The sequence below is a fragment of the Pituophis catenifer genome, unplaced genomic scaffold (genome assembly GCF_029215685.1).
Source record: "Pituophis catenifer annectens isolate HBS135680 unplaced genomic scaffold, rPitCat1.0.hap2 SCAF_2, whole genome shotgun sequence".
Taxonomy (NCBI): Eukaryota; Metazoa; Chordata; class Lepidosauria; order Squamata; family Colubridae; genus Pituophis; species Pituophis catenifer.
In genome coordinates, this window is record NW_027256882.1 from 99,774,010 (window position 1) to 100,021,061 (window position 247,052).

A 247,052-nucleotide genomic window follows, 5' to 3' on the forward strand; every position below is an offset into this window, starting at 1 on the left:
GGATGGATTTCGTTCGATTGCTGATTTCACCATTGCAAAACCTAAAGAGTCAAGTTGAGGACAAGTTATCCTGACAATCTGTCCATGACAATCATGTCAAGATCATTCAGAAAGGACAGGTTTTCAGGATATTTTTGTTTCTCTCCCCAAAATGTTCTTCTGTCTTTGCATCTGATCAAAAAAGCAATATCAATCATTTTCTCAACAGGCTAAATTCAGGTGGGCCTGAAGGACAATGGGAAATCCAATTGTTTGGACAATGGGAAATCCAATTTTCACATTTTTTTTCTTCACGTGGCATGTGGGGCTGCAAGGACACCTTGTCCCCCATTATTGTCCCGCATGCAGAGAGAATTTTGTTAAGTGCAAATCTGAATTCACCCTGTAGTTCTAATATAGTCATACATTGAAACGTCTTAAGCACTATGGCATGTGACTGGTTTTGTTTATTTTGGCAGGGGATAATATATGCTGTCCCTGAAGATGCGTTCTATGGAAATGTTATCTACAGGAATTTGCAGCTTTGGGGTTGAAGCTTTGGGGATGGACTGAAGCTTTGTGATAAGACGTATCTAGTGTGCAAATTGAATTATGTTAAACATTCATCATACCTGGGCGTCTGGTGGGTATTAGTCTGTAGCCTAGGGTCAGATAGCCATCAGCCTAGACAGGGCATTGCTAATGCTAAGCTAAGAATATTCTTATTCACACAAGCCAAAGGACAACACTTTATGTTTTCAGACATATCAGCCCTGTGCCCTAGAGCTGCTGCTACTCTCCCATACCCCTACTCAATGTCTTTCCATTCTTTCTCAAAGGAAAAAAACGAACAACTTCTCCTTTTCTTTGAAGTTTGCAATAAGCAGGTATGTGGCCTGCAGACGGAAGTATCCTTAATATAACGTTAATATGCATAGCTGAAGGATAATTCCAGAAATGACATTCTTTTCCACAATGGTAATCAAATAAAATATCTGAGACTCTTTCTGATGAACAAAAGAAAACAAAAAAATGTATTGTTATAACGATGGCACTTCAAAGTTTCTAGCAGGATTTTTGTTTCCAATCCTCCCTGAAAATACAAAGGACTAAACCTAATTACTGAAAATGCAAATGATATCTTCCTTTCCCACTAAAAAAGAACCTAGCATTGTGTTTCAGCTCTGTACGAGCACGCAGTATTTTTCCAAGTGGTTTTGTTGAGGAAGTCGTTGTAACCTTCCTGATGAGTTAATAAAGTGATCTTATGCTGGATTTAGTGTTAACATTCTCAAAGAGCATAGAGTAAGAACATACTGTAGATACAGTCCTACACAATTTTATTCTTTGGGAAAATGAGATAAACTCCTCCTAAGGTTCATATGATTCTTATACATATTTTGTATTGATTGTGGCAATTAGCTGGAGGACAGGCCTAGCAAGTGGTGCTTCATCAATTAGAGAAGAAACTAATGTCAGGGTGCACAGCACATTTTCAAAGCTTTGATTGCTTAGAAATATTAATATTGATCTTTATTTTGACAACATCCTGATTCATGCGTGCAGCAATGCATGTCAATACTATTATCCAAGACATATTCGACACTGTATACTTTTACTTCTCAAAACAGCACATTCTCTTTGCTTGTTGATCTTATTTGCTGGATTCAATGGAAATAAATAATTTTACAGAGAGATAAACATGCAGTACCTTGTATCTTGTAGTCTCTGTGGGCCTGAGCCATACGTAGACTATAAAGGTAAGTGGTGTAGCGTTCGGGTTCTTGGACTCATTTTTCAAGCATACTCCATGATTACGGTGAAATAAAACTTTTGAAGTTGATTTCTTAAAAATGGTCTATGTAGTATTGATAAATAAAAATTGGTCTACTTTATATTTTTCTGTAACTAAACATATTGTATGTGGCATTTCCTAACTTAAAACTCTCTCTGAAAAGCCTGACATCTTTAAAGCAGCAACTACAAAGAGTGTATTAATAGTACCATAGTTGAGTTAAATAAAATAAAATGCGCCTTAAAAAGAAACATAAAACAGTTTTTATAAAACAGTAATTTTTCTTGTTTTTGATACTATGACCATAATTATCCTATTCTTCAGTTGTTACTTTGATTATTTCACTAGATCCCTTAGATACATATATGCTTCTTATATTTATTGTTCAACAACTTTTTTCTGATATGATGTAAATGCTTCATCACCATTAAAATGCATATTTTCTGCATTAGAGGGGGAATCTACCTGCATGCTAACCTCGACCCTTGCATTTTAATCAGAGGACAGTAACCTGGAAATCTCATCTCATGTGTATTAAAAACAAAGCTTTTGATCGAAACATTCATGTTATTTATTCTATACAAAAGTTCTTTTCCTTAATTGTATCCACAATTTTAAAAATGGAGAATTTTAAATCCAAGATGTATTTCGTGTTTATTGAAAGATCACATCCTGCTGGACACATTCTTAGCTACCAGATGAGGTTCAATTGTCCTATTTATTATGGAAATAAATATTCACTTTTTTCTGAACATATTTATTTCCAGTTTCTCCAATAAAACTTAAATGTTTTGCCTTCAAGTCATTTTTGACTTCTGGAGACTGCACCCTGTGGTTTTCTTGGCAGCATTTTTCAGAAATGGCTTGCCAGGACTAATTCCCAGGACTGAGAGAAAGAGAAAGAGCAAGATAAAGAGAAAGAGAAAAAGAAAAAGAAAAAGAAGGGGGGGGATCTTGGTTTCCATGAACCAGATGCTTCTCATACATGTTGACATCTTAACCAGATGCAATACAATGATGGAAAAGTACCCTCTAGTGAAAAACAAGTCACACTGCAAATTCAAGCTTTTCCCTCACCCCAAATATATTTTAGGTCAGGACAGTTAATCCTTATTCTTATGATAGTGTTCGAGATCAGCTGAAACAGTTATCTAGTCCTTCCCCTTTAGTTTCCCAAAGTAACCCTTAGAAGAAATCTAAGTGAAGAGGAAGCAGAAAAGAGTTTATGACCTATTGGTATTTCCTAATAATAATAATAATTCACAAACATGCTGCTTCTTTTATAGCTCTGCTGTCTACTAAATTGCCTTAGCTTTTGAAGCTAATTGTCTTCTGCTAATATTATTTATTATAATAATAAATTATTTGAATATATAATCACCTAGCTCCAATAGATCCATTGTCTAACTTTGAGATGGAAAGGGTAGTTTTGGGTCTGTTCAGAACCCTCCAATATCATGCTCATCAGATGCAGGGACAGCAGTCCAAGAAACAAAAATGGATGGGTCATTAGATAAGATCCAAATACTGATTTCATTTTTTCTATCAGAAAGACATATGGATTAATATTCAAACCTGTGACCCTTTATCTGAAGGTTAAATGGGTTAATAAAAAAAAGAGCCAAGGTGGCACAGTGGTTACAGTGCAGCACTGCAGACTACTTCAGCTGACTGCTAGCTGCAGTTTGGCAGTTCAAATCTCACCGGCTCAAGGTTCACTCAGCCTTCCATCCTTCCAAGGTGGGTAAAATGAGGACCCAGATTGTTGGGGACAATATACTGACTCTGTAAACCGCTTAGAGAGGGCTCTTAAGCACTATGAAGCAGTATATAAGTCTAAGTGCTAAGTGCTATTGCTATTGCTGTTTCCAAGGTTTCCAATTGTAAATATGCTCCTGTATGATAAATTAGTATGTAACCTTCTCTTATGGAATATTTTCGTATCAGGATGAAATATATATTTGATCGGGGGGGGGGCATTCAAAACTTTAATGTTGCATTAAATTGGAAAAGAATAATCTGTTGTGACATTACGCTAATAATCTTCAAACATTTTTGTTATTTGCCCAGCTCCATACCTGTTACGGACGAAAATAGATTTAATTGTGGTCTAAAATTAAATCTTAATATTAAGGATGTTTACAGACAGACTTTTTGATCAAGACGCGCAGTTCTTTTTGAATTAGAAAATGTAATTTTAAACAAGGGCAACACATCAGAAACTGATTTATTGTGGGGTTCCATATCAGATAGTATATGAAAATAATAGTTTCTGTTGATAAACAACAAAAGGATACATTTTTGGCAAATTCACATATATATTGGATACACAATATGTAGTGTCTTTGGGAAATTATAAATGGTGTTTTGATTGCTTTAAAACAGATTGTTGTTTTAATACAGGAGGGAGGGAAGTAAAAAAAAGTGCTATTTCTGAAAAAGCAGAATACATCAACTAATAACAGATTTTTAAAATGTAGAACGTAAAACCCCATAGCAGGAGATGTTAGCCATATCTGCTGATTCAACTTCAAGGTGTATTTTTGTTTTGCTTTTCCTGTTCAATAGCTGTAAAAAGAAAGAAAGAAACAAAAAAGAACAAGATAAACATAATTTGTCAACATTTGACATTTGTACAGAAGTTAAAAAAAAAAGAATTACACAATTAAACAGGTCTTTTTCACTGTTACTAATTTGTACAAAGCAAATGCTTTAGCAACAATGAAAGATTAACACAACCACTCTTGCAGATCAACCATTTTGCACTATTTGTTTTATCAAGTGGTTCAAGCAGTGCTGGAAGTGAGATTTCTGAAATTTGAGAAAAGAATTTTGATCAGTTGAATAGAAATAGAATATTCAGATGTATTTTAGTCAATTGAATAGTTAATTTCGGAGACAATGAACTGTTGAAACCTTCTGATCTATTGCCTATATGGCAATCTTTAACATTAGGAGGAAATTTTGCATTGGGGGAAATGACATATAGGATGGGTGTCACACATGCACAGGATTTGATTTGATCCCCCACACCCACCCAGAGGTGGGTTTCAGCAGGTTCTGACCAGTTCTGGAGAACCGGTAGCAGAAATTTTGAGTAGTTTGCAGAACCGGTAGTAAAAATTCTGACTAGCCCCGCCCCTATCTATTCTCTGCCTCCCGAGTCACAGCTGATCGGGAGGAAATTGAGATTTTACAGTATCCTTCCCCTGCCACACCCACCAAGCCATGCCCACCAAGCCACACTCACAGAACTGTACTAAAAAAATTTGAAACCCACCACTGCCCCCACCCCATATGTTTCAGCCCAGGAAAGAATGAGTGTTGCCAGATCCTGGGGGCATGTATATTTGTCTTCATTCGTAAGAGTGAGAGTGTTTGGTTTCTCTTTTTTTTTTTTTATTGAAAAAGTTTTCAAATACAAGTTTTTCCCCCTTTCCCCCCCTCTTCCCTAACCCCCCCTCACCACCCATCCCCCCCTGTGACTTCTTCTTCACAACAATAAGCTAATTCATAATTAATTACATAATATTTTACCATGCCCTTACTCACTCCTCAAAGTACTGACCCTTAGCATAATATTCTTATAACTCCGCTTTTCTCCGCTTTTCGCAATAATCTACCCTTTTTCTCCTCCCCCAAACTTATAAAATATTATTATTATTACAACATAACCTTTAATCTTTTATATATATTAATATAACATTTCAAAGCAGCCTTGTCCAAATTTAACATTTATTAGAGTGTTTGGTTTCTCAACAACTACTTTATGATATTTTATTCCAATCTACTCCAATCTGTATTCATCACCTCAAAATAGTGGGAAACTGTCTTGGCAATTAGAGTCAGGCAAGATTTCCTGGGCTCAAGTCAGTCCAGGGCAGGACCTCAAGTAGCTCAATACAGATATCCTGCAATTTAAGCCTTTTTCCTAAATTAAAGAGTTACAGAATCCCATAGCTCAGTGGCCCCCAATCTTTTGGGCACCAGGGACCTGTTCCGTGGAGAGAAGTTTTTCCGTGGCCTGAAGAGGGTGTGGTTTCGTGTGCTGCCTGCATCTTGTGGAGCTTTGCTTGTCTGGGCTGGTTTCTGGCATGCTGCAGACTGGTGCCAGTCCACAGACCCAGGATTGCCCCCCCCCCCATAGCTCACTATGTGTCTGGCACAGTGGTGGAATTCAAATTTTTTTACTAACGGTTTGGTCGGCGTGGTTTGGTGAGCATGGTGTGGCTTGGTGGGCATGGCAGGGGAAGGATACTGCAAAATCTCCATTCCCACCCCAATCCTTGGTAGAGCCTTGGTAGTACAGTGGTCTAAAGCACCCTGTTATTAAGACCAGCTGCCTACAATTACTGCAGGTTCGAATCTCGCCAGGCTCAAGGTTGACTCAGCCTTCCATCCTTTCTAAGGTAGGTAAATTGAGGACCCAGTTGTGGGGCCAATAAGCTGACTTTGTATAAATATACAAAAGGATGAAGGCTATTGCTTAGCGCATTGTAAGCCGCCCTGAGCCTCCGGAGAAGGGCGGCATATAAATCAAATTAAAAAAAAAATAAAAATCCTGGGGGAAGGATATTGCAGAATCTCCATTCCCACCCCACTTTGGGGCCAGCCAGAGGTGGCATTTGCCGGTTCTCCAAACTACTCAAAATTTTCGCTACCGGTTCTCCAGAACCTGTCAGAACCTGCTGAATAGCACCCCAGTCTGGCAAAATAATTTTAAGGCCTACCTTTCCCAATCTTACAATGAAGAGATATTGCAGTACAGGTAATCCTTGACTTACAACCATTTGTTTAGTGACAGTTTGAAGTTAGAACAGCACTGAGAAAAGTGACTTATGACAGTTTTTCACAGGACCGTTGCAGCATCCCCATGGTCATCCAATCAAAATTGGTAAGCTTGGCGATTGGTTCCTATTTATGATGGACGTAGTGTCCTGGGGTCACATGATCAGCTTTTGCAACTTTCCGACAAGCAAAGTCAATAGGGAAGCCAGATTCACTTAACAACCACATTACTAACTTAACAACTGCAGTGATTCATTTAACAACTATTGCAAGAAATGTCGTAAAATGGGGCAAAACTCACTTAACAAATGTCTTGCTTACAATATAAATTTTGAGCTCAATCGTGGTTGTAAGTCAAGGACTACCTGTAACCCATTACAGAATTTTAATGAGCAGCTTGAATTTAGAATGGGGGAAAAGATGACTTCGAAGTGAATTCAACCCTGTGGGGTTTTACACTAAAAACATTCTTGTAGCTTTCTTGGCATGATGCAGAACTGGATGGTTACTGCCTTCACCCAGGAAAGTGACTTCCCAGTCTCAACTAAAGCCCTTCACTTCCTATCTGCTCCCCCTTTAAATACCAATCAATACTAAAACTACTTAGCTTTCTAGATCAGCCAAGATTGGTTAGGTGGTGCCATCTATTGAGACTTAGAGGAAGGAAGATAATTTAACTCCATACTCTGCTTTGTTAGAATAAATGGAAGGCTAGATGTCATTCTTAGATTTTTGGAAGTATGGGAGGATAAACTTCTTCATCAACAACAACAACATTGTCCTAGTGTTTTCCTACAGGGTATTATTAATGCTAAAAAATACATGATGAAGTTTCATCAACTGCGTATCTTAAACTGGTCCATCTTTATTGCCCTTTATCTCCTCCTTTATGGGCCCAAAGTCAACTGATGCTTGGTATGAAAACTAGTTGCTCTCTCATATTGGTTTCTGGCCCAACAATTGGATATTTTAATAAGATTGGAAAGTGCCAGAATCCTTTCTCTTGTATCAAACATCTGCTGTGCTTGACAAGACATTTTTAAATATTGTCTCTTTCTATTAACAAATGGCAAATTATAGTCCCAGAGATCAGATTGCTAATTCTCTAAACTATTATTTATTTTTAGAACAGACCCAGTGTTTTAAAAAATTCAGGAGTTCAGTCCAACATCACATGAAAGGACTTAAGCTCGTACAACAAAATTGCTTCTTTCTGCCTATTTACCTCCTCCGCCCCAAACTGTTCTGAGTGTCCCATAAGTCTCTAGATTAAATGCAGAGTTTGGGGGAAGGTTTTATAGGGGAGGAGGAGGAATCCCTTCCACCAGAGGTATCTTTTCTGTTAATGGACATTGAACATGGAATGCAATCCTGGGAATGCATAAATAAAGAGGGGGGTTTGATGTCTAGTTATGCCTCTGAAAGGAGGTGTAACAGAAGACAGCAAAAGAATCCCATGATTCTTAGTCAATGCATAGGATCAAGTCAGTAGTGGGTTTCAATTTAGTTTGCTACCGGTTCTCTCGTGCGCGCGTGTGTGCGCATGTGCAGAAGCGTCCAGGTGAGTGGGCAGAGCTTCCTACTGCCGCTACCAGTTCGCCTGATCTGGGGCGAACAGGTAGCAACCCACCACTGGACCAAGTGCTCCCAAAAGAGGTAGAGAAGGTTCTAATTTATACCAGCAACTTTTCTTTGTAAAATCATAGCAGGTAAAATACTAATAAAGTAAAGCAACACACATATTGTATTTGCTTTCCATTTGTTTCTTTCTGTGTTTGGTATTTTATCCCAAATCTTGTTTATTTTTAAAACACGAGATTTACTGAGAACTAAAGCTCCTGCAGCCAGAAAAAGGCTGCGAGATGATAGCCCATGTCTTCTCTTTCCTCAGCCTGGGCAAGAAAAAGGGCGTGTTGCAAATGGGTGAAGACACAGAAGGAGAGGCTGAAAAAAGACACAGACAAGGCTTTTACAACCCAATGGTTTTGTTTCATAGGATTGTAGAAATATGTTTCTTCTGTGTCTTGTGAAGTTCTGGTGAAGGATTAGGAGGTAGTCTGGTGGTTGCAATGCTTTTTCAGCTAGAGATCGTATTACGTTTTCCACATGCAAAGGAGCCAATTCGTCTTCACTGAATGACCACAGCGATTCTAAGTGATGCAGTCATTAACTGAAACCATCATGTGACTATAACTGGTGATTTTAGTGCCAGCTTCTCTGTTGATTTTATTTGTTGAAGCTGGCTGTGAAACTCGCAAATGGTAATCATGTGACCCAGTGGTGAAATGTAAATTTTGTTACTACCGGTTCTGTGGGCGTGGCTTGGTGGGGGGGTGTAATATGACTGAGTGGGCGTGGCCAACTTTTTTTTTTTACTTTTAAAACCATTGTAAAAAAAATGCTTTTAAAGCCTCTGACGATCCCAGCTGACTTGCCTGATCGGCAGAGGCTTTCTTTTTTTTAAAAAAGCCTCTGATGATCCTAGCTGAGCTGCGTGATCATCAGAGGCTTTTTTTTTTTTTTTTACTTTTAAAAGCATTTTTTCGGCCAAACAGGTTGTAGAAAAAATGCTTTTAAAAATAAAAAAAAAGCCTCTAATGATTGCGTGGCTCAGCTGGGCAATGGGAGGGGGGGCAGGGATTTTTGCTACCGGTTTTCCGAACCACCCGCTTCCATCGCTACCGGATTGGGCGATCTGGTCCGAACCGGGAGCATTTCACCCCTGATGTGGCCACAGTTTGAGGACTAGTCATAAAATTACCCTATTGTAACTTTACACTGAACAGGGGAGTTGTTGAGAAATACCTTTATCTGAGTGTCTGAATCTATCTCTGAAATAATCTGAGGAACTATCCTTTTCTTTATTCTCTCCTTTGCAAGAATATAGCTGCATGCTGTATCATTTATTGAAATATAGGTAAGAGATATTAACTGACCCATTTATATTATACCCAATAAAGGAAAAGCATTTAGACAAGCAGGTCAGAAGCTCTGTGATGTAATGTTCTTGCTTCAGGAAACACTTCAGATTAAGGATGGAAAAATGGATGCATTAAAATTTTTCTATTTACCATGTTAAATTGTTATTTTTTTGCAAGAAAAATAATAAGCCTTGCAGCAGATCGAAGGCTGTAGGTGAAAGCCTCATCAAGCAATATTATTTGGTGGATTTAACTATCAACCAGCAGAGGGCAGCACTAAGTAATTTTTCAATTGATGGAATACTATTGTCTGCAATAGTTAATAATGCTGTGCACTTATCGGTTTTAAAAAAATATTGTTGAGTCTCCTTAAAACTTTTAAATTCATTATAACCACAGCTTTTGTAGGTTACTGTAGCATAACTGTTTTTTGCAACAAGGAACCTGTCAAATCTTTAAATAGATATAAAATCCTTTGTGCGTGCATGCTGCTGAAACGGTTTCAATGCTCCCTTTGGCATGTGTTACATGAGATTTTAGATATGAAATTCCAGTCACAATGCCTTAGGAAAGTCACATGAAATAAACAGTTCAAAGTGCAGATTAAAATATTATCTTGCTTGGCACTGACTGGTTCAATTAGCTTGAAAGTCATAATTTGTACTGAAAGAAGCCAACATACATGCCTTCATACGTGACTGCATGAAACGCTTCATGCAGTCATTTTTTGAAAGTGCTAGGAAAACAGGAATGCAGTATGTAGCTATTTGAGGAATAAATTCATTCATTTCAAGAGGATCTGCCTGATCATACATCTGTATGAACAGTTTCCAAGGAAATGTGGTCCAGTAGGTCACTGGCAATTTATCTATCATACACACTGATTAACTAATTATACAAAGAAATCACTTACTTTCCTTGGTAGGTAATGGATTTTTTTCTCTAGTTTCAGTTTTTTTCAGTTTGGTCTTATCAAACGTTTCAATTTCTGCAAAATCTGGTTTGTCAGACATGATGAACCCTGACAAAGAAGGAAGAAACACACCCATGGCTTTGTTAACCAGTGCTACATTGCATGCTATAGACACACATACACACACACATATATATTTTAAAATACTTCTGGATCATACTTCATGTGAAATCCAATAATATATACAGTAAATGTTCTACTTCTGAAGACATAAGAGTTTAAAAATTATTTAAACATGAAAATAACAACAAAGGGAAATGAAAGGATTTAAATTTGTTTCTGAATAAAATATTCCTTGTGAAATTAACAAATGCTCTGAAAACAATTGAATGAAAAGCTGACTCTGGGTGCACAGAAGCTGGCTTTCTAGCATGCTTCATTTTTATTTTTTTAAAAAATATCCTTCTAACATTGGGGATCATTTCCCAGACCCTTCAAGGACATTGTTTAACGGACAATTGAGTTTCCTTTAGTAGAACAAAGCCACAAAAATAAATGTCCAGAAGAGCTACGGTGCACAACTGCTCTTAACAATAGAATGGAAGATCTGTAAGATTGCTTTGTTCTTCCGTATTTTTGTTTCCATTCATCCCACCTCATGCAGAATATTTCTGATTAAACAAACATCCCAGCATTAAATCTTTCCCTAGTGGATCATATTTAAGCTTCTGATTTTCCCCCATAGAAACACAGAATTTAATTCCAGATCAACCAGAATGAATTTACCCTAAAGTTTATCAATAAAGGCTGCCTTTCGTAGTTACTGTAAAAGCTATACACATTTACTGCTTTTATATGATTAGGGCAGGAAAGCTAATAAAACCACATGCCGTTACCTGTTCTGCTCCTTCCTTCTCGGCTACGTTTTGACTATCTGAGCCAGCATGGGTTGGGAAAGGTCACACGCTGATCCCTCCTCCCCATCTCAGCCCACCTCAATTAATATTGATAAGCTTGCAGCAAGGGCGGTTCAGCGAATATCAATTTATTATTTCACAAAGCACACTCCACGTAGCAGGGTGCACCAGGGACAAAAGGGGAAGATCCAACCTGGACAATGAAAACCTCAAAAGAAAATCAATATTCTATTTCCCACTTCCCCCCCTATTTGCTGAGCCTATTTTTATTAATTCTGTGTGCAAAAATGTTTGAGGCAAATATGTGGCAGGCAAAAAGAAGGATGCACATACCTTGGTTGAAGTAAAATCTTCCCTTTCGAGGACTTGTCTTGCCCAGCTCAGCAATTTCCTGGAACTAGCCGAGACATTGATCAGAAATAAGGGATCTTTTATTGTACATGAGGAAGCTGGATTCCTCTTTATGCTAAGAGGGGAGTGAGCAAGGATGCAAATACGCTGTCACACCCAGTGCTGTAGGAAGATGGCAATGTGTGTTCACCTACTTTTCACTTGCTTCTCTAACCAGCGAATAACAGCAGTGTAAAACAAATTGATCATAAGCATTTATACATTCAACTATAAAAGAAAAAATAAATCAAAAAAGCTACAATTGATCGAAATAAAAATGACAGAATATGTAGTGAATATCCATCTCTGATACAGGCATTGTCTTTTTCGCCTGATTGGCCCTGCAATCCATGAATCTTACTTGAGCACATCACATGGCCTCCCTACCACATTTTCTGAGTTTTGTTTGCTGTTAGTTGCAAAGTCGTGTCCGACCCATCGCGACTCCATGGACAACATTCCTCCAGGCCTTCCTGTCCTCTACCATTCTCTAGAGTCCATTTAAGCTCATGCCTACTGCTTCAGTGACGTCATCCAGCCATCTCGTTCTCTGTCGTCCCCTTCTTCTTTTGCCCTCAATCTTTCCCAGTGTTGTGCCCCAGGCCCATGTAGGTATTTGGTTTGATTGCCTTGCAGTCCAAGGGACTTGCAGGAGTCTTCTCCAGCACCATAGTTCAAAGACCTCAATTCTTTGGCGCTCAGCCTTTCTTATGGTCCAACTTTCACAGCCATACATTGCAACTGGGAAAACCATAGCCTTGTCTATACACACTTTTGTTGGCAGGGTGATGTCTCTGCTTTTTAGAATGCTGTCTAGATTTGCCATAGCTTTCCTCCCCAGGAGCAAGTGTCTTTTAATTTCTTGGCTGCAGTCCCATCTATGGTGATCTTGGAGACCAGGAAAATAAAATCTGTCACTACCTCCATTTCTTTCTCATCTATTTGCCAGGAATTGAGAGAGGCGGATGCCATGATCTTAGTTTTCTTAATGCTGAGTTTCAAGCCAACTTTTGTACTCGCCTTCTTCACCCGCATCAAGAGGCTCTTTAGTTCCTCTTCACTTTCTGCCATTAGAGTGGTATCATCTGCATATGGCACGCGATGGCAAAAAGGTTAGCCATCACTGCCCTTGAATGTGAAGTCAAATGGGCTGTATGAAATCTGAGCAACAACAAAGGTAGTGGAGGTGACAGTATTCCAGCTGAGCTATTCAAAATCTTAAAAGACGATGCAGTAAAAGTGCTACCCTCAATTTTCCAGCAAATTTGGAAAACTCAACAGTGGCCACAGGATTGGAAAAGGTCAGTTTACATTCCAATTCCAAAGAAAGGCAATGCCAAAGAATGTTCAAACTATCGCACCATTGCACTCATTTCATATGCTAGTAAAGTTATGCTTAAAATCGTACAAGCTAGGCTCCAACAGTATGTGGATCAAGAACTACCAGAAGTACAGGCAGGATTTCGAAGAGGCAGAGGAACTAGAAATCAAATTGCCAAACTCCTCTGGATCATGGAGAAAGCTAGGGAATTCCAGAAAAACATCTACTTCTGCTTCATTGACTATGCTAAAGCCTTTGATTGTGTGGATCACAACTAATTGTGGCAAGTTCTTCAAGAGATGGGAGTATCAGACCATCTTATTTGTCTCTTGAGAAACCTATATGCGAATCAAGAAGCAACAGTGAGAACTGGACACGGAACCACTGATTGGTTCAAAATTGGGAAAGGAGTCCGGCAAGGCTATATACCAATGATGTCTAATGTTTTCGGCACCGAGTGCTGAAAGATTGTGCACGTGCGTGCACCCATAATGCAAAGCGCACGTGATCCCCCCTGTACACCCTGCTCCCATGCACATGTGTGCAACCCGTGTGCCTCGCCCCCATGCAGATGACTCCCCGTGTGCGCTCTGCCCCATGTGCATGTGCATGCCACCCCCCGCATATGCCCCACTTCCATGCATGCACACACATCTCCCGTATGCGCCCCTCCCCCTATGCATGCGCGGCAGAGACTTGAAAACCAGCTGGCTGGCGGGAGGTATACAGGCATGCATGGAGGAATTGAGGTGGGGCAACGGCTTGCATGTCTGCAGAGCGGACTCTGCGTGCCACCTTTGGCATGTGTGCCATAGGTTCGCCATCACGGTAATATAGTATATTATGGACACTTATTGTTAATCATAAGATTGCACTGAAAATAAGTAGAGAATAGTGTCAGCTTGCGGAAACAAGAATAGGCAGACCTTTTCCAAGACTGGGCATACCATAGTTGGACTGCAGAAATCCATATGATCACTAGATGACAGCAAAGAGGAGGAGAAATTTTCAGTCTAGATATGGTATATCTAGAAAAGAGTAATCATCAAGCTATTGAGGAGAGTAATGATCTGAAGATGCAATGTATTTTAAATCAAGGCTAATATATTTTGATCTGTTCAGTTAAAAAACAGAGTTACAAACTTACAATACAGATTTTTTTAAAAAAAATAGTACTGCCATTTCAGTGGTTCTGCAGAATATTGTGCTCAATTCTCTTCACTGTATTTGCTCCATGATATATACAACCTCTAGTGCCGTGATGGCAAACCTATGGCACGTGTGCCACAGCTGGCATCCAGAGCCCTCTCTGCGGGCATGCGAGCCGTCGCCCAGCTCACGTCCATTGTACATGCACACGCGCCTCCCGCTGGCCAGCTGATTTTCAGGATGCACAGGGATAGGGTGCATGTGGGAGACGTGCGTGCATGCCCAGGGGGTCGCGCACACATCTGTGGGGAGGAGTGGCATGCGTGTTCCAGAAGTGTGGAAACGGGCTCGTTTCCGACCTCCAGAGCCCGTAGGGGGCGTTTTTGCCCTCCCAGAGGATCGAGGAAAGCCTACGGAGCCTGGGGAGGGCAAAAACGCCCCCCCCATGGTGCAGGGTGCTAAAAAAAATTAATCCCACCCCTCACGCGCATGCGCAGGTGGCGGTGGTCACGTGGGGAGGTCGTGTGAGCATGCATGGGGGGCATGGAGGGTCATGTGTGCATGCGTGGTGGGGCGCACATTGCATTATGGGTGCCAGCTGCCGGCAGACGTGCACGCTGTTGCACACATGCTTTAGGCACCCGAAGAAAAAAAGGCTAGCCATCACTGCTCTAGTGTAATCAGAAGAAGCTGAATAATAAGGAAGTGTTCTTTTTATAGGTGTTATAAATGGTATGTGTAAAAGTGACAAAGAATCACAATGTTTTTCTTAAGGGAAAAAAGTAGGAGACTGGTCTTTGAAACCAAACAATGAGGCCTAAGTAAAGCGAGCATTTTGCCTTATCAAAGTAATCACTTTAAGTCAATAAGCTGATAGAAATAGTTTATAGTCATATTAGTGTTACTTTGGAGTAGCACACATGCGAACCACAGTCATACGTGTTCTATTCTTAGTAAACGAAAGCTTGAGAGTTTAGAATTCAGAATAAATTAATACAGGAATTGTATTGCTCAATTCCTACGGCATATAAAAGGTCTTTATATCTGCTGGATACAGCCGAGTGCTAGAAATGTCAGATCGTTTCAGATTTTTGTATGAAGCCTAAGAAAACAGAACAAGGTGATCATCTCGCAAGGAAGGCTCTTATTCCATCTGTGTCATTTGTTCTGCTTTATTGCCAGGATAAATATCTCAACTTGGAAACAGAAACAAGTTCCCAGCCACGAAGACAATGAATCACGAGTGTGTCGAAGAGGCAGCACGTGGCTCTTATTGCTCCATGTTGCTGACCTCTGTCCTTCAGTTCCTGGGCTTGCCACTGGCAATCTGGATTTGCTGGAGTTAAAACTGTAGCGCCTTTGTCTTGCTGCGGAAGCCCTAATGCAGGTGGCTGTTTATCTCTGCCAGTCCTCTTCAAGACGAATCAAAGGCCACCCCACCCTCAGCCTATCCGAGACACCCTTTTTAAAGGCTGTACAAAGAGGAACGTGATTAGCACCACATACTTATTGCATTTGAACTTTAGCTACCAGTGGCCAAGAAACCCATTTGTAGCTTAAAAGAATGAAACAATTAAATATTTTAGAGACAGAAGCAGAGTAAAGCATGTCAGATTAACAAACAAAACCCACAGTTATAGTTTTGTGAGATTAATGGACAGTTTAAAATTAGGATTATAGAGTATGACTAGTTATTTAGTCTCTCATTTTATTTTCCTCTTAAACCGAAACGATTTCAGAACAGCTTTGTTAATTAAATAACAAATCTTCCTAACTGCTAATCACATGGGTATTATTTTCTAGAGCTTGCAACTTTCTCATCTCTTATTGCTAAAATTTAAGATCATTTTAGGTAAGGAGTAGCTTGCTGGTGACATCATGGCAATGGCAGATCTGCCCCTCAGAAGCTCCATTTCGGCCGGCAACGTGCCAGGCTGGCCTCTGGATGCCTGAACGGAGCGTCGGATGGGAGGATCCGCTTCTCAGAAGCTCCATTTCGGCCAGCAACGTGCAGGACGAATGTTGTAGAACTTCTGCAATTGTTCATAAGGGCGAAGAACTGCCGTGGTGTTGCAACATTAGTAGTTTCAGGACTTGTTCGTAAATGCTAGAAGGCGCTTATCGCGTAACTTTGAACATTTGCTAAGGGAACGATCGTAACCTGGGGATTACATGTATACATACATACATACATACATACATACCAGTGCTAGGTTTCATAATTTTTACTACCAGTTCTGTGGGTGTGGCTTGGTGGACATGGCATGGCTTGGTGGGCGTGGCTTGGTGGGCATGGCAGGGGAAGGATACTGTAGAATCTCCATTCCCTCCCCTATCCAGGGGGAGGTTACTGCAAAATCCCCATTTCCTCCTAATCAGCTGGGACTTGGGAGGCAGAGAATAGATGGGGGCGGGGCCAGTCAGAATTTTTACTACCGGTTCTCCAAACTACTCAAAATTTCTGCTATCAGTTCTCCAGAACTGGTCAGAACCTGCTGAAACCCACGTCTGATACATACATACAGTATATCTCCCAATGTTGCCCACAGCCTTGGAATTTCCTAATAGTAAGGATTAATTAGGTATACAATTAATTGATACACTTAGTTTTTCTGAAATCAGTTTATACATTCTCATGCAAACCTTTAGTATTTATCATTTGTTCAATGGGGCATTATTTGGGCAAGCATTCCCTGATCGATGCACATGAAACATACCATTTTTTAAAAATGTTATGAGGATTCTAGAGAACTGAATATTTCAGACATATCCAGGTTAACTTATCCTGAGTTAGGTACACACACAAACATGAATAGTTGGTGGATAGTGAAACTGTAATGTCAAAAAAACCCAACAACCTGAAATAGAGGAAGTACAGCCAATGCTAATAGCAAAATTAACCGTTGCCAGAAATCTCTGTTGTTTTCATTGCAACAAACAGAGCAAATTCTCTTGAAATTCCCTCTCAACAATTATCTTTATGTGTCAGAAGATTGTGTGCTCAGTGGAAGTGAAAAAGCATCCTAGGTCAGAAAGGCCATGTCATCGGGCTCTGAAAAGTGCTAAATCATGTGACAATTTTGCAGTTTTATTTTACAAAGCAAAGGGAGAGCTTTGCAAAGCCTGTGAGCACGTTACTATCCTCAAAGCATTAAAGCTGCTGTGTCTTTTGAAGGCTTTAAGCAGGCTGTTCTCGACTATCTGCGCCTGCCCACAAAGCTGCCCTTTGTGGCAGAATGTGCTATCTGTGCAGAGATGTGCATTCAGCTGGGAGCAGCCTTCGAAACAGCTCTGTCAGCCTTTTAAAGGATGTGGCTGTTCTAATTCTTAGACTTCTGCTTGTGCTAACACACTTTTGAATGCATAGCACTAATTAAGTTACAAATGGCCAGAGTGCCTCAGCAGAAAGGAAGTACATAAACCCAGCAAGCAGATTAAGTAAAAGTTCTCCTGGTTCATTAAACATATTTCACTTCTATTGGACTATAACTTATTCACTCAGTAAAAATCTGCAGATGAGCGGTAGACTCACAAATTAATCAAATGCCAATACCTCAGAACTGTTCAAATCGTCACAAATTCTGGATAGTGAGGGGATGGAATATAGATTTAATAAATAAATAAGTAAATAAATAAATAAATAAATAATTTATGGATTTCAATTATATACATATTTAAGTAAATTTCTTTTCTTACTGTACATCTCTCTGCTGAATCAAGCCATGAACTCATGTTCCATTTTAACCTGCACCGTTTGATGATACTAAAACATAATTTATCAATATTAGACCTGTTCCCAGTTTCAAAGTTGTAATTAGTATGCAAATTGCTTTTAAATTTTTCCTTAGAATTGAAAAAAAAATGTAAAGTTTATTGTATTGAATGATCAGATACTAATATTTCAACATCAAAGCAATGAAATAATTTATTATACACTATTCACTAAATAACAATGAAATTTAACAGAAAGCATGGGCGGACTGATCAGGATCAAGTTATTCCTAGTGGAGGAAATATTTTGCTGTCTGCCCACATAGAACTGCCAGCACACCAATTTTCTAGGTCAAGGTTTGCCAATGGATGGAGATGGGCCAGAAGTAAAAAAAGCAGAGTTATGCCATAACAAACTACAGATCCATCTTCTTCACTTTTGTTTATTATGACAGCAGCTTTCCAGAATTCAGACAGTATTATTTTTTGAGTCCTAGTTAGAAATATCATGAAAACCCTTTTCATCATGTTTTACTGTGATGTCACAAGGCTTTGAAGGGGGATATATGCTGTAATCAATTGGTCATTTTTTAACTGACATAAAACAGCAAGAGAATGGAGTGGCTTTGTGTTACAAATAAATTGTTTCATTTAAGTTTTATTTATTTAATTTATTTATTTTATTTATGTTATTTGTCAAGAACGGATTTAGTAATAAGTATAAGCATGGATTGGATACATAAAATAGGTACAAATAGAAGAAACATTGGGACAGGAACAGTAGGCACGCTGGTGCTCTTATGCACCAGCGTGCCTACTGTCTTATCTTGACTTAGTTATAAAATCACTCCAGATGCTTCTGGATAGCAAAGCGGCATAGAAATAAATCAAAACTGCTAAGACAATTGCTAGCAAACTGGATTGGAAAAGGCTTGACTGAGAAAGGTGGAAGGAAAGAGGGCCACCACCAGTGAAGTCGATGGACTTAACTGCAGTGGTGATGAGCGCACCGTTAGAAAGACCAGGTTAGGGACAGGGTCTCATGGGCAAAAAGGAGCCCACATGGGCACCAGGAGCCTACAACCAACTTGACTACAACCGTAATCACAATACAAAAAGATGGCAGGGTTTTTTGTTTGTTTGTTTGTTTCCTTCAGCAACTGCAGAGAGGGAATCAGAGAAAAATAATTATTCTGGATTAATGATCAGAAAGTATAAAGGTGATGATGAGTAAGAGCTGGTTTTCCCTACTCTTCTAACCTCAGTTACAGCTCAGAAATTCAGTAGCTGCCACTTTCCTCATCACTGCCACCAAACCAGACCATCCATTGTTTCCCCTCCCACCCCCACCCTTGGGATGTCAACTAAAGGCGGTCAATGCAGGAAAGGCTCCCCAAAGCGCAGCAGCCCCTCCGCGCCCCGCCCTCGGCGCCTCCGCCTCCCTTGACCACACCCACCCACCCGCGCCCCGCCCGAGCCGTCATTTACATACACGGCTCTCCTTTATGATTCTCTCACTGGGGAGGGGGGTGGGGTGGGAAAAAACGTCACTTCCTATCCAAAGGGGCGGGAAAGAAGGGCTCGCGAGCGCTTTGGCGTTCCCTGCCAATCAGGCTCACGCGTCACTTCCTTCTCCAGGCGGCGGCTGGCTTGCTGCTATTTTGCTAAGTACAGTTGACGAGTCCGTCAGCGGGGAAGCTCGCGCTACGGGGAGCGAGGGTTTCTCGGTCGCGCGCCAGGGACCGTGCATTTATTTGGCCTCCAGGGGCGGGGCCGGGACCGGGACGGCAGCTTCACGCTTGTTACCCTCGGCTGACGCCGCTCGAGGACCAGCCCTGAAGAGCCGAGCGGCAACTAGTCAAGCCGGGCCCTCGAACGGAAAAAGCCGGAGAAACCTGCTGCTGAAACTGAGGGCCGAGGGGAGAGTCACCCGGCAACGGTGAGGGAATTGAGGCACGCATGCGCGGCACAGCAGCAACAGCATCGGCGAGGCGGAGGGAGCTGAACCGATGAGGGCAGAATTGGGGGGGGGGGAGGAGAGGAGGAGATGCGGGGAAGGGGCGGTTGCGCTCTTCGGAGGCTCGCTGCTCAAAATTGGGATCGGGAAGCCCCTTTTGGCAGGCAGCCTTTCCCCGTGGAAGCGGGTGGAGGCTCTGCTGTGGGATCGCGATGGCGATTTAGAGACTTCGGTAGAAGTTGGAACCATAACTACTGAGATCTTACCGGGAAGGGAACGGTTCTTACTTTGCAAGATCAGCCCTCTTGAAGGCTTCCAGTTGCCATGGACGGGCTAGAATAACAGAAACATTTGAGGGACAACATCTGTGGTTAACAGAAAGCAAATAACAAAAGCGGTTGAGAATGTGATTCTTGGCATTCCAGTTATGTGGTTGCTGGTGGTGGAGACGGGATAGAGGCTGTTAGCTCCATCTTCCGCCTTTCTCTCTCTCTGGAACTAGGATCCTGGGGAAGGGAATGATGGTGTTTCCCACATCATGGCAAAACGTGATATTACTACGTCTCATCCGACTCCTACAGATTTAACTTCTGTACTTCAGGATCAGGTGTCATAAACAGAGAGCAGGTGCAGCACAGAAAAATTCTCTCAGGACAAAATAGACTTGTATGACTAATTGAAGTCAAGTTGAATGTTACATCAGCACTGCTGGAAGACAGTATTAATTCGTAAGGATCAAATCCAGTGTAGATAATGTTTTTTTATGATTCTTCATGTTCCAAGAAAACTTATCAAGCACTAATTAAGGAGGACTGCAATAGCATTCATGTTTTGCTATTACTGATCATTATCTGCAGGGAAGTGTTATGGCATGTTCTAGGTATCTTGGTTTGAATATAACAGCCACTCATAAGTTTCTATGATGATCCGGATCCTAGGCAAATGCACAAAATTTATTTACAATCTGATTTAAAGCTGGTTTCCCAAGATTGTGAAATGTATATCTACCAAAGAAAACTTAGCCTGAGTTCTTAATTTATTCTTTACTGACCAGTGATAATTTGGTCTTATAACTATCATTGATTTTGGTCCTCTTTTATTCAGATGTTTAAAGCAATGACATGATTCAGGAAGATGTATAAAAAAGAGAGGTCTATATTCTCTGTCCCTGTTAGGAAAACATGGCAGAAAGTAGAGGGGTATGGGATGTAAGATGTCATGAGCGGTAGCTGGAAATAATGGGGATGTACAGCAGCATAGCACATGGTGCTTGTACTTTCTCAGAAGTACAAGAAGAAAATAGAAATACAATAGCTGTTGCTGTTTTCATTACATAATTCTGCTTTTTCACCCCAACTATTAAGAACAAAGCTCAGAAATACTAGGAGCAATGGATACAGAGGCTGTTACTGCAGCTATTTTAAGTAACACTGTTTCTCTGAATTCAACCTTTTTTTTTTTAAGTTGTTCATTTTTTTAAATGAACAATGCTGATATCAGTTAATGTGAATAATATTGGGCATGCTTCCAAGTGTATGTTCATGGATGTTTAAAAATGCAAGAATGTCATCTGCCCTTGAAATGTTTCCTGCAGTAGCCACTGGCATAACACCATGTACCTGCTGCAGTCTTGTCTGCCACATGAAGTGGGGACTGCATGTGCTTACCCAAAATTCTACAAGAGATTCTTCTTTCTTTTTCTTTTCTTTTTGCTGGATGGGTATTTTATCCTGTATGTAACATATGAACTCAAGGTTTCTATTATAGTGTGACACTTTATTATTACTAATTATTAAGACATTTTTAAAATGGGTTATAAAAATAAATTAGATAGGTTTAATATTGTGAGCTTTGTTATTTTTTCCTTAAAAATAAACTGACTTAAAATGAAAAAGTAATACAAGCATACTTTTAAGAAGTAACGTGACAACTGCCAAGAAAAATATAGCATGGGGCAATACTTTAGGACGAAAAGAAGAAGCTTCAAAAGCCAGATAGTTCAGAATTGTTAATAGAGTCAAGTAAAGAATACAGTAGGCAAGAAATAATTTTTTTGGTTTGCTTTTGGCTTGTGTTAAAAAGCATGTGGGTGATGGAATTTATATTAGCAGTTTCCTACTGGCTCTGTCTTCATATGTGTATTTTGCATTCAACGTTTTAAAGAAATGGTAACAAATTGTACTGTTGCCACAATTATGGCAGCTCTGCTATATATATTGATTCTACTTAGAGTGAAACATAAACATTACATAACATTGATATTCTTTTGTTACTCTTGAGATAGACATATTTCTTTTCTAAAGGTAAGAGTTGATAATTACCATTCAGAAGTAAAATAATGTAATACAATATAGGCTATTTATTGTAATGTAAGTCATTGGAGTAAACACCATCAAATTCAGTAGAGTTTATTTTGAGGTAGACTTGTATAGAATTACACTGCAAAATTAGTAAAAACTGTGGGGAAGCCAACAGTATCAGATGTCCCATGTTACTATGAATTATGTAAGATGTACTGATTAATGTTCCTGAATTATGTTATTTTCTGATAGCTATTTGTTTTAAGAATTGAGCAATGTCTTCAGCTGCAGTATGTTTTGTAATACATAGGGAATAAAATTGTTTGTATTTTTTAAAAGCTATCAAAGTAGGTTAAGAGTGGAAAGATATGGCATGTTTTTCTAAAAACTTATTTACTTATTTATTAAATTTATATGCCACCTATCTCACTGATAAGGCAACTCTGGGTGGGTTACAAACAATAACTTAATTTGTATGCTACTGAAATCAGATGAGTCATTGAGCATTATATTATATTAAAATGTAAATGTGCTTGTTTTCTTGGGGGGGACAGTTAGTGACATTATTGTTCTAGTGTACTTGTGTTCATCTTCAGTAATACTTTATATGTTTGGTTCATATCTTTTGGTCAACAGAAGAGGGACCGATTGCTTCTTAACTGTTTATAACAGCAGATGAGGGCTCAGATAGTGCTGGGCAGCTGCCTTGCCCCATTCCTCCAATAAACTTTGTTGCTTGGACAAGGCAGGTGTAGTAGGATATCAATGCTGAAGGAAGAATGGAGCAATGAGAAAAAAGCTGCTATTCTGCTACAGATTGCCTGGAAGCACAACCAGAATAGGTGATCCTTGTGGAAACAGAGCTCTTAGAAACCCTTGTGACTTTCCCAGTGGTTCCTCTTCACTGATCTCCTGCTCTTCTCCTGAAGCTTTGCATGGTTGAGATCTGTTGCTTTAATGGCAGTAGAGAAGTAGTGGCTGTGTGGATCATCTTCTCCCTCTCTTCTTCCTGCCTCAGTTGCTACATAATGGGAAGGGCATTTGATGCTTGGTCTGTGTCACCACTGGAATCCTCAGTGTGGGGGGGGGGGGGCAGAAAATATTGCTTTGCTTCTGCAATAACTTAAAAACATGTCCAGTAACTTGCTTCATGTTGTTTGAAATTCTATAATGTGTTTTCTTCGTCATCTTCAGTTTTAGAAGAGATCATTCTTGATAACAAAGATCTCTAACTTATTTTTTTCTTGAAGAATTCTTTATCTGATATGCTGATACAAATAATGCAGATGAATTTCCTTTATGAAAAGAGTATATTGTGAAGCACCACATTAAATTCAAAGTAATGATGCATCTGAGATGTCCAATAGTTCCTGAGATGCAGCTTCTTTAAGGAGCCTCTGACCGGTACAGTGAACATGTCAGTGCTAGATATGAAACACTCTACTTCAGATCTGAATATTCTACATCTGTGCAGATGGGTATGTTATCATTAGTGTTAAACATGCTAGAATAAGAGTTACAGTGAAATGGTATTATATTTAAAAATAATTTCTAGAACAATATAGGAATATAATTAAACACAACCTATTTCAAGTGTGTTTTTTATTACTCTTATATTACAAGGTTTTTGAGAATGGGAAACATCTAAATAGTTTGTTGGCTGTAGAGGATGAGAAGAACCCAGAATAAAAGGGAATCTGGTGGAGGAGTGGGTAGTTCTGTGAGAAGTAAAACCTTTTGAAATTATAGCAAATAACAATGTTTAAATAAGGCAAGTAACTTTATTTTTTCCTTATAGAGGAGATTTTAAATCAAATGGAAAAGTGTAATACTATTGTGGAAATTATTAAAAACCTTACACACAAATATACTTATGCTGTCCCCTTTCAGAGTAAACATTGTGATACAAAATACAGAAAAGGAGAGCAAGAAATAGCAAGCATAAGATCTTAAAGACAGGAGAAAAGAAAAGGAATTATTGCCATAAACGCTATGAGTGAGAATTGAAATATAGCCGTCTATTTCATTTGCTTTGTGTGTGTGCACATGTGTGTATAGTGGCATGTTTAAGAGAGCCAGTTTGTTTGGCAATTAAGGCACCCAGCTAAAAACCAGGAGACTATGATCTAGTCTCGCCTTAAGCATGAAAATCAGCTGAGTGACTTTGAGCCAGTGATACACTCCTAGTCCAACTCCCCTCACAGGGTTGTTGTTGCTGGGAAAATAACAGGAAGAAATAATATTAATCTTCTTTTGCTGCTTTGAGTTATTTATAAAAATAAAGATGCATTTAAAAAAAGATAGCTAAATCAAGTTATATGCACACCATTCACTATGCCTCATCATACACTTCAGACAGGCTCAGAGTTTTATCTTGAAATGTTATTCCCCACATCATTTTTGTCCACTTACTTTTCCCCTTGTTTTCTTTATATTCCTCTGTACTTTACATCAGAAATGTACAACTTGAGGGCTAGACATAGCCTCTGAAAACGTTGAATATGGCCTACTGAGACCTTTCAGTTATTGAATTACTATTTTTCATGATAGAAGAGGAAAATTTATTACAGATAGGTCTTGCTTTACTACCACAATTGTGCCCAGAATTTTGGTTGCAAGTTGGGACTATTATGTCCTGATTTGATTTTCTAATTGTTTTTGCAACTGTGTAAAGCAAATCACTACTATCATTAAGAAAAAATGGCAAAAATGTTACAAATTGTGGTCATGTGATCATGGATGCTGCAACAGATTGTAAATGTGGACCATTTGCCAAGCATCTGAAATGAGGTCACATGATCATGAGGGTTTATTTCAGGGGTGAAATGCTCCCGGTTCGGACCAGATCGCCCGATCCGGTAGCGATGGAGGCGGGTGGTTTGGAGAACCGGTAGCAAAAATCCCTGCCCCCCCCCCCCCCAATGTCCAGCTGAGGCGTGCAATCATCAGAGGCTTTTTTTTAATTTTTAAAAGCATTTTTTCTACAACCTCTTCTGCCGAAAAAATGCTTTTAAAAGTAAAAAAAAAAAAGCCTCTGATGACCGCGTTGCTCAGCTGGGATCATCAGAGGCTTTTAAAAGCATTTTTTCTACAACCTCTTCAGCCAAAGAGGTTGTAGAAAAAATGTTTTTAAAAGAAAAAAAAAGCCTCTGCCCATCAGGCAACTCAGCTGGGATCGTCAGAGGCTTTTAAAAGCATTTTTTTACAACCTCTTCGGCTGAAGAGGTTGTAGAAAAATTGTTTTAAAAGTTAAAAAAAAAAGTTGGCCACGCCCACCTAGTCACATTACCCCCACCACCACCAAGCCACGCCCACAGAACTGCTAGTAACAAATTTTACATTTCACCACTGGTTTATTTATTTAGTATATGGCATCGACAGAGGTCATACAACCACTGATATATAAATTCAGTTTAAAGCATCAGCAAACATATGTAAGATAGGTGGCTAATGCTATAATATATATAATAATATGTCAAGGTAAAACCATAATAAAATCACTATAATATGACACCATAGAATTGCAGTGGGATAGATGTTATAATTCAGTATCTAAGGAAGCCAACTATCTAACTGCTTCTGGTGTAGCTGCAGTGAGATCATCCCAGCTGCCTTGAAATTTCCAGAGGAGACATTCTTGAACTATATGTGTTATAGTTTATTCCGGTGAAACAATCACATTGCAGGCTCTCAACCATTCCCCACTTAAAGAGCTTTGCCTTAGTTCTGGCATGGCCTGTCCAGATTCTATCAGATGGCTCCATGTTTTTTGGGCTATCTTCCGTGATCATGGGGGTTGATACAATACTTTACAGCAGTCAGAAATGCTTTACAGCCTGTAAAGTACCCTTTCCCAGGCTGTGTTAACTTCAAATGGTCATTAAGCGACCAGTCATTAAGCAAGGTCTATTTGTAATGTCAGGCATCTAATCCAATGACACCATGCTATTTCATAATAGAGAATGTTGAGCAGAGGAGAGAAGAAGAATGAACCAAAAAAATTAAAGACATGAGATAAGGAAACAGTTCACACTAATACCATTCACTGTCATTGTCATGGAATGCATCCTTATACCTGCTTAATACTATCCTCTAATTTGTGACATTCAGGAAACAGTATAGTGGTAGTCTCTAACTCTAGTGTGCATAGAATAGCATAATCAAACTAGACTTTGGCTCTGCCAAAATTGGCTGTTACTAATCATTAGTAGGAAATGCTGCATGTGACATGGTTATGGCTTAGGCTGGAAATTTAGTATGCATCTATTCTCTATCACTGATGAATATTACATATATGAAAGCCTCAGAGCAGCGCTATGATGGGATCCCATTTCTGGGATCATCTAAAGACAACTATAAAATATAGATTTCAACTTGGAATGCAAAAAATTAAATGGCAAAGCATGAATTGACAAGGAGAATAATTATATTGTGTGTTTGTGATAAGAATGAAGATAGTTTAATCTTATAGGGTGGAGTTACTGAACACATGTATGAAATGAAGGTGTAGATTTAGTTATGAAGAAGCTAAAATGAATGTCATAAAGTATAAATTGCTATTAACTGTGTATGTACATGAATGTAGAAATTTATAAGATGATGATAGTTGCATGTAATCCTCCATTGAATGATGATAATGAAAGAACCAGGAACGAATTTGGGGAAAACGCCAATATTCTAAATATTGGAGTTCTAAATACATGCAGAAGAAAAAGTTAACTTGCTATGAATAAATGAATGAGAATAAAACACAGCAATTAGTAGAATGTAAATGAGTCATTCACTGATGCAGGAATGTATGAGAATGGTAAATATTTTGTGAAGGAGATTAAAGGAAGTAGAACAACTGCAGGACAAGGAAGTAAAGATTGTGCATAAAAACATCATGAGAGAGATTAATTTTCCAACAGAATAAATTTAATGTGATACTCAGGCTTGAGGTGTGGAAGCAGATTGGAACAGAGTGAATGCACAGAATGCCATGGAAATACATGAGGCTATATCAAAGGAAGTATGAAAAATGCTTGGTGGAATGATTTATTTATTCATTTGGTGGATTTTTATCTCAGCTTACCTAGCCTTAATGCTTTAGGAATCCAAAGTGGTGTACTAGTTTTCCCTTCTCTATTTTTCTCCCTGTAAGGAAGTTTTACCTGAGAAGAGTGACCAAAGTCACCCAGCTTTCATAGCTGAAGCTGGAATTGAACTTTCATCTCTTCATTCGTAGCCTATTCCACACTTACGCAATGCATGGGCTGTATACTGCATGTCAGGTAGCCTTATGTGATCCACCAGTGTTTTTCAAAAAATAATCCATTGGTATCAAATATTGCTATTGTCATGAATGATCGGCTGCCGCTGCCCTGGTTTTTCCAGCTACTTCTTCCCTCAAAAGACATGCCACCAGGACCTCCAATGTTTCTAAGCCTCAGTGCTGCGTAGTGCTGCTAGCCACCAGATAACTGATCACCAGGCCAAGTATTCCATAATAGCCCACAGTTTATTTTTAAGATATCAGTCTGGCTCTTTCCCAGCTAAAAATTGTGTAGGGCTGGTCTAATCCCTTAACCATTATGCCACATTGTATTGGAAGAATCTGTGAGTAAGGAAAAAAAAATACAAAAAAAGAGATTGATTCCTGCAAAAATGTAGGAATATATATTCTGTGTGTGTACGTATACATACACATATAGAGTATATACAGTGTATGTATGTCTGTATGTCTGTATGTACAGTAAAATATATATGTATATAGAGGGAAAACTGCAGAGAATATAATGAAACAGGCAAGGAACTACTAAAATAGAAAAAATCCAGAAACGATGGGATTGTGGGTGAAAAGGATAAAAATGGAGCTTCTAACTGAGTATGAAATTAAAAATGTGATGAAATTAAAAATAAATGTGATTAAATTATTTGGTTTGAAAATGAAATGACAAAATTCTAGGATAATTTTAGAGTTTTGTATGGGAATGATAATGATAGAAACCTTAGCAATTACATTTCATATGATTTTTCTACATGAAAAATATAAGAATTTTAGAATAAAATGAATTCCATTCCATTTGCCTTAAATCATGCTATGTTCAATAGTATTTTACCACCTGAAGTACTAATCTTTAAAATGTATGTTTGGATGCAGTGGAATAAAAGTTAAAACTGCAGGTTTTGGACTATATTATTGGTAACTCTGTCTTCTGGAATTTTGATTATCTGTAATTATTTTATTGTTTGAAAATATTTTTTAAAGCAAGTTTGAGCTATTTCATCTTAATAATTAATCTTCCATCTAAAGGAACCTTTTATTATTATTTTTTAAAAATACTATTGTTTGTTAAAGCTTTTTGCTATGTTGTACTTGCCACTAAGCAATTTGACTTTATATATCTAATTGTTACATATTTTAGAATTTCAGCCCAACTATTAAACAGTATGGTATCTAATGCCTTGTGGCAGATCTTGAAAAACTCAGTAGAGGAGAGAATAGCAGGAAATTATACTGGAAGTTTAAAAAATCTGATGCAAAGGCAATGTTAGACTATTTCTGTATTATTGTAATATCAACACCCACGGATATGTCTATGAAATAACAAGGAGTCAAGTAGTTGAAAGAAACTTGGCCTTTTCATTTTTTTTCAAGCCCAGTATAGGAACTGGATCCAATCAGATCTGGTTGGGTGGGTGGCAAAAGAAAGGTAAGTTCAAAATGGGAGGCGAGAGAGAGAGAAAAATAAACTATCCTTATAGGAGATTCAGCTAGGTAGCTGCTCATATGTTGCCACTCTGTCATTTTCAGCTTCCCTCTCTTTTTCACTCTCGTCATTATCCCCAGAGAATAACATACAGTACATTTACTGCCTTGTAAATCCCATATAGACAAGTACACCCATAAACAAGAGGAGGAGGGGACTAAAACACACAGGCAGCCTATTACTTTTTACACAGAAGAAAGTATGCCTCTAGTAACACCACTTTTACACTTCTGGTAAAAGAATTGGAAGGAATTACAGAAGCCTATGTGTTTTCCCTATTTTGCTACACTTAGATTTGAATTTTTATCTATTATTTGCTTTTTGCTTTTTTATTTCTAAAATTTATATTTCCCTTCCTTCAGGAGATTAATACAGTCTCGTATTCCTTCCTTTGTTTTTCCCCCCCAAATGATAACTTAATAAAGTTCATTGGGCAGAGAGTGATTCCCCAGTTCCTATGGTTGGAAGTTGAATCTGAGTCTCTGGGTCACAGTTTATTTTAATCATATAATCATTTTAAGACAAATCACTCCAACCTTTTCAGCCTGTACAACAAGTGTGAACATTGGAACATTGGAATAAAGCTGATGATTTTTTGTTCCTACATCATTTCTTATGTGGACTTGTAGGGAAATGAACTTGTAGTTAAAATGAACTTAGAAAATCTGATTAAAAGTGACCATTTTGTAATGGATGAATTTTTAGAAATACATTAGTGGAAGGAAAGAATGTTGGACTTCTTGGCTATAATTTTGTAATTGCTTTGTATTTTCAGAAATGACTAAGAGGTTCATATTAAAGATGTTAATTACAACTTAAAGGTGGGCTTGTGGTTGCAGCTAATTTTGTTTTCACTAGATTTCAATAATTTATTATGAAAAGTTGGAAATACTAAGAAGGAAAACTAGTTGGACTGGCATGTAGTCTTCAACCAAACAACGCCTGTATTCATGGACATCACTTGATGGAGTACACAGAAATAAAATTTGCTTTATTAGTGGCACAAGGAGATGGAAGAATTCAGTTATAGCGAAGAAGTTGACTTTCTTTTTTTTTAATTTGATTTATATGCCGCCCTTCTCCGGAGACTCAGGGCGGCTTACAATATGCTCAGCAATAGCCTTCATCCTTTTGTATATTTATACAAAGTCAGCTTATTGCCCCCACAACTGGGTCCTCAATTTACCTACCTTAGAAAGGATGGAAGGCTGAGTCAACCTTGAGCCTTGGCGAGATTCGAACCTGCAGTAATTGCAGGCAGCTGGTCTTAATAACCAGCTTAATAACAGGGTGCCTTAGACCACTGTACTACCAAGGCTCTTGACATTGGCTGACTGTGGAACAGGTCACAGATGGCTTTATATGCACATTCTAAATCAGAGTGGAAGAAGGAAGCCAATTAATTGCTGCAGTGTAATTTGAATTTATACCAACATTTTCAAGAAGAACATCCTTTCTTCAACCCATTTCATGGGATGATTGTTTGGGGAAAATAGGAGGAGGAAGGTGTGTTGGATATATGCCTCATCTTGAGTTACTTGTAAAAATAATATGGCAGAATGCAAACAAACAAATGAATAAATGAAAGTATGGCAAGCAACAGAAGAATTAATAAAGGTTTTAACTAGCAAACCTGGAAAAGACACAATGGCCAATAAAATTGGAAGAGATTTATTTTTATACTAATATCAAAGAAAGGAGACTTGTCATATAATATCCAATTATACAATAATTTCCCATGCTAACAAAATAATGTTTAGGATTATTCAACGCAGATTAGTGCTTGTACAGAAAAAGAAATGTCAGATGTTCAAGCTGCCTTTAGAAAAGGCAGAGGAACATGAGACATTATTGCTATTGTGGAATCTCCAGCTAGAATGGAGGGAGGTTTGAAGAAGGGGTCAAGATTAGAATCCCAGCAGAAAATGGGACAGATGTTAGTCCCCCAAAGTCCCTGAAGCCTTTTCTGACCATTCCTAAGAAAATTCAGCCAATCTAGTTAGATTCTTATAAATAGGCATTGCAACAACAAAGAAGTAATTTTGATGGACTCACAGTGTGGGCCTAGTTCCTTGTGCCTGACAATTGCTTGTGCATGCTGGATAACTGAAGAGGCCAAAGAGTTCCTCAAACTGGAAAACTGGTATCCAAGAACATCTTATTCTCCTCAGGCAAAACATATACAGGATAGGAAGCTATGGTCCATGTGGTGGAACATGGTAGAACAGACCACCTCACAAGAAATCAAGCTGCATAGTGTCCCTTCTTGTTAAATCTGTATGTTCAGTATATATTGAGAGGGTATGGATTGGAAGCAGATGAGTTTTAAAATTGGAGTTAGAAACATCTATAACCTGGGCTGTACTGATACTCAGCTGAAAATGCAAATGTTCTAGTAACGAAAGTGAAGGAGCAGAGTGAAAAAATGAGACTATATCATAAATAGAAAGAAGGCCAAAATAATTGTAGCAAGTACAGCATAGAATTGGCAAAGAAGTGATAGGTAGCTTCTGCCTTTTAGGATCAACAATGAACAGTAAAGCAGTCAAGAAATACTTTGAAAACTTGAATTTGGTAGGGTAGCATTGAAGGCCTTGAAAAAATATTCAGATGCCATGATGTGTCTGTATCTACAAAGATAAGAATTGTGAAGACAGTGGTTTTCCTTGTGGGGAAAGGAAGCAAAAGTTGGACCTGATGGCATAAAATTAGTATTATTAATGTGATAAAATTAATATATTGTTATCTAGATGATTACTGGGTGTTGATTACTTTCCATAGGAAGCTAAAAGTATTGTATTGGAGTAACTTTAATGGTTTAGAATATTTGCACAAGAATAATTGCTTATTGCTCTTTATTGCAGTTGTTGCAAAACACTAATATAGCTAACCCTCTAGGAATTGTTAGAAATAATACATATTCCATAACTTTTTAAATACATAATTTAAACTGAGTTAGGATGGAATCTAGAAGAACTGCACAAGTGAATATATACATTAAAAACATGTTTTTCCCTATACCATAAGTGAGCTGTGTGACTGTCTTAGTAATATCACTAGTTTGTAGTGTTTCTTTTGCACGATAGGGAAACTTTCTGAATAGGAATTGGTTGGTGTTCTGCAGGTAGTCCTCAACTTAAAGATTACAATTGACCCCAAAATTTTTCTTGCTAAGTGAGGCAGTTGTTAAAGTGGCTTTGCCCCAGTTTATGACCTCTTGTCACAGTTGTTAAGTGAATTACTGCAGTTGTTAAGTTAGTAATAGAGTTAAGTGAATCTGGCTTCCTCATTGACTTTGCTTGTCAGAAAGTCATAAAAGATGATCAGTGACCTCAGGATGCTGCAACCGTCATAAATATGAGCCAGTTGCCAAGTGTTTGACTGTTGTTCACATGACTATGGGGATGCTACAACAATCATAAATGTGAAAAACGGTGATAAGTCATTTTTTTCAGTGCATTTTTTTCAGTGCAGTTGTAACTTCAAATAGTCATTAAATAATGGTTATAAATCGAGGGTTACCTGTACTCTAAATAATTGAGTATAGTAATACAGTTTAGGAAATGGGTTATCCGTGTTTATTGACTAGCTATAATTGTATTTTAATTAATTCATTACAGAGGGGTCCTTTTGTTTTGTGAAACCAGGATTAAGCAATTGTAATGTGTAAAAGTAGTCATCGTGTGAAAAATGGAGGCAAAACTTTCTTCCAGATTGTGATTTACTATATCTTTTTAATGGCCAGTGCAGCTACCTGCAAAAAAGTGCAAATGAGTATTTGGTAAATTACAAGCAGTTATTTTAGAATGTGTGTGTGTGTGTGTGTGTGTGTGTGTGTGTGTGTGTGTGTGTAATAACTGCTTGTATTTTACCAAATACTCATTTGCACCTTTTTTTTTATTCCTCTAACTCAGGGATGTGCCCCCCCCCCCACACCCTGTTTTTGCCAGCAGGGTGCTGCAGGAAGCTGTCCAGGTCAAAAATCGGGTGCGGGGGGCTACATGTGCCTCATTGCGCCCCATTTTTTGCAGCAGAGGCATCACGGGCTGGTCCTTTGCTATTTCCAGGCCAGCCCCACAGGCCAGATCTAAGCACCCTGCGGGCCTTGAGTTTGACACCACTGCTCTAACTCATGATAAAATGTTTCTGTATTTTGGTAACTACCATACAGAATGTTGCTCCATTCTGGCTCAATAACTAATCCTATTTATAACAAAGCATGTTTTCTAAGGAGAAAACATGTGTTTCAGAGTTGTACATTCTTCTCTTGGGAATATTCACCTTGGGAATCATTGGATTTCATAATTAACATTGTCAATCAATAATATGAAACAATGATCTATTCTGAAATTTGATTTGGACCATACGATGGAGTGCAAAATTTCTGCTACTTGTTGGTTTTGATCATGAAGCATTGCATTCTGAGGGCAAATTAATTGCTATAACCTTACAGAAAGTGTTCTGATGCTGTGTGGATCATCCTGGAAAAATGCTGAATATAAAATGCCCTCATTTTAAGATTGAAACCAATTCTTAAGGTTGAAACATTTCTGGCATGGCTGAAACAGCATTGGAACATTTTTAGTAAGTCCCAAACGAATGTCCTAAACTACAAATGAGTTTGATTTTAGAATGAGGTGTTTGAAGGTCAAAATTTTTCAAATGGGAAATGTATTACATGCTACCAAATTTAGTTTTATTTTTGAGTACAGTAATGTGTATTGCGACTACATTATTAAGAGATCAAGTACTCAAATGCTTTTCTGTGTTTTGCAGATTAATAGCTGAGATACTGATCAAGTTCTGCCCATCTTCAATGAGGAACTACAGGCTGATCTTCTGCCATAACCTTAAGCAACCATAAATGACAAAAGAATGCTTGGTCAGTAAAGGTAGCTGGCATAGAAAATATTTTGTGAACATAGGTGTTTAAGTGCTGTGAGGTAGGTATTCCCAACTATTATTATTTTCTCAAGATATACTTAAGATGTATTGATTTCAAAGGGTACTACTTTATAAAAATGGAGCATAATGGAGAGCATTCTTCAGTAGTGTGGTAAATACACTGTGATCTGCAACTCTGGGTAGTCTGTGCGTATTTTCATATGTAAAGCTTCCTTCCCCTCTAGATTTCTCATATTGTAAAGTCCATATTGGTTAGAATATCCATTCAAATTTAGCTTTTTTGTATTTAAGATACTACTTATTTATTTATTGGAATTATCCTTATGAAAATCCAGTTTTCTTCCTTATTTTTTAAAATGCCAATAAACGTATGTAAAAGGATGAAATTTGTCAAAAGTTGTTCTTTGTACTATTCAGAAGGCATAGACCTAAACTGGTTGATAATTGATGCCCAGAATTGTACATTCTGATTTTTTAATAACTTTTGGAGATAGTTCAAAACCCACCCAGAAGTATTTTGTGGGTTGGATGAAGCAGTGAAGATGCTGTATATGATCATCATCTGTTCTATTAAGCAGTATGTGATAAAAATTATAAATAATCAGTCAATCAGTTTATAATGTGCTTAAAGTTAATGAAAAGTGGTTTGTTTCAGAATATTAGGCAGCTGTATTTTAAAATTGCATTCCCACCTTTAAGTGTTAGAGCAATAGAGATTCATTTGGTTAAATCCCAAAATTACAAGACAAATGGGGTTGAATAAAAAGTATTATTGCAGTTCCCTTTTACTCTGAGATGTCTCTCCTAAAGTTTGGGGAAATCTTTCACGTGAAAGATTTATCAGCCTGCTCCAGTGATAGTAGCAGGCTGATAAAAAGTGAGAGTAATCCTCTTTAAATTGAGCCTTTGGAATCCCATTAATTTTTTTTGGGGGGGGAGGGGGTAAATTATCAAGACATTATTATTTCACCAAGTGTTTTGTTTCTTTTCTCTTTATTCCTACAAATGTATTCATATATTTTATTTGGATTTTTGTTTTAATTTTTCTGTTTTAAGTACTGTATATGCTGGTTGTCTTGGATGATTTTGTAGCAAAAAAGCTGAATTTTTACTGTAACAAAAATTCTATATGAATCTTTAGAATCTTCTGTGTAATTGTAATTGTGTCCAACATTTTGTAGCTTTTATTACATGTCTACTAAGCATGATAAAATGTCTCTTATTGTTTGTTATTCTAGATTGTTTTTCTGTGGATGTGCAGCAATGATACATCACTTTATAAAAATTCTCTTTAGGGCTATAACAATAGTATAAATTTCAGTCCTTTCAACTACCTATTGTCTGACTTACCCGTGTGCATATTATTACCATAGTTTTTAGCTATTTCATCATTTATTTTTTCATGTCTATTTCAGAAGTTCAGTAGAAATTTATACATTTTAACAATAACATGTTCCTCATTTCTATACAACCCCATTTCAAATTCAATCTTACATTGTTCAAAACCAAAAATTCTTTTATCTATTTTAAAACTTTTTAATAATTGTACATATTAAAATAATTGACGTGAATATCCTTTTATCGTCAGTTCGTCTACATTCTAATACATCGGAGTAAATCTTGGTTTTTTCTCATCCTAAAGCATGACAGAAACTTTGAACAGTCATAAGAAAGTAGTTACTTATAATAAACTTCTACCACTTCGATTTGTAATTGTCAAGAATTTTTAATGAAAAAAAACTAAACTGGAGACAAGCCTTATCCAGGAAATGAAATAGCTAACCAAATTTTTATATTCATTCTGGTTTACCTAGTTTATAGTCTAAATTTGCCTGACAGACAGCATCTAATGTAATCATTCCTTTGAGATGGTATTTATTACTAGAGACAGTTCTAATCCTTTTTCAGGTAATAAATATCTGTGGGAAGCAGTGCATTACATTGAAGAAGTTAAATCTACAACTAATTTATTTTCAGAAAGACACTTTGACATTGGGCTGCATAAAGATATGAGGAAGAGCTCCTCCCCTTCTTTGAGTAATTGCAACTCTGTTCTTACTAATAAAATATTTGGAATTCCACTTGATGAACTGCAACAGGAAGGGCAACCAGGCAGTGAAGTTCCATTCATAGTCCGCCATGTCGTGGACTATATTGAGGAACATGGTATGTATTTTCATCCTGTGCCTTAATGATAAAATTAAAATTTGAAAATATAAATAATTTTCACATATTATTCTTGGGGAGTTATGAAGGATAAGCAACAAGTTACAGTCATACAATCATAAGTGGGAGGAGATGGGTGATAGGAATGATGAGAAGAATAGTAGTAATAGTAATGCAGACTTAGTGAATAGTTTGACAGTGTTGAGGGAATTATTTGTTTAGCAGAGCGATGGCGTTTGGGAAAACCTGTTCTTGTGTCTAGTTGTTTTGGTCTGCAGTGTGACTGCAGCATGTGACTGCATCTTGGACATTAGCAACCGGCTCACATTTATATCCATTTACAGCGTCTCATGGTCCTTCAACTGCAATTTTGGGCAGTTTTTTTGCCAGTTTCCAGCATTTACTTCATGTTTCCAACAAAAAACGCCCATTGGGAAAAACAGACTTGTTTAACAACTTCAGTGTTTGCTTGAAGACCCCAGTGTTCACTTAACAACTGTGCCATATGCTTGACTGCCACAAAAGTCATAAAATCAGACACAGCCATGCAATGATCCGCTTAATGACTGCAATGACTTGCAACCATGATTTCTGGTTCAATTACAGTCTTAAATCTAGAGCTACCTGTATTCCAAGCCAGAAACAAGCTCTTTTCAGCATATAATGTTCCATTTCACAACCTCTAAACAGTCTTCAGCCTATTTTCAATTCAAAAGTTCCATAAACTTGAAATGGGAAGTTTTATGGGTTTCATTGTTAAATGACAAAAGTTTTTACACACTGCTCCAATATTTTTGTTGCTGTTTGTAAATGTTTCTTTGGGTAGCAATGTTGGCTAGGGTAATTTTTGCCTGTTTTTGTCACATTCATAGGTAAGAAATGAATATATTTTCATTTTTTTAATTTTTTTTAATTTTGATTTATATGCCGCCCTTCTCCAGAGACTCAGGGCGGCTTACAATGCGTTAAGCAATAGCCTTCATACTTTTGTATATTTATACAAAGTCAGCTTATTGCCCCCACAAACTGGGTCCTCAATTTACCTACCTTAGAAAGGATGGAAGGCTGAGTCAACCTTGAGCCTGGGGAGATTCGAACTTGCAGTAATTGCAGGCAGCTGAATGTTAATAACAGGCTATTAGTCTGCTGCGCCACCAGGCTCTTTTAAAGCCTGGTTTTAAAGGGAATATTTTAAAGGGAATATTGTTTTTTCATTCTATTTGAAGGAGGTCTAGAGCAAGAAGGACTTTTTCAAGTCAATGGGAATGCAGAAACAGTGGAGTGGCTTCGGCAAAGATATGATAATGGAGAAGATGTGGACCTGGTTAAAGAAGCAGATGTACCTTCTGCTATTAGTCTTCTTAGATATTTTCTTCAAGCACTTCCAGAACCAGTTATTCCTGGCACTCTTCATATGCATTTAATACAACTGCCTCAAGGTATTGGAATGACTTCAATATATATGGAAAAAAAAACTGTTCACAAATAGTTAATTTGGAAGTTTAAAATGCCGGAGACATGTTCCTCTGTAATATTCCAAATGTGTATCAAGATCACTGGGAACCTTGATTTGATATTGATAAAAATAAAAGCTATATGTACTGGGAATAGCACTTTTCCCACTTTTAGGCCCATTTAATAATTCTTACGTAAACAGAACATTTATTAGGGTCACATTGTAATGCCTACTTACCTCTTCACACACATAAATGCACACTATGTTATTGATGATTGGGGATTATTTGGTTTGGAACTCTTGTTAATATTATATCCATTGGATATATAGAGATAGATTTTGGCCCTATCTCTATATCTGAAAAACTAAAAAGAAAATGAAATTGTCTTAATAAATCCCGACATACCTATTTTTATGTAATCCTTTCACAAAAATTTGTAAACAATCTAAAATAAAAGCTGGTCAATTGACCTTTCAAAGAATATGTGTTGGATGATCTGAGTGAAGTCCATGTGTGACAAAATATCCTTGCATTTTATTTCTTGTGGTTTAACTATATCTAAATTATGTGAACATTTCAACACATGGAACCACAAATAAATTTAGATAATTGGAAAGTTTAGATATTTTGAAAACATTTTGAAAGATACCTTCAACTGATATTTCATATTTGTTTAGTTATCATCAGAAACATTCTTAAACACTTTTCTGAAATTAATAAAAAAAATATTCTGAATGTACGCACTACATGTTTCAGTTTCTTCTATTGAGTGTTTGGCAATCAGTTGCTAAATAAACTATATTTTTCTTAATATTGATAATCAAAATAGATTTAGAGGTGACTGTCATATCTTGGTACGTAGGTAGATATAGGTTTGAAAATTGCAGGAATGCTTGGCAAGGCAAGCGCTCTTGTGAACTTGCTGATCAGAAATGTCAATGCAACTATCTGTTAAAGGTTTGATGCACTCATTTCAAGCCTCTTTCTAGGTCCTCTGAGCATTTGTTTTAGCAACGATTCTGACATATCTTTTCTGTGCATATACTTGTGTGTTCAGATAACTGGGAAAAGGCATTGAAACAGCTTCTTAAAAAGATTGACACAGACCTGCATAACAAGGGTCTGATAAAGAGCTAAACTTGAACAACTGAGCAATGTGCATGAGTTCTCTGAACCATTCTAAATAAACAGAATCGAATATAGCTCTTGAGTGCTGCATGTACTATATTTAAATATAGATATTTTTATCCAATGTTTTGTTTTGTTTTCAGTCTAATAATACCTAATAAAACCAATCTGATATGCTTGTGATACATATTTTGCAAAAGAAATGAATAACTTAATAACTTGGTATCTGTGTGTTCTCCTCCTGGTGCTTTGATTAATATGAATGTATAGAATGTAGTCATGTTTTCTGTCAGCAAGATGGAAAGGTTATTGACACAGAATTAAAATATTAAAATATAACAAACTGTATGAAAGTAGTAACAGCTTCAGATGTTAATTCCTGGTATAAAATCACTGCAATACTTGGGAGAGGGTGGCAATTTTTATTACATATTAAAATACATTTTGTGTACATCTCTATTTAGATAATTTAAATCCATCTGACAAAGATAAAGATAACATAAAACTAACAAATAATTAAACAACAAAGTAGAGATGATAGGAAAGATTGCTAAAATCAGGGGCAGAAAATGTGAAAAATGTTCAGTTACTGATTTTTTTTTTACTTAAAAGTAACATTTTTATTTAAAATGGAATTGAACAGTTCTGCATGAAACTTCATACTGCTATTTGAATTGAAATTTATCAAATGTGGAATAGTGCATTAACATTTATTTAAAATTCTATCACACTTTGCAGATTATAATGAAGATGAATTTGGAAGAAAATTAAGATTCCTCTTGCAACAACTTCCGCCTGTGAATTACAGTTTATTAAAGTTTCTGTGTAGATTTTTAGCTAATGTAGCATCACATCATGAAGAGATTTGGTCTGCAACTTCATTGGCTGCAGTTTTTGGTCCTGATGTCTTTCAGTAAGATATTGTTCCCTTCCCCTTTAGAGTAAAAGTGTATTTAAGAAATTTGTCCTGTAATATAACAATTAAGTAATTTATTTTACCTTCCTTAATTTTATCCATTCAGCAAATATATTAAATATTATGTTAACATTATATGCTCCTTAAATTTAGCTTTTCTATTAAAATAGTGTAAAAAGTTTTTTTTTTGCTAAATTAACAAAACTTGTTAATTAATTACTCAATTTTTGTATAAATATTGGATCTGCCCATTACTCATTTTTTCAAATGTAATTCCACAATTATATTAGATGCTCAAAATGCATAGTAAATCATTTTCTGATTAATGTGATGAATAGATCTCATTCTTCCTAATTTCAGAAAGGCAAAATTGAATGGGGTAATTCAAGCAGTGGCCCTGTTTGATAGACAAACCAAAATAATAATTTCTTGTAGATGGTGCTCTTAAAAGGTTGTCTAGCTTTAGGGAGGAAAAAGATATATAGGCAATCCTTTTTAACCTTTACCTCTGGTAACCCTGGAGTAGGAAATATTAACAACATTTGATAAGATGATGTTAAAAAACATGAATTTAGTTTTGGACATTCTTAAAGCATTTACACAGATGTGGAGGATCTGAAAGAGCAAGAACTTGTTAGCAGAATAATGGCAGGACTGCTAGAAAATTATGATGAACTCTTTGAAAATGAAGAGGAAGATTTCTCATCTAATGATTTAAGTTCAGTAACTGAGCAGGTAAGAAACTAATGCATTTTTGGATAGATAAAATATTTGTAATATGTAAAAATAGAAATATTTTGCTGTATAATGTACTGTGAGCAGGGGGATTTGATTTAAATCGAGTCGATTTAAATCACGATTTAAATCATGATTTAAATCACTAGTAAAAAGGCTTGATTTAAATCAACTTGATTTAAATCATAATTTTTAAAGAGCAACTGTCATCTCTGCTACTCCTTTGACCCGCTGTTGACTCACCAGTAGTCCCAGTGTTGCAGAATATACAGCCTTGTGCTACATAACTAAGCTCCATTTCATGCTGAATAAACTAAATTATTTATGTATCTTAAATAGAAAACTATCTTATGATAGATTTTTACCCCAAAAGTTTTTATTAAAATAAATTTGATAAAAATCAAAAAAATCCGATTTAAATAAAAAAAAATCAGATTTTTTTGATTTTTTTTAAAAAAATCATTGATTTTTATCCACCCTGACTGTGAGATACGCTTATAAATTCTAGTTAAGTTTACTAATTGGGCTTCATTTATGTTCCTACCTTTTCTTTTACCATGTGCAGAAGATGCTTGAAATAGCTGGGTTGTAGTAGAACCCTATTTCTTATATACTCCAGAAAGTAGCCCAAATGAAAATTCTAAAGTAATGTTAGTTGTCCTGTTTGCAGAAATGCAGTTATTAGCTATTTTACTCAATTATTAGACAAAACCAGTTCTCATAAGGGAACCTTAACACTAATCTATGGTTTAATGCAGTGGTGAAATCCATTTTTTTTACTACTGGTTCTGTGGGTGTTGCTTGGTGGGTGTGGCAGGGGAAGGATACTGCAAAATCCCCATTACCACTCAACTCCAGGGGAAGGATACTGCAAAATCCCCATTCCCACCTCACTCTGGGGCCAGCCAGAGGTGATATTTGCTGGTTCTCTGAACTACTCAAAATTTCCGCTACTGGTTCTCCAAACTACTCAAAATTTCTGCTACCAGTTCTCCAGAACCTGTCAGAACCTGCTGGATTTCATCCTTGGTTTAATGAGATGTGAACAAATCTAGCCTTATCATTATACTCTTCATACTTCTCTCTTCTCTTTGCTACATGAGAGAGGAAAAGTATGTTGCATTTCCTCAAACATAGTATAAATGTTCAAATACAGTATGTGCAGTGCCATGATTTAAATTGTTGATATTTAAATTAAGAGAAAATCATGGTTTAACAAACAAGAGTTTTGTTCAGTTTATTTATCTAGCAGCAATAATTATAGCATGCTCCAATTATATGTACATAGTTTATTTAAGTCACCTTAGAGGGGAGATGGGTGGCATAAAAATTTAATAAATACAATAAAACAAGTAAAAATTCTTTCTCTGCAAGTGCAGTGTGAAAAATAGTTATGCAGACCAGTTCATTTAATGTTACTCTTTAACCCCTCTGTCTCCTACTGGAATAATAAGCACGAAAATTAGTAAGAAGCAAGAAAAATACATATGCACAGAATCAGTGTGTTGAGGCAGACTTTGGAAATAGATGACTTACCTTTTGGTGATGAAATTTGAACACAAATTTAGTCTATTGCATCTATGTTAGATTGAGATTTCATTGAATTGCTTTCAGAAATGAGAGCAGAGATTTCAGTATTATTAAGCTAAAGAACACTGCTACTCTTCATGATATTATGTGTGCTTTACTTAAAGAAGATCCAAATTAAATCTCTTAAAAATCTTGTGCCTTTCTTCAAGGAGTAGATGCCTTTGTTTTTCTTCTGTGTATTGGCTTAAAATTACATATTATAGGCATTACCCCTGGCTGCGAGGCTTCATTGGGGGTTCATTGATACATGCTTGTTGAGTTGAGATCCAAAACATAGGTATCAATAAAATTTGATCCACTTTATTTTTAACATACGGTATACTTTTCCTCTAATGTGTGGAATTTAATGAATTGTTTTAACAGAGAAAATGGGGTCTTGATGTTACTTGTTTTTCTTTGTTTTTCTTTTTTTTTTTTTTTAAGATAAATGATTTGTTGGATGAAGATGATATAAAGCTTGAGCAGTCTGAAGAACTGCCAGAAGAAGAGGAAGAGGAAGAAAACACAGAGGATCCAAAATATAGGGAAGATACAGAGCCTCAAGATATGATGGAGAGCATCCTGGAGTCATGTAGTGTTTCAGCCTCAACAAGGTATCAGCAAAGATACTAAGGATAGTATTACTAGGCAGTACACTGTAGTATACTTCAATATTATATAAGCTTCTGTTTTTAGTGTTGAATTTTAAGATTTTAGTTATGCAAAATTTTGGAAACTTTCCAACTATTCTGTCACAGAAGTCAGACTTAGATACAGTAATGTAGTTAAATTGACACAAAGATCTCAGGCCTGAGTTTCCTTCATCTAGACCAGAGTGATTCTCTAATAATGCAAAATAGAGTTTAAAATAGTTGCATTTTGAATTATGGATTCATGACAAAATTTCAGGATATCAATGCTTCATATAACATTTCACAATTTAATGAAATAATAGTTTCATGCTTTTATTGTTTCATTCAAGAACTTGGCATGAGCCAAAATTAACACTTAATTTAGCTTGAAACAATTTTTGAAAGTTCTGACTCGTTTGCTGCTTTATGCATGTTAAAAAAAAAACTTTGTAAGAATGTAAAATTAGTTAATGTTCAGGATCCAGCATTCCCACTGTAGCTAGCCTGATTCCTGAGGAAAAACTGCAAGGTGTAAACGTAAACATTATTCTACATGGCTTCTGCCATAATGATGCTGGGGGTATCTCTAAACTTGCTTTAGGGGACTATTGCAGTAGGGTGGGAGTGTTTCAATTCCTGTAGTGACTCCAAATTTGGAGTCCTTGAACACATGCCTGATTTAATATATTGATGTTGTGAATAATAATATTAACAGATATATTTTAACAAAAGGAGGGAAATAAAGGTGTATTAATATATAGAATGTTAGATGAAGTTAAAACAATATCCCACTAATTGTGTCTATTACTCAGTAAAGTTAAATGGTCTCTTAATAGGAAAAATGAAACTGACAGTCTTCTGTAATTCAATATAGTTTCTTAATATCCAATTGCTTCCTAGTGTAGACCTAAATGGACACAAGGCCTTTAAATGAAAAAAAAAAATCAGTATTAGAACCCCATTTAAAATTGTCTTTTTAAAGACTGCAATATAGGCAAATAACATTTTGTTTATTACACCCTGCATATTTTGAATATAGCAGCCTTAATATAGCAGCCAAGTAATTTGTTATGAGCCAAAAAATAGGAAATAACATTTTTGTATTTATTCTTTTTATATAATTAAATGTCTCTGCTGCTCATCTCTCTAATACAGCAACTCTGGGCAGCTTACAATATAATAAAAAGTTAAAAAGTATTAAACAATTAAAATTAGGGAGAAAAAAGCTTAAAAGTTAAGAACCAAGATGAGGATGAGAATCTTCTCTACCCTATCAGCCAACCCCAATGTAGCAAGCCCCTATTGGGGGCCCAGGCCAAGTGGCAGAACCAAGTTTTTAGGCTCTTTTGGAAGGTCAGAAGTATGAAGGCAGATCTCACCTCTGATGAAAGAATATTCCAGAGGGAGCAGCACAGTGTAATTTTACAATATCATGTAAAAAGAAGAAAGAGAGTACATAGGGTGATTTCTGATTATTTCATAAGTATTAGATTGAGAGGCCACATTAAAAGCATATGTATAAAACAGTATTCATTTTCTTGTCCTACACATACAAAATGGTTACCGTATTTTTCGGAGTATAAGACGCACCGGAGTATAAGACACACTTACCTTTTTTGTTTTTGTTTTTTTTATAAAAAGTTTTTTTTATTTTTTAGACAAACACACATACAAACACAATGTATTTTCTTTGAACAGAGTATTTGGCCGGTTCACAAATTTAAACAGTGTTTAGTCATTTCAATTAAATTTGTAATTTCTATATTTCCTTTTTGCCATATTTATTCCTCATCTGTTTTTTTTTAAAACCAATATTATCCTTCATCCTCATCTCTAATTTTAATCAAATTCAATTTTTCCCTTCTATTCTATATTATACCCCTTCCCATTGTCATCTATTTTTATATCTATCCTCATGTTGGTTAATTATGTAATATTACAATTGTTTAATACAAATTCAACATTTTAATATAACTCAATTAGTTATATAACTATCTTTTTTTGTATATTAATCAATATGAACATGAATATTCCAATTATTTCCATGCAATCCAATTTCTTACAAATCAATTAATTATATTTACCAATAATAATAAACCAAATAATTTTCCCCATTATATTCCTCCAAACCACAACTTAGCCATTTCTGTTTTCAACAATTAATAGTATTTCAATTATTACAATTCCCTAGTTAAATAGAGCTTTCCCCTTATGTTACTCATTATTTGGGAGAGATCTTAATCTCTCCCAATAACTCAAATAGTTTTGCCCATATAATCCTCCAAATCACAACTTAATCATTTCTACTTTCATCACAATATATAATTAAAAATATTTCAATCGTTACAATTTCCCTAATGAAATTTAAAAATGTTCTAGCTGTTATCCAAGCTACAACTTAATTCTTTTTTACTTTCACCACCATATACCATTAAAGGTATTTCAATTGTTACATTTTATACTTATTCATATTTCTAAAAAAAAATAAAAAAAGAAAAACTTATCATTGTCTAGATTTCAAAAATACAAAGACAAATATTCCAATTATTATTCATTTCATTTTTACAATCATGATTTTCCATTTATTTCTTACTACTATTCATATTTCAATTCTAAATATATATAACATCTTTCTCTTTCATTTCTTTTTCTTTTTCTCCCTTCCCATTTTTATCTTTGCCTTTTTCTTTCTCCTTTTTTTCTTTTGTGTTTTAAAATCTTGAACTCTCCTCTTTTGCCCTAAATTTCCCATTGTTTGCACCTATCTTTTTTGGTAAGGAAAAAGAAGAAAAAGAAATCTCCCTCTGCCTCTGCCTAATTTTGCGACGTTGCAGTAAACAGCATGCTTTGCTTTCATTGTGGTTTTCAGCATAGCTTGATTAGCACAAGAAAAAGAAAATCTGCTCCAGCAATTTACCTCTTTGCAGCAAGCAGCAGAGCCCTGAGAGCAAATCAGCTGAGGGTGGGGTGGGGGCATCCAATCAACTTGTGCTAATTAGGCTGTGCTGAAGCTGAAAGGAGCTGTTTTTTTCTTGCTGTTTGCTTGCAAAGAGATAACTGCTGCGAGGCACAGGCCAAAAGGTGGGGGCCAGTGGGTGGGCGGAGCTACATTCGGTGTATAAGACGCACCTAAATTTTCACCCCCTTTTAGGGGGGAAAGGTGCATCTTATACTCCAAAAAATACGGTAATTCAGGATTTAACCTTTTCATTGTATATAATTTTTAATTGAGGGCACAGTGAAAGTCCACACATAGCTAGCCATATTTCTGTAGTTGCTTCATTGTCAGTCTGTCATGTACTGAAGACAAATTGTCTAGATAATGTTTGACACTTACATGTCAGGTTTGTATTTACTTTTAGTTGTTGATGCTATGAATGTCTTCAGCTCTGTTTCATAAATTGGATAGTTCTGTCTTCATAAATTGCAGTATTAATTAATATCTTGTGATGAATACTAAATAACACTGTAGAGAATTGGAAGGGAAATTCAAGGTGCATTTATTGTTGTCTCTCATGATTAGGAGGCTGAAGGCTAAAACACATGATGAACGGTTGCAGGAATTTGGTATGTCAAGTTTAATGAAAAGAAGGATTAGGGGTGATGTGATAACAGTGTTCCAATATCTAAGGGGCTGCTACAAAGAAGGGGGGGGCAGTCTATTCTCCAAAGCAGCTAAAGGCAGGATAAGAAGCAATGGATAGAAACTAACCAAGGAGAAAACCAACCTAAAACTAAGGAGAAGTTTCCTGACAGAACTATTAATCAGTGGAACGTCTTGCCTTCAGAAGTTGTGGGTGCTCCAACAGTGGAGGTTTTTAAGAAGAAATTGGACAACCGTTTGTCTGAAATGGTATAGGGTTTCCTGCCTGAGCAGGGGGTTGGACTAGAAGACGTCCAAGGTCCCTCCAACTCTGTTATTCTGTTAACTAGTACTGAATAACACCAAAAGTTAGGAAGTCTATGCATTCTGTGATACTTTTATTGTATACTCATCTCTGTTGATGAATATTAGTTACTTTCGTAGCTGGATAAACCAGGTTTATTGCAGTTTGAGCTGAGTTTCCCATTCCCATTCTTTGGCTGCATTAAGGGCTTATATAAACTATGATATGGAATAATTGAAATTAGAATGACATTTATATATTTCACATTTTTCTATGATGATTTAAATGGAAAAGTTTGCAAATCTGTTCAAATGCCCTTAAGATCTACTATCTTGCATCCAAGAGTTGCCTATTAGAAGTAAAATGTTGATTGGGCAGCTTACTGTCAGTAGTGACCTCATGTTGCAGTCTTTTCTATGTAGACTGCAGGACTTAGTGTAGTACTTCAGTGCTATCTTAGAGGCAACTACTTAAATTAAGCAAGCAGAATAGCCAACAGAGACTGCTGATCTGTTTATTTTTTTCCAGTGAAGTGTTTTCATATGAAATGTTCATTTGGAATAGGAAAAATAATGAAAATGGCTTACAAAGTTCTACTACATAGGTAAGCTGACTTAAAAGATTGCATGTTAGAACTGAAATAACTTTTAAAAGCTAACTAGCTTTGGAAATATGCACTGTTATGCTTTGCTATTTCCCTGCAGTCATATAATCTATGATATTTAAGGAAAATAAACCTCTTCATGTATTGCTAATTGTTTACTTTGGGTATTAAAATTATAATGGTTATGAATATTTACATGATTTTATCAGATTATGACAACATATTAAAATGGTTATGCTGTATCATGCCGTGTCATTCTTTGTCAGGAATTCACCCAAGTAATGCTGCTGCTTGAAATATTAAAATCTGTAAAACTAATGAAAGAGATTGTAAAAGCAATAAGATTTTTTAAAGCTTGGAAATGATACTGTTTTTTGAAGAATAATCACTGCATTTGAGATAGCTGGGGTGGGGGAGGCAGTGTTGAGTGTTTTGTTTACTGACTAGGTTTCTCCCTCCCCCCCCGGAAGCACTAAAAAAAGTTTAGAACTTTGTCAAATATAACTGTTATATAGTATATAATTTAATAAAATGCTTGCTGATCTAAGTACCTTACATAAACTTTGAATATTCAAGTGCTTATTTAAAAATTAATTGCCTTCATTTCTTTAATAAATTTTGTTTAAATATTTTATTTTGTTAAACTTTCTTTTGATCCTCTGTAAATAGTATAATACAGTGTTAATATAGTGCTTAAGTTATTATTCAGTTGTTAAGTCATGTTGACACTTCACAATCCCATAGCCATAGCACACCAAGTCCTCCTGTCCTCCACTGTCTCTCTGAGTTTGCCCAAATTCATGTTCATTATGTCGATGACACTATCTAACCATCTCATCCTCTGCCGTCCCCTTTTCCTTTTGTTTTCGATCATTCCCAATATCAGGGTCTTTTCCAATTGAGTCCTCTCTTCTCATTAATGCTGCTTAAGTACTTCATTCCATTTCACACGTTAAGAGCTTATTCATATTAGCTACAATAAATGAAAAATGTTTGTTTTTCCATTCCAAAATTAACAGTTACTTAATAAAAGAAAAAATGAGGTTGATTTGGTAAAAATAATTAGGGGACATATTTTTATATATAAGCAAAAATAAGATGGCCTTTATTATAGTGAACAAAGCAGTTGTAAAACTAATTTAGTATTGTATTTTAAGCTTCAAAATTTGTATTTTAACTTAGAGACATTATGACATTGTAGGTATGCTAGGATCTTAAAGATTTTTTTTTTTTGATACCGAACAAAATTGGTTGGTGGTCCTACTACTAAAATTACTTATACCTGAAGTGGAAAACCTTTGGTTCTACTTTTCCCAAAATAAATAAACATACTTTTTTTTTTTTTTTGGTAGTTAAACCTTAGTGAACTGATCAATATGCTTTATATAATATTCTTCTCTATTACTTAAAACTGACTAGAGCTTCTATCAAACATTTTCTATTCATGTTGATTTCCTGAGACATTCATTTAAACTTGCATGTGAAACCTCATTTCTTCCTGACCTGCAAACCCACTAAATTTTCTTGTTTGGAGGCTATTTCCCTGTTTAATTAGTCTCATACTTCATCAAATTATGGATGTTTGACTAATACTGTTCATTACTGCTTTCTGAACTATTTTATATCATGTTTACTTAGATCAATACTGAACAGATGCGCAATATTTTTAATGATTTGCTAATCTTTGTTATAAAGATTTTGTAGGAAAAGAACATGACAAAAGATTAAATGACAAAATTTATACTTAACTGAGTTTTTAAAACCCCGGTAGTCCTTTCATTTTTTTTAGAACAAGGAAACACAAAATTGGAGTTATTTTGGAAGAACGTTCATTAAAATTTCATATATTTTGTAGAATATTTTGAAAGCTCAAGTACAGCAAAGTGTAGAATTTAATGAGAACGATATTTATTTTGATTATGGTATCTTTAATGTATTATTTCTTTTTCCTAAGAAGAAATGCTTTGCTGCCTTTAAATAGTCTCAATTTTTCTGGTGGAAGTGTTGAGATACTAATCTAAAGGATGAATAAAACTGCCTTCTTGCCAGTCATAAGAAGTCCTCTCTCATATGTTACACCCAACTGTGCTGCTATAAAAGCTCTTGCTATGTTAATTAAAACACTCTTCTTTCATATCATGTCTTCCTGGGAGGAAATTAAAAATGTTTTTTCACCTCCTTTAAAAAGTATTTTGCATTTCTTCATGTAAATTGAAGGGAAAGGAAGCAAAATACACATCCCTTTCCAATCTGGAGGAAAGAATATAGTTTTTCCTTTCATACTTCATTTTTTCCAAGAAACAGCAGCAAGGTGATAGTGATGCTGTCTTCAAAATTTTTATAAGAAGCTAGGCCATATATTTTCCTTTATAAAAACACTTTTTCTGTGCATAGGCAACTAAGGAGAGCTTTTAAAGCAGCTTGCAAAGGATGTGGCTTTCAAAAAGAGGTTCTCTGTTCATGGTAACAAACTTTGCAAAGCACCTCTTTGAAATACTTTGCACAGGCTTTCCTAGCATTACTAAATAACAGGTTAATAACAATAGTTATTGTTGAGATCAACACCTGGGTCTGTTCTGTTAGCAGTTCATATTTTGCTGTATTGTTTTGCTTGCAGAAGTTATGTTAAAGGACTGCATTTAAGTATGGTGAATGAGAAAATCTTAAAAGAGTGGCAAAGACAACTCATAACCTGGTCAATTAGAATTAAGCCTGATTCTAAAGCTTGTATTAGAGTTTGTAACCTGTCATTGATATACTAGGTTTCTTATTGAACATCATTACAATATGCTAAAATGAAATGAACTGAAACCTGAATGTCTCTGTATATCGTTTTCATTGCAGTGCTCATCTCTCCCCCTTAAGTATCTTGCCAGCTTCTGCAGAGTAAGTATAAATTCCCCATAGGTGTAGAAAATATTCATGATTGTATTGTATACAGTAATCTCAATTTACAGCTGTTTGTTTAGTGACCGTTCAAAGTTAAGCTGCACTGAAAATGTGGCATGACCATTTTTCACCCTTAATGACCGTTGCATCACTCCCATGGTCACATGATTAAAATGTGGACACCTGGCAACTGGCATGTATTTATAATGGTTATGGTGTCCTGAGGTCATGTGATCACCGTTTGCTATTTTCTGACAAGCAAAGTCCATGGGGAAGCTAGATTCACAACCATGTTACTAACTTAACAACTGCAGTGATTCACTTAACAGCTGTAGCAAGAAAGGTTGTAAAATGGGACAACAATTGTACTGCTTAGCAATGGAAATTTTGGGCTCCATTGTGGTTGTAAATCAAGGGCTGTTTGTAATGTTATGGAACTTTTGCAATGTTGACCTTTTGGTGAATACTGGCTGACTTTAGTATAGATACAAACTTGGAATTAATATTGAATGACTATTTAAAATATGTTAATTTTAGCCCCCATTTTTCTTTTCCTAATCTTCCGAATACCCATATTTTTTATTGGTCTAAGAGAAATGACTTGTATTGACCCTAAATTCTTGTTCTTTTGACACTTGTTTTTTCTTTAATTCCTCTTTAAATTATACCTTTATATTGTACAATTCACAATTTAAACCACCAATTCTCAGACGGGTTGCTATTCTTTCGAATTGCCCTCAGTCTGCTTCCATTTCTAAACCTGGTACAAGATTTCATTGTATCACTTTGAACTATGAGTGTCAGAAAAATTCATGATATTACAGCAATATAACTAGTGATTAGGAGTGCTTTATGGATAATGATCATTGTTTTCATATTTATATTGATATTAATATTTCAGTTAATAAAATGAGATTTCAGATACAGGGAACCAAATATAAATAAAGCAATAAATAGGCACTAGTCTACAATAAATAAATTAAACAATTGTTCTTTAGGAAAGCCTGAACCAATAGTAATATGAGAGAAGGTCATCCTTAAGTAGAAACTTAATCCAGATAGAAGGAGGGAGCAGTAGGTTAGCAAACTAGGATATACTCACTTGTTTCAGTTTACTTAATCGAGTGTCGACTCCAGTAATTTTTTTCCTCCAATTATTAAAATTAAAAATCAATAGAAAAATATGCTGAATCAGAATATGGAATGAATGGATCTTAGACTTAATTTTTAAAATTTTCATGCTTTCAGTTAGAATTATAAAGGAATTTACTTTAATCCTTTGTGTGTAAGGAATTTGTTTTGATTGTAGTGTTTTTTTCTTTCTGTAGTCTTGTTACTGTAGCTTTTCTTTCTGTTTCTCTTATTTAAACTATACAATGACAGCAGTCAATTTAATTAAAAATGTTTGAGAAAGATTTATTTTTGTAATGTAAGCACACTCTCTTTATTTGGTAGTAAAAGTGAATGAATAAACTAGTTTCTTTTTAGTTGAATATCCTCTGCATGCTAGGAACAAAATTGAGCAACATGATTTACACACAAGAAAATAGATTATTAATACATATCATTGTTTTATTTCAAGTATCTTGGAAAGAACAATTAGAGCAGCTGTAGAACAACATCTTTTTGATCTGCAGAGCAGCATAGATCAAGATCTCAAGAATTTACAGCACCAAGTGGTGTGTCATGAAGGAGATATTGAGGAAGATGAAAAAGGATCTAACAACCGGTAAAATTTTGTTTTATATTGTTTATTTGATTACAAAAACAAATCATTTAAAATAAAAATGAATTTTTTAATAATAAATAAATAGTATGTGATGATGATGGTATGGATAATGAATAAAGATGATGATAGTGATGATAATGAAGAGGCGGATACTTGATAGCATTTCTATTATCCTTAATATATTTCATAAGAGAATTCATAGTGTCCTGATAATTTATTCATGCTCTGTTGCGTTTTACTTCAAATCAATTTCCTATAAAAATAAACAAGGAACTTTATAGTTGCTGTCCAATTGTGGCAGGTGATGATTTACCTGTAGGACATTCTAATTAAATACGGATTATAATTTGTAGATTGTTGCTGACAGTATATTCAGTGATGTTAGCTGACTGCAAATAAAGACCCAAACTGAATGATTCCAGAGTCGAATACTATTACATCACAATTGGCACCAGAATTTCTGTCATAAGTGAGGATGGTCGTAAAGCAAGACATCATAGGCGCATGAATGCTTGCTGCTGCTTGCTGAGGCTCCCGGGGTGGGTGGGTGTGTCAAGCAGCTGCAGACCCTTGTGGTTGCAGGACTGCTTGCCGCCCCGTGAAGCAGGGTGCAGGGCAGCCAAAAGGAGATGGGCAGTTAAGAAATATGAAATACAAACAAATAAATGGGCAGTGGTGTGACCCTTGATTGTTAAGTGTAGGCAGGCTGCCAAGTGCCTGAATTTTTGTCATGTAGCTGTGGAAGTGCTGCAATGGTGATAACTTTGGGCACGGGTCATAAGCCCATTATTGTAATTTTGAACAGTCGCTGAATAAATGATGGTAAGTTGAGGACTACCTGTAGCACAAAGATGCCTGCAGCATCTTTAGATCCATTCTTTGATATAGTGGCCTTAGAGGAAAGTTTCATTCCCTTCCTCTTCTTCTGAAGCTATTCTTCAAGTAACGTGTTTGAATAGGCAGCAGCTTCTGTTTCGTAGATGTCAGTTGTTTCAGAATGGTATCAGTGTGATCAATTTGTATCAACCAACTGCAATGTATGTTTCTTTCTATCACTGTTCTAAACTCCTTGTTTTGGGGAATAGCAGTCTAAGGATCATTGTGGTATCTACAGCCTATGGCTGGATACGATAGGAACAGTATTAAGTTATCTCCAAAAGTAGAATGTTATATGTATTTGTGCTATAACATTTATGAGCATCTATTCAATAATAAATGGATATTAGGAATTTACTTCTTTTCTTTTCTGAATGCAGTTGTACATACTTTTATAAACATATTCTGATTTCATTAATCCAGAATATTATGATCTCCAAAATAGTAAATGCCTAAAGTCCTTAACCTAAACCCATAACCAGATAGTTTTATGCAGGTAAAATTCATTATTTAGCATCTTGTTCCTTTTGTTAGGGATGATACTGAAAAGAATATTACTAAAGATTATGAGAATCTTGGAGACTGCTCTGAAACAGTGAATTGCACTAAATTAGACAGTGAAATTGTACAACCTGTGTCTGAGGAAAAAGAAAATGATCAGGTAAGAGTAGCATAAAATATGCTTCATGCATTTTGAGTTTTGTTTCCTGTAATTGTAGTCTGAAAATATTTTAGTGCAATCTGAAATATAACCAGAAGGAATACTATTAGTATTTGTTTTGTAAATATATTGTTATCCTGCTGTAAAGTAGCTATAATAACAATATCCTCACTTTCCATTCTTTGTTGATATAAGAGAGTCTCCAGACTATGCTTGTATTCTTCCTTTTACATGAAGTATTTTTTATGGTCATAGACCGTCATAATTCTTCTTTCTAACTCTGGGTGGGGAATGTAAATCTAATGCAGTCTGCTAGGCAGGTCATCCAAGCCTTGGGACAAGAGTTTGCCTCCTCTCTTGAAACTGAACTTGAACCGGCAGTGTGCTCCATTACACCTGTAAATGCAGCTTGAAAAAGCAAGTGGTAGTCCAAGTTATCAGAACTTTGCTTTTAGACACTCATTTGGAACACCTGCGAGCACAGTTATGTCATTTTCATGTAACAATAGATAAGAGCATTGCTTCTTCTCCATGCAGAACATGAATCCAGTACTTCTGAACATTAAACATGTCCATCAAATTCAGTATCTTGCTCTTAAAGCCATTCATATGCTAGCAAGCTTTATACTCTTTCACGTTTCCTTCCCTTTTTGGCTCAGGAGACTGTACTCTCCATGCCTTTGGGGTAAAATATGATTTGCCCTGGGTTCTTTCACCTTTTCATCTGTTGTTTTTAATCTTTTAACTAAAGCATTCACATAATTAATTCCAATTAAAACTGTTTACTTTGCCATTCTTCTCCTTGCCTTCTACTCTGACAAGAAGCCAAGTGCAATATCCATAAAAGAACACCTAAATTTGATACATTTGTTCCTGTAAGAACTTAGTTGGATTGAAAATAAAAGATATTTTCAAGATAATCCAGACAACATGATGGGTAAGGAGGGAGTTGTATCAGATCATTTCAGGACAATTCAGGATTCTACCAGAGAATCTTGTTCTTTTCTCTGCAGAGACCTATGTTAGGGCTTACTTGCCCTTGGAAAATATATATCACTTAGCCAAAAATTATGTTTAAACCTTCATTGTTATAGGGAAAAAATTGCTAGAAAGCTGGAATGTTGTTCCCATAAATTTAGTTCCAAAGGATTACTGTCTCAGATTTTGTCAGCTCTTGCTCCAATCCCCCCCGCTTTCTATTGAACAGGATATCCCCCATTTTATATCTGCTAACTATATCCTGTGCACACTTGTGAGTTCCAAATATCATTGCAATTTCACTACAGCACTTAATGTTTTGAAGGGGAAAATATGTTTAGGAGCTGGGAATTGCATAACATTTCTCAGCAACTCAAAGCAGCTGTATCTTTTCCTGAGCGTGAATAACTACCTTCCATAACTTTGGAAAAGACACACATATATTAAAGTGTTGCTGACAGATGCAGTGTGTACACCCATGAATGCTTTGAAGCACTTCTTTCCCTTTGAATCTCATCGAAAGCATTTCACTGCCATACAATATATATTTATAAAAAGACCAAAAGAGAGGGTAACAGGGAACACTTTTACCAAGGCCTAGAAATTTAAAGCAGCTGACCAGTCTAGAACTGCTCCCCCAACCCAAAATGAAGCCTAAAGTTTAGATAATGCTTGAAGATATTTATAGATGTGTATTTTTTTACATCTATATATTTAGTGTCCAGATTTACGGGAATACATGCTGCGAATCTTAAACAGTGTTAGAACGAAATGAACAATTTTTTTGTTCCTGCTAGCCTGTCTTTTTTTTTCTGAAAGAATTTGTGCTTGTGCAAAATATATGATTTTTGTCTTGTCCTATGTGACATTCTCTTTCAAGAACTACACTCCCAAGAATATTGCAAAATACCTTTTTTTTAAAAAAAAGAATCCTACCTCTGAGTGAATGTAAGTTAAAGGAAAAATTAGCAAAGACACTGTAGAAAACCTTTGAGTGGCATGGTGGCCTAGTGGTGAAGATGCCTGCCTCCCACTTGGAAGATTGAAAGTTCAATGCTAGGTAGCAATAGTCATAGGGCGCAAAAAAAAAAAAAAAAAAAAAAAAAGAGAGAGAATCTGCAGTGTGTGGTGTCAGGAAGGGCATCTGGCCAGTAAACGCTCAGCTCCATCCAGTCGCCCTGACTCTATCCTGAATTAAGGAATTACAGGGTGGTAAAAAGGGAGTTTTTATTGTAAAAAAGCTTCAGGTATATAGAAAAAAAATCAGAATTAAAAAAGGGGAAAAAATGAGAGTTTGTAGTTAATTTACCACTTTTTCTAAAGGAAGATAACAGCTTTGTAGGAAACTAATTATTGTAGTCCTCCTCATTATAAACTAGCATGTTTTACAGGGGATTTTCACTTACCATACTACCCTAGCAATGCATAGCTGAATTATTCATCTTTATATTTATATTGGAATCATTTGTTAACTTCTTTTACTAAGATTTACATAATATTAGCATGCTACCATTATATGAATATTACAAATATTAATAAAAGTACTTGCATTAAGAATCCTATATGTACTCTTTCAAGGAATTTTTCTGGAAAATGCAAATATTAGAATGCATATAACTTTCAGTTGTGTTTTACAATAGTTTTGCCCTTCCTTCCATTGTAACGGATGAAAAAAAGACCATACTGTTATTTTAGTCACTGTTATAGAACCATTTTAAATGTTTCAAATCAAAAGAGCCAAGAAATTGAATGCATATGTTTATAATAATAGTAAATGGCTTCTGATATAAACCATAGAAATAGAAAAATATATTAGGGATATGCAAAATTTATAATTTCCAGAGATAGGGCATTCTGGATAATGTTAAGACTGTTTTGCAGTTCCAGTATACCATGCTAACTTTCTGAAGATTCTCCCTTTTCAAGGATGGTTTGGTGAAATTTGTTTTTGGATTTCTCCAAACTGGAGGTAGTTCAGTGTGCTTTGGGGGTTGTAATACCCCAAATAAACAAGTTTCATCTGGAACATCATTTCCAGAACTTCTTGCATGATTTTTGAACAACACGCTGTTCACAAAGCACTTATGTATATAAAGAAAAAATTACATGTTTTCAACATTTGGGTTAGGGCTTTGGGAACTGAATATCACCCTCATTTTATATCCTGGGTATAAAATGTGCTTTACTTAAAAAGGAAAAGAGCGAATGATTTAAAACTATCTGAAGTATGTTTAGCTATCTTCAGATCCAAGGGACAGAGGAGAGGCTATATTAAGAAGCGCTATTACTGCTTAGCAGTGAATTGAGTATTTTTCTCTTATCAGCTGTCCACAAGGATTAGTCAATAATCACTTTTAATGTGATTTTCTCATTGTATTAAATAAAGATTTTTAAATTAAAATTTAACAGATAAGCTGGTTTTAACTGTGTGTCTTTATTAGTGGCATGAGTGCTTTCTGCCAGCAACGTTCTGTCCATGTTGCTGCTTTATTTAGTAACAAGGATTAATAGTATCTTTTAGAGTCCAGCAGATGGCTCATTCTACATAAGCTGAGACAAGTCCTCAGAATCCTTGTTGTTAATATTTTGTTTACATCTTCAGGCCTCAAATTGATCGATATTAGCGTAGTTCAGCAGGACACATCAAAAATTTCCCCCCAGAAGTTAAAGTAACTAAGTAGTTTTAAATAAATTTTAAATTCCCTTAGAACCACAGAATGTTGCAGCTTTCTTCCTTTGTTAAAACAGAATGGTGGTTACCATGCTAAGGTCTTTGTTTTTACCAATAGGCTGCAGGCATATTGTTGAAGCCATGTGATGATGGAGGTGAAGATAAAGAATCCTTTGGAAATAAGTATGTATTGCAGTATACATGAGAACATTGGGTCTGGGGCAAGATACTTTTTATTAAGGTTATCTTTATGAGGAACTGTTTTTCCAGAATTGATTTCCTTAGTATGAGGCCATCTATCTGTTGCTGGAAGAACAGATAAAATGTCTATACTTAGGATATTTAGGACTGAGTATATTTAGTGAGTTGATAGTATTAGAGCCAGGATTGTAACCTTATTTTGTGTTACAGGATATAGAAAGCTTAATTTAACATAGCTTTAGTGATTGTTGCCTTCAGAATAGGAAAAAGCCCAGAGCCAAGTAAGAAAATAATTTAATATTGTATACAAACTTCTGTCTCCTTCAACTCAGCCAGTCTGCTTTCTTTTGTGTCAATTTATTTATTTATTTATTTATTTATTTATTTATTTATTTATTTATTTATTTATTTATTTATTGGTTTGCTTTATATGCCGCTCTTCTCTGGAGACTCAGGGCGGCTTACAATGCATTAAGCAATAGCCTTCATACTTTTGTATATACCTGCTTAGTGAGGTTTTCGGCCCCCCCAAGCAGTGTTCTTTTTTATACAAAGTCAGATTATTGCCCCCACAATCCGGGTTCTCATTTTACCTACCTCGGAAGGATGGAAGGCTGAGTCAACCTTGAGCCTGGTGAGATTTGAACTCGCAGTAATTGCAGGCAGCTGGCAGCTAAGTGCTACTTAACAGCACTTTAGTCCATTGCTCCACCAAGGCTCTTTTTTTAAAATATTATGAAATTATTTTATAAATCTTGCTTACCATTGATTAAAATTCCACAAAACCAAGTAAACCAGATTCTTTACAATTTCTCAGGACAAGTAAAACAGAGTTTTGCGATAAATTTAGGTTTAGTTTAATAAATCAAGAAGAAACACATTTAACAGTGTTTGCCATGATTTTTTGAATTGAGGAACCATGATTTGTTATTCATTATTAAATCATAATCAGAAAACATTTTAAATGATTCCAAAACCATTTCTTTTGTACACTATGTTTTATCATGATAGCTAACTTGACAAATTATAAGTACAGATTTGTATACATAGATGTATTGCTAGCCATGATACTAGGTTTGTGTGTGTGTGTGTGTGTGTGTGTGTGTGTGTGTGTAAGTATTTATGTATTAATAATATCACTGGATTAGGGGGGATAATCTTAAGTATAAAGTTCTTTGTTCTGATTTATCAGACAAAAGCTAAGTTTATTTTGTTTTAAACTGTACTGATATGACTGAGTTGAGACAATAAGAATTGCCATCATAAGTGTTTTGAAATAATCTTCCCTAACTTCCTTTATAGGCAAGATTTTATATTGTTTGATGGTAGCAAAATGACGACACACATGATTCTGGTGAGAGCTTGCTTTTATTCTTTCCCTTGTAAATCTAGGCTCATTTTAAATACAGTGGGGCAAAAAAGTATTTAGTCAGCCACCAATTGTGCAAGTTCTCTCACTTAAAAAGACGAGAGAGGCCTGTAATTGTCATCATAGATAGACCTCAACTATGAGAGACAAAATGAGAAAACAAATCCAGACAATCACATTGTCTGATTTGGAAAGAATTTATTTGCAAATTATGATGGAAAATAAGTATTTGGTCAATATCAAAAGTTCATCTCAATACTTTGTTATATATCCTTTGTTGGCAATGACAGAGGTCAAATGTTTTTTGTAAGTCTTCACAAGGTTGGCACACACTGTTGCTGGTATGTTGGCCCATTCCTCCATGCAGATCTCCTCTAGAGCAGTGATGTTTTGGGGCTGTCGCTGGGCAACATGGACTTTCAACTCCCTCCAAAGGTTTTCTACGGGGTTGAGATCTGGAGACTGGCTAGGCCACTCCAGGACATTGAAATGCTTCTTACAAAGCCACTCCTTCGTTGCCCGGGCGGTGTGTTTGGGATCATTGTCATGCTGAAAGACCCAGCCACATTTCATCTTCAATGCCCTTGCTGATGGAAGGAGGTTTGCACTCAAAATCTCACGATACATGGCCCCATTCATTCTGTCCTGTACACGGATCAGTCATCCTGGTCCCTTTGCAGAGAAACAGCCCCAAAGCATGATGTTGCCACCCCCATACTTCACAGTAGGTATGGTCTTCTTTGGATGCAACTCAGCATTCTCTCTCCTCCAAACACGACGAGTTGTGTTTCTACCAAACAGTTCTACTTTGGTTTCATCGGACCATATGACATTCTCCCAAACCTCTTCTGGATCATCCAAATGCTCTCTAGCAAACTTCAGACGGGCCTGGACATGTACTGGTTTAAGCAGGGGGACACGTCTTGCACTGCAGGTTCTGAGTTCCTGGCGGGGTAGTGTGTTACTGATGGTAGCCTTTGTTACGTTGGTCCCAGCTCTCTGCAGGTCATTCACTAGGTCCCCCCATGTGGTTCTGGGATTTTTGCTCACCGTTCTTGTGATCATTTTGACCCCACGGGGTGAGATCTTGCGTGGAGCCCCAGATCGAGGGAGATTATCAGTGGTCTTGTATGTCTTCCATTTTCTAATTATTGCTCCCACAGTTGATTTCTTCACACCAAGCTGCTTGCCTGTTGCAGACTCCGTCTTCCCAGCCTGGTGCAGATCTACAATTTTGTTTCTGGTGTCCTTCGACAGCTCTTTGGTCTTCACCATAGTGGAGTTGGGAGTGTGACTATTTGAGGTTGTGGACAGGTGTCTTTTATACTGATTACAAGTTCAAACATGTGCCATTAATACAGGTAATGAGTGGAGGACAGAGGAGCCTCTTAAAGAAGAAGTTACAGGTCTGTGAGAGCCAGAAATCTTGCTTGTTTGTAGGTGACCAAATACTTATTTTCCATCATAATTTGCAAATAAATTCTTTCCAAATCAGACAGTGTGATTGTCTGGATTTGTTTTCTCATTTTGTCTCTCATAGTTGAGGTCTACCTATGATGACAATTACAGGCCTCTCTCATCTTTTTATGTGGGAGAACTTGCACAATTGGTGGCTGACTAAATACTTTTTTGCTCCACTGTATATATCCACAAATATATTCCGACTTTCACTTTTTAACTGCATGAATATTATTTTTAATTTTACAGATAGGTATTATTTGACATTCTGTTGTCTAGTTCCTATTCCATATATCTGTAAAGGTTTAATTTACTTAATTGCTTGCTTGTAGTTCACATTCTTTTTATCAGTCAGGAAAACATACTGAAATCCACAAAACAAAAATTTACACGTATGCTGGAAGTTGCTGACCCTGTAATAGTGTATCATTTATTTACAGGATTGTGTTAGCAACATTTCTGATCAAAATATGAAAAATGAATCGGAGGAATTGAAAAACAAAAATAACAATGCTCCTGAAGCAACACTGTGTGCCTCTTTACCACATCTTGATTTGAAGAATGTGAATGGTGGTGACAAATTAGAAGGTAATTCTTGATTTTGATGTTTTTCAAAAATTTGCTAATTTTGAAAATTCAAATACGTGATCAATATAAATTTGTATTTGTTTATATTTAATAATGTATTTCAAATGGGTGTTAGTAGAAGTCTATTGAAATGAATCAATAGAATAAAAAGTTAGATTTGGGAAATTGAAATTTCCAAATATATATTAGTTGATGTTGCCAGTAATTCTTAACAATTTGTTTTAACTGTGATGTCTATGAGAGTGGGGATTTCTACTAATATTCTTTTAAAGAATTGGTGGTTTTCAATATTTATGTACTGCTTGGAATGCTTGTTTCTCAATTTATAAGCTGCAAAGATTGCTGGGGATCATTATGATAATTGTATAATGGGTATTTCACTCCTGCATAGTCCTATAACTAAGAAAAGGAGGATGTGTTGACTTTGATGACGCCAACCTCATTTTCCATTGTAAAAGAATGTATGAGGGAGCTTAGCTAGAGCTTCTCTGTCACACTTCCTGTGTTTTTTATTGTACCATATCAAGGGAGATATGGGATTCTGCCTATTTTGTTTTTAAAGAATTCAAGAGGTGATAATTCTATTATGTTCCCACACATCATTTTTCTTGAGATAAAACACATATCACCCATGTAGCAAATAATGACTTAGCAACCATCGTATTTACCATGGCTACAATATGCCAGCAAATAATTATGACTTCTTATATAGAATAATGTATACATTTGTTGTAATATGCAAATTTTAAAACAAATACCCTATTTTAGAACATCATATTTATCTCTGATGAAGTAACTGAAGTTATAATTTACAATATAAAACTAATTTTGTTGTTCTATGTAACATTTAATATGTAATATTTAAGAATCGGTTTGATTCTTCTTTTTGGAGGTAGGGAGTATATTGACCATAAAGTGCAGAAGTACATTTTTACTTCCATGAAAATGTCTTAAAGAAAATTTCAGAATCTGCAACCGCTGAAATTATATTAAAACTTTACAGTATATTTAATTTCAGGATTATTTGTTTCTTTTACAATTCTTTTTTTTTTTCCTGTCGTATGTTGCTCCTGGTAATTCTGCTATATGTGGACAAACATATTTTTTCCATACAATTAACAATCAAATGACAGCACGTTATAGGCTGCTCCCAGAAGCTCTTATATAAAGAGGCACCCTTATTGTTCTGCCTGTCCAGATAGCTTGAAAAAGGTAGCCTCTATACCTCATGCAAGCTGTAAGTAGTCAAAAAATAAAAAAAGTTTTATATTACCAAGGTCGGTAAAATAGGACCCAGATTGTGGGGAGCAATATGTAAATAATACTTCTACATTGTAAACCACCCAGAGAGTGCTATAAAAAGCTATGGGGCGGTATATAAACAATATAAATGGTTTCTATTTTATAAATATATCTTAATCTCATGGGTGTCTAGATGATGTCAATTGGGCAGATTTCCTCAAAATGAGTAGATAATAGAAGTCCTCCCCAGCCATTGGATTAGCCATTCAAGTTATTTTTTGTTGTATACTAGAAACACAAAGAGATTCCTAATAGGAATAAGTGTACATTAAGAACATGTAAAACATCAATATAATCTGTTTTGCATTATTTTTGAAAAATGAAATGTCATATTTGCTGCTTATATTTTAGTTATCTCTATTTAGAATAGAATAGGATAACAGAGGTGGAAGAGACCTGGAGGTCTTCTAGTCCAACCCCCTGCTTAGGCAGGAAACCCTACACCATTTCAGACAAATGGTTATCCAACATCTTTTTAAAAACTTCCAGTTATTCCTCTAATAATTGCTATAGGCTGCTGCATTATGCCAAACTATTAAAGTATAGTTTCTCTTGAGAATGAGCCTGAAAGGTGCCAATAATTCTTGCTTTCTTTGCTTTGATTCATATGGTAAAGATACCCTGTTTCCCCAAAATAAGACATCCCCTGATAATAAACCCAATCAGGCTTTTGAGCACATGGCAATAAGACCAAGCACTTATTTCAGGGTTCAAAAAAATATAAGACAGGGTCTTATTTTCGGGGAAACACGGTATTCATGAACTTCTGGATAACAATATCTAACCTTATAGCAACATCCAAAGTGCAAGATTATGGTTTCTGCTTATCTTGCAAACTGAACCAATCAATAGTATAGTGATATTAATTTCCCAATAGGAGATAATGGTTGTTCTAAAGTTCCTCTGAATCTAAAGATAAAAGATATGTATTTTGATCAGATAACTACTTAAAATGGCTCTTTGTTTAAGCAATAGCTTCTTGTTTTATTTGCTGATATACTCTGGGAACAGGATCCAAAAAAAAGCAATGAATTAACAGTTCCAAAGTTAATGGAACTGTTTCCCTTCTGATGATAAAATTGAATGTAGCTCAAGAATATCCTCAGACTGTAGAGATTTCTTCAAGGGGAGGATTAGGGGCTACTATTGGGTGAAGCTGAAAGTCCCTTTGTACTCTGCAAAACTCTTTGGATCCTGAACTAGGTTTGTTGATTCTCTGTTCTCTTTTTCAGATCAGATTGAATTCGTTTATATTAATCTTATTGTTAAGGTCTATTTTGATATAGTTTAGTGATTTCTAGACCTGTTGTGTTATCAGAATTTGCTTCTTTTTAAAAAATGCATATCTTGCTAATTCAGACAAATGTATATGTTGGACACATAAATAATTGGCATATGAATTTTCTCTGCATTTTGGTTTCTTTAAACATATGTGAGCAAAATCTGTCCTGTGTGTAAATTTATTTTTCTTTGAAATGTGTTTTGTTAAACATGGAAAAGCATGTGGTTTTTTGTTTGTCACCTCTGGAACACTTCTGGAAAGACTTTTAATTAATAAAGGGCTTAATCTTGAATGTTATTGGGCACCTTTTAACAGCCCCATTCAGTTGAGAAGAGTGCTTAGACCTGGCCCAGAATCAATTGGAAGACTTTCTATGTGGTGCTATACTCCTACATGTTATTTATAGTTTGTTCTAACTGTGCGATGTGTTCACTTCAGTATTTTTTGCCATTTTTTTTTCATTTATTAGCGCCATGCCCTATCACTTTTCCCCTCATTGATTTCAAAACAATGCATCTACAGAGAGAAGGGGAGGGTAAGTATGGTTCGCCATACATTCAGTTACTGCCTCTTTCATGGTTTATGGTTGCTTTCAAATTACCCCTTTTACCTGCTGCCTTCTGAAGAGTCATGGCTTATGATTGGTGCAGTGATATACATATTAACGTTCCAGGTTGACATGCTGGTATGTTCAGTTAAATGATTTTTGCCAGCAGAACTAGGAAAGACTGCCTCACAACCTGGGAAAGCCTCTGCCAGCTAGAGGAGAACATGCTCTGCTAGTTGGACCAGTGAAGAGTGTCCATATAAAGCAGCTTTATAAGTTCACACCATGACATCATGTCTGGTTTGCCTTTTTGTAATCCAATAACTTTTATTTTAAACAAGGGATTCTTTAAAATATATTTTGGTGTTTGGTGGGAAGCAGGTATAAGTGGGTTAATCAATATCTTATTGTGTTGTCACTGTATTGTTCAAAACTATCTTTCAAGTATAAGATTTGCACTGGAAAAACCAAATACAATATTTATGTCATTCTATTTCTGTTTGTAAATAAAGAGATAGAGTGAGGAACTGTCTCTCTGTGTGTATTAATATTAGTACACACGCATACACACATACATGTTATTTTTGAGGGACAATAACAAGGTTTTCCTTTCTTGGATTATTCTAATATTTCAGATTGCTTAGAACAGCCACAAATTATTTCATAAACACACATTTTAAACATTATTTATAACTTTAATGTGCAATATTAAATATTGTTTATTTACTTTCCTCACAATTAATGCTCCTTCAATAGAATTATTATTCTTCAATATCAATATATGGAGGAGTCAAGTCTTTTGTATTACAATGAAACGTAGGATTTGCACTTCATTATCTAAAATCTTGATGCACACTGTTTATGCACACTGTTGCACTTGAAGGAATTTACTGTGCTTTCTGTTGTTTTGGACAAAAATTACCTCTTCATATGGTTTAAAGCATATAATCAAAATGCACATGGTACATATTTAGTGTACAACATAGTATAGTTTTATATATTAATGCATGATTATCTAATAAAATATGTTAAGTGGCATACACTTATTGGAAGATTGTTGTATATGTCTTAAGTGTATTGGGCCTATTTTCTTTTTGTTTGCTTTGACATGTAGCTTTCCAGTGCATTTCATTATTCATTTTAGTCACATTGTGAATTTGCAATTTTTTTTCCTGCAGTCTTCTAATGTCCCTGTGCCATTTGTTTTTTATTTCCTTCTAGAGCCATTTCCTGCTTTTAAATCTTGGCAGGAAGATAATGAATCTGGAGAAGCTCAGCTTTCTCCACAAGCTGGAAGAATGAATCATCCTCTGGAATTAGATAGTCATCCCATATTAGCACACCGGACTTTGGATTTTGGACAAAGTCAGCGTTTCCTGCATGATCCAGAAAAAATAGATTCTTCATCTAAAGCCCTTTCTTTTGTTAGGTAAGTAGTTAATGTCATTCACAGATACGGTTCATAAGAAAAAAACTGTTAATGATTTGTATTAGGATATAGAATTTTTCACTTTTAACTCCAAAATCATGAGAGTTAGTATCATGTAATTGTTTTCTATAAAATTGTAAGATTTTTTGGTTTTGTGTTACCTTTCTAAAAAGCTGCTGAGTTAAAAAAAAAAGGTTAATAAAATAAAAAGAAAAAAATTGTTTTCTAGAAGAGAGTTTGCCATTTTTGTTATCTTTTCATCAGCCAGTTTGATCTAGTAGTTAATGTACTAGGCTAGAAACCAGGAGACTATGATTCTAGTCCTGCTTTAGGCATGAAAGCCGGCTGGGTGACATTGGACCAATCGGTCTCTCAGCCCAGCCCAACCCAACCCAACTAATAGGAGGAAGGAGTATTAGATACATTTGCTGCCTTAAGTTATTTATAAAAATAATAAAAAGCGGGAAATAAAGTAGTAATTTATAGTAAATATTGGTGACAATATTGTAAAAGTAAAAAATTAATTTTGTTGTCTATATTTCATGAATTTTATAATGGAAATACAAATGTATACCTGTTTCCTCTTTTAACTGAACATGTATATGTGTGTGCATATGTATATATAATACTTATAATTACCTCTTCTTTTAAATTCAGAACTCGAAGAGCAGCATTTAGTAGTTCTAAGGATGATAGAAAGGAAGAAAAGACTCCATATCAGCTAGTCAAAAAGTTGCAGAAAAAAATAAGACAGTTTGAAGAGCAATTTGAGAAAGACAAAAACTTCAAGGTAAATTATTTTAATATTTTACAGTGCTGTTTTAGGATAATATTTATTTGCTCTTACTTTACAAAAATGAACTTGCATTGACTTTTTTCATCATTCCATTCTTTCCTTTTTTCTACTTAATTTTCTTTTCTCAATTGTTTCACACTCACATTAGTATATGTATGTATCTATGTATGTGTATATGTATGTTCATTGAACAAAATTAGGATAAAAAGGATGTTCTTCTGTTTTCTTTTATAGAATACTATTGTATTGCTAAGTTTTTTTCTGTTTGCTAATTGTTTTTTTAGCACTAAAGCTGAATTGCAAATATCAATTGAAAATAAATCAATAAGGAAAATCATAAATTTGAATTTCTCTCAGAAAGCTATATGATGGAAATGAAACTGCTTATTCCTTTAGGAATATTTATTACCTGGAGAACCAGTGTGTGTTAAGGTGCTGGACTAGGAAAGGGTGACCCAGTTTCTAGTCTTCCCTTAGGCATAGAAGCTGGCTGAGTGACTTTGGGATAGTCATTCCCTCTCATCTCTAGATTGGAAAGTTCAAAATTATCTGTCTACCAACCTACACTGGATCAACACCATAGTTATGGTTACTATCCATAACCTTCAAAGAAGAGGCTTTCATCTGATAGTTGACTGATTCAGGTGGTGATGATGATAAATTAGATTTCAGCTGCATTTCAGATAACAAGTATATATGTAAATCATTTTATACTGTAAAAATAATATACACACAAAACATATTTATCTGTTACTAAGTAGCACACATTAAACTTCCAGGTATTCTTTAAGGGCAGCTTCATTCAATAATCCAGAGGGGAGGTTACAGCATGTGGGTGACTGTGAGAAGGACATATTGGTCCAGGAACAGGTGTAATTAGTGCACAACTCATAATTGCACCTTTCTGGCCCAGAGTGCCATTTGTTCCTCGAGCTGGAGAACCCCTATATTATACACTGGGTCAAACTGTGGAGCAGTGCAACCTCTCCAGAACCAAAAAGATGGTATTTCTCCAAGAGCCGAAGAGTTCCTAAACCAGAGCCACTCTGTTTTGGCAGGGTTTAGTTTTAGCCTGTGGTTCCCATTCAGACCTCCATAGCCTTTAGGCACTGAGGGGGTGATTGCAGCATCACTTAATTCACCGTGGGCAGAGATGTACAGCTCACTATCATCAACATACTGATGATATCTCACCCCATGGGGATGGATGATTTCCCCATATAGTTTCATGTAGATGGTAAACAGGAGCAAAACGGGTACCAACCCTTGTGCAGAGTTGATGATTAGACATATTTTGATGATTAGATATGTTTATGATAATAGAAGTACTGTTATGGGTTATTGATTTACAGGGTTTGATCTGTATCAAAGAAAGTCAGGAGTTTATTTTTTTTTCTATAGCTTTTGTTGTAGCTTGCGTTCTCTAATTTTGTTTTTATTATCCCTTGCCCCCTTTTTAAAATTCCCTTTCTTTGCTCTTTTTGTAGTTCATATTTTTAAAAAATTACTTTCTTTGCAGCCTTCGTATTCTGATATTGCAGCAAATCCAAAGGTTTTAAAATGGATGACAGAACTTACCAAATTAAAAAAGCAAATAAAAGGTAAGTTTTTCATAGAAATCTCTTATGGCACCTCTGCAGTTCATGCTTATTAATTACCGATAATTTTCTTTAAAGCATTTGATTATTATTTCATTCTACTTTCTAAAACAATGTTACATATCTATATGCCACTAAAATTCTTGTCAGTGTAACCTTAAATTGGATGAAACATCCAGTTAAACAAATTTTGAACCAAGGTGTCACAAATAGGCTAACTTACAGAATGCATCTAAAATCTGGATCCATGACTTTTGTGAGATTGAAGTTTGGCAAAATTATGGCCGGTTGAGTGCTGCTGCGTTGCCATCCAGGGTTCAAGTAGGCCAATCCCCCTAGCCCTTCACACTGGCCCTTCCTTCAACTGCTGGAGATCAGGTAAATCAGTCCTGTTTTAGCCCTCTGGAGGCCATTGGCTGCCAGAGGGTGGTTATCTGCAGTCAAGCTGGTTGCAAGTTAATCTCACTTCCCCCGCCTTTTTGCCCTTGGTCATTCTGTTTATCTGTTTAGATAAGGAAATACCTCTGAAATAGCAATAGCACTTAGACTTCAGTACCACTTCACGGTGCTTCACAGCCCTCTGTAAGCGGTTTACAGAGTCGGCATATTGTCCCCAACAATCAGGGTCCCCATTTTACTGACCTCGGAAGGATGGAAGGCTGAGTCAACCTTGAGCGATTCAGAATCGAACTCCTGGAGTGAGCCTGCAATTCTGCATTCTAACCACTGTGCCACCATGGCTCTTAAATGATGACCCATTGGGTCCAGGTGGTTTTAGTGTCTAAATTCCTCATTTCTAGGTTTATTAGACAGATTAGAAGTAACAGTTACAATGTGACTGAGCTATGTTCTATGAGTTTGTGTTTCATATTTTTTTAAAATTCAATGTAGATGCAAAGCACAAAAGCTCAGATGAATTGATACCTCAGGCACGTCCAAGAAGCAACACTCTTCCAAAAAGTTTTGGTTCATCTCTGGACCATGAAGATGAAGACAATGAAGATGATCTGCGTGTTGCTCAGAAAGAGAAGAAGCCTACAAAAGAAATCACTGTTGAACTAATTTTAAAAAAATTGAAAGAAAAGCGAATTGAAAGATGCTTGCCAGAAGATATAAAAGTAAGTATTGCATATGCTGCTACATCAGAAAAGAAAATGCATCTGTCAAGCTCATTATCCTGTTGAATATCCTAATAACTCATTCAGTAAGTAGCTTATAGTATTGACCCATTAATTTGTTTCTGTAATGTTGGAGACAAATATTAACCTGATAGTGATTTAAAGGAGGAAGTATCTTGTAGAAGAAGCAGTTCCCTGGAATAGAATGCTTTGACATTTTAGGGACAATATGCAGATCTTTCTCAATATCTTGTCTTATATATGTGGTGGTGGTGGTGGTGAAACATAGCCTTGATCTATGTTTACTTAACGAAGATGACTAACCAGATTAATTGTATAATTAAATAGAGTGTTCAAAATTTCTGCAAGGATAGAAGTTCATTAAATTAGATTAACCTTAAATACATCAGTAGAAAAGGATTCATGAAAGGTCTGGATGACTTTGAAACCTTTGATTTGGAAAGATGGCCTGGACAGGTGGCACCATCAGGCACATTTTTAAATATTAACATGGAGAAACAATCTGCAAATTCATTTCACCACCACGCTCATATTTTAGAACTTTGTAGGAGTGAGAACAGTTAAAAAAATCATTCTGAACTGTTGTCTGCCCAGTAAAATACTGTGATAAAGAAACTGAAAGTCACTCTAGACCAGATGTATTGTCAGCCGCCAAGCCAAAATGCAGTTTTTATACAATTTACGTCTTTAACATTCAACTGTGTCACCAGGAATGCCTTTGCTAGAAGGCATCTATCTCTTTTTCCCTCTGCATTTAAAATCAAAATCATTGTAAGAAAATACTAGCTGCTAGGATATTTTCTGTTTCTTGATCAAAATTACACAAAATTCCTTCTCAGAAAATAACAGATTGCTATGGAACTAGGCATCCATGTAACAAATAACTTCAGATTTAAGAAATAAGCCTGATACTAAATTTATTTAACTTGGAAACTATCTGTAGACTATAATTCTGCATGTGAACATTCACCTCTAAAGTTTGGGTTACTCCAAGGCTTTAAAATGTTAAGATTTTCCTTCTTTGTTACAATAAGGACACACTTTTTCAACTTAGATAGAACATGTATTGCTTATTCTGATTGTTTATTCTACTATTGGCTGCCTTTGCTAATTCTTAATTTAATTTGACAATGGTATTAAAGTATTAAAATCACCTCTATAAATTGTATTAATCTAAAGTTACTTTGAAAATTTGTACTCAGTTTTATACAGCTTTGCAGAACATCCCTTTGTAGGGACATTCAGTTATGACAAAATAAAATTTTATAATATTGCGCAGACTAGAGAGTATGAACCGATTGCATTGATTTTGATTTATCATGAAGATGCCTTGTTTTGAAGTCTTAAAGAGTTCAAAGAAAGCCACTTTTCTCCTGGAGCTTTCTTGTAATCTTTGGCTTTATTTCCACAACCAAGAAAGGCTAGGTTGATGGATACTTACAGTTGCAAGAAAAAGTATGTGAACCCCTTGGGATTACGTGGAGTTTTGCATGAATTGGTCATAAAATGTGCTCTGAACTTCATCTAAGTCACAACAATAGAAAAACACAGTCTGCTTAAAATAATACTACACAAACATTAGATGGTGCCATGGTTTAATTGAACATAACATGTAAACATTCACAGTGCAGGGAGGAAAAAGTATGTGAGCCCCTAGCCTAATGACTTCTCCAAGAGCTAATTGGAGCCAGGAGTGAGCCAACCTTGACTCCAATCAGTGTGATGATATTGAATGTGTTGCTGACAGCTGTCCTGCCGTTTAAAAACACACACCTGTTTTGGGTTTACTGGTTTCAAGAAGCACTGTCTGATGTGAACCATGCCTCGCAGAAAAGAGCTCTCAGAAGACCTACAATCAAGAATTGTTGACTTGCATGAAGCTGGAAAGGGTTACAAAAGTATCTCCAAAAGCCTTGATGTTCACGTGTCCATGGTAAGACAGACTGTCTACAAATGGAGAAAGTTTAGCACTGTTGCTACTCTCCCTAGGCATGGTCGTCCTGTAAAAATGACTGCAAGAGCACAGCGCAGAATGCTTCATGAGGTAAAGAAGAATCCTAGAGTGTCAGCTAAAGACCTACAGAAATCTCTGGCACATGCTAACATTTTTGTTGACACATCTACAATAAGGAAAACATTAAACAAGAATGGAGTACATGGGAGGACACCACGGAGGAAGCCATTGCTGTCCAAAAAAAATATTGCAGCACGTTTGAAGTTTGCAAAAGGGCACCTGGATGTTCCACAGCACTACTGGCAAAATATACTGTGGACAGATGAAACCAAAATTGAGTTGTTTGGGAAGAACACACAACACTATGTGTGGAGAAAAAAAGGCACAGCACACCAATATCAAAACTTCATCTCCACTGTAAAACATGGCGGAGGGAGCATCATGGTTTGGGGCTGCTTTGCTGCCTCAGGGCCTGGACAGATTGTTGTCATTGATGGGAAAATGAATTCCAGAGTTTATCAAGACATTTTGCAGGAAAATGTACGACCATCTGTCCGCCAACTGAAGCTCTGCAGAGGATGGGTGATGCAACAGGACAATGACCCAAAGCATACAAGTAATTCAACAAAAAATGGCTTCAACAGCACAGAATACGCCTTCTGGAGTGGCCCAGTCAGAGTCCTGACCTCAACCCGATTGAAATGCTGTGGCATGACCTTAAGAGAGCGATTCACACCAGACGTCCCAAGAATATTGCTACACTGAAACAGTTTTGTGAAGAGGAGTGGTCCAAATTCTCCATTGTGGGTGGAGACAGCAGCCAGGATGGGGTGTGCTCATCTGCTATGCTGGTAGACTGAGCCAATCAAAGTTGTTAAATCCCGCCCCTGTTGCCGGGCAGACCCAGCTTTTGGCTCAGTCTGTCAGCGTAGACAGGCGTGTGGGATTGTTCCTCTAGCAATTTTCTCCTTATTCTACCCTATCCGTCGTTGATTTCTGCTTCTGATTGATATTCTGGTTTGACTTTGGACTTCTCTGTGGACTGAGCTTGGACTGCGATTCTAACTGTGAGACTTGAAAGCCCCAGTAACTGGCTTGCCTGGTTATCAGGGGATACCCCTTTCCCTTATTAATTAAATCTAATTGGGTTGCGACTTCGCTATCGGGGCCTTTACCTTGTTTTTTAGCGAGTAAACCGCTGCGGTTTTTCCTGCGGTCTGTGGGGCTTCGCGCCCCCGTGGATGAGGCTTCGAGCCTTAACTCGACTGTTTGCCTGTTTAGCCCATTGCGGAGCTTCGCGCCCCCTCATTTTGTCTCCGGCCGCCATTTTGAGGGCATTTATTAACGGCGGCTTCTCCACCGCGCTGTTCTCCTTCCGCCTTTGAATTTCGCAGCGGTTTAGCGCAGGCAAGCGGAGCTTCGCGCCCCCGACACGGACGGCTGGAGCGTTTAACCCCTCATTCGATTGACGGCTGGGGAGTTGTTGCACATCCGAGGCCCCCTTTTTCGGCGCCGAATTCAATTTAAGGCCTGCCTGATTGCCGTGAATACACTGCGCGCCCCCTCTCTGCCGCACCAACGCCTCATTAGGATTGCCTGGTCCCTGTATTGTGGGTAGTGGAGGAGGGGTCTCGCGCCCCCACTGACAACAGGGCACGATCCCCTGAAGGGGGATCTATTGGCGTGGAGCTTCGCACTCCCTTCCCAGCGCAATTTCTGGGCGCAGGGCGGATTATCACTTGTTGGTGCAGGCCTGGGCTCTCCTTGGCTCTGTGGAGTTTTTTTGCTGCGCTCCCATTGGTTTTGGCCCCCTTTTTATCTGTGCCCTCCGCCTTGGGGTTTTTTATTTGTCGGGCCTCCAGGCTTAGGCCTGTGCTTTCTGACACACTCATTCCTGTTCCCTCCAATTTTTGCATATTGGGCGAGGCTTATTAATTGGTTTGAGATGCCCAAGGCTTTGCAGAAATCCAAACATGGCCGGAAGGCGGGCCGCCCAGAGAGCCCCCAGGATAAGGGGGACTCGCACCCCAGAAAGGACCACTCTGCGGTCCTCCCTTCTCGATCTGTTGGATCTGACACTGCCCGCTCGCATCATAAATCCTCCCACCTTACAACCTCCCGCGCTGAAGCTCGCAGGGACAAGGTCCTCAAGAAACTTTGCGCTAAAGCGAGCACCCATCAGACCTCCTACAGGGAGGTAGCCGCTGTTTCCCCCCGAGGGGTTACCACGTCCGGCACGGGAGCGCAACCAGACCAAGTCTCTCTGCAAGATTGCCCGGTGGTCATTCAACCGGAATCTCTGTGGGGCTCGGATCTTGCCCCGCCACCGCTTCCTTTATCTACGCCTCCTTCAGGGCAATCCGCACCTGAACCGGTGGTTCAACCTCCCCCGCCGGATCAGAGTTCTGACGGTATTCAGCAACGCGAATTTCCATCTCCAGAACAGATACAGCAAATGATTACGAAGGCGGTGCAACAATCGTTGGCTTCCCACTTTCTCTCCACCGATAGGGCGGATTCCATTCGTTCTGCGGCGACCCTTTCCAGAGGGGAGGTGCATCCGGATGATGTCTTGTCAATTGAGGCCCCAGACTCTCCGGTTTCATCTATCTCGAGCCGTCCCTCTTCTGTGGCTGGCGAGGTGTGTCCGGATATGGACTTGTCAGAAGATGAGGATCTTCCCCCGGATCAACCCGCCTTCTCGGGGTTATTTCCTCAAAACTTGTTTAAATCCCTTCTGCACAAGGCAATCGCTACGGCCCAATTGGACACTCCTAAACCAGCGCCGGCTTCTTCAACCGAGGCCAAGGGGGTTCTGAACCCTCTGTTTGCTGAACCATCACGGCCAATGGACATAATTCCGACTCCACCTCTGTTCCTCGATGTGATTCGAAAGCAGTGGTCTTCTCCTGGAGCGGCTCCAGCCCCTACTTCAACGGACAAACGAAATTTTTCTGTGTCATCAGACCTGGACTCCATCCTACAGGTTCCTTCTGTCGACGCGCCTGTGGTCGCCCTCTTGCCCCAAGCTGCAGTTCCGGGAGTTCCCGATGAAGGCCTCCGGCCTGAAGAACGACGAGCAGATCAGGTTTTGCAACGGGCTCACCAGGGCGCCGCTTGGGCTATCCGGTCAGCGTCAACCGCCTCCTTTTTTAACCGCACCACCCTCCTCTGGCTTCGCCATCTCCAGGACACTCTGGCTACTGAGGATGTCCGCATTCGGCAGGAACTGAATAAGATCGTAGCTGCAACGCAATTTTCAGTGGATGCCACCCTCAATGCCGCTCGTTTTGCGGCTAAGTCTCTTGCCTCTTCCGTTTCGGCTCGTCGGTTGGTCTGGCTTCGCCATTGGCAGGCCGATGCCAGACATAAGTGGCGTCTGGCTTCGGTCCCCTTTGGTGGCTCCAAGTTGTTTGGGGACTCTCTAGATTCCTTCCTCGTTGAAACGAAGGATAAGAGAAAGGTTCTTCCGGTTGTCTTCCGCAGCGGGGAGCCTAGGTTCCATCCTTACCCGTCCCGGTCCCAGTCTCGGCCTTACGAAGGTGCTAGTTTTCCCTCGTCATCGTCCAGGCCTCATGGAACCTTTCAGCCCAGACAGCGGGGGGCTCAGGACAGAGCGCCTAGAGGTAGGACATTCATTTCCAAATGGCCCTTTCGAGGGGGAGGAGGTCGTTTCCCCAGACGCCGTCGTTAACTGCATTCCGGACCCTCCCATAGGGGGCAGATTGGCCCTCTTCGCCCATGTTTGGGAGGGTTCCACCTCTGATAAATGGGTCCTGGCCACCCTAACATCTGGACTGGCCATTGAATTCCTTTCCCCTCCTCCGAGATTTTTTGTGCGCTGTCCGCTGTCTCATGACATCGAGAAGAGATCCCTTATGGACTCGGCGGTTCAGCATCTCCTTTCAATCAGGGCTATTCAACCTGTGCCCGAGGTTGATCAGGGCACAGGATTTTATTCCCGTGTTTTTCTCGTACCAAAGTCTTCGGGGGGGTGGAGACCCATTCTGGACCTCAAGCGCCTCAATCGGTATGTCGCATACCGTAAATTCAAAATGCAGTCCCTAAAGTCTATTCTCGACGGTGTTAGGAGGGGCGATCTCCTCTCTTCGATAGACCTCACCGAGGCCTACCTCCATATCCCCATTCTCCCTTCCCATAGGAAGTTCCTTAGATTCTGTTACGGGGGTCGACATTACCAATATCGGGCCTTACCCTTTGGCCTCTCGTCGGCCCCTCGTACCTTTACCAAGGTACTGGCTGCCTTGGCAGCTTATCTTCGGGCCAGGTCTATCCGTCTACAATGCTATTTAGACGATATCCTAATCTTGTCATCTAGCCATCAGAGTGCTCTTTCTGACTTGCAACTTACCGTCCGTACTCTGGTTTCCCATGGCTTTTCCATCAACATTGAAAAGAGCCATTTGACTCCCTCGACTAGTTTGCTCCATCTCGGGACCCTGATAGACTCGGTGGAGGGGAGAGTCTACCTCTCGCGTGAGCGGCAGGAGAGTCTGCGATCACTGGTGACTAATGTAAAACGTTCCAGGTCTGCCTCTCCCCTTGTCCTTTCCCAACTCCTGGGGAAGATGATATCCGCCATCTCTATCGTCCCATGGGCCCAGCTTCACTCGAGGGAACTTCAGTGGTTCCTTTTACCCTGGCAGAAGGCAGGCAGAGGCACCTCTCATTCTCCCACTCCAATCCCTAGGAGGGTACTCAGGTCCTTAACTTGGTGGCAGTCATTGGCTTTATCCCGGGGTTGTTTTTTCTTTGACCCGCAGAGAGTGGTAGTGACAACAGATGCCAGTCTCCACGGCTGGGGAGCTCATTGTCTGGGCCAGATCGCGCAGGGCACCTGGACCGACGTCGAATCCCGTCGTCCGATCAACTGGCTAGAACTACGGGCGGTCTTCCTGGCCCTGTGTGCTTTCCGCCACATCGTAGCCAAGTCCCATGTCCTGGTCCTCACGGACAATATGACGGCGAAGGCTCACGTCAATCGCCAAGGGGGAACTCGATCTCGATCCCTGATGGCGGAAGCATGGCGGCTGGGAGTCTGGTCGGAGATCCACCTCGCCTCGCTACGGGCGGAGCACATTTCAGGTGCCACCAATCTACAGGCGGACTGGCTAAGCCGTCAGCGACTGGACCATGCGGAATGGCATCTTCATCCGCACATCTTCCGGTTGATCGTGGCGCGCTTCGGGAGCCCAGTGATAGACCTCTTTGCCACAGCGGACAATTCACAATTGCCACGCTTCCTATCACGCTACCCATCGCCTCATGCGGAGGTTGTGGATGCTCTCCGCTCCCCGTGGCCTCCAGGACTCCTCTATGCCTTTCCTCCTTTCTCTCTGGTCCCTCGGGTGCTTCGCAAGTTATTGATGGAACAGGCAGAGATTATACTTGTGGCTCCTTATTGGCCTCGCAGGCCTTGGTTCGCCGACCTCGTGTCCCTCTCGACATGCCGTCCGTGGCAGTTACCCCAACTGGAAGACGCATTGACACAGGGGACCGTGAGGCATCCGGACTTAGAGTGGCTCCGTCTGACCGCTTGGCGGTTGAGCGGCAGTCCTTCGCAGACGTCAACGTACCCGCAGAAGTAATCGACATCATTCAAGCGTCGCGGAGGCCCTCGACTAACAGGATTTACTTGGCCACCTGGCGAGCCTTCTGTACCTGGTGTGATCGTACTGGGGTTCAGCCTCTTCAAGCATCGATCCTCAACGTTCTGGTTTTTCTGCAGGAGGGTTTGGCCAGCGGCCTTTCGCCCAACACTCTGCGGCGGCAGGTGGCAGCGATTTCGTCAATACTTACCCTCGGCTCGTTGTCCTCTCTATCTCAACATCCACTGATTCGCCGTTTCCTACGAGGTGCTACGAACCTCTGCCCTCCAGTTCTACATAGGTACCCGACTTGGGATCTCTCGCTAGTTCTTAATTCGCTCACGGCGGCTCCATTTGAACCTTTACGGACAGTGAACCTTCGACTTCTCACGTGTAAAGTTGCATTCCTGGTAGCGATCACCTCAGCTCGCCGCATCTCGGAGGTAGCTGCCCTCTCTATACGGGAGGATCTCTGCGTTTTCCATGCGGACCGTGTGGTGCTCCGTCTAGATCCCACCTTTGTGCCAAAGGTCAATACCACCTTCCACCGCATGCAGGAACTGATTTTGCCTAACTTTTGTCCTCGACCGTCTCACCGCCTCGAACGGCGATGGCACTTGCTGGACGTCCGTCGGGCTCTGCGGATTTACATTAAGCGAACAGCGACTATCCGCAAAACGGAATCACTCTTTGTGTCTTTCTTGCCATGTTCCTTGGGCAACAAGGTGTCGGCCTCTACCATCGGTCGCTGGATTCGCCAAACGATAGCCAAGGCCTATGAGCTACGTGCTCTTCCGAGGCCTCCTCGTCTAACGGCGCATTCTACCCGTAGTGCGGCGACATCGGCGGCCTGGGCGGCCCAGGCATCTTTGCTGGAGATCTGCAGAGCGGCTACGTGGACTTCGCCATCCCCGTTTATTCAACACTATAAATTGGACAAATTCGCCTCGGCGGATGCCGCCTTTGGTCGTAGAGTGTTGCAACGGGTGGTTGAAGGGGGGATTGTTTCGGACCAGACTGGTCCCACCCCTTTGTAGGGACTTAAATCTTTGGTATGTCCCATCCTGGCTGCTGTCTCCACCCACAATGGAGAAGGGGCGTTGGTCCTACCTGAGACGCACCTTCTCGTGGGGTGGAGACAGCAGCCAGACCCTCCCTTCTCCAGTCTGTCCTCTATCTCTTGTGTATTGTCTTTCTTAAAGCTAGTGTCCCACACGCCGAGCCTCTCTTCTTGCCTTCACCAAAAGCTGGGTCTGCCCGGCAACAGGGGCGGGATTTAACAACTTTGATTGGCTCAGTCTACCAGCATAGCAGATGAGCACACCCCATCCTGGCTGCTGTCTCCACCCCACGAGAAGGTGCGTCTCAGGTAGGACCAACGCCCCATTACTCCAGATCATTGTGCAGGTCTGATCTGTAACTACAGGAAACATTTGGTTGAGATTATTGCTGCCAAAGGAGGGACAACCAGTTATTAAGTCCAAAGGTTCACATACTTTTTCCTCCCTGCATTGTGAATGTTTACATGTTATGTTCAATTAAACCATGGCAACATCTAATGTTTGTGTAGTATTATTTTAAGCAGACTGTGTTTTTTTATTGTTGTGACTTAGATGAGGTTCAGAGAACATTTTATGACCAATTCATGCAAAACTCCACGTAATCCCAAGGGGTTCACATACTTTTTCTTGCAACTGTAGGTCAGAGTTTTTTCTGTGCTAGCATTCTGACTTTGGAATTCCTAGCACTATCCCTAATGATCTTTAAACATGAATTAAGAATATTAGTATTTTAAGAGAAATTTTTAAGGCCTATAAATTGATTTTAATATTACATGTTGTTTTAAACAATGTTTTGCATTGCTTTTTGTTCTGCCGAGAAACTTTTCTGCATTGCTTTAAGGAGTCGGTATGGGAAGAAAAATATTTTCATTCTAATTCTTTTTCAATTTAACTATTTCAATTTTACTATTTTAGCTCCACAAGTTAGTATAAAAACAAAAATGGATATAGGATAAAACAGTTTCATTTCTCTCATTATAACATAGAAAATGACGAAAGACCATCTGTCAGAAGAAAAAACATCACTCCAAAAAAGTCTCCTGTTCTATGAAAGTCAGCATGGACGTCCGGTAATATTTCATACTCTCCCTCCTGCTTGTTTAGAATTATTTAAAACACTGTTGACATCATCTTGCAGAATCACTGAACACTTGCCTCAGTGTTTCTTCTAATAGCTTTAGACTGTAGGAATTGTGTTGGAGACCAAAGAATAAATAGGACTGAGTTCTTCAATAGAGTTCTAAGAATTCTAAAAGAAACTGGTTTCTTTTCAGAAATTTGTTCCTTAAAACTTTCATCAGCATTAGCTAAATTGATATTTATCTAAATGTAATCTCAGAAACATAATTCAGAAGTATTTTAAGAACTATTAATTTTAGAAGAGAATACAGGTAGTCCTCAATTTACAACCACAATTGAGCCCAAAATTTATGTTGCTAAGTGAGACATTTGTTAAGTGAGTTTTGTCGCATTTTATGACTTTTCTTGCCACATTTGTTAAGTGAATCATTGTGGTTGTTAAATTATTAACATGATAGTTAAGAGAAATCTGGTTTCCCCATTGACGTGGCTTGTCAGAAGGTTGCAAAAGCTGATCACATGCAACACACTGCAACTCTCATAATATGAGTCAGTTATCAAGCATCTGAATGTAAATCACATGACCACAGGAATGCTGCAATGACTATAAGTGTGAAAAATGGTTATAAGTCACTTTTATCAGTGCTGTTGTAACTTTGAACAGTCACTAAGGAAACTGTTGTAAGTCGAGGACTAACTAACATTTAAGAGTTTAATTTTGCTGACAGTCTATATTGTGTAGATTTTTTTTAAAGAAATTGAAATTAAAATCTAAGCAATTGAAAAAATGGGGTTGCTTTACTGGTGTAAATTGAGATGCTGCTTCTTCGCATTGTAAAATAGACACCTATCTCAAAGAGTCCATTTATTATTTATTTAAATCTATACTTACCGAGTTCCTGCATACAACTGTTAATATGGCTCACATGTTAAATTTAAATACAGGTATTCTTCATTTAGCTACCCTAATTGAAAGTGGCACTTTGTTGCTAAGCAACACGGCCACTAATGAAACATCACCTAATCACAACAGACTTACGATATTACTTCCCATTTGATTGTTAAGCAAGACATCACATGAGAGCAAATTGCGATTTTACTGCTGACTTCTCCATTGTCTCTCCTTGGCGGAAGCCAGATATAAAGTGTGAAGTGTGAAAATAGCAGTCATATCACTGTGGAATGCTACAACAATTATAAATGCCCGTCAGTTGCATAGTGCCCAAATGTTGATTGTGTGACTGCAGGGATGTTATGACAATCATAAATACAAGGGTGGATCATAAAGTTACCTTTTCAGTGCTGTCATAACTTTGAATGGTTGCTTAACAGGGCAGTCATGAAGCAAAGTTCACTTTCTGATAATACAACCATACATGATAGATTTTGTCTTGCAAGGATCCCTCATACAGTAGATAAGGTTTGAGTAGTTAAGCTTTTATAAGTGCCCTTCCTATCCCTGTTGCTTTTATTTGACCATTTTAGGCCTGCTTTTTTCCTATCAAGCCCAATTTGTTATTGATTTATTTCTGTGTGATTTAGTTTTGCCAACTTTATATTACTCTGTTAGTTTTAAGGCAAGTCCCTTTTGTTCATTTTCAGTGTTTGCTTTTTCTTTCTTTCTTTTAGGTTTCCAGAGAAGACAGACATATTGTTAGACCCCTCTATGACAGGTACAGACTTGTGAAACAGATGTTAACTCGAGCAAGCATTACTCCTATCCTTGTGAGTATAGAATCCGTTTTTTCATACATTTTCTGTTTGCGATTGATTTGCCTCAATTACTTGTTTTACACTGATTTTTGTTTATTATTCTAATTTACTTTTAACGTTCACAATGACTATAATAAGAAATAACTAGTCAAATCTTTATTCTTATTTTACCTGGTCCATTTGTTATGGATAACCAATCTCTAAATTAACTACAATCTCCAAGGTATTTATCATTTACAGAAATTTTTAATATGTATTTCACTGTTGCTACCATTCATCAACAAATGTTTGACTATCCTTTCAAGTGATTTTGATTGTTGGAAATGAAGATATTTTCTATAAACATATTGTAATCTGGTGTGAAGGCTTCAATATATTTGGAATGCTTGGCATTAGAATATTAATACCATGTAAGAATAGATAAGGATAAGGAGGTGTGGTGGCACATTGATTAGAATGAAGTATTGCGGGCAAATTCTGCTGATTGCCAGGGGTTCGATCCTCACCGGATCAAGGTTGACTCGGCCTTCCATACTTCCAAAGTTGGAAGTGGCAATATGCTGATGCTGTAAACTGCTTGGAGAGGGCTGTAAAGCTCTGTGAAGTGGTATATAAGTCTAAGTGCTATTACTAAGATAACATTTGGGCCATTAAATCTAATTTCCATACTCATTGTATCTTTGATGACTAAGGGGTAACCTACCATCTAACATCATTGCCATGGCCCATGTTCCCCTAAGTTCAAAGATATGTTACTTATTGTCCAGTATCTCTCAAAGACAATTCATACATATTTTCCCAGACCATTAGTTCATTTAGCAGCTTAGATGTCATTTATGTGGTCCAAAAGATTAAACTCAAACATGTTTCAGTCCCACGTTTCAATCCTGCTTTTTGGAGTTGTTTGATAGAATACATTACTATACACATTTTGCTGTTTCTCTTGCTGTGGAATTTCATTTGTGGTTACTCTGAGCTTATTAAAAGTCTTAAGATATTTGTTGATCTATATTTTAATTGTCTTTGTAATCAGGAACTCTAGCATCATATGTCACTTTTGCAGATGCACACACTTACAAATCTCTAGGGTCAAGTGAGACAAAGCTAATGTCTTGCTCTATCTTCTGGAGGATAGTTTTCAGAGAGTTAGAAAATTGCCTTATAATAAATGTTATGATAATGAAAGTCCTCCGTTACTATTCTTTTATGCCTCTTAAAAACATTGTTTGTACTTTCTTGAGTGAGTGAGAGTTATTATGCACTAATTATAGTATTGCTTTTATTTATTTATTCATAAAATTTATTGGCCATCCATCTTACCATTAGGTAACTCTGGGCGGCTTATAAACATTCATTTTATTCATTTCTCCAATTACTTTACACAAGATAGAGACTCTTCAGAATTGTCAAATTTCTTTTACTTTGATTTCTAAGCAGGAATAGATATTTGAACATACAATTAAAGTCCTTCCTTTCTGTTGTTTCCTTTTGTGCAAATGTTTTTCTTCAGTTGATGCCTTCCAGTAATATCTCATTTCTTTTATATCTATTGCATTTGCTTTCCTGTATTAAGAATTCTAATTCCTTTTGAACTCCCATACTTTATTTTTCTTTTTAACATTAGTGTATACACAATGAATGTTCTATAGTTTGAGTCAATATTCTTTATTCTCACTTTATCCTACGAATAAAAACACATAGATAGAATTTCTGTCTATACACTGGACTGGACTGGACTGGACTGGACTACAATAGAGTAGAGTAGAGTAGAGTAGAGTAGAGTAGAGTAGAGTAGAGTAGAATAGAATAGAATAGAATAGAATAGAATAGAATAGAATAGAATAGAATAGAATTTCCATGTTTCAGAAAAATTATGTAAACTAGAATGGCACATACTGTAATATAATAGGAACATAGCTTTTAAAGCATTATCACCTTTTGATTATATTTCAGGGATCACCATCAACTAAAAGGCGTAGCCAGATGTTACAACCTATCATAGAAGGAGAAACAGCCCATTTCTTTGAGGAAATTAAGGTATTTTATCTGTTCTCAATAAAGATGACTGCACTAGTTGCCAACAGGCTTCTAGTATAAATAAGTTTAAAATGCTATACTTATAAAGCTATACAGTGCTTGCACTTACTTATCTCCTGTAGTCTAGTCTCTCAAAGGAATTGGCCTAGCTGGTTCAATCAATCTAGAAAAAACTTGACCTCCATCTTGGTTTAGTTAGCTTTGTTTGTTTAATTTAATTTGTTCTATGTGTTTTATTACTTTGTGGACTAAAGATTGTGAACTTTCTAGTTACGTATGTTGGGTCTTATATGTAAACTGCTGAAAATCCTTAGGGACTTGGCAATTGTTAATATAATTAATAAATGAATAATAAAACTGTGTGCTTAGAATTAAGTTGTTTCATATAAAGTGTTGCTTTGGTGACATCTCTGGCAGTATAATTGTCCAGAAAAGTTTTTCTTAACCCAATGTTATTAATACAAAGGATGAGGTACTGTAACATGAAATTTTGAAGATCTTATTGATCTCCTACTTAATATCTTCCGTGAAGTCTAATATTGGAGCTTAAATGATCCTGCATTCAGAATATCCTGGATAACACAGTTTCTATAATTTGTAAAACAGTAGGAGACCTACAAATGCTTGATTTTATATCAGTCTTGGGTAAAAAAAAACCCATTTCTTGCGCTTTTGACAATTTTATTACATTTTAAAAGGAAGGATACTTTTATTTAAGTTATAGGTATTATATATACATATACATATACATATACATATACATATACATATACATATACATACACACACACACACACACACACACACACACACACACAAATATATATCTATCTTTACAGATAACTTTCTTTACAGTGCATTTGGATTATTTAAATACATATTTGTTTGTACAAATGCTAAATGCTGTAAAACTATTTTTATAATAGATGTCTTATAGTATTATTAAAGCATTTTGGGGTGAATTTTTTTTTAAAATATTTTGTTAGACTGTTCCTATTTACACCTACAATTATATTGGAGCCTGACTGGCGTAGGAGGCTAATGCCTCCTACTAAGGCAGCATTTAACATCCAGCTGCCTGCAATTACTGCGAGTTCAATTCTTACCAGGCTCAAGGTTGACTCAGCCTTCCATCCTTTCTAAGGTGGGTAAAATGAAAAAACCCGGTTTGTGGGGGCAATAAGCTGACTTTGTATAAAATATACAAAAATATGAAGGCTATTGCTTAACGCATTGTAAGCTGCCCTGAGTCTCCAGAGAAGGGCGGCATATAAAAATAAATAAAAATAAATAAAATAAAAAATATTTTATAGTGCCTCTGGAATTTTCTGTTATAAAACACTGAACCATACAAAAAGACAATTTACAATAGCAAGTGATTTTTCCCATTGCTTTACTGTGCATTGCTGTTTCCATTGTTTGTGTTTCCCAGGGTGCTAGCACCACTGTTGGGTTGAACACTAGAGTTCACATTAATGTCCACACAATTCTTAACCATCAATTGCCATAGACACATATATATGAATATATCTGTGGTAGTAATATTTTTTTTAAAAAAATATGTCCCATTATTTGAATCCTTAAAACTTGTCTATTATTTTTAAGGAAGAGGAAGAAGATGGTGATATATCTTCAGAATTGACTGATATTTTAAAATCCAGTGCCCAAATACATCCCATTGCTACTAGCCCTGTGGAAAACTCAGAATCTGATGTTGAAGAAAGTCAAGAAAAACTAACTCGAGAGCTTCGACTTTCTAGTATCCGAGCAGCTTCCATGTAAGTAAATATGACATTGCAAATACCAAACAAATATACTGCTGCTTATTTTTAAAAATCATTTATGGATTCTGATTAAATCTAAAATAGATCAGTGATACACAAAATATTATAAATGAGCCAGAAAAGTGTCTGATCCTAATAGTGGCTGCTTTGACATCAGAAAACTTCTTGAACATTTTGCATACCCCTTCAATGAAGAGTCTCCTGAAATGTAACTCTAGTTTTATCACTTATCACTTGTCTAGTTTTCTTTATCTGAATTATTAGCGAGAGAACAAATTAAAGAAATAAATTAAAAAATATTCGATAAAAGCTTCTAAAGTTATCAGTTATCTAATTAAGTTGTGCTCCTTTAGGAGATGGGCCATTCATGATGGTATTGATCAGCTAGAGTATTTTTTTACAATATTTTTCTAGGCCTGAATTATTAGAACAACTTTGGAAAGCCAGAGGTGAAAAAAAGAAATTGCGCAAAACCCTACGGGAATTTGAAGAAGGATTTTATCAACAAAATGGGAGGTCAGTTTAATATATAACACTGATTGCCCTAGATTTGCATTGTTAATAAAAGAGGAAACATGCTTGTTTTAATTGAAGCATTAGTTTTGCTGGGTGCTATTTAGTGAGAATTAATACACATAGATTTTTTAAAAATTTATTAATAATCATGATTTTTATTTATATGTATTTTATTTAATCAAAATCTAATGAGTTATTAGAAACCATTCAAAGTATTTTTTCAGGGACACATTATATAAGAGATTGGATTAAGTTTCTTTAATCATACCAAAGACTATATAATTAAAATGTATTTGATTTCTGTATTACCTTCTATGAACTAGACCAGTCAGACTGGCTTAAGAGTAAGATGCACACTATAAAAAAATGAAAAAGCATACATTAAACTGAAGATGTAAAAGTAAATGAAGGTGAAAGAGCATCTTGACTGCTCTTGTAAAGCAGGACAGAATGGTGACTATATGCAGTTCCCCCCGCCTGCAGTTCATGAATTATGAGTGATTCTCCCATGTGCCAGGGAAACTTTTGGGCAGTGCAGCCACCTTCAGAATATCTTGCCTTACAAATCTTAAATGCCAAAGAGATTCATAGTGAGAGAGGTAAAGTGATGGAATGTAGTAAAAAGATGGACCCCCAAGAGGAAAATGTATTCTAGAGGGGCAATTCAGCCCAGGTATCCTGGAGGAGGGAAAGAGAGTGAAAATAGCCCACCCCCAATAGTCCACATTGTACATTGTAGATGCAGTTATTATAGATGCAGATAGTGGACTCCTCAGTCTGGCAAGATTTTTTTCCTATAGATGTAAAATAAAGAACTGATCTTGGAAAAAATATCCACCTGGTTATTCTTGGTTTTGGGCCTGACAGGCCCATTCATATAATAAGATTCTAAACCATTTTGGCAAAGGTTAATGCCAATACCTTTAATTTTGGTGGTTGAGCACTCTGCAAAGCAGTAGCCCTTGCAATCCAGATACTGTATTTCTTATTGTTTAGCAGTCTTCAATTGCTGTGTTTTGCAATAGTTACAATTTCTGCGCACTTTTTAAGGTGGGCCCACTTTCAAGTATGTTGCAATAGCCAAGGTAAAATGTAACCAAAGCAAAAATAGTTTTCCAAATCTACCCAGTTTAAAAATAGAAATAGCTGCTGCGCTAATCATAATTGTGCAAATGTAATCCTGATGCAGCTGTCATCTTTCAATCCCATGTCATCTGAAAATCAGGGCTGCAGATGTACGTCTGCAAGAAGAATCCCACCCTAACAGAGTATCTCTTCTCGAGACCAGTTTGTTATTGACCATCAATAATTCTATGTTGCTTGGGCATAATTTCAGCTTTCTCTCCCTGCATCTGCCCATGATACAGTTCAGGCAACTTTCAGTGGTACCGATTACTTTTTTGAATTAGGTGGCAGGAGCATTGGATATCATAGGGATATAGATAATAACTAATTTCATAGCTTAGAATGATCTTCGTGAAGTTTCATGTAGATGTTTTAAAGCTTTAGCAGCTTACAGACTCAGGTCATGGCTTCTGTACCATCACTGGCAGTATATACCGGTAGCTGAGTATCATAATTTGTATGGTAATATTGCATCTGAAATTGACTGATTTCTCTCAGTGGTGTCGTATGGTTATTAAAAAATAGGGAAAAGAAAATCAATACCTCTAGGTCTCCACATGGAAGTGCCATGCCAAACTTCATTGGAATTGTTTACTCAGGAAATGGCAGAGGCACTTTAAACAATGCTTCTAGTCCACAACCTTTGCAGTCAGTGCAAAAATATACCAAGATGATTGGCATCAAAAGCCATTGAGACATCAAACCCCAAACCTTGACAAACCAAAATGACCAACGTCTCAATCTCATGCCTGGGCCTAAATTCTGATTGCACATGCTTCAAATAATTTACTTCTAGGATATTCTGTGGCTGCAGATACACCACTTTCTCATTGACCAATCCTTAAAAAATGGGAAGTTGGAAGGAGGACCAAAGAGATGGGTCCTGAAAAGTCTTTATTTGATTGGTTCTGTTAGTAGAAAGCCAACAAGATTAAAAAATTGCATACTATCAATAGAGTAGGCCCATTACAACTGTAGGTTAATTTGGCAAATAAGACATTCATTGCATTTAGATAACAAGTACAGGTAGTCCTCAACTTACTACCACAATTGAGCCCCAAATTTATGTTGCTAAGTGAAACATTTGTTAAATGAGTTTTGCCCCATTTTACGACTTTGTTTGCCAATTGTTAAGTGAATCATTGCAGTTATTAAATTACCGTGTTTTCCCGAAAATACGACCTATTCAAAAAGTAAGACTTAGCCCATTTTTTTTTGGGGTGGGACTAATATACGGCCTACCCCAAAAATAAGCCCTAGTGAAGGGGTTGGGCGTGGCCAGCACAGGAGGCAGCCTTTCCCTTTCCCGGTCACCTCATGGCTGCTGGGCCCCTTAACCATGGCCCACGGATCAGCTGATCCAATGAGGGCAGGGAGTTTTGTCTCTCCGGATGCCTGGAGATATTTCCAGCGCACTCTTGCAAGCCCCAGCCCTGCCCATGGTGCCAGGCAACCTTGCAGCCGAGGGCCCTGCAGCTCACCTTGTGGCTATGGAACAGGCGGCAACCACGGTTTGCAGCAGAACTCTGTCTTTCTCTCCCCCAAACTCCACCAGAAATGAATCTTTATGAGATTCATTGCACCGTTGCAGCCTCTTGGAGCAGGACTCTGCAAGGCTTGTTGTGCCGTTGCACACACAAATGGCAGCACTGCCGCGAGGTTCTACATACCAGCACAGCTGCAAGGGGCAGCATGCCAGCTATGCCGGTATGAAGCTCATGGCGGTGCAAAGTGAGCAAAGAATGGACTTATCCGGTGACACTCAGAGAAAAAAATCTAAGTGGAAAATGGTTGCTGTTGCTTTTGCTCAACCCCCGCCATTGCTCACACACCAACCAGAACCTCTAAAAGGCATCTGAACTGTTTTTCTCTCTCCTCTTGTTACAGTATCAGATGAGCCTTTTCGGTGGCATTAACTCCCAGTTCTAGTTTTCAGTAGTTTCGGGTGGTGGTTTGTCTTACACACTTAAAAGAGCGGTCCATTTCCTACCAGGTGGTTAGTTTACCCCTGGAATTAATGTAAAACTTGCTTCGTGGGGGTAGAACGGGATGGAATGACGTTTTTTCCACGGCTTCAGTTTTCCAGAAGGGTTAAGTCTCTCACTTTTCTATCATTCTGTCTATCATTCATAAAATATCAGTGCAATGCTATTCAGTTTTATTAAATGCAGTGAATGTGGTTTTGCATGGCCATTTTCAGTAGTCTAGGTAGTCATAAGACATAATCTGAAGCATTGTTTATTTCTTCTTAGTTAGCAGAAATTATGTTTATCAGAAGGAAGGATTCTATCAAGTCCTTTTTCTTATGAAATCTGTAGAGTGAAAAACTTACTTGATGCCTCCATTGTCTACTTTAAAAAAGTAAGCCAGCCAAGATTTTTTAACAACATATTTTATTTTTTTCAGGAATGTTCAGAAGGAGGATCGTGGACCCATGCTTGATGAGTATCGAGAGTACAAGAAAGTTAAAGCTAAACTGCGTCTTCTTGAAGTCCTTATCAGCAAACAAGATCCATCAAAATAAATTATGTTTCTCCGTAACAAAGAACGGTTGTTTTCATATGCTGCCCATAGTACTGTTAGGGGTGTTCTTTTGTCTTGCTTTGTTGAAAGAATGCAGTTTTTGTACACTTTAGAAGGACAGGTAGGTCCAATCTAGAAAGTTAATGAAAAAAAAAATTAAATTGTGACTCAATCTGTCCAACTTTAAGGGTTGCTTTCTTTTTTTCATTTTTAAAAAGTTACAATATATCTTATTCTCAAAAGACTTTTATTCTAGAATCATTCAGAAATGTTGGACCTGCTAACTTCGCTTCATCTGCATTTATTAGTATTACACTGAACTCCTCTGTTGCCTTTTTAGTATGGAAGACAATGGCAGCCAATTAAGAATACTCCTGAACACCATAAAGAAACTGCAATGCCTTTCAGAGGACCGCGTGGAATAACTGATTGCAAATGGCATCTTTCATATAATAGAATGATAGGTGGATATTGAAATATAAAGTACATTCTCCGGTTTCAGATGACAATGGACAAACCAGAAAGTGACCTTGCTTGCTGTATTTTTAAAACTTGGAAAAACCTGAACATTTATATCACATATTGCCTACAAGACTTACATTACTGTTAATTTCTATTTATTGTCTACTGGTGACAGTGTGTAGTCTGAATTGGAGACTGCATCTTACCCTTGTGTTGGTGCTCAGATTCATTCAGTTCAGTAAGCTTACACCACTTTTGCTGTATCTGAAACAAACTTATTTTACCAAGGGCTACAATTAATGTAATTAATGTATTGAACAAGCTGGACAGAACCAGCTTTGAAAGAAACCTTTCTACTTCCATTCCCAGAAATGGAAAGAGAAGTGATCTGTCTCAAGGCAGGCATGACACAATTTTTGCATGTCAAAGCTTCAGAACCTAGAGGGTTTTTTTAACTGACATTTTTTTTGCCTAGTATACATAACACAACAGCGGCTGATTTTTTTTTTTTTTTTAACTACACTCCAAAATCCTTCTAAATGACTTGAGTACCTACATACGAGATATAGTACAGAGGACAAGGGCTTATATGGAATCCTTTACACATAGGCCCTGCTTCTATGGTTTGACTGGATTAAATCCTAAGTGTTGAATACCTTCTGGATCTATTTTGTCTTGTGGCCATGTTTTTGCATGTGCCTATTTGCTGCATGTGTTATGAACAGCTAATGCCAACACAAATTGTTTTTCATTGCTTTTCTGAAAAACCAGAAAATGAACTTCAGTGAAATAATGGCATGTAAACTCATCAGATTGATGTGTTAACATGTAATAGGTAGAAAATAGATTTTAGAGACGCCATACTTCCATTGGTTGTGTTTCTCGTTTTTATTGTAATTCTAGGCATGTAATTTTGGAACCCAAAAGTGACTATTAAAATGAATTTATACTCTAATGTTTTGCCTTTTTATACAGCCTGAAGGGTTTTAGTGGACTGTAGTGAATTACAAAATCGGGAAATAATCTGGAGATTTTTCCGTGGCTTTGGTTCAACTTCATCGTGCAATGTACATTTCAGTTACTTTTCCATCAATCTGCAATCACTGGTGCATCAAAACCTATGTGTACTGTATAGTGTTGTACATGAATGTTTTATATACCACATGCAAAATATCAATATGCACTATTTAAATGTTTGTTTTAAATAATATATTCCTCCTTTATAATGCTTAAATCTATATGATCCCAATATTTTTATAAAGTGAGTGATCAAATTGGTTCCACTTCAGAATCAACAGCTGCTTTTGTGTGTGCTTTGCAGTGTTTGGCTGTTTGTTTGTAGCAAGCATGGCATCAGTTATGCTAAGAGTGTGTGTTGTGCCATCTTATTGAGCAATAAATGGTAGAATTAGGCATTTTGTGATAACACAGTTTTACTTTCATATAAGTAAAAACTATATGTGGATATATAGATATATAAATATATATATATAAATAAACCAGATATGAATGATTGCTATGTCTGGCATTTCATTGTATAGATTTTTATAATAAAAAAAACTTCTATTGTCATATTTATATTTGTGTTTTGTGTGTGTGGGTGTATGTGCGTGTGCACGCACACTGTTTGCATTTTTGCCTCTAAATCTTGGTAAGTATAATTCTTAAGAGTTGCTAGTTTTTTTTTTTTAAAAAAAATTGTTTAAAAAGATGTTGAGTCTATTTCTCTCTAGTGGTTTATTCAAACTAATAATAGTTGGAAGGTGATTAGAAATTAACTTGAATTTTTCTTTTTATAAATCACTTTGAAGATGTTATGGAAAAGGGCCTATAAATATATCTTATAAACTTTTCTTTCTATAGTTGTGCTTTAGAAAATGTACCATTTTTATATTGTGCCAGTTGTAGGTTTAAAAAAACCCTTTATCTCCAATATATTTGATATGCAGCATTACATTTGCTGGAGAATTTAAGCAAAAGCAAGCATGCTTCTGTCATTTATAACAGGCATAAATATTTGCCCATGGTGGAAAAAATAATTTATTCCTGGTTACTTCCCATTTCAAAGACCAATCCTACAATATTTAATATTTTTTGTTTACAGTAATTAATTTGCTCCATCAGAACATGAAGTAACTGTGGACTTGGTTGACATACCTGTACAACTAATGTTAAAAACCAACACACGAAAATCTTGTATAATTTGTACCTAATTCAAAGTGTGTTTGCATAAAACAATAAACAATGTAATCTTCCCACACACCTCAGTCCCTGCAAGAGCAGTAGGGACGAACTATGTGACTTAAGGAAAAGAATTCCTTTTAAACTCCTAGAATTATGTTTGCACATAAAATGTTCTGTAAAAACCTTGTGTGTTTAAAAAGTTCAGAAATGAATTTCTGAATTTCAGCTGTTAAGTACTGCTTTGACCTCCATCAGTTTTTCATTACTGGATGGAAGAAAAATCTGATATGTTGTTTAGAATAAATGATGCCAACCTGAGTTGAGGGACTCAGCGAGATGAAATACGTTCAAGAGCTGTCTTTGATAACAAAATACAGAAAATATAGTTACTAATTATAAATATTTCTGCTGCTAAAAAAGTTTGCTGTTACAATTTGCATTTTTAATTTTAGGAGATGTTCTCCAAATTATTTGCCTTCAAATATTTGTAATGCACCACTGCAGGAATATACAATTTCTGGCACTGGGCCAGTGAATTAATGTGTAGCATGGGTGTCAAACTTGATCGCGTCATGTGACGTATTGCGCCATTTTACCTTTGTGGAGATGGGGTGGGCGTGGTCTCTGTGTGATGCATCCAGCCTGCAGGCTGCCAGTTTGATACCCCTGATCTATAGAAAACTTTTTTTTTTTAACAACGGAGCTGAAATGGAAAAGCCCAGGGGAGACAAGACTACTCAAAGAAAGATGTGCATCTCTCCCCCTCCCCCGTGCCTGTCAATTCACACCTTAACTTCTCACTGTACCAGGAGCCAGTGGTAGAACAAATCCTCACCTCTTGCTACTATCGTTGGTATTGAGCTGGAGGGAGAGTTCTCATAATTGTGTCCAGCCTATAATTCACATCCTTCAGTTGTCTCTCCAAATCTTCTGTGTATCTAGAAAGCCTAAAACAAAATAACAAAGGAGATTGAGGGAGTTTTGGAATTTTTGCCTTTATGAAGCTGATAGCTACCCATAAGGCATAAAATCCCACAAAACCAGAAGAAAACTGGTTAGTCACTTAGCAGTCTAATAGTACATACTGATTCAGTTACAAATTTCATTGAATTCATTGTATAAATGTAAATTTCATTGAGTTCAATGAAATTTCCAGATTAATAGGCACAGAACTGCAGTCTAAATCTCCCCCCCCCCCTAAATAATGTTGTAAAGATACATTTTATATACATTAGGGGCTATATATAAGCTAACTCTTAAACTGAACATTTTTGTTTTATGTTAATAACCAACAGCCATTTTCTTTAGAACCCAAAATGCCTCAGTTGAATTTTCTAAGAACTTTGTATCAAAGGAGGACAACACCTGACCAAAAATAATTAGCATTAACAGTTGCTAATTGCAGCATTACGACTACACAAATATATGGTATGAATTAAAGGCTACATCCCTAAATTTGCATTTGGTGGGTAATGTAATGTCTGAGAGCCACATTGAGGAGAAGCAATGTGGGAAGAGCCAAGATTTTTTTATATTTCAGTCTGGGAATGTTATTTTATAAAATATATTATGATTATGGCAGGAATTACAGTATATTTTGTGTGAAGATTCCACTTTAAATGTGGAACCTCAAATTGGGGCCCTCAGGTTGATTTCCTGTGATCTAAAAGGTGAACCCCAGGTCTACAACGACTGAAGACCACTGGGGTTATGATGTAAACAGCAACAAACCTCTGAAAGTCCCTCGCAGAAACTGTATCATACTGTCCTGTGGAAATCTGCCGCCTCATGAGATCCTGCAAAGAGAATTGGTCAATATGATTTAGAATTCAAAAGAAAAAATAAACTGTAATTATCTCTGGGATTGGCAGGTTTTATTTGTTTATCAAATTTGTACGGTTGCTATCTCACAGAAAGTGACTTTGGGCGACGTACAACAATCCAATAAAACAATACATATAAAACAATTGTCATCTAAAAAAAACCTATTGCATTTATTTAAAAACATTAAAAACTACAAAAGCAGAACTAAATAAAAGAAGAAAAACAATAGACAGAAGGATTTGCTGGGTCTGCCTGTTTGCATAACCAGAACTTGAGGGAATTTGAAAGCTCAGGATGAGGCTGACTACATCTCTCCGGGGGTGTGGGGGGGGGGGGAGAGGAGGAGAATACAGATTTCATGGTGCAAAAGGCGCCTGCCAAATGTAGCTCTCTAGATCAGGGGTGTCAAACTATCACCCATGGTCGGATGCGTCAGGCACAGGCCACACCCACCCTAGCTCCGTGAAGGGGAAAAACATCATAAAATGTCATGACGGCAAGGTGACACGGCGAGTTTGACACCTGTGTTCTGGATGAACATGCCTATTCTATTAGGTCTGGTGGGACAGTCAGATGAGGTTTGGAAGAGGGAATCCCTTAAATATCCTGGTCCCATGCCATGTAAGTGTTTAAAGATCAACAGCAGCACCTTGAATTGGACCCAAAAGCAAATGTAACTAATGCAGGTTGTGCAGCAGAGGTGTAATGTAAGCTAAGGTAAGCTAAGGTAAGGTAAGGTAAGGTACCTAACTGCTTGCACCATTTTGCACCAGATGAAGTTTTCACACAGACCCATGTACAGCACACTGTAATAATCCAACTATATGTCCAGATGACCAAAACATGAGTGACCCTAGTAGGCCCCCTTGAGACAGGAATGAGTGCAACTGGGGCCGAACACAAAGTTGTGCAAAGATCTTCCCAGCCACGACTGCTCCTTGTTCCTTGAACAGGAGTCCCAAGCTGCTTTTTCAAAAGACAACTGGACTTTGAAGATGTTTCGCTTGTCATCCAAGAAGCTTCTTCAGTTGTGACTGAATGATGGGGAATTCAGAATTAAAGATGCTTCTTGGATGACAAGCAAACCATCTTCAAGAGAAAAAAGAAAAACAAAGACAAGTCCAGTTGCCTTTTGAAAAAGCACCTTTGGGACAACCATGACCTGGATGACGGAGTATCTCCCTAGACATTGAGCAGGAGTTATGAGTTTAAGAAGACCCATAGAAATATATGCTTCTCAGAGGACAAGTGGACTAGTTGATATGCAAAATAAATGTATATACATTGATAAAATATTAAATGGAAGGGTACTTTGGATTTCAGCACATCTGTCCCTAGCAAAGGGAGCAGCCATTTTTAATAAAGAACATTAAATTCCTATACAAAATAGCTAAGTAACAATTCATGAAGTTGAGTCTCTTCTATAATAGAATAGAATAGAATTTTTTATTGGGCAAGTGTGATTGGACACACAAGGAACTAGTCTTGGTGCATATGCTCTCAGTGTACATATAAGAAAAGATACGTTCATCAAGAATCATAAGGTACAACACTTAATGATAGTCATAGGGTACAAATAAGCAATCAAATCATATTAGGAAACAGTCAATCAATAAATCGTAAGGATACAAGCAACAAAATTACAGTCACACAGTCATAAGTGGAAGGAGATGGGTGGTGGGAACGATGAGAAGATGAGAAGATTAAATGGAACAAAGTTGAAAACTTTTATTCTAACAGATTAATCAACACAACAGAGACAACCTCGACAGGTCTATGACCCAACAACCACAGTATGTTTCTTGTTAAAGTGTTGTATTGTTTGCTTTTCTAAACTGATATTTTATAATCCCTCCCTCTACCTGTTTATGTGTATGCATGTATTATGTACGTATTTACTCTCAGATACGTGCATAAAATCAGATGAAAGTTTATGCAAAATGAATTTGCTAAGTAAATATAACCCACTGAAAACGAATGTCTCCATCCTCTTTTCTTTTCTTTTTTGACAAGTGGAAAGAAGCATATGACTCTTACCTTGTCACCAGTTCTGGAGACATCCCTACTTATATCCAGTCTAGAGATGGTCATGCAAAGGGGGAATAAAACCCAAGAATTTATTTAGATACAACATTTTAACGCTCATACAGTACAAAAAAAAAAAAGAGAGGTCCTGATGAAATTAATCTAAACTGAAGTAGTGGATATGCTTGTTTGTACTAGACAGGACTGATCATAGGCTACATTGTACATAGTGAATAAAGCCTGCCTCTTGTTGTTTGCTTTAGCTTTTTCCCTGGCGAGTTTGCTGCTCCTGCTTTGTTTTGTCAAAATGAGAAAGCTCCATTGCATCATTGCTAAAGCAGCTCAGGCCCTTTCTGGGTGTGCATGCTTTGATCAGACTGATGGTATGACAGCCCCCCCCTGCAGCTGCTGCTGCCTTTCTATCTCACAGTGACATTTCAAGTTGATACGATGCTATTGCCTTCAACATTTTCCATTCCTCATAGTCAGCAACAATGAAGTAGAGACTGTGGGTGTAAATGAGGATAGGAAGATATTAAATGCAAACAACAAAGATTGACCCCTTCCATCATTGCACAGTACTTAGTCAGTTTGCGCTCCAACTGTAATTGTATAGTCCCACGATGGTGAACCTATGGCACACGTGCCAGAGGTGGCATGCAGAGCCCTCTCTGTGGGCATGCATGCTGTTGCCAGCTGCTCTTCCAGGTTCCATCGCACACATGTGCCGGCAAGGCTGGTCTTCATGCGAAAACCAGCTGGCCAGCGTGCATGTGACTGACAGAACACAGAAGACAGCAGTTGGCTGGTGTGCATGCGTGCAATGGAACCCAGAAGAGCTGGCCACCGCGTACATGTGCCCAGCTGCTCTCTTCTGGGTTCCAGTGCTCCAGCATGCGCGCGCATCAGTTTCAGCACTCGGTGCCAAAAAAGTTAACAATCACTGGTATGGTCCATTTCAGGCATTCAGTAGCTTGGTTTATTGGTTGTTTTTAATTGGCAAAGAAAACCCAACCACCATGAACTTAAAGAGAATGTGCAATGTATGGATTTAAACTAGCATCTGTCACATTTAGTTCTATAATTCGTTGTTAGTGTTATTATTATTTGATTTGTATGACATTTATTCCAGTTACAGACTTTATAGCTAACAGCCGGAACATGCAATACAAATATAAAAAGGTTTCTTGGCCCCAAGCCACACAGGGCTACCTCAGATAAACCTGATCAGTTGAATTGCACTTAGAAACATATCAAAAATCAATGGAGGGCCCACAGAAAAGATGAAATAATGATCAGGATGGCAACTTTTGGTTAACAAGTGAGCCACTGCATTTTGGACTAATTGGAAGGTTTTGTGTGGTTTTCAATAACAGCCCCTGTAGAGCTTATTACAGAAATTCAGATAAATTGTGTTAATGACAGCAGTTACTGAATTAAGGTCTCGGGCTCTAGGAAGAGCTGCTATTGACATACAAAGCAAAGCTGAGAAACGCTTGGCCATTAGGCAGTAGCTAGGCGTAGAAAAGGACTCCCAAGTTGCGGTCCTGCTATCTCAGGAGCAGTTCCACCTTGTTGAGAGACAACCTTGAGCTGGAAGGGAACCATGATGTGCAAACAGCAACTCCATATTGCTAGGGATCAATTTCAACTTGTTTCATTCCATTGGGTTTCCAACAGTTTCCAGATACCTGGGCAAAATGTCCGTGGCTTCTCTGACTGAGCCCAGGATTGCAATATAAAGCTGAAGATTGATAGTATTACATTAAAAAGCTAAAGGTTCTCCTCGCACATATGTGCTAGTCGTTCCCGACTCTAGGGAGTGGTGCTCATCTCCGTTTCAAAGCTGAAGAGCCAGTGCTGTCCGAAGTCGTCTCCGTGGTCATGTGGCCGGCATGACTAAACGCCAAAGGCGCACGGAATGCTGTTACCTTCCCACCAAAGGTGGTCCCTATTTTTCTACTTGCATTTTTTATGTGCTTTCGAACTGCTAGGTTGGCAGAAGCTGGGACAAGTAACGGGTGCTCACGCGGCACTAGGGATTCGAACCACTGAATTGCCAACCTTTCGATTGACAAGCTCAGCGTCTTAGCCACTGAATCACCGTGTATTACATTGTAAACTACCAAATAACCTCTTCCAACAGATACATATAGATGTTGAAGAACAAATATATTGAATACTTATAAGGAGGCAGCTGTTCCCTCTTACCTCACCAGGTCAGGTATTACAGCAGCTCAGAGTCTCAAACGAGACTTGTGACTGAGTAAATTAATTACTAAGGCATGTGGGGAGGTAGGGGATGAGGAAGAGGTCTCGGGGTCCATATATTGTACAATGCTATAATGAGGGATGACTTTGGTTATTTTTCCGCTAGCGATTCACAATCTCTTCTGCCTTGATAGGACTATAGCAATGGTCAGGATGATACTATAAAGACTCTTTAAGCCACAAGCAGCAGAAAGCCCTTAGTTGAATTAGATCCACGTTCTCATTTTAAGAAGCTAAATTTTGAAATGATGATTTGGAGAGATTTACTGTTTGCAGTTGTGGTTTAGTGTGATGTTTGATAGAAAGCCGTGGCTTCTTTGTGATTTCCTATCTTGGACCTAGGTAGGCAGGTTTTCCAACTTTGTAGGTCAATGGACAGCTTTGAAATAGTGAGAACAGGTAAAGGACCCAGTCCCAACTGGCCATCAAGAGTGGGAAATGGGAATGGCCCTAATAATATGATAAGGTGACTCCTTCTTACCTGCTGTGACCCAGAATCACATATAATCTTTACTTCCAGTAATAGTATTGATCTTGTGATTATACAGGTTACTTTTAGAAAGCAAGCCAGTGAGTGGCTTACCAGCCAGTATTTTATTTGAAAAAGCTCTCACCTGCTCAGAAACACAACAGCAGTAAGCTGAAATAAGAGGGACCTCCTGGAAGGCTAGAGAGAAGGAATCACATTGGTCTGCTGATAAATGAGTGTTTTATGGTTGTCTGGAAGCATCTTGAGAGCTTTTTGTGGGAGATAACCTTGGAAATCCCAACCTGCCTTAGTGGCCTTTAAACGTCTTGTTCTCTGACTTAGCTGCACATCAGGATGCCTAGTCATCTATCCTGAAGGGTCTCGCTCAGTGGAACAAAAGCACTGGTATCCACCATCCTTTAGGATCACATTTACGAATAAGAAAATTAGCTAGAAAATTAAAGAACAGTGGCAGTATGCCTAGAATTTGATACCCACTTTTTCAAATATACATCTTCTGCCTCTGGTGCCTGTCTCTTCAGTTTGAGTTTGACTAAAGCTTTATTGTAACCCTAAACAAAAGAAATAAATAGGACTGTTAAATGGAAATAGTTGTGATATCATAGTTGTGATATGTACAGGTGTCACGCTTCACATGGGGGAATGTACGAAACACTAGTAAGGGTACAAAATGATTTTAACATGCACCAAATTCTGCAATCAAAAAATAACAGTATCCTTTTGTACTGAAAATATAACATATTACAGTTACACAATCCTTTTCGCCTTTCAGTTCCAATCCAGGAGCCCCCAAGCAGCCGCATTCACGACAAACCATTTTATATCAAATTTATATTTTGCTGATAAAGAAATAAAGGGAGACTAGTATAGATCTATTTCAAGCTTTTTAGCTTTCATCAGCTAGCCATACCCTTACTCGGATTCAGACTTGGGCTTCCTGCATGTTAGGCAGTTGAATTAACCTTCTGAGCCACAAGTTCTCCTCCATTCATCAGCTTGAGCCAGGGGAAAGATTAAGTGTTTATCCCACATGTTGGGGTAGACCAGGTGTCTCGATAAACACTTAATCTTTCCCCTGGCTCAAGCTGATGAATGGAGGAGAACTTGTGGCTCAGAAGGTTAATTCAACTGCCTAACATGCAGGAAGCCCAAGTTTGAATCTGAGTAAGGGTATGGCTAGCTGATGAAAGCTAAAAAGCTTGAAATAGATCTATACTAGTCTCCCAATATAAATTTGATATGACCAATGGAAGAAAAATTGAGTAACATTAGCTAGTAGCTGAGTCATCTCTACACAGTTTACAGGTGGAAGAACATCTGTTGAGTTATACAAAAAGCCAAGGCGGCATTTATGATTATAAGCACAAAAAGGCAAATCTTCAATTTAGAATAATGCCAGTCGCTCTTTAACTTTTCTTTGTTTGCTGCTCATTCTGTTGAACATTTCAAGAGAACATAAATGATAAATGACATACCGTAATATAGCCCTTGCGCTGGCTATTTAAAATAATTTGCATGGATTAAGTAAATTATTTTAGGATTAATTGGGATTGGAATGGAGAAAAAAGTTTTAATATCAATATGAGGGAAGGGTGCATTTTTAATTGTATAGAGTATGGACTACCTAAAGTGCCCAATAATTGAACAACTGAAAGACAGTTAGTCTGAGCGGAAAACTTAAGTAAAAAGAAAAAGCCAACTCAATAAAAACTCTTCAAAATATTGGACTTATTTGTGCCACTAAAGATCTTCTTGAATATTCAATTATGCAAACCATGGATTTATTTACTGGATTTTTATCACATCTTTCTTTCAAAAATGGCTCTATGGACGGCTTAAAATAAAATAAACATCAAATATAAAAAATCTGAAAACACAAAGCCAAACAAGTAAAAGTGATATGAAATATGATACAAAAAATTACATTATAGGTAGTCCTTGAGTTATAACCATAATTGAGCCCATAATTTCAGTCATAGGTCATGATGGTCATTAAGCAAGTGATCATATAATTCCACTTGATTGAACAACTTTTGAAGGAATCATTAAACAATGTAATATAAATAATTGTTTGCTATTGGGCCTTTTTTAGCCAGACACTTGAAGTAAACAAAGCACTGTCAATTGAAGCGTTGTTAAGAAAGGATCCCACAACACTTCAGTTTCCAGCAAAAATGTCATAAGTTGTGGTCATGTGACCAGAATGCTGCAAATGACTGTAAATGAGGTTGGTTGATTAGTATTCAAAAATGCAGTCACATGACTACATGGGGAGTGCCAGTCATCAGAACTTCAAATCCAGATCATAAGTAGCTTTTTGGGGATCCATTGTAACACTGAATGATTGCTAAGTGACCAGCTGTAAGTTGAGAACTACCTATAATTATATAAACATCTTCATTTGGTATCACAACTTCTTTGGGAAAAATGTTCCACAAGTAGGTATCACTAACAAAGGGATCCTAACCACAACACTTCAGTTGACAGAGATTTGAAACTAGGATCTCTGAAGGAAATCTCAGTGTTCAGATAACTTAAAGGTAGCATTTTGTAAAATTTTATAATTGAGGACTGGTATTTTGAAACTGGACTTGGAAGCAACCTGAGAATTGGGGCAGCTGAGAAAGCACCAGTTTTTGTTTGAAACACTCAGTTCTATTTTAAGGACGTAACGATTCTATTCTGGACCAACTGAAATTTCCTCATCCATGTTATTGGTAATTGCACACAATAGGTATTTTGCAGTGAGGAAAACAGATGATTATCAAAGCACAGATCATTGTTGTCACTTTTTTTTTCAGTTAGATAATAAAGTTGGCATATGGGAAAGATGCTTTAAGCCACAAGAATCACAAGAAGATTTATGAGTCTCTCATAAATCTGAAATCTTGAAGAAAATGTGAGTCCCATCTACCACAAACTCATCACCCCACATTTAAGTGGCTAAATTGGCCCCTGAGAGCACCACTGATTTGTCTAGTTTGAGTTTCCGTTCATTCTCAACCAAACTGATGATGATTCTGGACAGTCCCAGCATCTCTGAGAATGAAAACAAAGCAGGTCATTCTTCACAAATTGGTGGAGCTTCAGAGCAACCCTCTGGACGATCTCTCTTAGCACTTTCACAAACGAAGCTAAACAACATATGAGAAAGAACAAAACCTTCTGGAATTCAAAAGCAGCAACTATCTTGCAGTAACTATCCAGAAATAGTACTACTGTTAGAAAATGCCTGTCCCACACAATCAGAAGGGTTTCTGGAGAATCACCTGGCTTGTGCTCCTACAGACATTCTCTACAGAAACTTAACTCCGCAGGACGAATGAGCAAGTAAATGTATGATTTCTGCATGTTCATTTCTATATTAAAAATATTACAATATCATAAATCGTGGTCAAAAGAAAAGGTTTAAAGACGCCTTCAGTTCAGAATATGGGCAACATTATTCCAAGATAGATAATTTTGATTTATATGGAAATCCACTCTAAGGTCTAGGGGACCGAAGAGAAATTTTACTTTCTTTCACAGACAGCAACAAAACATTCCTCCTTTTATTCTGTAAAGTATCAATGAAGCAGCAAAGGTCTACTCACTGCTATTCATGTGCTCCGAAAAACAATTCAAGAAATGGTTCTTCCAGAAGTTGTGAATGCTCCAACACTGGAAGTTTTTAACTAGATGTTGGATAACCATTTGTCTGAAGTGGTGTAGGGTTTTCTGCCTAAGCAGGGGGTTGGACTAGAAGACCTCCAGGATCCCTTCCAACTCTGTTATTCTATTCTATTCTAAATACAATTTCTATTAATGCAAGAAATGTTCAAAGCATTTGTTAAATAAAGCATTGAGAAAAACAGTTATCAGTAACATTTAACTATTCCTTGAACTAAACATTACAATGTAGCCAGAATATAAATGAGCAGGACATGGTTTAAGTTCTTACCTGTTTTATAAGATCGCTGATCTCAAATTCTCTGCTTGGAATTACTGAAAAGTCAGCTTTCACTTCAGAGTATGTATCGTTAATGATTGCCAAGAACATGTTCTACATGGGGGGAGGAAAACAATATGAACAAACAATGCATAAATATGCAAGAATCTCAAAGATGTTCCAAAGCTAAGCATATCAATTCCAGGATAATCCATAATACAGACCAGTGTTAAACTTTTTTTTTTTTTAAATAGAGCATTCATATTAGAATATATCATGTTTATAGTAGCCTAGCTCAGTGTTTCTCAATTTTGGCAACATTTAAGATGTGTAGACTTCCAATTCCCAGAATTCAGCAGCTAGCATTTTCTTACTGCACAGGCAGCAAAGGAGTGAATCTTGTTGGTTGGCTTCCCTGATTGTTACTTATCATTTGCACAGTAACTATACTTTTATTGTTAACCTGATGAGGATTCAGGACTCAGTCTGAAGTCTGACCTTATCCAAGAAGTTCAAAGCAAGCTTCATAACCAATATTACTCATGAGATCTGGCCACTGGAAGAATTTTGCCCAAACCTGTCACTCTGAATGAAAGCAAGAATATTTCCGAGATGGGTATGGGGTTTTGCCCAGTATACCAGTTGAAGCTGAATATCTCGTGGGCTTATCCAGAGCTAATTTATTCAGAAGGAAACATTGTCTTTTTTTAAAATCTCAATAAATTATAGCAATAAAAACCCTGACCCTGAACAGTTTAATTCACTTGGAAAGGCAAAGGTTGACTTTACTTTGATTTTCTCATCTTCTTAGGTCTCAGTAAAAATCATGACCAGCATTTTTATCCTTGAGAGTCATGCCTGCTTTCACATGAACTATCCCTAATGATAACTCCAAGATTAATCTGAGAAAATTAGTGGAGCTACTTAATAAAAACAAAAACCCAATCTCCCATATCCAACTCCAATATTCTAATTTCACTTTTTGAACCAGAAGTTATACATGTAATGGGAGCAGGGATACCTTTACCAAATATTACAATTTTCAGAAAACATTTGATATTCTTGGGAGAATACACACTGATTCGTTTATAACACTGTAGAGCTAAGCATTATATTCTTCTGCATCTGTGAAATGTACATTTTTACTGGGAAACAGGCTATCCTTTACAGGGATTTGAATGCTGGTGAAGTGTTTTTCACACCTGAAGAATTAGAAGAATTAGCTACACCTACTGAAAAAATGCTCTAAAGCAATTGTGCCACTGATCAGATTTTTGACAATGATGGGTATTAGGATTAGGCAAGAATGACCCATATAATTACAGGTATTCTGAGTCTTTCAGATTCAAAATCCCTTTATTCACCACAAATTTCAGGATTAATCATCTCTCCATCTTATCAGAATCTTATTTATTTGCTCTTTGTTAAATTTATTTGCTGCCTATTTCATTGTAGAGCTACTCTAAATGGCTTACAGTAATAAAAAAGAAGTAAATGAAAGGAACGTAAACAGAAGTAAAATAATATAGCCCACAAAATAAACAATGAAAAAGGAACACAATGATTAATACCTCAATATGCAAACCAAAAAGATGGATGGGCAGACAGTAGAGAGCGGGAAGGGGAGGTGGAGTCTGCCATCAATCCAGCAGCCACTTCCAACGAGGAATTCCCCATTTGGTCCCCAGCCCAACCAGCAGAGCCAGGACTTCTTAGCAATAGCAATAGCACTTAGACTTACATACCGCTTCACAGTGTTTTATAGGTCTCTCTAAGCAGTTTACAGAGTCAGCATATTGCCCCCAACAATCTGGGTCCTCATTTTACTGACCTCAGAAGGATGGAAGGCTGAGTCAACCTTGAGCCTGGTGAGATTCGATCTGCCAAATTGCAATCAGCTGGCAGTCAGCAGAAGTAGCCTGCAGTATTGCACTCTAACCACTGCGCCACCACGGTTCTTAGGCTTATAAATAGGATTACATTCTTAGAGGTTAGGGTTATGTATTTTAGAGTCCACTTAAAAAGAGACGTTAATTATGGGCCTCTCCACACTTTGCAATTTCTTCACCAACACCAGATAGACAACATGTATCTTTTATCCAATTGTTGTCAGGATGTTTGCAGCCCTGGCAAAGTAATCCCAATTTTGTAAACTGATTCAGTTATCCAAGACTGCACTTACCAGCAAGACAAAGAATACAAAGAATACAAAGGTGATGAAGTAAATTGGTCCAAGAATTCGATTGGCATGTTCTATGTCGGCAAAATTAAAATCTCCAAGTACAATACGAAACTGGGTAAAACTTAGGAGGAAGCAAAAAATATACTAAGCATGATATTCTATGATTCACACTAAGGTTGCAATCCTGTATAGTTATTTGGTACCACTGAACAGAGAACTTATTTTGGAGTTAACATAGTTATGATACTTGTATAAACTATTCTGCAATAGATAACTGATACTAAATTTACTAATATGAAGAACCATTGATTACTAGTGAGTTACTATCATTAGTTTACAAGCCTATCTTTGGTCAAATTGGGCCAAATAATTTCTTACTATTTTAGATATTGGCCAACAAATCTCCTAAAGCTGTCAATGATATGCAAAAAACTGAGGAAGATGTTTTGAAAAAAAAAAGTAATATCATGACACTGGTTATGTCCTGCTTGCAGAGCTGCACAAAGTAACACCTATTCAATTTGTTTCTGAAAGTTATCTAAATTGGAAAATAATTTACTTGGAAGGAAACCGTGAATTGAATATGAAAAGGGTGAAATGATGTGCAGAGAAAATTATAAAGGGCACAAGTGTGTGTATTTGTGTTTAGCTCTCCCTTGCCAATTGGGTACTCATGTACATTTCCCATGCTATTTGCTAGACCTCCTGCTCTCCCTACTTAATATTCTTGAAATATTAAAATTCATTAAATAGCAAGATGGGGTGCTGTAAAGCAAAATATTAACCTCCAGAATGCTAATAGTCTTGCATCTCATTTTGGCTCCAAGGTATTCTTGGCCCAAGGGAAAAATGTCTGTGGTAGTCACATGCTTTGTTAACATGTTCACTTCTCCCTAGCCAACTACCCTTAAAACAACTGGCAAGGAGTAGAGGATCACTCTGATATAGGGATGGGCAGTTAATTTCCCCATGGGGCCGCAGGAGAAACTGGGATTGTTGTGGAGGGCCACCACTGCTGCCCTGCCTCCACCCCGTCCCCCACCCCATTGCCCCAGGCTGGATAGAGACACTCAAATGAATCCGTATATAGCCTGTGGACTGTAAAATGCCTGTGATGGAAGATTTCCAAAAACTATTTCGCTTTTCTAATTCACCCATTTTGAGAAGGGTTCATGGAACTCAGAAGCCTCAGGTAATCCCAGAACTCCACAAGAGACCACTATAGGTAGTCTCAGTTTTACAACTGTTCACTTAATAACAGTTCAAATTAGCAACTTTGGAAGGGATGCTTTACGGCCTGTAAAGCATTTTTAATTGTCATAAAGCAGTACTTCCCAGCAGTCACATGACGATGATCTGGGTGGTTAGCAACCTGCTTGCTTTTACAACCATTTGCCAAATCCTCCACAATCATTTGATCACTATGTAATCTTCTCTGCCAGCATACCCAGAAAGTCAATTGGGAAGTGCTGTTGCCTGCTCAGAAAAATCCCTCTTATTTTGGGGCGCTGACTTTCTCTCATCTCTGGGAGCTGAAATCCTTCGGTAAGCAGCTCTTTCACGTTGAAAAAGTTGCCTGCCAAAGAATTGAGCTCCATGACTGCTTGGATTTGAACTCTGAAATACAAGCAACCAAAGACCTCAAATCCTTCAGCAGGCAACCTTTTGTTTTTGCTTTAAAAACAGGAAATATTTAATATAAGAGAAATGATTACTAGACACAAATGATTTCCTTGCTCTGATACATTACAATTTTGCCATTGGGAAAGTAGAATAATAATAAGAGAAGAACTGTAGAAGGATATTCATGTTAATGGTTTTCATATGTACAACTGTTAGAAAGATATAAAGTAAGTGAAACAATTTTTGGTTTTGAACAATGCAAGATTGAATTTGAGATGGAATTGTATATAAATGAAGATCATGTTATTGCTAACATGTATAAACTTGAAATATGAAGCAGAAGAAAGAATGTATGAAAAAATAGCCTTAAACTGATTATAATATACACATAGAGATTAGTGGGAAAACAAATGGTTGAAAGGATTGAAGTTTACACTATGGTATATGAATTTGTATAAAACGATGCATTGTTGGTACATATCACTGAATTTTTTTTTCAAATGTATGCTGAAAATATAACCACAAAGAAGATATGTTTTACCATGCTTGTAACCTGTAAAAAACATCCAGAAAATGTTGGATTCAATTACATACAGCAATACAGAAGATTTTAAAAACATCTATATAACTGAAACCAGAGCCAATTACAGGAGGGGGGAATTGATGAATAAGCATCTGGAAAAAAATTATGACACTTTGGTTTTATATATGCTGACTGTAGAAAGGATAGTGCATGCAGTAGGAGTGCTATAATTACAGTTGTTGAGCAAAGCAGTCACATAATGTCCCACTTAATGACTGCTTTGCTCAAAGACCAAGTTTCCTATCCCAATTGTGCTTGTAAGCTGACGAACAGCTGCACCAAGTATTTCATGTACCTTAGCCCTCCTCTAAAGAAAATCCTGCCCTAACAGTGAAACTACCGTATTAGATAACGTGGAAAGTTCCATACATGCAATTCTGAAAAGTGGAAAACTCATCCACTTGTGACCCAAAGACCAGGTAGCCCAGCTGTGCATATGCAAAGAAGATGATAAAAAACATGATGGCAAATCCTATGATGTCTTTAGCACAACGGGACAGAGTAGAAGACAGCTGAGTCATTGTCTTGTTAAAACTTATGTATTTAAATATCTGGAAGACAAAAAAATAGAGGGCATTATAATGTGGCTCAGACCCAACTCTACCACATACTCTTAAATCTTAAAAGAGTTTTCACATCTCTCTCAGGAAATCAATATTAAACTGTAAAACCAGTTAGATTGAGATTAAAGAACTAAAGGAAAGGGATTTATAGAAGTATTTCTGTTACATTCACAGGTTATTTCTCTGAATGTTCTAGACTGTCCCAGCTAATCACCGATTTGTCAGCTTCTAGTCCATTTCTAGCCCTGATTAATAAGGCCTGGTTATAACCTTTAGAACCTTCACTGACTACAGCCTACTGTATCTGAAGGAGCTTCCTCAGCATGAGTTGCAGGTTACGATATCAATCGGAACCAGAATTTTCATTATTAAGCTAAGTGATCATTAAGTGAAACATCATGTGGCCATGCCACTTAATGACAGCAGCCCTGGTTGTGATCATTAGGCAAGGACTGCATGTGACTCTGGCATGAGAAGAAGTGATGAAACTGTCCAGTGGTGGGTTGCCCTTGGTTCGGACCGGTTCGCAAGAACTGGTAGTAAAACTGGCGGGAGGCTCCGCCCACTGACCCCAACGTCATCAGGAAGCCTCTGTGCATGTGCAGAAGCTTCTGTGCATGCGTGCAGCCCCGTTGCAAACCAGTAGTAAAGCTAAGTACAACCCACCCCTGAAACTATCCCAGAATAGCAGGGAGGCAGGTGATGCTATAGAGTAAGGGCAGACAGGTGTTTTTTAAAAAACTTAGTTTATTATGCCACTGGCTCTATTATGACTTCTTATTCTCTGTCACCATTTTGATAAAGCAAAAAGAGCAGCCACATTCCAGGATAGAAACCTGATCACATTAGCATGAGTGAGAAAAAAAATGCAAATGTTCCTTAAACTTTACAATGGGGTTAGAATGTTTTGTTCTCTTTTTATACTTTGTTGTGATTAACTTAAAAAACACACACATTATGACACCAAATTAGGTTAATAACAGTACCTTTATCCATGCAAAGAAGACATTCACTGAAATCATATTATTATAACGGGTCTGCCAAAATCCAAGGAAATAAAAGTCTGGATAAGAATCTGAATTGGAGAGCAGATTTTCCATAAGCCTGGATACCTCAATCGTTCGATAAACATTGAAAGCAATAGCAAACAAGGATAACTGAATGAGGGAAAAAGCAGAGGGTTGTAAGGCTACAATTGAGAAAATCAATTTATGGCTGCAAATCACATATTTATTAATATTACAGAATGTAGGTAAAATACTTTTGAGAATTCCATGACTTTATAAAACATCATACTCTGCTATTCAGTATTTTAGCATTTAGTGATTTTTTTTCTAAAGGGAAGCCTTTCTAAACTAGTAATAAAATCCATTTGTTTGACACTTTATATGAGCTGCCTTTTGCAAAATTACCGTGGAGGCAGCCAACAACTATAGTCCAAATTAAAACATAGTATAAAGGCAACAGTATAAGAGCCTTGATAGTACAGTGGTCTAAGCACCCTGTTATTAACACAGCTGCCTACAATTTACTGCTGGTTCGAATCTCTCCAAGGCTCAAGGTTGACTCAGCCTTCCATCCTTTCTAAGGTAGGTGAAATGAGGACCCAGTTTGTGGGGGCAATAAGCTGACTTTGTATAAATATACAAAAGTATGAAGGCTATTGCTTAACGCACTGTAAGCCACCCTGAGTCTCCGGAGAAGGGCGGCATATAAATCAAATTAAAAAACAAACAAAAAAAAAAAACAAAGGCAGAAAGCAAAACAAAATATCAATCAATAATTCCTGTGATGGCCACCCATTATCCGTCAGTGCCATAAGTACTCTGGAACACATAGTAGTACTGACTTTAGTTGCTTTCAAAATATAAGGAGGACAGGAGCCACGTGTACCCCCAAGTGGGGAGGGACAATATTACAAAACATGGGAGCTGCTAGAGAGAAGGCCTATTGTACTAGAAGGGAATATATGTAGCTCAGGGTTGAACATGGGCTCTTTGGTGCTCCAGCTTCTAACCCTCTCTGAATCAAGATGTCCTGAGGACTAACTCATCCCTGATCAGCATTCGGCTGGTCTACTATAATGGATTTTATATGGGGCTGCCATGGAGACAATATAGAAATTGCAATTGATACAGTATGAGTCACAGTGTCTAAATTGCTGTTCTGGGCAGAAAACCAATTTTAAAATTGCTCCACTGGTTAACAGAAAGGTTCTAGGCCCAACTCTAGGCTGAGCATTATTTTAAGTGGCAAAGCACCAGGATACACCAGGTAATCTTGAATCTGCCCATCCAGACAGGACACTTGGTAACAATCTCTCTCCATGAGTGGTGTATGAATTTGGATCACACAATGTTTCTGGCCCAGCAGGGCCTAATGGCCACAGCCACTCTGTCTTGTCAGGAATGCCCCAAAGTCTCTTCCTCCCCATCCAGGAACAAACAGCCCCCACACTGGGCACGTACCTTGAAAGCTTCACTTGTACAGCACAGGATAGGAATGTAAAGATGGGTATCGTTACCATACAGATAATACCAAACCCTAAACTGGTGAATGACCTCACCCAGTGGTTTCATATAAATGTTAAACAGGAGAGAAGTAGGCGAGGGGCCGTGAATGTGATCTCTCTGTCTCCTCCTGTCAACACTGACAGCAAGCTGTCTGACTAGTTAATTGTTCTCATTGTTAGGAAGTTTCTCCTTAATTCCAGGTTGTTTCTCTCCTTGATTAGTTTCCATCAATTCTTGTGCTGCCCTCAGGTGTTTTGGAGAATAAATTGACCCTCTCCTCTTTGTGGCAACCTCTCAAATACTGGAATATCACTATCATGTCACCCAGTAGTTCTTCTTTTCTCTAGACTAGCCAAACCCAAATCCTGCAACTGTTCTTCATATGTTTTTGCCTCCAGGCCTTTCATCATCTTAGTTGCTCTTCTTTGCACATTTTTTTTCTGAATTGAATCAACCACTGGGTAAGGAGGTGAAGCATTGCAACATAGTGCCTCCCACTCTCAACCCCTGCAATTAGTCCAGAAGGATGCCATGAACTTGGTCTGAAAACAGACTGCGACAGGTTCAAACAACTTGTTTCCTCCAGGAACCTGTCACCTTTTGGCTGCCATAACAACCCAGGAGGGGCCATGAACAAACAAACAGGTGGTTGAGTTGACAGCCTGGAGAACTTTGTCCACTTCCTCTGGAATCAGAGAATTGAACTCAATCTAGATAACCCCACGAGACTATGTTCTGGAGATCTCCCTTGAGCCTGTCTCTGATGAATTTGAATGACTTTATCTGTCAAACAATATAACTATGTCTCAAATAATCAAGCTCCTGGCCCCACACAATGAGACACTCTGAAAAGGGCTACTTAGTAGCTGTCACCAGACACAGTGAGGGCAAATAATAGTGTTTTGTTGCCTTTATTACCACAATGTAGGGCCAAATATGGACTCTAACTTGTGATTGGTCAGGGTCCCTCTTTCTGTAATGGCTTTCCAGGCATTGCTTCTGGGACTTCATCTCTCAGAGATCCTCAGAGAACCAAAGTGCAATTTTTTGCATTGTTCTCTTTCTTTGTTCTTTAGTGTTCCAAAACCGAGCAGTCCCTTATGGCAAAACTTCCTCTGATTCGTGACTTCAGGCTTTACCTTTCATTGGACCAATGTACGTTATGCCGTCAAATAGGACAGTCAAGGCAGATAGATAAGATGGTAGGTAGGTAGGTAGATACCGTCCTCTTATCCACCTTGGCATCAGTTAAAAAACCCATTTTCTACATCAGTGACATGGAAATGCTGAAACTTACCAAGAGCAATAACATATCCAACCAATTCCAAGCATCTCTAAAATAATCTCCTTTCAGTTTTTTCATTTTTATAAACTCTTGAATGAGGAATGTGAAGATGAAAAGACAGAAGATGACTTCGCAGGAAGCTAGAAAATAATCATAATAGGTGACGTATCTGAGAAGTTTTACAGAGTGGAACTGCCAAGAAGGGATTACACCACCTGTTGCAGGAAACTCCATAGTCAGCCTGTGAAAGTAAAACAAAAAGATGCTCTCTGTGTATCCGGGAGATGGAGGGTGATGTCTCACCTCCTAAAATGTAAGCTAAATGAAACTATGACAAAACCCACCCCAAGAATAATGGTGTTCCTGTTATTTCAACTTTGCGTAACTAATGATTATAGCAGTTTGTTCATTTTTAATTATACAAATTTTGGTAATATGAATTTTGATGATGATGATGATGATTTGGTGTATACATACCAAGTAAAAAAGAAAAAAACCCAGCATAGGATAACAGAAAGGAGATCTTCATGGAATTCCTGTCTTAAGGAATGCAGTTCCAGAGGCATGGAGCGCTAAGGAACAATTAAGACAGGGACGATGCCAGGAGTCCAGAATGAAGAAGTTGAGTTTTGAATTGACAGAATCAGAGGTGATATTCAGCAGGTTCTGACCAGTTCTGGAGAACTGGTAACAGAAATTTTAAGTAGTTCGGAGAACCGGTAAATACCACCTCTGACTGGCCCTGCCCCCATCTATTCTCTGCCTCCTGAGTCCCAGCTGATTGGGAGGAAATGGGGATTTTGTAGTAACCTTCCCCTGGAGTGGGGTGGGAATGGAGATTTTACAGTATCCTTCCCCTGCCACGCCCACCAAACCATGCCACATCCACCAAGCCACACCACAGAACCAGTAGTAAAAAAATTTGAATCCCCCCACTGGACAGAATGTAATGAGCAGGTAGAGGCAGAAGAATGAGATGTGGACTGCAATTTTAAAGAGTATGTTCTAGAAGAAAGTAGAAGCTTGATATGTAAATAGGAATTAAAGATGGAGAAGCTCTAGACCTGAAGAACCCTGAATGAAGGAGAGTGTCTACAAGAAAGGGTGAAGGAAATATCTGGGTACAATCGTTATTTCCAGTCAAAATTGTAACTGCTTGAAAGTCTCAACTTCCCATGCTATTTTAATGAGTACTTTTCAAGTGGAACTCAATCAAGCCATCAACAACGCAGGTATTTCAGTAGATTTCTCTCAAAAGTTGGACATACATAAAACAGAGGGATGAGAAGAGCTCACCTGACTATGCAGAAGAGGTTAACATTAGCATTGTACATTGAAAAATCAATGAAGACAACCCTTGTTCCTCGAGTGATCCAGCTGTGTTCCTTGAGGAAGGTCACCATCTGTAAACTTTGGTCCTTTGATTTGCTCAGGGTGAACATAAATCCTCCGGTACTATATAGACCAATAAGGCCCCAATGCCAGGGAGCTAGAGTAGCAGAAGTGTAATAGTGCCACCTGGTGGACAGAAGAATATGAATCTGGTATTTTACAATTAAATGTCACAGCTTTCCTACAGTAAATAGTAAAGCATTTGTCATTAGTTCCAATGGAAGTCCTTTTCCCCATACAAATGCAGATAAGGAGGAAGACACAATCAGGACCGAAGTACAGGTACAAAAATTATAAAAATTCATTTAGTGACCATTCGAAGTTCCAACAGCACTAAAAAAAAGTGACTTACGACCATTTTTCAAACTTACGCCCACTGCTCCATGGTCACATGATTAAAATTCATATACTTGGCAACTGACTTGTATTTATGATGGTTGCAGTATCCTGGGGTCAGGTGATCACCTTTTGCAACCTTCTAACAAGCAAAGTCAATGAGGAAACCCAGAGTCACTTAACAACCATGTTACTAAGTTAACAACTGCAGTGATTCACAATTGTGGTAAGAAAGGTCATAAAATGGGGAAAACTCACTTAATAACCATCTTGCTTAGCAACAGAAATTTCAGACTTGAGCTTAGCAGAAAGTTATTGAATCAGCTCACAAGCATGCATTGTTTCGGAGTTTGAACAATTTAAATAATGAAATAATGGGATTTGTCTGAGAGGAAGTCGAAGCCCAGGATCAATCTGAATTTGTTAAACTACATGTGAAATGAAGGCATCAGGAAAAAAAACTAAACAAACCTGAGATGCAATTTATACTTACGCGGAATCATTTTTAAAGCCAAAGCTTTCTCTGTCTTCATGGTTGTAGCTATACTGCCCATAGCATTCTCTCATAAATGCACGAAAAGAAGGATAGACGGAGCAAGTGTTGTTACGGACTTTCAATTGCCGGATCTGAGCTACTCCGAGGAGTAAGTTCTCATAGTAGATATGGCTACTGTTTCTGTAGCTACTTGTGGAATTTTCAGTATACCAGGTGTTCCAATAAAGCCCATCCAGAAGTGGGCCTTCTAAAAACTATATTACATGAAATAAGTTATTCATTTGCTTTTTCACAGAACAAACCCATCCTTTCAAAATCATTTACAAGGAGTCTAACATATCTGAATGCTCATGGGCAGAATGGGAAACCATCCAAGCCTTGGGGAACGATGTGTTTATCTTAATTTGGCTTTACATCCATCTTGCCAAGGAAAATGTAACAAAATCAACTGTCACATCACTTGATGACATTTAGACATACAGAATCTCTTAGTATTATTTTGAACAGTATTTTGAATTTTATTTCCAGGCAAGACCTATACCCGTGATGGCGAACCTATGGCACGTGTGTCCAAAGTGGCACACGAAGCCATGTCGCCTGGCATGTGCGGCCTTGCCTGTTTGTCTTCCGGGTTTCTAGTGCGCATTCGCGCATGATGATCAGCTGTCCTTTGTGCACATGGCAGTGCTGAAAACCGGTGTGCGCATGCATGCTGGCCAGCTGATTGTCGGCTGAACATGTGCACCAGAATCCAGTTTGGCTTTTCCAGAGCGCAATCCCTTCATGTGTGTGATCGTTTGGTGCGCATGCGCGCTAGAACCCAGAAGTTCGGCTTCTCTGCAGTGTAGCCCTGACCAGCGTGCACGCGCGCAACGTTTCTGTGCGACCTTTTTGGCACTCGGTGCCGAAAAGGTTCACCATCACTGACCTATACACATCTGTTCAGAAGCAAACCCATCGGGCTTATTTCAGCTAAACCTGCTCATAATCTAAACTTTAAAAAAAATCTTGTTCATAATCAATCTTCTGTGAACATGATCCCCTCTTGCCTTCTTGTATGAAGGATTGTTCCCACAGCCCTTTGGCCTACTACAGAGCATCTTTTGCATATTGAATATCCGGTCATCAATCTTTTAAATCTCTAGTCTGGAAGGGGAAGATTTACTGCCTACAATCCTTTTTTTTTTTATTAAAAAGTTTTACAAAAGTTTACATATTCTGCCCCTTCCCTACCCCCCCCCCACTCCCTCCCTTACCCCCCCACCCCGCCCCCCACCCCTTACCCTTCCCATCCGCCCACCTCCCCCCCTCTTCCCAGAACAAATTACAGGGTATAACATTCAACAAACATAATCCATCCTAATCTACAATCTGTCTACTGCCTACAATCCTGAAAAGCCACTAGAAGTCTAAAGACTGCATTCAGACTGTCAGTTGCCTACTCCTAAACTAAGCCAGAATTTAACTGCAATATGTTGAACAATCCAAAAACCATGGATGAGTTTGCACACTGCCCTAAGCCATAGGATGACTTATTGGCTTTGGATAGATATAACAAAGCTTAGTCAGCTTCAGTCTTGCAGATAGCCAAATTATTCATGATTGGTTTTAGACAATTCTGGATTTACTTGGTTGCTTCTGTCCCTCTGTTGGGACTGGAATTGATCAGAGAAAGCAAGGCCCCCAATAAATAAATAACTTCATTGTCATTCTATGTGTATACACAGTATATCCATACAATGAAATTCACTTAACATCCAAAGACCAGGTCCAACACACATAACAATCCCCAAACTCACCCCCACCCACCACAGATTCCCCACCCCTAAATCACCCAAACATCCACACAACAGACCAAGTAATTGCACCAAACGGGAGGATTTTGTGCAAAGGCTTCTGAAATACCCAATGAACTAGAGCCAGTCCTCATAACAATGGCCAAACCAAAGATAACTATGGTATAACTGTGCAGGAAACCAATGTTTTTGAAAGAACAAAGATGGAAAGGGAACTTTACCTCCCAAAAGTCGGTGATGCTGCCCATAGTTTTGAAGATTGTCTTATCTTTATCTGAGACAGGTGTTTCCAAGAAGAGATTGGCCATTACTCTGTTTAGGTAATACATATCTGTGCTCACCATCCCAAATGTCACTGCAGAGAAAAATAGGCAGAAATCTGACCTGAGGAAATGACGGTTCAGATTGCCTAACACCCTTGCCCTGTTTATTCACGGGAAACCCAAAGTAAAGCAATTTCTGAACTTCTAATGGGCCACAGCAAATATCAGAGGGGGAAAAGGCAATCATGCTCTATATCCAAAAATTTTGGTTATTAACAGTTTACAATGGTAATGTATGCTTCCCCCTTCATCCTTAAAAATCCCTACATCTTCTCCATCTTTCAGAGGAGCAAATGCTTTCTCCCAAGCTTCTCGACTTGTCCTTGACTATATAGTAAAGGTTCAGCTGATGTACTTTGATGACGTACCCCTTGTCTTTCTGAACTGTTTCCATCCATTGCATTGAAATTTCCTGCAAGATTCCTTGACTGATTTACACCCACACCCACAGCTACATTCTGACATTAACAAAAATCAGACTCCTAGTGAAGGAATCCATTTACTCCTCCCAACTATAGTATCTTGATTGCTGAACAAATCATGAAAAATACAAGTGAGTGGTATAATCTAGGTCTATAGCTGATTAGATTCATATTATTAGGCATTCATATTCATTTCATATTTCATATGAAAGCCAGGCTGGGTGACAAATGGATGGAAACTAACCAAGGTGAGAAGGAACCTAGAACTAAGAAGAAATTTCCTAAAGGTGAGAATAATCAACCAATGGAACAACTTGCCTTCATAAGTTGTGGGTGCTCCATCACTGGAGGCTTTCAAAAAGAGACTGGACAATCATTTATCTGAAATGGTATAGGTATCTGAAACTGCTCAAGCAGAGGTTTGGACTAAAAGACCTCCAAGGTCCCTTCCGATTCGATTATTCTATGTTCTATGAGTTTGGCTCAGCCCAACCCACTTCAGTGTTGTTGTTGTGGGGAAACACAGGAGGCAGGAATATTAGTTATAGATAGTGCTCAATTTACAACCACAATTGGGACCGGAATCTTGTTGTTGAACAATGCAATCATTAAGCAAGACACTCACATGACCATTTCATTCAATGACCACAATCCTGGCACTCCCAGTTGAGATCATTAGTAACCACATGGGTCATTAAGTGTCCAGAGCAAAAGAGCTACCCTCCGAAAGAGGGTAGGCTGCTCCCCTCCCTTGCGTGGAACAGAACTCCTGTTGCAGGATACAGGAATGGAATTTGGATCTTTGGACACACAAAGGGGAAGGGAAATCCCTGGGCAGGCAAAAGTGGTTTGCAACTTTCCCTGCCAGCTTCCCTTTTAACTTTCTAGCGAAGATTGCAAATGGCAATCATATGATTGCAGGGCGCTTGACAACCAGTTGTAAATGCAAACGGTACCCAAATTATGCATCACCTTGCAACACAAGGTGTTGTCACGACATTGATAATAGCTGAAGTGCTTACAGACTGTAAAGCATCCTCTCTAATTGTATGTTCAAATGAACATTAAACAACTGGCCATAAATCAAGGATTACCTATGCACATATATACAAACTCAAACCAGTGAGCATATAAAGATGGTCCTCGGCTTACAATTTGTTTAGTGACCATTCAAAGTTACAATGGCACTACTGCAAGTGACTTATGACTGTTTTTTGCATTTATGACCGTTGCAGCATCCCCACGATCACATGATCAAAATTCAGGTGCTTAGCAACTGACTCATATTTATGACGGTTGCCATGTCCCGGGATCATGTGATCACCTTTTTTGACCTACTGACAAGCAAAGTGATTCCTTTAACAACTGTGGCAAGAAAGATCGTTAAATGGGGCAAAACTCACTCTAGCAAATATCTCATTCAGCAACAGAAATTTTGGGCTCAATTGTGGACCTAAATTGAGGACTATCCGTATATATAATAATAATATTAATATTTATAACAGCTTGAGAAATACATAATTAATTCTGTACTTTTTGTGTAATGGTAAAAATCCATTCCCTTTTCTGGACTTACATATACATAAATCAGTTAGAAAAATAATGTAGATCAATAGTTCTTGGAGAGTCGTCTTCATTTCAAGCTCTCTGCTATGAGTCAGTCGAGGTTTCACATTGCCTGTTAATGTGTCATGTTCAGAAAGAAATTAAAAAAAGGAAGAACAGCTCAGAATGCACAGAATTGCCCAGACCCAACCAAGCAAAAGAAATCCCCAAATTACAAAAATAAAATTACAAATCCATAAGTAGCTGTGATTCCACATGTATTATGTTTCTGACTTCGTTGCACATAACTAAATTGGACGTCTTACATTTTATGAAATTCAGTACTGACAGTCATTAATGTTGGGTTTTGTTTTTTTTTAAAGTGAAGAAAGTATCATCATTGGAACTTAAATCTTTAATACTGGTCTGTTTTGGAAGCCCAAATATTATTGAAAACAACATTGCTTTTTTTCACAAAGCACGAAAGCCGCCACTCCGAGAAGAAGAACAATTAGCATAGTCCAGAACAGGGGTCTCCAACCTTGGTAACTTTTAAGACTTGGGGACTTCAACCCCCCAGAATTCCTCAGCCAGCTTTGGTTTGCTGGCTGAGGAATTCTGGGAGTTGAAGTCCCCAAGTCTTAAAGTTGCCAAGGTTGGAGACCCCTGGTCCAGAAAACTGCCGAACTCCAATTCCCATCACCTCTAGGCAATTTGGGCAGTGGGCCGTAATCCCACAATCCTTAGCGAATGAAATGCCACTGCCTGAGCAGCCAATTGCAGTGATATATATATACATCATATCATGTACCTGAGTTCCAGATTTGTACACTGATGCTGCTGAGCTCTGAGGATGAGTCCTTTGCTTCCTTTCTTCTCTGGCCCCCCTCCCACGTTGATACTTATTCCAGATTCTCCACATGTTTTACGTTCTATGGCTTTGAAATCAACATCCAACTTTGTGTCCAAAGAAGCTGCCCAGTTCACCTACAAGGAAGGGCCACTTCCCTGATTTTGTGGTTTCTGTGTTTTGTTTACTGTGGCTATAGACTGTGAATCCAAGCCACTGATTTGTAACCCATAGACTCTATGGCATCTTTGAGTGGCTGGGAAGGTTGTGTTTAATATTCTTTTGGCTTTAGAGAAAGAAATTAAATGAAGAAAAAAATTGTTTATACTTCTTTGTTTGGGAGGTAGAATCAGTGGGTTCCCCCCCCCCCCGCAAAAAAAACTATATTTATTTTATGGATTAATTAAAGTTTTTGAGTGCATCCTATTACAAAACAGCACAAAACTATGCCAGCCATTTTTGACAGCAGTTGTCAGAGCTGCAGAAGGGAGGGACCAGGCAATAAAAAAAAGGTTTAGTTTCAGGTTATAGGGACATGGTGGCTCAGTGGCTAAGATGCTGAGCTTGTTGATCAAAGGTTGGCAGTTCAGCAGTTCGAATCCCTAGAAAACACTTAAAAAATGTAAGTAGAAAAATAGGGATCACCTTTGGTGGGAAGGTAACAGTGTTGTGTGGGCCTTTGGCATTTAGTCATGCCGGCCACATGACCACGGAGATGTCTTCCGACAGCGCTGGGTCTTCGGCTTTGAAACGGAAAAGAGCACCACCCCCTAGAGTTGGGAACGACTAGCACATATATGCGAGGGGAATCTTTACCTTTATAATTGGTATGTGACTGCAACCAACTGTTTATTCAACATACCACAAGGAAGCAAAGTGTAATGTTTACATGGCTTACACCTCAGAACTAGGTTTTATGCAGAACGGTGTTTGAACAACATGCAGATATTCTGGATTCCCATGTCACACTGAACCATAAACTATTCCCACAAGTGGGTTCACACAATTTAATAAGTTAAAATGCGTTTGGGTGTTGAGTGTGTTGTACAACTGTGGATAGCAATCTCTATAGATTGGATGCATGCAAAGGTATTGCACCCTTATGTCTTGCTCGTTGTCACTTATAGTGGAAAACGGCATTTTCATTTGAAAATCTTCAGGATCAGGAAACCCCAAAACACCAGGGGTCTTTCCTGAGGAACTTGTGTAAAGGCCGCAGACTCTTAAGTTATTCCACCTGTTCAGCGGCAACAACTAAACTGCAGAGTTTAACAAGGAGGACCATCTCGGATGCAGTAAAATACACCGTTAAAGAGTCATTGGCCCGGCTACGCAGACATCCATCGGTTCCCTTCTAACGTTCCCCCGTCTGAGTTCTCGAAATGAACACCTGTTATTTGTGAGTATAAGTAGGGCAACCCCACTTCTACGATTCCCTCCTCCGCGTGGCCAAAGCAAAGGTGAAGCCCGCGAGGAAAACCCGAGGCAGGACCGTCGCTCTCTACTACGGAGCAAAGGCCAAACACGGGCGGCTCACCCCAGACAAGATTGGCCGGGCCGATTCCCGCCCAAGCGCTCCCCTCCCCTCCCCTCCCGGGAAACCGACCCACCGAAGGCGCTTCGTTGATCCACCGTGGATCCTGCCTGGCTCAAAGCCATGGCGGGGCTGGCAAGGAGGGCTGCACTACCACTCTTCCCCGCCGCCGCCGCCGCCGCCGCTCCTCTCCGCCTCGGAATAACGAACGCACCGCCACTCTATCAGGGCGAAGGGCGGGGCGCAGATGCTTCTTGCGCGAAAGCCGCCCTCGCCTTCCCTTGCGCGCGTCTTGCACCAAGAAGCCAACTTTTAGCGGGAAGCCAAGAAGTTTGGGAAGTTCTGCAAAAATAGAAACTCCCTTCTGCGAAACATCTTGTAGGAGTTCGGTTCGAGTCGTCTTTCTTCTGAAACTCGGCCTATCTACATCGGTTTAGCTTTTCAAGCAGAGATCAGGCCGGCTGCTTTAGTGGCTGTGTTTTAGTTTAGAGGCTTTCTCCACCTCGTTGCGCAAAAATACAAATTAGGTTAATGGGATAAATCATAATTATACCAATAGCTGAGGGTCGCGAGAATGACAGAACTGTACTATACAGCCAGCGGGTTTTTATAGCTGAACGAAGAATTTTCTTGCCGCAGATATAGCGTTTTTTCAGTTTTTCTGCAGCATTTGCATTTAAGAATATTTCGATCGTTTCTGTAATAGATGGGTAACCCAGAAAACTATCTAGTTATCGATATTCACTTGAAGTGCTGGGCTTGTGAAGGGGGGTGGGGGGGATCTTTTTTTCATTAGAAAAGCAGTTTGTAGTTTTGTTTCCCGAGTGATGGGTTACCTGCCATAAGGTGGACTGCATCAGGATGGCAGGAAGGAAGGATATGAATTCTTGGCTGTCTTGTATATTAGCTGCCTGATTTATCATCTCAATGTTTTTATAAGAGTTCACCGTTTTGTAATATGGCTCCTGTTCCTTATTCCAAAACTAGATTAGATATAGATGCATGATCAATAACATTTTTATTATTAATATTAATATTAATATTATTTGCATTTTTATGCCGCCCAACTCGAGGGACTCCCCCCTTAAATGTCTTTTTAGGTTTCTTTACATTACTTATTTGGAATTACTGTCACAGCTTAGTTTTTTAAATTTTTTCAGTCCTTTAAACTGCAGTTTTTTTCTACAGGACCACAATGCAAGGAACAATTTCACCCTTGCTGTCCCCTCTTCATTAACAGAGATTTTAACATTTCTTATAAATGTTATGACTTGGCATAGGAATCCACTACAGATAAGAACTCTAGCTGAAAACTCTCTAATTACAGTAAGAACCTCTTCACCCCCCCCAAATTAAACATTTAAGTGGAATTTTTAGCATTCCTATTAAAAGAATTTCCCCAAGAGACCTTCGTTTGCTGTGCTGCCTTAAGATACATCACTAGTTATTTAAGGGGTTCTTCTGAGCAGAATGAAAGCACTTTGTGCATAGAGAAACTCTGGGGAAGCCCAATTCATGAAACCCCCAATAAGTAGAAGAAATTGCCTCTAGAAAAATCTAGATCTTAATTTAAAACACACACAATTTTGACGATAATGCTACTACAGAATTGTTGAGATTTTTAACAGACCTTCTGGGATCATGATAAAATTCTGTTTTGCATTCTGGAAGTAAGAAGTACCTTTAAAAGAGGAACCTTCTTCATTTTATAATTATTCAAAGACAACGTGGATTTAAAAAAAAATAGTGTAACCCAAACCTAATAAGTTTTTTAAGGATCTTCATTATGTCCATAGTGCTATTGAACTGTGTTTATTATATCTGTAATCCAAATGAAACCGATTGCAAATATTCTATTTAAAACTACGGTATTTTCTCTGAACATAAAACTTTCATTAAAAACACCCAAATTTATATTTATTAATCAATCAGCAGAAATGTTTACATTGGAAGTGATATTAATGAAGCAGTAAAAATAAAAGCCTTGGGACTGAAACTAGATGCATTCAAACTTTCTTGCTTGAACTAGGCCCGTTTCTTGGCCTTTAAACTCAAAAGTACAAACATTTGCTATTTCCTTCTGCAACAGCACACGCATTAGTAAAAACGATCAAATTCAAAGCAGCAGGAATAGCAGGAGTTAAGTCATAAATAAAAATATATTAAGCATGTTTGCTAAACAGTGCTGTTGCCATTTAATTGAATCTATGCACTGTTTTTTTAGTCTGTTGCAAGGGCAAAACATATTTTCTTTTTTTCTTTCTGTTATTAAAGTTCGTCACTCTCAAAAAGTCCGGACTGTGTTGCCATACGCTGATATTCTCCTTCATCGGGAAAAAAAGCCTGCTTCACATTCACACCTTTCCCATTAAGTGCCAAATACTTGCTAAAAGTTGGTCGAACCTTCAGCGGCTTTGGATTTGGAAGTGGCTTGTACGTGTGTGCTGAAAAACAAAATGAAGAGACACCGTTCATAATTGTTTTACAGAGGGAAGGAACTACAAGAGGCGACAGAATTAAGATCATATGTTAATACACGCAATTTGAATGAGTTTTACCATGGTGTTAGGAGCACGGTGGCTCACGTGGTTAGGGCGCTGGGTTGACAATTTGCATTTGAAGCCTGAGTGCTGCTGTGTGACAGGGTGAGCTCCCGTCATTTGCTCCAGCTCCTGCTAACCTAGCAGTTTGAAAGTATGCAAATGTAAGTACAAAAATAGATACCACTTTGGTGGGCTCATTAACACAGACATGAAAGGAGCATCCCTTGAGCAATCCTTTCACCACGGAAGTGCTTCGGTGCTTCCAACATGGAAATATAGTATGCCATGGTATTACCCAATTCTACTACATCATCTTTATTCTTCTAACCCACCCAAGATAATCCAAAGTATATGATTTGCAGACTTTCATGTAATTTAGCCTGGGAATATATAGCTGAATGGATGTATTTACTAAGGATCAACCTAGGTATAAGTAAAGGTATATTCAATCAGCAGAAAAAATATACTTACTAGTCACATCCAATCTGGCATGACACGTTGCCACTCCTGCCTCATTGACTGCAGATACTGTGTACCAACCAGCATCTTTTTTAGTTACATCATGGATCAGCAAGCAAACCTTGCCAGAAGCATCATGAAACATGCTATAAAATGGAGGAAAAACAAAATTACCTTAGCCAGATCTGACTAAAAACCATTGCTCTTAATTAGATTTTAATACGTGTATCAAATTATTGTTAAACATTTTTGAATGTTTCATTACCCAATACATACATGTTTTTTATTACTGACTGCAGCCCAAGGACACGGCTCTATAGTGTCCTATCATATAAATCAGACCTCAGATCTACCTTCTTCATACCAAATTCAACTATTTCCAATATTCTGCAATTGCATGATCTGCATGCAGCTCTCTAAAGAATTCCTCTTCTCTATCCTCACTACTGTGCATAAGGTAAATATGCTTCCCCATATCTTTTTGCAAGATAAATCAATCAGTAGCAAAATTATATTATCATCATTGCTGTTGCCACTCCCCATAATAAAATAGGATGAAGCTAAAATACAATTTATTTTATTAAATTTACAGGCTGTCTGACTCCAAATGACTGGGCAGTTACACTTTAAAAAAACAGTAAAATAGAGGAACTTAGTTCTAATTTTCATTTTAAAAGTTCTTAATTTTAATAAGCTATGCTTTCTAAACATTGACTACATCACTCTGGGAAGAGAAGCAAGATCAGAATCTTACATGCTATAATGGGATGGATGGGAAGGCAGTACAAAGCATGGAAAAGGTGACACTTATTAGTTTTCCTCTAATGAATGGCACACGACAGTAACATATGTAGTCCTTTAACTAGACTCTGCCACAGGGAACTTATCTTTACTTCTAATTCAGCTAAAATGCAAACCCAGAAGAAGTGCCCTTACCTGATTCTGTCTGTATTGAACTGTACCATTTCATTATTTCTTTTCCAGTATATTTGTGGTGGGGGGATAGCAGACACTTTGCACTCAAGTCTAGCTGAATCCCCCTCATAAACTTTTGTGCTTTGTGCTTTAGAAATGAATGCTGGTGCTTTCCGATGTTCTTTTGCTAGAGATTTTAATAAAGAAACATAAGTAGTCAGACCATTTTAAAAAACAAAATTGAAAACAAATCATATATATTCATAAAATAATAAAAGCGAATACCAGTTTTTTAAAAAACCCAGTAAGTTAACTGACATTGGCATGGTTGAAAATGACTCTCTTCTAAAGTTGAAAAAATGGCTCACTGTGTATTGTAGCCTCAGCTCCAAGTTATCTCAGGAGAATCTACACCGCATATCAGATTTATGTCAATGTTGGCTATGCTTCCGATATACATTGCAATGATGCTTACATCACTAAGAAGAGCAGGAATAGAGAATCTTTCAGACATTGCAAATCTTCCATTTATAGCAAATCCAGCTGAAATAGATGATGAAGCAACATCACAAGGGCTAGATCCTCCACCATTAGAACTTATAGTTAGCCCTCCCTTCTCTATATTAGATCAGATAGGTAGTCCTCGTTTAGTGACCGTTTGCAGTCACAACTATGATAAAGTAACTTTATGACTACTCCTTGCACGTATGAACTTCGTAGGTATGTAAAGCAAAAGAAAGAAGAATTAAGATCAAAGACACTTGTGCCTTCACTTAGCAAGGGCTTTACTTAATGATCTAGTTGTCAGTCCCATTTGAATAGCTAAATGTGACACTTCTGATGAGGAATGGTGAACTGATGTTCTGTAGTTTGCAGCAGACGTTATGGCCATAAAGGCAATTGGACGCTGGATCTGGACTGCCGAAAATCATCTCTGGACCAAGGAGAGATCTTGAGATTACCCCCACATATTGTACTCAAGACAGCTGGTTTTTTGTGAGTAGACAGCAGAAATTGATGTTTTTGTGGTCTCGCAATCAGCTGGGAGTTGTGGGATTGGGATTCCACCAAGCTCAAAGCTGTCTTTTCAGGTACTCAAGGCTCAACCAAATCTTGTCTTTTTAATCATTCTACAGTGTTATTTTTAAAAATTATTTGTTATATTGAAAAATCTTTCAATATAACAAAGTTCGCTGGGTAAGTTCTTCAATCAGTTTAGAAAGAAATAAAGTTTCTTGTTTAAAGTTTTGTAAAAATGTCTTGGAATATACCACAAATGGATGACTGTAGCATTGATTTCATAGAGTTTTAAATATATTAAGGGGTCAGATGGATTTGAAATAAAGACTGAAGTTAATTGAAAAGTTCCTCTCTTGTGAGAAAATTCTCTTTATATTTTGAGTTGATAAGATTACTTTGAAGGTTGGACACTAGAGGGCACCAGATGGCTAGTTTATAAGAAATGTTTGATGTTTGGGTGCAAAGGGTTTTAGAGTTATTTAAAAAGGTGCTATTGAAGAGAAACAAGCCCTATTGAAATAAAACTAAAATAGACTTTAAGATGGATTCAAAAATTGCAACCCACAAGAAATGAAAATTTCATCCTAATGGAACTGGATGGTGGGTGATTTAAAAACAAACAAAAAAGTTTTCAATTAATAAATCAAAAAAGTGTTGTAGATTATTTTCTTATATTGTATTACTCAAGATTTATTGGAAGTACTATACTGGATTACAAAAGACCTCTGACAAAAATGACAAAAATTTTGGAAGCAGAGACAAAGAGCCTGAGAAAACAAGTATAATTTTCTTTCTGGGATTGAACAATCCTGAAAGAAAAAAACACAAAATTGTGTTATGTGATCATGGTTAAATAAGGGATTGCTATGTTTGGTGATGCCTAATGGTTTGATGGGGATTGGATGATAATAATTATTTGTGATAATGTAGTGGTTTACATCTCTTGTTATTTTTGATAATATAAATAATGGATTACTATTTCTGGTGATGTCTAATTTTTTTAAAAAATGGGATTGGATGATGGTTACTTTTGGTAATGTTTAATTACTTTTTTATTTGGGACTGGACTTTGACTATTTGAAGAGCGGGACTAAGGGCTATTTGTTTAAATGGAAATGGAGAAATAAATACTTTACTTGTTATTTCTTATGACCCTTATTGGATTATTGCTGATTAATAAAGAGAGCTGAAAATTTAGAGGTGGGCTTATAGTAAATGGGGTCAGGTAACAAATGAATAAGTGTTGGTTGTATTTTAAGAGACTGTGATAAGTGATTAATGTTGATTATACTTGCTTGGGATGAAAGGGCAACTTTCTTTTACAATGTCATTTTTTCCCTCTACTTTTTGTTATGAAAAAATAGAAATAATGTATTTCTGTACTATGTTATATTTTTACTGTAACATATTTGCTTAATATAATTCTCAGTAAAATTATTGAAAATAAAATCAATTATAGTAGCTAAACAAGGACATATATCATTGAAAGATATAATGGAAAGGAAAAAAAAACAAGTATGGTTATTGGCACACTGGTTGCCATTCCAAAAAGTCTTGGATGGCACTTAGAAAATCTACACATTGATAAAAAATTCCATCTGCCAATTAACAAAAGGCCACACACTGCACATACACTACACTGATAGGTTGGGAAGATCTCCATGCATATAAACACCAACTCCAGCTAAAGAATTGACAGCAGTGGTGGGTTGCCCCCGGCTCGCACTGCTTCTATAGAACCGGTAGTAAAACCGGCGGGAGGCTCCGCCCACCGACTCCGACATCATCAAAATGCTTCTGCACTGGCCCTGTTGCGAACCGGTAGTAAAGGTAAGTAGAATCCATCCCTGACTGGCAGCTATAATTTCACACAGTTGTGTACAATAATAATAATCTATACAGTATATAATGATATATTACATCAGTTGAAGGAAAAACTATTTCCAAGCATACAAAACCTTTTCATACCAATAACATCTACTTTCACTGAAAAGGAAGCTTCTCCAGCACGGTTATAAGCCACACACTCCCATGTTCCTGCATCATAGACCCGAACTACTTCGAAAATGAATGAGTGGAAGCCTTTTTCTGATACTATCATTTTATGAAAATCATCTGGGTGGATAAGTCTTCCATTTAGGTACCATGCCACATCTGGGATTGGTAGCCCACTGACCTACAAGGGGAAAGAGAGGAAGTGAGGGAAAGTTTAATGTCCAAGGGCAAATGTACATGGAAGCATCCCATTATTTCTTGTTTATATTATAAGTAAATAAATAAATTCTACACTGTTGGAAACACTTCTATTTAGGATGTGGCATATAACATGCATATATGGCAAACTACAGTGTTTTGGAAATTGGACAAGATCATGGTGCTCCAACATACCAACATTGTGTGTTATAAACATCTATTTTGCATTTACACAGATGTGGCAATACATGAAACAGCTTTAACATATAGGCAGGGTATGACTACAAAAAAAGAGGTACACAATTAAATGGATAAGTTTTAGTCCAAATGGTTGAAATTAGGCAAAGTAACCGAAATTCTTTAAAATTCTTTAAAATTTAAAGTTTGCTGATTTGAACTTCTAGTGCTTAAGCAAAAAATGGACAAAGCAGCAGAAAAACACAGAATGGTTTATTTTTTTATACAGTATATAGAAAAAGTGGTCTATTGTGTAATATAGTGAAATGTAAATATAGTACTATCCAGGGGTGAAATCCAGCAGGTTCTAACAGGTTCTGGAGAACCGGTAGCAGAAATTTTGAGTAGTTCAGAGAACCGGCAAATACCACCTCTGGCTGGCCCCAGATTGGGATGGGAATGGAGATTTTGCAGTATCCTTCCCCTGGAGTGGGGAGGGAATAGAGATTTTGCAGTATCCTTCCCCTGCCACGCCTACCAAGCCATGCCCACCAAGCCACACCATGCCCACCAAGCCACGCCCACAGAACCGGTAGTAAAAAAAATTGGATTTCACCACTGGTACTACCTATATGAAATTATCTGTATGGCCTAAAATTAGGACAAAGGGAACAATGTGTAAACATATAAGGCTAGGCCAGAATATCTCTGTCACACAAATTGCCCTCTTATAATCTCCAGTATAATGCCTGTAGGCTGGAGATCCTTTCACATTTCTTATCCACTAGCAAACAAGACTATACAGAAAAGTAAAGGAAAAGAATATTGGCAGAATACTATTCTAATCTAAGGGTCATATGCAGTGAAAGTCACTAACTTCAAAATGGTGGGTGCAAGCCTTTTGGTTACCTGCAAAACGTCTTTTTAATCTGATTCATATGCTGCATGCATGTAAAAAGGGTAGGGCTCTACTCGTCCAGCCACAACCACCATTATGAAGCCAGTGATTATTGCTGAGGACACCACTGCCAACTCTCCAATGTATGTGGCTTCTAACCACAACATTACAACTAAACTCTATTCACAAGATGATATCCTGATTCAAGCGTTGTACAGCTACAATTTTAAAAAATGCTTGTGACAATGGATGATTAACCTGCTCCGGAAAGCTTTTGGCCATTATCCTAAATCGCTCTTACTAAAATTCTATAATTAACCTATGGAATCTGGTACCAGAAGATCTGAGGGTCAATAGTTTTAGACGGCTTTAAAGAGAGATTATGCAGTTTCAGGGAGAATGGAGAGAAGCTTAATCTGCTTTCTTAGTATCAGATGCCTGGGAAAAATACAGGATTGTCATGTTCCAAATGTGACCTTTTAAGACCCAGCTATTTTAATCCTGCTTGAAAGAGAGTCCTGGATTCTCAAAATTTTAATTTAACAAAAAAAATAAAAAATAAAAATCCAGTATTAATTATGTCTCAAAAACACTTGAGAGAATGCATTTATTACCTTAAAATCAAGCCTACAGAATCTTCCTTCTTCAACTGTTACATCTTCAGGCACTTGTAAGAAGCGTGGTTGAAAAAATTTCTCCTGAATTGCGCCTTGATCATTTTTTTCTCCCCTTGAAGATGGCCTATTCCTGCATTACAAATGAAATAGGCAATAAAATGATTTCTAAATAAGCTTCCTTTCTCACATACCTTAAGCCACCCAGCCTGCAAGGTCAGCTCCACTGCGTGGCAGCTAAATTATCACCTTCTCAGAATAAAATTATATTTCTAGATTTGCCCTTCCACTAAGAAAACTCTCAGAATTTGTGCCTATTTCACAGATGGAAGTTCCTAGGCTTATGGTATTACAGCAGGGTGGATTTGATTTAAATCGAGTTGATTTAAATCACAATTTAAATCATGATTTAAATCACTAGTAAAAAGGCTTGATTTAAATCAACTCGATTTAAATCATAATTTTTAAAGAGCAACTGTCATCTCTGTTACTTTGACCCACTGTTGACTCACTGATAGTCCCAGTGTTGCAGAATATACAGCCTCATGCTACATAACTAAGCTCCATTTCATGCTGAATAAACTAAATTATTTATGTATCTTAAATAGAAAACTATCTTACGATAGATTTTTACCCCAAAAGTTTTTTATTAAAATTCGATAAAAATAAAAAAAATCCGATTTAAATAAAAAAAATCTGATTTTTTTGATTTTTTTTAAAAAAAATCATTGATTTTTATCCAGCCTGTATTACAGTACCCCTAATAGTTTTCCCGTAAGTCAAATCAAATACAATTTATTCTAAGAATTTGTCATCTTCTAAATGTCCAAATGATTTGAATCACAACTGCTATGACTGCATCTTAAACCGCATAATCTAACAGTGGCCAAACCTTTTTAATACATTCAGCTTTTTTTGTAATTCATTCACTGTTCAGCCTAGTGTTCAGTATAGCAGAACTAGTGTTTCACACAAAATGTTGCTTGGATAGAATGTCATATCAAAACATACCAAGAGCCAGTACCTTACGTGCTGTTGAGGAACTTGCAGCCGTACACTTTCCAAGTTCTGCTGTTGAAAACAAAGACGTAAGTGATCATTACATTATGGTAACAGAATTCTGGAAAAAGGACATAAACTCCAGATCTTCAGGTACTTAAACTTGCCAGGTAACTAATAATGTAATCACAGGCACATTTTTGTAGAATATAGAATTACAATCTTCAGTATCAGCACTTCACTTTCACATTAACACAGTAAGAACCTCAGTTGTTAATTCTTGTGACTATGGTAGGAGGGTTTCAGAGTGTTCCTGTGGCACTTGTGGGCTTCCCCCGGCCACTCTTAAGACAAAATAGTGGGATACTTGTCCTTCTCAGGAAAAACATGTGTGCCTATAGAATGATATAGTTTTTTCTCATAGTGTACAGTATTTTGGGAAACACACAGTCTTTGTTAGAAAAGAGAGGCTAGTAAGTCACTAAAAATATGACCTAGGGACATACTGTCCTTCAAGGGTGCAGGAATAGCAGCCGAGTCATTTTAATAGAATATTGGCAAGGGCACAGAGTTGTACATGCTCACAAAAGGGTTCCAATAGCAATTAACACATCTTAAATTGGAAAATATTTTCCTTGTTAGATCACAGCTACCTGAGCTTTGACAGAAACTTACACAACATGAAGTGGCTACATAATCTTTTAAAAAAAACCTTTTTAACCTAAAATAAATATCTTCACCAACTTATTATTTTAATATTCTGTTTCTGAAGCAAACTTTGAAGAAATTCAAAGTATTACTTAGGTACAGTAATATTCTTACCATTTGTGTATTGGTTGTAATGGTCTTAATTGCACTACCTACCGTAGTGCAATTAAGATAGTGCGCACCCTTCAAACTCTGGGACAAATTTTACACATCTGCTGACTGTATTTTGGAATGCTTATTTTTGCAGTGGAGAAATACACCAGACTAACTTCATCAAGACTTTCGTATGAATTGTAGCATATGCTTTTCCCTTCAATTGGCTATGATCTCTACTTTGTAAATAAATACATACATACCACAAACTATTAAGTAGTCAACATGAAATAATCCAGAGGCTGAAAAAGCTGAAGAAGCAACACATAGGCAAAGGAATCACTAGAACTATATTTTTAACTCAGTATTTTGTTGTCCTTTCCCTGATCAATTTCTTTTCCTTACTACATTGCCTTCGTATTTGCTATATAAATTAATGAGGCAAATGTTATGTATCTGAAACTTAACCACCTCATTCCAATTTCATGGGGCAAATTACATGCCCCCCCCTCAGCTTTTTCGTCTATTTGTATGAAAAAACATTGTTCTGAATTATGTAGGACATGTTCAGCCCCTGTGACTGCCTGGATGCTCCCAACCTCAGCCTTAAGCATCCTGAGCCCCTGACTTTGTGACTCCATGCCTTTTTGCTCCATTCTCTCCCTATTTACCCCACATTTGCCTCTTTGAATGGGTATCAATACGGTAATTGAAGTAATTGTATAATGATGTATAATGATGAAAATAAAACTTGTTACTATGAAGACTTGCCTCAATTCTTGCCTCAAATCCCTCAATTTCCGTGTTTGATTTGCATACTCTAAGCATGGACAAAATTAAATAAACTAGACAGGGACAATTAAACAATAGTAAAGCTACCAATAATTTATATGATTATATTTTATTTTTTGTGAGGTACTCTGAATATTAAAATATCAAAGCAATTGTTTCATTCAAACTTGATTAAAGAGAGTGAGTTTAGTGTAATAGTTAAGGCACTAGGCTAGAAACCAGGAATTCTAGTTCCATCTCAGGCTAATCAATCAGCCAACTAGCTGACCTTGGGCCAGTCACTCAGCTCTATCCACTTCCAAAATCTTGCCAAGAAAATTGCAGGGATATTTCCTGGCAATGGCCAGGAATCAAGATTGACTTGAAAGAATCAAAGAGGACAAAAAGGGCAAAGCTATAATATGCCTCTCCTCTCCCTCCTTCCGTCATGGCCTCTATGCAGGCCATTTGATCTTCTTTCTGTCTTTTTTCCCTCCTCCCTCCTTATAGCTTTTTGCTGACCCCAAATTCAAGTCCAGTATTTCCAACCTGCCTGCCTGCCTGCCCTTGAATCTAAGGGTGATGGACATGAGGCAGCTAAGAGCAGGTGGAGACACGAATGTGGCGAGATGGGGGAGAAAGGGGAGGGTACTGCACTTGAAAGAATCCACTTTCTTTCAGCCACCACTGATGACTTTGCCTTCCTCTCATTCTTCCAACCCAACATATGTATCTGGAATAAACATTTTGAGTTCATGGTCTAAGCAAAACACATTTCACGTTTTGGACACAAACCACAGCAAAAAGCAGTTCCACGCATGGAACAGTTTATGTGTGGGAAGTTTTGTGCATAAGTAACAATAAGCTGTAATGGAACAATTCAGGATCAGTAAAATTAATGGCTTCTTTCTCCTATCATTCTATTCCTCAGATAACTTGGAGATAAATCCTACCTTCATCCATGTTTTGGGCGAGACACAATTTAAGTTTATACATTAGGTTAATGTGTTTTTGTTTCATTTTAATTTAGCACAATATATGAATTTAGGCATTGTGATTTATAAACAGTGTAAATTTTATTATGGGTGAACTTGGCCATGACTTGTTTAATAAACCATGATGTAGCATACTCTGTGAAATCAGCCACTCTCTTTTCATTCCACGTTCAATAGTTTGCTATGTTTCAAATACAGGTAGTCCTTGACTTACAAAGATTCATTTAGTGACTGTTCGAAGTTACAACAGCAATGAAAAAAATGACTTATCACCATTTTTCACACAACCATTGCAGCATTCCCACAACCGCATGATCAAAATTCAGGCACTTGGTAACTGGCATGTATTTATGACTGCTGAACTGTCCTGGGTCATATGATCACCATCTATAACCTTCTCAGCTGGCTTCTGATAAGCAAAATCAATGGGAAAGCCAAGTTCACTGACCCACCACATCATTCTCTTAAACAACCGCTGTAATTCGCTTAACAGCTGTGGCAAAAAAGGTCGTTACTTAACAACCGTCTTGCTTGGCAATGGAAATTTTGGGCTCTGTTGTGGTTGTAAGTTGAGGACTACCTGTACTGCATTCAGGAAAACTGCTATCTTCATATGATTATGGGGAAGAGTTTGGATTACAGTTCAGCTTTTGGGTGCATAGGGAAAATATTAAGTAAGACTTACGTGTGCGTCCTGTGCATTTTGTTCATTCTGTGATACAAACACAGATGCAGCATTCTCTGGTCCAAGTAACCTGCGAGCCATTCTTTCTTCGTAGCTTAAACGCTTATGAAAAGAAAATGTGAACGTGAACATTAAAGAAAATCAGCGAACGCTCAAATCTCAATTCAGTATCACACAGCTCACTCTAAGATTACCTGGGAATTACTCTTCTTTGATAAGAGCAGGACAAACAACTGTTTTAATCACTATTGTTAGCAGATGTGAAAACAGCATACTTTTACTACGGGAATTCTCTGAATAGAAGCTAAAATCTTCATGAAGCAACACAATGGGAAAAGAAGAACATCTACAAGGAAAAACATGTACAGGATGTTTTTATCGGATACCCTGTGGGTCATTTGAGGGGAGAGCTTTTGTGTTTTGTGAGCCAATGAACAGGATCCTTTGCTGCCACAATCAAATGAAAAAGATCAAATTCTTGAAGTAGGCTCCAAAGCCACTTCCAGGCTAACTCTACCCCCACAATTCAATCAATCAATCAATCAATCTAAAACTGGAAGGGACCTTCAAGGTCTTCTAGCCCAACCCCCTGCTCAAGCAGACAACCTATACCATTTCAGATTAATGGCTGTCCAATTCTTCTTAAAAGCTTCCAGTGATGGAGCATCCACAACTTCTGCAGGCAAGCTGTTCCACTGGTGAATTGTTCTCACTGTTAGGAAGTTTCTCCTTAGTTCTAGGTTGCTTCTATACTTCTCTCTGGATTAAGAAAGTTTAAGGCTATTTGAATGCAGCCCTATTATTCCTCCGAGAAAAGTAATATATGATGCACCCTGAAGGATGCCACCTTGCATTGTTTTTTCTTTTCTTTTTTTCTTTCTTACTTTCTACCAGCTTGTGTTAGCTTTTATCTCCTGGTTTAAACATTTTAACAAAAAAATATGCATAAAAAGCAGGAGTGGACTCCTCCTTTCTTGCCCCTCCTTCCCCGCAGCAAGTAGTTATGGCATCCAGATTTTTTCTAAAAGTAGGTAGCAAATGGTAATTGTTAACATGATATGGACAAAACTATTAAATATGCAGAAGGTAATAATTAATAATACTGAATAGTTCTGTTTTGCCTCAACTTCTCCTTTTTAGCACAATACCAGCCACGTCACCAGAAAATTTTTTTTATTTCTCTGCTCTGGAGAGAGATAGCAATCCCCTACTGTAGCCAAGGTATCACACCTCGGCGACATGCAGGATCCTCACCTCAGTCATTGGAATTTATTGCCACACTATGATTAAGAATACTGAATTACTTCATGTTTTTCTGTGAATAAAAGATCATACAGTATGGATATCTTACTGATAACTGCCTCTCATTCTTCCACCCATGGAAACAGTAATAAACTTCTTGTTTATATTGAAAAATTCCTCCTCTATTTTGGATCCCATTTGGATCCTCTATTTTGGATTCCCACAAACAAACTAATATGGTCCCATGCATTTGCATTAGACCACCTTACTAAAACAAACACTAACTGTGGTCTTTTAGTTGTTTAAAAATAGTTGCATATTGCTAAAAGGGTAGCACACAAATACCCATGTGACTTTATGTACCAAGAATATTTTCATATGGTGTTTTCCGCATTCAGCAGCTAAACCAATTTATTTTCAGTTCAGCTGCAGTCTATTTAAACAGTGAGGGGTAGTGGTAGGATTTTTGTATAGCAGCTTGGATGGAGCAAGATTCAACTACACACTTTGTTTGATTTTGGTCTATATGTAAAATGATCCTAGTTACTGTTTGTAGTTTAAGGATTAGTATGTTGAGTGAACCCAGCCTGTTGTAATTAAATAAACCATGGTTAATCAAACATTTGCTTAATATACTACTAAAACAAATCACAATTCCAGAGAGGGTAGGAAAATGCCTCACCTAAGCTGATAGTTGTTACCTAATGAATGAATAAAACATTACACTAACTTCTGATATCTATGTTTATGTAAAAGAACAGTAAACTCATTTGGCCTATATTTAGTTTTGATAACACATGAAAGGGAACCTTAATCTGTTGTAGTTTCATTCATAATGAATCATTAAAGATGGACTGAGTGTAATAGCACTAGATGGGTAAGAGTAACATGAATTATAAAAAGCAGAGTTGCTGCCATTTTCTCCCTAATTCAATTTCCTGTCACATTAATTCAATTTCCTGTCGCTTCCCTCCCCCCCCCCCACTTCCTCCCTTGGTGGCTCCCCAGGAAAACAGGGTAATGATGTCAGAACACATATCTAAATTATTGTGGTCATAATAAAGGGAAAATGCTAGGCATACAATACATGGTGATGCTTTTCAGGTTTACCCCTATGTTATTTGTAATTAATTGTCCCCTATTTTCTTTCACAATTGGCTGATCAAAAGGGATTCTTCTTATCACAAGAAGAAGAACTTGGAACTGATTTCTTGAATCAGTTTTTCATCTTGGATAATGTCCAAATATTAATCCCAGACCTATTATCTGTAAGTGGCATTTGATCAAGATGTAAGTATTGGTGAGCCAAGAAATAATTCAGGCCAAGGTGCATGAATGAGAGCTTATGTTCTAATGCTGCCAAAGGTCAATAGTCTCTGAAGGACAGTAATCCAGAGTTATCCCAATTCTGAATTCAGTATACCCAATATTAAACAGACTGCTCAATTAATCCTGAGAGTGGTCATCTTGTGAGGCACTGAACAGGGTAAGTAGCTACATCAACATACAGATGTCTTGTTGGAACAAAGTTGGAACAAAAACGAATAGGGTTTGTAAAATGGATACTGGATTATATTTAGACAAATATGTAAATGAGGGCAAGGGATATGTATATGAGAACAAAATAGTAATGTATGTTAAATAGTAATTATATTTATGTTAAAAATATGTATATGATAAGACGGGATGGTCACACTATGTCCAATGTTTTTAATGTTTAATAAAAATTTAAAAAAAAATTTAAAAAAACCCATACAGATGTCTTGTAAATGCATATATTTCAGAATTGGGTTTTAGTTTAATGAATCAGTATAGGGAAGTAAGGAAAAAAATTCAGAGTAATTCATCTTAAGTGGTAGTTTCCTACCCTCACTTTTATATGTATTCTCTATACATTGTCTTACTTGGTTCCCGTTATGCAGAAGGTTATCTTTACATCGCAGTTTCCTTTCCAAGTCTTGAATGAGGGCGTCTTTCGTTCCTTGTATCTCTTTGTCGGAAGCCTTTGGTACTTGTTTAAGGCTATCAGTTTGCGGGCTGTACATAGGCTTTGAATGACTGCTAATTAAAGGAAAAGAAGGGTGATCTTGTAATTATTAAATAGAGCCGAGTATAAAAGACAAACTACTGAAGATAACTCTTATTGTAAGTTTATATTGTAGCTGATGTGCAAGGAGAAACCCATCAATGCCATGAATATGGAGTCTGCTATATGTTGCATATCATATAATTTTTTTTAAAAAAATGGCCTAGAAGAGGAGAAACATGCATAATGATTAAGCTGTAAAAATCTTAACTGATAAATTAATTTTTTTTTTGTGGGATCTTTCAACTGAGGTTATAAAATACAAAGTATGAGAAACATAGTGTCGTATTTTTTTTGGAAATTACTAATGTTCAATCATTTTTCTGCTTTTGAGGACCAAGCACAATTATTTAAGGGGGAAAAAACAAACAAACTCAAGAGATTTGTTTACATAGTAATTTTTGCTGTTAAATAACAAAATAAAAGTTTCCTTTCCCCCTTAAAGTCTATTCTACTGAGAGTGGGTGAAGAAATTTAGTCAGGAGAGCAGCTGCCTACTGCCTTCAAGGATTACTTTGCTCTGAACTACTCCCAGAGTGCCTTAATAGTGATGTTTGCTACTAGAAGCAGAATCTTTCCACTTTATTCTAACCTTTTCAAACAATGCAGATCAAGGGAGAACTTCATCATTTATTCAACTCTAGTTTATATACAAAAATTAAGCATTACATAATGCTATTAAGCTTAACGAAGCTAGCAATTTTAGTTCATTTCTTAACAATTAATGTGTTTTTATGTACCTATGTTAATGATACAGTATAGGTGCGTTAAAGGAAATTTATTGTTAAATTATTAACAGCAACTTGATAATACAATCCCATATTTATTTGTTATTTTGTAATGTTAAATCTGTTGTGATGTCTTGTTTACTTATTATCAATTCCTGTATCAAGTTATATAACTTATTGTCATGGGGCTTAATTCCAGGTAAGATTTGAGTTTCTAGATTAATTAGGATTTCTTTCCTCACAAAATGATTTCAAAAATTTAATGGAAATGACACTTTTATTTAGAAAATATTTTTATTTTTGCGCCACAGGGTGTTGAATGCAAATAACAGGTAAATGTTTAATAACTAATAATGAAACTTTTTTTGAAAAAAAAACTTTAATTTTTAATATGTTATGGAAGGTAGTTCAGAAATATATAATCCCTGTATGCAAATTTTCTAAGAATTATAGGTGGCACTGCTGTTCCCTAGTTTACTTTATTGATCCTGCCAATACTAGGAAACATGCATAAAGATTTGTGGGTGGGTAACATCCAAATACTTTGTGTTCTATGAGACAACAGGGAGCTGTCATTTATTTTCAAAAAACTGTATACCAATAAAATAGTTACCTAGCTTTTTTTTCAAGAAAGCTTTTAAAAATTTATAAATTCTAAAAAAGAAACAACAACTTTTATTTTTCATTTTTTTCAGGGTAAGATTCATTATATAGTGGCAAAAGTATAATGTAGAAGAGATAGGATGTAGCCTTCACTGATATCAGATGTATTTTCCATTCAGGGCTAGATTGTACCCAACTATGCCATTTGTTCTAGATCAGTTGCTTAGTGCCTAGATAAATAGAACTAAAGAAGGAAATGCTCTAAGGAAAAGACTAAAACTCAAATTATGAAAACTGTTTCTGTTAGTTGTGTTGATCACAGTTCATTCTAGCCAGAATGGCTAAAGATGACAGTAGCAACTGTAAGCCAACTCATCAAATTTGAAAAAGCTGCACTAGTGCACATACCCAACAAAGGAGTGGCAGCATTTGCACAACAAGCATAGTCATAGTTACCGTAATCATGGTTTACTCAACTCAATTTTCTGGATTAACATGATATATGGACTGGATTTCCACAACACACTAAGCGAAAACATGGTTGATTTGTCACTGCACAAATACATGTAGTGACACATATAAAACCTTTCACAGCAAATAGTGTTTACTCCCAAATAAGAATCCTTAAATTATTTGATGGAATTGTGCTAAAGCTATGTGTTATACCCAGGATAAAATCCCAGGATAAAAACATAGGATAAATCAATAATAATTTATCCTGAAATAAAATTAAATAATCATTTGTCTCAAATCTGTTAATCTTTTCCTGAAATAAATCCTTAATAGATTTTGTTTTTATTATGTCAAATAGACTAGTGCATAATTTTCCAGAATTAGGTTTCATTTTCAGGGCTTGTTTAAATAGGATGGTATTCTGCCTTTACTTTTATTTTTCAGCCACCACTGCTTACATAAAACTTTGGAAATGTCTGTACATTTTGCAAAAAGTTGGCATTTGGAACAAAACAGACCTTGCACAATTAACAGTGGTTATAGTTTCCATTCCTGAGTTTCCCCTTCTAATTCCCATCTCTGCCTTCAACAATTACATGCAGCATAGCTCACTCACAACAGGAACATAGCATTCAGGTTTTCATGACTGCACCTACACACAGTTCAAGGCAAGGGAAAGAGCATACTTACTTTGAGTCCACCGAGGAAGGACCTTGGCTATTATTATAATCAAAGTGAGAGGGCAACACAGAACAAAGGAATGCTGCAGGGGACTGGTTATGCATGGATGAAATTCTCGGCCCAGATGATGAGCTAGCAGGAGACTGTACAGATGCGGGTGTTACGGGAAATGAAGCGCTATATGAAGGTGAAGAGAGTGAGATTGGCGAGCTCAGCGATGAAGAGGAAGTAAATTTCTTCTCATTAGGATTACAAGGCTGGATTAAAATGGAAGACTTTTGCCTGCTCGGAAGTGTAGCAGAGGTCTCTGATCCCGGAGGCTGTGGCTTCCCTTGATATGTATTTTGAGACTGGATAAAGTGTTTTGGACGCTCATAATTAAACATGCTGGGTTGGTACATAGAGGACACAGATGGGAGATTACTGACACTCATGGGGAAGCTTTCACAATTGTCCTGCGTTTTAGAAGGTGAAAATAGACTTTGGGTTGGTGGTTGGAAAGAATGAGTTGATAAATTTTGTGGCCTTTCTTGGCAGGGATCCTAGGTAGGACAGAATCCCTGCCTCAGCAAAGAGTAGCTTTCTTGATGAAGATAATCCCTTTAGGAAAACAATACAAATAAGAACAGAAATAAATGGGCATGCAACAAGATTATATAGACAATCAAATTAGAAGGGAACCAATGGACAAATGCTAAGATTATCCATTTTTCTCAGGAACAAGATGCTTTGTACCTAGAGCATCTTTGAAATTTGCCTCTGTCTTATCTTTTTCCCTGTCCAATAATAATTTGAACAGTTTCCTCATAACAAGCTGAAATATTCTAGGAATACCCATAGGCACTTAAAAATTTTCAGTGTTCAGTATTTTAATATTCACCATCCTCATATGTTGAATACGCAATTTATTTTTATAATGGCTCTCATTGCAATCCCCACCCCCTCCTGTGAACTGCATGGCAATTAAACCTATATTAAACTCTTTTTTCTGAAATCACTGGAAAGCAGTAACTATCTTTGCAAATTTTAACTCTAATTATGATTTAAAGATACAACTCACTCATTTTCATCCATGTAAAGCCTGTCTACAGTAAATAAAAATGATCTATCATAAGTATTGAATTCTATCAGTGCACGTCACTTAAAACAATGTATTCAAATGCAAAATTATGCAGTACCAATACTTTATGACAAAGGCATGTTCCTTGCTTATACTGCTAAGCTTCCACAAACCAAACAAAATTTGAGTTCCAAGTAAACAAACTCTGTTATGAATCCCAAGATCAATAGGATGATGATGTTTCCCCCCTCTGGACTATGCTCAAATTCCTTATAATGGAAAATATAGCACTGTATACATATAATTCTAACCAGATCTTAGTACCAAAGATCTGCCAAACTATAACTCAATTTTCTGACCAGCGTTTACAATATTTTTGAAACTAATGAGAAACTGTATGAGGCAGATTCTTAATTAAAATAAAGTACAAAGATAAAATTCATGAAGGAAATTATTTTCATTTTTTTTGTCTAGAGTCTAGACAAGCAGCATTTTGCTTCAATTAGGATTAAAAGAATAGAACATTTACAGATATAGTTAGCCAGAAATCTGGCTATAAGTGAAGAAAATTTAGTTACTGTGTTCATTGAATATGTGGATATATCATGATTGCTACCACATGTGCGTGTCAAGACATTTTTTTCCATACACAAATCCCACACTTTAGTTGGGTTATTGCTATTATAAACTGTAAATGAATTCTATAGAAAGTTCTTACAAATATTCGGTTTATTTGAACAAAAAAACGTTCAAACGTTCAGCTGTGTGGCAAATTTCTCAATGAATCTATATGGAAGCAAACTACAGTACTTTTTTTTTTTTAAAAAAGCGCAAAGTAACTTCGGGAAGAAGTAAATAAAATAAAATAATAGTGACTATTCCTTCCCTTCCCACTTAAAATCCCTCCAATATCTATTTTCTTTTCTGTACAGAATTTCGTATCAGCTGTTTTGCTACTATATCTGCATCCAGTACCGTATATTGCCTTCCTTTCATAGGACGAGCCTAAACTAGGTTCCATGAGGTCATGCATTCCTCAGACAGATCAAATTATTCGGCTTTTTTTAAACATGATTAAAGAAGCTCTTCATTTCGACTTTTCGTATAACGCGCGATAAATGTACTTCTCCAGCGGTTAAGAATTCTTATCTCGTATTTCTAAAGTTTCACCATGAAACAAACGCAGCTTAACTCGCGCAATCCAGAACCTTCTAGGAAAGGGAGCCTAAAACGCTTGAATCCGCTTCAAGTGAGCGCGAACAGCTTGCATATTTTAATATTCACCCTCCTCTATTAAAATAAAAGTCCGCCGCTACAATAGTTTTACACGAAGTTCGTAAAAAAACCAACACAAAACCCACCTCCCTTCCCTTGGCCCCGGTTGGGACTCTACTAAGTCCCTTTACAAGAGACACCAACTTTCCAAACTTGGACGACGAACGTCTTGTGCAATTTATTCTGAAATGCAAAGATTCGGTCACGACCTTCTGCAACGACTAACATGCTTCTTGTAAGTCAATCTTACAAAGAGCCTCGGCCGCTTCGGCCGGACCGTGTTCCTCAGTTCCCCGAGCCAAATATCACGCGTAAACTACCACCCACGCGGGTCAGGTTCGCAAAAGCTGCCGGGCTACTTACACTGGGGCACCTCAGTCAAACCTTCCCGGCCTGTAGCGCGCGCCCCCGCGCGCAAGCAATCCACCACCTGCGCTCCTTTCAAGTATCAGTCCCTCCTGTCCAAGGCACGCTGGGCTTTCCCTGGAAGTACAGCTCCTAAAAGATGAATTACATCGCTGCGAGCCGAACCGGGCGGGGCGAGGCGGAGTGGGGGGGGGGGGGGGAAGAGGAGGAACATAGAAAAACTTACCTGTAAGCAAAGGAAGGGATCACCTGCGGGCCTAGGAAGCGGTGTTGTGAAGGGAAACCAGCCATCCACTAACACAGACTAGAACCATAGTACCTCTCTACTTAAGTTTTAATATGAGCACGGGCGATTAGCCCTTGCCAGGGAATGACATCGGAGGTATTCGCTCTTTCCAGCCACCCGGTTAAGTTGCCAAAATAAGAGCTTTCCCTCCCCCCGCCCTTCTCCACCCCGCCCGACTGCTCGGCCATCCAAATTAGAGCCCGCGGGAAAGAAAGAGACGCGCTTGGCCGCTGGGAAGAGAGCAGGCAGAGCATTCCTTGCGTGTTATTCAGAAACGCGCAGCTAAATGAGATTAGTTAAGACAACTCGGTAACCAAGATTGTTCAGCTTAAAGTTCGGCGCGGTCGACTTTTTTTTTTTTTTTTTTTTTAGAAAAAGGGTTTGTAACCGGAGCTACTTTTTAAACTTTTCGGTGGGGCGCCTGCAGAAGTAGCGTGGCGGGAGGAAAGGGAATAGGATTATCCGCATCTAATTATTCACATGCTGTAAATAAACCATTTTTCGGGCAAGGGCAACGCGGTGGTGCTTGGGCCGTAAAAAAGCTATATTCCAACCCGTAGATGTGTGTTGTCGCCGCTGGCAACGCTGCTCTGAATCCACCGATTGCGGTGGCGACAGTCGAGGGCATTTATTTCCCTGCCTCCGCTGGCGGAAAATGCCTGCCGTTGACCTCATTCGAGACCATCATTTTGATCCAGAAGCTTGCCAGCCGCCACTTATAAGAAAAAAATTGCCCTGAAAGCCTCAGTACTGTAGTTAGTGAGGAGTTAACTCTGCGAAGGCGGGAGTGCGCGCAAAGCGGCTTTGTGGTTAGGAAACAGGTGAAGAGGAACCGAGTTTATTGCACTCGAGGAGTTGGCGGGAACGAGCGAAGGAAGGACAGAAATAAGAGTCCTCGAGGTATGCAGTAAGCGGTAAAAAGTTGGACTCGCATATCTGTCGACAAGTACAGCCTCTTAGAGTTGGAAGTGGTTTCAGGGACACTAAAAAGAAACCGCATTCCAGCTCGAAGGGGACTTTGATTCTGAAGCAAACGCAAGCCGCGCTTCTATAGCGGCCCGATCGAATTTCTTTATTTCCAACTAGCCTGCTGGCGCCCCTTTTGTTCAAGTGCCCTCCGGTTTTCCTCTCTTGAAAAGAGCACAGCGAGCAGGAAGGCTCAAGAAGTAGCTACCAACACATCACAACCGAGGAGGAAAAGAATATAGCGCCCAGTACTCTTAAGTCACACAAACATAGTTACATGCTTCAAAGATTGATTCTTTCAGTTATCTAATGCAGGATATGCAGCACAGGTACAGGTCGATAGTGACTCAGGTCTTTTTGTCATCCCAGAGAAAACCTGTTGTGACCTATATTAGTGAAATCTTACTTCAACTTTTTATCCTTCAGATATGTAATATTGTACTTCCCATCTTCTGCCTAGAGCTTGGGGAATGATATATTCATCCTTGCATCCAATTTCCAAAAAAAGTGTTGAAGTGCAGGTAGTCCTCAACTTACAACCACAATTGAGCCCAAAATTTCTGTTAAGTGAGACATTTCTTAAGTCAATTTTACCCCATCTTACAACCTTTCTTGCCTCAGTTGTTAAATGAATCACTGCAGTTGATAAGTTAGTAACCCAGTTGTTAAGAGAACCTGGCTTCCCCATTGACTTTGCTTGTCAGAAGGTCGCAAAAGGGGATCACATGACCTTGGGACACAGCAACGGTCATAAATATGAACCAGCTGCCAAGCATTTGAATTTTGATCACATGATCATGGGGCTGCTGGAAAGGTTGTAACTGAAAAATGGTCGTAACTCACTTTTCAGTGCTGTTATAACTGGTCATTAAATGAATGGTTGTAAGTCAAGGACTACCTGTACAAGACTTTTGTGTTCTTTTCTATAAATCGTAAGTTTGTCTTTAGAATTCCTCAATACACTTTCCATTTTCCAACAGTATAGATACAGTACAGGTACAACCATTCATTTAGTGACCGAGGTTACAATGGTATTGAAAAAAGACTTATGACCATTTTAAATACTTATGATCGTTGCAGCATCCCCATTGTCACATGATAAAAATTTAGGCACTTGGCAACCAAACATTATTTATGGCAGTTGTATTGGCCTATGTTCATGTGACCACCATTTGTAATGAGATTCTCACTCATCCAGGCCATAATTGTTTCAAAGATGCTTTTTTCAAAAGGCAACTGGACTGGGGGTTTTTTCTTTATTTTTCTCACTGAGGAAGAAGAAGAAGAAAATGTTTTGCTTCTCACCCAAGAAGCTTCATCAGTTGTGATACTGGTACTATCCTTCCATCTCCCAGCATCATAATTGATGAAGCTTGGCTAAGAAGCGAAATGTTTTCTTCTTCCTCAAGGACCAAAATAGCCAGTTCAGTTGCCTTTTGAAAAAATACCTTTGAGATACCATTTGTAATCTTCCCAGCTGGCTTCCAACAAGCAAAGTCAATAGAGGAAGCAAGATTTAGAATAACTTTAGAAGAACTTAGAATAACTTACTATTCTACAGTGATTCGCTTAACAATTGTGACAAAAAAGGTCCTAAAATGGGGCAAAAATCACTTGCCTTGCTTAGCATCTGAAATTTTAGTCTCAACTGTGGTCTTAAATCAAGAATTATTTGTAGTACACTATGAGCAACTAAGAAGTTTTTTAGAAGGTTTTTAAGCTTGTGATACATTTTGTGGATTTTATTTTTTCATAGAATATATACATTTATTCAGTTTTAATTGTATTTATTAGCTTTATGTCCTACCTTGATTTGTACAATATTCCCTCTTCCTATTTACATTTATGTGTTTTTTAAAAAATGGATTGCTACCCTTAAAAGGCAGATTTCCCCAGGTTGTTTACAAAATACCACAAAATAATAAACCAATCCAATATATAATAAAATGCAATATTTGAAGTATATAACATTAAAGCAATAAAAAGGTCAAAACAACTAGACACAAAGACAGTCCCCCATGCCATCACTCTGCTAAACAACTAATTCCCACAACACTGTCAAACTACCTAGTAGGGCTGTATTACTATAATCCTTCTCATCTTTCCTATTACTGATTTCCTTATCTTCTTATGACTATAACCTTGTGGCTTGTATCTTATGATTTATATTAATTGTTTTATTTAGTATCCCAGTATGATGTATGTTTATTGATTATTTAGTAACCTATGACTATCACTAAGTAGTGTATCTTATGATTACTGATGAATGTATTTTATGATGATTATGATCATGATTTATCACTTGTTGCTTGTCTGTACACTGAGAGCTTGTGCACTGGAGACAAATTCCTTGTGTGTCCAATCACACTTGGCCAATAAAGAATTCTATTTTATTCTTTACTCCTATAAAATGTTCCAGAGGCATGACAACCAATGCATTTGACCTACTTTATAAATTCCTATCAATTACAGCAAGAATCAACAAAAATGTTATTCACCTAGACACATGAGGCCTAAAAATAACAGAGTAAATTTCCTTGTGCATTAAACTCAAAGTTATGAATGTCTGAACATCTTGGCAGAGTGAAGACCCATATAAAAATACAATCAAATTATGTTATAGAAAAACATGAATAAACTATTTTTTCTTTTTGACAGAACAATCAACGATGTCAAAAACTCAACAATCAACTCAAAGGGCTACAGGAAGAGATCCTTGCAGAGATATTGCCTCATTAGTAGCTATATTAACTGAGGTAAAGTAACAATAGGGATCCAGTATGACAATAAATGGGAATATGCCAATGCCATCCAGGCAGATACAGAATATACTGTATGTATGTATGTATGTATGTATGTATGTATGTATGTATATGTATGTATGAAGGGTGGGTTCTACTTACCTTTACCAGCGGTTCGCAATGGGATCGTGCGTGCTCGCTTCGCTCATGCGCGCACCTGCGCATGCGCAGAAACTTCTGCACATGTGCAGATCGCTGATGATGACATCCGGGGTGGTGGATGGGGCCTCCCGTCGGTTTTACTACCGATTCTTGCGAACCGGTCCGAACCGGGGGCAACCCACCACTGGTATGTATGTGTGAAAGTATAAATCACCATTCAAAGGTGCTTTATAGGAGCAGATGAAGATTAGAAATCAAGCTCAGAATAATTAAGACAGAAATCGCCATTAGTTAAACTAGTTTCCCACAATATAACTAGTTGGGCAATTTCCAGCAAGCAGAGTCAAAGTTGTAATGTGGGGTGTTGAAGTCTAAAAATTTAGGGATTAATCCTATTTCCTAAAAATGTATGCAGAAAGTGAGAGACTTTAAAAAAAATCTCATGCTACTAAGCAAATTAAATATATAGATCATTATATTAGATTTAAATTTTAGAAACATGCATAAGCATGCATAAGTATGGTTTATTTTGCCATGTGCAAAGGAAACCCAAACCCACAATTTAAATTTATTCATTAATAGAAATCATCCTTTCCGAATAATACAGTTACCAGTTTTTCTTCTTATGCATATTGGTTTGGAAAAGGGCAGTCTAATGTGAGAAAACGTCATAAGGGGAAGGTGACCCTCTGATCCAATTTATGCAGTCACATATTGCTGAATTTAAACAAATAAAGAGAAGTGAGATGTGATTATGAAACATGTTATAAAAGTAGCCTTGCAGAGCTGTCAGAGAAATCTGCTTACATTTATTTGGGTAGTATAAAAACCTATTAAGTTGCAATTCTGTGCAAGCTTAACAGGGATCACGTTGCGCTAAGTAAGTAGAATTTACTTCCACGTGAGCATTCACCAAACTGAGTAGTAAATATAATACAAGCTTTTATTTAACCGAGCCAGACTGTAGTAATAAGAGTTTGTGTACTGAAGAAAATATTTTAAAAGGAAGCAAAAGTTTGTAAGTATCTCGTTTTACTTAAAAGAAATCCTGCAATTGGAAGAAATGACCTATATATTTAGATTAATATTAATTGGTTGAGAATCTGTGCCAGGAATTTTGTGATACAGTATATAGGATCTCTTTCCATTCATCTGTATGATTTCATATAATTGCTGGCTACATAAAATAGCTGCAACTGTAAGATTGGTGTACCCTTCTGCCCATGCTTGCAACCCACGTGGTAAAATGAAAGTGTCCATTGTTGTATAGCTTCCCATTTTTTCCTAAACATTATTTACTGTATGGTTTTATATTAAGAAACGTTTATGCCAGAAAGGAAGAACTGAATCGAACCACAGAGCAGAACAATAGACTTGATAGGCAAGGCAAGATGATATCAGAGGCAAAGCTAAAACCCCAACTTCAAAAAAAATAGGAAATAAATATCCCTTTATTTTAATAGCATATGCAAATAATCTCCTTCAATCTACACATCAGTGTAGCTACAATATTTTCATTTCCTGTATAAAATTGTAAAGCTGTATCTCTAAGCATGTGTGTATGTAATAACCCTAACTAATTTCTGAACAAGCATATTCAGACTGTACACATGCTACTAGACCAAATTGCTTCCTTCAGCTGCACAGTTTAATATATTCAGAGGAACAAGACATTTCTGTAGGAATTGGAATACTATCTATCTATCTATCTATCTATCTATCTATCTATCTATCTATCTATCTATTATGTGCACCAACATTACCTGATACTTTCTTTGGTTCCTGTCTTTTGCTGATATGGAAAACTATCAGTAAGAACAATAAGAACCATCCAGAATAGAACTGGACTTGCATAGCAGTGATTGGGACACTTGTATAAGTTTAATTGTTACTATCATGAATTCTTTCTTAAAGGTGATTATAAAAAGATAAGGGACATCCTTTTAAAATGAAGGCTGTTCTGAAGTCAGAAGTATGGACCAGCAGTATGAAATAGGGGAACATTTTACTATAATCATCACCTTTATAAAATGTTATGAGAAAAAGGCCATCTCTCAAATTCTAGCACCTTTGACTTCCCAGGAAGTCAACCTATTTACTTGAAAACTGATTTTAAAGAATGAGACATCTCTTAAAGAGCAGCTCTTTATCTACCAAGAACTGAGTGGATGAAGACAGGCCCAGAAAGGAAAGAGGCTTAACTTGGGGCCTAGTGCTTCTGAGCTTCAGTAACTTTAAATTGTATGGACTTCAACTTCCAGAATTCCCCCACCGTCAAGTTGGCTGAGGAATTCTGAAAGCTGAAGTCTACATATCTTAAAGTTACTGAGGCTAAGAAACACTATAAATAAATGAGGTTTAAGACATTCTGCTTTCCCCAGTAAAGTTTGGGTCACGCCAGATTGGCACATCTGGCATGGAGAAACTTTCTCTTGCCAATTACCCAGCATCACCTTTGGCTTAAAGCTATATTCTATTTTCACTTTAACATGTGATGACTCTAAAGCTAATATCTTCAAATAATATTTCAATGTTTTGAGCTCCAAAATAAACTTTAAATTCCAATGCAAGATGGCGTGACTCAAAGAGAGATAGGTTTACTATGATCTAAGATAGATGGTCAGTGTAAATAGCTGTTCTAAATCATTCCTGTTTTGGATGACTGGTGCCAACCAAAACCATAACAGTACTGCATAGTATAACTTCTAAGAACTTTTTAAGTTTATAGAGTTCTCTTCTAATAACATTAAGTAATCATGCAAATGTAATCAATTTCCAGAATCCCTTATGAAATAAATCATTTGTTCTCCTTTTCTAAAAAAAGTATCACATTGATTCTGATCCTCATTAAAGGTGGCATTAAACTTGTATGCCACCCAATTCTCAATGATTCTGGACAGATTTCATTTCATTATCCTTTTTCTTACCAGTTTAAATCTATGTGCACTCCTAGAACAATAATTAAAATGACCTCACTTGCCCTGTAAAATCAGTGAGACTTATTTTCAAGAGCTAATGTTGATTATATTCCAAATGGCACTGAAAACCTGTATAGTAGTACTATATAATAGTCTATTGTTGTGTCTGTCTAATCTTACTGAAGTTGAATAAAAATTGATAGTCCTTTTGCACCAGAATTGAATTATTTCTATAGTTGTATGTTTAAGTTGGTACCTTAAATATCTTTGCAGTTTATTCAAAGGCAAACTTATAATCAAAACTGGGTTCTAGATAACTTTTAAATAACTGTTGCAAGGATTACTAATTCTGATTAAATTAGTTCATGCTATATACAAAATGTAGCAGTCCCAGGTTATTTTCAGCCATGTCTTTCACAACCGGTACTAGCTATCTAGTCTTGTTTCAGCACTGGAAGAGAGAAAACTCCTGTAAATCCTCCCTTCCACTATACCTGTTCTAATTCTATTCAACAAGTACCCCAAGATCATTCAGATTAATTTGTGTACACCCTATTTCTCTGAAACAAAAGAATTAATGTTTATTACTTCAAATGGAGAGAGTCAGTTTGGTGTAGTGGTTAAAGCATCAGGCTAGAAACCAGGAGACCATGATTTCTAGTCCTACCTTAAGTGCAAAACCAGTTGGATGACCTTGGGCCAGTCGCTCTTCCACAGCCCTAGGAAGAAGGCAATGACAAACAATGTCTAAAAATCCTTGCCAGACTTACTTAGGTAGTTGCCAGGAATTAATACTGACTTGAAGAAATAATTTTCCCCTCTGGATGGATGCATTTTCTTGAGTAATTGCAGTGAATATTGCTATTTGCTAATGTTTGTGATTTAAATAATTGCTCCAGTCTATCCGCGCAGCACAGGAAAGATGTGAAACTTGTCTAGTTTTGGACAAAAAAGGACAAAGAACAGAAAAAAACTGCATTTTGATTTTGGTTTAAAGAGATTTCTAGAGAAAAGAAGAGGGAAATTAAAGGGTAGATCTATCCATCTTCTGGGTTGTGAATCTAGCTTCCCATTCTTTTCTGAGTAACTTTTTCGGTGTGTACTCAGTCTATAGAGGTAAAATGTTTCCAACAATGTAATATATACCAATAAATCAATATCTCAAAACAGGCTGCAAAATGTTGTTCCTCAGTATTTTGCAAGGCTTGTGGGAGTGGACTGTAGATTGTTTGAAATCTATCAAGGTTTAATGCATGAAAATTAGTGTTTTAACTAATGGAAAACTCACTAACATTCATTGATTTGGTACAGAATTCCGGGAAGATAGTTTAAAAGAGCTTAATCTTCAGTTCAATTTTACCAACTGATAAATTATTTACCAATAATTATTTTTTTGCGCAAACATATTGTCTCACCTTTAGGTTGGACAATTCTAGTTACTTACATTACTGTAAGATGAATACAGTACAGGTAGTCCTCAACTTACAACTATTTGTTTAGCAACCGTTCAAAGTTACAACAGCACTGAAAAAGTAACTTCTGATCATAGAGGTAGTCCTCACACTTAGCAATATTGCAGCATCCCCATGGTCATGTGATCAATATTTGGATACTTGACAACTGGCATGTATTTATGGTATTTTTAGCATTCAGGGTCATGTGATTCCACTTGTGACCTTCCCAGCTGCCTTCTGATAGACAAAGTTGATGGGGGAAGCCAGATTTGCTTAACAACCCGAGTGATTTGCTTAACAACCCGAGTGATTCGCTTAACAACCATGGCAATAAAGGTTGTAAAATCAGGCACCACTTTGCTTAGCAGTGGAAGTTCTGGTCTCAGTTGTGGTTGTAAATCAAGGACTATTTGTATGGCAAAATTGTTTCAGGCTCAACATTTAGCAGAGAATAATTTCTGTATTCTTGTTTTCTGGTTAATGGCCAAATGTATGATTTTAGCAGTGGGGTATTAGAATAGTAATCGTTCAACAGATGTTGAAGCCATTTGTAGAAATCTTTGCTTGTCATTATGTTGTAGAACAATTTGTGCTGGCTCAGGAATCTCAAAATCTTAATTCACTTACATAGAAAAATGAACACACCAAACATCTTTGTAATAGCATGCCTACATTTACAAGACAATTTAATATAGGCATATACACGAACCTACCAGCAACAGAGCTTTAAAAATCCATGCATGCTTGCAATAATTTTTAGCAAAAGCAACTGATATGGATCAAGGCAATGATCTTTACTTGACTTACCAGTCATGTGAATTGTCAGAGGGATTTTCATAAATACCAGGAAAACTGATGCTCTGATTGCTATAATTCTGACACTGGGAGCTTTCATGTTCCACTTCATTTGCTGAACCAGAGGCATTTTGTCCACCTGCATCAGAAAAGTTTTCCTCTGCCTCTCTTCCCATTGCTAAAAATTCACTCTCTGGCACAGAACTGATGTTCAGGTTGGTTAGCATATCTGTCAATAAGGGGGCAGATTCAAAGCTTCCAGTTTCTTCTGTTCCTGAATCTGAAAAATACAGACATCAGTGACATACAAAAATATAAAACGCAAGGTGATGCTCTGTACCCCGATTATTGCTTAAAATGGAGAATGATTCGAGAGCTTTTATACCAATTCCTCTTTTCATCTGGGAAATTCCATGTTATTTCCTTGTTTACATTATTTTGATATTTTAGGTGAAATTCAATAGTAAAGAAGCAAACACAATGAGTGGTCATTTAATAACAGACACTTTGAATAGGTATCTCCATGAAATTTAATATATAACCGACAGTTGCTTGGTAGATAGATGGGCAGCACATGAATTTAGTAAATAAATAAACAATATAACCCAGAGCCAGTAGAAGAGAAATAAGTTGTTTCAATAAAGTAAATGACTTTTAAAAATCCTTTAGAAAGTTTTTATAATGATCCCAGACACAGCTTAAATAAAATGTCCATTGTAGGTGTGTACATTTTACAAATATGATCAGCTGTGTGTGCACTTTAATTATGCATGTATTAATGTAGTCCAGTATATACATATTCTTGTTGGGAATGTTCCAAAGAACTTGTGTGGGAGTCTCAGGAATATTTTGCCTGCCTAGCATTGAGGAAAAAAATAACTGAGCTTTCTTTTAATGAAAATGATGCATAGAAGCTATAATTTAAATAAGTAACAGAAATAGATATGACTCTTCTTAGCTTTTAGATGTTAACAGCATGATCTGCTATATGAAAATTTTCTAATCTTTCTTTCCATCCAAATTATTTCAGTTATTTCAGAATTTCTTTTAAAAATTATTTCCCTCGAAGACTTACCTTCAGGAACCCAAAGAAATGCGCTGGATGCTACAGCCCCCAAATCATTTTCAGCAATACATAGATATATTCCAGAATCTTCAGGGAAAGCTTCTGTTATCACCAAAGAACAAACTTCCTCTGAGAAAAGAAAAAAAGTTAATGAGATAATAAATAAATGTACAATAAATGAATGTATAAGCACAATATTACAAACCCACTCATGTTAGTAGGAACTGATTTTTTTCATAAATTTACAATATATTACTATAAAAAGACCAGTTCCCCGGTGAAACACAAAAGCTCACTACTTAAGTAGGTGAGCTTTATAAATGATGTTCCTAATTCACACCTAGAAAGCTACAGAATGTAAGATTAAAAAAAAAGTTGGGGGAGGGGAGGAGGAGAACAGCCAAAAATAATCAGCACAATGACTTACACAGTGGGAAGTGCTTTTAATGATGGTGTATGAGTGTGCACCCAGTGCATTCAAACAATGCATCAAAGTTCTGCAAATCCAACAAGATCTGGCTTTTCTTCCCAATAATGTTTTTTTTTTTTTGAGCAGTCAAGCTCCCCCTTTTAAAGCACGAGATATTTATATCAAATAACTGTTCCCAAAATCCCAAGGGCATTAACCTTAGCGTGCTGCAAATGCACTTCCCACAACAGTTTTGGAAGGCCAATACAAAAAACACAAACAAAAAACACTATGAGCTGAAATTGTGCCCTTGTGGAGAAGGGGCCATCGAAGCTACAGCTCATGTCCTGCTACGTTGCATCTTCTATTGGGATTCACGGACTCAATTTTTAACACCTCACCTAATAAAACACTGGAGAAATACTAATTTTGTTTATCTATAACTACTGTAATCAGTAAGCATCATCATTATTATTACTGTTTTTAATGTTTTTATTTGTAATGCTGGTCTGTAACTGTAATAAAAAATTGGTTGAGTACACAGTTGAGTAGAGCAAAACTGCCGAATGCATTATCATATCCCCAAAAAAGAGCAATTGCAGTTTGAACAAATACTACCGTAAAAGTGCCCTAGCGACAGAAACTAATCTATCACTGAATAGATTTGTCTTAGTGAATGCAAAGCATTCTGAATTTAGTACAGTCTTTGTTTAGTAACTCTCCTTTAGTTACAATAGTGATAAAAAGATTACTTTGCAAGTAGTCTCCTCCCAATCCCAGCCTTCGCAAAGAAAAGCTGAGCTGTTGGTCCCAGTGGCAATCACTAAATGAGGGTTACCTGTAGAGTACCAAACCAAGATTGCAAAACCCCAAACAACCACAAGATGCTGGAAAACAAGCCCTTTGCTGATATCTATTGTAGTAATTTTCATAGATAAATCTGGTAGCCCTAACTTCATAGAAAGTTGAAGGCAGCTAAGTGCAGATTTGAGAGTGGGTTTATTAAAATCAGTGGGACTGATTGCCAAGCAAATATCTAAGATTGAGCTAGAAACAATCCTCCTACAGTATAGTAAGAAGCTTAACTATTAGCTGGATATTATTGTTTAACCCTTTGCCCCTTGAAACCTGCTGAATTTTCATGGGTTATGAGGACAACATGTAACTTGCTAAATACTGTTTTTCACATCCAGCTACAAGGTTCTGTGCACAGTGGCACAGGGTTGTGGACTTGCATGTGTCTGTCTTGAACTAGGCCTTGCTAAATTCATTGGCTGGATTCTGATGTTGGGTTATGCTCCCAGTTCTTTGCAACTTTTTATTTAAAAGTACTTACCAGGGACCACAGATGAGCATGCCTCTGTTAAAGATAGAAAGAAACAGAGAATTTAATTGTGAACAATTATTTTGTGGATTCAGAAAGTGAAAATGTAAAACTGCTCAATGACACTCACAACTGCAGATCACACCACAGTCACAGACCTTACCCATCTGCTGATCCCTACTCACTAAGGCCCAGGTGGTGACATAAATTCTGTCCCGTTCAGACCTACATGCAACTATTAAAAGGGGCAAGAATTCTGCCCCACTTGCTTCTGAGCATCCTGCTTTGCAAATCATATTAAATCTTGAAATAACATATTGATATTACAAATCCATTTATCTGTATTCTGCATTGATTTCCAAAGCAGTATCTGTGCCTGCAGTAAGGCCATTGAACCTTTTTCTGAACAGCCATTTTTCTATTTACTTATAAACTTCTTTTCATCTCAGAGGGGAGAAATACTATTATGATAAAGCAGAAAATAGCCAGAAGGGATAGAATGAACCTCAGAACAATTCTGTAGTTAATTTTCTTTTTTAAAAAATAAATAAGTTATATTGTATTTCATATTTTTTACTTTAGTTAAGCCTTAGAGGTTAATTCAATAATGCCCAAATAGTGGACTTTGAATCACAAGAATTATGTAAACAGACTTTCTATTTCTAATAGTGTGTGCAATGGAAACTATGAGACTTAATCAACTAATAAAGTTATTATGTTAGAGTTGAATCAATAATTGATTTTGCCCTTCTGTCTGCTTTTGAGCTTCTTGTATAAATCTGGTTAGCTACTGTGTGACCCACAATATATCTATATCTATATCTATATCTATATCTATATATTTATATGTCTGTCTGTCTGTCTGTCTGTCTGTCTATCTATCTATCTATCTATCTATCTATCTATCTATCTATCTATGGCAGAATGAGGCAGGAATAGGTCTATATGTAATGCCTACCATAGCAAAAGCAGCACTAAGGTGTCTGGATATTGTAATACTTCTGTTATTGGAGTTCCAAGAATTAAACGGGTGTTTCACATGATCTTAACAAATATTGTAAAATATGCAAATATATATGTTAACATGAAACTCTCAAACCTAGTAAACACATAGTAAGGGTAGTCTTATTGATATGAATCCCCACCTGTGAGTGGAAACTTTGGATAATTTCAGTGGAATGTCTGTCGTATTAAGAGACATTTGAGATGAAGTATGGATTCGGTACAAATGCTGTCTGGAATGTCATACAAGCTTTGCGTTCCATGCTAATCACCTTATTGGTTTTTAATCTGTTCTACGTGTTACCTAATACAACACATTTGTTTTTATTTTAATGCCTTATCTGTGGTCAATCCTTTGCTTTGCCAGACCCCCTTCCTGTTACCACTGTGTTCACTTTACATATCTTACAGAAAACAGATGAGTTCAAAAGGCATGTGTTGTTGAAAAAAAATGGAACACTTAATTGTTGGACAAATTCAGTCCTGGGTTCCTATTCCATTTATCTCATCTCATTTACATTTTCAACAAAAGATTGCTGGTTATTTTTTTTTAGTCTTTATACCAGGATAATTTTTTCTTAATACTTTTATACTGGAATATCCAGGGTACACCATGCTTAAATCAATTAACTTTTCAGAAGATATGCTTATAATTTTATTGTTATTTTTCTTTATGTCATGTGAAAATAAACCTGCCTGATGATGCAGAATTATCTGATTTTCTTGAAAGTTCTGTCCAATAGAGAATAATTAAATCTTGGTCAATGTAATATTAATCCATAGTTCAGCTACTTTATTTTTGCTTTACTGTCATATTGGCGGTCTATTTCAAGAAAGCAGCTATATACAAATCAGTGATGCACACATCATAAAAAGCCCAAAAGCAAACAAACAAACAAACTGCATTATAGATAAACTTTATGTGTGAGGATGAAGAATGCCTAGCTGCTGTCAGGCCACATTTGCTCCATATCAGTATTCTCTCACCCCTCTTCCTCGCATCTCTCTTTTACACACACACAAATAATAGCTTTTAATATATTTTTGCCCTCCATGTATTGATTGCCGCTTGCATTAAGTTTAGGGCAAGGCTGAACATGACTCAGTTATATGTTTCTTTTATTAGATGTTACAGATGACAACACATGGGAAAGATATGGATCAGCAGCAACACACTGTTGCCATTAGACAGCAGTTGTGCATGTGTTTACAAAAGAATTCATCCCACTCCAAATTAGCTAATTTAATGTGAGTAAAAAAATATATTGTAGCAATTGGCAGCAGCTCATCACAGAAACTTGAATATGCACAAATACTCTTATGTTATTTCTCTCCCAGGGAGGAGAATGCTGTGTTTTGAGTAGCTCTTTGTACAGATCTCTCCCATCACAGTCATGTTTCATGTTCCTCAAAAGGAAATACACCAATGTCTGCAGTTCAGAAAGAGTTTCATCATGGGGTAATGGGTGAATTAACCCTTCACAAAATAAATAAAATATTGGTCAAGGAGGTTCATCTGTACTTTAGCATACTTTTTAGTTGCCATATCCAGATTTAGAAGGTCTTCAACTCACTACAGCCAACTCATCATAGCCACTCACCGCGGCCAACTTGCCATGGGACAATTTGTCATGGCCAGCTGGCCACAGGACCAGAATTACACTAATATCAAAGAAATAGTAGCACAGAATCATTAAAGAAAGAATGCCAAAGGAGGGACAAAATGAAATATGAATGACAAAAATTAAAATAATTTTAAAAACTATTTTAAATAATTAAATTGAATTGTTGAATTGTCCTGCAGCGAGTTGTCCTGTGGCCAGTTGGCCATGGTGAGTTGGCTGTGGTGAGTTGACCGTGGCGAGATGGTCATAGCGAGTTGGCTGCCATGAGTTGTCCCATTCCGAAACCCCCCAAGCCCTTCCCCCATCTGTACTGTATTGGGGTCAAACAAGGAAGACCAGGTTCTTGCAATTCAAACAGGTATATCTTCTATTTCCTCCCCTCTGAATTACATTTGATAGATTACGGTCTGTAAAACAAGTTATCCCACAGTTGGAAGGCTTTTAAAGAACAAAAATGCCTACTTTTTCTTAATATGCGGAAGTCTGCAGAATCTATGATTTGGTTGCACTCTCTGTACCAGCGAACCTGAAGAGGGGTGGAAGCTCTTATTCGACACTCAAACACCACCAGCTGGCCTTTAGTAGCTGTAATATTTTGTGGGCTCTGAAAGATGACCAAAAACATAACATTAAATTTATACAGTTAAAGGTGTTATGCATGGAACAAACTTCTGAATACCGGAAGTTACTCTCTTGTTCCCAAGTGAGTAATTACAACAGTTTCCCACAAACTTGAATTTCTTGGACTATTCTATATTTATAGTCCGATTCATATCTCACGTTTCTTCTAAGAAAAGGAAATGTGTTGAGGGTGGTCTACGTAGAATTTCTTCCTCCATTCCTCCCCTAAGGGTGGAGTGGGTTGAGAGAGGATGACAGGCCCAAAGTCAATCAGTGAGATTCCATGGTTGAGGGTAGACATGAATCTCAGTGTCCCCACCCTAGCTCTAGTACTTTAATCACTTCATCATACTGTTTCACGCTCCCATAATCCTTAGTAAGCAACGACTTTGGAATTATGCTAATACCCAAAAGGATTTTCCTCTCCAGTGATTAAGGTAGGAGGCTAAAAATGGGGGCTGTAAGTTTTATTCCCACATTGGACAAAAAGCCAGTTGGGTGGTGGTGTGGCCTGCCAGCAGCCAGCAGAGCTGGCAGCAGATTCGGACAGTCAGGAGGTTGGGGAGGAACATGGGCCAGTCCTGGAGTCTGGGGAAGGCTTGGACGAGGGCTCTGCATCAGAGGCAGAGTGGGGGCCAGGGCCATCTGGTAGTTATGTGCTGCCTCCGGAGCTTCCAGAATCTGACATCAGCGAGGTAGAAAAACAGTGTGAGCCTGTTCCCAGTGTGCGCATGCGCAGAGCTGCCAGAAGGCAAGAACAATTAAGAAAAAAATGGGAGACTCGGGAGTAAGGCTTGGAGATGATTGGCCCCTCCCATAAGACATAAAAGAGGAGCAAACGGACATGAGCCTTTGCTGGAAGCAATTTGTTCATATAGTCAATTCAAGCTCTGAGAAGTCCGTTTGACTCTGTGCTCCGTTTGGCCTTGTAAAACTAATTGACAATTAGGTCTCTGGCAGCATTTCAAGGGAGATAAACGGTGGGTGCTTATGAACATTACCCTGAAAGACTGTGTCAACTCGAGCAGACATCTGTCGGAATTTTCACAGAATGTTTGTGAATCATTAAGGGCTTTGAACGACCATAATTCACAGCCATCTCAATAAAAGAGGTTTTTGAGACTAAGATTGTGATATATGCTTTCTCAGGAAGCCTAGTTCAGAACAGGTGACCTTTGGGCCAGATATACATTCTCAGCTCTAGAAAGCACACAAGTTGCCATGAGTCAATACTGACTTGAATGGAAATATTTTTTAACACTCATCCATGCCTTTTACTTCAAAGATGAACATGTCTGATTATTAGATTTATTATATTTGGGCTGCAGAAACCTAGACGACTACTATAGGCAATGGCCAAGAGTTGAGTTTTCTGCACATATTTTCTGCTTCTTAGTGGTTGTGTGGATGCTTGCAGTCCAGATACAGAAGGCCTACTGCAGATGGGAGTGTCTGGAGCTTATTTTTAAGTAGTGACAGATGGATAGGAAAATAAGAACATTTCTATCTAAATAACAATGGCATCTGCACATACCACAGGGAGATTTTTTAATCTAATTTAATACTGAGATTATATCTCTTACCTTTATGAACACAGGAGCTGCTTCATAGGCAGATCCAATCATTTGGGAAGGGTTCTGCATCTATAAAAGAAATGAAATATGCTGCAATCACAATGCATAATGTGCAAGACTTTGATGGGTATGTATCTCCATTTGCAGATAAATATAAAAAACTTTTTGAGATTTCTGTCCTAGATTATGATGGAAGTCTTTTTGTGAACTTTTATTTAAGTACTCTATGGGAACTAATCCCTTTAGCTAGTTTACAAAATTATTTAAAAGAATATATATGACAACAATTGTCATATATTTATGCCTATTCACTTGTGCCCTAGATCAGTGACCCCCAACTTTTTGGGTACCGGGGACAGGTTCTGTGGACAAAGGTTTTTCTGCAGCTCGGAGGGGATGTTGGGATGTTGGGATGACCCGGGACAAGGCACAAAGGCCACACAGCCAGCTTAGAGTTCAAACTCCTCTTTAATACTCCAAAATTCTCCAAACGCTCCCACATTCTTGGCAAGTCCCAGAGCAAAGCTCGCGCACACACACACACACGGCAGCCTCTGGCTGTGCGTAGTCCAGCAAAGCAAAGGAACAGGGAAATAAGTCCACAAAATAAGGAACAAACAATGAGTCCACAAGTAAGGAACAAGACTCCGAGTCCACAAAGCAAGGAAGAAGAAAGCAGTCCTGCAAACTCCAAATGTCTTCAAAGGCACATACAAAATTCTACAAATTCAGTGTTTGTTCCTGACAAACGCCCCTACCCACAGCATTTCCTTAAATCTTAGTCCCCAGATGTGCCTTGTGGTGGTGGGGCACTCTCCTCCCAAGTTGTCGGGTTGGCCTGCGTTGTTCCCATCTTCTCGCCACTCTCTATGCTTGGGGATCAGGAGGGGGGCGGTTCTTACTCATTGCCTGACTTAAGTCTCTCCTCATTTCCACTGCTTGCCATCTCTTGGTCATCCTGCCCCCGTTCCTCCCTGCTAACAAGCTGTCCCAATCCTGAGGGGCCTAGGCTGCCTTGGCCTGCTCTCCACATTATTCTGAAGCCAATGAAGCCGCTCCCTCGATCTCCGTTGGCTCCAGCTCTGGTTCACAGATTCAGGCTCCGACGGGGGCATGACAGGCATGGTTTCACGTACTGTCTGCATCCTGTAGATGGGGCTTCAATTGTTTGTGCGGACCAGTTGCTGGCATCCTGTGGACGAGTGCCTGTCCATGAACAAGGGGTTGGAGACCATTTCTTTAGATATACCAGTACAAACAGCTTTAAGTAGCCATGGGTACCAAATTGAAAGATATGCAAAGCTTAGCCCAGTAGTCTAGCATTTGCTCAGTCTATCATCTGTAGAAATTTTGGATGTAAACAAAACAAAAAAGGAAGACAGTACAACCTTTAATATCTTCCTCCAAAATTGTACTGATAATTTGACTTCTACTTTTAAAAATTAATTTGCTTTGTATAAATGAAAACCATTCCTTTTTCATAAGCAGAGTAATATTTGTTTCAGATTAAAATACATTTCAGATTAAAAAAAGGATATGGCTTTTTTTTTAAATTGATTTTACCACAGTAATAAGGAAGTTGCAGAAGATTAATTTCAAAACTGAATAAACTTCCTTTACTTCTAACCTAGCATTATCTTCTATTCAAACACTTGCCAGTATAACACACAGAGAGTGTTTTACCAATCCAAAAATGTCCTGTTTGAACTAATATAGATATTTTGATATCTGTATGTCACCTCCATTCCTAAATTGTCAATCTGTCATTATCTAACATAACAAAGACTAATTAAATTACATGCTGTAAAACCTAGGAGAAGACACTATATGTGGGCTAATTCTTAAGTTAACAATATTTTCTGTGAGCTATAAGACCTATTATAGTTTGAATTTTTGAAGTCCTGCATAAGCTATGCAACTTACAACAAGCAAAAACAGTCCTAGATTCTACTTAGCTATATTTAGCTCCCACAAACTACAGTATGCTGATTCCGTAGCACACTGCATGCCATTAGTAGTCAAATCCATAGCAAAAACTGCTTCACAACTCAGCACAATATATACAGGCCCAAATCATGTACCTGCTTGCATGAAGACAGAGAAAATGTCTTCAGATACTCTTTCAAGTTAATAAATGAAGTCTCTTGCTGATGACCATGAAGTAACCAAGAGAAATCGCTATAGAACTGAAAGCAGAAACTTAATTGGATGTAGAACAGGTGTACTATATTTTGAAAGTATTCTAAACTTTTTTTGTTTGGTTAACTTTGGCTTAACAAGGTATTTAACCACAACTGTTTACATTTTATTTAGTAAACTATGGTTAAATAGATCATGATTTAGTACAATCAACAACTTCCATGTTAAACTCCTGTCAATCAGTAGACTTGATAGATAGTTTGAGATAGGATATATCCACTTAACTTAGTGTTACTTCTCTAACCAAGTCAAATTGGTTGAAAGCAGGGGTGAGTTCTAAATTTTTTTATTATCGGTTCAGTGGGCGTGGCTTATTTCGTGGGCGTGGCTTGGTGGGGGTAATGTGACTGGGTGGGCGTCGCCAACTTTTTTTTTTTTTTACTTTTAAAAGCAATTTTTCTACAACCTTAAGAGGTTGCAGAAAAAAATGCTTTTAGAAGCCTCTGACGATCAGGCAACTCAGCTGGGATCGCCAGAGGCTTTTAAAGGCATTTTTTTTTTCTACAACCTCTTCGGCTGAATGCTTTTAAAAGTAAAAAAAAAAAAAAAAAAGCCTCTGATGAGGTGGGCGGGGTAAGCGAGCGGCAACCAGGCCGGGGACCAGTTCGGGGGCGTGGCCAGCCAATGTTATTACCGGTTCTCTGAACTACTACAAATTTTTACTACCAGTTCTTGCTAACCGGTGCGAACCGGGAGCAACCCACCACTGGTTGAAAGTGACTCAATTTATATAGGCATTGTGAGCTAACAACAATGATAATAATAGTGGAGACACTGTGACAAAAGAAAGCAAAGATAGTACCAATAGTAATAGGTGCCTTGGATGCAATCTCAAAACAACTGGAGCACCACTGGAACACCATCGGCATTGACAAATTCACCATTGGTCAATTGCAAAAGGCAGCTTTACTTAGAACAGCTTACATCCTGCAATGATACCTCTAACACCATAAAACATTAGTATGCGCCTACCCCAGCTCCTTGGGAAGGACTCTGTAGGTGGATAAAAATGCCAAATCCAGTCTAAACGTCTGGCTGACTGTGTAATCAACCGTAGTCATTCTACTTCTATTTGTAGGCCTTTGTGTTTTTTTATTTTCTCCATTTTTCTTTTTTATTCTTTCCTCATCAGGTACTACAACATCCATTAGCCAGACTTTTTTGTCTGTTTTATCAACACCCCAAACTTAACAATTGTGGATAAGAAAAACAAAAAAGTCTGGATAGTGAACATTGCAGTATCTGGAGACAGCAGAATAAAAGAAAGAACTAGAGAAAATAACAAAATATAGCGACCTGCAAATAGAAGTAGAATGTCTGTGGCAAAAGGAAGCAAAGATAGTACTAATAAAAATAGGCACCTTGGATGCATTCCCAAAACATCTGGAGCACCACTTGAATACCATCTGCATTGACAAAATTGCCTCATCAATTGCAAAATGTAGCTTCACTTGGAATAGCTTACATCCTGTGACATCTTTAATACCATAAAACAATAACATCTGCTTGTCCCAGTTCCCAGATCAAAATGCCAAGTACAGTCTAAACATCTGGCTGACTGTATGCAACCAACTAATAATTTATATTAGGATAGTTTGGAATTATTATTAAATAAATAAATATTATTTGTAGTGATGATTTGTACCAAATATATCTTACAGTATGTTGTAATACAAAACACCCTCTGTTAGAATCTCCAAGCATCAAATGGTGTTATTTAAATGGCTCAAATTTGGGGGTAGTTTATTAAGTAATAATACAGGGGAGACATTATTACTAAGTAATTAGTGTAAGACGGAAACTTTTGCTGTACAGCAAATATTTTGATGCATTCAACAGTTTTTTAAATGTTATAGTCAATTCTGAATGAAAAAGCTAAATAACCTTTTGCTTATTAACATCAACACTTTAAATCATTATTAATACTGATATAAGTTTTCTATCTTTTAAAATCTTCAATGGTCTTTATGTTGTCTAAACATTAGAGTGTAAATTATCCATGGTTAACACTGTAGAAATCTAACTATCCAAATGATATATTTATGTATGTTTCATATGAATTAAGAAAAAAGGAAGGAAGGAAGGAAGGAAGGAAAGAGAGAAAGAAAGAAAAAGAAAGAAAGAAAGAGAGAGAGAGAAAGAGATAAAGAAAGAAAGAAATGTTGTGGACAGTTTGCACAAATTATTAATCACTTTAATTGATTCTACAATCTACATAGGAACATTCTACTATTTGGTGAATCATGGTGAGAACTGGGTAACTCATAATTTTGCCAACACAACTTTCCAGTGGCACACTGAATGACTGCATTGTTTACTTTTCAATAAATGTACAGAGCTCTTTCCTGACAAGGAAACATTCTATCATACCTTCCTGAAATGTCCTTCTTCTCAAGGAATGCATGTAGAAACTATTGTTCGGAAGACATTTGCTTTTCAATTGAGCATAATTTTATAAAAAGAAATCTATGTAGTCACTCTCACCACTCTCCCCAACCGTTTGAAAGGCATTTAAATCCAGGGATGTTTTAAATTTTCCATGTCTATACTAAGTCACTGCTTTGATCCAACTGTCCTTTCTTAAATGTCTTTGGAAGAAGATGACAAATGGCTAAGCTCCAGGGAAGGCACATGATGGCTTCTAATCTCCCACTGATTGATGTCCAAGCTAAACCAATTCTGGTTCCAATGGGAGGAGGGTTAAACAGGAAGGAGAGTAAGTCTGGGAAGACAAACTGACATTCCAATGCTTGGCTTTGTATTTGAGAGATAATATCTGAGATTGACACAAATGAAGTAATGTTTTATTGGCCAATAATGTACAATATAACAATCCTTGCACTATACTATGCCAATGCCATTGAATGCCAAACTGAGAAACTGCAGATACATTTGGTTCTTCCATAAACTCAAGCACTATTTATTCTGGGCTTTGTAGTGTACTCTTTATTATTATTATTATTATTATTATTATTATTATTATTATTATTATTATTATTATTTAATCTTTAGTGAGATTCACAGCATTTGAGGCTGGTTAATAGCTCAGCAGCTCGAGTCCTAACCAAGGACCTAGGAACTGTTAAGGTATCGTCAGAGGATGTAAGCTGTTCTGAGTAAGGTGGTGGTGGTAGTTCTTCTTCTTCTTCTTCTTCTTCTTCTTCTTCTTCTTCTTCTTCTTCTTCTTCTTCTTCTTCTTATTATTATTATTATTATTATTATTATTATTATTATTATTATTATTTTAACAACTATAGACAACTCCACAAATTCTGGGTCTAGAAGTAAATCTACATTTATCCATGGCTGGTATAATTTGATTTATGTATTTATTTAAGCAATTTACATAACTGCCCATCCCATAGCAGTGACTGGATGATGCACAAAAGATCAAAACCAAACCAAACCATAATATACAAACTTGATGCTAGAATAATAATAGCAATAATAATAACACATGCTCACTTTTAAAAGTGAGCATGTTTAACACATGCTCACTTTTAAAAATAATCCAATTTTAATCTACGCAGACCAAACAAATCAACTAATAAGGCTGGTTTAACCTCCCTTTGGATTTATAGTAAATTCAAAAATACCATTAAATACTTATGCCTAATTTAAAACAAATAGGTATGAGCCACGGTGGTGCAGTGGTTAGAGTGCAGTACTGCAGGCTACTTCTGCTGACTGTCAGATGCCTGCAATTTGGCAGTTCGAATCTCACCAGGCTCAAGGTTGGCTCAGCCTTCCAACCTTTCGAGGTGGGTAAAATGAGGACCCAAATTGTTGGGAGCAATATGCTGACTCTGTAAACCACTTAGAGAGGGCTGTAAAAGCACTGTAAAATGGTATATAAATCTAAGTGCTATTGCTACTGCTAGTGAATAAGCTTCAGAGAGGGATTTTATGGGTAAGGGGTTTTAAATTGGGGAAGCCAAATTGATTTAATTATGTTTTAAATTATTTTAATTTTCATATTGTATGTATTTTAATCTTGGCTGTTCACCGCCCTGAGTCCTTCGGGAGTAGGGCGGTATAGAAATTTAAATAATAATAATAATAATAATAATAATAATAATAATAATAATAATAATAACAACAACAACAACAAGAGGCCAGCCTCTTTTGCCATCTCTCACCTCAATGACTATCTTTAAATTTCGCTGACATCCAAGGTTCCCCTTTTCCATCTCATCATACTTGTATGGCTTATACCTCGGCAGATTTGCTTGCGCTGCGAGATGCCCCCCTCTCGCGGCGATGGCCTTCCACTCTATCGAAGGCCTACCTTAAGGACGGGCTTTGGAGCCCCGAGAGGTGGCATGTTTTAAAGCGGGGATTGAGGGGTTTTTTAATTAGGGTTTTTAATAATCTTTTAAGGGGAACTGGGAGGGCGACCAAAGGGGATGGGGGGGGTAATCCACCTAGGTCAGGGCCCAGCCTGGCACAGGGTAACGGTCTGGAGGGCGCAGGACGAGGGATTGGGGATGTCATCAGCACGGTGGATGGGAGGGGCAGATATGGCGGGAGCAGAGGACCTCATCTTGTGCCGGGGGTGCGCACTCGCTACTTGAGAGCGATTGCACGCCCCGGTCCTCAAGGCTCCCCTTGGATACTAGGTGGCTCAGATACTCAGGACCTGGGCCTCCGGCTGATGCTGTGCAACGCCAGGTCCGTGGTAAATAAGGGCCCCCTCATTTACGATCTTATTCAAGAGGGGGGAGCGGACCTGGCGGGTATTACGGAGACCTGGTTGGGCCCGGAGGGAGGGGTCCCTCTGGTTGAGATGTGTCCACCAGGCTTCAGAGCATTCCATCAGCCGAGGGCCCAGGGGAGGGGCGGGGGGGGTGGCGGTTATTATTAACGAAGGTCTGGGTCCGAGGGAGACCACTGTGCCACAGATTGCCGGGTGTGAGTCCCTCTTTGTGAGATGGGGTCATGGGGTTCAGATGGGCTTGCTGCTTACGTACCTGGCTCCCTGCCGCGTGGCAACGGCCTTGCCCGAGCTACTCGACGTGATAGCCACGGTGGCAGTTGATACACCCAGGCTTATGGTCATGGGTGATTTCAATCTGCCGTCCGTTGGTGAAACGTCAGAGATGGCTCGGGAGTTCATGGCTTCCATGACGGCCATGGACCTGACCCAGTTAGTTCATGGCCCCACTCACAGGGGGGGACACACGCTGGACCTGATTTTTGTCTCTGGCCAGTGGTTGAGTGGTCTTATTATAGGGGATATAGACATGAAACCCTTGTCATGGTCAGATCACTCACTCCTTCGTCTGGACCTTCGAACCGCTACACCCCGCCGCAGGGAGGCGGACCCAATTAGATGGATCCGCCCCAGGCGCCTGATGGATCCCGATAGGTTCCAGATGGAGCTTGGGCCAATTCCTGAAGATCTGGCACACGACTCGGCCGAGGACCTGGTAGCTGCCTGGGATCGGGCGGCTGGTGGGGCCTTGGATCGAGTCGTGCCTTTGCGGCCTCTGACCCGGTGTCGATCCCTCGCGGCTCCTTGGTTCACCGAGGAGCTGAGGGAGATGAAACGCCGGAAAAGACGCCTAGAGAGTGGTTGGAGGGCCAGTCTCGCTGAATCTGACCGAACACTGGTAAGGTCGCATATTAAGACCTACCTAGTGGCGATAAAGACGGCAAAGTTTAACTACTTTTCCGCCTCTATTGCGTCATCAGGGAATCGTCCGGCCGCCCTGTTCAGGGTAACCCGCTCCCTGCTCCATCCGGGAGCGCGGGAGGATCCCTTGGAAGGCAGGGCGGAGGATTTCGGACAATACCTGTATGACAAAATCGCTCAGATCCGGGGGGATTTGGACTCTGACTGGGTAGATCAGGGCAGGGTGACGAGGAATAGTCTTGAGAATGTTACCTGGGAGGAGTTTGATGCTGTGACTCCGGATGATGTGGACAGGATTTTGGGGAGACTTAGTGCGGCCACATGTTTACTGGACCCGTGTCCCTCCTGGTTGGTACTGGCCTCCCGGGAGGTTACACGAGGCTGGCTCCAGGGTGTTATCAACGCTTCGTTGAGTGAGGGTCACTTCCCCGCCGCTTTGAAAGAAGCGGTGGTGAGGCCTCTCCTCAAGAAGCCGTCCCTGGATCCGGCAATATTGGCCAACTATCGTCCTGTCTCCAACCTTCGCCTCCTGGCGAAGGTTGTTGAGAGTGTGGTCGCGCGACAGTTTCCACAATTCTTGGAGGAAACATCCTATCTAGATCCGTTCCAGTCTGGTTTCAGGCCTGGGCACAGCACGGAAACGGCATTGGTCGCGTTGGTTGATGATCTCTGGAGGGCTCGGGACAGGGGTTGTTCCTCTGTTCTGGTCCTGTTAGACCTCTCAGCGGCTTTTGATACCATCGACCATGGTATCATGCTGCACCGGCTGGAAGAGTTGGGGATGGGGGGCACCGTATTACGGTGGTTCTCCTCCTTTCTCTCCGACCGGTCGCAGTTCGTGTTGGCAGGTGGGCAGAGGTCGACCTCAAGGCCTCTTATATGTGGAGTGCCTCAGGGGTCGGTCCTCTCGCCCCTCCTGTTCAACATTTATGTGAAGCCGCTGGGCGAGATCATCCGTGGCTTTGGGGTGAGATACCACCAGTACGCTGATGACACCCAGCTGTACATCTCCACCCCAGGCCACCCCAACGATGCCCTTGAAGTGATGTCCCAGTGCCTGGAGGCTGTGCGGATCTGGATGGGGAGGAACAGGCTCAGGCTCAACCCTTCCAAGACTGAGTGGCTGTGGCTCCCGGCATCCCGATATAGTCAGTTGACTCCATCACTGACTATTGGGGGCGAGTCGTTGGCCCCCACAGAGAGGGCTCGCAATCTGGGAGTCCTCCTGGATAGGCAGCTGTCCTTGGAGGAACATCTGACAGCTGTAACCAGGGGGACCTTTTGTCAGGTTCGCCTGATCCGCCAGTTGCGGCCCTTTCTTGATCGGGATTCCCTGTGCACAGTCACTCATGCCCTCGTCACCTCTCGCCTTGACTACTGCAACGCTCTCTACATGGGGCTCCCCTTGAGGAGCACCCGGAGGCTCCAACTGGTCCAGAATGCAGCAGCGCGGGTAGTGACGGGAGCAGCCTGGCGCTCCCATGTAACACCGCTCCTGCGCGAGCTGCACTGGCTCCCAGTGGTCTTCCGGGTGCGCTTCAAGGTGTTGGTTATCACCTTTAAAGCGCTCCATGGCATAGGGCCTAGCTATCTTCGAGACCGCCTGCTGCCACCGACAATCTCCCATCGACCCGTGCGCTCCCACAGAGAGGGCCTCCTCGGGGTGCCATCAGCCAAACAGTGCAGGCTGGTGACCCCCAGGGGGAGGGCCTTCTCTGTGGGGGCACCTACCCTCTGGAATCAATTGCCTCCAGAGATAAGGAGAATCCAAGACCTCGGTGCCTTCCGCCGTGCCCTTAAAACCTTCCTTTTCCAGCAAGCCGGGCTGGCCTAATTTTTTTAAGTGTTTTTAAGTGTTTTGTTTATTGTTTTTAATTAATGGGGCCAAATTTATATATGTATATTTTAACTGTATTTTAATATTTGTACTTGATGTTTTTACTTGGCTGTTCACCGCCCTGAGTCCTCAGGGAGAAGGGCGGTATACAAATTCAAAATAAAATAAAAAATAAAATAAACAACAACAACAACAACAACAACAACAACACTGATGATTTGACCTAGTGAGGTAATGAAATGTCTGAAAGCAAATAACCAAGCTCAAAGAGCACTAAGGACTCCACAGGAAGAAGCTTTGCCTGATGGGACATCTCATGGTACAGGTCTCAGAGTGAATAGAAGGACTATTTTGGTTAGGCATGGGTGGACTCTGCTTCCAATGCTGCAGGGAATCCTTGGATCTCATTTTTCAAGCATCCACTGAGACTCTTCTGAGTGACGATGCATAGTGTGGTCCTGCCATTTTAAGGCAGCTACCATTTGAAAACTGCAGTGTATGGCCATCGTAAGCTTAAAACAGTGAAACATCCTTCATAGCCAAGGAAATAATGGGGGATTTTACAACCAACCTTTCTTCAAAATGAAGAAACTTAGCAACTTGTTCAGATATGGCTAACTGTTACAAGGTGTTTTCAATGGAGTTAAATTCCAAATTCCATGTTTGATGCTCAGTGGTCATTGCTATAAAGTCCATCGTTTTTTCATCATTTGACAAGATTAAGTCATGAGTACTCAAAAAAATCTAAGAAAAAGATAGGTATTATTCTTTTTCAATGTTAAAAAAGAACACGCGGAGACAAATATGAAGTTCCCTTTAACCCAGAGCTGTGGAAACCTTACGCTTTCCAGTTTTCCAGCAGCCCCAGTATGGCTCTTACTAAGGACCTTGGAAATGAAAGTTCAGCCATAGTTGGAGGATTTCAGATTCCACATCTTAGACCAGTGTATGAAAAGAGAGTCACAGATGCTGCTAGAATATAGACCTCTCCCCACAAAAAGGTTGACCTGGTAAATAATTATATACTTTGATAGGATAGCTGTTCTCCAAAAAACGTCTCTTTAATTGTCCTAGCTTCAGACATTGATATCAACATCCCATACTATTTTCTATCCATTTTGACATTATAAAATTTAACATCTCAATTTCCATTGATTGTGACGCTTTCTTGACAGAATATAGAAGTGGTTTCCGATGGCTTTACTTCCCAGTCTTTACAAGTCCTGACCAGGCCTGACCCTGCTTAGCTTCTGAGCCCAAGGTCAGCTGTTTGCTATACTATTTTCCATTCTCACTGGATGGGTTAGCATAGCACTAAGGCCAGAGCAGAACTTTCCCCTGAGGGATGGGTATTATTCTCAGATCACCTACTATTTTTGCCCAACTGGCAATCCATTGACAAATAGGAGGGATGCTTTAGTTTGAAGCAGGAGCCTTACCATAGCAGGAATACAGCCTTATAGATAAATATCAACACAATCCATGCCCTCAGATCTTAGTAACTCAAAATACTTGGGCTAGAATCCACCTTATTTCACAACTGCAGGTGACTTAATTCCTGGAGATGCTTCAAGCAACAGTAAATGAGCACATATGGGAGACTTTTCCTGTGCAATCAGGGTGGAGAGTTTATAGTACAGAGGAGCAAGGGTATTGGTCTTCTTTTGGATAGTAGCACCTCATTGTTGGTCTTCCTTTGGATAGTGGAGTCTTATTGTAGTGGAGCATTAAAGAGAGAAGGAAACTTCTCCTGGACCATTCTCTGCTTACATTTAGTTGGCAAAACGTTCAATTGCTTTTTAAAGTATAATATTATGAGGAATCAGTCTTTTAGCCTTCTCCAGCCTTGCATTACCCACACTGACTGATGGCCTCTCTCCAGGGCTTCTAAAAATACATACCAGGTTCATTGTGCAGTACACAGGTAAACTGACTATTTGTATCTTCATTAGATGAAGATCATGGGGGCCTCAGCCAGATTGGGACCATGGCACCTGAGTTGCGTGGGAATTTTAATTCCTTCCCAGGTAAATTTTATAAAGGAAAAGACCCTTCTGCTCTGCACAGATCTTGGCTGGTAAGTCTTTCTTCTGTTTTTCTTTAAATTTTCCTCTTTGAGCACAAGGAAGCTATAATACGCCAGAAAGTAAAATAACTCTCTGGGATGAACCTTACATTTTTTTTACAAAGTGTTACAAATGACAGGCAGTCCTTGACATATGGCCACAATTGGGATTAGAATTTCCATTTCTAAACAAAGTGGTTATAAAGTGAGTCACGGCCAATTTTATGACTTTTTTATGATGGTTGTTAGGTGAATCACTGCACTTGTTAAATGAATCACATGGTCGTTAAATTAATCCAGTCCCCCCCCCCCCCCCTGATTGCTTGTCAGAAGCATGTTAGGAACGTTGCAAATGGTAATCACATTACCCTGAAACCCTACAGCCTTTGTCAATCCATGTTGGTTGCCAAGTACCTACAATTTCACTATGTGACCATGGGGATACTGCCATGTTCATAAGTGCAAGGACCAGTCATAAGTCACTTTTTTCAGTGCAGTTGTAACTTCAAATGGTTGCTAAACAAATGGGGGTACATCAAGGACTTCCTGTGTCCTATGATGCATTCCAAAAGGAAGACTAAAAGCCAAATCAGATGTTATGTTACATGTATTTTTTAAAAAAAAACATTTGCAAAGCCTAAACAGAGGCTTTAGAGCACGGGTGTCAAACCCACATTGTCCCGTTGTTGTCACGTGATGTATTGGGACTTTCCCCACCTTCGCTAAACTGGGCAGGGGCATGGCCAGCGCATGATACATCTGGCCCGCAGGCCGCAAGTTTGACAGCCCTGCTTTAGAGCCTAGATAGAGTTTTTAGAGCAAAGTCCATTTTAATGCCCAGAGTTTGTTCTTAGTGCAGTTTCTCTTCTACTATAATAGGAACAATATAAATTAATGAAATGGCCAAATGGGTGTGCCACGTTAATATATTAAAGTAGCAGGATTTAGATTTGAAGCTTTCAAGGCTGCCCATCCATATCTTAAGATGTCCTCTGAGCATGTGGAGAGAGCACTCTGTCTAACCATAGCTCGCTCCACTTGTTTGTTGTGAAGGAATAAGACTTCCATTGCTGCATTACAGGGCATGCCTTCCTGGCAGACTTCAGTTTCTAATTTTAGATACTAAATACACTGTCAACAAGCAAAGCAATAGAAGCTTGCGCTTAGTTGATTGCAGTTGCTTTTGGAGCACGTTCACATTATTCAAGAGAAGCATTACCCATCTAACAGAACAAAATATACATTATACAAATACTGAGAAACAAAACTGGCCTGTCTTTCCACGTCCATGAATGCCAGAAGTTTCTATTTTGCTTTGGCAGTAGCCTTGGTATTGTCCTGGTCATGTCCTTGAAAAAAATACCATCCTCTGTACCTAAGGGAGTCTTTTTAGCAAGCTCAGTGTGTTCCACGTAAATCGCAACCTTTACTTGGTGTAATTTTAGACATTAGTGAAGATGACGGAATTAGACTCTGCCAGATGAAGAGAGAGGACCTTTGCAATCCAACACCGGGAATATTATAAGGTACATACCGATCATGCTGTTGATAGAAACAATAATGACGACTACCTGAATAGCTGAGATGTTTCCACAATTATGTTATCTCCAAGATGGGGACAAAAGTAATACAGAGAGATTTAAGAAAATATTATGGAGGGTCCATGGGGGCTTTGTCAAAAACAGACAATCTTTTAAAACTGTTAAGCAATCAACATTTCTCCTAGTAGTGTAGGGTGTGAAAAGGAATTGCTATAACTTCCTGATAAAGAAGACAGCAAGTTTCAGTAGTATTCAGCAGATAGTGTTGAATACTCATTGTTTAATTTCAAAATATTCCACTGGATATGGTGAATTTGGGAAATCACATTGCAACATGTAGCAATTCTGATGCCTTTTGCAATGAAGGCTGAATATTTATATGAATAGACTGTGTTTAAAAACCTGATACTATAATATTATAATATAGTTTTATTAAATTATTCTAAATCATGTTCCTGGATCTGAATGAATACTTAAGGATATGTTTTTAAAAGTTCTGATTTTGTCTCAGATTTAGATACATAAAGTTTGGGGTATATAATAATAATACAACCCTGGGATTCCATGTTCTTTTCCTCATTCAGTCAGAAGCCCAATAGTACCATGTAAATTAGAGCCTCAAGCCTGATCTCTCCCCCTGCAATCAACATCAACTTCTGAGAAAGGAAGAAAACTATTGCATCACCAATCTCCTACTTCTAATCCCTGCAAACAGTACAGAAGAGTACCATGGTTGATGGCATCGAAGGCCACTGAAAGATCAAGGACAATCAGGACAATTGTACCACCAACGGTGTAACTCTTCCAGAGATCATCAGCAATTGCAATCAATTCTGTGTCTTAACTTGGTTTGAAACCCAACTGGAAAGCTCCAGGTAATGTTTGTCCTCTACAGTCCTCTGAAGCTGAAATCTAAAATTTTCTAGCACCATCAGCTGGCCAGTGATGGCTTCTTAAGAATGTGGCACACTACTGCCTCCTTTATTTTGTTCATTTCACCAATGCAATTTTGGGTGGGCAGGACCACTCTCTTATTCATAATTGCATTCATCACCATATAATCTACCACACATTGTCCAGGAGAATCTTAACTAGCCAGAGGTTTAAAGGACTGGAACCTGTCCCACTTCCTCCCCTCACAAACATTTGAATTGTAATTGAATAGTAGTGTAGGAACACAATTAGAAGACATCTACCAAATATTCATATCTAGATCTGATACAAACCAACAAAGGGATTCCCGAAGGTGTTTTTTTCAAGAGGCAACTAGTCTTTCTGTTTTTTCTTTGAAGACAATTCGATTTTCATCCAAGAAGCTTCTGAAGAGCTGAAGAAGCTTCTTGGATGAGAAGTGTAATGTCTTCAAAGAAAAATAAAGTCCAGTTGCCTCTTGAAAAAAAACACCTTTGGGACAACCATTACCTGGATGATTGAGAATCTCCATAAACATTCAACAAAGGGATTCTTAACCTGAAACTACCATAGTTAATTTTGTATCAAATGTCCATCAAGTTTTCAGCTCTCAGATTTCCAGAAACAATCTAAGATATTCTTTTATGATAGCAAGTGTTGTAGACTGCAACAAAACTCATCCTCACGTAACGTAAAAGATGATAAAAATTCTCAGTGTCCTGGCAGTGCAGCTTTTTATTTCTTGTATATTGTTATGAAAATAAATGGAAAAAGAATACAAGAAAACAAAACAGAGGATAGGAAAAATTCACAATGTTGTGAGTATTTGTACATATCTAACCTATAGTGCTTTTTAAATATTCTTATTGACATTAAAGATTATTATACTAAAAATAGAAATGTTTGGAATGGCACATTGGTTAGAATACAGTATTGCAGGCTAATTCTACTGACTGCCAGCAGTCGATTCTGACCGGCTCAAGGTTGATTCAGCCTTCCATCCTTCCAAGGTCAGTAAAATGAGGACCCAGATTGTTGGGGGCAGTAGGCTGATTCTCTAAACCTCTTGGAGAAGGCTGTAAAGCACATGAAGTGGTATGTAAGTCTAAGCGCTACTGCTACTGCTATTATTTACTGTGGGCCACATAACATGTCCAGATCTGTCTTTTCCTGCCACTTTCTGTGTTACCCTGTGCTTACTGGTTACATGCATGACAATTTGGGAGAAGGTAGTCCTTTGCTGACTGACATATAGTCCTACAATTTTTGATGCAAGTGTTAGAGCAGAGTCCACAGTTCATAGGCCAAACACAATTACACACAGAGGGATGGGGGGAGAGGGGGAGAGAATTTGTAAAGAAATGATTAGGGACAGAGAAGGGGGTTAGGATAACAAATAATATATACAGGTAGTCCTCAACTTGACCCCAGAATTTCTGTTAAGCAACAGAGTTGTCAAGTGAGCTTTGCCTAATTTTACAACCTTTGTTGTCAGAGTTGTTAAGTGAATAACTGCAGTTGTTAAGTTAGTAACATGGTTGTTAAGTGACTTTGGCTTCCCCATTGACTTCGCTTGTCAGAAGGTTGCAAAATGGGGTCTCATGACTCCAGAGCACTGCAACCATCATAAATACATGCCAATTGCCAAGCATTTGAATTTTGATCCTGTCATCATGGGGATACTGCAACAGTTGTAAGTGGGGAAAAATGGTCATAAGTCATATTTTTTCAGTGCCTTTGCAACTTTGGTCACTAAACACATGGTTGAGAACTATCTGTATTGGACTATCAGGAAATCTGTGAGGAAGCCACAGCTAAACCCCTAGTTAAAATGAGGTTCAGCCAGTAGGGACAGTTAGGAGTTCTACTTTCTTTCCAAAATATACATGGTGGCCTCTTCTTTTCTTTAACCTTCAAAAAAACAAAAGAAGAAAAACAGAATAACAGAGTTTGAAGACACCTTGGAGGTCTTCTAGTCTAACCCCCTGCTCAAGCAGGAAACCCTATACCATTTCAGACAAGTGGTTGTCCAATCTCTTCTTAAAAACCTCCAGTGTTGGAGCACCCACAATCTCTGGAGGCAAGATGTTCCACGGATTAATTGCTCTCACTATCAGGAAATTTCTCCTTAGTTCTAGGTTGGTTCTCTCCTTGATTAGTTTCCATCCATTGCTTCTTGTCCTGCCTACGGGTGCTTTGGAGAATAGATTACCCCCTCTTCTTTGTGGCAGCTCCTCAAATATTGGAACATTGCAATCATGTCTCCCCTAGTCCTTCTTATATTAAATTACGCATACCCAATTCCTGCAACTGTTCTTCATATGTTTTAGCCTTCAATCCCCTAATTATCTTTGTTGTTCTTCTCTGCAGTCTTTTTGGAACCTCAACATCTTTCTTGTATCGTGGTGACAGAACCTTTTATTACATACTTGCTGGACACAAAACTGAAATGAACTACAGTAATATTCTACAACATGGGGAGGTAGGCATTTAACATTTAGAGCGTAAGTCCATTTCCGAGTTGTAAACATTTTACTTCCACAATAAATAAATCATCTTGGGATAGGAGATATCTAATTATCTGATATCTGATCTACCACCCTCCAGCATGTGCTTGGCCACTGCTGATTCAGAATACTGGTCTAATCCATAGCCAGGTTCTGCAGGATTCTCCTTATGCTCTTGTAGCCTGAAAATCACAGCTCTCAGTTCCATATCTTGGCTCAAACCCGAATAGCCCTATTGACAGGCTTCTCTTCCCATTTGCAATAATTTGTCACACTTAGCTTGGTAGTCTAACTACCAAGCCTATGCCAGTTATGTGAGTCAAAGCTCAACCCTTACGCTGCAAACATTTGAGACAAAATTTAATTTAGATGCAAGCTATATAGGGCTTCCAGATGGTATATCAGGTTCCATGGCTTGCAGAGGAAATTAGAAAACCAGAATTGTTTCTTTCTGCAGAAGATAACTAATATGTTCCCCATAACTCACATTTGCTAAACTGGCATAAACAGCACCTGCTCAGCTTCTGAGAAGCTGCCGAGAGTGGATCTTACACACAGCACATTGCAGTAATGTTATGTTCCGCTTCAGAGAACTACGAAAAAAGGCTGAACACGAAGGAAACTCTTGCAAGAATCCCATCAGCTGCCAATGGGCAACCACTTTTGGTATTTTTCTGTTCTAGAAAATTTCATGGAGTTCTCCTCTTCTGAGTTTAATCCAAGATGTTATATATTACTTATTTTGCAGCAATCCTTATATAACCCCACAGATGGGGTTCGCAACTTGGGCATCCTCCTGGACTCACGGCTGTCTTTTGAAGAGCATATGACGGCCGTAGCCAGGAGGACTTTTTATCAGGTTCGCCTGATTCGCCAGTTGCATCCCTTTCTGGATCGGGACTCGTTACGCACGGTCATTCACGCCCTTGTCACCTCACGCCTGGATTATTGTAATGCTCTCTACATGGGGCTCCCCTTGAGAAGCACCCGAAGGCTCCAACTGGTCCAGAATGCGGCCCGCGCGGGTGGTAATGGGAGCAATGTGGCGCTCTCATGTAACCCCCCTCCTGCGCGAGCTGCACTGGCTCCCAGTGGTCTTCCGGGTGTGCTTCAAGGTTTTGGTTACTATCTTTAGAGCGCTCCATGGCTCAGGACCAGGGTACTTACGAGACCGCCTCCTGCCACCAATAGCCTCTCACCGACCAGTTCGCTCCCATAGAGAGGGACTCCTCAGGGTGCCATCGGCCAAACAATGTCGACTGACGGCCCCCAGGGGGAGAGCCTTTTCTGTGGGGGCACCTACCATCTGGAACGGGCTTCCCCCGGAGTTACGAAACATCCAAGACTTACGCATTTTCCGCCGAGCCCTGAAAACATTTCTATTCCAACAAGCTGGTCTGGCCTAACTCTCCCTTTTTAATTGGCTTTTAAACTGTCTTTTAAATTGGGTTTTAAACCTCTTTAGATACATTTGGATGTTTTTTAATCTTTGAGCCTAAATTACTTAATCTGTTTCTTAATAGTTTTTAACTTCTATATGTATTTGTATTTATTATGGCTGTTCACCGCCCTGAGTCCTTCGGGAGTAGGGCGGTATACAAATATGAAAAATAAAATAAAATAAAATAAAATATTAGTATTGGAAAATGGCTTAATAATCGAAAGCCAGCTTGCTACGTAGTTTAGTTTAGTTTTAATGAATTTATATACTGCCCTTCTCCCGAGGGACTCAGGGCGGTGTACAGCCATATTAAAACACATGAATTTATAAAATTTAAAACCAATTAAAATCAGATATATAAAATTTGGCCATCAAATTAAAAACACACATACACCCATTTAAAATTCATATCATATTAGGCCAGTCCGGCTTGCTGAAACAGAAGGGTCTTAAGAGCGCGGCGAAAAGTGCGCAGGTCGGGGCTAAGACGAAGCTCTAGGGGCAGCTCATTCTAAAGGGCTGGTGCCCCCACAGAGAAGGCTCTCCCCCTGGGTGTCGCCAGTTGGCATTGTTTGGCCGACGGCACCCTGAGGAGCCCCTCTCTGTGGGAGCGTATTGGCCGGTGGGAGGTTGTTGCTGGTAGAAGGCGGTCTCGTATATACCCTGGTCCTAAGCATGGAGCGCTTTAAAGGTGGCAACCAACACCTTGAATTGCACTCGGAAGACCAACGGAAGCCAGTGCAGCTCACGCAGGAGGGGTGTTACATGATATGTGAACATATAAAAAATTTTTTAAAAAAATAATCTCTACATATTATTGACTTGAAAAATAAAAAAATAAAACTTAAACAAAAACTATTCTAGCCAGGTGAACATTCAGATGGATTAAAAGGCTCCTACTTTTGTCAAATAGGGACAATGTTAATGTACATGCCTTAAAGGGAAATAATTGAAATCCATACCAGTTTCATCCAGCCATAGGTGGAATTTATAGCGATTTCCCATTGCAAGTAAATATTAGATAAAATCTCCTAAAACTATAAAGCTTTGCTCTCATTTTGCCTCCAAAACAAGATAATGGAATATCTCATTCCCCCCCCCCCATCCTGCTTCCCTTCCTACAGAAATGTTAAACTACAATTCCTATCACTTCAACCAGCACTTAATGGAAATTATGGATATTGTAACTCATCCTTTCAGAGGAGAAGCTAAGAATAGAACCTGTGACTGCAATCATAAAAGTGCCAATCCGGCTGTTGTGTAACTAGATTTATCCTCTCAGCCACTTTGGAGTTTTTAAACCTGGCATTGTAGGTTAACAACCCTGACGCAAAAGTCTCTTTTGCAAGGCCAAATAGCTTGAAAAGTAAAACCATTCTTGGTACATGCTAATTCTTTCTGGGATGCTTTATTTTTTTTTAAAGTTACCTTTCTCATAAGAGCAGCACATTTATATATGGCCTTTGGCTGCATCATAACTTTTGAGGATTCTTCTGAGAAATTGCGACGTGCCTCAAAATGTGTTGCAAACACATTGAACATAGTGAGGCATTTTGAAAGCAAGGGGATGTGGATTTCTGGGATTAACGGAATAGCAAAGGCCTTCTCCGTCTCTGCCAAACAATCTCCCTTTCTGTGCTGGAAAGCTCAGGCCACCGAGCCCCGTCTGTCTGTGAAGTATAGCAGAATCTATCCTTGGAAATCCGATCCGATTAATTTCTAATTTTACCTACGTGTGTAGCATTTAATATAGAAGCAGCTGATGGAGTATAAATCGACTGGCCTGTCAAGCAGTTCAAGAGCAGTGCTAAAGCAGATGTCTTTCTTTCAACACACGCAAGCGTTCGGACAGGCTGCAATGGCGCTTGAGCAGACAAACAAGAGGCACACAATCATCTCCATACGAAGCAGGAAAGGCGGCCAGCACCTCAAAAACCCTAGAATGAATGCTAGGGTATAAACTGAAATCACCCATACATGATTGATCTTGCTTAGCTCAACGGAAACATTCCATGCTGTTTACCTACCTGTTCGTTTTATAAGCAGCTAAAAACAACAACAGTCTATTCAAAGACTTTTGCAGTGCCACCGTGAGTATCCCTGGTGGAACTCATCTATCTTGAGTTTGAAAAAGGTGGTTTATTAATCTCACCCTACAAGTTTTCAAATCTTCTGTGCTGAGGCTAAGCTCTTGGTAGACCCTTGAGCTTCTGGATGTCACGCTAATCACTTAGGGATAAATTGAGGAAGTGACCTCAAGGTCTGCTCAGATTTCGGCTTTTTTGTCAGCTGACTCAAGATTATGAGACAAAACAGCAAGGCCTGGGCTGTTATTGCCAAACCATGACTGTGGAGCCATTTCCTATGAAATTCTATATGACGTGGTCTCTAATCAAGATGGATCACACAGGCGTATAGACCAGCAGATAATGTTAGCCAGTCTTGTTCTAAAAGAAACAGGGACAGTGAAAAAAACCTGTTCAACCAATTTTACATTTATTTGTCCATAAATGAAAGCACAGAAATTAACAGTGATTCCATTCTAAAGTTCTATTACAACTTAAACATGTACCTGTGACATGTTAAAATCGAATTGTGATCTTAGATATGAATTGTTCTTTTAAAAAATGAATACCGAACATGATATGAGTTTATTATCAGGAGACCACAATTACTGTGGGTATTCACTGTACCAACTCAGGATGTGTTGAGTAAACCATAATTGCAGGAATATACCTTAGTATAATGTGTAGTCTGTGTAAGATGATGTCAGAAATATTGCACCAAGGTTTTGTTTCTGAGACCACAGCAAATTCATCTGATAAGAGGCTAAAGTGGTATATATTTTTTTAAAAAAATACATAATAACATTCATATACTCACTTTAATAAAGGGGTGTTAAACTGGCAGCCCATGGGCAGGATGGCTGTGGGCATCATGGGCAGGCCACACCCACTCCAGCTACATGAAAGGGGAAAATGTCACAAAATGTCACATGACAGCAATGTGATACCGCGAGTTTGACACCTGTGCTTTAATATATTCATGTATACCTACATATTGCAACATCATGGAAAGTTGCAAATATTAAAACTTGCAAATTCAATTTCTATTGAATTTGCAAGTTTTAATATTTCTCTGGCTACCTTCTCATCTTTAGTAAACATTGGCGCTTTATAGATTAATATGCTGCTGTAAATTGCAATTGTTCACCCCATTTTGTGAGACCACGGGGATGCTGTGTCATCTGGAACTCTGAGGACCTGTTATAAGCTTCCCTCATTCAGCACTCATAACTTTGAACAGTCACTGAATGAGTTGTTGTAACTTGATGATTACCTATAAATGCAACTCAGACTTTTCATTTTTAATTTGATAGATGTTTGCATTCCATGTAATGGGAATACCTCTGCCAATCAGTATGCTCTATGAGTTTGCTTGAATTGTGCATGTGTAAAAGTTAATAAATGATACTGTTTTACTGAGGCATTGACGTTTGATTCCTTAGGATAGATCCAAAAATTGTATATTGTAATTTTTCTTAAATAAGTGCCATCTATCTGCGGTGAGCACTGCTGACATCTTTCATCTATGGATGGTGCTAATTTTAGATTTGGATAGGAAGGGAAGAGTTATAGCAGAATATTTGAGTATTTGCTTGAGTAAGAGGGAACCACACCTGAGTGAGAGAATAATGAGAAGGGTTGTCTTAACCTCAACTAAGGCCAAATGGGGTGGATGGGGAGGGTCCTGGAATCAGTGGGTAGTAGGTTCTAGTCTGAATAGATGGTTTGTGCAAAGAGGAGTATGTGTGTGACTTAGCTTGAGCAGCTACCCTCTGAGACAGTTGTAGGGGAGAAGGGTGGGAATGATGATTGATGTAAAGTTGGTAGGGATCCATCCCACAGATGGGGAAAGACTGCTACTTGACACAGCACATAGTTAGCTATAAATAAACAACGGAACTCACAACCACAAGCTGTGAGATGGTCACCACCCTGATGGTTTTAAAAGGAGATTATAAAAATCCAAGGAGTTCAATGATCAAACCCTACTTGTCCTCATAAGTCTATTATCTCCGCTATTCATATATATTGACTTCCAGTTGCTAGAGCAAAATGGCGTTGCTCTCATGTCTTACCAGTTGAGTTCTCATTAGTTGTAGAAGGAACAAAATGCTGGAATAGATGTGTTTTTAGTCTGATCCAGCCTGGCTGTTCCTAAAATAAGTCTGGTATCTTGATCTGAAGAATTGCTGAGATTGCTGTCAAAACGTAAGTGGAAAGTGAATAGCATCCATAGTTCCTTCAGCGATGTTAGAAGGAAAGCAAATTCTTTCAACTTGCCATTAATGTCAGAATAAATTTCACTGATCTAACCATCTAACTCCCCCCTCTCGCAGGCTTGGCCCTCCACTCTATCGAGGGCCTACCTCGATGACGGGCTTTGGAACCCCGAGAGGTGGCATGTCGCAAAGAGGGGGTTGCGGGGTTTTTTAAAATTGTCTATGTCTAATCTTTTAAGGGGTTTGGGGAGGGGGGAGGGGGGTGGTATTGGAATTAGGGTTGTGGGTTTGGGGGATAACCCACCAAGGGGAGGGTCGGGCCCGGCCACGATGCGCGGCGGGGCGGGTGGGGGACCTGGGGGCAATGGAGGGGGTCGAGCTTGTTCGGATTGTGTTTTTACCATCAGTACTGTGAGTGGGAGGGGTAGATATGGCGGGAGCAGGGGGCCATATCATGTTAAGGGAGCACGCACCCGCTGTCTCCAAGCGGTAGGGTGCTCCGGCCCCCAAGGCTCCACCCGTTTGCCAGGTTGCACAGATCCTCACGGCCCGGGCCTTCGTCTGATGTTGTGCAACGCCAGGTCCATAGTAAATAAAGCCCCTCTCATCTGTGATCTTGTTCAGGAGGGGGGAGCGGACCTGGCGGGTATTACGGAGACCTGGTTGGGCCCGGAGGGAGGGGTCCCTCTGGTAGAAATGTGCCCACCAGGCTTCCACGCATTCCATCAGCCGAGGTCACAAGGGAGGGGCGGGGGAGTAGCGGTTATTATTAGAGAAGGCCTTAGGCCCAGGGAGACCACTGTACCTCAGACAGCTGGTTGTGAGTCCCTCCTTGTGAAGTGGGGCCATGGGGTTAAGATGGGTTTGCTGATCACGTACCTGGCTCCCTGCCGCGTGGCAGCAACCCTGCCTGAGCTACTCAACGTTATCGCCGCGGTGGCGGTTGATACCCCCAGACTTATGGTCATGGGGGATTTCAACCTGCCGTCCGTGGGTGAGACGTCTGAGGTGGCTCGGGAGTTCATGGCTTCCATGACGGCCATGGATCTGACCCAACTAATTCATGGCCCTACGCACACTGGGGGAAACACACTGGACTTGCTTTTTGTCTCTGGACAGTGGTTGAGTGATCTTGAGATAGGGGATGTAGTCATCGAGCCCTTGTCATGGTCAGATCACTCTCTCCTTCGCCTTGACCTTCGTACCGCGGCACCCCACTGCAGGGAGGCGGAACCGATAAGATGGTACCGCCCCAGGCGCCTGATGGAACCCGATAGGTTCCAGACGGAGCTTGGGCCAATTCCTGAGGTTCTGGCTCACGCCTCGACTGGAGACCTAGTGGCCGCCTGGGATAGGGCGGCCGCTGGGGCCCTGGATCGAGTCGTGCCTTTGCGGCCTCTGACCCGGCGCGGATCTCGCCTGGCTCCTTGGTTCACCGAGGAGCTGAGGGAGATGAAGCGCCAGAAAAGACGCCTAGAGAGTAGTTGGAGAGCTAGTCTTTCTGAATCGGACCGGACACTGGTTAGATCCCATATTAGGACTTACCTAGTGGCAATAAAAGCAGCAAAATGTACGCATTTTGCTGCTCTTATTGCGTCATCAGATAATCGCCCGGCCGCCCTGTTTAGGGTGACCCGCTCCCTGGTCCACCAGGAAGCGCGGGAGGACCCCTTGGAGGGAAGAGCCGAGGACTTTGTTCAGTATCTGTATGACAAAATCACTCAGATTCGGGAAGGTCTGGTCTCTGACTGGGTAGATCCAGCGAGAGTGACGGAGGCAGGTCTTGAGACTGTTATCTGGGATGAGTTTGATCCTGTGACCCCAGATGACGTGGACAGGATTCTGGGTAGATTGAACGCGACCACATGTTTGTTGGACCCGTGTCCCTCCTGGTTAGTGCTGGCTTCCCGGGAGGTGACGCGAGGCTGGCTCCAGGGGATTATGAATGCTTCATTGGGTGAGGGTGTCTTCCCCGCCGCCCTTAAGGAGGCGGTGGTGAGGCCCCTCCTCAAGAAGCCTTCCCTGGACCCGGCAATATTGGCTAATTATCGTCCAGTCTCCAACCTTCGTTTTGTGGTGAAGGTTGTTGAGAGTGTGGTTGCGGGACAGCTTCCCCAGTACCTGGATGAAGCGTCGTATCTGGATCCGTTCCAGTCGGGTTTCAGGCCTGGATACAGCACAGAAACGGCATTGGTCGCGTTGGTTGATGATCTCTGGAGGGCTCGGGACAGGGGCTGCTCCTCTGTCCTGGTCCTGTTAGACCTCTCAGCGGCTTTTGATACCATCGACCATGGTATCATGCTGCACCGGTTGGAAGAGTTGGGGGTGGGAGGCACCGTACTAAGGTGGTTCTTCTCCTTTCTCTCCGACCGGTCGCAGTCTGTGTTGACAGGGGGGCAGAGGTCGACCCCGAGGCCCCTCTTATGTGGGGTGCCGCAGGGATCGGTCCTCTCGCCCCTTTTGTTCAACATTTATGTAAAGCCGCTGGGCGAGATCATCCGTGGTTTTGGGGTGAAGTACCATCAGTACGCGGATGACACCCAGCTGTACATCTCCACCCCGGACCACCCCAACCATGCCCTTGAAGTGATGTCCCAGTGCCTGGAGGCCGTACGGATCTGGATGGGGAGGAACAGGCTCAGGCTCAACCCATCCAAGACCGAGTGGCTGTGGTTTCCGACGTCCCGATATAGTCAGCTAGCGCCATCGCTGACTATTGGGGGCGAATCATTGGCCCCCACGGATAGGGCCCGCAACCTGGGTGTCCTCCTGGATTCACGGCTGTCGTTAGAAGAGCATGTGACGGCCGTGTCCGGGAGGATTTTTCATCAGGTTCGCCTGATCCGCCAGGCTATCTAGATCGGGACTCCCTACACACAGTCACTCATGCCCTCGTTACTTCTCGTCTGGACTACTGCAATGCTCTCTACATGGGGCTCCCCTTGAGGTGCACTCGGAGGCTCCAACTGGCGCAGAGTGCGGCCACGCGGGTGGTGATGGGAGCGACATGGAGTTCCCATGTGACACCTCTCCTGCGCGAGCTGCACTGGCTCCCGGTGGTCTTCCGAGTGCGCTTCAAGGTTCTGGTTATCACCTTTAAAGTGCTCCATGGCTTAGGACCTGGTTATTTACGGGACCGCCTGCTACCACCAATAGCCTCCCACCGGCCAGTACGCTCCCATAGAGAGGGGCTCCTCCGGGTGCCGTCGGCCAAACAATGTCGGCTGTCGGCCCCTAGGGGGAGAGCCTTCTCTGTGGGGGCACCTACGATTTGGAACGAGCTCCCCCCCGGAGATACGTAGGATCCCGTATCTGCGCACCTTCCGCCGCACGCTTAAGACTTTTCTATTTTATCAAGCTGGCCTGGCCTAAATCTTCCCCCTTTTTAAATGTGGAAATTTTAAATTTTTAAATTTTAAATTCATCTTATTTATAGGGGTATGGGTAAGGCGTTTTAAATTGGGGAGCCATTTTAGATTTAATTCTGTTTTAAACGTATTTTAATTGTTTATATTGTATGTTTTTTAATTTTGGCTGTTCACCGCCCCGAGTCCTTCGGGAGAGGGGGCGGTATAAAAATCTAATAAATAATAAATAATAATAATAATAATAATCCTCTCTTACTAAGGCTCATTTAGCATCATTCTTTGCCATCTGTGACCTCTATATGGCTCTTCTGAACCCACACAGTAGTCTTAGTTATCATTACAGCCCATCCCAAAGGGTTTAAAAGTAATTCTTTTTCAGGACAGACAGTATATCTTCCATCCAGAACTGACTCCAAAGGCAACTCTTTTCAAAAAGTAAGCATTTCCAGCATTTTCTTTGAGTACACAAATCTTTTAAGGTTTCTGAACTTTAAAAATCATTAATCCATGTGCAAAATGTCTTTATCTGATAGGACTCATTCACTTTCATTACTGGTTGTTTTCCCTCTCTCACTTTCCTACATTAATTTCTCCTGATTGAATTATTTCTGCTCAGTCTCACTCCCTAGTCCATCCTAGAGCAGATCCTTTTATCCTACAAACTTCAGCCCATAATTTATTCTGGCAGGCTAAATTACCGTATTTTTCGGACTATAAGACGCTCTGGACTATAAGACACACCTAGCTTTTGGGGAGGAAAACGAAAAAAAAAATCTGCCTCTGCCTCCCAGCATCCATCCGGTATTCATCTGGCACATTCGCTGTGGCCTGTTTGCTCCCACCTGTTTGCCATCACCCGTTCACCACTGCTTGATTGCCGCAGCCTGTTTGCTGCCGCTGCCATTTGCCACAGCCCGTTTGATGTGGCCCATTTGCTGCCATCACGGCCCATTCTAGAACAGCTGATCAGTGCCGCACCAACCTCCCTCCCCCCACCACAATATTTGCTGTATAAGACACACAGACTTTTCCACCCATTTTTTTGGGGGGGGGGGGAAGTACGTCTTATACTCCGAAAAATACGGTATATGTTTTCCAACCAGTGTGCAAATCACCAGGAATTTACTCCCCACATTTGTCTATGCTGACATGATCCATACATGTCAAAGGTGAGTTGCAGCTGCCTTTTGCTGGGGAGTGTTGGGGAGGGGCTCACCATTAGACTCTATCCTCTTGAATATTTTTTATGCCTGAATGAAGAGCCTAGAAGAATACACAGGCCACTTGAAAATTCCTCCTCCTTCCTGGGCAGGAACTGAAGACAAGATTCATTCAGCTCCTGTGGCAAAATTGTCTGGGGCAAGGAATTTCAACTATTATTCACCTCCTGGCATCATAATTACATGGTGAACTTTTGACATTGACATGAATGTGAGGATGGCTAGAAAAGAAGAACTATTTAAACCATCCCGAACTTTTCACAGGGTAGGACAAAAAAAGCAGCTGGTCTTCAGTCTGGATATATGAGACCCCCTTTTGCCTTTTCCTCTTCTTGATTTCCTTAGGGTTTTTTCTGAAATGACTTTATCTTTTGATCAACAACAGCTCATGAAAATATAGTCCTTCTACAGGAACAATAATTAATTTTAAAAAATTAGAAGCTTAAAAAAAATATACATCTCCAAAGGTTGAAGATCTTCAGACTGACGTTTTAGACCAGGGGTGTCAAACTGGTGGCCCGTGGGCCAGATGCATCATGCGCAGGCTACGCGCACCCCAGCTCCATGAAGGGAAAAAATGTTGCAATACGTCACATGATGGCAACGTGATGCCACAAGTTTGACATCTGTGTTTTAGACATATTTATATGTGCATGTAAGACCTCTTCAATTTTTTGTTGAGGCCAAAATGCTTACAAACTAAAAATAGGCTTGGTCATCATATACCAAATTAGTGTTAAGACCAGAAATTTGTTTGTTTAATTTAATTAATTTATATACCACTAGTTTCCAGATGGATTCATGGCAGTGTACAATAAACCAAAATAAAGAAGACAGTAACATAGAATGTTGTTGGATATACATCTGAAATTTTATCAGAAAGATGCCTCACCTTCCTTTTATATGTATTTTTGAAAGTCACTAAAGACTTCCATGTTTTGAAATATGGTCGGAATCTGATTGCCCCCCAAAATCTATTCATGAATTGGCACAATTCGAGGCTCTATTGGTCTTTGACAATCTTTTCTATTTTATATTCCAAAGAACAAATGAATGATTGCCAAAACTACAAAGAGATTCTGGATGAAGGTACATCCAAGTTTTAACAATGAGTTTAGTCTAGAAAACACATTAAAATCTGGATCTCATTTTAATTTACATTGGAATAGGCCGAGCAACATATATGAAATCTGTTCACTGTAACACTGGCATAATAAACCAAGGTAGAATAAATTTTACAATCATTTATTCAAAATGTCCTCTTTTTCATTCATCTGATAATAGCATAGATAATAGCATCCTTGACTAATGACCACATTGAGCTCAACATTTTTGCTGCTAAGCAAGACAGTTATTAAGTTAATTTCTCCCCATTTTATGACTTTTCTTGCCAGATTTGTTACGTGAATCACTGCAGTTGTTAAATTAGTATCATGATTGTTAAGCGAATCTGGTTCCCCATTGATTTTGCTTGTCAGAAGTGAATATATATTTGATCTGGCACTATGGGGATGCTGCAACGGTCTTATGTGTGAAAAATGGTTAAAAAATGGCCACAAATCACTTTTTTCAGTGCTGTTATAACTTCGAATGGTTGCTAAACAAATGGTTATAAGTCAAGGACTACCTGTAATTCCCTTTCCCATACATTTTTCTCATGCTTTAACTAGAAACCTCACCATTGTTTTATGCCCCTTAAACTAGCAATTTTCACATAATTTTGCTACAGGTAGTCCTTGACTTATGACTATAATTGAGCCTGAAATTATGTTGTTAAGTTGTTACAATTGTAAGACAAGGCACTCACGTCACTGGAAGTAATTTTCTGGCCATTTTCTCAGTGGTCATTGAATGTCATTTATACTGCAGACATTAAGTGAATGCTAAGTGAATGCCATGGTTTTTAAGTGAACCCCTTCATTTGAATGGACATTTTTTCCCTGGGATCCAGGAAAAAAATTATAAACCAGTCATAGGACTATGAAACACCACAACCAATTGTAAAGCTGACCTTCCTGGCATGCAGTCACATGACTATGGGGGGGGGGATTTGTGTGATCATTTACAATGGCCTTTCTGTGGCTGTCATAATTTGAACAATTGTAATATGACCAGTTGTTATGTGAGGACTACCTCTAGTCAGTCTACTAAAAAGTATAGTAAAAGTCTGCCTTTGAGCTTCAGCTCTTTTTTTCATTATAATTTCTAAAGGAAAAGTACTAGATTAATAACTAAAACATAAAACTGTAACCCAAGACAATAGCAATGAAGATGCTGGAAGTGATACAGGCTGTGAGCTGATTGAATTTATTGGTATATAAGAGCAGCTTCATATGCTGGAGAATTCTTTGGTTCCCATGAGCACAACAGTTAATGTATGATAGAAACTTCAGCGGAAACCCTAAGTGGTCCCATGAGTGCAATTTCATAACACAACTGGTCTAAATATTATATACTAACAACTTTATTTCAAGAAGTCCTTCCCCTCACCGAGTGATCTGACAGGCAGTTTTCTGGCAGCCTCTCAACTTAGTATCTGTTTTATATCTGTTCCCAGGCTATACTAAGATCCAAACCTTTTCACCTATTTGATGCATTTCCTGTTGTCATTTAAAATAATGTCAACTAATGATGTGCACAAATACCTGCTTCTAATTTGAGAAATGTCAAATTCTTGATAATCCACTGTAACTCTGCATGGAGAGTCTCATATACTGTTAAGACCAGTGAGTAAAATTTTTTTTTAAGTTTCCAGCCAGATTACCATATTTGCAAAATATATTGGATGAAACAAACACAGACCCTTTTTAAAATTCACACTTTCTCATAGCTGTTGTGTTGTGCTACTGTACTGTTGCCTATTTGGTATGGTTTCAGAGATAGACTAGACTAGACTAGACATAGAATAGAATAGAATAGAATAGAATAGAATAGAATAGAATAGAATAGAATAGAATAGAATAGAATAGAATAGAATAGCAGAGTTGGAAGGGACCTTGGAGGTCTTCTAGTCCAACCCCCTGCTTAGGCAGGAAACCCTACACCACTTCAGACAAATAGTTATCCAATCTCTTCTTAAAAACTTTTTAAAAACTTAAAAAGTTGTATTGGTATAGCATACTGATATAGAATAATATTTTAATTTATTTTTCATTTAGTATAGAATAATATTTTATTTCATTTTATATTATAAGTAACTTATAAGAGGTACAATGGCTTAGTGATTAAAGATGCTGAGATTGTCAGCTGGAAAGCTTGCAGCCCAGGTTTGAGTCTCAAGTGCCATGCAATGGGGTAAGTTCCTGTCCCAACTCCTACCCACCTAGCAGTTCAAAAGCATGCAAATGCAAGTAGATAAATAGGTACCACTTCAGTGGGAAGGGAACATGTTCCATGCACCTCGGCAGACAGTCATGCTGGCCACATGATCATGGAAGTGTCTTCAGAAAATGTTGGCTGGATCCCTTGGCTAAGAAATTTTGTATATCTATTGCTAATATTGTGTTTGTTTCTTTGTTTTCATCTACTCATCCCATCAGGACTGCAGGAGACAGATGTTACAGATCCCTTCTATAAAAGAATGTGGTGCAACCCAGAACAAGAACCTACATAGTCATGTATTCATGTACGTGACAGCAATGTCACTTGTGCAGTTAAATGGCTAAAAATGCCTTAATCATCTTGTTCTGTATAAATGTCCTTTGACTAACCTCAGGAAATTTTATTATGCAGCAAGAAGAAAATCTCTGTAATTAAGGTAGAATGCAGGAGCATCCACAGTATATGTGTGTTTGTGTGTATGCACACGCATGGGTGTGCAAACAGACAAGATGGTGGATGTGACACTGCTTTCAAAGTCTCCTCTTGTTTGAATGCATATAATGCAGAGGTGGGTTTCAGCAGGTTCTGACCAGTTCTGGAGAACCGTAGCAGAAATTTTGAGTAGTTCAGAGAACCGGTAGTAAAAATTCTGACTGGCCCCGCCCCCATCTATTCTCTGACTCCCAAGTCCCAGCTGATCGGGAGGAAATGGGGATTTTACAGCATCCTTCCCCTGGATTGGGGAGGGAATGGAGATTTACAGTATCCTTCCTCTGCCACTCCCACCAAGCCATGCCACACCCACCAAACTACATCCACAGAACCTGTAGTAAAACCCACCACTGATATAATGCATATAAAATTAGTGTTTGGGTGAAGAGTTGGGCTTTGACTGTAATGTCACATCCAACATCTTGACAATTTTGAGCCTGTTAGCAGAGTATCTATTTAGTATTACATCTTATATAAAAGATATATAAAACAAAATCTCTGTTGTCTGCAAACTGACATAAGTATGTCCATAAAAGCAATGTTTAGTATCTATCCCTAGAAAGGCAAACAATCTTAATATTCTTTATCTTTTTAATTGAGAGGAAATGATTGAATTAAGATTACATATATTAGCGTGAGTCCTTTTTTTCTGAGGGGTGAAGATGAATCTTATCCAGGTCTACATTATTATAAAATAGTGCTATATATAGTCCTGCTTGTATCCCAGGACAAAACATTAAATATATGTTTAAATTTTATCATTAAAATCAAAGAGATTACTACCTTGCTTTAATATAATTCTCTCTTTTGACTTTAAAAGCTCAAGACCCATTGACCCAGATGATGTCATACCTTTTTGCTTTTAAGAAGAAAAATGCCTAGATTTGACTTGCACTTGTTGTCTCCTGTCACTGTGTGGTAATCACTGGAGAGAAATACACTGTTCCATTCCTTGCACCTGGTTTGGATTATTCCACCAGACTTCCCTTTAACCCTACTTTGTGATATAATATCTCTACTCCCGGGTATTTATTGCACTGAAATCTCTTGCAATTTTAATCCTGGACAACAGAACAAAACTTTCTGGATGCCTAACAGTTTCGGAACAGTCTTCTTTCAGTTAATTTTCCTGAAATTATTTCTAATAAGTTTTTATTTCTCCTTTGTGACGTTTGTTAATGCATCTACTCTGATTTTCTTCAGGAAGAGTCATAATGTTGTTATAAAGACACAATTCTCTGTTTTTCTGGAGGGTCTTTCTTGATTGCTCCCAAATAAACTCCTCATTTTACATTATTGTAAGATTGGCCTTTATTTTTCTACCTTAACTTTTGATGGAGCATGTCCAAGGCTGACTTTCCACAAGCAGAAATATTTCTTCTGTTCACAGCATGTTCTATAAATAAGTTGTGAAAAGTTAGGAGACTCAAGCAAATACATTAGGGAATAAGAGGAGAGCAAAGGAAGGACCCACAGAATAAGGAGAAAAACACTTTATGTAACTTTGAATGGAGTTTTGGCTATTGCATTGGATTTAGCAAAGGAAAAAAGGCAGGAAGCTGAGGTACTTCTTCTTGTGTACCTCCTTGAATTTTCAGAACAGGAGAGAACTGTAATAATAATAATAATAATAATAATAATAATAATAATAATAATAATAATAATAATAATAATAAATGGATTAAATCAAGCATTGGTTGATCAGTGAGGGAGATCTGTATAATGGAGAGTTTTCTATTCACTTTAACAGCAAGCGAAATGAGCCATATCTGCATTGGCTAATCCCTCCAAAAAGTTGGAAGTGGACCTTCCCAAATTTCCCATGCAACTATCTCAGGCTTGAAATGCTGAGAATACAATCAGCCAAATGTGACTCATTCTTCATCTGATTATCAAGAGCCTGTGGAAGGCACTGTCCAAACAGTGCTTTTCCCAAATTCTTGCCACTCTGAAGCAACAAGAACAATTTCCATAACTTTTCCATGTGAATCCCACCCTCCGCACATTATGTTTTCATTATGTGCTGTGTATTTTTCTTGTGGGTAGCACCTCCTCACCCCAAACACAGAATATTTTTTAATGCAGTGGAAGTATCCAGCTGCCTAGCTGCCATTCTTTCCATATTAAAAATCTTGAGTACCATCATCTCTGCAGCTAGGTGCTTTCCTTAGCTTTCCTTTAATTCTATAGTTAGAGACAGTGGTGGTAATGAGGCAGGGATGGGCTTCAGATCCTTTAGCAACAGGTTCGCTGCCCTGTTGCTGAGTGCGAGTGGCCATGGTGGGCATGGCTTAGTCGGCCGCCTGCACCACGGGGAGGGAGTGTTTTTCGCCCTCCCCAGGCTCCGGAGGCTTTCCTCGAGCCTCTGGGAGGGTGAAAACTGCTTCCCCAGGTCCAGAGGTCCTCTGGAAGCCGGAAATAGGCCCACTTCCGGAACCTCCGGTAGGCCCATTTTTTGCCCCCCAAGTCCCTATGTGTGGTCCCTGCACTTACCTGGAATGATGAATGGGCCACGTGGAGACTCCTGGGAGGGGAGGGATGGGGTGGGTGTGGTTAGATAGGGGTGGCATTTGGCTAGAGAATCGCCCGAACCCCCAGGAGCCCACCCCTGTAATGAGGGTCAGGGAGACCGAGTAATTGGTTCTGAATAAAATGCCCACTGTTTAGGGTGCAGGTTTGGCATTCATTCCAAGGGTGCTTCCATAAGGCCATCCTTTCTACTCCATTGGAGTGACCCAAATCCCCATACCTTTTAGGCAAGAGAGAAAAGCCAGAAATCAAAATCTGAAGTAGGTTGGTGGTTTGCAGACTTGTTTCTCCCCTGCCAAACAGTTGAGATTAGCAGAAAGAATACATCCTTCTACTAAGTCTAGCCAGTGTATTCTTCAAGAAGCTGCTAGAAAACTGAAGCTCAGGAGTCAGAAGGAAGGATGAGGCAGGGGATCCCTGCAATTCTGCCCCCAAAATATGACATTTTATTTGTAAAAAAAAATAGTGTCCCACTGCAGCCGAGCTGGAAAAAAACGGGCTGAGCTATCAAAGACAGCCAATGTTGTGGATCACAGAGTTCCTACCTTGCTTGTCAATTGACAAAGTCATTACAAAGAGATAACCTTTAAAAAAAATCACTCCTTGAAACATGGGAAGTTCCCCCTCTGCTGGGAAACGTCCTCTGGGATTCTAGATGAACTGTGATTTCATTAATCTGGGCTTGGCAAATGTGAAGATAATTCTCATTTCAGAAAAAAACATATGAGAAGCTGAAAAGAAATATGAAAGCTTGAGGAATGCATGGGAATCCCCCATCAAATACATTCTCTGCTTAGGTTCCAAAGAGTTTCTGACTCAAGTGAACAACAAAGCAATATAGCCTCCTTTAAAAAAAAAAAAGTGATTCTGTTTTTAGATCTTACAAAACCTTTCCTGCATGTATGGGATACCATCCAACAGTTCGTGTGTACAAAAATACCTTGTGTTGCTTTCCTCCCAAGGAGCAAGTGTCTTTTAATTTCATGGCTCCAGTCGCCCTCTGCACTTTTCTTGGAACCCAAGTAAATAAAATATGTCACTTCTTCCCCTTCTATTTGACATTTTATAGGAGAAATAAGCAGCATAAGGGATTGAAAGCCACCTCTTGTACCTTTTCTTTCAGAGGACCTGTAAATATAAATAGTATTGTAATGGAAAATCTAATATTTCAATATTTCACAGGCGTATATTAAAACATAAGACTGTTATTCTTATACTGTAACAGCAGGTGGCAGCAAACCTCTGTCCAGAAATTTAGCACATTGATTTAGTGTCTTGGATACTCCCTGATGGTCAAGTCTGATGCTGGTGTGACACCTTATTAGTTGTGGTGGAGGGGGAATGATAAAGGTTACAATTAAAAGAAAGGTAGTTGGTTTTATTGAACAAATGCCACAATCATATATTGTGTTGTTGGAAGTTAAAACCCACCCCGCTCCTAGAAAAATGAAATATTTTAGGATATACTAAAAAGGCAGAATATTTCCCCCTAAAAGGGAAGCAGAAACTCATTCCCCCTACCTTTGTCAATGGGCCATTAAGGCCTCAGCATCCCATCTGCAACACAAAGGACCCATTTAGCAACAGAAACTCCCGGCATGGCACCTGGGAAGATTACATCAGCCAGAAAGGCTAGCTATGACTTCTGACAGCAACCAATCAGGATACTCTTCCTATGCCCCAGGAAGTTCAAAGCCAGAGAGGGTATAAAACCCAGGGACTCTCAGCATCTCTTCCCTTTTCTGCTCAGGAACTCAACCCATGTGATCCTGTCCACCATTAAACCATCTTTCCAAGCAGTCACCATGTTTCCAGTGTCTCTTTCTCCACTTGGAACTGAACCCAGAAGCCATTTCTTTCAACAGTGTTAATGTTTTTAAACTATTTTATTATGTTTGATGGGAATGCAAACATTTCATTTTATTTATTTATCAAATTTATAATGGCCACCCATATCACAGGAAGTGACTCAACAAACAACAAATAAGCCACAATATGGCTCAGCAAGTTCTTATGAAGCAGAATCCAGTTCCTTAAAGTTTGTGTTTCAATCAGCGTGCTAGCGTTCATCTAACTTAAGATGTAACAAGCTAATGTGCCTAACACCCTAGAAATTTTCCTGTTGAGAAAAGGAAAGGTTTATCAACTGTTATTTCAGTCAATCTTTAGTCCAGTTCTATTTATCCACTCAGAAATAAGCCACCGTCCCGATCTGATTAACTTTCTACTCAAACAACTTAATCAGATTCGGTGACTTGATTTAGAATGCTTAAACAAAGTAATCCATTATCATTTTAAACATGATTAATATTGGTCCTTAAATAAAAAGTGTAAATCCAAAGCTTTCTCTTTCTTTGTCTGTCTAGATCAAAAGAAGATTTGGAGGAATTTTGGAAATATTGGAAGAACAGAAGGACAAGCTACTTTGGTATTTCCAGGTGGGGGTTCCCAGGGCTTTGGGAGAACCTCTAGCTAAGATTCTGTGCAGTTCGGAGAACCCCCCAAATTCCACTCCTGGCTGGCCCTGCCCCCCGCCTCTCCCAGGAGTTCCCATGCGGCCTGTTTTGGATGCAGGTAAGTGCAGGGTGCATGGGGAGGCTCAGGGAGGGCGAAAAACGGGCCTACTGGAAGTTCGGGCCTCCGGGATCTGGGGAGGCCGTTTTTGCCCTCCCAGAGACTTGAGGAAAGCCTCCGGAGCCCAGGGAGGGAAAAAACACCCCCCTCCCCCGCTGTGGTGCAGGAGGCTGACTAGGCCACGCCGACCATGGCCACGCCCACCCAGCAACCAGGCAGAGAACCCCTTGCTAAAATTTTTGAAGCCCACCCCTGGGTACTTCCTCTAATAAACATGTGGGGGGGGGGGTTTGAAATTTTTTTAAAACAAAACATAAAACAAATCCATCATCCGTTACAATTGCAAACAGTGTGTCGGTCGGTTACAAATCTTTTGTGCTTCATCCCCATATTCAGAATTTACTAATTATCTAATTTCTCATATTGTCAAACAGATCAACATCCTCATTTATCATTTATTTAACTATGGCTTTATCGCTTCATAAAAATTATTTTCAAATATTATATTTATAACATTCATTTCGTGTATCATATTTCATTTCCATGTTTTATTATCTAGCCATTGATAAAATAAATCCCATATCTTATAATATTGTTTACCTTGTTCTCTAATTTCAAATGTCAATTTACTCATTTCAGCACATTCCATAATTTTCTTAATAACGTCATCTTGCGTTGGTATTTTCTCATTTTTCCAGTTTTTAGCAAACACAATTCTAGCCGCTGTTAAAACATTCACAATCAAATATCTCAATTCTCTGTTGTATATTTCTGGCACAATCCCTAATAAAAAAATCTCTGGCTTAAAGTCTATGTGTTTTTTGTCATTTTTTCCAACCATGTGTGGAATTTGGTCTAGTATCTTTTAGCTTCTACACATGTCCACCACATATGGTAATATCAGCCTGGTGTCTGATGACATTTCCAACACTTTTCTGATTTGTTCTTGAACATTCTGGCTATTCTTGTCGGGGGTAGATGCCACCTGTAAAACATATGTGGTTTTATTGTCCTGGTTATCTGGCATTATTATAAGCATCACCTTTAAAGCTCTGCATGGCTTGGGGCCAGGGTAACCACTTCTTCCTGGTTACATCAACCTAGCCCACCAGAGTGGGAAGTCAGGGTATGTTGTAGGTCCCATCTATTAAGGAAATATATCTCACGGGACCTAGAAGAAGGCTCCCTTTCTTTGGAACATCATTCACTCAGAAATAAGGTTGGCTCCCTCCTTGCTACTTTTCTGAAAGGCCCTGAAGACATCAGCAGACTTGGGGATTCCAAGATGATTTGGAGTTGATGAAGTGGCTTATGTGGTGATGTTTGTCACTACCACAAGGATGGAGGTTTCTGGAGTTTCTATATTGTTGATTTTTAACTTTGTACGTTGCCTGGAGTCACCATGTGTTATTTGGGTAGCCATATAAATCTATTTAATAAATGAATGAATAAATCAATGTGATGGCCAAATGGCCATTTGCAACTATTTTCCAAAACCACTTCCCCTCAACTCCTTTGCTGATCAATCTCGGTCATAAACTTTGCTACAATATCTGAGCTGCTTACTATTGTTCTAAGCAATTTCTAGAGTTTAAAATGATTCTCAAACCATTTTATTTTTAAGCCAAGTTTGTTATTAAAGTGATTTCAGTAAGTTGTGTTAATATTTTTATTGGGCAAAGGTAAGCTACATTTTATTTATTTATTTATTTATTTAGCAGTATTTATACGCCACCGTTCTCCCGAAGGACTCAGGGCGGCGAACACAGGTTAAAAACATACAATGATAAAATAATAAAATCCCATTAAAACCAAATTAAAATCAATAAATAATAAAACTCAAGAAATCAGCTTCAGCCCATTCGTTGGAATAGCCAAATCTTCAGACCTCGACGGAAGGAGCGGAGATCCGGGGCCATCCGGAGCTCGGTGGGTAGTTCATTCCAAAGGGTAGGGGCGCCCACAGAGAATGCCCTACCCCTGGGTGTCGCCAGACGGCATTGCCTGGTCAACGGTACCCTGAGGAGAGCAGCTCTATGAGAGCGGACAGGATGGTGGGAAGCAGGCAGTAGTTCTGCTGTAGTAGAAGTAGAACTACAGTAGAAGTAGTTCTGCTGTAATTGATTGATTGAAAAAGCCATCTTGGGATCATAATTGATGCATAAAAGAATTTTATAGTATAACGTTGAGTTGAGTAACAAGAATCGTACAACCCTTTAAGCATCATATCTAGTGGCCTGATCCAAGTTTGAATAGGCTAAACAGGAATTTCAGATGCTACTTTAGGATTGGCTGTCCACAAAGCCCTGTGAATTTTTCCTGGGCCTAAGAAAAGACATAACTTATTTTGATCTTCTTATAAGCAGTGTAATTGTCTTCCTACCCACCAAAATAAATAAAAAATCATAAGGAAAATTAATGTACTGATATATACTTTTAAAAAATGCTTCTACAAGTAAACCTTCTGCTTAAAAGTGTAACTTCTGTCTAGGGGTTCTCTAGCAAAACTCCCTCATTTCATCAATATTATAAATGCTGTTTGGATTAAACGACTCCAGGCCCACTCAGGCACTTTTCACTTTGCCATTTAGTACCAAAATAGTTAGTGTCCTGCTTTCTATCATGACTGTTTAAAGAAGGCTTGTCACCTTTATTTTAAATTGTCCTGCCATATATATCTTGAATGGCAACCCAGTGTACAGAAATTGTAGCTGCCAAAAGGCAGAAGCAGTTAAAAAGATGATTGCAATCCTTTCTTATTACCTTGTTGGCAGTAAATCAACCTGATAGGTATAATAATTCTATTGTGTTTCTTTAAACTAAGATCCACTGAGTTTCTTAAAACATATTCCCAATATGTATAGAATTGCACCCAGAGACTCATTGGCTGGGTTCACACATTAAACCATATTGAAGTTCATTAGTTTTAGGAAATCATGCTATCTGGCTTCATTTTATGTCATACAAAATAAGGTTAAAGTAAGTAATTGATGAATTGAACTGGTTTTACATATGCTAGGCCAGGAATTTTTAACATAGTTTATTAAATGTGGCCTAATAAATATATCACACTAAACTCTAATGCAGGGGTGTCAAACTTGCAGCCCGTGGGCCGGATGTGTCACATGCTGGCCCTGCCCAGTTTAGCCAAGCGGAAAAAAAGTCCCGATATGTCACTGTGACACCGCTGTGACGCCACGAGTTTGACACCCCTTCCCTAATAGGTGGCTTCATTCAACACTAAAATAACAACCAAACAGAATTTATTATGGTTTAATAGAATGTGTGACCACAGCCATTGGCTTGGAAGAACAACCCCTCCAAGCTCAAGGCAGAATGTTTAAGGTTTTAAACAATCTGAAAGCAAATTTTTGTCCTTAAATTCAGAACAGGAAATTGAGCCTAACTATTAACCTAAAATTGTCTTTATTCTTAAGAGGTGTGTGTGTCTACTGTATGTATGTATGTTTAAAAGGTGATAGGTTCCTCTCCCCTGGATGTACTGAAGCCGAGACAAGACAACCTTTTGTCTGCATTACTTTAATTTGTATCCCTGCATTAGCAGGAGGTTGAATTTGATGGCCCCTTCCAACTGTAGGGTTCTGTGATTGCTTCTTGTCCTAGTGACAGCTTTGAACTAGTGCAGAAGCCTATGGGGTCACTTTACAGATCACCAGTCTGCAATATGGGTATTAGTAGTACATCTGGAATTATGTTGTCCTCTCTGATTTTAGTGAATTCAGATGAAGTGCCGTTCAAAACAAATATTATGGAAAAAAGGGATGGACAATCGACAGGAGAATGATTGACATTTGAGTAGGATTGACCTAACTAGAATGTTTCCTGTGATTTCTTTGACAGAAGTACCAACTTTGTCACTTCAATGACATTAAACAGTATTAAAGTGATGTTAGCCATCCCAGTAAACCAGATAAGACACCTGATCAGGTGAGCTAATTCTTCTTTATTATAAGATTACATTGATACAATCTTGAAAGTGTGAAGGTATATAACTGCCTGCTACCACTTTTAACCCACCTGTAGAATTAGGGTCCTTCCGAAGTCTTCATCTAACTGTTAATCCATTGGGGGACTCCTGGCTCGCTTGTCTGATTGTTTTCTAGGCAGCATCTCTTCTTCTTGTCCTCCAAGTTCATCCAACATGTTCCATTACAGATGTAGACAATAAAGAATAAGGAGATACAGCACAATCAGACTTGCAGGGTTCTGTTTTTATAGCCCATCTAAATAAGGATGGTTCTACTCCTGTTAAGTTGATTTCTTGACCTGGTCTACTTAATGACATAAGGAATCCACCTGACAATTGTTGATATTCACCAGAATGTCCAGAGGACAAAAGAAAGCAGGAAAAAAAAACAACATCTGGAACTGTTCAAGCCAAATGAAAGACCAATTCCTTCATCAGCAACTATGACAGAACTCATATGCAACCATTTTTATCCTACTTCAACCTCATTTGGGCTAGCTATTGAAAAGGCCAAGTGAATAAAATGGATTAATTGAATGAATGACTAGATAAATGAATGATAAATAACATAACAATAACGGTACATGTAACTACTGAATAATTTTCCAACTTCTAACAATTTCAGTATCTTAAAGAAAACGTAAAGGTTCCCCTGGCACCTATGTGCTAGTTGTTCCTGACTCTAGGGGACATGCTCATCTTCATTTCAAAGCTGAAGAACCAGCGCTGTCCGAAGACGTCTCCGTGGTCATGTGGCCAGAATGACTAAATGCCAAAGGTGCACGGAATGCTGTTACCTTCCCACCAAAGGTGGTCCCTATTTTTCTACTTGCATTTTTTACGTGCTTTCGAACTGCTAGGCTGGCAGAAGCTGGGACAAGTAATGGGAGCTCACCCCATTACACGGCACTAGGGATTCGAACCGCTGAACTGCTGACCTTTCGATCAACAAACTCGGCATTTTAGCCACTGAGCCACCATGTCCCTTTTCTGTATCTTACTTTCCCTGTATTGTTCCTGCAGATCAGACATTGAACGCCTTATTTTATTTTAGAAATAAAAGTTGAATAAAGTTATGATTTAATTTCCGTGAAATAATGGTAAATTTAAAATGCAAACAAAACTTCAAGTCCAGAATATTACTGCAAATCACTTTCATATTTTATTATGAATTTATTTTATCCAGATATCCAGATAATAGTATGAAGTATAGCCTAATGACATTTAATATACTGGGTGGCAGCTGTTTGAGTATAAATTGAATTAGAGATAATAACTTTCTATGCTTACATGTTTTCAGTTAAGGAATTAAACTGCAATAAAGCTAAGGAAAGGGAATAGTAGCTTAAAAACAATTAAAATTAAAATTAAAATCAGGATTACAGATAATAAAATAGTAAACACAATATGATGAAAGTGTATTTTAACAGAAGATTGGGAAGTCACTTGAAGTAGGAAAGCATGAAATAAAGAGTTTTATGTGACAACTATATTTTCTTTGCTTTAATCCTAAAATGACTTTCCCATAACCTCAAGAAAAATTGTAACAAGGATATATTTAACTGATAAATATTTACATCATTTTAGTCTTACAGAATTCAGGGTATTGTATTTGGGCAGCAAAGATCTGGATTAACACTGGAAGAAAACAAAGAAATGGAGATTTTAATAGATTTTGTGGTCACCTTTGTAGACCAGAAATAATAGAACCAGGCACTAATGTCGCTATTCCGGTTTCACTGGAAGATACACTCATTCTGAGGAGAAGAAACTTTATATTGTATTATGATAGGAATGAACTATAATATTCCGCTTAGGCCTGTAATTATTTTGTTGGGCAATATTGCCAATCAGGACTGCTTCAGGATTAGTGAATTTCTCAGCATCCTTTCCCCCCAACCCAGCTTCAGCTTGCTATGGTGGAGCTATCATGCAAAAGGAGGAGGAGGAGGAGGAGGAGGAGGAGGAGGAGGAGGAAAGAAAAAAATTGATATGGAAGTGTGTACGTTTGCATGTATGAGACTCACTGGAATCAGAAGAATTGAGAAGATATCCCTCAAAAATATCTTGGTTGACACATTAACGGGGTGGTGAAGGATTTGAGGTAGAACAGGAACAAACTCATCTGGTGCCTCTCCCCTCCCACCTAGTCAGCTGCAGTACTATTTTCCTCAGATGGATCTAGTCTTTGAGAAGATTGATAGTGTCACATCCAAAAATATACCAGTTGACAGATATATGAAGTGGAGCAAGGGGTAGCTTGCAGCATATAAATAGAGCTCCCTCCACACTCCAGTCCCCTCTATATCTCATTGATCTTTCTGCTTCCAGAAGTTTGAGAGGTATTTCTTTCCTTGAGTAAAATCAGTTAAAGTGTTTGCAGGTTTTTAAAATTTTTAAAAGTAGGTGTACCATTCTTTGATAAGATCACTAAACACATATTGAAAAAAATGAAGGTACTGCCTGTTTCACACTGATTCCTACAAACCACTATAACTAAATTCATATTTTCATTTAACCATACTTTGGTTAAATGAAACCCCTATTATGCTTTAGCAGAAAGTATGAATTTCTGTATGCATTTCTCCAAACTCTATCTCTCTCTCTATGATCGTTCAGTACTTCATATCAACTTGCTATAGCATATTCAGTTAATCATCACTAAAAACTCTGGCTTAATCTTATCTACAATCAGGCCTACATGTGACCAAGGGCAGAGGTCCCTAATCCCCAGGGCCATTGACCAGTACTGGTCTGTGGCCTGTTAGGAACTGGGCAGCACAGCTGGAGGTGAGCAGAGGGCGAGTGAGCGAAACCAAAATCATCCCTCCCCCCCGTTTGTGGAAAAATTGTCTTCCACGAAACCAATCCCTGGTGCCACAAAAGTTGGGGACCGCTGACCTAGGGCATCACATAGAATCTGCACATCGATTACTAATGTCTGCAGCTGCTTTCCAACTTTATTAACTTTATTCCACAAATTCTGTAATTTTAGTGACTGCTTCTATGCGTTTCTGAGGGTGTTATCTATGCTATCATTATACAGAAAAGACGCCCTTAATAATCCCTGAGCACATGAAAGGCAATAACAACAAAAATGGACCTTCTAGTCAGTCAACTTCATTTTTATATTTAATCAGCTTTTATGTTTTGACTTTCCAATGCGATTTTACTTTTTTTTGAAAAGTGATGGGGTTTATATTTAATTGCACTTTCAAGATCTTCCTTTTATAGATCCATGTTGCACATAAAGTGATTCAGAGCAAGGAAATCCAACCAGGGCTTCATTCTAACATTATTAAATTGTGTCTTTCCTGGAATATGTTCTTAGATTCTTTTTAACTGCATGCTACAGATATTGATGTGATTGGGTTTGGTGCAATAGTGAATGCTTGTTAAACTCAAATCTAAGTCAGCAAGGGAATGTAAGTAAAACAGATTATCCATCCTGTATCGGGCACTGGAATGTCGAATCTGGCTCGTAAATCCCATTTTCAGCAGTCCATTTTAACTTCGAATACCAGTAGTTGCTAAGTAACTGGTACAAATTGACCGTAAGTTGAGCTGTATGTTGTTGTTTTTAAAAGCATTTCCAATAATTAAAGACTCTGGACCTCTATATGAAAAAAGCAATTGTTGTGACATTATTTCCAAAGCATTGAAGGATCTTCTGAAACACCTCTACAAAATGGTCCTACGTAACTCTCTTTCCCTGCAACCCACCCACTCATATATTGTGGTGCATCAGCCAATGTTATACTTTTTGTATTCCTAAAATGTTGCTGCAAGATGTTGTGCCACTGCCAAGCATATAAATGCTTAAGAGAAGAAATATACATGCAACTGTGGGAATCCACGCCAGGCAGAGCCAAGGCCCATTAAAAATAATGTTAACTGAAGGCTTGTAAAGATGGAAAACTGTAAATAATCCCTTAATGGAATATTTAGAATTCACAGTATCAACTTTCCCTAATGGAACATGCTATTCATTTACTAGGTCTGTTTTTGCAATAGCAGCTTGTTATTGTTAAAATGTGGGTAGATTTGGAAATATGACAGCTTCTGTTGAATGTCTTCTCTTGTTCTCTATTTGCAGGCACTGAAAGCAAAAGGTTTTTGGCACTTGAATGTGACATCACAGAAGTTTCATCTCCTCCACTGAAAACTGGTTAAGGCAAGAAGAAAACCATAGGATACTAAGGAAGAGGTTTGATCACATTTGTACTCTACTGGAGAATAGAATAGAATAGAATTCTTTATTGGCCAAGTGTGATTGGATACCCAAGGAATTTGTCTTTGGTGTATATGCTCTCAGTGTACATAAGGAGAATAAAATACAATCATCAAGAATAAAAAGATACAACACTTAGTGATAGTCAAGGTTACTAATAAGCTATCAAATCGTACAATATAAATTGAAAGATAGAAGCAACATGGTTATAGTAATAAGTGGGAAGAGATAGATACTAGTAAGGAAGAGAATAATAGTAATACAGTCTTAGTAAATTATTTGACAGTGTTGTGGGAATTAGTTGTTAAGCAGAGTTAGAGTAACTAACTAACTATTGTGGAGTTTATGTGACAACTAAATTTGACAACTAACTAAATAACCAACCAACTAACTAACTATTCTTTAGCAAAACAAATTACTCTGTTAAATAATGCAATTTGCCCTGTGCTCCTTCAAGAAACTTTACCAAATTTCTTTCTGCCCCCAAAACATACTTTCATTTATTTAATTCCTCTAATCATAATTAGTTTTGTTGCCATTCTTTTGCATTAACTGTCTTTTTAAAAAGGAATCATAATACGAACAGAAAATATCTGGTCTAGACTTACTATGCTCATGTACTCTCATTTAGTGTCTTTCTGAAAACCACAGGGCCTAAAAAGATTATGTATTAATCTTGGGATAAACATAGGAGAGTCAGATTTTTATTTTTAACTGTAGACCTTCCATTTTATTTTTAACAGGGCAGGAGACAATCTGATTTAAGATCACAGCATGTGGAGGTGCTAAGAGACAGCAAATGGTGCAGAGTTATCCAAGGAGCTACATGGCTAAGCAACGATTTGCACTGACGCTAAGCTTTAGCTAGTTGTTTTAAATGGTGCCGAAGCATTTAAGTCAAATATATCAAGAAGATAAAATGAACATCGTGTTGCTTAAATCCCATTGAAAGAAACTTTCATTGGGCACTTTGCTTCTTGCTATAAGAAGAAATAACTACAGCCAAACAAGAAGCAATTCTCTCAACGGTTGTTTTCTGGCAAAGAGGCCAAGAGCCGTTGCTGGTCTTTTAAGCCTCATGGGAGGGGCCAATCATCTCTTGGCCCTACTCCCTAGTCGTCCTTTGCTTTAGCTGCTCCTGCCTTCTGGCAGCTCTTCTCATACGTGCACTAGGGACAGGCTTCTCCTGTTCCTCTGCCTCTCTACTGTCAGCCTCTGGAGGCTCTGAAGTTCACACATCACTCCCCAATGGCCCTGGCCCCATCTCTGGCTCCGACGCAGAGCCCTCATCCGGGCCTTCCCCAGCTTCCAGGACTGGCCCATGTTTTTCCTCAGCCTCATCGCTGTCCAACTCCGCTGCCAGCTCCACAGGCTGCTGGCGGACCACAACACTTATTTCATATATGATACAGAGTACTCTAAAGTGAACAGAGTAGGTATTTTGTTGTTATTATTTGGCCCAGCCCAATCCCAAATCCCATAATGATCACAACATCCCATTCAGTCTTTCACAGAGACAAAGGGAAAAGGAAGCTGATTTTAGAGTCACAGGGCCAGAACATTCAGAATCTGTAGTTGGAACAATAAACAGAAAGAAGGACATACTCAGATGATTGTAAAGAGTAAATCTGAGTGTAAGGAGACTTAATGACACAGATGCTAGTTCAGCGGTCCCCAACCTTTCCAGGGGATGGTTCTGTGTGAACGGCAAGAGGGGCACACACCTCAATTTGTGCCCACTATTCATGCAAATTGAGCTTTGCATGTGCACTCACTTGCCTACCTCTTGTGTGGCCTGGTTCTGAATAGGCTGCAGCTCAGAAGTGGTCCCTGGCCTGGGGGTTGGGGACCCCTGTGCTAGTTGACTTGTGGCCAGAGAGCTTTGAACTTAAGCACCAGTACTTTAATTGGGCTGTGGCTCATATAGGAAGCCAGTGAAGAGCTTTGCACTGTAATGAGATGTGGGAATAGCAAAGCAGGTGTAGGGTATCCTGAATAGCACCATTTGAGACTAAAATCAGGGAATGGAAAAAGGACCAGGGGACCACTAAGCAGTAGTTACCTGTTAGTTAGTTTCTATAAACTGTCTACCATTTCCTCAAGGTCTTCTGACACTGGTTATTGTCTTCTGGTTTTTAGCATCGTCATATACATGATTATGAATGTTGTAAGGCTTCTCTTTCATAGATGTCTGGAATGGTACTGCTTCCTCCCTCTTTGGTTGGCCACAGATTAGAAAGCCACCAATGCTAATTTGCCTGACTTGATATTGGAAACCTCAATATCATTTGGTATTGCATTGCATTGCATTGTATTGCATTCCCTCCCCTCCTGTTTATTATTGTTTATTTATTAAAATGGTAAGGTGGCACACAAAGAGTTTGAGTCCTTATGATATGTCCTTTGAATGGTGCCCAGCAGAATTTTGAATGTGGGTTAGACAGCAATTAGCCTCTGCAATGAGGAACTAGTGTGCAAATGAAGATAATAAGGAAAGGAAATTTCCCACTACAAAGTTACCAGTGACCTGTGTGTACTGTGGCCTGATAGGGTGCTTAAATAAAACAAAGATACAATGAAAAGCAGGAGTGGTGGACTTGAGTTGCTTCCTCAGCCACAAATCTTGGTATCTTTTCCATTCTTTAATTAGGCTTTGTAGCCTTTCTCTCTTTTTAAAAATATTCCATAAATATTGATTCACTTACTTGTTCTTTCACTTTGCATCATTTTATTTAAAGTTTAAAAGACAGGGGAAGGAAATTTCCTGCTGCGGATCCTAGTAACAGTCGCAATCTGTATTTTTGCAAAACATTTGTCATTTTTAAAAAGTAATTTAATTTATAAACAGAGATCAGAATTGATAGGGAAATAGGAAAATACAAACTGAATCAGTTCATGTTATATTATATTTGTTTGCCTCCATTGGCATGTCATAATCCAAAATTATGTTAAGGATATTTCTGCAGAGATGAGTTAGCTTCAGAACATGATGACAGATGACCCTTTAAATAACTATTGTATCCTGAGGCACATCACCCAATTAAATCTGAGATCAGAAGTAGGAAGGGGGGCAGTCTGATGCAATAAACTACAGTAATCTGTGATTAAGCAGTAAATGTCAAACTAAGGTGGAATTAGAGCAGCTGAGTACCAGGAAACACTTTCTTTGATCAGAGAATCCCACTGAGAAAAGACATTTCCAAGACTAGGGGATGATCAAGACAAGAATTTGCCTTCACCCCACTTTATAAACATGGCAGTAATTCCAGGGCTGTCTTAATGCATGGGCCTGATGGGCACTTTCCCGTGGGCCCCACGAGCATAGGGGCCCCATACTAATCTGTGTATGTTAACCCTTCAATGCACCTTGTATCATATAAATACAGCAACATATTTATTACATTTTACTGCATTTTTTTATTAATACTAACATGCCAATAAAATAACTATATGTTTAATTTTATCAACCACTTACATTTTTATTCCCGTGACTAGTTGTTGTAGGGGCCCCAGTACACTGCTTTGCCCGGAGCCCATAATACTGTTAAGATGGCCCTGAGTAATTCTAACCTGGTTTACAGTTGCCATGTAAGGTTCAGCTTGGCCATAAATCGCATGCAGGTGGGAGTGAACATTCTGATTACGAGATGCTCTGCAGTTCACAGAATTCAGGAGGACAAATTTCTTTCAGCCATGTTTTTCCCTTAGATTTCTCTATCAGCTACAATCACCAGCTTCTGGCCAGTTTACAGAGAAGAGCAAAAACAAAAAGAACAATTTAGTTCACAGCAGGACTAAAATATAAATTATTGAATCCATAATATGTCTGGATGTTTTAGAAGTTGGAATAATACTTTGGAAGACAACAAAATTCCAAGTTGGAAAAGACCAAAATAGGGCTAGACAACCCATAATAGCTTTCAGTTGGTTCTCGGTGTTCTTTTAAGGCAAGCAGATGTAAAAAGTTGGGTCATGATTTTTAAGATGTTGAAAGCTGTGGATTGAATAAGATTTTACCCTTTGGTCTTTTTAAAACCCAGTTGCATCAAAACTAAAACTGGCGCTTTTGAAAGAGATTGGAGGTCAAAATGAATACCTTAAGCATAATTGTAAGTACCCATTTCATCCCTTAAACCCCTCAGTCCCACAAAGAATGCCAAAGTCTGTCTCCCGCAATTCTGGTGACATTATCCTAGCTACACCTATTAGACCACATGGAAACTCCATAATATTACAGTGCAGCTCTTGGTCATAAAAATGTTGCCCATGCTACTATAAGGCTGTACAGCCATTTACATCTCTTCCCACTTTTTATCCTTTCATACAAGCACTTCAACCTTGTTTCTCTGTTACAGTCCTGCAGTGTCACTCCCACTAAAGTTGCTGGTTTCATCCAAGGAAATAAATTGGCTGATGTAGGCCAGATGAATTGGTTTCCTGCCATCAGTGGCATTTAGAAACCACCAACCTGTTTCCAGGCCAGGAACTGACTGTATTAATCAGATGGTTTAGGAGAAAAGAGGGGAAAGGGTAGCACCATGTTTTTGGCACCGGAGGCCCCTGCAATGTTGATGCTCCAACTTTGCTATTGGTAAATGTTTTTATTTTTCTCTTTCTAATCTAATGGTTCCTCAAAACTCATTATTTCATTATGTTATACATAAATGTAATTTGAATGTACCTGCAGCAAGCCATTTGAAAAATAATAATAATTCTCCTTTACTCACTCTATAAAACAGAAACAAAATAGCCTTGTTACAAAAGTATAGATGAAATATAAGCTTACAGCTTGGTGAATAAGCAAATAATGAGGAGATAACATTCTTTGTCCCTTGCCATTACTCCATTTCATTGTTATTGCCTAACCTGCTTCAGCAATTTGACTTTTGGAAGTTGTGCAACACATCTGGAAAAGGGAACCAGCACGCCAATATTGTATTCAGAGAGGAAAAGTTCCAGGATGTCCCTGTGACCTGTTGTGCTAATGGTCTGTGTCTATCAGCCATCTGGTCCTAAGAAATGATTTCCTAATAGGAATAATTAAACAAATATCATTGGAAATACCAATAGAGTCTTTACACTTTCATTGCAGTCGCTTTGTCAAAGTTCATAGAATTCAGCTATCTTGATCAAGACAAGACTGTTTATGTGACCAAACTTAAGCTGGCAGCGTCCAGTGACAGCTGCAAGATGCATAACATTTGTTACACATTGACGCCTCTTACATTGGAAGCCAAATCAGGTGACCAGTGATGGATATGTTCAGAAATGTGCTTGTTAGCTGTTTTAGACTGTTCCTCTCTGCTCTCTAGTCAGTCTTGTCTGATTTTCTTCTGTTGTTATTTTAATAAAAAGCTGGACCCCATAATGACCACCTGAACTCTGAAGTTTTCAATTAGAATGCACTTTAAAGGAAGAAAAGATGAGGATTTTAAATTTGTATTCTGGTAGGCATCTCTTCTTCTCCACTTATGTTTAGCTATGGGATAAAGTTATATAAGCTTTGTCTGCCTTGGTTTGATTGTACCTGAATCTTAATCTCAATTATAGGATTGCAGCAAAACATGTTATGCATAAATCTGCTATTGTTACAAAGAAGGAGAAAAGAAGGATGAAGGGAGAGAAAACTACATTAACAAAATATTCAGAATTAAAACAAAACAGAATCAAATAGCTGTTAAGCTAAGAGAGAACTGGAAAATAATAATGTCAAGAAAAACACTTTGTTCAGAAAAGTCCCTGCCAGACTATTTAAAGAGTTGTAGACAAGTACTACTCTACAGCCCTAATATTTTATTTTTCTTAACAGCTAAGAACAGTGCAAAGGACTCCCTTTTTGACTGGGGAGAAAGGATTAGGAATAAAAACAATGAAAAGGAAATGGCATTTGGCAATTATATAGAATAGAATAGAATAGAATAGAATAGAATAGAATAGAATAGAATAGAATAGAATAGAATAGAATGGAATGGAATGGAATGGAATGGAATGGAATGGAACGGAACGGAACGGAACGGAACGGAACGGAACGGAACGGAACGGAACAGAACAGAATTCTTTGTTGGCCAAGTGTGATTGGACACACAGGGAATTTGTCTTCGGTGTATATGCTCTCAGTGTACATAAGGAAAATAAAATACAATCATTGAGAATAAAAAGATACAACACTTAGTGATAGTCAAAGTTACTAATAAGCTATCAAATCGTACTAGGAAACAAATAAAAACAATATAATTGAAAGATACAAGCAATATGGTTATCGTAATAAGTGGAAAGAGATAGATACTAGTAAGGAAGAGAAGAAGAATAGTAATACAGTCTTAGTAAATTATTTGACAGTGAAGAAATGTAGGAAAGGCTCAAGGGATGCTGCCATCAAGAGAACTTCGGATTCCTAGACCACAGTCTGTACTACCTACATGAAGGGCTTCTGGCAAGAGATGGGCTGCACCTCACAAGACCTGGGAAGAATGCAGTTGGAAAATGACTAGCTCAGCTTATCCGAAGGGCTTTAAACTAAAACTGAGGAGAGAAAGTGACCAATCTTTAGGATTGATGGTGCAGTACTGCAGGCTACTTCTGCTAACTGCTAGCTGCCTGCAATTTGGCAGTTCGAATCTCACCAGGCTCAAGGTTGACTCAGCCTTCCATCCTCCCAAGGTCAGTAAAAACGAGGACCCAGACTTTTGGGGGCAATATGCTGACTCTGTATACTGCTTAGAGAAGATTGTAAAGCACTGTGAAGCAGTATATAAGTCTAAGTGCTATTGCTATTGTTATCTTTAGAACCTAATCTCAAGCATAAACCCCAAGATAATCAATCAAACAGGGAGGTATAGAGTGGTGGGAAGGAAGAAAAAGTCAAGATATAAAAACCCAGGGCCAGCCATAAAGGACTCAGATATCTATAAAGTAATGCTCAAAGTTTGGGGAACAAACAGGGTGAACTTGAAGTACTAGTATATGAGGGCACTTATGATATAGTTGCCATTAAGGAACTCAGTGGAATGAAACTCATGATTGAAATGTACTGCTGGAAGGGTATAAATTGTTTAAAAGAAACAGACCCGACAAAATAGGAGGTGGAGTTGCATTATATGTAAAAAAAACTCTACTGAAATACATAAAACCAAGGATGAAAGTCTCCTTGAATACATATGGATTAAAAGAAACAGAAAAAAGAATGACATTGCCATAGGTGTATACTACCAACCAAGCAGAAAAAATAGATAAACTTTTTGCTAATCTGTTAACTAATGTACTGTATGTAGAAAACACAGCACATTAGTAAAACTACCCTGACATCAACTGGAAAACAAACTCTGCATCAAGTGGGAGATCAAACAGGTAGAGGAGGGAACTAGAGGGGCTATACTGGACTTAATTCTTACTAACAGAGATGAAATGATAGAGGGGCTTGAAGTTGCAGGAACTTTGAGGGAGAGTGACCATGTCATATTGGAAATCAATATACTACAGAAACAAGCAACAGAACAAAATCAAACTAGTATCTTAGAGTTTAAAAGAGCTGATTGCACAAACTTAGCGCTTGGGAAGGATTCTATGGATGAAAACCTTAAAGGGGAAAACAACTCAAGAAACTTGGAAACTCTAAAATACATGATCATAAAAGCCCAATCCAGCAGAATGAAAAAGAAAAATAAGAAAGCCAACTCCCCCCCCCCATCATGGTTTACACAAAGGACTCTGATAAACTGAAAGACAAAAAGGATAAATATAAAAAAATGGAAAGAGGGACACATAACTAAGGCAGAATACCAGCCTATAGCCCAAATCTGCAAAGATAAAGCAAAGAAAACTAAAGTTCAGAATGAACTAAGACCTGCAACAAATGTCAATAATAATGATGATGATGATGATGATGATGATGATGATGATGATGATGATGATGATGATAATAATAATAATAGGTTTCTTTCAACATATAAAAAACAAGAATAAGTCAAAAGGAAACAAACAATCCACTAATGGGAGTAAATGGCAAGAAGTGACAGACAGCAGGCAGAAAGCAGAGCTGCTTAATTCTTTCCTTGCATCTGTCTTCACTCAAAAAGGAAAAATAGCACAACCTACCAAAAACAGAACCATAAAAGACAGACTAGAAATATGAATTAAAATAGGCAAGAAAATGGTAAGAGAACACCTGTCCATTCTAAATGAGTTCAAATTCCAGAACCTGATGGATTCAGTCCCAGAGTTCTGAAGGAGCTGGCAGATATGATCTTGGAACCATTGAAGCATATCTTCCAAAGATCCTGAAGCACTGGGGAACTACTAGAGGCCTAGAAAACAGCTGATGATTCCCATCTTGGAAAAAAAAAGGTGGGGGGAGAGAGATCCCGAAAACTACAGACCAATCAGGCTGACATCAATACCTGGAAAGATCCTGGAAAAGATAATCAAGTAACAGATTTGTGAACATCAAGAGCAGGGATTTCAAACTCGATGTCATTGAGGGCCATATCACAGTTGTGTTTGACCTCGGGGGACCTGGTGGGCATGGCTGGGGTGGCCATGGCCAGGGTGGGTGTGGCATTTGGGCTCTCTTCTATATGACACCCTTTCAGGTATTTCAGGAATGCTATCTTACACTCACCCCAGTCCTTTTTTCTCAGTGGTAGATACCCTCCCTTCTTCAATCTCTATACAATTTAGTTTCTAGTCTCTGATTGTCTTCGTAACCATCATCAGAAAATATTCCAATTTCTCTGAATCCTGACAAGAGTGGGGGAAAAATACTTAACATCGGTCTGACCAAAGCAGTAGAGTTAAATTGCTTTCTGTGGTTTGGAAAACATACAATTGCATTTGCCTTTTTTTTGCAGCGGTATTACGCTGCAGGCTCCTATTCAATTTGGCGTCCTGAAGCTCTGTTTTCAGTGGCAGAGGAACCACAGGCCGGTCATTTACCATTTCCAGGGCTGCCCACGGGCCAGATTTAAGCACCCTGCAGGCTGAATCTGGGCTACGGGCCTTGATTTTGACACTCCTGATCTAGAGGCAAAAAAGGTTATAATCAGAAGCCAACATGGGTTTGTCAAAAACAGATCATGCCAAACAAATCTTAATTCTTTGACAAAGTGACTAAATTAGTGGACCAGCAAAATGCTGTGGACATAGTATACTTGTATTTCAGTAAGGCATTTGACAAACTAGACCACAACCTATTTCTTGGTAACCTAGAAAAATGTGGGATAGACAGTATCACCACCATATGGATTTGTAACTGGCTGACAAACTGCAGTCAACATGTAGTCTTTAATTGAATTATAGCAGTGGTGAAATCTAAAATTTGTTACTACCGGTTCTGTGGCCGTGGCTTGGTGGTGGTGGTGGTAATGTGACTGGGTGGGTGTGGCCAATTTTTTTTTTTTACTTTTAAAACCATTTTTTCTACAACCTCTGAAGAGGTTGTAGAAAAAATGCTTTTAAAAGCCTTTGAGGATCCCAGCTGAGCCGCGCGATCATCAGGCTTTTTTTTTTTAACTTTTAAAAGCATTTTTTCAGCCAAAGAGGTTGTAGAAAAAATGCTTTTAAAAGTAAAAAAAAAGCCTCTGATGATTGTGCGGCTCATCTGGGTATGGGGGTGGGCCAGGGATTTTTGCTCCGAACCACCCACCTCCATCGCTACTGGATTGGGCGATCCGGTCCGAACCGGGAGCATTTCACCCCTGAATTATAGTACATGGAAAGAAGTAAGCAGTGGGGTACCTCCAGGTTCTGTTTTAGGCCCAGTACTCTTCAATATCTTCAAAACTATTTAGATGAGGGAATAAGACAGGGAACTCATCAGATTGGCAGACAATACCAAACTGGCAAGAAGAGCCAACACCCCAGAAGATAGGCTCAAGATCCAGATGGATCTTGACAGACTTGAACCCTATCTAGCAAAATGAAATTCAATGGAGAGAAAAATAAAATTGTATACATAGGCAAGAAAAACCAAATGTACAGGTACAGATTAGGTGAAACTTAGGTCAATTGCAGTAACTGCTAGAGGGATCTTGAAATCCCAGTGGACAATCACTTAAATATGAGCCAGCAGTTACTGAAGCCATCAAAAAAGCCAATGCAATCCTAGGCTGCATTAACAGAGAGATAGAATCAAGATCATGTGAAGTGTTAGTACTGGTTTATAATGCCTTGGTAAGACCACACTTGGAATACTGCATCTACTTTTGGTCACCACAATGTAAAAAAGATGTTGAGACTCAAGAAAGAATGCAGAGAAGAGCAACAAAGATGATTAGGAAGGTGGAGGCTAAATCATATGAAGAATGGTTGCAGGAAATGGGTATATCTAGTCTAGTGAAAAGAAGGATAGCAGTGTTTCAATATTTGAGGAGCTACCACAAAGAGGGGGGTCAAATGATTTCCCAAAACACCAGAATGCAAGACAAGAAGCAATGGATGGAAAATCAAGGAGAGAACCAACTTGGAACTGGGAAGAAATTTCCTGACATTGAGAACAATTAACCAGTGGAATGGCTTGCCTTCAGAAATTGTGGGTGCTCCATCACTAGAGGCTTTTAAGAAGAGACTGGACAGCTGTTTGTCTGAAATGTTATAGGGTCTCCAGCTTGAGCACGGGGCTGGACTAGAAGACCTCCAAGGTCCCTTCCAAGTCTGTTATTCGATTCTGTTCTTTTGATTGAAAGCATCTGAGTTCCTTTGTCTGGTGGTATCAAGCAAATGAAACCAGAGCTAAGAAGAACCTTAATAGCCAGAGTCTCAAATTAATTAAGCAAAGAAGTAATGATGTATTTACTAGAACAGATTTCCAGTAACTGAGGAAAAAGTTGTAAAAATAAATAACAGGAAACAGTTCAGTCTGATGATTTTACTTTTATTATCTAGCTCAAAAATATCCAACAGAAGAATTCATGACTGTCAGTCAGGCATGAAGTGATTAATTTAGTGATTAATTAATTGGAAAAAAGTATATTTCTCAAAAGCCGCTTCAGCTATTATTGCTTAACTAATGTTAAGTATTATTTATCACATCACAAAAAAGATGCGTTTTGGAAAAAATGCAAAGAAGTGAGGACAATTAACCAGTAGAACCGCTTGCCTTCAGAAGTTGTAGGTGCTCCATCACTGGAGGTTTTAAGAAAAGACTGGACAGCCTCCTGTCTGAAATGGTATAGGGTCTTGAGCACAGGGTTGGACTAGAAGACCTCCAAGGCAGTGATGAAATTCAAATTTTTTTACTACCGGTTCTGTGGAAGTGGCTTGGTGGGCGTGGTTTAGCTTGGTGGGCGTGGCAGGGGAAGGATACTGCAAAATCTCCATTTCCACTCCACTGCAGGGGAAGGATACCGCAAAATCCCCATTCTCTCCCCACTCCTGGGGGAAGGATATTGCAAAATCTCCATTCCCACCCCACTCTGGGGCCAGCCAGAGGTGGCATTTGCCGGTTCTCCGAACTACTCAAAATTTCCACTACTGGTTCTCCAGAACCTGTCAGAACCTGCTGGATTTCACCCCTGCTCCAAAGTCCCTTCCAGCTCTATTCTGATGGATAGAAGTCTCAATAAAGGCTTCCGGTTGGCACCGCCGGCGTCGTGGATGGTCTTTTCAGACCGCCAGCCCTGCGATTCCATTGGAGCCGTTCTGACAGCGCTAATCAGCTGTCAGATGGCTTGAAAACCTCTCCTTTGGGAGAAGAAGGAGAGGAGAGCCGGTGGGCAAGGGTAGAGCTCCCCGGGAGCCCCTGGAGCAATTCCAGGGGCTTGGAGGGTGAGAGCTCCCCGTTCAGCCCACTGAAGCTCCGGATCCGTGGCGACTCCGTTTTAAATGGAGCCAGACGCCGGCGACCGACTCTGCTTTCAACAAGGAGATTAATTGATTCCAAAAGCAGACAGAACGGAAGCAGGAGAACAAGCCTTTGCAAGTATGTTGCTTAACTCCTGGGATACATTGTTTCTGCTTGATTTTGCTGAGCTGGAGGAGGAAATGGCGTCTTCATTGTGGCTGGAAAAGTGAAAGTTAAGTGCTTGTTAATAGATTTGTGTTTAGAGACTGGACTTAAGCTGCTGATTTGAGAGCTGGGTGTAGAAAAGACTATCTTGCTTGATAAACTACAAATAAATCTGAGAAAGCTGCTCAAGAGATTTTATGGCTTTGAAAAGAAAAATTCTTTTAAAATAATATGGCTTCGAACTTCCGGGTTGGCTCCGCAGCACCATTGACGGTCTTTTTAGACCGCCGCCCCCGTGATTCCGTTGAGCCGTTCTGACAGCGTTAATCAGCTGTCAAACGGCTTGAAAATCTCCCCTTCGGGAAAAGAAGGGGAGGAGAGCAGGTGGGTGAGGGTAGAGCTCCCTGAAAACCCCTGGATTAATTCCAGGGGTTAGGAGGGTGAGAGCTCCCCGTTCAGCCCACTGAAGCTCCGGATCCGGGGGGACTCTGTTTTTTTTTACAGAGCTAGGTGTTGCGTCCAATTTCTGCTGTCAAACAGAAGATTAAATGATTTCAAAAAAGCAGGCGGAACAGAAGCAGGAAGACAAGCTTTTTGCAAGTATAACACTTAACTCCGGGGATACAATGTTTCTAATTGGATTTTCTGAGCTGGAAGTTAAGATGGCGTTTCTTTGTTGCGATTTTAAAAGGGAAAGTTAGAAAAAGTTTTTGCTAATAGACTCGTGCTCAGAGACTGGCTTTAAGTTGCTGGAATAGATTTTGAAGAGCTGTTTGGGAAAAGATTGTTTATAAAGAAATTGCTGAATGCTGCTCAAAAGGATGGCTCTGACTTTATGATTTTATGGCTGTGGGAAGAAAGAAAATTTCTTTAAAATAAAATGGCTTCTAAGAAAGGAGATCTTGAAAGTGCTGGATGCTATTTGGAGGTGTCAGAAACGAAACAGTTGTCTGATTTACAGAGTTGTAAGGATTTTGATGCAGAACTTACAGAATTTATAAAAGAAGCCATGAATAATCATACTGCAGCTATAAGTAACCAAATAGCAATTCTTAAAGGGATAACAACAGAAATGACTGAGGAAATCAAAACAACTACGGAGCATGATGACAACTCAGGAGATATTGCAGCAGAGAGGGTGGAAGAATTTTCTCAAGAATTTTCGAGCTTACTCTCTGCTCTTTTCGGAAAAATTGATAGAATCCTTCAAAATTATGACTTGGTTTGGAAAAAAGTAGTAAATGACCAGACTTTCGAAGTTTCAGAAGATGAAGGAGACTTGTCAGTGGCATCTATACATTTAATAGAAAAGAAACAATTGAACTTTTCTTCACAAACTCTTGACAAACTTTGGTTTTACAGACGAAGGAATGAACTGATTTATATAAGCATGAAGAGGCGATTTGGGGGCTCTAAATCAGAGGAAACTTTTTTAAAAAGGGGACAATTTTTGCAGTTATATCAACCTCAAATTAAAATGAAAAACCTCCTCAAAATAGAAGTAGGAGGGATGCAGAAAGATTGGAAAAAATATAAAAAGAAAGCAAGAATGGAAGATTAACCTTTTCTTTTGGCTTTGTAGTTGTTCTACTCATGGTTAAAAATGATTATGTTGTAGGTATTATAACTACTGAGGGGGGAAAAAAGTATAAAGTTAAATATTGATTTTTAAATATGATGTACTAATGGTTGATTAATCCTTTTTGGTTTTTTAGTTTATGTATTAATGGTTAATTATGTTGTTGATTATCTTTTAAATTTTAAAAATTGGAGGGAGGAATAATGAAGGGGGGAAATTTAGAAACTTAAAAAATGTAGAAATTTAATCAGTGAATATCTAAGGTTTATTTTTTGTTATGAGATTTCAAAATAAGAAACCAAGAATGGAAGATTAATTTTTTTTTTTTTGGCTTTGTAGTTGTTCTATTCATGGTTTAAATTGATTATGTTTTAGGTGTTATAACTACTGAGGGGGAAAAAGTATAAAGTTGAATATTGATTTTTAAATATGATGTATTAATGGTTGATTAATCTTTTTTGGTTTTCTAGTTAATGTACTAATGGTTAATTATAAAAATGTAGAAATTTAATTAGTGAATATCTAAGGTTTATTTTTTGTTATGAGATTTCAAAATATCTGAACTTTGAGAAAAGTAGGAGGGGAAAAAATGTTTTTAGGTTTGAATGTTTAAGATTTGTTAATGGTTTTAAAATTCTTAGAGTTATTGGATTACATGTTACTTTGTGTTTATATAAAGGGAGGTTGATGAAATTGTAAAAGGGGAGTTAAGGGGTCTTGGGAGCTATTAAATCTTGCAGTTAGCTAGTTTATTTTAGCGAATGTTTGGTGAAATCTATGCCCTGTTTTTGTTCTGGGAAGTCGGGGGTGGGGGGTGGTGAGGAGGGGTTGAAGATTGAGTTTACCAAATTGATTTTTTTTCTTTTTTTCTGATGATAGTATGAATGATTGTTTATATTGTATACTTGTTTGATCAGAAAATAAAAACTTTTTTATTAAAAAAAAATAATAATATGGCTTCCAAGCAAGGAGTTCCTGAAAGTGGTGGAAGCTCTCTAATGGCGTCAGAAATGACACAGAGAACTGACTCACAGAGCCAGGAGGATTTTTTTAGAGATCTTACAGAATTTATAAAGGAAGCCATGAACAACCAAACTGCAATTATTAATAACTTTACAGCAATCATGGAAAGAAAATTTATAGAACTGGTGGAGGATATAAAAGCAAATGAGGATGTTTTTGAAGGAAAGCACAATGACAATGTAGGAGACATTTTGACTAAAACAGAGAAGCTGGATTTGGCTGATTCTCAAGAATCTTCAAACTTTCTTCCTGCTCTTTTGGAATTAACTGACAGAACTTTTCAAAAATATAATTTGGAGCAGAAAGAAGAAACTGACCAGCCTTACGAGGTTTTGGAAGATTTGGCAGAGGCTTTCACACAATTAATTGAAATGCAACAACTGGACTTTTCTTTGCAAACTCATCGAGTTAACTCTTCGTCCTATGAACTGACTGATTATATAAGCAAGAAGAGTCGATATGGGGGCTCCAAATCAGAGGAAATGGTTTCAAGAAAGGGACAAGTTTTAAAGATACATCAACCCCCAGTTGAAATTCAAAACCTCCTCAAAATAAAAGTAAGAGGGAGGAAGAAAGATTGGAAAAAATACAGAAAGAAAGGAAGAATGGAAGATTAATTTTCTTTGGTCTAATAATTAATGTATTAATGACTAATTACAATGATTAAGTAAATGAATTAAGAACTCAATTAATGATTAATTAAGGTTTAAGAAAAAATATTTGAATTTTGAGAATAAAAGTAGGAGGGAGAGTAAAATGATTAAGTAAATGAACTAAGAATATCTTACAGATGTATTACGAGAATTTTAGGCTTTGAATGATCTATTAGTGTTTGTTAATGTTTTTAAAACTCTTAGACTTAAAGGATTATATGTTATTTTGAGTTTAGGGAGGTTGATGAATAATCTATAGAAGGGGAGTTAAGGGGTCTAGGGAGTTTTAAGTCTTGCATTAACTTAGCATATTTTAGCGTATGTTTGGTAAAATTTATACCCTGTTTTTCTTCTGGGAAGTCAGGGGAGGGGGGTGGGAAGGGGGGGGTGGAAGGTTGGGTTTATAAATGTTTAAATAAACAAGTGAAAATGTTATTTGTTTGATTATAAAAAAATAATAAAAACTTTTTCTCAAAAAAAAAAAAAGAAGTCTCAATAAAGAAAAAAAATGTATTAACAATTTGGCTAGCTAGGTTATCACTGTTAGGGTGCTTTTGAACTAGTTTTGTCCTGGCAACAACCTGGACAAGTTTCTGCAGTTTTGGGAGCACTATTTTCAGGAGTGGTTTGTCCTTCTTTCCTTCCTAGGGCTGAGAGAGAGTGACTGACCCAAAGTCACCCAGCTAGCTTTGTGCCCAAGATAAGACCAGCATTCAAGGTCCTGATTTCTAGCCTGGTAATTAAACCACTATAGTGAAGTAGATCTCAATACCAAGCTATGCAGATCTATGCTTATAATCTTTTTTTTTACAGTCTGACCTTGTTTTAATCAGTAAAAGTTTTGTATTTTTCTAGAAAGAAAAAGATGAAAGGCAATCTTTGTTGCAGAAAGTTCTTTGAAATTCTGTGCATTTTAAGATGAACATATCCCAGGGAATTTTAAGAGGTACATCAATTCTTTTACACACATCTGGAACTGATAAGTTGAAACAGGGAAACTTTAGGGAAATTTTTAAATATAGGTACAGTGAGATATAGTGCAAAGGCTTGTGTCTTAATGAGGTTGCTGTTGAATCCATACACTTGTGTGGGGCGTGTCAAATTTTTCAACTTTCAATTTCCAAACATTAGGGGTGCTCAAAAGTTGTGACATGCCTTGGGGATTGTAAAGATATTTTGGTTACTTTAATATAATTTAGATGTGCTTGGTAAGTAACTACATAAATATCATAACTTTTTAATATTTTGTTTGTTTCATACAGCAATGAGACAGTCCTGTGACAATGTATTCAGATAAAAATCCTATGTTGTTCAATGAGGCAGTCTTCCAAAAAAAGAATGTATATAGCTTTGCTGCATAAATTTATGAGTAGTTAAACTGCAACAAAACTCTACATTGCCTTTAGCAATAAATGTACCTCAGAAGTTAAAACCAACAATTGTTTAATGGAAACTTATATAGAAAGAATGTAATGTCTCCCGTGCTGTTTACACTTTTTCAGGAGTTGGGTTTTTTGGTCCCCAAAGTAGTTTTTGCCATACCTGGAGTGACTCCATTTTCATATTGTTGCTGTTGCAATATCTATTGTAATGTGCACTTCAGCCCCTATTGTTCTTGTACCACTTGTGGTACAAGCAGTTCTTGTGGAGTTTTGGTAAAAATTTAACTTGTCTGGAAGGAAAAACTTCTAGAGCTGTTTTGCAAGCAACTCAGAAAGTTAGTTACATCAACAAAATTAGAGCAACCCTTAGATGGCTCCCAACCCAGGCAAACATTATTTATACCCCAACATATGCCAGCCTAAAAATAAAAGTAACTTTATTTTTAGAGGTTAAGCTTTCAGGTTTGCCTTTGTTTTCCATCTGTTCTCTTCTTTCTTCTTTCTGTCAGGTACAGACACACAGCTGATTACATTGGTGGCTGATTTATATATCTGTTGCCCACAGCTGGAATGTGATAGATTTGAAGCCATCAGTCATAAGTTAATAAGGCGCTTTGTCTTTAGTTTGAATCATACTTCAGCACAGCTATCACCTCCAAAATTCCCATGGGGACCCTAAAACAAGAGATAAAGGGAAAACAGCCTTGATGAAGATTATGGTGTCAAAATAACATGCTGAGATACTGACATAGCTAAATGAAACTCTGGCATATTTAGGCAGACATCTGAGAAAATATGGGATTTATACCATCAGGCCTACAAGAAATAAAATTGGCTGGCATGAGTTGTGATAACGTAAGTCACAACAAAAACAAGGAGATGGTGTGATAAATCGGGGGTGCTTTTACTGTACTGTCACTCATGCCCTTGTCACGTCCTGTCTGGACTACTGTAATACTCTCTACATGGGGCTCCCCTTGAAGAGCGCTCAGAGGCTCCAACTGGTCCAGAATGCGGCCGCGCAGGTGGTTATGGGGATGACTCGGCACACCCACCTGCACGAGCTGCACTGGCTCCCGGTGGTCTTCCGAGTGTGATTCAAGGTGTTGGTTACCACCTTGAAAGCGCTCCATGGCTTAGGACTGGGGTATATACGAGACCGCCTTCTGCCAGCAACAGCCTCCCACCGGCCAATACGCTCCCACAAAGAGGGGCTCCTCAGGGTGCCGTCGGCCAAACAATGCCGACTGGTGACACCCAGGGGGAGAGCCATCTCTGTGGGAGCACCAGCCCTCTGGAATGAGCTGCCCCTTGAGATTCGTCTCATCCCGACCTGCGCACATTTCATCACACCTTGAAGACCCTTTTGTTTCAACAAGCCGGCCTGGCATAATACAAATTTTAGAATGGGTGTATGTCTGTTTTAATCTATGGGCCAAATTTTTATATATTCGATTTTAAATTGTTTTAAATTTTGTAAATTTATATGTGTTTTAATATGGCTGTACACCGCCCTGAGTCCCCTGGGAGAAGGGCGGTATAAAAATCTAATAAACATAAACTGTCTTCCTAGCTTGATTTCATTACAAGAGGAGTTGTGGATTTTCCCAGACTGCTAGTATCTTCTCCATAGGATGAAAAATAAGAGTTCATGATCCCAACAGCAGCCATGAGCTTCTTAAGGTAACTTTTGGCTAACTTCTCTTTAATCTGATATTGACCTTGGAGAAGATGAGTTATAACCTGGTTCTGGGGTACATATCATTTCCTCATGACCGGGATTAATTGGAGCTACCAATCTCTGCAGGAAGTAGGAGTCCTGCATTAAGATGACACAGCAGTTGTTGCTTGAGGGGTTTCCCAGAAATGTTGAGACTACCTGTCTGGAATTATTTTCAGGGAAATGCAGTGCGTGAAACTCGAACAACTCATAATCAATTGTGTTGTTATTACTATTAACTTCATCTATTATGAACTCGTGGAGTTTCCATGGTGCTTATGTACAATATTGAGCAGGGTTGCATATTTGTCTTACCTTTTGGGTGATACCTCTTCATCTCCCTTCATGCAAATCATGGGGTTGAAGTAATTTGACATGTCCAATTAGCAACAAACTGCATAGTATAAAGAATTTGGTTACAAGAATGCTAGATCTCTAAGCTTCTTACCTAAAAAAAAAATAATAAAAATACCTGGAATAACTGTAATAAATAGTTGAAGGAAGCTAGGGAAAGTCTGTATGTGCCTTTTGAGGTGATTAACAGTTTTTTAAAATCTTTTTTTGATCTGACTGAGCAGGAACACATCTCTCTCTGTGTCTGTGTCTGTGTGTCTGTCTGTTGTCTATCTATCTATCTATCTATCTATCTATCTATCTATCTATCTATCTATCTATCTATCTATCTATGTACAATGCTACCTGATGTGTTGCATGTGTAAGAACTGTTATTGTTTAAATTTGATTAAACTTCTTCTAATCAGATATTGTCAGAATTACTGTATGTCTTTCTTCCAGCGTTGAGCAAAAGTTATTGAAAGACATACATACAAAGCAGAAAAACTTGAAATTCAAAATTGAAATGAAGCCACAACTTTTTATTAGATATCATCTTGGGGCGGGGTGGGGGGGGGATTAACAGTTTTTGTTTATTGAAAAAACTTCTGTTTTTTCATCATACAATGGCAATGCGTTTACAATTCCAGATAAATGCTCAGGAAGGAAGGAAAGAGGAACAAAACCTTTCCTATACACATCTAAGCAGGAGGCCCAGATGCTATGTTTTCAACCCTTCTCTCTGTAATAAAATGTACCAAAATCCAAAACCTCACTCAAGGAGTAATATGTGTCCAGTTTAGCTAAGCTAACTGTATTGACTTTCTTTTTTAAAAATATCTGTAGATTTGATTTTTTGGTTTTCAAAGGGAAGTTCCCATTAAAACATTCCCTGTGTTCAAGAAACACCAACAAGTTGTGGTGTTTCAGGATTTTATTAAGATTTCTGAAGTTCTGTATTTTTCTGAATTTTCTGTGTTTCCTAGGGAGAATTCTTAGTAGAAAGGCTAGCAACAAGCCATCTGGACAGATTTGGGTCTAATATTAAGAGGCTCAACCTGGCTGATGGTAGCCTATTGTGGTTATTTTTCACTGGGGAATCCTAGGAAAATGAGGTCTGCCAAATAATTTTTAAATTATTTCTCCTCCTAATTTGGAATGTCCTAACTCCAGAGAATACTATGAATATGCTTGGGCTTAAAATGAGCTTTGGTGGGGCTTGTAACATACTAGTGAAAATGTGACAAAGCTAGCTGGTATTGTGTCATGCATGTGGTGTGGATACAAGTGAGACTGGTAATCCAGGATACTCTTTCTTTCACTTGTTAAAATGTGTTATGTGAAACTCATCTAGTATCAATAATGTTACTGGAAACTACATTAAGTTTTCTTTGCCTTGCAGCAAATTATTAAAAAATAATCCAAAAAATATGCAGATTTACCCAATACATGTATCACAATATTATTTTTTTCAAAATATACATATGTGATCAGGTCAATTGAAGATACTGTAAGGTAAGATGTATTCTTCTACAAAAGCGTGAAGAAATCTATCTACATGGTTGCTTAGAATTGTTACCAACTTGATGGCACATAATCATATTTAAAGCAGATGAAAATCAAGGATTTAAAAGAAAAATTGATTTTCAGCATAAGGATAAAGTCTTTTATTTTTTAAGGGATAAAATTGTTATTATTGCTATAAATAATATTTACAGTAATATTTATAGTAATAATATTTATAGTAATATTTATAGTATAAAACCTGAATGAAGGTAGACTGATCTCGTGGAATGGATTGAAGTAAAGATGTGGGATTAACCATGAACAAAAGGGCTAAAATGTGTATCAGAAACTGGTTTCATTGAGATGGTTATGAGACCATATGAAAATAGAGGCTACCAGTTTGGTTCCAGAATATTTATTTATTTTTAAATTTTGATTTATGGTTTTCACAACTGAGGAAACCTTAAGTGATTTACAGTGTGACTACAAACAGTACAATAAAATGTCCACATTATAATAAACAAAATAAAAATGACAATATAAGAAAGTCAACAAAACACCCATAATGCACAAAATAAAATGATGCAGTCAGCATCATAACATGAACAAATTTAGAACCAATAAAATCAATGGTGAGATTGCATATCTGAAATGCTCTCTGGAAAAATAATCAGCCGTCAGGTGGGTCAGCAGTCAGCTGGGAGATTTATTTGCTGGTTTGATGAAAGATTGAAAGAAGAAGCACAGGGTATGTGGTTCATGAGAAGTTCTCAATGTGGAAACAAACTGCATTATTCAGTAATGTGACAAATAGGCATTGGGGGGGGGGGAAGTAGCCAAAGAAGAAAAAAGGAAGAAGTGAAAGGAACTAGAATGAATATTTCAGGAAGAGAAAGTACAAGCCCTGTATGAAAAGCTGTTGGAAAATAATCTCCCAATAGAGTGAATGAATGGAAAGCAGATGCCAGAAAAGAGGAAATTGAAGCAATGTGGAACAGAGTGTAACATATTTTCTTATAAAGTGCCCCAGAATACTACAGTAATAGGAAATATGAAAAGTTTGATGACATATGAAATGAAAAAGACTGTGGATTGTGGAATGAGGAAAAAAATGCATGCAGATCAGTGGTGAAATCCAAATTTTTTTACTACCGGTTCTGTGGGCATGGTGTGGCTTGGTGGGCGTGGCAGGGGAAGGATACTGCAAAATCTCCATTCCCACCCCACTCTGGAACCAGACAGAGGTGGTATTTGCCGGTTCTCCAAACTACTCAAAATTTCCACTACCACTTCAGGTTCTCCAGAACCTGTCAGAACCTGCTGGATTTCACCCCGATGCAGATCAATGACTGAAGCAAAAAAAAATTAGATGAAGATATGATGTAGATCTGGACAGCACTTTGGATTTGAAAGCAAAAGCTATATTGGAGAGCTTGGGAATGTCCATGTAGGATCCATTTATAGGCTTTTTAAACCGAAATCATCTATAGAGGATAGTTGCATCACTTCAGGAACACAATCATGGTGATGCTGCTTTAAGTTGCAGACTGGTGTTACATGATGGGTAGACTGGCCAAGGTGGGCAACCATCTAATGGAAAAGTGGTGGAACCTATGATTCCAAGCAGCTTGTCCATGTCATTGAGTACTGGAATTGAAATTCATTCTGACTAATTATATAAGAAGAATCTGACTCAGTGTCAAAAATGTCATCTAGACAAGCCAAATTAAGAGATTTTATCTATAAACTGTTCAAGTGTTCTAGCAAACCTTTTGAGGTCCTTGTAATAGAACTTGGGGAGGAGAAGGCAGGAGCACCAGTAGGCCGCCTCACATCCTTGCAGAGCATGAGTTGAGAATTAATTGTGTGCAAGAAAATTAGCCCCTTTACATCTCACTATACTAGAGTGTAAGCCTCCAAAATGGCCTTTAGTTGTTTACCTTGCTGCTTTAGTTTGGGTGGCTTATAATTCAAAACCTATACAAAAATTAAAATAATAAAAAAAATTTAAAAGCAATAAAACATTCACAATAAATATACACAGCAGAAATCAACCCAACTGCTTCTAAGGGCCCTCTTCAGTGTCAAAGGTGGTCCCATGCTGTGTATATTTACTTGGCCAGTTAAGAGTAAAGCCAGGAAACGAGGCCCTTAGCACATTTAGCATGCCAGGCTCGGGAGCACAGACAGATTTTTAGAGCCTTATAAAAGGCCAACAGGATTGGGGCCTTTCTAATCTCTGAGGGAGTTCCTGTACTTCATCTATGTGCCATGAGGCCACCTTTGAAGCTGAAGAGGTCACTTAGAAGCAATTGGGTTGAGTTCTTGATTGCTGAAGTTACCTGCAGAATCAGCCAACTATGGATAGAGGATGTCTGTTTTATTTGGGACAAGAATAGAATAGAATAGAATTCTTTATTGGTCAAGTGTGATTGGACACAGAAGGATTTTTTCTTTGGTGCATATGCTCTCAGTGTACATAAAAGAAAAGATACATTCATCAAGAATAATGAGGTACAACAGTTAATGATAGTCACAGGGTACAAATAAGCAATCAGGAAACAATCAATATCAATATAAATCGTAAGGATACAAGCAACAAAGTTACAATCATGCAGTCATAAGTGGGAGGAGATGGGTGATAGGAACGATGAGAAGACTAATAGTACTAGTAATGCAGCCTTAGTGAATAGTTTGACAGTGTTGAGGGAATTATTTGTTTAGCAGAGTGATGGCATTCGGGAAAAAACTGTTCTTGTGTCTAGTTGTCTTGGTGTGCAGTGCTCTATAGCGTCGTTTTGAGGGTAGGAGTTGAAACAATTTATGTCCAGGATGCGAGGGGTCTGTAAATATTTTCACAGTTTGGCATAACAAGAGAAAATTAAAGAATTTGAAGGGCTTAGAACCTTACTTCAAATCTGACATAGCTGGAGGGAAGGGGAATAATCTTTAATATTTTTGTAACAGCTTGTTGGCTTGTCAACACCAAATTGATGTATACCTCCATCCCCATGTCTCAACAAGACAATTAAAAGCTTTAAAATGATATCCTATATACATAGCAAATAAATTCTGCAGTCTGAAATCTGTCAATGATCCTTCTTTCAGTATCTACCAGACAGATTGGGTATATCCTCTGAAAGGAAAATCACTTTGGGGTCATCATTGACCAAGTAATGTGCTTCAAATGCATCTTCTCCCAATGTCTAGCTACCAATCATTCTCCAAGAAAGGCCCTCAGCTATTTCTGAGCTGGCAAACAATGAAGCTTTCATTTCAAGGTTGAGTAGGCTTGATGCCAATTTCTCCTCCTTTCTTGTGTGTGTGTTTTTTTTGTTTTTTGTTTTGTACTTTCTTGAAACACTCAAGTAGATACTTCTGTAGAATTCAAGCTTTAGGCTTCCAGTTCCCTGGACTGTTTTCTTTAAATTGCTCCCTCCCTCCTATCCCCAGTTATTGCTATTCTGCATATCACAAGCAATTTTTGAAACACCTCCACTTCAGAACAAGCAGTCATGCAAGAAACATATGGGTGGGGGGAAGCAAATTCCCATAAAAATCCCATGCAATTTGCTTATTTAATTGGAAGCAAATCCCACTGTATGTTGGGGCAAGTTTCAAAGGACCACTTGTCTTAAATGAAGCATCAAGCAAAGCACCCTCACTCCATCTGACTAGGTTAAAAAAAAATGAAGAAGCTGAACAGAAGGGTTGTGGTGGTTTGTTCATACAAAGTGGCTTTTGTGCACGATTACCCAACATCTTGATTTTGAAATCTTCCTCTGTGTGCCCCACTGCCTCCCCCAAGTGTCTTGAACTTGCATCTGGTGCTACCTGTGGTGGGAGGCATCCCATTTTAAAGATTCCCCTGCTCTCAAAGGATTCGCATGATGACATCATCTTATCCCGCATTCCTCCCAGGTGAGGGAATCCATTCTTGGAAAAATCACATTGTAATCTCCCTTTCTTTTCTCATTGTTGGGGAAAAGATAACGGTGCAGCTCTTTCATTAGCTGTTAATTGTTGGCTTTTGGGGACATTTTTTTTCTACGCTAATTTTAATCAGCATTTTAAACTTTTTAATACTGTTTGTGTTTAAAATTTTTGCTAGCCACTTTGAATGTTCACCAAAGCAGAAAGGCTGATATGACTGAAATACTGTAAATGCACAGCAGCTGTTTCTTTGAGGCAAAGCTGCTGCTTTGTCCAGAAAAGCACTGAGCACAGTCTGCTTGTCTGCATGCCATGTGGCTCCTTCCCAGATCACTGAACACAGCAGTATTTACTTTTGAGTAAACATGGACAAGTTTGCACTGTTTAAAAAAAAAAAAAATCTGCCTAGGAAACTAATTTCAGTTTTTTTTTCTTGGCACCTTGGTTAGCTCCCTGCAGAAATCAGACTCAGACATTTTTAGATTTTTTTAAAAAATATACTGATTAAGAGAGAGTTGGCCAGCATCTCTGTTGTTCACATTGTTTCCCAGATCAAATTTTGAAGAACATCCAGAGATCCTAGATTATTCCACTGCTAATTCAGTAGCAAAATGCTTAGTTTTGATGCACATCCTTTTCTATTTTAATTAATAACTACAAGTAGAGCTAGCTACTTAAGCAGCTACAATATAGAATTAGCACTTACAAATTGAAAATAAATAAATCTAAGCCCTGCCACATCCTCAAAAGGCAGGGGTGGGTTCCACTTACCTTAACTATTGGTTCGCAGCGGGACCGCATGCAAGCTTCTGCGCATGCTCAGATCACCTATGATGACATCGTGGCGGTTGGGCAGAGCCTTCCGCCAGTTTTACTACCGGTTCTATAGAACCGGACCGAACCGGAAGCAACCCACCACTGTCAAAAGGGATAAAATGTTTGGCCCCTAACATTTCCTGGCTCCTACTGAAATGTTGGTTTAGGTGGTATTTCTAGAAAAAAAAAAGTGTTTTCAATGTTTCATATTTAATGAAAAGTTTGAACTTCCTACATACTTGGCAATGCTTACGTGCTTTTACATGAATGGCATTTCAAAGTATATATTTCTATGCATTATAAAAGATTACACAGTTTAGTAAGCTATACAATCAGACTGATAAAAACTCCTGCAATGCTTTATGTACAAAATAGTCACTGTAAGGAGAAGTATTTAGTCACAATTAGGTATGGATATTTCATGCTGTTGTATGACTATAAATAAAAAGAATGGGAACTTTCCATGCTAATATTCATTGCCACAAAAATGGTTGCTGCCTCATTATAGTGAAAGATGCCTCCTTGTTTTCTTAATAAATAACATAAGGTTGAATGAGACAAAGGGCTGATTTTCATATCAATACTGATTCCACTTGGATATCCAATGCATATATTATTTGTTCTGCAATTTTTTCGCCCCTGGATCAAAATGTAACATTCTGTATCATTCCTCATGAATTTTCCCCATTCCTAATTTCAAGGGGAAGAAGTAAAAAGATATGTCATTTGAAAATCACCTTATTTTAATGTACTGTAAATAACAAGCATTTGTGCAATAAACTCTGTAAAGTCTAAAACACATGAACAAACAAAACAAAATCTTGCTAATCATATTAGCAGAAAATCAACAGTACAGGTCAATGAATATATTGAAATATTACAGAATTTTTTTTTAAAGTTTATTACAAAATAAAGCTCAGAATAACACTGATGTTCCCAGACTTCAATCCTGAAGGATAACATGCCCTAACATAACTGAGTGGGTTTTTTTAATCATTAGTCAGTGTAAATCATCCCAGCCAGTTTACACATATGGAAAGGGAGGGTGGGGGTGGCCTTGGACTTATCCCCTACTACGAATCATCCCCTTTGCAGCTGCCAGTAGAACTTTTCTTACCACGAAGAGCTGCTACCCCAATCCAATTCTCTCCTCTACAATGTTTAATCTAAAAAAAGAAGAGAGGAGGGAGGGAGAGAGAGAGAGAGGGAGAGAGAGAGAGAGAAAGTTCCTACTGAGGGATGCATCTGTCTATGTAGTTTGGCATTGAACAGATGTATAATTCTAAAACAGACTGTTCAATTCATATCTCTGGGTTTGTGTGTATGTCCCTTCGAGTCAGCTTTGACTCCTGGGGGCTACCTGGACAACTCCCTGCAATTTTCTTGGCAAGATTTCAGAAGTGGTTTGCCCTTGCTGGCTTCCTAGGGCTGAGAGACGGTGACTGGTCCAATGTCACTCAACTGGCTTTGAGCCTCACATGGGACTAGAAGTCACGGTCTCCTGGTTTCTAACCTGGCGCCTTAATCACTAGACCAACTGGCTTTCACCTGAATCATACCCTCCAAATATGTTCCCAGAATTCCTAGCGGCCTTGAATTGTGCTGGCTAAGAATTCTAATTCACACACTGAGACATCGTCAGGTTGGAAGCAGCAGTTTTTAAAGCATGCTACAGTATAAATGTTCTCAGTATGAATTTCCTACATTTCAAGTCATGTCAGACCTATGAACATGTGCTGAAAAACATTTTCCTAAAATATGAGAATATTTTAACTGGCAAAATGCAGGGTGGAAACAGATTTGCTCTTCTGGGTTAAAATTCAATCCTTTATCAACAGTTAAGGTAGGAAAGCTTTGGATTCATTAGAGGCAAAATCTCGGCACTGCTGTGTCAACTAACAAACTTGGAAGATACCTGAATTAATTTGTTTTAACTGAAAGTCTCGCCAGACTAGGAGAGAAAGTTAGAAAATTAAAGTTTGGTCCCATAAAGAAAAATGTCATAGCAGAAGTGAAGGTGAGAAACACCCATAGTAAAAACCAGAATACTAGTTACAAAACAGGTTCCTGTAAAAAGATCCGTGTATGTATAGATATAATGGTACATTTATCTTCAGCAGTTAACTCCAAGACAACAGCATGCAATTGTTAAACTAAGTTTCAAGTCTGGGATGTGGCGCACATAATATATACTACGGTGGTATTTATGGCACCAGTATGTGCTGCTGCTTCCTCTTTCAGCACCTGCCTGACATCCATTCCAAACCAATTGTTTTCTAAATCTTGTCATCTAAAATAAACACCAAAATCTGGAAACTAGTATGACTGAAAACAAAAGCCTGATCTCAGTCATAACCTAAGAATGTCTAATAAAACATACTTTTTGAGAATGTTTGAATGTGAACCTCTCATCTTTATAATGACTGTAAAGGCATTAAAGTAAGTCTTAGCCCTGATGATGTTACATAGTTTGGGTAATGAACCATCTGCAAGAAAAGAACCAAGCTCAGAGAGCACCAAGGACCCCTCAAACTATTAGTTCATTGGAAGAAATATTTGAGGCTGTCCAAGAGACAAGGAATGATGCATCATTTCCCAGCAACATGGTGCATCTTTTTCCAAATACTAATTTTCACTTGAACAAAAGATACTCTTGCAATGGAGTTAAAACTGCTATGGTTAATAATTAATTTTTGCTTTATTCATTTGGAAGATCTTTTAGGCGGTGTCTGCTTTTAGCACAACAGTACTAGGCCTTTGATTTCATCAACCCAAAACCACACTTGCCCGCAAGAGGAATTCAGCAACACAATACATAGATCAATGGAAAGATATGGAAATGATTGGAAAGTTGCCTGCTTCAGAGGTTTTCAGGCATGCTGCTGAGTTTCAGGGACCCCTTGGACATATCAGTGTTCAGAGTTGAAAGGGCAATGTTCTCGTATAACTTTTGAGATTCAAAGCATCTGAGGTGGTGAAGGATAACAACCGCATCTTTCTGAAAATTCTTGTTGAGGAATCCATAAAAGACGGGATTGACACATGTGGAGACCATGGCTATCAAATGGCACAAGGTAAAGACCACGTTGTGGTGGCAATGCATCAAGGTTTCATAATTCCAGTCAAACACTATGTTAAATATGTGCAGAGGTAACCAGCAGGCGCCAAAGGTCACAACAATTGAAACTAAGATAACATTAATCCTTCTGTATTCATTTAGCCTGCTCCCATTCTCCCTTACCTTATCCACTTTACTGTACCGCCTCTGCAGGCACACAAATATTTTCAGGTAGCAAATGAAAATGAACCCTAGTGGAAGGAAGTACTGGAAAACTAACATGGTGGTGGTGAAGCCCAGCTGCCCTTCAATGGACGGCCACACCTCAATGCAGACCATTTTGCTGACATAGCTCTCGCCGTGGGAAGAGAGATTTTTTAGGGGGTTGTCGGAGACTTGATAGAATATCAAGAAGGGAGTGGATATTATTAGAGAAAATGCCCAAATGAAGACAATTCCCCAGAACGCATGTGAAACGTTGGGCTTCCAACCACGGGGGTTCACGATTAACTGATGCCTCTCGACTGCAATTAACACAAGGGACAATGTAGAAACTGAGACCGACATACTTTGCGCAAAAGCAGTTATTTTACACATAGCCTCCCCAAAAACCCAGTAATCCATCCAAGTATATGCAACAGTAAAAGGAATGCACATGACGCAAATGACAATGTCAGATATGGAGAGGTTGGCAATCAAAACGTTAGTCACATTTTGACTTTGTTTTTGTTTCTTGATGATGACAATTAGGCAAAGGTTGCCCAGAAGTCCGACCAGCATGACCACAGCATACGCTATGATGAGCAATAAGAATGGAAGGAGAGATGGCTGGCAGGATTCAAAGGGCACAAACTGCGACTTACTGCTATTTGCCACAGATGAATCCATGTTGGGTTCTGGAGTGGTTTTATCCATCACGAAGTACCTGTGAAACCACAACACAATTAAGAATGAATCCATCCTTATTTTACCTTTATAGTTTTGGAGCCCTCCCCTCTTCAGTATAAATGACTTAGAGAAGAGATTTTAAATTCAGATGTTTAATATTTTTTAACTACCTGAGTCCAATTTGGCAACGAAAGGAAACGAAAAGCACCTACTTAGACAGAAACTTTATGCAAGTAATCAGTAGTAGCTCCAATGCATAGATTCTCATGTGAAATATCAGACTGCACATTCTTATAGTCAGATAACTGACATTGTCAAAGTGATGACAATGTCAAAGCTGTGTGCACAAACAGAATTCAGCAAAAAGAACCATATGTGTAGAGTCCAATACCAAAAATTGGCTATGTGTTTCGAATTACTGTACTATAAAAGATTGGGCAGATCCTATAGTTATTATCTTATTTATATCTTTTGTTTTGTTTAAAATCATGGCTCATCTTAATATTTATGTATTTAGGAAAGTATAAGGCATTATTTGAAATGTGTTTTCTATCTTCTCTTCTCCTCATCTTGTAAAATTATTTGATTCCAGATTCTTTTTGCAAAACAAACCGCAAAATTACACTTTCTCACTTTCTGCATTGGAAGAAAACATTGATACAAGCAAACATTACAGAAACTGTAATACAGAATGGAAATAACCAGTGGGTTATAATAATCTCTGGATATAATGTCTAGAAAAGATAGTGGAATGATGAGCAGAAAAAAAATGCAACGGCTGAAGTCCTTCGGAGGCACAGAGCCTTGGGTAAAGAGCTACACTTGAGAATTGAAGCATCTAACAGATGGAACAACCAGTTTGCACTATTCTCCAAGGGAGCCAACTTTACATCTGACCTAACTGCCCATGTATTCCCATGTCTATTCTTTAACTAATTGTTAGAGATACCTTCTTATCCCAACAGCTATGAGTTCTGGTCATTAAAAGGCTATTAGAAAGCTGAAGTATCTCCCTTAAGATGAAATAGTTCAGCAACTAGAGCTCTTTAGCTTGGATCAAAGAAATCTAAGGGGAGAGGTGATGAAGGTACTGTATATCATGACAGAGATATTTGGATAGAAATTTTTCCCCCCACTCTCACAACATTAGAACTCAGAATCATTTCTTGAAATTAAATGCAAGGAAATCAGAGACTAATAGAAGGAAATCCTTCTTTTTTAACACAGAATATTTGTTAAACATTTCTCCTATGGTAATTTTATAATACATGCTGACCCTGACCCCATTGATGGCTTCTCCAGCACGCAGATTGCTTGCGACTTTGAACAAGCTTAAATTTGATACTTGTAGCCTGAGATTTGAATGTGCAGCTGAAACTATTTCAAAACCTTCCCTACAAGTAAGTTATTTCCAAAGTTAAAATTAGGCACCATGCTAAACTTGATTGCATTTGGGCATCTTTTGTTTTTCTTAAAAGAAAAATAATCTGGCTGTATTCTAGAATAAAACTATGACATGGAGGAAGAAGAGTTGATCTTTCCCTTATGCTAATCTGACAAGTTGCTTCACCAAAGCTGCTTTTTTTTTAAAGAGAAAAAATTGGTACCCTAGTTGTTATTTAACCAGAAGTCTTCAAGTGAGGTAGTTGGATACTCTTCTTCTTGAGGATAGAAAAATGGCAGGGTAGAAATAATTGTAGTAAAACTTTTTGAAGTGTTGGCTCTAGGAAGGAACCAAGGGAAGAACATGAGATCTCTCCTTCAAATAGCCAAATGCCTTATACCAGTGTTTCTCAACCTTGGCAACTTGTGTGGACTTCAACTCCCAGAAATCCCCAGCCAGCACTTGTTGGAAATCTTCCAATTGTTTGTAAATTCACATATATCAGTTGTTTTATGATGTCTTCTAACAAAGGGAGTAATAGTTAGGAGTCTGAATCCAGCTCTAGATTAGAAAACACTTGTTCTGAATATGTAGTCTAGCTTTAACAAATTTCTTTACACTATCAGAAAACAAGGGTGAGTGTGAACACTGCAGTGGTTGGTTTTTAAAATGCATCTAGGAAGAAGTACAAGAGACCCTGCTGAGCAAAATTTGGGAAATGTAATGTAGCTTTATCCTGGATTGTAGAGTTAAGATTTTTACTCTTCTGCAAATCACTGAAAATTATGGATGTAAAAAAAAAAATTAATGAAAGTTAATCGATTTAGAGAATTGTATGATAAAATGAACGGGTCTGAACTATGGAATGTGTTGCATGATATGGAGTTGAAAGTTGTTTGTTAACTGTGATAACAGTAGTGTATGAAGGAGGTAAACCTTACATGACAATAAATGGAAAGTTTAGTGAATAATTCAACTCTGAGTAGGAAGTAAGACAAGGATGTATAGATATCATCTTGGTTCAGTAATATATTATGGACAAATGTATTAGGTGTGTAGCAATATTAGATTCTGAATAGTTTCCAGTGAATGTTAGGCAGATTGCATGATGGAAAGAGGAGAATGGATAAATGGATAAAAATTTGATACATTACAAGACCACAGTTTGATAAAAAAAAAATTATAGAAGGAAAAAGGAAGATCAAATACATGAATTTGTGAATCTTAGTAGAATGTTTAATAAAGTTGCAAAAATTGTGAAATTTTAAGGAATGCAAATACCTTAAAGGGTAGTGGGGAATATGTGGTCTGTTGCAATGAATGAATCTTCGTTGAAAGACAAAAAAATAGTTATGCATAAGAGCATACTTCTGCCCATTTTTTTTTACATGGAAGTGGGAACTTAATTATTAAGAAGTTTGTGTGATAAAAAAGAAAAGAAAGTTTTAAGAGTGTTTGGCTGCTGAATGAAAGTGGATTGAATAGAAAAGTAAATGACCCTATTAATTTCTTTGGTTTATGAATTTACACTTGTTGCGCTTTGTATAACACTCCTTACTTGAAAAAGATATGATTGATGTGTCTATGTTTCTCTCTCTCTCTCTATCTGTCTTTGTGTGTGTACTTGTATGTATATGTGTATATGTATCTCTCTTTCCCTCTCTGTGTGTATACAGGTGTACTGTAAAACAGCGGTCCCGAAACTTTGTGGCTTGGTGGCCCAGCTGGGGAAGAAGAGGGGAACCAGGTTGCACAAATGGCAGCCCAGCGCATGCGCAGCTTGACTTGTGCAAGTTGGGCTGTACGTGTGTGTGCGCACATGCTGGCCCACTGCTTGTGCGGCCCTGTTCCGAATAGGCCACGGTAGTGGGCTGCAGCCTGGGGATCGGGGACCCTTGCTGTAAAACAGACTTCATAAATTTACAGAAGTCAGAATTAATTAGTCTTGCCACTTTCAGTAAGTATCATATTATTAAAAATTTAAGCTAGGGTCAAGGAACAAGCAAAATATCTAAAAACTAAAAGGAAATACAAATTAAAATGATTGTTCTCCTATTTTCTTTGTTGGACAATTATTCATGGACTGCATTTTACATTATCAGTGTTAAGTGTCATGAATGTTTTTGCCTCTGCTGGGAAATTTTTTTCTGGACCCCTTTTTCTTTGCATGGTGTGGGCAACAATAATTAGGGAGAACTGAAAACATAACATTGACACTATAATATATGACATTCCAACATACATAGCTAGAAAAAGGTGAAAGGGAAATCCTATAATACAAAACACTGCAGGGTCATAGCCCTATGCTTTCAGCAGCCCTATAATCCCCCTTCCCCCCGTCCCCCACTAAATAGATCAAAGCTACAACCAAATAGGCTTCACTTTTTCAATCGTTTGTTTTTTAAATATTATTTCCAATTCCCAGATGTACTCAGAAGCTTCTTACCTGCAAACCTGGTACTTAGGGGTGACCTAATAGCTCATCAGCTGCCTTCCAGATGGATGAATCAACTCACCAGATACTCCAGGAGAGAATGCAGTCTCTTGATATTGTTCTCTGTCCTGCTTTCTCTCTTCCTCTCCAATGAACTATAAATTTTCTTCCACCTAAACCTTCACTCTGAGTCTCTTTTTGTTTTTTCTTCCTATCATATATATTTGCATAGCCTGAGATAGCTATATTAACTTCTGTTCAGATCGTGAGTTTTCAGTGAAATAACCCAGCTCCTTTATCGCAGCAATTGGATTTTATTGAGGTACTTTTAAAGGGTGTTTCTGTGCTTTTCTTTGGCAACAAGATTGCCAAATTGGTTTAAATTCAACAGAAATCAACATTCATTAAAGAAACAATTCAATTCAATTCAATAAAAAGGCCAAACATTTTAACCCTATTCATGCCACTACTATTTGGAACCAGAAGACCCCTAAACCCCAGAGACACTCAGTATCGCCAGGATTCAGCTGAAGTCCGTGTTCCCCTTCTAAACCCTTACAGGCTCTGGGACAAGATGTCAATCACATCTTACTTTGCCAGAGACAGAATCCCATCTGAAAGAAATCCAGATAATCTGCTTCATACAAGGCCCACTGAAGCTGCCTTGAAATGAAAATGAAAATTGTCCAGTATGGTGAGATCCAGCGATGGCTTGAAGAGGGGGCGAAGCAATACCTCCTTAAGTGGTGTGCGTGCGTGCATGTAACAACCTCCACTCCCAAAGAAGAATGAATCATTTCTTGGATCCAACCAAATACAGACACGCCTCTCCCTGGATAGCCTTAATTAGCCAGGAGATGCATGAATCTCAGGTGGATCTCAGTCATTAGGACCCTGTCCACTTCTTTAGGTGCAACATATCAAAACTGATCATAGGTAGCTGGACAAGACTACTCTGGTAGATCATCTACCCGGGATGTGTACCAAAGTTGGCGTCCAACTTGGAATGAATGCAAGTAATTTCATCCGACAGATTCTCTGCAAATTCCACTGCACAGTTTTGCACATAGACCTCCAAGTACCCATTCCATAAAAAAGGCAAGTGGCTGGGTATCTGTGGACATTGTAAGAGAAGAAAACTATTGCTATCCTTATTGCTACAAGGTAGTCTCAATAGTGGCTCTTATCCATGTTTGGTGAAGTTCATTCTTTGTTGTCCTTCAGCATTGGTCTAGACATCTATTTTCTCATTTAATCTCTTTCAGTTTCTGTGTCAACTACAGAGAGTGGTAGGATCCATGAGAGGAGAGAGATCGCGTGAGTGCAGTCTGATCCAAACCTAAACTGCTCTCTCATTCCAAGTAGCAGATAAGACTTCAGTCAGATCATGCAGCAGACCAGTGGTGAAATGTAAAATTTGTTACTACCGGTTCTGTGGGCGTGGCTTGGTGGTGGTGGTAATGTGACTGGGTGGGCTTGGCCAACACTTTTTTTTTACTTTTAAAAGCATTTTTTTTCTTTGCTTTTAAAAGAAAAAAAAAGCCTCTGACAATCAGGCAACTCAGCTGGGATTGTCAGAGGCTTTTTTTTTTACTTTTAAAAGCATTTTTTCGGCTGAAGAAAAAATGCTTTTAAAAGTTAAAAAAAAGGCCTCTGAAGATCGTGCGGCTCAGCTGGGCATGTGGGATGGGCAGGGATTTTTGCTACCGGTTCTCAGAACCACCCACCATCATCGCTACCAGATTGGGCGATCTGGTCCGAACCGGGAGCATTTCACCCCTGCAGCAGACCACCAGGAATAACTTGCAGGTCCCTCTATAAGCCATCAGGGTCCATTAGTCAACGGGGCAGCCCAATCTAATAGATTTTACCTCTCTGTGGCAGAGGGCAGCACCAGACAATCTCATAGTCAAATGGTGTATTCTTACCAGTAGTGAGATGCACCAGGAACACCTCCAATTCCAGATTATGTTGCCACTGCTCCAACAAGAAAATCAAATCAGGGTATATATCAAGTCCTGAATGATAACCATGAACTTTCAACCATCTAATATTCCAACCCCAAGGAAGGCAGATTGAAGAACCCCAGGATCAAAAGCCTGGGGAACTCCACTGCCAATTTCAGACTGAGTCGAGGAATTTAGGCAGGGAGGTTGCTAACTCAGCAGGGAACTGGTACAGAAACAGTAATCCCAACTGATTGCCAACTAATATGCAGCTTGAAGTGATTCATTGTTGATGGCTCAACATGCATGTCATCATTTAGTACAAATAATCAGCATAGTCAATGAGTGCTGAACATGCATGCATTATCTAGCCTTATGAGTCAAGCACATTTATTTTATTTATAGAATTTTGAGGCTGTCCAACCGCAAATGATTCTGGAGACATGTCTCCATAGTATTGTAAAACTGCACTACTTTTTAGATCATATGATTACCATGTCAAAGCTTACCTATTCAAGGCTAAACAGAAGGGAAAAATATGGTGGCTACGGCTCTATTCTCCTTTTATTTCCCAAGGAACCAGACATTACACATATAAGCATGTAATAGAAGCCAGCTTTTTTCCTTAAGATTAATTGCTTGAGGAAGGATTAATATAGAATGGGGTGCATAAGCCTTTCTGCATCTAACTCCTCCAATATGGATGACAATACAGGAGAGAAGCAGCAGGCAGGGAACACATTAGCCCTTTGGCATCTGGCTTCATCAGTTTTACATCTCTGCAAGTTCATTAAAAGTCTTTTTATACTGTTCTGCTTAGAAATCCTGCTTTTATGACTGATGCTGCAGAAACTATTGGTTTTTTGTCTTTTTAAATGTCATATTAAAAATATTTCCCATAGTTTATATCAATCTCTTACTTCTAATATCCAAATACCACTGGATGCAAGAAGTTAGAGTTTTTAGTTTTATCTTTCCTGTTATGTAAGGATAATCCAGGTTTTTGCAAACCAGATATAAGAGCTCTATCCTTTTCTATATATCTGAGAAAGGACTTTCTGTGCAAAAGAGCATAACAATCTAATTCTTGGACCACAGTCCTTTCTAGTAGAATAAAAGCAATTCCATAATCTTCAAGATAGGCATTGGATGGAATCAGGATAAGTCAAAGGGTAAGGCAGAGTTGATATCAGCAATCTTTTCCCCTTCTTCATATATGCACAGAGGTGTAGCTGTTGTATTTGCAAACAAAATATTAAATTTCAGACTCTCTTCTTTGTACATGGTTTTGCTAGACTCAATGCCAGCAAGAACATTCAAAATTATGGTATATAAATTAATTCACATCAGTGATTAAATAATGACTTTAGGCCACACTTATTATTTGTAATAAACTTTGAAAAGTGCTTACGAGTTGTCATCATCAATTATAGCCTTGAAATTACTTACTCCAGAAGTAATGCTGAGATTCTGAGATTCCACTATAATTAGTTATCAGGTATGTGTGACATTTTAGAGCCATCTTATTCAGTAGCAGCTGGAGATCAAAAAAAGAGAAGTTAAGCCAGTAAAGAACATAAGAAAGAGAGAAGCTCTGTTATAACTTCTTGCATCAAATATGAGGGGTACCAACTCCTTCTTCTGAGCCATGTTTTTCTAATACTTATAAATTCTGATATGAACAAACTCTACCATACTTTTGAAATACATTTCCCAAAATTAATTAGAAGAATCAATATCTTTATTCCTTTTTTAGAATACGGAGGATGGCATAAATTATAGTTTTTTTTTACTTAGTGTTAAACCGATAAAGAATACAGAACAACTTGCTGGTAAGTTAGATATTAATAAAATTTCCATTTCTATATAGGACAATATTGGGTATATCTAATCCAGACAATATATTATATTGTACTATTATGCAAGGTAAAAATATAGCAAATAGCTTTCATTCAAACAGCTAAAAATTAATAATACCCTCTCCCAAAAGAATCAATAATTTTCAAATGAAGTAATGAGAAGTTGTTAAATTTTAATCATTTCAGAATATGCATGCTTTACAATGCGTATCTAACAAACTAGAAATAATAATATTTCAGTCATTAAAAAACTTTTCATCTCCCTCCTTCACCTGTAATTTACATGTCATGAGCAATTCCATGAGGCTTGCCAGGGGTAAGGAAATATCACAGCAGGATTGAATGTTGATGAAGACACAGGGAAAAGCAAAACACTCAAAACTTACCTCCCAGGAAGTTCAAATGGAATGTCACCACCGGTTTGCTGGATCTTTTCTTTTTTTCTTTCTTTTCATAATAAATATCAAAAATAGTATATTGGGGGTTAAAAGAGATCAGTGGTAATAAGGACCTTGCAAGATGCCAGAGGTGAAGTTTTCTCAGTTCTCCGCAAATTAATCGATTAAGACTTTCCAGTGAAAATTGAAATGCCCCACTAAGGAGAAGCTGAGCAATAAAGCAAGCTCTGGAGTCTGAGAGGAGGGGAAAGCCAAAGAGGAGGGCAGATGACAGAAGAGACCAGTAGTCATGGGGACCACGTTTGTTATTAATGTTTTTCCAAACATCATCTTGCAACCTGATTTGGAGTTATCTATTTCATGGCACATTTGTTTACTTAAAAAAACCAAACAAATTATGCTGGATTGAAATGTGTAAATATTTACAAATGGCTCACTGTTCATTATAGAATGTGACAGTGTTTAAATATGAACCTATACAGTAAACTGCTTATTTCGGCTCTTTTTTGAGGCACTTTTGGAGATATAATTGAAACCATAATGTTTCCTCCCTCCCAACATCTTTATAGACTTATATATCAAGTGTTGAAATTTACTGGGTTTTAATCAAACTGACTTCTGAGTCATGTAATATATTTCTACCATAGCCTACAAACATTCATTCATTCGTTTGCTATACAATCTTTTGAATATCCATATCTCCTTTGTGTACATTATCTTAGCAAATTAGCAAATTGGTGCTTTAATGAAGTGGGTTATTATCTCTATACTAAAAAAAAGTTGGAGGTCATTTTTCTTATAAATTTGTTTGATGTTTTTTTTGTCACTATTCCCTTTCCTCTTTCCTTATTTATTGGTTTTTATTTTAATGTTTAATGTTGAAATTTAATAAATATATTATTTATAAAATAGAAAGTGAGTAACCTGTCCATACAACAAAGAGCTATTTAATTATTCTGCCAATGTATGAAAAATTTGTGTACATATACATCATGGCTAAACAATCCATAACTTGCAAGCTATATACACCCAGCCCAATGCTATTAGGCTAAGGTGTGGCCCCGTGGAACTCCTTTTTCATTTGCCACCCAAAAACTTTGAGGGGTCCATGCTGCTCCATTTCCAAGTTGTTTGGTAACAGATGCTCTATAATAGGTTAAAAAATACCTACATAAATTAATATATCAAACTTGTCCTAGATATGAACTCAAGACTCAGGATTGACATTTATATTACGTTAAACTCAGAAGTAGTTTAAATTGTTTGCTTGTGTTGCTTTTTTTCAAATATTTTGTTTAATGACAAAAAAGACTGAATTTTAATTCTGAACAGTTAATCTTTTTACTTTACAGGAAAAAAAATGATAGCAAAGATAAATACCTTTTGCTTCCTTCAGTGGTTTTCTTTTGGATTTTTAAAAGAATTGTAACTGACCAAGGGAACATTTATGCACACTAGTTATTTGTGCATGTATGTGTGCTTGTGTGTGAGAAAATGAGTGTGCATGTGAGACAGATAAAACAGTGTGTTTACATGTGTAAGACAGACATTGGGTTGAAAAAAACTATATCCCTGTTGTTTGGTTTTGAAGATGCTATGTGTTGTGTTATCTGCCAAAATAGCACATAAGGCAATATATAAATGCTACTAACATCTCTGGAAAAATCAGTAACAGCTAGCTGAATAAGTCTTATGTTCATCACATTCCTGGGCCAACAGCCACTTAAAAATACAGCCTATAAACAGATATACCTTGTGATATTGAGTATCACTGTCTTACTCATTTTCTATTGAAAATAGCTTCCACAAGTAGGTTTTTTTCTCAGGGCTATATAAGTTCTTCCAATTCTTGAGACAAGAAAAAAAAGTATGCTGGAATACTTTGCACTACTCTTACTTTGCTAAGCCTTGTCCTGTCTCAGGTACAAGACCATAATATGGTATTGTCCATACACTTTTAATGTGGAAGAACGTCAGGGAAACCATTTATAGATTTCCCCAACTTTGTTTGCTCTCCCACTGTCATCAACTGGCAGAACATAACATCCACTAGTCATTCTGTTTAAAGTGGGGTGGGAAGGAGATAAGTTGACAGATGGCCAGATCAGTGGGTTTAGCCACCTGTCAAACCATGCTCTGGTTGTAATCAGACTTCTTTTGATTTACCCCAAATTAATTTGAATTGTCTCAATAATTTTAATGAAACAGACTCTCTGCAGAAAACAGAAACAGTTTGCAAGTTGTTCTCTCCAAATAGCTATTTTTGTAACACTGGAAAATAATATAACAAAAACATGGCTGTTAATTTGAGGCAACCTACTTGTTGGTGTTTCAGAGCATTTATCTTTTAAAGCTACCATCCAACTAAGCATTTGGGAATAAGTCTCTTTTAGGTCCTTGGAGGATGGGCTTCAGAAGTAAAAATATGACCCACGTTTCAACATAGGTAGACAAACATTCCTTCCCATTTAAAACATGAAATCCTCTGCATGCCTATTCAGAGATAAACTGAGACTAATGTAAGTTTCTCATTGATTTTAAGAGGAATCTTTTAACATTGCTTCTTCCCTTTCACCCAGATGCCTCTGGAAGCAAAGTGTCTGATCTGTTCTGCAACCCAAACCACAATGTCCATAGAAAACAGTGCCAACCAAGTAAATGGAAGGGAGCAGTATACCAACTTCAGACTAAAGAGACTGATAGGAATTGGGAAAATCCCAGCCTCTAGTTGCATCAGCAGCATTGGGAGAAGATTTTGTATGACAAGATTTGTGTCTTGTGAAGACATAAACTTTGCTTATAAACTGCATCTGGTAAATTCAAAGTATGCTGCTTTCACAATGGAATAAAAATGTTATGAGGATGCAAACTTTACAGCAATTAGTGAGAGATTTTCAAGCTATAATTAGCAGGATTTGAGGATTATCCTTTACCCATTTCTTCTATTGAGTGGATTTACTTCTGAGGGGTGTATAATATATTTATGTTTTATTAATTAGATTGCTCTTGGGATGTCTTCTCACTGTCAATATTATTTTGTTCTCAGATAATTGTAACCATAGGTAGCCAACTCTGAAAATGGCCCAGGCGATAGGACTTGTAGCTTTCTTAAAAAGCAGAAGAGGATAACCAAAACCAAGTCATAAAACATGCTCTCCAATGTTCTCTACTTCCCAATCCATTAATTTAGATTAATGATTATATCAAGATTACATAGGCATCATAACTCACATGATCATAATGGCACTTGTTATGTGACTTACACCAAAAAGGATTGCTTTTTAATCACAGAAAAATCTAATCAATGTAGCTCCTGCCCAACATTTTTGATTAATTATCTGGGCATACCACGTAGCATTAATATTTTAAGCTACCCTATAAAATTAACATGTGTACTTGCAGCATTTTGAATATTTATTGATTCCCCCAAATAAGTAATTTCTCTGCTTAGTTTTATGAATGAGCAACCAGGTTAACAATGAAATTAGATCAGGATCTTTTAGAAGAGAAGTCTAATTTCTGAACTGCAGTTTGTAATGCTATATACAATGTGCTTTTAAGTGCTGTTTCCTACAACCAAAATTAGAATGTATACCTAGTGTATATGTATAATTGTATAGATCCCATATATATATAAAGTTAAATCCTAACATATATGTAATGTTAGCTATATGTTAACCATATGTAATTATGTCCTCCATAATACTCTCTATGTGGATTATGTTTGCTAAAAAGGTTAATGAATAGCAGAATTATGTTTGCATTATTTGAATTTTCATGGTACGACACTTTTAATTGCTGAGTAAAAGTCGACGCAAGGAGCCTTTAGCACTAGGTAAACATTGATTAATTGCTGAATAGGAGTAGAGACTGTGGCTTTATTAGGGAGCTAATTTTATAATCACTGTAACATGATAAGAAAATATTAGTAGATAAAGTCTTGCAAAACAGAGTGAATGCAATATGGTAGATAACAGGTGATTTACTTCTCTCAAATGACAGTAAAGGTTAATTTGCATTTCAGAAACAGAAAACATCTTCAACATTTTCTGTGGAGATTTTCAGTCAGGCAGGTCATAGTTGTCTCAAAGCTGCTTTTTTATCTTCAAAAGGAAACTGGACTGTTTTTTTCTTTATTTTCTTCTTTCCTCTACTTTTTTCTTCTTCCTCAAAGAAAAAACAGTCTGATTGCCTTTTGAAGAAAAAAAACCATGTTTGAGACATCTTCAGCATTATGCTCTTAGTATTCCATTTCTACTTCACACAGATATGCATATGGAATGCCAAATTCAAAATGGTAATATATAATTTAAATCAGACTTGTACCATAATAGCTTGTTTTTGGCATTAAACTGCAAGGTAAACATTTTAAGTAATGGTAGAGGCAATTGTCACCTTTTACTCTATTCCTTTTTTTCAGCACCTTTGTTAGAAATACTGTGTATTACACTGATGGAAACATTTGGAGACCTCCTTGTCAATAAAAGTCTTATCCTAAATTCTCTTATCTAATGTTCAGTTTATTCATACCATCCACAATGAAATAGTTGATAGTCACCCAGCTAACATCAAGGTTCAGTTAGCATAATTTCCCAGAAGTGTACTTTTCAGAACAATGACTTAACTAGTAATTCATAAGCCATTATTTGCCAGAGCAGAAATTTCCAAATCACTGAGCTTTATTAGACTTTTAATCATATTGCTGGTGAAGTCCTCAAATCTTAGCTTCCTGCTGCTTTGAGAAGCATATAAATCAAAATCTGGAATGAACTTCACTGAGCTTTTGTTTTCTAAGTTGAGCTTTGTTTTGCAAGTAATATTGATTGTAGAAAAAAGAGCTAGGAACTGATAATAGTAAATAAACCTGTTACCAATTGTGGCATTACAGAATTAATCAATGTCACTTTTGTATGTTATCCTCATGATTATTTTAGGATTAGATATAAAATAATTATGAGTGTAACTGCTTTCTGAATAGCATGTGTTAACTTTGAATATCATGATTTCTCCTACTGAAATCCATTGTCTCCATAAAGTTATTGTCATTCTTATAGTTAGTCTCTCTTAAGTGGTTTTATACATATGGAAAATTATAGAATAAAAAGAACCATAACAATTGTGAGCAGAGCAAAAATCCCCTATGATCATATTCTAGAACTATTTAAGTATGAATGGAACCTTGCAACTTAATGCTTCCATATCCTAATTTGGTATTCAATTCAGCAGGCGGTCAATGCTACCAAAGGTTCTTTTCATCTAGATCAGGGCTGTCAAACTTGCGGCCCAGTGAACAGGAAAAAAGTCCCAATACATAATGTGATGCTGCCGTGATGCTGTTTGACACCCCCAACATAGATTATCCAACAGGGTAGTTTCTGTTAAAAAACTAAAGCCAAAACTAAACTTAAAAGGATCTAAAAAATCAGATTCATCCAAGAGGAACTTGGACAAATTACTTACTCGTGTTGGCAACTACAGTTGATTTGTGTCCATTTCTGCAAGAAATGAACTGAAAACCACCCCTTTTTTTCAGACATTGGAACTTTTCTTGAAAGAGGATAAAAGGCAGTCTGTGCCTTTTTTAAAGTGCATTTCATTTGTTAACCATCTTCAAGTATATGTACTATTTTTAATACTACTCTGCCACCATGTGGTTTCAAAAGTTTTATTTTTGTAAAATATAACAAGCAGAAAATTTTAACATATTTTAGATGTAAATTATTCAAAAATCAATGGAATGTGTTGCATCTTTATGTAAAATCATGTGGTAAAAGAATTTAGTCCAAGGGTTAATCAGAAAGGGAGATACATCACATAACTTCGTAATTCATAAGTAAGCATCAATATATTTGGAATGTTTGAAGTAACAAACTATGTCAACTGTGTTTTGTTAAGCATTTGCAGATTTAGTATATAGCTGGGCAACCTAAGGTATATTTACAGTACATATTATCATCAAAGAAGAAGATGGGATTAAAAAAGAAAAGAATCAGGAAAATACGTATTTAAAATGTAGAAAATAGTTTAGAGCAGTGCATGTAATATTACACACTATAACAATTAAGCAGGCATGTAACTTACACACAGAATTACAGCTAGTATAGTTTTGGGAGACAAAAATGAGCTATTCCATCATAGGAATGTTGAAATATATTTAATGATTGTGTCGATCACAAGTTAGAGGAAAGAAGTAGGCAATTAGGAGAAGGGATTTTTTCCCCCATTTGGTAAAATATTATAATATAATATATTTATATATTTATTATATTTATTTATTTTAATAAATAATAATAATATTTTAGTTTATTTTGAAAGTCACTTGGGTTACGTATTAGGTGGAACAGAGAATTAAAATTCAAAAAGCTCATGAGACATTTATTTTATACTTCTTTCATAAATGTTGGTGAAAAGCCAACTTAAAAGTTGATCCTCAGTTTGGAAATTTCTGCAACATGCTATTTTTTTCACATTATCCTCAAATATTATCTGACAGCACCTGATATTTTATTTATTTATCATATTTATATGGCTATCATATTACATAATGTGACTGTCTAATAGAGGATATGGATATTGTAAAATAATTTTTAGGAATGGATTTGGGTGGGAGACCAGCTCACAATTCCATTGAAGCAAAAATTGGTTTAGTACAGTACTAGAGGTGAAAGACAAGCCCTAATGTGGGCAGGGTGTAATCCTCTATATAGCTTTGTGCAAATTACAAAATATATTCAATCAATATATCAAACATTTGACTGGAATATGGCATGTGTGGGAATCAAATCAGAATGGAGTGGTAATCGAATTAATATAATGGCTTTTTGTGTTGAACAAAGCTAAGAATGTATCTGTTATGTCCAGTGAAGGCATGGTGAACTAAACATATTTCTGACAGAGAAGTGACAACGATCCTGGCAAAGACTGAAAAACTGGTCTGTAAGCCAACCTCCTCTGTGTAAGGAGAGGACATAAGATTGGCCACAGAGTCTATGAATGGCTGCTTCTTGTGAAGACACACAAGGACAAAGATCTCCTATAGATCTGGTGCTGGGAGATGAAAAGATCGGCTGAGGTGAAGCTTTTTAAAAGAAACTGAATTTGCTAGCCTCACTTTCTAATTAGATCTTCCAAACAAGTTTAAAAAGTAACCTGGTGAGTTTACCTTCCTTTTTGAGCAAAAGAAAAATTAATTATAAGTTTAAGAATTTAACAAATTGGAAATAAATGGCAAAACGCAAAATAAACAAAATAAAATATATAATAAATAAATAGGATTTTGACCTAATAAAGTTAGGTGAATTAAATGTTCAGAAAACTTTGAAATATTGAGACTTTTGCTAAAAAAATTTGGAAATAAACAAAAAATAAACAACATTTCACAGAAACCAGAATGTTTTGACTATCTTGAGTTAAACAGGAACTTGGTGGAGCAGCGGACTAAAGTGCTGTTAAGTAGCACTTAGTTGCCAGCTGCCTGCAATTACTGCGAATTTAAGGCACCAGGCTCAAGGTTGACTCAGCCTTCCATCCTTCTGAGGTAGGTAAAATGAGGACCTGGATTGTGGGGGCAATAAGGTGACTTTGTATAAAAAAGAACACCGCTTGGGGGGGGCGAAAGCCCTACTAAGCAGGTATATACAAAAGTATGAAGGCTATTGCTTAACGCATTGTAAGCCGCCCTGAGTCTCCAGAGAAGGGTGGCATATAAATCAAACCAATAAATAAATAAATAAATAAATAAATAAATAAATAAATAAATAAATAAATAAATAACTTCAGACTTTGATTTCAGAAACCGAAAGAAAAGAAAAAAAAACATGTAAACAGCTTTCCTATAGGGTTACCATGGGGATTTACAAAATGGCACAAAACATTATAATACTATAAAATTCAGGCAATTTTCAAAGAATGGGTCTGTTGGAAGAAAAATCCATCTGGTTCAGTTCCAAGCCGGGAGAAAGGCACTGGAAATAAAAGGGAGGCTGGAGGCTGATTACAAAGAAAGGTTCCATTTATTGATGAAGCAAAACCACCAAACCATATGTGATTTTGGGACAGCTGAAAAAAATGGAGTTGAAAGTGGGTCGGTTTTTATATCTTCTTTTGGGCTTTGTATTTGAGCTTCCTGTTCCTGTGCACAAACATGTTCTTTAATATTCCATTGGTTGTTGTCAAATTCCTATGGGGTTGTCATGCCACAACATATAACTTTATATACTGTAGTTGCTCTCTAGCCCCATCTAGTGTCCGGAGAGACAAATATGCCCCAACTATATTGTTTGAACCTGAAGCTGCCCATTTACCCATCAACCCTCACTCTCAAACCAAGTGTACGCTGGGAAGTCAGATTCCATTTCATTTAGCATTTGGAGAAGGCAGAAACACAAAGAAGCAGCCATCTTAATCTGTGGCACATGGTCATCAAAGAACAAACCCACATCTCACTCACAGAGCATCGCTGGCGAGATTCAAACTGCTTGTATTTATTAATTGTTATATTCAGCAGTAACTTAATACTGTCTTTCTTATATTTGATTCTCACTGTATGTATCCCTATTTTCCTCAGTTTCACCATATCCTGTTCTCCCAATAAAGCATTCAGATCTACGCACATGGTCCGTTTTATTGGAGGATAGGTGAGTTTAGCTTAAGGTGACCAGACGTCCCGCTTTTGGCGGGACAGTCCCGCTTTTGAGCAATTTGTCCCGCGTCCCGCGGCGTTTTAAAAAAGTCCCGATTTTTCATTCTGCCTCCTGGTTCCCGGCTGCCTCCTGAATCCCCGCTGATGGCTAGAGGGAAAAAACCTGTTTAAACTCTTGCCGCGGGGCTTCAAAGGGCCGCCCTACGTTAATTAGCTCGGCTTCCCCCTCTCAGCTGATTTGCACAGGGCTCTGCTCTTGCTAAATTGCTCAGTTTTTTTTTCCTCTTTGTGCAAACCAAGCTCAAAACGAAAGTGAAAGTAAAACAGGCTGTTGGCTTTGCGGTTTGCTTGCAACGTTGGAAAATTAGGCAGCAGATTTATTTTCCTTTTCCTCACCAAAAAAGGTAAGTGCAAACAATGGAAAATTATTTAGGGCAAAAGAGGAGAGTTCAAGATTTTAAAACACAAAAGA

At 38.3% G+C, this 247,052-nt stretch overlaps 5 protein-coding genes across 11 annotated transcripts; 1 reads left to right on the plus strand and 4 right to left on the minus strand.

The window, feature by feature from the left end:
- Window positions 1–4,291: 4,291 nt before the first annotated feature.
- Window positions 4,292–11,659, minus strand: LOC139309702 (thymosin beta-12-like). Its single transcript, XM_070933891.1, has 3 exons — window positions 11,647–11,659; window positions 10,397–10,504; window positions 4,292–4,342 (listed from the first exon to the last, which is right to left on the minus strand). The coding sequence occupies exons 2-3, from the start codon at window positions 10,494–10,496 to the stop codon at window positions 4,305–4,307; spliced, it is 138 nt and encodes a 45-aa protein (XP_070789992.1). The 5' UTR covers window positions 10,497–10,504; window positions 11,647–11,659; the 3' UTR covers window positions 4,292–4,304.
- Window positions 11,660–19,515: 7,856 nt separating this feature from the next.
- FAM13B (family with sequence similarity 13 member B) lies at window positions 19,516–89,740 on the plus strand. 2 transcript variants are annotated; one of them, XM_070937269.1, is made up of 24 exons: window positions 19,516–19,823; window positions 33,670–33,836; window positions 35,776–35,964; window positions 37,191–37,403; window positions 39,288–39,462; window positions 40,059–40,200; window positions 42,214–42,383; window positions 49,737–49,778; window positions 51,364–51,510; window positions 52,921–53,047; window positions 56,815–56,879; window positions 58,200–58,251; window positions 60,165–60,312; window positions 63,366–63,431; window positions 64,665–64,872; window positions 65,530–65,662; window positions 67,188–67,269; window positions 68,158–68,384; window positions 78,016–78,099; window positions 79,739–79,834; window positions 81,776–81,859; window positions 83,465–83,637; window positions 84,058–84,159; window positions 87,691–89,740. In XM_070937269.1, exons 3-24 carry the CDS (start codon window positions 35,808–35,810, stop codon window positions 87,806–87,808), a joined length of 2,811 nt encoding a protein of 936 aa, XP_070793370.1. In that variant the 5' UTR covers window positions 19,516–19,823; window positions 33,670–33,836; window positions 35,776–35,807; the 3' UTR covers window positions 87,809–89,740. The 2 variants fall into 2 exon arrangements, with proteins under 2 accessions (XP_070793370.1, XP_070793371.1); XM_070937270.1 differs by lacking the exon at window positions 63,366–63,431.
- Window positions 87,884–118,559, minus strand: PKD2L2 (polycystin 2 like 2, transient receptor potential cation channel). The gene is made up of 15 exons (XM_070937271.1): window positions 118,511–118,559; window positions 116,082–116,183; window positions 113,982–114,115; window positions 111,962–112,218; window positions 111,037–111,258; window positions 109,753–109,981; window positions 106,929–107,099; window positions 105,749–105,930; window positions 103,174–103,294; window positions 101,004–101,105; window positions 97,541–97,614; window positions 94,315–94,354; window positions 92,185–92,249; window positions 91,289–91,400; window positions 87,884–87,939 (listed from the first exon to the last, which is right to left on the minus strand). Exons 1-14 carry the CDS (start codon window positions 118,557–118,559, stop codon window positions 91,298–91,300), a joined length of 1,851 nt encoding a protein of 616 aa, XP_070793372.1. The 3' UTR covers window positions 87,884–87,939; window positions 91,289–91,297.
- Window positions 118,560–120,315: 1,756 nt separating this feature from the next.
- Window positions 120,316–177,256, minus strand: MYOT (myotilin). Of its 6 annotated transcripts, none has more exons than XM_070937275.1 (14): window positions 177,106–177,256; window positions 156,951–157,010; window positions 155,209–155,350; window positions 152,132–152,155; window positions 150,396–150,515; window positions 149,333–149,600; window positions 134,651–134,807; window positions 131,505–131,606; window positions 128,278–128,324; window positions 127,254–127,386; window positions 125,340–125,547; window positions 122,373–122,538; window positions 121,449–121,582; window positions 120,316–120,878 (listed from the first exon to the last, which is right to left on the minus strand). In XM_070937275.1, exons 2-14 carry the CDS (start codon window positions 157,008–157,010, stop codon window positions 120,703–120,705), a joined length of 1,737 nt encoding a protein of 578 aa, XP_070793376.1. In that variant the 5' UTR covers window positions 177,106–177,256; the 3' UTR covers window positions 120,316–120,702. The 6 variants fall into 6 exon arrangements, with proteins under 6 accessions (XP_070793376.1, XP_070793374.1, XP_070793375.1 ...); XM_070937273.1 differs by lacking the exon at window positions 177,106–177,256 and adding an exon at window positions 169,950–170,046; XM_070937274.1 differs by lacking the exon at window positions 177,106–177,256 and adding an exon at window positions 169,950–170,039 and having other exon boundaries at window positions 128,278–128,321.
- A 51,400-nt stretch (window positions 177,257–228,656) lies between these two features.
- LOC139309703 (neuropeptide Y receptor type 6-like) lies at window positions 228,657–229,990 on the minus strand. Its single transcript, XM_070933892.1, has one exon. It carries the CDS (start codon window positions 229,988–229,990, stop codon window positions 228,833–228,835), a length of 1,158 nt encoding a protein of 385 aa, XP_070789993.1. The 3' UTR covers window positions 228,657–228,832.
- Between the last annotated feature and the right edge of the window lie 17,062 nt (window positions 229,991–247,052).

Coding starts and splice junctions, on each gene's coding strand:
- PKD2L2 (XM_070937271.1), bottom strand. CDS start 118,559: ATGGCTTTGAGCCAGGCAGGATCCACGGTGGATCAACGAAGCGCCTTC. Junction 111,259..111,961: donor GGCTTTAAAAATGATTCCGC/GTAAGTATAAAT, acceptor TCTGTCCACCAG/GTGGCACTATTACACTTCTG. Junction 92,250..94,314: donor TCTCCAGAACTGGTGACAAG/GTAAGAGTCATA, acceptor TTCTCTTTGCAG/GATCTCATGAGGCGGCAGAT.
- LOC139309703 (XM_070933892.1), bottom strand. CDS start 229,990: ATGGATTCATTCTTAATTGTGTTGTGGTTTCACAGGTACTTCGTGATG.
- FAM13B (XM_070937269.1), top strand. CDS start 35,808: ATGAGGAAGAGCTCCTCCCCTTCTTTGAGTAATTGCAACTCTGTTCTT. Junction 42,384..49,736: donor AGTGTTTCAGCCTCAACAAG/GTATCAGCAAAG, acceptor TTTTCATTGCAG/TGCTCATCTCTCCCCCTTAA. Junction 68,385..78,015: donor GCTTGCCAGAAGATATAAAA/GTAAGTATTGCA, acceptor ATTATAACATAG/AAAATGACGAAAGACCATCT.
- LOC139309702 (XM_070933891.1), bottom strand. CDS start 10,496: ATGTCTGACAAACCAGATTTTGCAGAAATTGAAACGTTTGATAAGACC. Junction 4,343..10,396: donor TCCATTACCTACCAAGGAAA/GTAAGTGATTTC, acceptor TTCTTTTTACAG/CTATTGAACAGGAAAAGCAA.
- MYOT (XM_070937273.1), bottom strand. Junction 152,156..155,208: donor CTTCCGCATATTAAGAAAAA/GTAGGCATTTTT, acceptor TATCTTTAACAG/AGGCATGCTCATCTGTGGTC. Junction 131,607..134,650: donor TTCTGCATAACGGGAACCAA/GTAAGACAATGT, acceptor TCTTTTCATAAG/CGTTTAAGCTACGAAGAAAG.